A 288,358-nucleotide genomic window follows, 5' to 3' on the forward strand; every position below is an offset into this window, starting at 1 on the left:
GTACAGGGCCTTGGTGAGGCCACACCTGGAGTATTGTGTACAGTTTTGGTCTCCTAACTTGAGGAAGGACATTCTTGCTATTGAGGGAGTGCAGCGAAGGTTCACCAGACTGATTCCCGGGATGGCGGGACTGACCTATCAAGAAAGATTGGATCAACTGGGCTTGTATTCACTGGAGTTCAGAAGAATGAGAGGGGACCTCATAGAAACGTTTAAAATTCTGACGGGTTTAGACAGGTTAGATGCAGGAAGAATGTTCCCAATGTTGGGGAAGTCCAGAACCAGGGGTCACAGTCTGAGGATAAGGGGTAAGCCATTTAGGACCGAGATGAGGAGAAACTTCTTCACCCAGAGAGTGGTGAACCTGTGGAATTCTCTACCACAGAAAGTAGTTGAGGCCAATTCACTAAATATATTCAAAAGGGAGTTAGATGAAGTCCTTACTACTCGGGGGATCAAGGGTTATGGCGAGAAAGCAGGAAGGGGGTACTGAAGTTTCATGTTCAGCCATGAACTCATTGAATGGCGGTGCAGGCTAGAAGGGCTGAATGGCCTGCTCCTGCACCTATTTTCTATGTTTCTATGTTTCTATGATCCGCCATGGATCAGTCTTCCTCTGCAATGTAGTGGTTTTGCAGTGTTTGCAGCTCGTCTGCACATTCGCTGGAGGTGTCCCATTGTTCCACAGCCTTTGCATGCATAGTGCTTGATGCGGCATTGATGGGCTCAATGATCACCTCCGCAGCGCCAACAAGGTGTTAATTGCCTCGCATTCACTCTTGATGGCGGACTTTGAATCATCTGAGGTTGTGCAGCTGCAGGCATGTACGTTCTGCCATATGCATTCCTGCCTGAAAATGACGTTACTTTGTGTACAGTACTTGCCGATGCATCTTTATGCTGTGAAATTTGTTTGGTGTTATCGCTGGTGGACATAAATGCCTGGACTATCGTTATGGCTTTGCTCAGGTTTGGTGTTTCAACAGTCAATAGTGTGCGAAGGATAACCTCATGGCCAATGCCAAGCACAAAAAAGTCTCTTAGCATTTGCTCCAGGAATCAACCGAATTCATAATGTTCTGCAAGGTGCTTTAGTTCGGCGACGTAGCTCGCCACTTCCTGCCCTTCAGACCGCTTACATGTATAAAATCGATACCTTGCCATCAGAATGCTCTCCTTCGGATTTAGGTGCTCCCGGACCAGTGGACACAGTTCTTCATACAATTTGGTTGTTGGTTTCACCGGAGCAAGAAGGTTCTTCATGAGGCCATAGGTTGTTGCCCCGCAGACGGTAAGGAGGATCGCCCTTCGTTTGGCAGCGTTCTCATTCCCTTCCAGCTTGTTGGCCATGAAGTATTGGTTAAGTCGCTCCACGAAGGCTTCCCAATCGTCACCTTCTGAGAATTTCTCCAGAATACTAACAGTTCTCTGCATTTTCGCGTGATGGTTCGTTATCTATTACTCGTCAACAGTTATTATGTCTCAAATAAAGCAATGTGACTGAGTACTGTAGACTTGAGTAAGTGTGACCTCAGTCTCTTTATTCTGACTCCAGACTGCCTGCACAGCATGGGAGGCCTGCTTATATGCAGTGCTCCCAGGGGATGCTTGGATCCCTTGGGGCTCCAACAGATGCACCCTCTGCTGGCGGTGGAATGCTGGTGACAAGGTGTTGCATACATAACAGCATCGGTGAAGGTTAGTTAAATAGCTATTAGTCTAGTATAAGTATCACTTCAATGCTGACTCAAACCACTTTCTTCATTTGCACCAATTATATATCATGGAGTACCAATCAGAAATTGCACATCCAGCACCTATAGTAAATTATATCCTGCTATTCAAGAATACTTAAATGTGAGTTTACAATAGCAATCTCTTAATGAGGTCACTCCTTTTCTACATAAAATAGTCTTATCAATTAATTTGAGTGTGCACACTCCTCAAATCCTTTCCTCTGTATTTCACATTCTGTCCTTCTGAAGGTAAGTGCCTCCTGTGATTGACGGGACAGTGGGTGACTTCTTTCCATGCGCTGGCTGACATTGCACCAAAGCCAGTAGTTCTGTCTCACACAATAGCATTTTGTCAATCAGTCTCCCTCTGGTTGCCTGTTTTTTACGTTTCAGTGCCTGGGTTCCATTTAGCGTCTCCCACAGTGACATTGCAATTCAACAAAATGGTAGATGGAATCTGTGCTCCACGAGACTGTAGCACTTCATGCCGGTGCTTCAACACACTGCCAACCCAATTTTTGTTTCAAACAAGCAGAGGAGTTAAGTTGCACCCAACCTGTTGTTTCTAAAATACACATTTATTTGAATAGCTTTTCATTGCATTAGTATTTTTCTAAGTTACTGATATCACACCAGTAGGGGTGTCATCAGAGCAAGACAATCTTGCGTCTGTGTCAATGTATATCTTTTTGATACAGCATTGTAATGTTACAGACTTTGTTTGCGCAACTAGATTATGAAACCAGAGGCCACTGTTCCTACAACTAATCACACCGCACAGAGTATCACTCACCAATACATCAGCTGTACTGTTGATGGCTTTTGCCAGAAGATGAGCATAGAAGGTGTAATGCATTTGCTTCATGGGTTTTTTGCTTAAGAATTCATGATGAACTAGTTGGTTTATTAGCAAAGGTTTAACAACCACACGACACATTACCAGTTCATCCACGAGGCTCACAACTGCATGCCTCATCGTGGATTACCTGGACCCAACTCACAGATGGCAACCGATTCCACCTGCTCATAGTTTCAAACCAGTGTGTCCGCTGACTCACTGAGCCACACCACAGGGAATCCGTGGCTTCGTATTTATGTTGGAAGGGGTTAGTTTAGGGTGTTTCAGTAGTATAAAGTGCCTGCATGGCTACTCTGCAGAGAGGTGTGCAGTAATGCTGGACTTAAACTGCAGCATAGAACAGGAGATGTATGCTGTGGTTACTGGTTTGACAAGAGTAGCTGCTTTTAGAATATTACGAGCAGAGGCACACTGGCTATTCCCAGCATTTTTGAGTCCAAAGAAAACAGCCTTGTATATCCAAACTTAAATACCTGTGCCGAACGCAGCTCACCAGTATCTGGCTGCTAGTGAAATCTCAACTGTTAGAACTTTTACAACAGGACAGTCAGCTCTTTTTCAATATCAGAAAACTTAATGAGGTCTGGCAGACCATTCAGGCTCTTGTTAAACTGAAAAAAGGTGGTTTTGCACCTGTTGTGGCATGAAGTCAGAGTGTGAGACAGACTCCTGGAGGTGGTCTCACCCCCAGCACCAAATGGTGAACTAACACTTGTGATTCTTACACTCTTTAAAGCCGTGCAATGTGTAAAAAGAAAAAAAAAACTTTGCATTTATATAGCACCTTTCACGACCACCGGACGTCTCACAGTGATTTACAGCCAAAGAAGTACCTTTGGAGTGTAGTCACTGTTGTAATGTGGGAAATGCGGCAGGCAATTTGCGCACAGCAAGCTCCCACAAACAGCAATGTGATAACGACCAGACCATCTGTTTTTGTTATGTTGATTGAGGGACAAATATGGCCAGGACACCAGGGATAACTCCCCTGCTCTTCTTGGAAATAATGCCATAGAATCTTTTATGTCCACCTGAAAGAGCAGACGGGGCCTCGGTTTAACATCTCATCCAAAAAACGGCATCTCCGACAGTGCAGCACTCCCTCAGCACTGCAGTGTCAGACTAATTTTTTGTGCTCAAGTCCCTGGAATGGGACTCGAGCCTACAACTTTCTGACTCAGAGGCAAGTGTGCTACCCACTGAGCCACAGCTGGCAACACAGTAAGCAAAGACACTGTACAGTATAATAGCCTTACAATTAGGTTGCAAAATACAGTGCGTTTAAAAATAACATCAGTTCACATTAATGTCAACAAGTTTAATGAAAATGTATATCCTGCAGTCTCGTATAATTACTTCTTCACGCAGATTATCCATCTTAAGAGGTTACTTTATAGTAAGACAACAACCTGCTTCAATACTACGGTGTTCTGATAATTACTTAAAAGACACCCTCTGTAGTGCTGCAATCAATAATTACATCTGGACTATTTTTGGCAGCCTCGGTACCAGTTGTTATGAAATGTTTTTTTTTAAATGCACCGGATCATCGACAGAAACTTGATTCAAATTTTCTCTATTTTTTTTTAACGCTCTGCATTTATTTTAGTTTCTTCCTTCCCCCTCCAACGGTGCATGTTGAAGTCACCATCATAGGCAGTCCCTCGGAATCGAGGAAGACTTGATCCACATAGAAACATAGAAACATAGAAAATAGGTGCAGGAGTAGGCCATTCGGCCCTTCTAGCCTGCACCGCCATTCAATGAGTTCATGGCTGAACATGCAAAATCAGTACCCCCGTCCTGCTTTCAGAAGAATGAGAGGAGACCTCATAGAAATGTTTAAAATTCTGACGGGTTTAGACAGGTTAGATGCAGGAAGAATGTTCCCAATGTTGGGGAAGTCCAGAACCAGGAGTCACAGTCTAAGGATAAGGGGTAAGCCATTTAGGACCGAGATGAGGAGAAACTTCTTCACCCAGAGAGTGGTGAACCTGTGGAATTCTCTACCACAGAAAGTAGTTGAGGCCAATTCACTAAATATATTCAAAAGGGAGTTAGATGAAGTCCTTACTACTTGGGGGATCAAGGGGTATGGTGAGAAAGCAGGAATGGGGTACTGAAGTTTCATGTTCAGCCATGAAATCATTGAATGGCGGTGCAGGCTAGAAGGGCTGAATGGCCTGCTCCTGCACCTATTTTCTATGTTTCTATGTTTCTCGCCATACCCCTTGATCTCCCTAGTAGTAAGGACTTCATCTAACTTCCTTTTGAATATGTTTAGTGAATTGGCCTCAACTACTTTCTGTGGTAGAGAATTCCACAGGTTCACCACTCTCTGGGTGAAGAAGTTTCTCCTCATCTCGGTCCTAAATGGCTTACCCCTTATCCTTAGACTGTGACCCCTGGTTCTGGACTTCCCCAACATTGGGAACATTCTTGCTGCATCCAACCTGTCTAAACCCGTCAGAATTTTAAACGATTCTATGAGGTTCCCTCTCATTCTTCTGAACTCCAGTGAATACAAGCCCAGTTGATCCAGTCTTTCTTGATAGGTCAGTCCCACCATCCCGGGAATCAGTCTGGTGAACCTTCGCTGCACTCCCTCAATAGCAAGAATGTCCTTCCTCAAGTTAGGAGACCAAAAGAGTACACAATACTCCAGGTGTGGCCTCACCAAGGCCCTGTACAACTGTAGCAACACCTCCCTGCCCCTGTACTCAAATCCCCTCGCTATGAAGGCCAACATGCCATTTGCTTTCTTAACCGCCTGCTGTACCTGCATGCCAACCTTCAATGACTGATGTACCATAACACCCAGGTCTCGTTGCACCTCTCTTTTTCCTAATCTGTCACCATTCAGATAATAGTCTGTCTCTCTGTTTTTACCACCAAAGTGGATAACCTCACATTCATCCACATTATACTTCATCTGCCATGCATTTTCCCACTCACCTAACCTATCCAAGTCACTCTGCAGCCTCATAGCATCCTCCTCGCAGCTCACACTGCCACCCAACTTAGTGTCATCCGCAAATTTGGAGATACTACATTTAATCTCCTCGTCTAAATCATTAATGAACAGTGTAAACAGCTGAGGCCCCAGCACAGAACCTTGCGGTACCCCACTAGTCACTGCCTGCCATTCTGAAAAGTACCCATTTACTCCTACTCTTTGCTTCCTGTCTGACAACCAGTTCTCAATCCATGTCAGCACACTACCCCCAATCCCATGTGCTTTAACTTTGCACATTAATCTCTTGTGTGGGACCTTGTCGAAAGCCTTCTGAAAGTCCAAATATACCACATCAACTGGTTCTCCCTTGTCCACTCTACTGGAAACATCCTCAAAAAATTCCAGAAGATTTGTCAAGCATGATTTCCCTTTCACAAATCCATGCTGACTTGGACCTATCATGTCACCTCTTTCCAAATGCGCTGCTATGACATCCTTAATAATTGATTCCATCATTTTACCCACTACTGAGGTCAGGCTGACCGGTCTATAATTCCCTGTTTTCTCTCTCCCTCCTTTTTTAAAAAGTGGGGTTACATTGGCTACCCTCCACTCGATAGGAACTGATCCAGAGTCAATGGAATGTTGGAAAATGACTGTCAATGCAGCCGCTATTTCCAAGGCCACCTCCTTAAGTACTCTGGGATGCAGTCCATCAGGCCCTGGGGATTTATCGGCCTTCAATCCCATTAATTTCCTCAACACAATTTCCCGACTAATAAGGATTTCCCTCAGTTCCTCCTCCTTACTAGACCCTCTGACCCCTTTTATATACGGAAGGTTGTTTGTGTCCTCCTTAGTGAATACCGAACCAAAGTACTTGTTCAATTGGTCTGCCATTTCTTTGTTCCCCGTTATGACTTCCCCTGATTCTGACTGCAGGGGACCTACGTTTGTCTTTACTAACCTTTTTCTCTTTACATATCTATAGAAACTTTTGCAATCCGACTTAATGTTCCCTGCAAGCTTCTTCTCGTACTCCATTTTCCCTGCCCTAATCAAACCCTTTGTCCTCCTCTGCTGAGTTCTAAATTTCTCCCAGTCCCTGGGTTCGCTGCTATTTCTGGCCAATTTGTATGCCACTTCCTTGGCTTTAATACTATCCCTGATTTCCCTTGAGCCACCTTCCCTTTTTTATTTTTATGCCAGACAGGAATGTACAATTGTTGTAGTTCATCCATGCGGTCCCTAAATGTCTGCCATTGCCCATCCACAGTCAACCCCTTAAGTATCATTCGCCAATCTATCCTAGCCAATTCACGCCTCATACGTTCAAAGTTACCCTTCTTTAAGTTCTGGACCATGGTCTCTGAATTAACTGTTTCATTCTCCATCCTAATGCAGAATTCCACCATATTATGGTCACTCTTCCCCAAGGGGCCTCGCACAACGAGATTGCTAATTAATCCTCTCTCATTACACAACACCCAGTCTAAGATGGCCTCCCCCCTCGTTGGTTCCTCGACATATTGGTCTAGAAAACCATCCCTTATGCACTCCAGGAAATCCTCCTCCACCGTATTGCTTCCAGTTTGGTTAGCCCAATCTATGTGCATATTAAAGTCACCCATTATAACTGCTGCACCTTTATTGCATGCACCCCTAATTTCCTGTTTGATGCCCTCCCCAACATCACTACTACTGTTTGGAGGTCTGTACACAACTCCCACTAACATTTTTTGCCCTTTGGTGTTCTGCAGCTCTACCCATATAGATTCCACATCATCCAAGCTAATGTCCTTCCTAACTATTGCATTAATCTCCTCTTTAACCAGCAATGCTACCCCACCTCCTTTTCCTTTTATTCTATCCTTCCTGAATGTTGAATACCCCTGGATGTTGAGTTCCCAGCCCTGATCATCCTGGAGCCACTTCTCCGTAATCCCGATCACATCATATTTGTTAACATCTATTTGCACAGTTAATTCATCCACCTTATTACGGATACTCCTTGCATTAAGACACAAAGCCTTCAGGCTTGTTTTTTTAACACCCTCTGTCCTTTTAGAATTTTGCTGTACAATGGCCCTTTTTGTTCTTTGCCTTGGGTTTCTCTGCCCTCCACTTTTCCTCATCTCCTTTCTGTCTTTTGCTTTTGCCTCCTTTTTGTTTCCCTCTATCTCCCAGCATTGGTTCCCATCCCCCTGCCATATTAGTTTAACTCCTTCCCAACAGCACTAGCAAACATTCCCCCTAGGACATTGGTTCCGGTCCTGCCCAGGTGCAGACCGTCCGGTTTGTACTGGTCCCACCTCCTCCAGAACCGGTTCCAATGCCCCAGGAATTTGAATCCCTCCCTGCAGCACCACTGCTCAAGCCACGTATTCATCTGCACTATCCTGCGATTCCTACTCTGACTAGCACGTGGCACTGGTAGAAATCCCGAGATTACTACTTTTGAGGTTCTACTTTTTAATTTAGCTCCTAGCTCCTTAAATTCGTTTTGTAGGACCTCATCCCTTTTTTTACCTATGTTGTTGGTACCAATGTGCACCACAACAACTGGCTGTTCTCCCTCCCTTTTTAGAATGTCCATCACCCGCTCCGAGGCATCCTTGACCCTTGCACCAGGGAGGCAACATACCATCCTGGAGTCTCGGTTGTGGCCGCAGAAACGCCTTTCTATTCCCCTCACAATTGAATTCCCTATCACTATCGCTCTCCCACTCTTTTTTCTGCCCTCCTGTGCAACAGAGCCAGCCACGGTGCCATGAACTTGGCTGCTGCTGCCCTCCCCTGATGAGTCATCCCCCTCAACAGTACTCAAAACGGTGTATCTGTTTTGCAGGGGGATGACCGCAGCCTTCCTTGCACTGCTCTTCCTGCTGGTCTTCCATTCCCTATCTGGCTGTGGACCCTTCACCTGCAATAAGACCAACTCGCTACACGTGCTACTCACGTCATTCTCAGCATCGTGGATACTCCAGAGTGAATCCACCCTCAGCTCCAACTCCGCAACGCTGTCCATCAGGAGCTGGAGGCGGATACACTTCCCGCACACGTAGTCGTCAGGGACACTGGTGTCTTCCCTGAGTTCCCACATGGTACAGGAGGAGCATATCACGTGACCGAGCTCTCCTGCCATGACTTAACCCTTAGATACACTTAAATTGACAACAATGTTAAAAGTTACTGACTGATATAAAAAAGAAAACGAAAAACTACTCACCAATCACCAGCCAATCACTTACCCTCTAGGCTGTGACGTCACCTTTTGATTTCTTTCTACTTCTTTTTTGCTTTCTCTCCCAGCTGGAGCTGCACAAGCCGCGCCTCTCTCGACGCTCCCCAGACTGCCCGACTGCTGAGCCTTTATAGGCCGCTGCCTCTCGCCGACTCCCGCCTCTCTCGACGCTCCCCGGACTCTTAACATAACTTCTTAGGTGGCTGTACAGTCCTCATGGGATGCCCTCCATCTTAACCAGCCATTATTCAGGGGCCAGGGTCGTCAGTATTGGTAAGTCGCAAGATACATCACAGCTCGGCCGAACTGTATGTTCACCCAGTGTCCTTACAGGCAAACATGGCTCCAGGAGTCATTGCTCAGCATTCAGGAGCAGATAGCTGGGTTAGTCTTTGCCCTCCCCCAGCTCACGGGCATGGAAGTCAATTAGTGACTACCAACTGGGATCGGCTAATCAAGCAGGGAATCGATAATGGGGCTTTCCTGCGCTGGATAGCTCAATTCCACCCAAGAGAGCACCCAGCTGATCTGTGTTTTGCTAACATTGACAGACAGGACTGAGGCATGTGCATGTTCTGCCAAATCAGCTTTCACATGCTGCGAACATGATCCAGAACAAATCTGTCTGACTCTTGTTTCTGGGGAATCAACGAGCAGTCATGTTGCTCTCACTGCCAGCTGCTAAAATGCACTGGACAAAAAATGCTCATCAGTCAAAGGATTTTGCAACATCAGTGGGCTAAGGAGATTTGGAAACATTTCATGCAGTTTTATCAAATGAGTTGAAAAGTTACAGCAAAGCCACAGATTATATTGCTTATACTTGTAAGTAATCCCACACATGCATGCAACTCGCACTCCAGAACAAGAACAACAAAATCCAGCTGGAGCATTTTAACTAACCACATATAACATCACAACATGACTTCCTACACAGACAAAATGGACAAAAGCAACAAATTATCTTGGATCTTTCTTTCTAAAGTCGCTGCAGTTTTCTGCGTTACAGTTGCTTTCAATAAACATGTTACTTGACTGGCACATTCTCTTAATGTTCGCTTAAAGAGATTGGCCCAGAATTTGCGGGACCGTGGTCTGCTTGTTAGATTTTTCCTTCAGCTCGAAATTTTTGGGTGTTGCAGATTGCTGGAAGTTTGAGCAGATAACGATGCGGCAAGGGCAATGGGCATCTCGGTCCTCAGTGAATGGCAGAGCCAACAGTCTATCTCCTTAACCAATCAGATTTAGGGATAGAGAAAGAAACAGTAATGGCGGAGAACAAAATAGGGTGAATTCGTGTCAAAGTAGATACAGAAAGCGAAATAAAAAGAGGGAAAGAAAGATTGAGAGAGAGAGAAAATAGACCAAAATTGAACATTTTAAAACATCTTGGAGCAATTTACTACCTGCAGGAATGAGACTTCATAGTTTCAATTGTTCCCTTTCTGGGCCAGAGAAGTTGAGTGATATTGCAGGAACATAAATCCCATCATTAAAAGGGTCCTTACAGCGTTATGTACCAGCCCTAACTTTCTGCGGCGATTGATGTTACAAGTGCATGTAACTGGTAGGAACATAAGAAATAGGAGCAGGAGTAGGCCATTTGGCCCCTCGAGCCTGCTCCGCCATTCAATAAGATCATGGCTGATCTGATCATGGACTCAGCTCCCCTGCCCACTCCCCATAAACCCTTTACTCCCTTATCGCTCAAAAATCTGTCATGACCCAGCCTTCACAGCTCTCTAGATTCGAAGAATTCCATAGATTTACAACCCTCAGAAGAAATTTCTCCTCATCTCAGTTTTAAATGGGCAGCCCCTTATTCTAAGACTATGGGCTAGAACCTCCACTTTATTTGCATGCTTAACGTCCGCTTATCACCCATTTTACCACTGAAATGACGTATAACGCCCATATATCGCCCATTTTGGCACAAAATGGAAACTGGCATTTTTCGGAAACTTACATTTTTCGTTACTTTCCCCTTGCGCTTAACGGCGAGAAAACCCACTTTTTTTGGGTGGAATCAGCAGAATGGGCGAATTCAACGCCCATAATATCGCCCAGCGTTAATTTCCGTGCTGATTTAACGCCGAGATTCAATATTAACGTCCGCCCACTGTTTTTTGTCGTAAAGAGCATATTTACCCAAACTAGCGGCCATGGAGATTGCCCATCATCAATTTCATCACCTCGCATACATATCGCCCACAATATCGCTCGCCCCAAAAAACGCCCACAAAAAGTGGAACTAACCGGGATGAATCACGAGCATTATGGATGCCATTTTCGAGATCATATGTCGCGTCCTTTAAAAGGCTGCTGTGCTTCAACCTCGGCGGAGTTCGGATGTACTCTGCAGGTTGTTGGAGTTGATGTGAACATCTGGAAAAACATCTTGACCACACTGTGACCGATTGGAATTGAAGAGGCGTCTTCGTCGGGACATTCCTTGTTTGTGAGCAATCGGTGGAAAACAGTGAGCTACTGCAATGGGGCTTGTCCTTTCTCACCTTCGCTTAGTGACCAAATACATGCAGCAGACTCGACATCACCGAAGGAACATTCCACTGCATTATGTGCCCAATGTAAGAAGTGACAGACAGATGAGGAGGACCTGACATTACACCTCCCGTAAGTACAAGGAAAAACATTTTTGCCTCGACTTGCCCGACACCACCTGCCTTCGGAGACTACGTTTCCACAAAGAGATTATCACTGAGGTATGCCAGCTGATAAGGGGAGATCTGCAGCCTGCCAGCACTATCAGAACTGCACTGTCCGTCGAGGTCAAAGTCACCGCGGCACTGTCGTTCTATGCCTCGGGTTCTTTTCAGGCCACAGCTGGCGACATTTGCGGACTTTCTCAGCATGCCACACATCGCTGCATTAGACAGGTCACTGAAGCCCTGTACGCATGCAGGAGGGACTTGATCAGCTTCCCTATGACCGGGGAGCACAGAGTGAGAGGGCTCTAGGATTCTCCAGAATTGCAAACTTCCCCAAGCTGCAGGGAACAATAGACTGTACGCACATCGCGATGCGGGCATCTTTTCAGGATGCTGAGGTTTTCAGGAACTGCAAGGGATTTCACTCTCTGAATGTCCAACTGGTTGTCGACCACTAGCAAATTATATTGGCAGTGAATGCTCAATTTCCAGGCAGCATCCATGATGCTCACATCCTGCGTGAGAGCACTATATCTGACTTGTTTAACAATGAGCCACAAGGTCAATGCTGGGTGCTTGGTGACAAAGGATATGGCTTCACCACCCGCCTGCGTGACACCCACACCGAGGCCGAGAGGCGATACAATAAGAGCTACTGAGCAAGTCCCAATATCGTAGAGAAAACCATTGGAGTGCTGAAGCAGCACTTTAGATCCCTGGACCACTCAGGAGACGAGCTCCAATACCACCCTGAGCAGATAGCTCAATTCGTGGTGGTGTGCTCCATGCTACACAACTTGGCTATCAGGTGGGAACAAGAATTGCCTGATGAGTCTGACAGTCCACCTCACCAGAGAGAGGACGAGGAGGCGGACGCTGACATCGGGCCAGACAATCAGGCTGATGCTGAAGTCATGCCCCCGCCCCCTGTAGACCACATGAAAGGGCCCATGGTGGCATAATAGCTGAGAGAGCCTTACGTCAGTAGCTCATCAATGATCGCTTTGTCTGAAAGAATGTTGGTGTTATTTGCAAGGCTGACACACTGCCTGGTGTGCAGGTCATACATCAATGGTGGGCATTGTTATATATGTAAACTTGTATTTACTCTGTACAACCACCAGAGGGCTCATCCCCTGGAGTCCCAAGGGATCCCATAATCACTTGGGAGCACAGGTATTTAAGGAGGCCTCACAGGTTGGAGAGACACTCTGGAGACCTGCAATAAAAGACTAAGGTCACAATTTACTTTGAGCTCACAGTGTTCAGTTTGACTCTTTTTCCATACAGAACAACTGGCGACGAGATACAGATAGCGAACCTAAAGATGCAGAGAACAGTGGGCATCCTGGGGAAATTCTCAGAGGGAGATGATTGGGAAACTTTTGTGGAGCGACTTGACCAATACTTCGTGGCCAACGAGCTAGATGGGGAAGAGAACGCTGCCAAATGAAGGGCGATCCTCCTCACCGTCTGTGGGGCACCAACGTATGGCTTCATGAAGAATCTAGTCACTCCAGCGAAACCCACAGAGAAATCGTACGACGATTTGTGCACACTGGTCCGAGAGCATTTGAACCGGAAGGAAAGCGTTCTGATGGCGAGGTACCGGTTCTACACCTACAAAAGGTCTGAAGGCCAGGAAGTGGCGAGTTATGTCGCCGAGCTAAGATGCCTTGCAGGACATTATGAATTTGAAGAACATTTGGAGCACATGCTCAGAGACTTTTTCGTACTTGGCATTGGCCACGAAACCATATTTCGCAAACTTTTGACTGGAGAGACACCAACCTTGAGTAAGGCCATAGCGATAGCCCAGGCGTTCATTGTTACAAGTAACAATACGAAGCAAATCTCTCAACACACAAGTGCTGCTGCAAGTAATGTGAACAAAGTGATGTTGTTTTCGAATCGTAACGTACAGGGCAGGACTCACATGCCTGCAGATGCACGTCCGCAGATGTCTCAAAGTCCACCATCAAGGGTGATGAATGCAAGGCCATTAACACCTGTTGGCGCTGCGGGGGTGATCATCGTTTCTTTTCATGCCGATTCAAAAGGTACATTTGCAAGGGCTATGGAACAATGGGACACCTCCAACAAACGTGCAGGCGAGCTGCAAATCCTGTTTAACCTGCAAACCACCATGTTGCAGAAGAGGACAGATCCACACAGGATCACGACGAACCAGAGCCTTAGACCGAGGAGGCAGCGGTACATGGGGTGCACACATTCACCACGAATTGTCCCCCGATAATGCTGAATGTTAAATTAAAAGGACTCCCTGTGTCAATGGAGCTGGACAAGGCGCGAGCCAGTCCATCATGGGCAAAAAAGACTTTCGAAAGGTTATGGTGCAACAAGGCCTCAAGGTCAGTCTTAATTCCAGTTCGCACAAAACTAAGAACTTACACAAAAGAACTGATTCCCGTAATCGGCAGTGCTACCGTAAAGGTCTCCTACGATGGAGCGGTGCACAAGCTGCCACTCTGGGTGGTACTGGGCGATGGTCCCACGCTGCTCGGCAGGAGCTGGCTGGGAAAGATACGCTGGAACTGGGACGACGTCCGAGCGCTATCGCCCGCTGACGACACTTCGTGTGCCCAGGTCTTGAACAAATTTCCTTCACTATTCAAACCAGGCATCGGGAAATTCCAAGGAGCAAAAGTGCAGATCCACCTAATTCTGGGGGCGCAATCCATCCATCACAAGGCGAGAGCAGTACCGTACATGATGAGAGAAAGGGTAGAGATCGAGCTGGACCGGCTGCAAAGAGAGGGCATCATCATGTCCCAGTCCTCAAGGGAGATGGCACCATCAGAATCTGTGGCGATTACAAAGTAACTATCGATCGTTTCTCCCTGCAGGACCAATACCCACTACCAAAGGCCGATGACCTCTTTGCAACGCTGGCGGGAGGAAAGACATTTAAGAAGCTGGACCTGACCTCAGCCTACATGATGCAGGATCTGGAGGAATCATCGAAGGCCCTCACCTGCATCAACACGCACAAAGGTCTTTTTGTTTATAACAGATGCCCATTTGGAATCTGATCAGCGATGGCGATATTCCAGAGAAACATGGAAAGCTTACTGAAGTCGGTCCCGCACACCATGGTCTTCCAGGACGACATCTTGGTCACAGGTCGGAACACAGTTGAGCATCTGCAGAACCTGGAGGAGGTTCTTAGTTGACTCAACCACGTGGGGCTCAGAGCTGCGGTCGTTTCTCGGACTCCTGAACTACTTTGTTAACTTCTTACCGGGTCTCAGCACACTGTTAGAACCACTATATGTCTTACGACGAAAAGGGGGCGAATGGGTTTGGGGCAAAAGCCAAGAAAATGCCTTTGTAAAAGCGAGAAAATTGCTCAAACAAATTGCTTGTGTTGTATGATCCGTGTAAGCGTTTGGTACTAGCATGTGATGCGTCGTCATATGGCGTCGGGTGTGTATTGCAACAAATTAATGACTTTGGGAAACTGCAACCGGTTACTTATGCATCCAGGTGTCTGAGGCTGAGAGAGCCTACAGCATGATTGAGAAAGAAGCGTTAGTGTGTGTCTATGGGGTAAAGAAAATGCATCAATACCTGTTTAGGCTAAAATTCGAATTGGAAACTGACCATAAGCCAATAATACCCGTTTTCTGAGAGTAAAGGGATAAATACCAATGCATCGGCCCGCATCCAGAGATGGGCGCTCACGTTGTCCGCAAACAACTATGCCATCCGCCACATACCAGGCACAGAAAACTGCGCCGATGCTCTCAGTAGGCTGCCATTGCCCACCACGGGGGTGGAAAAGGTGCAGCCCGCAGATTTAGCCATGGTTATGGAAGCATTTGAGAGTGAGCAATCACCCGTCACTGCCCGGCAGATCAAAACCTGGACAAGCCAGGACCCTTTATTATACCTAGTCAAAAGTTGTGTGCTTCACGGGAGCTGGTCCGATGTCCCAGTGGAAATGCAGGAAGAGATAAAGCCGTTCCTGCGGCGCAAAGCTGAAATGTCTATGCAGGCAGACTGCCTTCTGTGGGGCAATCGAGTAGTGGTCCCCAAGAAGGGCAGAGACACCTTCATCAATGATCTTCACAGTACCCACCCAGGCATCGTAATGATGAAAGCGATAGCCAGATCCCACGTGTGGTGGCCCGGTATCGATGCGGACTTAGAGTCCTGCATTCACAGATGTAATACATGCTCGCGGTTAAGCAATGTACCCAGGGAGGCACCGCTAAGTTTATGGTTTTGGCCCTCCAAACTGTGGTCTAAGGTACACATCGACTATGCACCCCTTCTTGGGTAAAATGTTCCTTGTGGTTGTAGACGTGTACTCCAAGTGGATTGAATGTGAGATAATGTCCGCTGTCACTACTGAAAGCCTGCGGGCCATGTTTGCCACTCACGGCCTACCCGATGTCCTGGTGAACGATAACGGGCCATGTTTTATCAGTGCTGAGTTCAAAGAATTCATGACCCGTAAAGGGATCAAACATGTCACATCTGCTCCATTTAAACCAGCGTCAAATGGTCAGGCAGAGAGAGCAGTGCAAACTATCAAGCAAGGTTGAAGAGAGTAACTGAAGGCTCACTGCAGACTCGCCTATCCTGAGTCCTGCTTAGCTACCCCACTCGCTCACTAGGATCCCACCTGCTGAACTGCTCATGAAAAGAGAACTTGAGACAAGGCTCTCGTTAGTTCACCCTGATCTACATGAACAGGTAGAGAGCAGGCGGCTTCAACAAAGTGCATACCATGATAGTGCAAATGTGTCACACGAGATTGAAATCAATGATGCTGTATTTGTATTGAATTATGGACAAGGTCCCAATTGGCTTCCTGGCACTGTCGTGGCCAAAGAGCAGAGCAGGGTATTTCGGGTCAAACTTTCAAATGGACTCATTCAGCGAAAACAATTGGACCAAATCAAACTCAGATTCACGGACTACCCTGAGCAACCCACCTTGGACCCAACCTTTTTAGATCCCCCAACATACACACCAGTGGCAACCGGCACCACGGTTGACCACGAAGCAGAACCCATCATCCACAGCAGCCCAGCAGGACCCAACACACCAGGCAGCCCAGCAAGGCCAGCTGCACAGCAGCCCAGCGAGGGCCCAACAAATGATTCAACAACACCAGCCTTCACACCGAGACGATCAACCAGGGCAAGAAGAGCCCCAGAGCCACTCACATTGTAAATAGTTACACTATTGACTTTGGGGAGGAGCGTTGTTATATATATAAACTTGTATTTACTCTGTACAGCCACCAGAGGGCTTATCCCCTGGAGTCCCAAGGGATCCCATAATGGGAGCACAGGTATTTAAGGAGGCCTCACAGGTTGGAGAGGCACTCTGGAGACCTGCAATAAAAGACTAAGGTCACACTTTACTTTGAGCTCACAGTGTTCAGTCTGACTCTCTCTCCATACATAACAGGCATCACCTTGATGACAGTTAAAGTTTAAGTTGATTGAAGTTAAGTGTGATTATACCCTTTGATGTAAAGGAATCACCAGCGTTTAATGGTGCAGCTACATTAGTCTGAAATCATCAGTATTTCTGTACAAACCAACCCTTCCCCCCCACCCCCACCCTGTTTCTCCTCCCCACCTCTACCCCTTCCCCTTCTGACTCCAAGCTGCCTGGCCGAGGAGGTCCTCAGGTGATGCTTCATTGGGGGGGTGGGGCGGGGGGGGGGGGTAACGCCCGAGGCACTGCTTGGACGGATACGGGAGAGGACGGCCCCGAGGTGGGAATGTGCTCCAGGCCAGAAGCAAGATGTTGCTGCTGGCTCTCTCGTGTGGTTGGCAATGGGGGTGCAGCGCCACGCTCCGGGACCACTGGGAGCCCTCTGCCACCAGTGTTCCTGGCTACCAACTCCAGGGCCTCCACCTTCCCTTCCACGTTATATCCTATTTGTTGGACAAAAACTCGGTGGCAACTATGTTCTTGGTGATTAGTAGGCTTTTTGCTACTGGTGAATCTCCACCGTTCCTCCTACAACAGCCAGACAAGCACACACCACAGCCACACACGCTTTCAGTGCCTCTGAGCTCTCTCTCTCTCTGTCTCTTCTTCTGCGCATGTCATGATGACCCTTTACCTCCTGAATCGTGGAAATCGAGTGTTGCCATGCCGTTGCTAAGGACGGCCACACTTTACGGCAGAAGGTCAAAAAAATGTTACACGACCGCCCATTTGATATCGCTCGAGGTAATGCCCATTTTCAAAAATGTAATGTCGGTGTTTTGAGAATGGGCACAAAGCCGGCGATTTGAAAACCCTTTTTTATGCCCACGCTGGAAATAACGCCCATTTTTGGGTGATAAGCACAAAAGTAGTGGTTCTAGCCCTCTGTCCCCTAGATTTAGTTTCCCCTATGAGTGGAAATATCCTCTCTGCAGGGAGCCCGGTCTGCCATTTTCCATTCATCTATGGAGATAAAATCATGGCCAATCTACCAGCCCCATGCAATGATTCAAGTGAGTTTTCTCCTTAACTTTTTTCTTTCCCCATAAGGATAAAACATACTACAGAGCGATATTGATAGTCAAATGCAAAGTATGGTCAACTGTACATCATCATATTGAACAAATATCAAGCCACTTCAAAACTTGACATCTTGCTCTTACATTAGAGACAGTTAAAGGCTGTATAAAGCACACCTCACCTCCCCCTTCCCCTTCCCTTCAGCCTCATCGAATACACATGGACTGGATGTAATCTAACTATTTCAATGTTGCCTTTTCCCACATCACAACGCTTATTATATAAGTGCACTTCTTTCCAAACATATCATGATCAGATTTTCCCAACATAGAGTAAGTCCTTCCAACTTAGAAAGGTTGCCGTGCTGTACTCTGCCTGACATATTAGTCTGAGAGTTACAGGGCTGCAATGAAGGTAATATCATATTACACTTCTACATCACCAAAGTTTTAATTTTGAACATTTGATTTTGAAGATTCACAAAGTGGGTTACTTTTACTGGAGCATAAATAATTATCCTGTGTCCCGAAGAAACTATAATGAATGAATTATTCATTAAATTAACAAATTTGATTTGATTCTAAGGCCGGAATTTTGCTGATGCACGGGATGAGTGGCGGGTCAGCTGTTGAATTTAAAATGATTGACAATGGGTCGGGACCCCGCTGTCAACCCGCCGCCACAGTACTTTCCCAGATATCAGGTCTGTCAACGCTGAACAGACCCAACACACAACAGCAGGGGAGGCAATTTAGGTCGTTATGACCTTGTAAAGAGCCTATTAAAAAGAATTTTGGGCTGAACTTATCAATTTACCAGGCTTTCCACAAGGTTCACGCTGCTCAGGGGTCACGTCAGATAAGGACGTCAAGGGTTGTGTGACCATGAATTAATTTCTTTACTTGACAGCTGCAATTGTGCTATAAAAGCTCCCATCTCACAGTTGTTCGCTTTCCTAGATTAAAAGCTTTCTTATTACATTTGCAAGGCACATTGAGTTGCAAGTGATTGGAGCAATCTCTCTATCCAGTGTCACCTCATTGGAACAACCTCTCTCACCAGTGACAGATCACTTCTGTCATCTCAGGTTTACCTGCCATCTATTACATTAGCATTGTGGCCCGTGAGACTATCTCACCTTGGTCCTCAGAATCCCACCACAATCAGCCCCAACACCACCAGCACCAACAACAGCACCAACCTTCTCCACAATCACCTGATGCTGCACAGGACACCGGGCATCAGCACATTGTTGCCCAGGACACCAGGGATGGCCTTACCATGGCCAGATTTACTTCACTTGATACTGTACACACTGGCTGCCACATGATGTGCCAGGTTGGCAGCACCCCACACCAACACCATAAAGCATCCCTACAATGCCCAAGCCATTCCTTTCACACTCATCATCATTGGTGGGGGGGGGGGGGGGGTGGTACCGTTATGGCTCACCATTCACTGCAACTCACTCACTAAGTCACTTCCAAAAATCCACACAAATCTGTCCAAGAACACAAAGTATTCAACATAAAGATTTCAATGTTTGACAGCAGATTAGCAGAAACTTTACATCAGCATTGGCGATAACATCCAAGTGCCTACCCTTGCGTGTTGTTAGTTGGTATGATTGGACAAGGATGAGGGTGAGTGTGAGGGGTGGCTAGTGATATGGGGAAGTGACAACATGGAAAGAGGGGGATGGGTGGAGGTGCAAGGTAAGTTGGAGTAAGTAAGAATGTCCAGGAGTAGAAATGGGAAGGCAGAGTGATGGAGATATGATGAGTGGCACAGCAAGATCAGGTGGAGTGTGGCTTTGCAGTAACGTTTTGTGATTGAGGTCATGCAAAGGTTTGTGCCACTGCAGCCAGGTTTCTCCTCACCACATCCCTGCTTGTGTCCTCCTGTGCAATGTGCAACCAGGCTGCGTTGGGTGTCCTGGGGAGGTCTCTTTCGCCCATTGGAAGGGAAGAGAACCTCCCTGCGTGTTGTGACTCCCTCCAGAAGCATGTGGAGGGAGTCATGGGACAGCCTGAGTGCAGCCATGCACCTCTGTGCATTGCTTGTCAGTGATTGCAGCAGCTCAATGCTGTAGAACACTGACAGCACAACTGTCAAAATCAATTTGGACACGGTCCCTTTAAGGAAACCGTCGATGATATGTCATCAAATGATGTCATTAGACTTGCTTCCTTCAATTGGAAACATGCTGGGCAGGCTTAACAAGCCTAATCAATGGAAAATCATTTCAACACAACGGGTTGCCATCGACCCCGGCCTGGCCAAGGTAGGCGAAATCACGACCTAAGTGATTGGAAGCAAAGACTTGAAATCACTTTGGAAAGTTAAAGTTGCTGATCATGGATGAAATCGCTGATTGCATAGTGAGATAGGACACAGATTTCAGCCTAGGTTTTCCTCTGTGCCAACAATCCTACTGAAACTGCAGCTCCTGATGCTGACCCAGGACCTGGGTCAGCGAATTTAAATACTGTTGGGTGAGCTCTTGGTGAGAATTCTGGTTGTGCCGGTGAGCCTATCTTTGGGCTGGGGGTGGTCGGTTGGGATGGGGGGTGGAGGGGGAGGGGATGGAGGGTCAGGGTGGAGGCAATGTCACTGCTGCAGGTGCTTGTGGCCTGCCTCCGGGGCAGCTGAGGAAGGCAGTGACATTGCTGAAAATGTTAAATGGTGCATTGGCCGAGATCAATCAACGGTCCTACAAATGGACTGCTTTCAGTTTGCGGACTATTTAAAATGTAAATCCTCAGCACTCGCTCAGTACACACAGCACTCCGAAAACTCAGAATTTACTTACACATTAATGAAGTAATACATGGTGGAAGAAATATTTCCTTCATTCCTTCAAGCTTTGAGAAAACCCACATCTCAACAAGCCAAGGCTGAGTTGCTCTCCAGCTTTGATCAGTTGACAAATCAGCAACATCAGTGCGTCCAGCGATTGATCTCCAATCCGCCATAGCTTAATTGCCTGCTTTCCTGATGCATCAGATCCTTGGTGCTTTGCTGAGAGCTCTTTCCTACCCCTCTTACCTGCTGAACCTAATTCCGTTTCATCTTGTAAAAGCATACGAGAAAGTCTGGTATGTGAAGAATACATTTGAGCCATTTCGCCACGTATGATTTCTGGATATTTAATACCAATGACTTGTATTTACAGTATTTGCTTCATACAAGCAAAAAAAAATTATAATCTGAACCGGATAAGATTTAAACTCGGTTTATCTCTTATCACCAACACTTGAAAAGCCCAAGTTATTCCAGACAGAGATATCACTTCATAGAATTGCTGAATCATACATTACAGAAGGAAGATCTTCGGCCTGTGCTGAAATTTCTCCCGAATTCCTTACACAATTTATTAGTGACTGTTAAGTTCAGAATAACTCCATGAGACTGTGTTGTGAGCTCAACCCATTGTGACCTTGGTGTCTGTAATCTAACTCCAAAGTCAGGCAGCAGCATGATGGATTGCCTTTTATAACTGCTTGACCCAGGGTGCACAGGTGATCCCTAGTCTCCCACAGGTGTGTCCCCTAGTGGCAAGTCTTACACATTGGTGAGGTTTGTATACATGACATCACATCCCCCCAAAGTCTTATGTACAAGTTATTTACAGGTTGAGGCGATCTGGCGTTTTGCGTTCCCGGGTCGATCGCTTGAGTTGAAGTCCTGGCATGGGCGAGTTGGTCGGATCATTGCTGCACGGCAGCGCGGCTGGTCTGATCGGACTGTCGGGCATGGTGGGTTCATCCTCATGGTTGGCAGTGAGGTCGATTGCTGGTTGGGCGTGTGTTGATGGATCATAGATGGTAAAGTCTTCTTCAAACTGTTCTTGGTTGTCACAGAATCGCAGTTTGGTCTGATCCAAGGGCTTCCTGCACGTTTGCCCATTCAACAGTTTACCAACAAACACTCTATTCCCTTCCTTGGCTAAAACAGTGGCAGCAATCCATTCGGGACCATGACCGTAATTGAGAACAAACACCGGATCATTAACCACAATGTCACGTGATACAGCCGCGCGATCGTGGTACGCGTTATGCTGGTGCCGCCGGGTTTCTACGTAATCATTGAGATCCGGGTGGACGAAGGAGAGCCTGGTTTTGAGTGCTCTCTTCATTAACAATTCTGCAGGTGAGCGAGCGGGGGCACGTCTGGTAGCTGAGCAGAACCCTAGATAACCGGGCCTGCAGGGAGCCGTCCGTTACATAGAAACATAGAAAATAGGTGCAGGAGTAGGCCACTCGGCCCTTTGAGCCTGCACCACAATTCAATAAGATCATGGCTGATCATTTACCTCAGTCCCCCTTTCCTGCTTTCTCTCCATACCCCTTGATTCTTTTAGCCATAAGGGCCATATCTAACTCCCTCTTGAATATATCCAATGAACTGGCATCAACAACTCTCTGCGGTCGGGAATTCCACAGGTTAACAACTCTCTGAGTGAAGAAGTTTCTCCTCATCTCAGTCCTAAATGGCTTAACCCTTATCCTTAGACTGTGTCCTCTGGTTCTGGACTTCCCCAACATTGGGAACATTCTTCCTGCATCTAACCTGTCCAGTCCCATCAGAATTTTATCTGTTTCTATGAAATCCCCTCTCATCCTTCTAAACTCCAGTGAATACAGGCCCAGTCGATCCAGTCTCTCCTCATATGTCAGTCCTGCCATCCCGGGAATCAGTCTGGTAAACCTTCGCTGCACTCCCTCAATAGCAAGAACGTCCTTCCTCAGATTAGGAGACTAAAACTGAACACAATATTCCAGGCGAGGCCTCACCAAGGCCCTGTACAACTGCAGTAAGACCTCCCTGCTCTTATACTCAAATCCCCTAGTTATGAAGGCCAACATACCATTTGCCTTCTTCACCGCCTGTTGTACCTGCATGCCAACTTTCAATGACTGATGAACCATGACACCCAGGTCTCGTTGCACCTCCCCTTTTCCTAATCTGACGCCATTCAGATAATATTCTGCCTTCATGCTTTTGCCCCCAAAGTGGATAACCTCACATTTATTCACATTATACTGCATCTGCCATGCATTTGCCCACTCACCTAACCTGTCCAAGTCACCCTGCAGCCTCTTAGCGTCCTCCTCACAGCTCACACCGCCACCCAGTTTAGTGTCATCTGCAAACTTGGAGATATTACACTCAATTCCTTCATCTAAATCATTAATGTATATTGTAAATAGCTGGGGTCCCAGCACTGAGCCCTGCGGCACCCCACTAGTCACTGCCTGCCATTCTGAAAAGGACCCGTTTATCCCGACTCTGCTTCCTGCCTGCCAACCAGTTCTCTAACCACATCAGTACATAACCCCCTGTACCATGTGCTTTAATTTTGCACACCAATCTCATGTGTGGGACCTTGTCAAAAGCCTTTTGAAAGTCCAAATACACCACATTCACTGGTTCTCCCTTGTCCACTCTACTAGTTATATCCTCAATGTAAAGTCCTGTCCCCTCAGTACAGATTCACACGAGGCATGTAGTGAAGTCAAGGTCACTCTGGACCTGCACCTTTATTTCACAGTTCTGGAATGCTGCACTTGCCTGAGACCTGTCCTTATATACCTGTCTCTTGCAAGTGCACCCCTGGTGGTAAGGTATGCTGGTGGTTACAGGTCATATCTTATTACAGTCATGTATAGCATGTTAGGATTCAGTTATATATAATAATGTAAGATACATGACACTCAAAAAATTCTAGAAGATTTGTCAAGCATGATTTCCCTTTCATAAGTCCATGCTGACTTGGACCGATCCTGTCACTCCTTTCCAAATGCGCTGCTATTTCATCTTTAATAATTGATTCCAACATTTTCCCCACTACTGATATCAGGCTTTTCTCGCTCCCTCCTTTTCCCAGTCCATAGGAACTGATCCAGAGTCGATAGACTATTGGAAAATGATCACCAATGCATCCACTATTTCTAGAGCCACTTCCTTAAGTACTCTGGGATGCAGACTATCAGGCCTCGGGAATTTATTGGCCTTCAATCCCATCAATTTCCCTAACACAATTTCCTGACTAATAAGGATTTCGTTCAGTTCCTCGTTCTCACTGGACCCTCGGTCCCCTAGTATTTCCGGAAGGTTATTTGTGTCTTCCTTCGTGAAGACAGAATCAAAGTATTTGTTCAATTGGCCTGTCATTTCTTTGCTCCCCATTATAAATCACCTGAATCTGACTGCAAGGGACCTACGTTTGTCTTCACTAATCTTTTTCTCTTCACATATCTATAGAAGCTTTTGCAGTCAGTTTTTATGTTCCCTGCAAGCTTACTCTCATACTCTATTTTCCCCCTCCTAATTAAACCCTTTGTCCTCCTCTGCTGAATTCTAAATTTCTCCCAGTCCTCAGGTTTGCTGCTTTTTCTGGCCAATTTATATGCCTCTTCCTTGGATTTAACACTATCCTTAATTTCCCTTGTTAGCCAAGGTTGAGCTACCTCGTTTTATTTTTACTCCACACAGGGATGTACAATTTTTGAAGTTCGTCCATGTGATCTTAATGGGTTGACAATGGCAAACATTTAAAGTATCATTTGCCAGTCTATTTTAGCCAATTCATGTCTCACACCATCGAAGTTACCTTTCCTTAAGTTCAGGACCCTAGTCTCCGAATTAACTGTGTCACTCTCCATCTTAATAAAGAATTCTACCATATTATGGTCACTCTTCCCCAAGGGGCCTCACACAACAAGATTGCTAATTAGTCCTTTCTCATTACACATCACCCAGTCTAGGAATGGCCAGCCGTCTAGTTGATTCCTCGACATCTTGGTCTATAAACCATCCCTAATACACTCCAGGAAATCCTCCTCCACCGTATTGCTACTAGTTTGGTTAGCCCAATCTATATGTAGATTAAAGTTGCCCATGATAACTGCTGTACCTTTATTACACAGATCCCTAATTTCTTGTTTGAAGCTGCCCCCAACCTCACTACTACTGTTTCATTGTCTGTACACAACTCCAACTAGTATTTTCTGCCCTTTGGTATTCTGCAGCTCCACCCATACAGGTTCCACATCATCCAAGCTAATGTCCTTCCTTACTATTGCGTTAATTTCCTCTTTAACCAGCAACGCTATCTCACCTCCTTTTCCTTCCTGTCAATCCTTCCTGAATGTTGAATACCCTTGGATGTTGAGTTCCCAGCCTTGGTCACCCAGGAGCCATGCTTCCGTGATGCCAATTATATCAAATTCATTAATTGCTGCCAGTGCAGTTAATTAGTCCACCATATTATGAATACTCCTCGCATTGAGGCACAGAGCCTTCAGGCTTGTCTTTTTAATACACTCTGCCCCTTTAGAATTTTGCTGTAATGTGGCCCTTTTTGATTTTTGCCTGCATAGGTTCCCATCCCCCTGCCATATTAGTTTAACACCTCCCCAACAACACTGGCAAACACTCCCCCTAGGACATTGGTTCCGGTCCTGCCCAGGTGCAGAACCTCCGGTTTGTACTGGTCCCACCTCCCCCAGAACCGGTTCCAATATCCCAGGAAATTGAATCCCTCCCTTCTGCACCACTACTCAAGCCAGGTATTCATCTGAGCTATCCTGCGATTCCTACTGTGACTAGTACGTGGCACTGGTAGCAATCCTGAGATTACTACCTTTGAGGTCCTACTTTTTAATTTAACTCCTAGCTCCCTAAATTATCCTTGTAGGACCTCATCCTGTTTTTTACCTATTTCGTTGGTACCTATATGCACCGCAACAACTGGCTTTTCATCCTCCCCCTCCAAAATGTCCTGCAACCGCCTCGAGATATCCTTGACCCTTGCACCAGTGAGGCAACATACCATCCTGGAGTCTCGATTGCGGCCGCAGAAATGTCTATCTATTCCCCTTACAATAGAATCCCCTACCACTATAGCTCTCCCACTCTTTTTCCTGCCTTCCTGTGCAGCAGAGCCACCCACAGTGCCATGGACTTGGCTGCTGCTGCCCTCCCCTGATGAGTCACCCCCCCCAGCAGTACCCCCAAACGGTGTATCTGGTTTGGAGGGGGATGACCGCAGGGGACCCCTTTCACTACCTTCCTTCCACTGCTCTTCCTGTTGGTCTCCCATTCCCTATCTGTCTGTGTAACCTTTATCTGCGGTAAGACCAACTCACTAAACGTGCTATTCACAGCATCCTCAGCATCACGGATGCTCCAGAGTGAATCCACCTGCAGCTCCGGTGCCGCAATGCGGTCTGTCAGGAGCTACAGCAGGACACACTCCCGCACATATAGTCATCAGGGACACTGGAAGCATCCCTGAGTTCCCACATAGCACAGGAGGAGCATGACACATGTCCGAGCTCTCCTGCCTCTCATGACTTAACCCCTAGATTAACTTAATTTAGCAACAACAATGATAAAGGTTACCTACTGATAAAGGAAAAGAAGAAGAAAAACTACTCACCAATCACCAGCCAATCACTTACCCCCTTGGCTGTGACGTCACCTTTCAATTTCTTTTTACTTCTTTGTTTACTTTCTGCCCCGCATCTGCACCAGCTAGCCTCCTCTTCGACTCCCAGACTCCCGCTGCTCGAACTCCCGCCTCTCGAATTGCCGGGCCTTTTATAGGCCTCTCCGACAACTCCCCGGACTCCCGCTGCTCGAACTGTTACGCGTTTCAAGCTCTGCTTGATGGTTTGGACTGCCCGTTCCACTTGACCATTGGGTGCGGGCTTGAAAGGGGCTGACCTGACATGCTTAATGCCATTGTGGTGTTCATGAATTCCGAGCTGGTGAAACATGGTCCATTGTCACTAACAAGGACATCGGGCAAACCATGGGTGGCGAGCATGGCCGTGAGGCTTTCAATGGTGGCAATGGACGTACATGATGACATTATTATACATTCAATCCATTTTGAGTAAGCGTCCACTGCTGCTAGAAAGATCTTTCCTAGAAAAGGGCCAGCAAAACCTACGTGGACGCTGGACCACGGTTTGGAGGGCCATGACGACAGGCTCAGTGGGGCCTCCCTGGGTGTGTTGCTCAACTGTGAACAAGTGTTGCATTGGTGTACGCATGCAACAATGCCAGGCCACCAAATGTGCGACCTGGCGATAGCCTTCATTATGACTATGCCTGGGTGGGTAGTGTGTAGGTCATGTATAAACGTTTCCTTGCCTTTTTTTGACAAAACCACGCAATTCCCCCATAGGAGACAATCTGAATGGATGGACAATTCATCCTTACATTGGAGGAACGGCTTAATTTCATCTTGCATTTCCCCAGGAACTGCCGACCAGCTCCCATTTAAGATACAGCTTTTTACTAGTGATAGCATGGGGTCCTGGCTAGTCCAGGTCCTGATGGGTGACCCCTCGCTCTCAAAAGCATCCATTACCAGAAGCAAGTCTGCGGGTTGAGCCATTTCCATCTCGGTGGTGGGCAATGGCAACCGACTGAGGGCGTCAGCGCAGTTCTCAGTGTCTGGTCTGTGGCAGATTACAGTCATACGATGACAATGTTGGTGTCCTTTGGATGTGGGACGAAGCATTGGTGTTGATACCTTTGCTTTCTGAGAGCAGTGAAGTAAGTGGTTTGTGGTCGGTTTCGAGCTCGAACTGGAGACCAAATAGATATTGGTGCATTTTCTTAACCCCGTATACACATGCTAACGCTTCTTTCTCAACCATACTCTAGGCTCTTTCAGCCTTGGATAAACTTCTGGACGCATGTGCAACCGGTTGCAGTTTGCCTGACACATTTGTTTGCTGTAACACACAACCGACCCTGTATGACGACGCATCACAAGCCAGTACTAAACGTTTACATGGGTCATACAATACAAGTAACTTGTTGGCGCATAGCAGGTTTCTGGCCTTATTAAAGGCTATCTCTTGAGATTTACCCCAAACCCAATCATCACCCTTGTGTAGCAACAAATGCAAGGGTTCCAGCAAAGTGCTCAACACCGGTAAAAAGTTAACAAAATAGTTGAGTCCCAGGAACGAACGCAGCTCCGTCACATTCTGTGGTCTGGGTGCATTCTTGATGGCCTCCATCTTGGGGTCCGTGGGTCTGATGCCGTCTGCCGCAATCTTTCTCCCCAGAAATTCGACCTCTGGCACCAGGAACACACACTTGGAGCGTTTTAGCCTGAATCCCACTCTGTCCAGTCGCTTTAGAACCTCTTCCAGGTTGTGCAAGTGTTCGGTGGTGTTGCGACCAGTGATCAAGATGTCGTTTTAGAACACCACGGTGCATGGAACCGATTTCAGCAGACTTTCCATGTTCCTCTGGAAGGTGGTTGCAGCCGAGCGAATCCCAAAGGGGCATCTGTGGTACATGAACAGTCCTTTGTGTGTGTTGATGCCGTCAATTTCTTTGACAGTTCAACCAGTTCCTGTGTCATGTAAGCAGAGGTTAGATCTAGCTTGATGAATAACTTTCCCCCTGCTAGCGTTGCGAATAGGTCCTCTGCTTTAGGTAGTGGGTACTGGTCCTGTAACGAGACTCGGTTGATCGTTACCTTGTAGTCACCGCAGATTTGATCGTCCTATTGCTCTTTAGCACCGGCACGATTGGACTGGCCCACTCGTTGAACTCGACTGTCGATATGATTCCCTCTCGTTGAAGTCTGTCCAGTTTGATCTCGACTTTCTCTCGCATCATATATGGGACTGCTCAGGCCTTGTGATGAATGGGCCATGCCTCAGGATCAAGATGGATCTGCACCTAGGCACCTGTGAAGTTGCCGATGCCTGGCTCAAATAACGACGGCAATTTGTTTAGCACCTGGACGTACGGGGCTTCATCCACTGAAGACAGTGTTTTGATGTGGTCCCAGTTCCATCGGATCTTTCTTAGCTAGCTTCTGCCGAACAGCGTTGAGCCATCGCATGGTACAATCCATAGTGGTAAATTATGTACCATTCCGTCGTAAAATATTTTCACTGCCGCACTGCCGATAACAGGTATGAGTTCTTTGTTGTAAGTGCGCCGTGTTGTGTGAATTGGGCTCAGTTTTGGCCTCTGTTCCTTGTTGCCCCACAGTTTCTCAAAAGCCGTCTGGCTCATGACTGATTGACTCGCCCCAGTATCCAATTCCATGGAGACTGGAATACCGTTAAGTTTAACTTTGAACATTATCGAAGGGTTTTTGGTGGTGAAGGTGTGTACCCCATACACTTCTTCTTCATCCTCAGGTTGAGTTGCCTCTCCTGCTCGTTCAGCGTGATCCGCACTGGATCGGTCGTCCTCTGCTGACTCTGCCACGTGGTGAGTCAGAGGTTGTTTGCACATTTGCTGGAGGTGCCCCATTGTTCCACAGCCCTTGCACACATAGTGCTTGAATCAACATTGATGGGCTCTATGACTGCCCCCACAGCACCAGCATGGTGTTAATGGATACGCATTCACACCCCACAGCGGCCTCTGAGTCACCCTAGGCCTGGCCTCTGCGGTCGTGTAGGCCCTACCATATACAGTTCTGCATGCTGAAGGCATTATTTTATGCACAGTACTTGCTGGAAAGCTTCGATGCTGTGAAGATATCTGTTTCGTGTTGTCGCTCGTGGATATGCAAGCCTGGGCTATCGTGATGGTCTTGCTCAGATCTAGGGATTTGGCAGACAGCAGTTTGCGAAGAATGACCTTGTGGCCAATTCCAAGCACGAAAAAGTCCCGCAACATTTCCCCCAACGATTCTGCAAATTCGTACTGTCCTGCAAGGCTTAGGTTGGCGGCAAAGCTCGCCACGTTCTGGCCCTCGGAGCGATGGTGCGTGCAAAAGCGATACCTGGCCATGAAGATGCTCTCCTTCGGCTTGAGGTGTTCCCAAACCAACGTACACAGCTCTGTGTAAGTTTTGTCCGTTGGTTTGACTGGTGCCAGCAGATTTTTGACAAGGCCATATATCGAAGACCCAATACGGTGAGGAGAATCGCCCTGTGCTTGACCACCGTCTCAGCCGTGTCCAGCTCGTTGGCCATGAAGTACTGGTCGAGACACTCAACGAAGGCATCCCAATCATCACCCTCAACAAATCTCTTAAGAATACTAACTGCAGCCATTACCGCGTGAAAGTTCGTGATCTGTAACTCGTCGCCAGTTGTTAAGTTCAGAATAACTCCACGAGACTGGGTTGTAAGCTCAAACCATTGTGGCCTTGGTCTCTTTAATGTAACTCCAAAGTGAGGCAGCAGCATGGTGGATTGCCTTTTATACCTGCTTGCCCCAGGGTGCACAGGTGACCCTTAGGTCTCCCACAGGTGTGCCCCCTAGTGGCAAGTCTTACACATTGGTGAGGTTTGCATACATAACAGTGACCATCTTATATTTATGGTCATCAACCTGAAACGTTAACTCTGTTTCTCTCTCCACAGATGCTGTCTGACCTGCTGAGTATTTCCGGCATTTTCTGCTTTTAGTTCAGATTTCCAGCTTCCGCAGTATTTTGCTTTTGTTTTATTCATGGCCGCCAGTTTTGGTCTCCCCACAAGTGGAAACATTTTCACCCTTTCATAATCTTGAAGACCTCGATCAGGTCACCCCTTCCCCCTCTCCCATCCTCCCTCCCTCTTGCTTTACATTTAGAAATAAAAAGCAAATAAAACTGGAAATTAAATCTGAAATAAAACATAAGCTGTGAGGAAGACATAGAGTCTGCAAAGGGATATAAACAGGTTAAGTGAATGGGCAAGAAGGTGGCAGATGAAGTATAATGTGGGAAAATGTGAAGTTATTCACATTGGTAGGGTGAATAGAAAAACAGAATATTTTTTAAAGTGGTGACAAACTATTAAATGTTGGTGTTCAGAGGAATGTGTGTGGCCTTGTACACAAAACACAGAAAGTTAACATGCAGGTGCAGCAAGCAATAGGATGGCAATTGGTATGTTGGCTTTTATTGCAAGTAGGCTGGAGTACAAGAATAAGAAAGTCTTGCTTGCAATTGTACAGGGCTCTGAGTCCACACCTGGAGTAGCGTGTACAGTTTTCTTCTCCTTATCTGAGAAAAGACATACATGCCTGAGAGGCGGTGCAATTAAGGTTCACTAGATTGATTCCTGAGATGAGGGGGCTTTCGTATGAGAAAAAATTGAGTAGAATGGGCCTATACTCTTGAGTTTAGAAGAATGAGAGGTGATCTCATTGAAACATATAAGATTCTGAGCGATCTTGATAGGGTAGATGCTGAGAGTCTGTGTCTCCTGGCTGGAGAATCTAGAACTAGGGGGCTTTGTCTCAGGCTAAGGGGTCGGCTATTTAGGACTGAGATGAGGAGACATTTCTTTACTCAGAGGGTTGTGAATCTTTGGAATTCTCTACCCCATGGAGCTGGGGATGCTCATCCACTTGCCTGGATGAGTGAAGTTCCAACAACACTCAGGAAGCCCGACACCATCCAGGACAAAGCAGCCTGCTTGATTGGTACCCCCATCAACATTCACTTCCTACTGCACCGGCACACCATGGCTGCAGTGTGTACCATCTACAAGATGCACTAACTCTCCAAGGCTTCTTCGACAGCACATCCCAAACCCGTGGCTTATACCATTGTAATGATGAAAGCGATAGCCAGATCTCATTTGTGGTGGCCCGGTATCGATGCAGACTTAAGAGTCCTGCGTGCACAAATGTAATGCATGTTCCCAGTTAAGCTATGCATCTAGGGAGGCGCCACTAAGTTTATGGTCTTGGCCCTCCAAACCATGGTCTAGGGTTCATGTTGACTATGCAGGCCTATTCTTGGGAAAAATGTTTTTAATGATTGTAGATGTGTACTCCAAATGGATAATGTCGGCAAGCACGTCCGCTGCCACCATTGAAAGCCTACGGGCCATGTTTGCCACGCACAGCCTGGCCTGCCTGATGTCCTTGTAAGTGACAATGGGCCATGCTTTACCAGTGCCAAATTCAAGGAATTCATGACCCGCAATGGGGTTAAACATGTCACGTTTGCCCCGTTTAAGCCAGCGTCCAATGGCCAAGCAGAACGAGCAGTTCAAACAGTCAAGCAGAGCCTGAAAAGGGTAACTGAAGGCTCACTGCAGACTCGCTTATCCTAAATCCTGCTTCTTTAACGTACAAGACCCCACTCGCTCACCGGGGTCCCTCTCGCTGAACTGCTCATGAAAAGGGCACTTATACAAGGCTCTCATTAGTCCACCCTGATCTACATGAACAGGTAGAGAGCAGGCGGCTTCAACAAAGTAAATACCATGATCGCGCAAATGTGTCAAGCGAAATTGAAGTAAATGATCCTGTATTTGTGTTGAACTATGGACAAGATCTCAAGTGGATTGCTGGCACTGTTTTGGCCAAAGAGGGGAGTAGGGTGTTTGTGGTCAAACTTGCAAATGGACTCACCTGCAGAAAACACTTGGACCAAGCCAAACTCAGACTTACGGACTATCCAGAACACCCCACTGTAAGGTTGCAAAATTCGTGGGAAAACCCCTCCAGTGTTTGGACTCATTGAAAAGAAAATTTGATTTGGAACTATCAGCCAGAAAGTTTGGGATCCTAAAATGCACATGGAAGAAACTACGAATTTTAACAAAATTTGGGATTTTAAAAGGCATATTTGATTCGTGTGTAAAGGACTGCAAAACTAAAGGGACAACTAGCCTCTAAAGAAGCCAGTCTCTAGGTATTGAAGCTAAACAAATTGTCTGGAGAATTGTGTAAACTCAAAAACCCTTCTCCCCAGGAAACAATAACATAGCAACAATCAACCCAGAGATAGCCAGCCATAGCTCTAAGCAGGAAACCCATCCAGCGCATACATAATGTTAATGGCCAATCCAGCCCACATGGAAAACCCAGATCTAGGCAGACAACGCAAATACCAAAACTAATTTTCTCGATTGAGAAACGAATTCGACAGATCGACACATCCGAAACGAGTTATCATTAATAAGCCCGCCAAAATATGACAAAAATATCAAGCCCGCCAAAATTAAGACAAGGAATCGGGGCTGATTCGGCGCGCAGATTAGAATGACTCCCAAAGTATAACTGAGGCCCTGTTTTACGAGTTAGGGAGAAGCAGCCTTAATGAGCCTTCCAGAGAGCTTGCTACACAGCCTTCTACGCAGCTCTTCTGAACATCAGCATCTTTAGCCTTGACGACACTCCTGGGCCACACTGCCCTGCTACCGAAGAAAAAGGAAGAACATCGTCAAGGCAGAGAAAAGCTGTTCCCAGTGACTTCGGACATCACCATCACGACAGCAACTGACCACAGCCAACGTGGTAACATCAAAAAACACCGCGATCGACAAATTCTAAGAACAAAACTTCTCAAGAAGAAACCGAAGATTCGAAAGTTTGCACTCTACAATCTGTTGCTAGCTACCAACAGGTGAAACATTACCTAAAAGAGCTTTAAAACCTACTGCTAATGGAAGGAAGTGTGTACTCACCACATAAAATCCAATATGCGCCCTACCGCCTCAGCGGACACCACCCAACTGAAGACTAAGAAGTCTTCCACGACGTTCAGGTACGGCAAGCAGAACCTACAAAGTTCAGCGAACCCCGAAACCACGAATCACCGGTAACTGACAATAAGAGGATTGGTGAGCATTATCCCTGTTTGCCCCAGAGTTCAACCTAGTCAGAATTAGGCACTGGGAGGTGGGAGGTGTATTATTTTCCATAGTAACCCCTTTTGAACGTGTGATAAAGTGTTCTTTATTCTAGTGATTACAAGTTTTGACATTGTATTTTCTTTTCCTTAATAAAATTAAAGTTTCTTGCACCAAAACCAGTTGTCTCTTGCACTTTATCACATCCCCAAATAAATCCAAAGTCTAGAACCCAGGGAGTGGGAGCGATTCGAACCACTCAGAAGGTCAGAAGTGAACCTGACCCCGAGACCAACCCCTACACCACAAAAGACTCGACCTTTTTCGACCCTCCAACACACACACATGGCAACCGACCCAGCGGTTGACCACGAAGCAGAACCCTTCACCCGCAGCAGCCCAGCAAGGCTCACCACCTCCAGCTGTCCAGCAAGGCCAGCTGCGCAGCAGCCCAGCGAAGGCCCAACAAACGACTCACCAACATCAGCATTTGCACTGAGACGATCAACCAGGGAAAGGAAGGCCCCAGATCGACTCACATTGTAAATAGTTATACTATTGACTTGGGGGGGGGGGGGGCGGGGAGTGTTGTTATGTATGTAAACCTGTAATTACCATGTCTAACCACCAGAGGGCTTATCCCCTGGAGTCTCAAGGGATCCCACAATCCCTTGGAAGCACCTGTATATAAGGAGGCCTCACAGGCTGGAGAGGCACTCTGAGATCTGCAATAAAGGACGACAGTTACACTTACTTTGAGCTTGCAGTATCTATCCTGACTCTTTATCCAAGACATAACATTTACCATTCTTTTGCCTTCCGACTTTCTTGCCACAATCCCAGGCTTAAATCCTGCTTGGATAAGTCCATAGCTACTCTCTATCAGCATGCTCTGAAGTGTCCATCAAGGCACTCATCACTGCCTCTTTAGGATCAACAACCCCAACTACCCTGAACTTCCCACCCAGCGAGCCTACCAGGAGTTAATTTCGCCAACTTCCTTCCTATCACACCCACCTCTCCCACCACTGACCCCTTAGGCCCTGCCACAATCACTGCCCCTATCTGTATCTGCCTCCAGAATATCCATTCATTTGTGCACAAGGCCCTTATTTATTGTGGATGATTGCATTGACATCATAACGTTGACAAAACTTGGATCATGGGTGACGCCATCTTGCCCCTTACTGAAACATCCCCATCTGGCTATACTGTCCCCCACCTGTCATGCCAAAACTCTCTAGCTTTATGTCCTCCATTTGCCACAATACTTCTTCAGCTGTCAATCTACTCAACCATTCCGTCACTTCCACCTTTAATGCCTTCATTCCCACTATCATCTTTACTCTCTCCCACGCTGGTCGTTCCCCTGGTACAGTCCCCACCTTCGTTCATGCAAGTCCAAGAAGTGCAGATGCCCTCCGCACCGCTCCTCCTTTAATATCCTCCTTAAAACCCTCTTCTTTGACCAAGCTTTTACTCATCCCCTTCTAATTTCTGCTCCTTTGGCTCGCTGTCAATTTTTGCCTGATTACGCTCCTATGAAGCGCCTTGGATGTTTCCTTCTGTAAAAAGTGCTATATAAATGCAAGTTGTTGTTGTGCTATGCCTGCTCTCCTCACAGATGCTGAGAGAGATGTCGAATGTTTCCAGCATTTTCTGTTTTGATTGCTCTTTCACTTGCGTTAGCTCTGACTGGAGATCTGGGAGTCGGTCACTGCCAGAAATGATTACAGTTGTTCATGTGGTTGTTGACCAGCACTGCCCAATAAGATTTTACAGATAGATGCCTAAAGAAAAAACAGACAGGCACCACCATCTCGTTCGAGCTAATGTTCGAGAATGCATGTGATTGCAGTATCTCTTGCAGAAATGAACAATATCAATTCCAATTGCATACTTAATTAGGAAGCCTATGCCACGCGGACCTGCTCTAGTCTGGAGATGAGGGGCGGGGGGTAGGGGGAGCAAGATAGATAATGAGGCAAGCCCTTACATAATGCTGCTTACGGTGGGTATCTCTCATTTCCCCTATTGTAAATTCAGCAAGTGCCTTCCTCAGGTAAAATCAGGAGCTCGCCCTGTGAGGAATCACTCAATCCCCTTTCACTGAAATGAGCCTGGGTTCTTCGGCGAGCACGATCTCAAACGCAAGTGTTTGAAGTGGTAAGTGTTCATTTTACCTGACTTTGTGTTCTCCCGCAGAAGCAATTCAGGGTAGCTCCTTTGTCAAGTCTGTTGAGGTTCCAATTTCTGTTAATGTCAATGTGTGCTCCCAAAGTTTTTCTGGCTGGAAATCAATGTAAATACATCCTGCTGTCAGCTGCATGTATAACGTTTCTTGAAAGACATATAAAATACTATGCAATCACAAATGGTAATGCAAACCTACCTCGTACAAAAGATATACACTCTTACAGGTTTAAGATGATTTGTACCACAGGCCAGACTGGAGATTGTCTTCCCATTTGTACTGTATGACAGATATTAACGATCATGTGCAATAGTGTGGATTTAATCAAAGAGATCTTTTTCAAATGTTAAAGGGTCTCATATTTCATCTTAAAAGCCAGTGTTACTGTAGCAAGGTGATGCATTATTTACAAGAGGAAGACATAATAATCAAATCTGCAACTTACGAGATTTTGTTTAAAAAATTGAAAAGGCTGCTTCACTGACTCGCTCTCTAGAAAATATTATGTTGACTGCATTGCAAACTTGCCCAGCAGCAGTGTTGGAAGCAGCTAGTTGCTGGCCCACAATTGCTCATTAGGTGACAATGCATTTGCCTCAGCTTGGTTAAAATTTTGTAGTCCCCTAAATGCATGCAGATGTATGCAGCTTCCCCATTAGTGTCAGGCACTTGGAGCAGCAGTGATTTAAGTTAAAACCTTCCACACTGAACAAATGGAACACAATGCCCAATTGGCTCTCGATGTCAAAACGACAGCTGCCAGGAAAAGTTTATTTTAATTAGAAGCAGCATTCATTTAGATTGTATGTTATAATTTCAAGCATTATCCGACGATTCTGCAAATTATTTACATAAAGATTATTTTTGGCATTCTTTTAGTAAACCCAGTGTAGTAATCCCACTTGTAGACCAAACAGATCGTTGGATTAGCTGACATATCTGATGGAAAGCACCAAATTATCCACCTATCTGAATTCCTGTTATTTCATTGTGTAATTTTATTTCAAAGCACTGCAAACTTCTGCACAGCTCAGTCAGCTCTGAATAATTGTGTTTCAAGCATGAATTCAATAAACCTAACACTTCATCTCAACAGAAATAGTCACCTCGTGTCAGGAGAGCTTCTATTCAATTTGCCACATTATACCATTTTCTTACGTCACACACATATTTTAATAAAAATGTTTTGAAGACAGAAAGAACTGGCATTTATATAACGCCTTTCGTGACTCCCAAAGTACATCACAGCCAATGAAGTACTTTTTGAAGTTTTATCACCGTGTTAATGTAGGGAAATGCAGCAGCCAATTTGTACACAGTAAGGTCCCACAAACAGCAATGAAAGAAATGATCACAGAATCTGTTAAATTAAAGAATAGGACTTGTTTTCATATAGTCTTTCACAACCTCAGGATGTCCTAAAGTGCTTTACAGCCAATTAAGTACTTTTAAAGTGTAGTCACTGTTGTAATGTAGGGAAACGCAGCAGGCAATTTGCACAAAGCAAGGTCCCAAAAACAGCAATCAAATTCACAACCAGATAATCTGTTTTAGTAATGTTGGTTGAGGGAATAAATATTGGCCAGGACATCGGGGTGAATTTCCCTGCTCTTCTACAAATAGTGCCATGGGATCTTTTACATCCAGCTAAGGGGGCAGGAGAACATCAGCCTAAAGACGTCACCTCCGACAGTTCAGCACTCTCTCAGTACTGCATTGAAGTGTCAGCCTAGATTGCATGCACATATCTCTGGAATGGGGTTTGAACCCATGACCTTTTGGCTCAGAGGCGAGAGTGCTATCCACTGAGCAAAACAACCTTTGAGTGAAATACACTTTTTCCCCAATAAATATGTCTGTGTTTTTAAAAAATTACAATTTAGGACGGTCTGCCAGTTGTTTAGAAGTGTGTTACACTTGCCTCCAATTGCTCTTTATATTGGGACTCTTGTACAGGTACAACGTACAACGTCTCGAATCTGGATGTCCGAAAACCGGAATAGTCAGAAAATCGGACATTTTTGAGGCAGCCAAGATGGCGACACCAGGCGGCGAGGGATGAGGAAACCGGTAAAAACTGGTACAAAATGCAGTGCCGGGGGGCCGCAGGCGGCGAGAATCGGCGGGCAGCGAGGAACGGAGGAGCATTGGGAATCAGCGGGTGGCAAGGAGCGGAAGATCAGCGGGCAGCGAGGAGCGCCAACAGCGAGGTTTGAAATCCGGAAAAATCCGAAAACTGGCACAGTCTCAGTCCCAAGGTTGCTGGATTTCGGATGCTGTACCTGTACTTGGTGTTGTGCCTGTATTGGATTTCGAGTGGTTTTTCTATTCATCCAACACATCTTGGCATGCAGAATATGTGCATCAAAATAACTATCAATTTAAAAGTTCACTCGTTTAGAAGTTAAAAACTTCTCGGACTGGGGGATACTGAAAATTGCAGCAATTTTCGTAATAATCACAGTTTTGGACGATTCCAAATGCGATAGTGGAGGAATTGAAATAATTCACGGCTCATAATGGGAAGATTTCTGGCTTGAAACCAGAATATTACAGCTGTTTACACCCAATTTGTACGGGAGAGATCAATTATTGTGTACTTTATGAAAAGAAAATATTTACTGTAGTTAGCTTAACTGAACTTGACCAGACTGTATATTTAGCAGAACAGACCAAGCCAGACTGACAAAAAATGTGCTGGATCGTTCAGGCGTAATTTATGTTAGCTTTGGAATATGTATCTAATTAATTACTGCTTCATCAACAGAAATTACACTGACGCATTTGAACAGCTTTCCTGAAATGCATTCAGAACTTCGACTTGACATTTTGTTCAGGTTAACATGTCTGTGCTCCCATGAACATGATTAGAAGATGTTAAACCGCACAGGATGTCGATGCATTGTGTGCGATGCATTGGTTTCTGTTTTCAAATCTTTTAAGATAAACTTGCGTGAAACAGGGAACGGAGCTGAACCGTAGTTTGAACACAGTCTGCAAAGGAAATCTTTTGCAGCTGCTTTCGTTGCAAACATCAGTCCCGTAAGTGTGGGCCTGCAGACCTGTGTAAGTCAAAAAACCTCTGGGCAGGGACGGATTAATCATGGGGCGAATGGGGCAACAGCCCCAGACCCACCAAAGAGCATAGGCCCACCAAATAAATGTCCGAAAAAAAATATAAAGCCTCCCAAATAGGCTGAATAGAATAGACAGTAAGAGAGGAAAATAGATTCACTTGTTTATACCTATATACAGAAGTACCTATATACACTAATGTACCTATATACAGAACAGAATATGTACTAGCCTGATTTATTTCACGTTGAGAGAAATATGCATATATATATATATATATATATATGAGTCTAGTATTGCAATGTTACCAGAACCAGAATATATACCGACTTGATACAGAATATATGCTTTCATTGTTGAATATACCAATCTATGTTTTCATACTCAGAATCAGAATCATATACGTAATGTAACAAACATGAACAAACATAACTGTAGGCCCATTTGGAATCGGTTTGCCCCAGGCCCATCAGGCCCTCAATCCGGCCCTGCCTGTGGGCCCCACAATGCAATTTCATTAACACAAATATAACACTGCAACAACAAACCTGGATAAGGGCCATATCATGGCCCGCCTGACAGCCTGCCAAGCACACACACACACACAAAAGAAATCTGCTGCTTAATGTCACAGCATCAACACTCTCCCACTAAGAGTATGAATTGTGTTACATTTGAACAAACAAATGTCACGGGTGGATGGTCAAACATCTGCTGGCACTTGTACAGCTGTTGTACAAAACCCTCTGTCCAATTGCCCTCCAGTAAAAGCAGAGTAAATAACCCCTTTCATGAATAGGGCCTCGGTCCTTTGTGGGCAATGTTAAACGACCAAGAAGCAGTGAGTTGTGGCTCTCTTCGAATGAACTGTACTTTATCACACAGAAAACAGACGTCTTCGACTACAAAGGTTTACATAAGATGTAATGCGTGGAATAACTGATACAATGTAATGCCACACAATTCGAATTAAGCCTTGCGCAGGCAATCTAGTAATATTTAGAAGGTTAACAACAATACTGTGATTTCATGTTAATTGCTGTCTAACTTTTCCAATCTTGAATATTTTGACTCTAAATCATATTGTTTTTATTGGATGTGATTTTTTTTGCCTTTTTAATACAAATGTGCTTTCTGAGGGCAAACTTATCCAGGTTTCAAACAGCTGTGAAATAAGTGACCAAATAATTTATTTTAAGTGTTGTTTGAGAGATAAATGTTGGCAGAGCACTGGGAGAACTCCCCTGCTCTTCTTTGAATAGTGCCATGTGTAAAGTCCTGTCCCCTCAGTACAGATTCACATGAGGCATGTAGTGAAGTCAAGGTCACTCTGGACCTGCACCTTTTATTTCACAGGTCTGGAATGCTGCACTTGCCTGAGACCTCTCCTTATATACCTGTCTCTTGCAAGTGCACCCCTGGTGGTAAGGTATGCTGGTGGTTACAGGTCCTATCTTATTACAGTCATATATAATAATGTAAGATACATGACATCACCCTCCCCCAAGGGCTTATTGTCTTTATAGGTTCAGTCTCTCAGGTGGTCTAAGCTCTCGCGTGGAGCGTCTGAGTTGTGGTTCAGTTGTTTGCCTTGGTGTCTGTTTTTCTTTGGGTGTGGTTGCTGGTATCTCGCCTGGGCTGTCTCTTTCGATTGGTGTGATTGTTGTTGACTCGCCTGGGCTGTCTGCTGGGATTGCCCTTTCCTCAGGTTGTTTGCTCCGTCTGTCCACCAGGTGTGGTGCGAATTCCACATTGTAGTCTGCCTCTGGTTCCGCAGTGTTGTTGGTAAATCTGCTTTTGACTTGGTCTACATGCCTCCGGCAGGTTTTGCCATTGTCCATTTGTACTACCAGTAGCCTGTTTCCTTCCTTGCCCGTTACTGTCCCTGCAAGCCATTTGGGACCCCTGCCATAGTTTAGTACAAACACTTTGTCCCCTATCTCATTCCATCTCCCCCTCGAATTTCTGTCATGGTACTCAGTCAGCTTACGGCGCTTTGCCTCAACAATTTCGTGCATGTCTGGGAGGATTAATGAGAGACTTGTTTTTAAAGTCCTTTTCATCAACAGTTGCGCGGGGGGGATCCCAGTCAGTGAGTGCAGACGAGATCTGTATGCCAGCAGCAGTCGCGACAGGTGACCCTGCAGCGTGGGACCTTGAATTTTAAGCATGCCTTGTTTAATGATTTGCACTGCTCTCTCCGCCTGGCCGTTGGAGGCCGGCTTGAACGGTGCCGTCTTGACATGATTTATGCCGTGGTCAATTATAAAGTCTTGGAATTCTGCGCTGGTGAAGCACGGACCATTGTCACTGACCAATGTGTCAGGGATTCCGTGCGTTGCAAACATGGTTGCGAGACTCTCCACAGTGGTGGAGGTTGTGCTCGAGTTTAAAATGGTGCATTCGATCCACTTTGAAAATGCATCTACAACTACGAGGAACATTTTGCCCATGAATGGGCCCGCATAGTCTACGTGCACCCGAGACCACGGTTTGGTAGGCCAGGGCCAGGGGCTCAGTGGAGCCTCCCTGGGGGCATTGCCGAGTTGGGCACAAATGGTGCACCTTCGGACGCAGAGCTCCAAGTCCACGTCAATACCAGGCCACCAGACGTGGGATCTGGCTATGGCCTTCATGAGAACGATCCCCAGGTGCTGGCGGTGGAGCTCCCGGACAAATGCCTCTCTGCCTCGCAGAGGCAAGACTACTTGGCTGTCCCACATCAGGCCGTCTGCTTGTAGTGATAGATCATGCATGCGCCTGTGAAAGGGTTTTAATTCCTCGGAGCAGGCATCGCGAGCCTCTGCCCAGTCACCAGTTAGGACACATCTTTTTACTAAGGATAACGTGGGGTCGCTGGCCATCCAGGCTCTGATTTGGCGAGCTGTCATGGGCGAACCTGTGGACTCAAAGGCATTGATTGCCATGACTATCTCACAGTCCTGTTCGTCAGACCCTTCTGTGGTCGCCTGCTGAACGCGTCGGCACAGTTGTCTGTGCCTGGTCTGTGCCTTATTGTGTAGTCGTAGGACGCCAGCATGAGTGCCCACCGTTGAATTCGCGCCGAGGCGTTGCCATTTATTGCCTTGCTCTCGGATAGGAGGGACGTAGAGGGGCTTGTGGTCGGTTTCTAATGCGAACTTGGCCCCGAAAAGGTATTGATGCATCTTTTTGATACCGTACACGCACGCGAGCGCCTCCTTCTCTACCATTCCGTACCTGCGCTCCGCCCGCGAAAGTGACCTGGAGGCATAAGCTATGGGTTGTAATTTGCCCGCACTATTGACATGTTGCAAAACGCACCCGACCCCATACGCTGCTGCATCGCATGTGAGAACTAGCTTTTTACCTGGGTCAAAGAAAGTCAAAACACTGTTGGAACACAGAAGGTTGCGTGCCTTATTGAAGGCGCGTTCCTGGGCGTCATCCCAAAACCAATCACACCCCTTCCTGAGTAGCACGTGGAGAGGCTCCAGCAGCGTGCTTAAGTTCTGCATAAAGTTCCCAAATTAATTGAGTAGCCCGAGAAAGGCGCACAGTTCTGAGACATTCTGGGGCCTGGGTGCCAGGTGAATTGCTTCTGTTTTGGACTCTGTTGGGCGGATTCCATCAGCGGCAATCCTTCTGCCCAAAAATTCAACCTTGGGTGCGAGAAACAGGCACTTGGACTTCTTGACTCGTAGGCCTACCCGATCCAACCGCTTTAGTACTTCCTCCAAATTACGGAGATGGGAGTCGGTGTCCCTGCCCGTGATAAGCATGTCGTCTTGAAATACAACCGTCCCAGGGATGGACTTGAGCAGACTCTCCATGTTGCGCTGGAATATGGCAGCTGCCGACCTGATGCCGAATGGGCATCGATTGTACATGAAAAGGCCTTGATGTGTGTTGATGGTGGTGAGTAGCTTGGATTCCTCGGTCAATTCTTGCGTCATATACGCAGATGTGAGGTCTGATTTTGAGAAAAGTTTACCTCCAGCCAATGTGGCAAATAAGTCCTCCGCTCTGGGCAGCGGGTACTGGTCCTGTAGGGAGACTTTGTTTATGGTAGATTTGTAGTCCCCACAGATTCGTACGGATCCATCAGGCTTCATGACTGGGATGATGGGACTTGCCCAGTCGCTAAATTCCACAGGTGATATAATGCCTTCCCGCAGAAGCCTGTCTAGTTCGTGTTCAATCTTTTCCCTCATCACATAGGGTACAGCTCTGGCCTTGTGATGGACCGGTCTAGCATCCTGTGTGATGTAGATTTTGACTTTGGCCCCTTTGAAAGTGCCCACACCAAGCTGAAAGAGTTGTTCAAGTCGCTTCATAACTGTTCCTCTAATGACATGGCATGGACATCATCCCATTTCCAGTTTAGTTTTGCCAGCCAGCTTCTTCCCAGCAGTGCTGGGGGGTCTCCGGGGACAATCCACAGGGGAAGTCGGTTCACTGTCCCTTTGTGTGTGACAGAGAGCATGGCGCTGCCGAGGACTGGTACGATTTCTTTGGTATAGGTCCTTAGTTTGGTGTCGACCCTTGTGAGTTTTGGTTTGTCTCTTTTATGCGGCCACAGTTGTTCAAATTGTTGAGCGCCCATGAGAGATTGACTCGCTCCCGTATCCAGCTCCATGTTGACAGATATCCCGTTGAATAGGACCCTCATCATTATAGGAGGCGTCCTATTGTAGGAGCAGCGGCCATTGATCGTGTTGACCCGCTGTACACCGGTGTCCCGGGTACTGTGCCCACCATCTTCTGGTATGCTTTCCGACCCATCCGATTCGTATACCAGCCGAGCTGCCGTTTTTTTGCACATGCGGGCCAAATGCCCTGTATATTCACAATTTCTGCAAACAGCCTGCTGAAATCGACATCCCCTTGACGAGTGCCCACCCCCACACCTCCAGCACAGACCTGTTCCATTGTTCAAAGAGTTCCCAAAGAATGAGCTGCGTCTGGCTGATCTCTCTTGAGCTTCTCTCAGTTTGTAGTTGATTGCTCGCATTGTGGGTTGATGAGGTGTGAACGGCCGTTCATGTGGCCCTTGATGGCTTCTGCCTGCTGTCGAGAGCCTGTTCTCCCGGTTTTGTCTGTGTGTGGGGGTAGCAGCTTGTTTAGTGCTGTGAACAACTTCTTCCGATATTTCGTTAGTTGTCGTACCTGCATTGTAAATCAACCTCGTTTCTTCTTCCCCTATCAAGAATGTCTGTGCAACCAGTGCTGCTGCCTCTAAGGTCAGGTTCTTGGTCTCTATGAGCTTTCAGAATATGCCTGCGTGGCCTATTCCTTCAATGAAAAAGTCTCTCAACATTTCTCTCCTCAGTTCATCGGAGAACTCACATAAACTAGCCAACCTCTGAAGTTCCGCCATGAAGTCGGGTATGCTCTGGCCCACACAGCGTCTGTAGTTGTAGAACCTGTGTCTGGCCATGTGTAGGCTGCTCGCTGGCTTCAGGTGGTCTCTTACCAGTGTGCTCAATTCTTCAAACGACTTGCTTGCTGGTTTCTCAGGTGCCAACAGATCCTTCATTAAAGCGTATGTTTTCGAGCCACAGCTGGTCAAGAGATGGGCTCTTCTCTTGTCTGCCTTATCATCGCCTAACCAGTCTTTGGTTACAAAGCTTTGCTGGAGCCTTTCTATAAAGTCCTCCCAATTGTCTCCCGCATTGTACTTTTCATCTGATCCGTTGTTCGCCATTCTGTGGATTCTGTAATCCCGTAACCCGTTGCCACTGTGAACTCCTATCTCCTCAGTCCAGATTCACACGAGGCATGTAGTGAAGTCAAGGTCACTCTGGACCTGCACCTTTATTTCACAGCTCTGGAATGCTGCACTTGCCTTAGACCTGTCCTTATATACCTGTCTCTTGCAAGTGCACCCCTGGTGGTAAGGTATGCTGGTGGTTACAGGTCATATCTTATTACAGTCATGTATAGCATGTTAGGATACAGTTAAATATAATAATGTAAGATACATGACACCATGGAATTCTTTCACATCCACCTGAGTGGGTAAGTGAGGGTCTCGCTTTAACATCTCATCTGATAGACGTATTTCTCATAGTGCTCCCACTGAGCAACAGCTAACATAAATTAAAATAAATTTAAAGTAAAATAACAAGACTCTCCACTCATTTGGATCCCAAATATTCTAATTCTGTAGAAACTGTTCTTTCCAGCACTGGGGGTAAAAACCAAGACTGGCACAAAGCGGCCGATGTTAACCCGACTCGCTCAGCAGAATCCTGGCGGGTGGACAATTAAAATCGCCCTGGCTCTTACCTTTCCAAAAGCCGCCATGATTGCAACGCCTGCAATTTTAACCTGCTCTCCTGAGCAGGCAGCAAGGGCACACGCCCGGAGCCAACAGGGTCCTTCCTTATACATGTATGTTGCAGCCTGATGACATCACTGAGACCCGACTGTAATTGTAACTCAGGCCTAAGCGGGGAATCCACCTGGAGTTAAAATCGGGGCCATGCGGCTGCCACTCATCTCAAGTTCCCTGACTTTTTGCTGCACATGACATCATTTTCTTAGCATCTTTTCAAGTAAAGAATGAGGCACAAAAAGCAGAGTTCCAATTTGCAGCATTTCCTTTCTGCTCTCTTCGGCTCATGATTATAGGCTACACAGCATTGCCTTGCTTTTTATTTAAACAGTCTCCTGGATGGTGTGTTCGTGGAGTTACACTGCATTTCCTTTGTCCTCCTTCACAATTTTTCTATGCTGAGGCAAACCATAATCCAGATGCAGCCGTCAAATGTACGAAGTGATAATGTCCTACTAATTGCTTATTTGTTTTACTTGTTGAGACATGCTTCTGACAGTCCGACGTGTGACAGGCTCAAAATGTATATCGACAAACAGACATCTTTAATTTATTTGGCAATTACTGGGGGATACTGGGCCCTAAAGTGTTGTTTTCATTAAAAGTAGCAGCTCACAAAGAAAACGCAACAAACTGACCTTCGTCTGTCTGGCACAGACAGGAAGATTTTGCACTTCATTCATTTGTTGGTTAGCGTTCATCCAATTTTTTGAAATAATACGATGCACAACATTACAGAATAATATGTAAGACATCACACATGCAATCAGGTGGAAGCAGTGTATTTTGCCCCTTAAGACGCAGAGGCAGTAGTATCTGCCACTTGGAATAACAGTGACCGGAGCCTAAGTTGATACAGACATGCAGTTATTTGAAATGCAAGCATATTATTACCATAAACAGAATTTAATTTCTAGCGGGCATTGAAAGGACATAACTGATTCATACTCATTAGCAGAAAGTGCTTGTATAGTAACCATTCTTTAAAAGCATTTCACAGAGTCAAACAGTCAACAAGGCAACTGGTGTCAATGTCATTCCAAACTGTGCTACGGATTCAAATCCAGCAGGTGGCACTGACTCTATAAGGTGTTGAAGTTTGTAAAGTAAAGTAGCTCTTCCGCGGTTGGACTTTAAATAATTCAATCACAATCTTACACCATGTAATTCATGCCCTTGTTATACTAAGGGCGCCAGTGCCAGTGAGCTGCAGTAAAGAATGCTGGCTTGTTAGGTGCTTCGAGCAATGCCACCTTACTGCTGTCGCCAGGGTTATATTTAGCAGCACTCTCAATATCCTCTAAAACTCAGAGAAATACTGCACATGCCCAGACACGTGCATGTGACTGGAAACAACGGGAGCGTCCAGTGTGTGTGGCTCGCTTCATCTGGCTACCCATGTCCACTTACTTGTCTGAGGGAAAAGTCAGATGTGCCAGTAAGTGGGCAGGGCAGCTTCACAATGACACGAGTTGGCTTATTTTACATTTAATGGAACTTTGTTGGATATGTTGAAAGATGAAGGGAGATGCAGTTCAACAATATGGACAAAGGAGAAAGCTACTTTAAGTAAATACTTAGTCATAGATCATCAATTCCACCTATATGTAGTTTAAAAAATATCGATAGCGCTCCTCTATGGAGCAGTATAGATCTTCTTTGATTAAACAAAGTGAAGGTATGTTATAGCAAGTGCTTGCCAGCAACTGGTGAGCAAACAAAAGATGGCCCACAACCAGTATCTCAAACAAATCAATTCATCTGACACTAAAAATGAGTGGACACGCTCCAGGCAGCTCCGTGGTTTTCATCACTCCACGTCACACACTCCACTTGTTGCCCATTAATGCACAGAATTAGTTGATCCAGGATAAAACCCAGTGCCTCAATTAATCCTCCATTCCATTAATCACAGTTAATACACCACCGTGCGTCGTATTGTTATTGTGTGAGCCATATAGTGCTTCACTCTCAAAAGTACAGTAATTTTTTTCCCCTTATAAATCATAAGGCAGATCATAACAGAGTTGATGCACAGTTAGTTAACATAGCAGCATTGCAACAATATGCATGCCCACCAGCGGAGGGTCAGAGAAGCTGGACGGAGATCAATCTTGCCGGATTCTCTGCGCCTCAGGCAAACTTCCAGTCAGGATTTAAGGCAGCCCAAGTAGCCCTCACGGCAAACAGATGAGCAGCTTCTGTTGATGTTTGTTCGTGGGTTACATATTCGCACCCAGTTTCCATAATTCCCACCACTGGGTTTGTCCATATAAAACAGATGATGGGGGCAGGGGCATTCTGGGCTGACTGGATGTCAGTGTTTAAAAGGGTTTTTAAGAATTGAAATCTGAAGGTGGAGTTTATTTTTAGCTTTGTGCTAGGTGGAATTTTCACTTTGCTTTCCATCTTTCGGATATAATGTCAGCTCTCTCAGGTGGACATAAAAGATTCCACAGCATTAGCTCGAAGAAGAGCTGGAGGACTCTCCCTGGTGACCTGGCCAATATTTATCCTTCAGCTAACATCACTAATTAAGCAGATTATTTGGTCCATAATCACATTGATATACCAAGCTGGTTATAAGTCTTCATATATAAAACATAAATAACAGCCTCTTATCCAGTACTATATAAATCTAAGCATAATCACAGAAGTCTCTACATTCCTCTGAGTTTTTTTTCAGTGGATGGGCCTGTATTACCAGTACTGTTGCATGAACTTGGCTGAGGGGAGACAATGTACTGCAACTGGCATTTCTGTCTGTGAATGTGGTTAGTTGGCAAATCTTTCCTGCATTTCAATCAAACTCAGTACAAAAGTTCAAGGGGTCAGTACCTCTAATGATATGGCTATTGAGCCAGACACAATTATGTTACACAAGTTGTGCCTCGGATCAGAGGACTACATTTTGAGAGAACCATATTTAGTTACTACTGAATGCGGACACGCTATTTTGTTTAAAAGATCCATCTATCTCCTGGATTTCTCTCCTCTTTCCTGCTTTCCACTTTCTTTCTCCTGCTTAGCTTTGAGGTGGTTGGGCGCACAGGATTGTAGGGGGTAAAGAGGACCAGACCATTGAAGCAGCCCAGGTCAGCAGAGGGAGGAAGAATCCCAGCAGGGATAAATTACATTGACAGCTAGACTACAGTGAGGGGCTCCGACCAACCAAAATTATTTCAAAAGTGTAGCTGCAAGCTGAGCTAAAAATAATGTTCTTAGCTGGAAAAGCAGATTGGAACACAAACATGTGGTGTCACCCCATCTTTCAACATGAATTTTCGGCCTTACACCTATCCAAGACAATCCATTGACTTGTACAAAGCTAACATTTTGTTGACAAAAAGCAGTTTTGTTTGAGCTTATTAAATAATTTCATGTTCTTTCCATTGCTCTTGGTCCTCTTGGCCGTGCCCCAGTTACAGTCAACTCGCTTTCAGGTTTCAGGAAGGAATCAAAATTGTCCTCGACAACATTTCCTGTGAAGTTAAACGATTGTGCAATACTCTGTAATCTTAAATAAATACATGCTCAGTATTTTGCTTTTGCACCACGATAGTCATGTCTGGTTACTTAAAAAGAATTTTGAAGCATGTAACTTTATACATACTACCTTAACAGCAAGAAGCCCAACATCTGAAGTCACTGTGAAGGTAAACGAGGTCTGGTGTCAACATTTCACACATGTTTCCCTGGAAAGCCTGGGCCTCTGTTCACAAGACTCCTCTAACAAGCTAGGCAATTGATCTTTTATAAGAACATAAGAACTAGAAACATAGAAACATAGAAAATAGGTGCAAGAGTAGGCCATTCGGCCCTTCGAGCCTGCACCACCATTCAATATGATCATGGCTGATCATTCACCTCAGTACCCCTTTCCTGCTTTCTCTCCATACCCCTTGATCCCATTAGCCACAAGGGCCACATCTAACTCCCTTTTGAATATATCTAATGAACTGGCCTCAACAACTTTGTGTGGTAGCGAATTCCACAGGTTCACAACTCTGAGTGAAGAAGTTTCTCCTCATCTCTGTCCTAAATGGCTTACCCCTTATCCTTAGACTGTGACCCCTGGTTCTGGACTTCTCCAATATCGAGAACATTCTTCCTGCATCTAACTTGTCCAATCCCGTCAGAATTTTATATGTTTCAATGAGATCCCCTCTCATTCTTCTAAATTCCAGTGACTATAAGCCTAGTCGATCCAGTCTTTCTTCATATGTCAGTCCTGCCATCCCGGGAATCAGTCTGGTGAACCTTGGCTGCACTCGCTCAATAGCAAGAATGTCCTTCCTCTGATTAGGAGACCAAAACTGCACACAATACTCAAGGTGTGGTCTCACCACGGCCCTGTACAACTGCAATACGACCTCCCTGCCCCTATACTCAAATCTCCTCGCTATGAAGGCCAGCATGCCATTTGCTTTCTTTACTGCCTACTGTACCTGCATGCATACCTTCAATGACTGATGTACCATGACACCCAGGTCTTGTTGCACCTCCCCTTTTACTAATCTGTCATCATTCAGATAATAATCTGCCTTCCTGTTTTTGTCATCAAAGTGGATAACCTCACACTTATCCACATTATACTGCATCTGCCATGCATTTGCCCACTCACCTAACCTGTCCAATCCCCCTGCAACCTCCTTGCAGCTCGCACTGCCACCCAGCTTACTGTCATCTGCAAACTTGGAGATATTACATTCAATTCCTTCATCTAAATCATTAATGTATTTTGTAAATAGCTGGGGTCTCAGCACTGAACCCTGCGGCACCCCACTAGTCACTGCCTACCATTCTGAAAAGGACCCGTTTATTCCCATTCTTTGCTACCTGCCTGCCAACCAGTTCTCTAGCCACGTCAATACATTACCCCCAATACCATGTGCCTTAATTTTGCATACTAATCTCTTGTGTGGGAACTTATCAAAAGTCCAATCCATAGGAACTGAACCAGAGTCCATGGAATGTTGGAAAATGACCACCAATGCATCTACTATTTCTAGGGCCACTTCCTTAAGTACTCTGGGATGCAGAGTATCAGGCCCTGGGGATTTATCTGCCTTCAGTCCTTTCGCTTTCCCCAACAAGGATTTCCCTCAGTACCCCCTTCTTGCTAGACCCTCGGTCCCCAAGTATTTTCGGGAGGTATTTGTGTCTTCCTTAGTGAAGACAGAACCAAAGTATTTGTTCAATTGGTCTCCCATTTCTTTGTTCCCCATTATAAATTCACCTGATTCTGACTGCAGGGGACCTACATTTGTCTTCACTAATCTTTTTCTCTTCACATATCTATAGAAGCTTTTGCAGTCAGTTTTTATGTTCCCTGCAAGCTTACTCCCATACTCTATTTTCCCCCTCCTAATTAAACCCTTAGTCCTCCTCTGCTGAATTCTAAATTTCTCCCAGTCCTCAGCTTGGCTGCTTTTTCTTGCCAATTTATATGCCTCGTCCTTGGATTTATCACTTTCCCTAATTTCCCTTGTTAGCCACGGGAACAAGGTTGAGCCACCTTCCATTTTTTATTCTTACTCCACAGGGATGTACAATTGTTGTAGTTCATAGAAACGTTTAAAATTCTGACGGGTTTGGACAGGTTGGATGCAGGAAGAATGTTCCCAATGTTGGGGAAGTCCAGAACCAGAGGTCACAGTCTAAGGATAAGGGGTAAGCCATTTAGGACCGAGATAAGGAGAAACTTCTTCACCCAGAGAGTGGTGAACCTGTGGAATTCTCTACCACAGAAATTCACTAAATATATTCAAAAGGGAGTTAGATGAAGTCCTTACAACTCGGGGGATCAAGGGGTATGGCATGAAAGCAGGAAGGGGATACTGAAGTTGCATGTTCAGCCATGAACTCATTGAATGGCGGTGCAGGCTAGAAGGGCTGAATGACCTGCTCCTGCACCTATTTTCTATGTTTCTATGTTTCTATGTGATATTTAAATGTCTGCCATTGCCTATCCACCGTCAACCCTTTAAGTATCATTCTCCAGTCTATTCTAGCCAATTCACGTCTCATACTGTCGAAGTTACCTTTCTTTAAGTTCAGGACCCTAGTCTCTGAACTAACTGTGTCACTCTCCATCTTAATGAGGAATTCTACCATATTATGGTCACTCTTCCCCAATGGGCCCTGCACAACAAGATTGCTAATTAATCCTTTCTCGTTACATAACACCCAGTATAGGATGGCCTGCTCTCTAGTTGGCTCCTCGAAATATTGGTCTAGAAAACTATCCCTTATACACTCCAGGAAATCCTCCTCCACAGTATTGCTACCAGTTTGGTTAGCCCAATCAATATGTAGATTGAAGTCACCCATGATAACTGCTGTACCCTTATTGCATGCGTCCCTAATTTCCTGTTTTGATGCCATCCCCAACCTCCCTACTACTGTTTGGTGGTCTGTACACAACTCCCACTAACGTTTTCTGCTCTTTGGTGTTTCGCAGTTCTACCCATATTGGGGCCAAGTTTCGGCCTGAGTTGCTCCTGGTTTTTTTGGAGCAATTGGTTTAGAATTGAGTATCTTAGAAATTGCAATTCTCGGCATTTAGTCTGCTCCAGTTCTAGTCAGTTAGAACAGTTTCAGTTTGGAACAGATTTTTTTTTTTCAAAAGGGGGCGTGTCCGGCCACATACGCCCGTTTTGAAAGTTTAGGCAGTGAAAACATACTCCAAACTAACTTAGAATGGAGTAAGTGTAGATTTTTGTACGCTCAGAAGAACCTTGCCTACACTTAGAAAATCAGGCGAGGGTTACAAATCAGGCGTAGGGAATGGGGGGTGTGGGGTTTAAAGGGAACTTTACAAACATTAAACACTTCAGTTTTACCAATAAAGAGCCATCATCAATAATAAATGATAAATACATCAATAAATCAACCAATAAAACCAATAAATCAATCAAAAAAAATGAATTAAAAAAAAAATATTTTTTAAAAATCAATAAATAAAACATTTTGTACTTACCGACTGCAGCACTGGGAACCCTCCAACAGCGTGCTGAGATGGGCCCCCCCCCCAGCGTGTCTCTATCGCTCTGTCTGTCTGTGTATGTCTCTCTCACTCTCTGTCTGTCAGTGTCTGTGTTTCTGACAGCAAGGGGAGGGGAGGGGGAAGGAGGGGGGTGGAGGGGGGTGAGGGGGAGAAGGGGGAGGAGGGGGGCGTGGAGGGGAGGGAGGATGGGGGTGGGGGAGTGAAGGGGGCGAGTGGAGGAGGGGGGAGAGGGGTGGAGAGGAGGAGGGGTGGGGGGGTGGAGGAGAATGGAGGGGGAGAGGGGAGAGAGGGAGAGGAGGGAGGGAGGGGAAGAGAGAGGGAGGGAGGGGAGAAGGGGAGAGGGAGGGAAGGGAGGGGAGAGGGAGGGAGGGGATGGGAGGGGGAGGGAGGGGGAGAAGGGAGGCTGAACGGATCGGGCCCGGCTGGGCCCAAGACTTGATTTAAAGGTAGGTGGCCGGGGGTCGGGTCCGGGGGGTCGGGAGGGGGGGGGGGGGGGGGGGGGGAGTTTGTTCGGGACAGGTTCGGGGGCGGGGGGGGCATGGGTCGGTTCCGGTCTGGGTCCGGGGGCAGGAGCACGGGTTGGGTCCAGTCCGGGGTCGGAGGTGGTCGGGTCCGGGGTCTGTTCGGGTCCGGTCCGGGGGCGGGGGGGGACCGGTCCGGGGGCGAGGTGAGGTCGGGTCCGGAGCTCAGGTCGGGTCCGGGGTCTGTTCGGGTCAGGTCTGGAAGAGTGTGGGGGGTGGCGGCGGGGAGCGCAGGTCTGGTTCGGTCCGGGGGCTGGGGTGGGGGGGGGACGCGCGGGTCGGGTCGGGGGTGGGGGGGGTCGGGTCGGGTCGGGAGAAAGCGGGAGGTGAGCCTTATCCACGCAGTCCCAGTGAGGCCATTCGGCCAGGGCTAGGAGCTGCATGCTTCGGGCCCCTCCCACACAGTTTTGGGCGCCTGGAGCTACTACACATGTGCGCCCACTGTAGCGTGCATGTGCAGAGGTCCCGGCACTGTTTTCAGCGCAGGAACCTGGCTCCGCCCCCAATAGCTCGTGCTGCGCCGCGCCCAGCTCCAGAGGACCTGCAGGGAGCCGGAGAATAGGTAAGTATTTTGTAGGCGCACTTTGTGGTGCGAAAAACGGGCGTCCAGGTCGGGGCTGCGCCGTTCTAGGCGCGGCCCGAAACCTGGGCCCATAGATTCCACATCATCCACGCTAATGTCCTTCCTTACTATTGCATTAATCTCCTATTTAACCAGTAACGCTACCCCATCTCCTTTTCCTTCCTGAATATTGAATACCCCTGAATGTTGAGTTCCCAGCCTTGGTTACCTTGGAGCCATGTCTCCGTAATCCCAATCACATCATATCCGTTAACAGCTATCTGCGCAGTCAATTCATTCACCTTATTATGAATGCTCCTCGCATTGAGAATCAGAGCCTTCAGGCTTGTTTTTTTTTTTAACACTCGTTCTTTTAGAATTATGTTGTAATGTGGCTATTCTTGATTTTTGCCCTTGATTTCTCTGCCCTCCACTCTTGCTTTTCTCCTTCCTACCTTTTGCTTCTGCCCCTTTTTACTTCCCTCTGTCTCCCTGCATAGACTCCCAGCCCCCAGCCATTTTAGTTTAAACCCTCCCTAACAGCACTAGGAAACACTCCGCCTAGGACATCAGTTCCAGTCCTGCCCAGGTGCAGACTGTTCGGTTTGTACTGGTCCCACCTCCCCCGGAATCAGTTCCAATGTCCCAGGAATTTGAATCCCTCCCCCTTGCACTATTCCTCAAGCCACGTATCCATCTGAGCTCTCCTGCAATTCCTACTCTGACGAGCACATGGCACTGGTAGCAATCTTGAGATTACTACCTTTGAGGTCCTACTTTTTAGTCTATGTCCTTTTGCAGATTTTTTATGTCCTCCTCACACATTGCTTTTCCTCTCATCTTTGTATCATCAACAAACTTGGCTACGTTACACTCAGTCCCTTCTTCCAAGTCGTTAACATAGATTGTAAATAGTTGGGGCCCCAGCACTGATCCCTGCGGCACCCCACTAGTTATTGGTTGCCAACCAGAGAATGCAAATATATAAACAATGACTGAGAGAAATTGTCCAATGACTGACCCCCACCTGCCTGCCTGTCTCAGACTATATTCTGCCACTGTTTCCTCCGGTACAACTAGTCACTGCATCCCTGCTGTGCTATGCTCACTGACCAGTTGGCTGCCAATGTCTGCCAAGATTTCACATTGCTCCTTCTCATAGCATAAGAAATAGAAGCAGGAGTAGGACATTTGACTCCACCATTCAATAGGATCATGGCTGATCTGATCTTGGCCTCAGCTCCACTTTCCTGCCCACTCCCCATAACACTTGACTCCCTTATCGTTCAAAAATCTGTCTATCTCTGCCTTAAATATATTCAATGACCCAACCTCCACAGCTCTCTGGGGTAGGGAATTCCAAAGATTCACAACTCTCAGAAGAAATTCCTCCTCATCTCCGTTTTAAATGGGCGATCCCTTATTCTGAGACTATGCTCCCTCGTTCTAGATTCCCTCCGCGAGGGAAAACATTCTCTCAGCATCTAACCTGTCAAGCCCCCTCAGAATCCTATACGTTTCAATAAGATCACACCTCATTCTCCAGTGAGAGGAGGCAAGGGAACATCATTAGGATGAGGGGCTCCTGATATCCACTGCACAAGTCAAAGGTTTCTGTTAACTACCACGAGGCAATAGATTGTTGTCTTTTCACACAACCAATGCAGCAAAAGCCCTGCCTCCTAAAAGTGTTCACCTGTTTTTTTTCTCTTGATGAAAAGGGGGAATAAAGGGAGTGGGTAAAAAAATAGCAGGGACAAGTGACATTAACAGTGGAGCCCCTTGGGAATGCAGCAGAGGCACAGAGAGCAGAACACAGTTACACACATCGGGGGCACATATTGGGCATTTGAGCGCCAAAGTCAGTGGGACCTGCAGAATATTCCAACCATTGAAATTAATGAACAGAAAATCACGGCAGGTACACTGACCCCCACGCTCCAATTTATAACATTTAAACTTTCTGAAAAAATACATTTTCTCACCCTTGTAATGAGTGTGCTTTCAATGGAAGCAGTTTCAGCTATATTTCTGTGGTCATGATACCATAGACAGTCTGTAGTCGAGTTTTCATTAATATTGGTTTTGTTACTTCCACTCTCATGGCTGATCAGTTTTGGGCTATAACACATGAAGCATTGTTGATCATGAATATTCTGTAATTCAGGATGGTGTAAATCTATATAATGGTTACTAGTGTACAACGACACAAGATTCTCTGTCCAGAGATATTCCAGTGAATAATATTGAAGTGCCCATCCCTAACAGCCCAGGCAATATCATAAAACAGAGCCATTCATAATATGGCCGAGAGGCTATTTGTGGTTAATTCCCCTTCATCTGTGTTTCTTGGCAAACCTGCTGCCCGCTATGTTTCTCGGACTCTGTCCATGATGCACCCAGGGGTAGGGTGCCCCAGAGCAATAGAATTCAGCATCGTTTCCTCCCTATTTGTTCTCTAGTTTTTTTCCCCCTCTTTCTTGTGGAGAAATGCCTGGCTTACGCTTGGCACACTTGTATCACGAGCCCGAACAGGTTGGGCACTCAGAGTGCAAAACCACAGTCACGAACCCACCTCTCTATGGTGGGGTGCTGAAGCTTTCCTGAAAGTGGCCCTTTGAGAAAGTCAGTGCTGTGGATTGTGACCCCTGTCAGAAAGTTAATCAACAACTCTGCCATTCACCAGTAAGGAGACAACAGTTTCTCCCAGTAATCTCCCTTTCATTGTGTGAGAGCTACATGCGTGCAGTCTGACTAATCGTTTATTTCCATCTCAAGTGAAGTTTCATTCACTGCTTCTGACAAGGATAACAAGCATAAAACCCAATTATCATAGCACATGCCTGTGCACTTGATCCCCAGCTATATTTGTTAAGTCTATTTGGACTTGTGCAGCATTTGGAGACCCCACTTCATGCAAGTACCACCTCACTCACAAAGACAATTAGGTAACTTAAAAATAAATATAAATTGCATTGATGGTCAATATGATACAGGAGACATTTCCAGAGAGCGTATCGAATCCTTGAGTATACACCTCATAATTAATCAAAGTATACACAAAACAGCTTTGCTATTATCTGCTGCAGTTCTTCATTTATTTATTTGCAAACTGCTCCATTCAGCAGGATTTACTCCTCAATAGTTGCACATGATGTAAGCCACAGCAAAGTATAAGTACAAATGGAGCATTCAGCAAACTTTATTTAAAAATCATTGTAACAATATTATATTAGGCTAAATATACCATACTGAGCGAGGAATGTTCATGTCGGGTTACACTTCTACAGTATGTCAACACTTATAGCCACAGGAAAGAACAGCAAGATTGATCTCAAGTGTAAAGGGAATGACTATAAGAACTCGACATTTTAGAAAGAAGGCAGTTAACGAGGACCTCATCGAGGTAGAAAAAAATACTTAATACTGTCGTTAAAATAAACCCAACAATATTACTTCAAACTAAGCCAAAAAAGTAGGGTCCATAAATTTAAATTAGTGAAAAGTAAATTTTAAACAGATATTAAGGGGAACATATTTACTCAAAGAGTGATAAATGTTTGTAATAAGTTGCCAGATATAGCAGTAGAGGCAAAAACATTAAGGGGGCTCAAAATGCAGCTGAAAGCATAAGGGGACAAGCTTCGAAGGGGCAAAATGGTCTTCACTTGTGATTAACTTTTGTTATATGTTAATGAATCCAGAAACATCTATATAAATACACAAATTATAAAATGTTCAGAATTGCCTTTCCAAACTAACAGAAGAGCCTTCTTAAAAAGCGTCTGTAGATTAAAGAGGTGCAACACTCTGTGGGCGATTTTGGGAAAACAAATCCGGACAAAGCGACAGGCTAAAATTGACCTTCATTGGAATGTCAGGTTATAGGGGGATTTGAAGTAGAATGTACAAAACTTTGTGAAACAATCTCTTAACTGTCACAATGGTTAACGAGTGAGAGAAAGGAATGAGTGTGAGAGAATGAGAGAGTGCAAGAGACACAGTGAAAATGAGTCACTGCCTGAGTCAGAAAATGAGTAAGTGAGTCAGAGAGTTAGTGAGCCAGTCAGCGAGATAAAGAAAAGCCTTTGTCCGTGACACTTTACTTATGAAGTTACTTTACTTATAACTAACTTATTCCAAGGTGACATCACAGATATCTCGTGAAATATGCCTGGCAATGAATCAGAGTTTTACAGAAATAGGAGAGCTTCTTCAAAACATTCTGATTGCCTGGGAAGGAAGGGAGAGTGGCTGTTAGCTTGAGAGAGTGTGCTGGAAACTTCACAAAGACAGCAAGGGTCAGTTGTCTCCAACTGAGAAAACGAATGAACTCACGGCCTGTCTGGGGCCCTCAGCATGTCTTTACCCTCAACAATCAGCAGCTGATCCCTGCACTGTATTTATCTTCCCTACATAAATAACTCTCTTGTTAATACAGCCATGCTTAGTGAGTGCCTTCACGGACAAATTGCACCGTCAGACATTTAGGAAACGACAGTCATTCATTATTAGAATCAAATTACCTCTCCCACACTCAATGTAATGAAACCTGAAAAATTTAGACAGTGTTTTTTAACAAGGCAAATTGCCTTTCATTTATATTTATAGGATAGCTTATAAGAACTCTCAAATTATATAAGAAGCCAACATTCTCTGTTTAACTAAAACTCAGTTAATACAAGTCAGTATAAAATTGTAATGAGAAAAAGGGGACACGTTGCCAGCACAATACAGACAATACAGGCCAGCTTTCGTTAGGTTACCTATAATCTCTAAAAAAAAACAGAAACTACAGATGGCTTTTGTAGAGACCTAGAACTTTTTCTCAATGGATGAGGACGTCACTGTGCTAACCTTAGATAGGAACATAGGAACAGGAGCAGGCCATTGAGAGTCCCTTGAGCCTCTTCTACCATTCAATGAGATCATGGCTGATCTGTGACCTCCCTCCCTATACCCACCTTTGCCCCATATCCCTTAATACCTTTGGTTAACAAAAATCTAACAATTTCAGATTTCAGATTCAACCGCCGTATGCAGAAGAGAGTTCCAAACTTCCACCACCCTTTGCGTGTAGAAGTGTTTGCTACCTTCACTTCTGTAAGGCCTGGCTCTAATTTTTAGACAATGTTCCCTAAGCCTAGTCTTCTCAACCAGCGGAAATAGTATCTTCATATCTACCTTATCAGTTCCACCAAATATCTTGAAAACTTGGATCAATTCACCCCATAACCTTCTAAATTCAAGGCAGATCAGTAAAAGCAAGTTGAGAGGCCTGCAAAATGAGTGGAAGACAACCAAACATTTTCTACATTTACACTTTAAAGTCAAACAGTATTTATGATTAATATTAAGCCCATCTCTTGCTCCCAGACTTAGCTCCCACAAAGAGCATTGGACTTGAAGAGGCTGCCCTGTCTGTGCTCGAGTCCACCCTTTCCAGCACTGATGTGGCTGGGCTGTCAGTCCTTTCTAAGATTATGACTGCAACAACATCACAAGAGCTGCAAGGCACTTGAGCCAGAATTCAATGCTTATGCCAGGAATACAAGAGCTGCTGTCGCTGTGCATCAACCTTCTGTGTCGAATTAACCAGACCGCACTGAGTTTCACACTCTGCAGGTAGTATCATTGTCCAGTAAATATTTTTGCATTTGTCAAATTACTGCTTTTAAGCTGCAAAGTTTTGTGCCTATTTCCTACACTTAAAGCACAACATCATCAACAACAACTTGCATTCATATAACACCTTTAACGCAGTAAAATGTCCGAAAGTGCCTCACAGTAACGTTACCAAATAAAATTTGACACCTAGCCACATAAGGAGATATTAGGACAAGAGACCAAAAGGTTGGTCAAAGTAGTAGATTTTAAGGAGTGGCTTGAAGGAGGAGAGAGTTTAAAAAAGAAATTCATTCGAGGAAGTCGGTGTCGCTGGCAAAGCCAGCATTTATTGCCCATTCCTAATTGTGAAGGTGGTAGAGAGACGGAAAGGTTTAGGGAGGGAATTCTAGAGCTTAGGTCCTGGGCAGCTGAAGATACAGCCGCCAATAGTGGAGTCATGAAAATCAGGGATGCGCTAGGGGGCCAGAATTGGAAAGTTATTAGTGTTACTTTCTGCCTGGAAGGAGTGATGAGCAATCATATCAGAACCAGTGAGACCAGTCATACCTTGTGGATACTTCATGGTCCAGCATATTCTTCACTCTACCATTACCATCAAACCAGGGGACCAACCCTGCTTCAATGAGGAGTGCAGAAGAGCATGCCAGGAGCAGCAGCAGGCATACCTAAAAATGAGGTGCTAACCTGGGGAAGCTGCAACACAGGACTACATGCATGCCAGACAGCAGAAGCAGCATGCCATAGACAGAGCTAAGCGATCCCACAACCAACGGATCAGATCAAAGCTTTGGAGTCCTGCCACATCCAGTCATGAATGCTGGTGTACAATTAAACAATTAACAGGAGGAGGAGACTCCATAAATATCTCCATCCTGAATGTTGGCAGAGCTCAGCACGTGAGTGCAAAAGAAAAGGCTGAAGTGTTTACAACCATCTTCAAACAGAAGGGCTGAGTGGATGATTCATATTGGCCTCCTCTTGAGGTCCCCACCATCACAGAAGCCAGTCTTCAGCCAATTCAATTCACTCCACATGATATCAAGAAATGGCTTATCGCACTGGATACAACAAAGGCTATGGGCCCTGACAACATCCCGCTGTCATGCTGAAGACTGGTGCTCCAGAACTAGCTGTGCCTCTAGCCAAGCTGTTCCAGTTCAACTACAACACTGGCATCTACAAAACCACGGAGAAAACTGCTCAGGTATCTTCTGTCCACAAAAAAATCAAGAAAAATCAAATCCGGCCATTTACCGCCCCATCAGTCTACTCTCAATCATCAGTAAATTGATGGAAGATGTTGTCGACAGTGCTTTCAGAGAAAAATTACCACACAGAAGGAGGCCATTTGGCCCATCGTCTCCGTGCCGTACAACTTACTCACCAATAACCTGCCCATCGATGCTCAGTTTGGGCTCTGCCAGATCACTCGGCTCCAGACCTCATTACAGCCTTGGTCCAAACATGGACAAAAGAGCTGAATTCCAGAAGTAAGGTGAGAGTGACTGCCCTCGACATCAAGGCAACATTTGACCATGTGGCATCAAGGAGCCCTAGTAAAATTGAAGTCAATGGGAATCGAGGCGAACTCTCCACTATCTTCAGACATGCCTAGCAGAAAGGAAGATGGTTGTTGGAGGCCAATCATCTCAGCCCCAGAGCATCGCTGCAGGAGTTCCTCAGGGCAGTGTCCTAAGCCCAACCATCTTCAACTGTTTCGTCAATGACTTTCTCTTCATAAGGTCAGAAGTGGGGATGTTCGCTGATGATTGCACAATGTTCAGTTCCATTCGCAACTTCTCAGATAATGAAGTAGTCCATGCCCCGCATGCAGCAAGACCTGGACGACATTCAGGCTTGGGCTGAAAAGTGGTAAGTAACATTCTTGCCACACAAATGCCAGGTAATGACCATCTCCAACAAGAGAGAATCTAACCACCAACCCTTGACATTCAACAGCATTACCATGGCTGAATCCCTCACCATCTACATCCTGGAGGTCACCATTGATTCGAAACTATGACTATAAGAGCAGGTCAGAGACTGAGTATTCTGCGGCAAGTGTCTCACCTCCTGACTCCCCAAAGCCTTCCCACCATCTACAAGGCACAAGTCAGGAGTGTAATGGAATGCTCACCACTTAACTGGATGAGTGCAGCTCCAACAACATTCAAGAAGCTCGACACCATCTAGTTAAGTGGCATCCCATCCACCACCTTAAACATTCATTCTCTCCATCACCGGCGCACTTTGGCTGCAGTGTGTACCATCTATAAGATGCACTGCAACAACTTGCCAAAGCTTCTTCGACAGCACCTCCCAAACCCATGACCTTTACCACCTAGAAGGACAAGGGCAGCAGGTGCATGGGAACACCATCACCTGCACGTTCCCCTCCAAGTCACACATCACCCTGACTTGGAAATATATCATTTCTTCATCGTCGCTGTAACTCCAGCGAAAGAAATAAAAGGCAGGAAACAATGTGAAAAGGCTGAGTGAAGATTTTCGATGCAAGACAAGTACTTGTGTTTGTCTTTTTTCAAAGTTTCACAGTCCACAAGAGATTACACTAGCAGGAAAGCAGTTTAATGTGAACAAAGTATGTATTGCCAGGCCACAAAACTAGGCATTCACTTAAATGAGTTAATGAGACTGAAAACATTGCAGATTGTGCTTCTCTTTTACCCAACTGACAATACCTAACTCCAGCAACAGCCCCAAGCAAACAAGAGAAGGGAATAAATGAGATGGACGATAGCTGTCAGCCTTGATTTCAATATCTTGCAGGCTGATTTAGGAAGATGTTTTCACAGTGAGGCCTCATGAAAGAAACTAAGCCATTTGTGCTAATTGTAGAAGATTTGGGACAGGAAAGTAAATGGTTATTGCCCATATTTAAATGGTAAGATTTATCTCACAACTCAAAGCCCAAAGTGAGAGGAATGTGAGTGATCCTGGCCAGTAAAATAACACAAAGATAGTTTACACTTGAGCTGCTTCTATACCATGTGAGACCTGTGTTATCACTGCTGGTTCCCAATCCATGGGTATTTGCCCACTGCATAACTAAGATAAAATGACTAATCATCAAGAAGCCATGGTTACAAATATGGATGTTCCCATGTGTTGGCCAAAGCAAGTCCCACAAGTTTAGCTTAAGGTTGTAGTTGACCTGTATGTCAGGGATAGACAGCGCTGGCACAGGTGTTACGTAGTATAAAAGCAGCTATAGTCCCCACTTATTCTATTTATACTATGCATGCAAGAAAAAATATGAATTAGTACTTTAAAAATTTAAACAAAATGCCAAATTCTAGAAAGCTATAGGGGGCAAACTCAGCATTCAAAACCCTCTAGGTGGGACCCATTATCAGCACAATTCCCACCCAAAACATTTGCTTATTTTTCTCTTGCCAGTGCTCACAGACCTGGTGACGTAATTCCAATATTTTGTTTTTAACCAGATTTCCATCATTCCAGGCCTTGCTATTTATATTGAAAATGGAACTTTGCGCTTTAAAAAAAAATATTTGAAACGTGTCACCAGGAAGAAGATGCTGTGACATCAAGAGCAATTGTTACAGCAATATAAAGAAAGGCCAGCAGCAGTGAAATAGCAGCTTATAATTATTGTAGGGATAATACATCCAAAATAACCTTCATCTTGTTAACACCTGATATCCTGACAGCTCAAACTGGCGACACTGAAAGAAGCCATGACAGTTAAAAGAAAACGATATTCCTTACAATAGGAAAAGGCTGGATGTCTGGAGGAGAATTATTGGCTGCAATCCAATCTCAGGGTTTAACAAATTAACAAACTACTCAAACTTCATTCTTGCAATTTATGATGTCATCTGTACCCTTTGCTTGGACTACAGCCGCCCTTTTCAGTGCCCCATGCTACCATTTGCTGAAAATATTTCATTTTAAATCAACTGCGTATTATTTATTACTAAATGTACAGTGACTAAATCACAATTATTAATCCAGTTCTTCAGTGTCGATGTCTTCATGAGTCAATGAGACTGGTCACTCACATTAACATTCAAAGCAGTTATCAGCAAGCAGATCAGACCTAAAACGATATAAATAAAACTACTCATAAACTTTACAGTGCAGATTATAAAAATAATAGATACTCTGGAGTGACTTCAAGGCTGTAATTCCTCCTCAGGGTTCAGATGTCACTGCTGAACTTATAAACTGTTCAAGCTTCATTCTTGTGGTTTATGATGTAACCTGAATTTCCTAATCAGAAAACTGCCTTAAAATCATCCCCAGTCTCGTTGCTTCTAACACAAATACTATTGTATCAATATATAAATGCAGTGACATAAAACTGGGCAAGTAAATCTCACTGATGTTGGGAAGGGCTGTCAGTTAAAATCCAACTTGAGGACACTGCGGGGCCGAAATTCACCGTCCCCGAAGGGACGGCTACTGCGGAGTTTGGGCGGTCGACTGAAAAAAATCCATCGGCTACGGCGGTCAGATGATTTTCCCTCCCTGAGCCATATTCAGCTCGGTGGGAGGGATTTGAGTGGTGTGCACTTCCACCGGAAATGGCGTGGTGAAGTCGCTGTAAAGGAGACATTCCAGCAGAGATGGAAGCAGCGTGCGGGCCGCTGGAAAGCAGCAAAGACAGGGATTTTCAGCTGCAAAAAGGTAGGCCTTTTCCCAGCAGTGCCCCCACGAGGTATTCGAGTCGGTGCTTCAACGAGACACCGCTGGAGTGCTGCCGCCATCGGGCCTTTTGGTAGGGAAATAGTTTCATAATTATTAGTGTTTTTATTTAAGATTACAGCATCCACTGTATTTATCTTTTAATAGTTTTATTAATTATTAGTGTTTTTATTTAAGATTACAGTATCCACTGTATTTATCTTTTCATCTAGTTTTATTAATTGTTTTGGCTCCATTCAACTTGCTGAGTGCTGCTCAGGGGTTTGCACATACTCCTGTACTTTTGTACAACTTTCAGGTCTGACTCTTTAGTGGGGGCCTGTGGGCTGCAGAGACCTGCTGGGCAGGGTTCACCCTGAGGATGGGAGGGGTGTTGGGAAGGCGACACCTGGTACACCTGCTCAGAAGCAGGGCGGCACACAGGAGAAGGCGTCGTCATCAGCACCGTGCAGAGGCGCAGCAGGCAAGGGAGGCAGCAGCCATGATTCATTCATTCTGCGCCAGACCAGTGTGCTCGCCGTCTTCACCGGCCGAATCAGGATTGCAGTTGGCTGCTTGGGGACAAGGGATATCCTCTGTCCACTTGGCTGCTCACCCCAATGCAGAACCCCAGGACAGCGCCAGAGCATGCATACAATGACGTTCATTGTGCCACCAGGTGCATCATCGAGCAGTGCATCCTTAAGCAGAGGTTCCGGTGCCTGGCTTGCTCTGGTGGCACCTTGCAGTACTCTCAACGGGTCTCCATAATCGTTGTAGTCTGCTGCATGCTGCACAACCTGGCCATCATGAGGGGACAGCCGCTGGAGGTCGAGCCAGCAACGCCACCTGAGGAGGAGGAGGAGGCGGTGCAGGAGGAGGAGGATCCCTGTTGCCCCAGAGCTAGGAGGCATTGATCCATCGCCACCCTGGAAGGGCCGGGTACAGACTGGCCAGCACCCTCCTGGGAGGGTGCGTCCTCACATATATGGAGGTGCCTGACACCTCTCCTGCAATCTCCCTCCATGCATTATGTACTGGCGGTCTGGCAGGTCTCCCCACATCAGGAAACAGATTCTTCTTCTGTCCTCCACACCGTCCATCAGTTGACTCTCTTTGCACCTCTTACACCAGCCCATCCTTCCAAACTCCTTCCCCCCTCAGGGACTTGCTGCAAACGCTGACCTTTAAAATGGCCAGGGAGCAGCTGGCTCATTAGAAACCCTTACCTGCATGCTGAATTTCTCAGTGGTGATAATGCTCAAATTAAGACAGCCACACCGCTGAAAAATCCACTTTGGAAAGGTTCATTAGCACGGGAGCCCATTTGTTCACTTTTGGAGCTGAATATGGGGTGGCCCTGCCACGAAACAATTTCGGCGCTAATGGCTATAAGAAGGTGGGGAGAGCACCAGCTTTCCAGCCATACTGAATTTCATGCCCTGTTAGTCAGCACTAAGTAACAGCTACAAAACCAATATTCAGTTACCAGTAGGATGCCCATCCCCACAGCTGATAGATATAAATAATATAAATAATGCCAGCAGCCATTTTGTCTGACTGCGTCTGGCCTCGGAGATAAGTATGTGCAGTTATTTTCAGTCATTAATTGTGACTTGCAGTTTCTATCATAGAACTTCCTTATGCCTGAATCAAACTTAATGCAGGCCAACAAGCGAAAAACTACATTGCTGAACTCTATGAGCACGCTTTCTTCTTGGCCCATCCTGTAGCCAGGCAACATGGCAGCCAACCGCAACTATAATTGGCAGCAGCATCCACACAGCTGCCTTGGGAAATCAATCTCTTAAATTTGTAAACTGTGCGGCATTATTACCTCTTCAAATCCTCCAGAAGCTGTGGTACACTCGCTTTGTATGATAGGCCTGATATTGAAGTCAAGACCACAATCAGTGGCAGGCTGCGTACAACTACTTCTGTCGCTGACTCACCAGAACGATACCGGCGCTTAAAGGATTAAATGATGCAGACAGGTTGCACAAACTTCGCTTGTGTTCCCTTGAGTTCAGAAGGTTGAGGGGTGATCTGATCTAAGAGTATAAAATGTTAAAAGGATTCAACAGGGTAGATAGAGAGAAACTATTTCCTCTGGTGGGGGGAATCAAGAACAAGGGGACGTAATCTTAAAATTATAGCTAGGCCGTTCAGGAGGGAAATCAGGAAGCACTTTTTCCAGAGAGGGTAGCAGAAATCAGGAATTCTCTCCCTCAAACGTCTCTCGTTGCTGGGACAGTTGGAGCTTTCAAGGCTGAGTTTGACTGGACGGCTCTTTCAAAGAGCCGGCACAGACACAATGGGCCGAACAGCCTTCTGTGCTGTTTGATTCTGTGACACCGTGTCAGTTCCCATTGTGCTGCAAAATAAAAAGTTTGTGAATTACACAGTGTCTCTCTCTTTTAAACATCAGTGATGTAAACTATGTTGTGGAACATGTGCTGACCGAGAGCTGGGCGGCTCTTTGTCGGCCTCGCAGACACGATGGGCTGAAATGGACTCCTTCTGCGCTGCAAATTTCTATGATCCGATGTTTCTATTTTTGTGGATTGTCACTAGAAAAGAATGAGATGACCGCAGAAGGCAGCTTCTGCGGGTGGCGATGAAAACTACTGGAACAATGATACAATTTACAGGATAGATGCAAATGTGAAGCAACAATCTCAAGGTAACCTTAGTCTGCCCAAAGCTACTCATCAGCAACAACTACTTATGATCCAAAACCCAGATATTCTTGACGCAGACTCTGCAGTAAGAAAGCCTGCCTCATACGATTTATAATATTAAAGACCAAGTCTTCATTAATTATCTGCAGCACTAAACAGTTGAAAAGCATAATTAGTTTGCTATTTCCCACACAGCAATATCCCAAGTTTGGTCTGGTTGTCGGTAGGTACCAAAAACAGGGAGAGATGACAGAGAAAGTGATGAAGACAGGGCTGAGAATCATTGGCAAAAGCCTGGCAGCAGGATACACCATGACTGGTGCTTTGATGAACTCACGATTGTTTCCATTTAACATCATGCCTCTTTAACACCACATTTGTCACAGTAGTCATCTTTTTGGGCTAAATGTTAAATAAAATTCCTGGATCATTCAAAAAGTGGTTATAGTACCATTGAGACTTTGACCCTTTTCATTAAATAATACAACTTGCAACAAGGGTTTCTGTCTTAGTACATTTAGATTTTCATTGGTTTTAAGAGCAGTAGAGCAGCAACGACAGAATGAAATAGTGCGATTTGGCAACAAGTAGCGTACACAGCGTGTCTTACCTCAGTGTGCTCCTGCTTTGCTCCAAACTGGTTTTCCAGTGAAAAAAAAGGATGACAGTGTAAATTCTTTTAGGCCAATTCTACCACTAAACAAGAGTGATTAAGCTAGGTTCTGAGCATATTTCTTCAATATGAAGCAAGGGCTTAGAGTCTGGCTCCGAGCAAGTAAATAAACAGCAGAATATGAAACGAGATAACCTGTGAACCATGTGGTTTTAGTTGTAAAAGCAAAATGTATCTAATCTTTCATCTTAGCATCTATGCAACACAAGCTAAGCTCAAAGGGTAAATCAGGCAGCGCTGGTGATAACTGCACAATTGCTTTGTAATGACACATAAAACCAGGCTGTTTCTCGCACACTATCGCTCATGTTATCACTGGGATTATATGCCTATAGGCCCAGACACTCCATTCACATACAGTCTTACACCTAACGGTGCAGCTTTGTGTCCCGAATGTCAGCCTGGCTCAGTGGACAACACTTTTGCCGGAGTGAGAAGGTTGTTGGTTCAAATCCTACTGCAGCTATGAGCACACAGTCTCGGTTGATCCTTTAGTGCAGTACTGAGGGCAAGCTGCATTGTCTTTCAGATAAACTATTATACCTGGGTGCTCATGTGACACTATTCAAAAAAAGAGGAGAGTTCTCACAGTCTCGCAACTAATATTCCTCCCTTCAACTAACTCCCCCAAAAACAAATTATCTGATCAATCATTGCTGCTTGTGGGATCTTGCAGTGCACAAATTGTTTGTCTACCTAATAAATGTGGCTGTAATCTCTTGGCTGTAAAATTATTTGGACATCCTGAAGATGTGAAAGGTGCTACAGGTATAACCTCTCAAATCTGGCTGTACAAAAATCAGAATTGTCTGAAAACATTTTTGAGAAAATCCCATTTGATATTCAGCAGTCCAGAATCCAGATTTATTGTCCAAAAACTGACGAGCCGGACTAGTTATTGGCTTCGGGGATGCGAAGGATCCTCTTTAGAGAAATCTTGACAGATCGGAAAGGCCGGTTTTCAGCGCATGTGCATCGCCCCTCGAAAACCGGCTTTTGCGACGAGTCCGTGCACACTTCGTAGAATTTATGGCCCATAGATTTTCTTGTCCGAAATTCAGAAAAATCTGAAAACTGGCACGATTTCGGTCCTGAGGTTGCCAGATTTGAGACACTTTTGGCCCATAGATTTTCTTGTCTGAAATTCGAATAAATCCGAAAACCGGCATGGTCTCGGTCCCGAGGTTATTGGATTTGAGACGTACCTGTATATAAATTCCTTATATGATGTAGAACCCTATTCAAAACAACATTCTTGTACTAAGAATGAAGGCAGAGAAATACTAGCCCAGATTCTGGCTTTGGTTTTATACTGCTATGCTTCTGAACACACGACAGCTCAAAACTTTCAGAAGGCTTTCGACAAGGTCCCACACAAGAGATTAATGTGCAAAGTTAAAGCACATGGGATTGGGGGTAGTGTGCTGACGTGGATTGAGAACTGGTTGTCAGACAGGAAGCAAAGAGTAGGAGTAAACGGGTACTTTTCAGAATGGCAGGCAGTGACTAGTGGAGTGCCGCAAGGTTCTGTGCTGGGGCCCCAGCTGTTTACATTGTACATTAATGATTTAGACGAGGGGATTAAATGCAGTATCTCCAAATTTGCGGATGATACTAAGTTGGGTGGCAGTGTGAGCTGCGAGGAGGATGCTATTAGGCTGCAGAGTGACTTGGATAGGTTAGGTGAGTGGGCAAATGCATGGCAGATGAAGTATAATGTGGATAAATGTGAGGTTATCCACTTTGGTGGTAAAAACAGAGAGACAGACTATTATCTGAATGGTGACAGATTAGGAAAAGGGAAGGTGCAACGAGACCTGGGTGTCATGGTACATCAGTCATTGAAGGTTGGCATGCAGGTACAGCAGGCGGTTAAGAAAGCAAATGGCATGTTGGCCTTCATAGCGAGGGGATTTGAATACAGGGGCAGGGAGGTGTTGCTACAGTTGTACAGGGCCTTGGTGAGGCCACACCTGGAGTATTGTGTACAGTTTTGGTCTCCTAACTTGAGGAAGGACATTCTTGCTATTGAGGGAGTGCAGCGAAGGTTCACCAGACTGATTCCCGGGATGGCGGGACTGACCTATCAAGAAAGATTGGATCAATTGGGCTTGTATTCACTGGAGTTCAGAAGAATGAGAGGGGACCTCATAGAAACGTTTAAAATTCTGACGGGTTTAGACAGGTTAGATGCAGAAAGAATGTTCCCAATGTTGGGGAAGTCCAGAACCAGGGGTCACAGTCTGAGGATAAGGGGTAAGCCATTTAGGACCGAGATGAGGAGAAACTTCTTCACCCAGAGAGTGGTGAACCTGTGGAATTCTCTACCACAGAAAGTAGTTGAGGCCAATTCACTAAATATATTCAAAAGGGAGTTAGATGAAGTCCTTACTACTCGGGGGATCAAGGGTTATGGCGAGAAAGCAGGAAGGGGGTACTGAAGTTTCATGTTCAGCCATGAACTCATTGAATGGCGGTGCAGGCTAGAAGGGCTGAATGGCCTGCTCCTGCACCTATTTTCTATGTTTCTATGTAAGAGCTGATTTTTCCTACTTGTGTGAGATCAGGGTGTACAAATGCTATGTCTGTGCAGTGCTGTGAATATCAGCTTCATTCTGGCATGAACCAAGCAGCAAAAATATGGCAGTAAAGAACTTTATTTCCATAAGCCAATTAGTGAAATAAATTCCTCAATCATTCTAGTTTATTTGTACAAATATAGTCATAAGGGATATTCGCATTACCCAAAGGTACCAAGCTAACATTTCTCCCCATGTTTTTACAAATGTGCAATACTTGACTGATGCAAACAGTTATGGATTAGTCTGTAACTAAGTCTGTCTCGCAACCCAGATGGATGTGAGCGAATAGAGGCGTGCAGCACCTGTTGGCAGACTGGCAGTGGAACTTGTGTTGAGGGCAGGATCAAAGGAGCCCAATAAACTCAAACTAAATGAAGAAGCATTATAAATAAGACAAGCAACCTTGATTCATGCTGGAGGATTATTTTGTTAAAAGTATTTTGTTATGCTTTTTGTATCAAAAGTGCTCGTCAAAGAAGTCTTCACTTAATGGTAAAGAGATGTGTGTAAACAATAGTGACAGTGAAGTGTGCACTCGATGTGATTAATGTAAACTTGAAATGCATTGATTACTCCATACATTCCCATTTCATGGGGTGCACTTGTGCCAAGTTACGCACTACAAATGACCAGTACATATTCCAAAATGATTCCCAGATAATTAAATTGTTTTTCAGGGTAAAAGAAATTTTACAAATATTATCCGTTATAGGGCTCCTCCAACACAAACAAGATTAACTCAGGATATGTTTACACCACAACTTTAGCATCATTACAAAGCCATTAACTCTCCCTGGATATTTTCTAAATGTACCTGCAAATAATATAATTATTCAGACAGTGGGGGCAGTGCTGTCACACATTCTAAACAATGCTCGGAGTGGAACTCTGTGGTCCTCTGGAACTCTGCAGAGTTCTTTCCTGAGCAGCAAGATTCAAGGGCTAGAAATTAGCCAGCCTCACGCACGTTTTAACGCAATTTTTTTCACTTTAAAACTGTTTTTATGTTCTTAAAATAAAGTGCACAAAATTTCCCAAAGTTTAAGAATGGCATTTTCAAAATATCAGCATTTTCTGGATCGCCATATCTTAAAAATCGCACCACCTAAATTTGGCCATTCGGCGAACCTGTACTCGGGTCAAAAAACAACACATGGAAAAAGCAGGCGTTGCAGCCTAAGAAACGTCGGTAAGTAAGAAAACTGACAAAAAAGGTAAGTTGAAATTTTTTCAACGATTCCTTTCTTAAGGCTTTTGATAGTGTATTTTTTTTTTTGCAATTTTTTTTTTGTATTTTTGGTGATATCGGCCTCGCTGTAAAGTTAGAGAGGACGGCGATATTAAACACGATTCCCCCAGCAATGCCGTTTTTTAACGACAGGGGTATTTTTTGGCCAAACTTACCCCCTTAAAAAATGGTGAAATAATTCTTCTTATTTCTTCACAAAAATGACATTATTTATCAAATAGCGATAGACTGGGGAATTTCTAGCCCCAAGTGTTAATCAGGCAGCTTCAATCTGAACCGAGCCTCAGAATGGCAGCTGTATTGTAAACGCACCTTTTGAGGATTTCTAGATCGCAGGCAGAAAACTAATTTCTGTGGCCATTTCTGGAAGAATAAAAATCCACCCTGTATTTTCTGCCGTTTCATCCTCCATCGCAACCCAAACCATCTCGTCAGTAGTGAATTCACAAATCCAATCAGCATCAACTATACTGCTTTCTGAGAAGGAGTGTGGTACTGAGTCAGAGTAACTCTGAATTGCCATCGGAATAGGCAAGCAATAAAATTAGATATCGACTTACCCCTGATGAATAGCACAGTGGCTGGGAGTATAGGTACACAGGGTCTGGTGCTAGACTTAAGAACATAAGAAATAGGAACAGGAGTAGGCCATACGGCCCCTTGAGCCTGCTCCGCCATTCAAGAAGATCATGGCTGATCTGATCATGGACTCAGCTCCACTTCCCTGCCCACTCCTCATAACCTTTTATCCCCTTATCGATTAAGAAACTGTCTATTTCTGTCTTAAACTTATTCATTGTCCCAGCTTCCACAGCTCTCTGAGGCAGCAAATTCCACAGATTCACAACCCTCAGAGAAGAAATGTTTCCTCATCTCTGTTTTAAATAGGCGGCCCCTTATTCTAAGATTGTGCCCTCTAGTTCTAGTCTCCCCCATCAGTGGAAACATCCTCTCTGCATCCACCGTATCAAGCCCCGTCATAATCTTATACGTCTCGATAAGATCACCTCTCATTCTTCTGAATTCCAATAAGTAGAGGCCCAACCTACTCAACCTTTCCTCATAAGTCAACCCCCTCATCCCCGGAATCAACCTAGTGAACTTTCTCTGAACTGCCTTCAAAGCAAGTATATCCTTTTGTAAATATGGAAACCAAAAATGCACGCAGTATTCCAGGTGTGGCCTCACCAATACATTATATGGCTGTAGCAAGACTTCCCTGCTTTTATACTCCATCCCCTTTGCAATAAAGGCCAAGATTCCATTGGCCTTCCTGATCATTTGCTCTTCCTGCATACGATCCTTTTGTTTCATGCACAAGTACCCCCAGGTCTCGCTGTACTGCGGCACTTTGCAATCTTTCTCCATTTAAATAATAACTTGCTCTTTGATTTTTTTCTGCCAAAGTGCATGACCTCACACTTTCCAACATTATACTGCATCTGCCAAATTTTTGCCCACTCACTTAGCCTGTCTATGTCCTTTTGCAGAATTTGCTTTTCCTCCCATCTTTGTATTGTCAGCAAACTTGGCTACATTACACTCAATCCCTTTTTCCAAGTCGTTAATAAAGATTGTAAATAGCTGGGGTCCCAGCACGGATCCCTATGGCACCCCACTAGTTACTGGTTGCCAACCAGAGAATGAACCATTTATCCCAACTCTCTGTTCTCTGTTAGTTAGCCAATCCTCGATCCATGCTAATATATTAACACCAACCCCATGAACTTTTATCTTGTGCAGTAACCTTTTATGTGGCACCTTGTCAAATGCCTTCTGGAAGTCCAAATACACCACATCCACTGGTTCCCCTTTAAACACCCTGTTCGTTACATCCGCAAAGAAATGCAGTAAATTTGTCAAACATGACTTCCCCTTCATAAATCCATGTTGACTCTGCCTGACCGAATTTTGCTTTTACAAATGTCCTGCTACTGCTTCTTTAATAATGGACTCCAACATTTTCTCAACTACAGACGTTAGGCTAACTGGTCTATAGTTTCCTGCTTTTTGTCTGCCTCCTTTTTTTAAATAGGGGTGTTACATTTGCAGTTTTCCAATCTGCTGGATTCCCCAGAAGCCAGGGAATTTTGGTAAATTACAACCAATGCATCCACAATCCCTTCTGCTACTTCTCTTAAGATCCTAGGATGCAAGCCATCAGGTCCAGGGGATTTATCTGCCTTTAGTCCCATTATCTTACTGAGAACCATCTCCTTTGTGATTGTGATTGTGTTAAGTTCCTCCCCCCCATAGCCCCTAGACTATTCACTGTCGGAATATTGTTAGTGTCCTCTACCGTAAAGACTGATACAAAATATTTGTTCAGAGTTTCTGCCATCTCCATGTTCCCCATTACTAATTCCCCGGTCTTGTCCTCTAAGGGACCAACATTTACTTTAGCCACCCTTTTCCTTTTTATATACCTATAGAAACTCTTGCTATGTTTTTATATTTTGCGCTAGTTTACTTTCATAGTCTATCTTCCCTTTATTAATCATTTCTTTAGCCATTCTTTGCTGGCTTTTAAAAGTTTCCCAGTCCTCTGTCCTCCCACTAATTTTGGTCACTTTGTATGCCCTTGTTTTTAATTGGATACCGTCCTTGCAATGCATGCGGTGTGCATGATGTGGGATGGTGTGAGAATACACAGCATGAAGTGATAGGGAGTAATGTTCCACGAGCAGCAGAATGCAGAGTTCGTGGACCACCCCTACACTCCAGAATACAGTGCAAGTTGTTAAAAGCAATGATAGTACTAAACTAGATGGCACACTTTCGACTCTGATAAAGTGGCCATGGAATTACAAAAAGAACCAAGGCAAGAATTTTAATGTAGGCAGATCTGTGGCAGATGCAAGTTAATAAAGATGGAAGTGACAGTTGTTGCACTGAGGAAACCATAAGGGACATACTTACTCAGTGAATGTTGTTGAATGAACGAGGGACTGAAGGAGATCTGGAGTGAAAATATGTACATCACTATTCAATCACATTGGAGCAGCAATCAAGAGAGCTAAATAGAATGCTTAGCTATATTGCCCAAATCAGTCAGAAATATTTTGAGATTGTTATGCAGAACTGTACACTCATGTGTTTTGAGTGCTGCATTCAGTTCTGGTCAATGGGTACAAGGAAAACATCCCAGTCCTGGAAATGTACAAAGTAAAACTATGAGACTAATTCCTGGGGGGAGAAATTGGCCTCCCCGTTAGCACCTCTGGTGGGGGGGCTAACAGATTATTGACCAGGCGCGGAGAAATTACTGATGCCTGCGAACTTGCATGACGGGTAGCGTTGGCTATAAAACTTACCACCTCGACCTCCTGCGGCCCGGAGATCGTGGTGTCATCCGGTGTGCAGCACCCCATTGTTGCGCTGGATCTTAAATTAGCTTCCGGACATCAACACCGGCAGCTGCAGGGAGCGTTGTGAGCTCAGTCAGTCACTTGGAGAGTGGTACTTAAAGAGATTGGAGGTCAGGTAGGATAACATTTTATCACCCCAATGTGCTGTTTTTTGAGTTTTTTCCATCCCACGATTGATCAGCCCTGCATCCTCTCAGAGCGCTTGGGGCTGCTCTTCACGGATCACAGGTGCCATCACCGACCAATCCCAGCCTTACCTTGAAATGACCTCAGCATTGGCCCCTCCCTTTAAGGGAGGGAAGGAGCCTGTGAATCTGACAGTACTACACGGGATATTGTGCAACGCTTTGCCGCTACCACCCCTCTTGCTCCATTTAGCGCTCTAAGGGAAGTGGTTGCGCTTGATTTAGCGCTCCACTTCCCTCCTGGAATGCTCCCGCAAAGGTTATCGCCCCAAACGGGGTGCTATGCAATTTCTAGCCCCTAGAAAGTCAGAGGACTGGGGTATTAGGAAAGACTGGAAAAACTTTAATTTTTCTGCCTTGAAAGTAAACAGATGACCTTGTGAAGATATACACGAAACTAAGTTGAACAGAAAAGATTAACACAGAGCACTATTTCACATGAAACTAGGACTGCAGTCAAAGGGGACACAGGGATAAACTCATAAAAGGCAAATTCAGAACCAGTGTCAAAAGCTCTTTATTATGCAGGGTGTAACATCTGGAATTGCCTTCGAGGTAGTGTAGTGAAGGCAGGACCTGATTTGGAATCAGTCAAGGGCCGGTTAAATGTTGTGATAAAATTGTTAGATTTGTATGGATGGAAGTGCAAAATTGGCCTCCTTCAACTGCTAACATTGTAAATAAATTTCCACATTGTAGGGCTGTCATTTGTGGTTGACCAACTTATTATTATTCCTCAGTTTCATCTGAGTATATAGATGATTGCTGAGATGTCGCTGGGAAAAACATCAGTTACAAAATAAAACAAACGATTTCCAACATGGATGTGGCAGAGAGTAAAATCTCACTGTGGTAGAACAGGAGCGGACAGCTCCTCTGACCTGAGGTTTGCATTATTTTACCACACCAGAGGAGTGAGCCTTTGGCTCAGTGGTAGCATTCCCACCTCGGAGTCAAAAGTTGCAGGGTTTGATCTCTGCTCTGGACAGTCCCCGCGAATGAAGACCATATCCCTGGATCTGAATACTGGGTTGACATCCAGCGAGATACTCTCATCTTGTAGGCATGGGTGGCTCCTTCTCTTCATATGGGTTGTGGGAGCCCAGAAAATCCTCCCTCTATATAAGGATAACTACCCTATTAGCTGGGATAAAGATGACCATGGAAGGAGCGTTCATGTCGCCTGTTAATCAGCCCGAAAATGATTCCACTACTTCAAACTATTCTCCAAGGGAAGAGCGAGAAGATACAACAGCAACCATACCCTCATACCGAACTATGATTTGCTTTGCACATTGTATAATAAGAATTGCAATTGTATTTACTCAAGCCCTTTAAAGCATACGCAAAGTTCTTGTTCACAATCATTTCCTTTCTCATAAATTCAAGTCAAAATTCTTGAACAGTCCCATTGTGATATCATCTTCAGTTGTACTTGAATTAAAGAAAGTATTTGCCACATATCTTCACAGATAATTCTTGGAATTCTCACAACAGAAGACTAATACCTCCTCACAGAAGGAAGTGGAAGTACCCTATGAAGAAGCTGTAGTGAGTAAAGGCACCATGAAAATCTAACAGCAACAATAAACCTATGTGGGAAGTAAACCCTTGAGTGTATCGTCAGGGATCAGGGAGATCTCCCTTTCATGCTCCAAAGGGTCAGCATAGGGAACAAGGGCACACCGGCCAGTGTTCAAAGATGTTGTCCGGCCAGTGTTCAAAGATGTTGTCCTATTGTCCTTCTCACCATAATACCAGAGCTCACAGAAGGGTGAACTTAGCCTCCTATTTCAGGATCCAGATACATTTCAGAATGCTCTGCAATGTTGATTCAACCAGATTCACAGGGGCACAAAATGATCTGCAATACTGCAGGTTAAAGTTGTAAGTGTAGGCCGCCTTCTTTCTGGTGCCTATATGCTGGGTCCACCTGTATGAATGCAAGGGTTCTTCTCTGTACCATGCCAGGATGGTCACCAATCAGACCTCCATATAGTCAGCTGAGGGCTATCCAGAAAGGCACCATCCAATGTCCCTACTATCCATTCTGGGGATTGTGTCACTGTTAAGGATTCCTCTCAAATGTCCACAGGTAGTTGATTTTGTTATATGAAAATGAAAATGTGAATGGTTTTTGATCAGTCTGGCATAATATCAAAATTATCCTTTGAAATTGTATTTTATAGTTTAATATCAAGTTATCTATTTTAATATTGCACTGGTTTACATAGGAATATTAAAACACATTTTTAAACAAAAAATGTAACTAAATACACGGATTTATTAATGATATTCATGTGATCTAGGAACTCATATATGCTGTGCCTTTTTCTCTTTCTGTGTGATATTTTTCTCTTCACCCTAAAGGTATTTATTTCACATTAATATCAAGAATAATAGATCAATACGGACTTGGCAATGCAGCCAACATATGACTATTAAAGCATTTCTAGAATCTTTTGTGGCCCTCTTTCATACTGTGTGTCTTTTCTTCATTTGCATAACACGTAGAATGTGGTTTGGATTGCACCATTTCACAATTGTATAAATTATTTGTCACAGCGATAAATTTTCATAAGCACATTTTGAAGATGTTCATTCCTAGTAACAGTGATAAAAATATACTGACAGGATTTATATTATGAAATGTTAGCACTTAGCAAATACAGCAGGGAGCCGGTAGTTTACCACCATAATTATTTACAATGGAAAAAGACATAAATGCATCATATTATAAATCTCACATCAAACTCTAGAGATTTCAAGCCTCACCCCTCCCCTTGCTTCTGCTTTTTAGATTGTGTGGTTTTTAAATCTGATTTGGCTGAATCTAAATTCCACACCCAACAGTTATATTAGACGATGAAGACATTGTGAAAGCAGACTGGACTGGTCCCATAATAACTGGCTAAATTATGTTTTTGACGCTGCAGAAAATAGTTTCCTCCCAAATAAGTTAACCAGCTCTGAAAGTTTGTGTAATGTATTTGCTTCATGCGTTCTTTGCTTAAGAATTCATAGCAACACATTGCTATTAAGAACTAGTTGGTTTACTAACAAAGGTTTAACAATCACACTACACATTACCAGGTCATCCACTCGGCTCACAAATGCATACCTCATCGTGGATGACCTAGGCTTAACTGACTGGGGTTTTATTGAGTCTTGTGAACATCAAGTGACTAGTTAAGCCACTCACAATGAAACAGCTCTACAAACCTGTGAGCATACTCACTGGTGCATACATTACACTTTGGATTGGCAGAAAAGTGGCCAAGAGCCCAACTATCACCATACAGAAATTTGCCACAGATTTGACCAAAACCAGGAAGAATGCATCCATAGGCACTGTAACTAGTCTGTAACATACCATATATAAGTGCATGCATTATTACCAGAAATGCAGAGTGGAGTTACACCGCAGATACCAGTTTCAAAGCGTTAACATTTTTTTTAAAAATAGGTGAAATCAGACACTGTCAAGCAATACTGCCCACTCGCACCACTCTCTGATCAGGCACAGCAAAGCTCTGCATCTGTGAACCTCACACAGATGTGCAGAACTTCACTCACCAGACCGCAGCTATCAGCGGAAATTTTAAGTGTGTGAAAAGAACTGACTATCCCATTCCCTATCTTTCCAAGTTTAGTGCAAAAGGCAGGTTAGTGAACCACCTCATAAGTGTTGAAATGTGGCTTTTAACTTAAGCAAATGCAAAAGAGAACATGATTACACCCTCCAGGATGTCTCACATCATCAAAATCAAAGCATCTCCAGCCCAGGTATGCCATGGCTTTGCTGTCCATGTTGCATTGGTACAGCACGAAAAAAACAAATGTACGACAGGCAGTACAACTTCTTAATAACTTCCAATAGGTTTCCCACTGCTAGTTTTCTGTGATTTATGTTCCAATTTGCCAGCTGCTTGCAGTTTGTAAAATTAGGGTTAACTAAAGTAAAACATCCAAAAGTCCCACTACTTTTTAAACTTGCTGTGGGCGGTGTAGTCACTAAATCTAGTCAAGTGTATCAAACATAAATCTTTGGAATACCCATTAAATCCTTGGAATGTACGACGTGATTAAACAGAGACAGAAACCACCAGTCACACAGCAGCAACACCCAGACTCCATTACGTCACAAAAAATTGAGCCCATGAAATTATAGGCCTGGAAATTGGATTGCGCGCAAATGGGGGTGTGAAAACAACGCAGCGCATGCTGTCCACGACTAATGGGCCGGCGGCAGAACCACAACAAACTGGCCCCTGGCCTCATTAGGACAGTACCGGAGAGCTGCGGGAGCCAGTCGCGGCCTCCGCTGAGTTCAGCATGACCTGGGGGAGCCTATGTACAGGGGGGCCAGTGGTGGCCAGCAATAGCCCACGGTTTTCCTCTTTTGGAAGCACCTCTGCTCTCCTGGCTCCACATTCAGGTGAGTAGCTTTCTTAAAAAGTTTTTTTTTTAAAGTGGGAGTGTCCTTTTAAGGACCGCTAGCTAGGCCCCACAGTGTTACGTTCGGGGTAAACTAATTTCCAGTTTGGGACAGGTGTTCGGCCCCCTTTAAACATATTCAAACGATCTAACAACTGTTTTAGGCGGCTATCAGTGACGGAGGCAATATAGCATCGGATATGTTTCTGACGGTGTTCTGGCGCAGAAGGTCGGTCCCCTAAATTGAACCTCTTTGCACCTGTTTTTTGCCTGCACACCGTGCAACAAGGTTCAATTTCCCCGTGTGGAGGATTACAGGAATATAAATAATTGGTAAATCAGTGGTAGTTGAAATGCATGTGCAATCCATGTGATTCAGGGATTGTGCAAAAATCAGAGGTGTTATAAATAATACTTCAAGAAAACCCTTCTAGTTTCCTTTGGATTAAAGACACTGAAGTATGAAAGTAACCCATTATATGATAGCCAAGTATTACAATACCATTCACCTAATGCCACTCTTCTTGTACACTCCTTCCTGCACTGATAGTAATTGTACAGACCCTTTGGGTCGACCATTAAAAACTGAGATGAGGAGGAATTTCTTCTCTGAGGGTTGTAAATCTAAGGAATTCTCTGCCCGAGAGAGCTGTGGAGACTAAGTCATTTAATATATTTAATAGTCAGATAGACAGATTTTTGAACGATAAGGGAATAAAGGATTATGGGGAGCGGGCAGGGAAGTGGAGCTGAGTCCATGATCAGTTCAGCCATGATCTTGTTGAATGGTGAAGCAGGCTCGAGGGGCCAAATGGCCTACTCCTGTTCCTATTTCTTATGTTCTATATATACTCTTCCTGTGAACTGAAGTTAGAGGGATGGGGGATTACTGGACCAGGCATGCAGATGTAATTCAGCATCTATTTTATCATACATTCCATCCTTATTTTGATATCATTCTTTGATTTGATATCATTCATAGTTAAATAGCAAAACCTATAGAAATTTGGGAAGCAGAAAAGTCGAGCTGGTTTGAGCGGAGGAGTTACTCTGCAGTACAAGTTAGGGAGCTGGGAAATGCAATACTGAAGCACAACAGTGCCACCACTGGAGTATGTAATTACACCATGACAAGTTTACATGGGCAGTTTCCAGTATAATTATTGCCGCAGAATTGATAATTGGACAAAGTTAACACAAAAAAGTGATAATAGGAAGTAAGGCTTTGTAGACAGGAAGTGCATGAAGAGTCAAGATTTTTAAGATGCTATACTGAAAGATATGTATCACATACAATGCATACTGCCGATTATATAAACATCTCATATTCATATATATAATACACCACAATACAAACTGTTCCCTTGTGCATATTTGAGAAATGCAAGTATTTAAAATATTCAAACAGCGAAGGACGAAGCTCGCTTCTTTGCTACGGATTCCTTTATGTTATATAGTTTCAGCCATGTGTCAGTAGTAGCAGTTCTCGTTTCTGAGTCAGAAGGTTGTGGTTTCCTAGTCCTACTCCCGAGACACGAACACAAAATCTCAGCTGACTCAGTGCAGTACTGAGGGAGGTGCCGTCTGTCAGATTAGCCGTTGAACTGAGGTCCCAATTCTCACCCTGAGGTGGATGTAGTCCATAGCACCTATTGAAGCTAAGTAGAGGCGTTCTCTCCGGTGTCCTGGCCAATATTTATCCCTGAATCAACATCATTAAAACAGATTATCTGGTCATTATCACATTTCTGATTGTGGGACCTTGTTGTGCACAAATTGGCTGCCGCATTTCCTACATTTTTAAAAAAGTACTTCATTGGCTGTAAAGCACGTTGGGACGTCCCAAGGTCATGGAAAGCGCTCTATAAATGCAAGACTTTCTTTTTTTTTAAATATAGTGATTATGGGCCCAAATTTCCACATGATTTGCGCCTGATTTTTAGGAGCAACTGGTGGAAAACGGACTATTTTAGAAATCGCAATTCTCCACATTTTTTTTTCTGCAGTTCTAGTCAGGTAGAACAGTTCGAGTTTAGAACAGAATTTTTTCTTCAAAGGTGGGCGTGTCCGGCCACTGACGCCTGATTTGAAAGTTACCACAGTGAAAATGTACTCCAAACTAAAGTAGAATGGAGCCAGTGAAGATTTTTGTAGAACTGAAAAAACCTGTTCTACACATTAAAAAATCAGGCGCAGGTTACAAATTAGACATCCAGAACGAGGTGGGGGGGGAGGGGGGAAGGGAACTCATTAAATTCGACAATAAATCCTTATTTATACTTCTACAAATATTATACAAATAAATCCAACCTGAATAAATATTTATAAGCCAAGAAAAGATTAAATAAACCATCTTCCTACCTGTGTGAAAGTGCTTCAGCCAGGGAGAATTCTGCAGCCGTTCGTGTCGCTGAGCGGGAGGAGGGGGGAGGGAGGGAGGGGGAGAGAGAGAGAGAGAGAGAGAGGGAGGGAGAGAGAGAAGGGGGGAGGGAGGGAGAGAGAGAAGGGGGGAGGGAGGGAGAGAGAGAAGGGGGGAGGGAGGGAGAGAGAGGGGAGGGAGGGAGAGAGAGAGAGGGGGGAGGGAGGGAGAGAGAGAGGGGGAGGGAGGGAGAGGGAGCGGGGAGGGGGGGAGGGAGAGAGAGAGAGAGAGGAGGGAGGGAGAGAGAGAGAGAGAGAGAGGGGGAGGGAGGGAGAGAGAGAGAGAGAGAGAGAGAGAGAGAGAGAGGGGATGGAGGGAGGGAGGGAGGGAGGGAGAGAGAGAGAGAGAGAGAGGGGGGGGGAAGAGAGAGAGGGGGGGGGAAGAGAGAGAGGGGGGGGAAGAGAGAGGTCAGGTCGGATCGGATCCATTCCGGGAGTCGGGAGTCGGGTCCAGTGGGGGGGGGGGGGGGGGCGGGTCGGGGAACAGGAGCGCGGGTCGGGTCGGGGGGGGGGGGGGGTCGGGTCGGGGAACAGGAGCGCGGGTCGGGTCGGGTCAGTCGGGGGGGGAGCGGCTGTCGGGTGTCGGGGCGGGGCAGAGGGGGGGAAGCGGGTCTCGGGTCGGGGCAGGGGGGGGGGAGCAGGTGTCTGGTCGGCGGGGGTGGGGGGCGGGTGTCGGGTCGGGTCTGGTCTGGTCGGCGGGGGGGGGGGGGGGAGCGGGTGTCGGGTCTTGTCGAGGGCGGGGAGCAGGAGCTGGCCGTGGGAGGAGCCCCAGTGAGGCCATTCAGCCAGGGCTAGGGGCTGCGTGCTTCGGGCCCCTCCCACACAGTTCGGCGCCTGGAGCTACTGCACTTGCGTGCCGACTGTAGCGCGCATGTGCAGAGGTCCCGGCACTGTTTTCAGCGCCGGGACCTGGCTCCGCCCCCCCCACAGCTCGTGCTGACTGCGCCGAGGGCCAGAGGACCTGTAAGTAGGTGCAGAATACCGAGGATTTTTTTAGGCGCCGTTTTAGGCGCGAAAAACGGGCGCCCAGCTCGGAGGGGCGCCCGTTTTTTTTCTTGTGGAAACTTGGGCCCAATGTCCTGTCATCACTTGCAACAAGCATTAGGTTAAAACGTGCTTGTGAAGCTCTTTTTAGAGGTCATTGCCAAACGTAAAGAGCCAAGAATGTAAGGGAGGCTTCCTGTAATGGTTCAGATCAGGAACATTGCAGACACCCTAGACTTAGACCAATGCTCAGTTTGGTATCAGAATCCAAGAAATTGGCCTCTTCCACCTACCCCAAAACTGCCTGCTGAATACCACACCAACGGAAATGCCTTTTATTTTTCCAGACAGAGCGTTTTAGACAATTTTCCGTCTCTTTAGATGAGATGTTAGAGAACAAAACATTCCTGTTGATTCACTGAACAAGGCAGGCCGCTGTACTGCTCCATTCAAGAAAATGATAGCCAGTTAGTGTTGCAATACCTTTCATTTCTGAATTATGACAGACCTTGGGGAAACCACAGCTCGTCTCGTCAGGTCAGAAAACACATTCTCAACTGGTACGACAAAGTGTTTGGATTGTGGAAGCGAATGTAATTCAGGAATATGTAGTTGGTTTGAAAATACAAAACTTTGAATGCACATTAAAGGGCAAATACACCCACCCCAATGGGAAGCTATGCTCAAGTTAGGGGGACATAGCCCTAAGTGCAGTTCCCACTGGCAATGTGGAATAAATAAATTGATCCTCAAGTTTTCCTTTTAAAACTCATTAGGATATTTTGATAAGCCAATAAGAATTTTAAGCTCAGCTTTCAGCCTCTGCTGACTGATGACATTCATGTTAGTCTAAATTTGGCCACATAATATAAATGTTAAAATATGTTTCCAAGAACTGGTTCAACATTTACATGCTGAGGCATAAACATACTGCCAGCCATGCAATTCTCACATGGAAAATGAGCGGTCGGCAGTTGGAAATCAGGGATGCATCTCGGTCGCTGCTTGGAAGACCAAGGTCCCACTGATGCACTTTTCATTGGGACATCGTGAACGGCGCTTTATAAATGCTAGTCTTTCTTTTTTGGGGGATATTAAGGGAATCAAGGGATATGGGGATAGTGCAGGAAGGTGGAGTTGAGGTAGAAGATCAGCCATGATCTCGTTGAAATGTGGAGCAGGCTTGAGGGGCCGAATGGCCTACTCCTGCTCCTATTTCTTATGTTCTTATGTTCAGGCGAGTGTGTAAATTTACGGACAGCCTGCCTTCCTGAAACAGGTGGCAGGTTGCTTACATATGCAAACTGGGGGGCAACTCCGCTTCTAGGATGCCCTTTGCAATTTTCAGGTACAAATTCTGTGACGCATTCCTCCCACCCATTTGTAGCAGGCGGTGAACGGTCCAACCAGAGGTCCTTAAAGGGATTGCTGGAAGCCACTCCAGAGAAGGCCCAGAAGCATTCTGGGGGCAATTTGCGTGGGGCCAAGAGGAGCTCCATCCGGCCTCACAAAATGATTGCGGTGTATGGTCAACCTTTGGGTGGGCTCCCCGTTGCACATCCTCACCCTTTTAAAAAGCGTTTTTGGACAGCCTCGCTCATGGAGGCACCGGATTCCATGCCTCCTCCCCATCGATGTGGTGCTCACTCAGCGCTCAGCAACTCACCCGAATTATGCGGACGAGGCCCAAACCTGAAAATAGATCGGGCAATGCAACGCAGGCTGGTGGCTCCCCCAACTTCACGCCATGTGTTGGGAGGAAGTTGAAAATCTCCTCCACGGTTTTAGAATGTTTGCGAAAGTGCAGATTTCTCAATGAACATGACCAGGAAATAAGGCATAGAGCGAGTGTGCATTAGTGTTTGATGACAAATGATGTACCATTTTGCTGGCCATCATAAACCTTTCTGCAATTCGGATGTTCCGGGATAAATCCATCTACAAGTAACGATGACCAAAACTGGCACACCATGGGGCCGAAATTCAGCCTCCCGCTAAGAGCTCTGGTTGCCTGAATGCGGCGACCACGGGGCGATGCCGAATGGTCGCCGACTTGCAGCAGCCTGGCCGACGCTCGCTAAATTCACCTCGGGGCTTTTTGCTGTGGTGTGACGATCCGCCCCGCTCCTGCAGATGCGTCTTAAAGACATCATCAGAGCGCGCACCGCAACGGAGCCGCCCCGGGAGGGAAATTCACCTGCAAAAGTCTCCTGGCCGCCGCTCGGTGCCCCCGACAGCTTTTTGTGTCGCTGCACTCCTTGTTGGCCTAGGGCGTGGTCGCCCTTAAAGGGGAGGTGGCGCTGCCGGCGACGCCATTTCATTTTTTTGTCAGCCGACTGCCAGGGGTGGGGCCGCTAATTATGCCCCCGGGTTCGGCTGGGCTGCCAACAGGCAGCCTGGCACCCCCTCTCTTGGGTGCCAGGCCGCTGGTCCGGCCGAAACCCTCCCTGGTGGCCCAGTGATCGTAACTGAAAAAGATGCAGAGCTCGCAGCGGCCCTCCCCTTTAACTGAAGGGGAGAGACGTGTTGACACACCAGCGCGATGAGGTCATCGGCGCGGCGCTGATGACTGACAGCGGTGCAGACTACGTCCCATCCCCACTTCTGCCCCGCTAGTGGCGGCCACTCTATTCCGCTCCAACTTCCACCCTGCTGGAAAAAAAAAGTTTGAGTTGCTGAATTTCTCCGGATAGGCTGCCGCATCTATTGCGGTGGCCAGAAGACTTCGGAACGGGAGGTCCGTGCCGTTTCGTGTGGAGGTGAATTTCGGCCCACTTAACTGTGGAAAATATAATTTAAAATGATCAGTCCTGTTATCTCCTCAAGTTGCTCTAAACTACCACAGGGTGGCAGAATATTTCATATTAACCAATCAACTCTTCAACCTTTACTTCCTTGGGCACCTTTGCTGTGTTACGGTACATTCTTTGACGATACGTCACCACTGAGTGAATCATAGCATTTGTTTTTTGAACTTGATGGGCCTTTAATTTAGTGATTAGGTCAGGCGATCCTTAGAAATGCCCGAAAAGTGCCATTACCACTGAGAGATTCATTCAATCCTGTGGGCATTTGACTCGAATTTACCCTGGAACACTGTGCTCTGCTACTCACTAAACACTACCACATGTTTTTGAAGTTCACAGATCTCAAATATAAATATTCGTCATAACCTCGGAATGAAATGGAGAAAAATGTGACACCCAGCAGATATGTCATAAAATAGTGAACCCAACTGTACATGTAATGGGTGATGAGACAGTGGTTAGATCAGTCGAACTCACAAACCGTGCGCATATCTTAAATCACAGCTGTCTTGTTCTTTAAATGAGAGGTTTTTTTGAAATTCAAAGTTGAGGTACTTTTAAAGAGCGCAATTATGTAAAATTGTAGGAAAATGTACTTGTGCGTATGGCAGGGAGGTCATGTAGTGGTGTCTCGACAGGACACTTTTGTAATAACATTGTGTATTCCTTTAAAACATGCCAAAAATATTGCAGTTTACTGCACTAAAAAAGCACATGTAATATGAAAATCTCTTAAGTGTTCCATTAATCTAGTGTAAACAGTATTATCTTGACAACCGAGTCAGTTATGGGTGTTATCCTAAAGGCAGCTGAACCCTACAATTCACCTGCCAGCATTTTGAGAGCTTTGGTCCATCCTTCACTGAATTACTTGGTAAAAAGTATTTTGCTGAGTGATGTGAGGGAGGATAAATGCTTCAATTCACTCTCAGCATACCATCCATAGGCTGATCATGAAAAACTAGGGACAGCAGTTATGTGGACAACTGCAGCACACATTTAACTGAAAGAATGAAACAGAGGCTAGGAATTCTCTCATGTGGGTGCGGGGGAAGGGAAGAAAGGATATTAATATATTTAAAAATAATGAAGTGATTGACAAGGTAGACAGGAACAGACTGTTCAAAGCACTATCTAGAACAAGGGGACATCATCTTAAAATCAGCACTAAACCTATTGAAAATGAATCCACAACAACAACAACAACTTGTATTTATAGCAAACAGGATCATTCTAAAAAAATGTCAACACCGCACTACATAATGTGAAATATGGGCAAATGACCAAAAGCTTGGTCAAAGAGGTAGGTTTTAAGGAGTGTCTTAAAGGAGGAAAGAGAAGTGGAGAGGCAGGAATAAGGAGGGAATTACAGAGCTTGGGGCCGAGACAGCTGAAGGCACGGCCACCAATGGTGGAGCGATTATAATCAGGGATGCTCAGGAGGACTGAATTAGAGGAGCGCAGATATCTCGGGGGGTTGTGGGGCTGAAGGAGATTAGAGAGATAGGGAGGGGCGAGGCCATTGAGAGATTTGAAAACAAGGATGAACATTTTTAAATCGGGGTGTTGCTTAACCAGGAGCCAATGTAGGTCAGCGAGCACAAGGGTGATGGGTGAGTGGGACTTGGTGCGAGTTAGGATACGTGCAGCCGAGTTTTGTATGACCTCAAGTTTACATAGGGTAGAACGTGGGAGCCAGACAGGAGTGTATTGAAATAGTCAGGTCTAGAGGTAACAAAGGCATGGTTGAGAGGTTTGCAGCTGCATATGAGCTGAGGCAGGGGCGGAGACGGGTGCTGTTATGGAGGTGGAAACAGGCAGTGAGAGTTATGGTGTGGATATGGGGTTGGAAGCTCATTTCAGGGTCAAGTATGACACCAAGGTTGTGAACAGTCTGGGTCAGCCTGAGACTGATGCTGGGGAGAGGGATGGAATCTGTGGTTCAGGAACAGAGTTTGTGGCAGGGACTGAAGACAATGGGTGATATCACTTCGATTCCTGCACTCACGATATCCACTCCGAGTTAAAATCTGGGCTAAAGTTTCCAAATGTGACTGACATACAAGGCATCCGTCATCTGTACATGACATAGTGCGTATATCGCATGTAAGGACTCAATTCAATAAGCAAAAGCTTCACGAGTGCCTTTTAGCTGCATTTCTTAAGAAGCAGAGATGCACAGTTCTGTAACAAGTACACAGGCATTTTTTTTGTGAGGTGTCTGAGGATCTTACCATTGATCCCCTGAGCTTGTGATTGTTTTATTTCATTTGCAACCAATGTATAAACAAAACAAATATGGAGTCTAGCAATAGGCTGTAACGGATGCACTTCCATGCCAGGGTATGGATGTGACCTCCTGTATGCAATTATTTCTGAAGGTTCAGGTATATGACACTGGGGTGATTCTCAATCTAGGCCAGGATGACAGCTATAATTTCAAATTGTGAAGCCTTTGGAAACCAGGGACCACAAAATCTCTATATGCAAGAATAGCCTATTAAGGTCCAGGACATAAATATTCACTTCAAAGGCAGATTTCAAAAGATTGAGGCATGAACAGAAATAAATTAACTGGGAAATAGTGTGGGAAAAAGAATCCGAACAACTTCATTACTAGGAGGCTGAAGATATGTACCCAATAAAAAAAATAAAGCCAAAGTAAAGCAGTCCCAAAGAGGCATTCATGGGGAAATTGTAATAATAAGACTTATAAGGTGGGGAGAGAAGTGGAGAGATGGAGAAATTTAGGGAGGACGTTCGAGAGTAGGACAGAGACCTCCAGACCGGAAGAAGATAGGTCCATACGGAAGAGGGCTCAAATCACAGGAGCAGGTGGCAGCCAGAACGACTGGTTTTGTGGAGTTCAGGGAAAACTTCCACCGCTCCGGCCCCAGAAAAATAAAGTGAAACTTAGCTGCCGGCTCCTCTCTGCTCCAACCATCAGATGATACTGGGAAGAGCATGCAAAGTGCACAATTCGTCCAGGCTGGTTGGAGAATAGCACCGGGGTCCTATTGACATCATAGTGTCAGTGGGTAGCACCCTCGCCTCTGAGTCAGGAGGTTGTGGGTTCAAGACCCACTTCTGGGACTTGAGCACGAAAAAACTAGGCTGACACTCAAATGCAGTGCTGAGGGAGTGCGGCACTGTCAGAGGTGCCGTCTTTCGGATGAGATGTTGTCTCGTCTGCCCTCTCAGGTGGATGTGAAAGATCCCATCGCACTATTTTGAAGAAGAGCAGGGGAGCTATTCCCGGTGTCCTGGCCAATATTTATCCCTCAATCAACATAACAAATACAGATTACCTACTCATTATCACATTGCTGTTTGTGGGAGCTTGTGTGCAAATTGGCTGCCACATTTCCTACATTACAACACTGACTATACTCCAAAAGTACTTCATTGGCTGTAAAACACTTAGAGACGTCCGGTGGTCGAGAAAGGCACTGTATAAATCCACGATTTATACAGCGCCCCAATTTTAATATTTAGATGTGAGCCCATTTCAGGCAGTTGGCCGAGCCACCAATTCAGAGGATCTCAATAAGATGTTGATGGTCACATTGGTGGCAGGAACAGAGCAATAAGTTCTTCAATGCCATTTTCAGACCACTTTCCTCAAAGTTGGACCCTATATCTCTGGAAGTTATGATGGGGTTTTACATATCATATCATAGGCAGTCCCTCGAAATCGAGGAAGACTTGCTTCCATTCTAAAAGTGAGTTCTCAGGTGGGTGAACAGTCCAATACGGGTGTCACAGGTGGGACAGACTGTCGTTGGAGGAAAGGGTGGGTGGGGAGTCTGGTTTACCGCACGCTCCTTCCGCTGCCTGTGCTTGTTTTCTGCATGCTCTCAGCGATTAGACTAGAGGTGCTCAGCATCCTTCTGGATGCTCTTCCTCCACTTCGGGTGATCTTTGGCCAGGGACTCCCAGGTGTCGGTGGGGATGTTGCACTTTATCAAGGAGGCTTTAAGGGTGTCCTTGAAATATTTCCTCTGCCCACCTGGGGCTCACTTGCCATGTAGGAGTTCTGAGTAGAGCGCTTGCTTTGGGAGTCTGGTGTCAGGCATGTGAACAATGTGGCCCGCCCAACGGAGCTGGTCGAATGTGGTCAGTGCTTCGATGCTGGGGATGTTGGCCTGAGCGAGGACATGAACGTTGGTGTGTCTGACCTCCCAGGGGATTTGCAAGATATTGCGGAGACATCATTGGTGGTATTTCTCCAGCGATTTGAAGTGTCTACTGTATATGGTCCATGTCTCTGAGCCATACAGGAGGACGGGTATCACTACAGCCCTGCAGACCAAAAGCTTGATGCCAGATTTGAGGCCTGATCTTCGAACACTCTCTTCCTCAGGTGGCCGAAGGCTGCACTGACGCACTGGAGGTGATGTTGAACCTCGTCGTCGATGTCTGCCCTTGCTGATAATAGGCTCCCGAGGTATGGAAAGTGGTCTACGCTGTCCAGGGCCGCGCCGTGGATCTTGATGACTTGTGGGCAGTACTGTGTGGTGGGGTCAGGTTGGGGGAGGACCTTTGTCTTATGGATGTTTAGCATGAGGCCCATGCTTTCGTACGCCTCGGTGAAGATGGTGATGACGACTTGGAGTTCAGCCTCTGAATGTGCGCAGACGCAAGCGCCATCCGCGTACTGTAGCTCGACAACAGAGGATAGGACGGTCTTGGATCTAGTCTGGAGGCGATGACGACGGTTTTACAATGCACTAATCAGATCTCACTTGGAGTGCTGTGTTCAACTCTAGTCACGCCGCACTACAAAAATACAAGTCTGCAAATTACACTGATCAATTCATCTGCTAATTTATTTTAAATGCACTAATGACACCTTTAAAATATTCAACAATGCATTTCATTAAAGCATTTGTACAGCTACGGAGAAAAATAAGATTGATTCCAAGAGTAAAAGGGGTGATTGATAAATAATTTAGAGATGGGTTGGTAAAGGAAAAAATACTGCGTTCAAAATATAGTTGCATGTTAAATTGGAGGGTTATGCTACTGAAAGGATGAGCTTCAGAGTACAGTACAGCTTTTCTTCAACTTTACAATATGTGCTAACCTTTCTATAGCTATCGTCTGCACATGTAGTTAATACTCAACAAAGAAGGATTCCCTACCAATGACAGCAGTCATGCAGAGATATAGCCACCTACACACGCCTATAGCTGTGGTCATGCCGCCCCACCTTTTGTTGGCAAAATGTTATGAAAAACAAAGTGCACGAGTGCTATTTGATCTTTATGAGCACCTTACTTCTTGTTTACTGAATGGCGATAAATGTTTATTATATGCATTTACCTCTACTAAAATGATTGTGTGCATATAAAACAGTGTTGCCATATTTACATCTGTGTCGAGTCAGTAATTGCTATTGGAGAACACTGACCTCGGCTAATCCCAATTTTTTTACTTGCTTCTCATAACTTTTATTATTTTTGTTTTTCAAGCAACTATCCCGTTCACTTTTGCAAGAGTGGCTCTGCTTTCCAGCAGTGAATTCCTGATTATAGACCCTCTGTTTATAGATATTTTTTTTACAAACTCCCTTTCAACTTTTTTTGTAATGATCTTAAATTAGTAAACCTCTTGGTACCAACTTGCAGACCAGTGGAAACAATCTATGACTATTTACCTTATCATAATCTTGCAGACCTCTATCAGGCCACTCTTTAATAAAAAGATCCAGCTCCGATAAACTACTTTCCATTGGTGTTTTGCAAGTGTGGTAAAACAGAACACACAATGCAGGAATTCCTTTGACTTGAAGTGAGACGCTGCCATGTCACCACACTTGAATTAAGAGTCTTGCTGGCAAGTGGCATAATTTTGGTACTTTCTGGCACATTTCTTCTACAATTATAAACTGCACAAACTGTTAAATACTGAACATGAAGCACAGCACCAACATAACTCCTTAAAAAACACAGGTTGTGTGCAACAACAAATGCATTAGTCTGTGGCCAGTATTCAGTGTATGGAGCCAATCAAACCTTGAGAACTGTGGGACTCCTCCATTTATTATTGACAATATACCCTTAATATCAATAAGTGTGTCCCACTGTATGGTGTGGCTTGGCTGCACACTTTAACATAAGAACATAAAAAATAGCAGGAGTAGGACATGCGGCCCTTCGAGCCTGCTCCGCCATTTAATATGATCATGGCTGATCTGATCATGGACTCAGGTCCACGTCCATGCCCGCTCTCCACAACCCCTTATTCCCTTATCGTTTAAGAAACTGTCTATTTCTGTCTTAAATTTATTCAATTTCTTCCCAGCTTCCACAGCTCTCTGAGGCAGTGAATTTCACAGATCCACAACCCTCAGAAGAAATTTCTCCTCATCTCAGTTTTAAATGGGCGGTCCCTTATTCTAAGATTATGCCCCCTAGTTCTAGTCTCGCCTATCAGTGGAAACATCCTCTCTGCATCCACCTTGTCAAGCCCCCTCATAATATTATACGTTTTGATAAGATCACCTCTCATTTTTCTGAATTCCAATGAGTAGAGGACCAACCTACTCAACCTTTCCTCATAAGTCAACCCCCTCATCTCTGGAATCAACTTTGTTAGCCTTCTCTGAACTGCCTCCAAAGCAAGTATACCTTTCGTAAATATGGAAACCAAAACTGCACACAGTATTCCAGGTGTGGCCTCACCAATACCCTGTACAACTGTAGCAAGACTTCCCTGCTTTTATACTCCATCCCCTTTGCAATAAAGGCCAAGATTCCATTGGCCTTCCTGATCACTTGCTGTACCTGCATATTATCCTTTTGTGTTTCATGCACAAGTACCCCCAGTGCTTTAACTTTAAGTGCTGTGACAATATAGTTAAAAGGGAAGTAGGTTGCACATACTCTGCTCAACTCAAATCGATTTTTAATTTAAATTATTGCACTTTTTTTATTTTCATTTTTTTTTTAATGAACTCATCTGTCATGTCTCAGGATTTTATTGACCATTTTTCCACAGAAAAGAGTTGGATAAAATAATTATTTTTTTAAAGTTGTGTATCAAAGCATAACCCTGAAACATTAACTCCTCTCTTCCTCCACTCACACCGCCCCCCCACCCCCACTCCACTCCGTATACTTCTTCTCCCCTCCCTGTGAGGGTACATCCTTTTTTATCTACGTTGCACTTCCCTAACTGTCCCCAAAGCTAAGATCGGGGACTTATACCAGAAGGGATCATAGATACATATAACACTAAACAATCTGCAGAGTACATTAAGCACTGAAAGACTAAGTGGACATACAATTTTATTCATTTACTTAATTACAGGAAATAGTCTCCAAATCAATAAGAGTTAAAGAAGTAATTTCACTTTGAGCATTTTTTTTCCACTAAAATCACTGTAACCAAAGTGATTTATGGCAGAGTGGAAAACATTTGTGTTCCATTTCTCTACTCGGGACTTTAACTGGAGGAGATGGGATCAAAGTGATGAATTTGTCAGAGGTAATGACTGGTTGACTTGCGGAGGCTCCTACTCATGTGAGAAAGATAAGGCTGGGAAGTCTGCAGACCAGAGTCATTTCATACCTGCTTCACAAATCCTGCTGCTGAACTCAGTATCTGCCTTGTCAGTGGAATATGGGCAAGCTCTAACTGCACTCAGAGTGCCTCCATTATCTAACGGCTGCTGGAATTGTAGATTTAGTATCAAACAGATGGCAACACTGCAGTACCCTATAGTTTGTTGCTTCAATGGACTTTTCAACACTTCCCAAAATAGTCTGAACTTGGAAAAAACAGCCCCCAAGTTGTAATTGCTGAGATTATATTATAATTAAAAAGGTTTTTTTAAGCTGTACAATCATATGGGTGAAACTATTATAACATTTACTATTATGGAAACAAAATCATCATGCTGCCTGCTATCAACAACAACTTGCTTTTATATTGCGCCTTTAACGTAGAAAAAACACCCCAAGGTGCTTCACAGAAGTGCCATCAGACAAAAATCGACACCAAGCTAAAGGATACATTAGGAGGGTTGACTAAAAGCTTGGTCAGCGGTGGGTTTTCAAGAGGGTCTTAATGCAGGAAAGGGCGGTGGAGAGGCAGAGCGATTTAGAGAGAGAATTCCAGAGCTTAGGGCCTAGGTGATTGAAGGCACAGCCATCAATAGTGGGGCAAAGGGAATGGGGGATGCACTGGAGGCCAGAGTTGGAGGAATGCAGAATTTTCAAGGGGCTGTTGGGTTGGAGGAGGTTTGTGAGATAGGAAGGGGTGACGCTTGATGACAAGGATGAGCACTTTAAATCTGAGGTGTTCTGGGACTGTGAGCCAATGTAGGTCAGAGAACACATGGGTGATGGATGTGCGGGATCGGATATGAGCAACAGAGGTTACAATGAGCTGAAGCTTATGGAGGGTGGAGGATGGCAGGCCAGCCAGGAGAGCTTTGGAGTAATCGAGTTTGAAGGTGACAATGAGCATGGATGAGGGTTTCAGCAGCAGATGTACTGAGGCAGGAGTGAAGACGAGCAATGTTACGGAGGTGGAAGTAGGTTGTCTTTGTGATGGGAGAGGATTTTGGGTAGGAAGCTCAGCTCGCTGTCAAATAGAATGTCGTGGTTGGTTCAAATTCAGACAATGGCCAGGGGGGGGGGATGAAAATGGCGGCGAGGGTACCACAGTTTGTGGCGGGGGCTGAAGAGAATGGATTCGGTCTTCCCAATGTTTAACTGAAGGAAACTACTGTCCATCCAGGCCTGCATGTAACAGGAACAGGAGGGACCCAAAGGTAGATCCATGGGGTACTCCGCAGGCAACGGTGCAGGAATTGCAGAGAAACCATTGCTAGAGATGCTCTGGCTATGATCGGAACCAAGCAGGAGCCGTCCCACTGAGCTGGACAATGGAGGGGGGAGGGGGAAGGGGGAGAGGCATCGGACAAGGATGGCATGGTCAACCATGTCAAAGGCTGCAGAGAGGTTGAAGAGGGTGAGGAGGGATTATGAACCACAGGCTGGTATTTTCTCAGTCCTGCGGGTTTGGGGGCGCGTTAGCAGTAAAAATTGCCGAAATTGCCAGCGCATCGGGAACCTACCGTCATCCCACCAAATTCCGCATTTAACTCAGGAGCTTTTCCCAGCGCGCCACACACCCATTCAGCCGAGGCAGGTGACCTCATTGAAGTAATTATCTGCTTGTTGAGAGACCCTTAAGAGAGTTTTTCAAGAGTAGCTTTTGTCTTTAACTACTTGAGCATGGGATTCACACACCTCGGGAACCTCGCCTGTGAAGGGGAGGTAGAAGCTCAGTGGCCATTGTACGAGTCCATTAATTGACAGTCGGGAAAAACACAAATACTTCCAGATTACACCTGCTTACTTGACTAATGGAAAGCCTCTTGTTGACTCCATTTTGTGCAGAGATTTAGCTGTCATGAGTTTTCAGGTCATTTCTCCAACCCCGGAAGTCGCGCTCACCACATTGCGAGTCACTATCACAACATTGAGGGATCGGGCCTCTGATCGCCACTTTACCTGCCATCTGCTACATCAACATGGATGCCGCTTATGCTGTCTCACCTTGGATCTCAGAATTGGACCAAGGTGAGCCCCAGCATCACCAGCACCAGCCACACCAGCAGCAGCAGCAGCAACCACAACAGCAGCCTTCTCCTCAACGACCTGATGCTCCACAGGAGAGGGGGGACTGCAGGGCTGCAGCACGCCAGAGGCGATACCCCCAACACAGGGTATATAGGGCAGAGGATAAGTTTCCTCAACATGACTGAGCAGCAAGCGGCTCAGGCTATCACGCCAGGTCATCGCAGACATTTGTAGCTTGCTGGAACAAGACCTGCTGCCCAGAGGTCCTGCTGGACACTCCTTACCAGTGGCTGTCAAAGTCACCAGTGCCCTCAACTTCTTCACCTCTGGCTCCTTCCAGGGATCTGCAGCAGACATTTGCAGGATCTCACAGTCGGCCGCCCACAGATGCATCACCCAGGTGACCGATGCCATGTTTGACAAGTCAGCCAATTATATTAACTTTGCCACTGATGAGGCCGGAGCTACTGACTGGGAGCTCAGCTTTACAGCTCTGGCTGGCTTCCCACAGGTGCAGGATATCAGATTGCACACATGTGGCCATCAAGGTACCGCCACATCACTCAGGAGTATTTGTGAACCACAAGGGCTTCTACTGCCTCAATGTGCAGCTCGTCTGCAACCATAAAAAGATCATGCATGTGTGCACCAGATTCCCTGGCAGCTGTCATGACTCTTTCATGCCGCGCCAGTCCACCCTCCTTCAGCTCTTTGCACCTCTAAACAGACTTACCGGTTTGGCTGCTTGGAGACAGGGGCTAGCCACTGAAGACGTGAGTCCTGACACCCTTGAGGAGGTCAAGTACTGAGGCCCAGGAGTGTTATAATGAGAGCCACGTGTCCACCAGATATGTCAATGGAGCAGGAAGTGAGTCGCATAGCCAAAATGAGTGTGGCAAGGTCAAGAGGGGAGATCAGAGAGAAACTGGAAAAAGATGCGAGTTTAGGGCTAAGGGCAGAGGGCAGTCTCAAAGTAAGTTTGGCCGGTGGGCTATGGAAAGGAAGGGAACTCGCAGAAGCAGCTGATTGGATGGTCTCAATCTTTGAGACAAAGAAGTCCATGAGCTCCTCACACTTGTTGTTGGAGGCGAGTGTGGTGAAGACAGGGGAGAGGGATTTAAGAAGCTGGTTAGCAGTAGAGAATAGTAGCTAGGTGTTATCTTTGCTATCTTATATAACAAACTTATCACTAACATTTTTTCATACACCAATGCGCATACCCTTGTGCGTCTAGGATTGTCTCTTTTTTCTTTTCCGCGTACTTCTATGAGGTGCAATCTTTGTGGCTTCAGCAGAGGTAGAGATAGGCTGTTCACATCCCTGCTGCAACTGCGTAGACACTTCTGGTGGACGTCGTCCGGGTTTTGGAGCCTGTGAGGGCCCCGCCAAAGTCTGCTACTCCTGCAGTTGTGCAGGGGCAGACTCGGCCCTCACGATCCGAGGCAGCGTGTGGGGCTCTGACTGAGAGGAAGGCAATGGGGGAGAAATGTGAGCACTTTGAGAAGAGCCCCCACTTCCATGTCCCCTCTCAGCATCATCTCTCTCATGGGCCACCCGCACATCCCTGCTAGCAAGGAGCTGGAGAGCACTTTGCTGCACATCACTGGGGTGATGAAGGCCCAAGTTTACTGTTATATCCCTCCTCGAGATGAGGCCAATGAGCGTCTGCCATCTGTTGTCCACAATAAGCGTCCTCTCATGTGACTGGTGCATTTGTGGCTAAATGCAGGTAGCCAACCTATCCATGGAACAGCACATCGTCGCCATCGCCTGCAAGATAGTTGTATTCATATTAGAGATGGACTCCTTCAATCTCTGCACATTTACACACATCGCAGAGCCTCATACAATTGTTGCTGCCCCTCCAAGATCACTCTCTTTTTCAATGGCCCCGAAAGTTCAGCATCTGCATGCAGTTCAGCGTAATTCTGTCACCATGTTGCTGGGAGGTCCCCGTCTCTCCTCTGCCACAGCCAGCAGCTCAGAAATTTCTAGGGCCTCCTCCTCTGCTGGAGTCAATTGACTGAAGACTGGAGGGCCACCTCCCATTCTCTGCCTTTCCTTAGTGTTGTGGGCTCTCCTCCTGCAAGGAGTGAAAGAAGAGAACTTTGAGTGAGAGTGGTGGAATTAGTGTAAGGCATGGATGGACTACATCTGTAGAGGGTGACTATGAGGGAGTGAGGTGCCAATGCCAAATGGCCTCCTTTTGTGGTATTACTTTCTATGATATTATTAAGACGAGGGGAGAGTGTCAGTGGTGGTTCGTCAATGGGGATGTGAACAGATACATGGACAGAGGGGGAAAGGTGGACCTGTGAGGTAAGGTTGGTGTGAGGAATGATGCGCAGGAGCAGGATTTGGAAGGCAGAGTAATGTGGTTGTGGTGACAGGCACATCAGGATGAGAGCGAGTGTGGCATTGTACTTACCTTTGCTGACTTAATGAGATCATTGAATCTTTTCCAGCACTGGATCCACATCCTCCTCACGACATCCTTACTACTGACCTCTTCTGCGATCTCCAGCCAGGCTCTTTTTGTGTCTTTGGGTGGTCGTTTGCGTTGATCACCAGGGAAGAGGACCTCCCTGTGTACTTTTACTGCCTGCACCAGAACCTCCAGGGAGATATCGGTGAGGCTTGGTGCTGCCCTCTGCCTTGTCCCCATGACCCACAGTTTTACCAGTTTTATTGCCCTATTGAGACCTCTTGCATTCCTACATCAACCTTCAAATGAGGTGTGTGCAAGGCTGTTTTAAATATCCGCGCTGAAAGCGAGTCATTGGTGATGTCATCAGACCCGCTACATTTAACTGGGCTGGGAAACGCGCATGACTGTTTTAATTGGGACCATTAAGTTAGATTCTGCAGTGCAGAATCTTCAGTTTCCCGGCCCGACTCCAAGGTAAAGATTGCAGCCACAGGCACACAAGATGTCATTTGTGACTTTGATTAGCGAATGCAATACAATAGGGATTTTCAAACTTCTCCATGTGGGAGACCCCCTGCATATATCGGCCTACTCCTGGCGACTCCCGGTCTTAACTTCCAAAGGGACAGTAACCAGCTACCCAACGGAAAACAGTGTTATAAATGCAGAGCACGTGTTTGTTTCATTAGTATACGGCAAGAGAAATGAGGTGCTGCTAAATCAATAAATACAGGAAATTCAGAAATCTGCTGACAGATGGCGAGATCGGAGGACCTCAGGAATCCTGACCCCAGCTTGAAAACTGAAACTACAAGGGAGGAGAGGGAGTGACGAATAATGCTTTATGGGCATTTTTGAATCTAAAAAATATAAACTTGCTTGCAATAATAACATACAGTTGAAGACCGCTTGACTTTATATTGGTGTGAACAGTTTGTGCCCAATATAAAAATATGCACAGTTCTAGTAGCATAAACACGTACAAAAAAAACAAAATAAAATGAAGCATTGACATTTTATGAGGTAGATCAGCATCATCAAATACGTCAGTTCTGTACAACATCTAAATCAAACTGCTAAACTGGATCAGTAAATTGCTATAATTTTGTTTATACTGCAATGTATTTGCAATTTGTTTTTCCAGCAATTCTGAGCATCGAATGGTAATTATTCCAAATTTTTATTAAATAATGACAGCAAAAATGCACAGTGAATTTGAGCAACAACAGTAATTCTGGTAATTGCATTTGCAATTTCCCAACGTGTCTCTCTGTCCGTCGAGCTAAATGGTCCCAAACAGATAGAAAAATACACCGAAACAAAAACAAACTTGAGAAAATAAATGATAACCTCACAATTTAGCAGAAGTGAAAACCTAGGCTTTGCTGTTTGAAAGATAGTATTTAGGAAAAGATCAATTATATTAGTTAACCAAATATTTTGGTAAATCGCTGTTTCTTATTTAAAATGCTCCACATCAATCCCTGGAAGGCTTTGATCAGCTGCACAACGCACCACAGAAGACTAGGCCATGTCCATTAGTTCGCATATCACTGTCAAATCTTTAAACTGTTAATAATTAAAGGCATTTCGGACAATGAAAACAGTTCAATGTAAATATTACCGTTTTGGTAGATTACATGAAGAAGAAAATGCAGCAAAGTGAAGCAAGCAAATAAACAGTTCACACGCTGATCAATAAAATTATAATTGGAGCTATTCTGACCTGCTGTTCAAGTCAACATGAAGTGATATAGTAAACAAAGTTGACCTGATTCACATTGTGATCACTGAACTGGTCACATGATCACACAAATGTTTAAAACCATGTGCTGAAATTCGAACTTCGAACCCATTTGACACATACTAAGAATATAATTCCGATAAGCTCTTTCAGCTGGACATTAACTTAATACTATGCAAAGCACAAAATGCAGACGTAACTGGAAATTTACTAATAAATCTCAAAAATCAGCACACCTTTGCCCCCAAAACTAATAATCTGCAGATACTGGAATATGACAGTCAAGGGGATACAATTTGGAAAAACAAAGCCTCAATACTTTAAGGTATTGGTCACTTCATTGAGGCTCTGAAGTACTCGGTCACTTTGATTTCAGTTTTTTTTACTGGTTACAGCCTTATTTTCTCCCAACATGTCAAGTGTGACGGGTTTATGGATTTTTTTGACACCTTCATTGACTATGAAGCACTTTAGGGTGTCCTAAGGTAGTGAAAGGCCATATAAATACAAACCCTTTGTTTCCTTCAAGGTAATTGCTCTTCCAGCTCTTTGTTACAGAGGCTATTGTGCATAGTTGTTGCAACAGCAGAAACATATGTGGGCAAACAAAATCAGAGCAAATTACTACGGTACATATCCCAGAGCATAAACACGGAACAGGAAGGGGTACTGTTATTAGCAGGAGGTTTTCGTGCTGTTTCTCTAATCAACACAATTATAAAAACAAATTGGTCAGTGCTTCCTTAAATACGGATAACGACCGAATAATCTTAGCAAAAACATCACTGAAATATTTGCAGTGTTAAAGTGTTGTGAACCCCTTGAATCATCTGTGCTGTATCACCATCTCCCGTTCATCAATTTTTCCTTTGGCAAAAGGAAGTTGATCCTATCAAGTTCTAATGCATCCAATTTACATGCCATAAATTCACAAGATTATTATGGTAAATAAGTGATCTCACTTCTGGTGCCTACTGCTGGAGGAAAATAAGTATGTGACTTGATTCATTACACGATAATCATCGTGATCCCAATCTGGTTTAAAGTTGCTTTGCACTACAAGCTTCGTCTATGTTACTCCATGTAGTGTGCTATGTTCCCTGTAATGTTTTGGGGCCCTGCGCGGCCCCATTAAGAGTCAGCGCGGGACATTTAATAATGCTGTGCCGTGCGTGGTTCTTGCATTGAAATGTCTGCAAGCCAGCTGCACGGGTTCCCTGGAGCAGCGTCTTACAAGGAACACTGGTATTGTTTTTAAACACTGTTGTTTTTAAATTTTTACATGAATGTGGAACTCATTACCACATGGAGCGGTTGAGGCGAATAGCACAGGGGAAGCTGGATACGTACATGAGGGAGAAAGGAATGGAAGGATTTGTTGATAGGGTGAGACCTGCTTTCGTGCTGTAAAATTCTGTGTCAAATGTCTCACCACTTTAGTATTTTCAATTCAAGTTCACCCTCTTGTCACTGTGACCTTTATTAAACGTTGTAAGAATGTTGTTTTCTATGGGATATTGTACACCTTTAAAAGACTATCCATATGCGTCTCACATGAACCACACTGAAATGTGGCCATGTGATTTGCATACAGGATTGCTGACTGCTGTTCATGCAATACATAGAATCATCATGATCATCATCATAGGCAGTCCCTCAGAATCGAGGAAGACTTGCTTTCACTTTTAAAAGGAATCCTTAGGTGGTTGTACAGTCCAATACCAGAACCACAGTCTCTGCTGTCACAGGTGGGGCAGAGAGTGATTGAGATGGTTGGGACAGGTTTGCCGCACGCTCTTTCTGCTGCCTGCGCTGGATTTCTGCATGTTCTCGGCGATGAGACTCGAGTTGCTCAGCGCCCTCCCGGATGCACTTTCTCCACTTGGGCAGTCTTTGGCAAGGGACTCCCAGGTGTCAGTGAGAAATGTTGCACTTTATCAGGGAGGCTTTGAGGGTGTCCTTGTAACGTTTCCGCTGCCCACCTTTTGCTCTTTTGCCATGAAGGAGTTCAGAGTAGAGTGCTTGCTTTGGGAGTCTTGTGTCTGGCATGCGAACTATGTGGCCTGCCCAGAAGTGCTGATCAAGTGTGGTCAGTGCTTCAATGCTGGGGATGTTGGTCTGGTCGAGGACGCTAATGTTGGTGCGCCTGTCCTCCCAGGAGATTTGTAGGATCGTTGGTGGGTGCATCCAGTGTGTGAATTGTGGATGTGGAATGAAGAGAAGGAATCTTTGCCTCTCATAAAAATGCCCATTCCCATAGGCCACAGGTCGCTCACCCTGCACCCACCCTCCCCTTCACCCCATGCCCCAACCTCCCCTAAGCCCCCACCCCCCCTTCACCCCACAACCTCAACTGCCCCAACCAGCCCCCAGCCCAACCCACAAGCCACTCCCAGCCCCCAACCACCCCCCCCCCCCCAACCACCCTCCTTAAAACCTACTTCTTTGACTAAGCTTTTGGACACCTGCGCTAATTCCTACTTATAAGGCTCAGTGACAAATTGTTTTATCTCATAATACTCCTGCAAAGCATCTTGGGACATTTCACTACGTTACACGCGCTATATAAATATAAGTTGTTGTTGTTGGAAAGAGCACAATCTCCAAGTCCGCATTTATGTACACATGCATGATCATGAACAACCTCTGCACCCATCCTCCAAACATGGACAACAGCATCTCCTGACAGGACCAGTTCGGTTCCATTTCAAAATCTGGATCTGACCGATCAGATTACAACTGCTTCCATCAATATTTGCCTTTATGTGTTTTGGGACTATATAAATGCAAGTTCTTCCTTCCTTTAACCCTGCGTCGTTCCCCTTCCTCCCTGTTGTTCCCCAACCACATGACTTGTAACTCATGAGGTGCCGCAGCCCAAGTAAGATGTCATGGTCATTATCTTGCAGTAGTTTTCAAATATTTCTGTGTAGGAGACCCCCTGAAAAGATGAACACACTCCCATGGGTTAGTTGTCCAAATTGCTAGAAGGACAATGTCAGCTCCCCAAAGGAAAACAATGCTATTATTGCAGAAAGTGTGGTTCATTCGTATATAGCCACAAAAACAAGCTGATAGGTCTACAAATATTTAGAAATTGGACAGACCATCCAGGTTCGGGACTCCTTGTCTGATACTTATGCTTTAGTGTGAATGAAAGAACAACCGCTCCTTCTGAATCTGGCTAATTTAGCACAGGCTGAGTTCAACACACACTGACCCAGGACTGAATGAATACAATACCTGCTGGTCTCACATGAAGTTAGCTGCACCTGGCTGACCACACTTCTTAAGGTGTCTAGCTTGCATAGTCTACAGGAAAAGCCGGCAGACGACACGATGTCCTGTGTATTGTTCTGCAAGTATTGGATAGCATTTGAATATATAGTTCTCTGGTATTAGTGTACAGGTACAACATCTAAAATCTGGCAACCTCGGGACCCAAGACCGTGCCGGTTTTCAGATGTTTCCATTTTTCGGACCTCGCTGTTGGCACTCCTTGCCGACCGCCGATTATCACTACCCGCAACCCCCCCGGCACTGCGTTTTTTACCTTTTTTTTTACCGGTTTCCTCGTCCCTCGCCGCTCGATGGGAGTGTGTCCATCTTTGCAGGAGGTCTCCTACACAGAAATATTTGAAAACCACTGCAAGATAAGGACCATCACATCTTACTTAGGCCTAAGGGCACCTCATGAGTTACAAGTTATGTGGTTGGGGAACAACAGGGAGGAAGGGGAACGATGCAGGGTTAAAGGAAGGAAGAACAATTCCAATTTTCGGACAGCCGGATTTGAGACGTTGTACCTATTTAGGATTTCCATGTATTTCTTGACAATTATTTGAACTATATGTTTACCCAGATCAACTTTAAAAAGAGTGGTTCACACCATGGTCCAGTTAGAGAGAGAGTCCCTTATGCATTGTGTCACCATTAAACCTCACAAAATAACAAAATTGCTCGTAATTCGCCTGCAGTAATCAGTAGTGTTTTGGTCACTAATCTTTCTTCAGTCTTCGCAATTATGCTGCAATATTTGCTTTAAATTCCTGAGGCCATGATTTTTTTCTTGTTGATGTATTTTGCTAGAGGCCTGTGATACCAGGCAAGGAAAAGCACTGGGCAATAGGAATTGTCCCAGAACATTTTTGGTTTCTAGTGCTGAGGATTAGTCAGACAAAACAGCACTTGACCAGAATAGCCCCCAGGACAAAACACAAACTTTGTTGTCATTTTCACAGTCAACTGCACACTTATTACAGATATTTACAATCCAGTCATTGCTTGGCGCAGGTTCAAAAATTAATCCCAGGAACTGCAATAAAAGAATTGGGTTCTCATGGAGCGTGAGCACCAATCAAACATATTTCTTTTCTGTGGCACATAACTCTGTCCTGCCAATACAGTGAACAGTTCCATGAAGAGAACAAAGGCAGTAGTTTTTGGGAAATCCATAAATGTATCAAAAAAAGACCCACAATCATAAAAATAAGTAATGACTGCAATGGATTAAAGCAAAAAACTGTTGTAGAAAAATTCAGTTTCCTGTGATGGCTCAGCTTGTAAATGCAATACTCAGGGTGGAACTGAGGTACAGGCTAGGAGGGTCGCAGGTCTGATCTCTGTATGTGCTACATTAGCTGACCTCAGTTGGCACACAGTGTACTAGTACCGGAAGGGGAAGTGAGGGGAGGGGGAAATCAGCCAGAGTTTCCACGCCTGGTCCTGTCCAGTCACCGCTACTGGAAAGTGTGCATGCACAGATTTCAGGTGAACAGTGGTCCAGCTCATCTGTAATATTCTCCAGAGTTGAACAGCTCACTGCTCAGGCTTACGCACGAAGAATGGCCTCTTGTGTGAGCTACTTTGGGCGGCTGAAACTTATGGAACTGTACCCAAACACGAGCTACAGGAGCATAACATAGGCAATGGGCTCAAATGCAGCCCTGAACGATCAACTGTAAAACCTCAATTCTGCTAATCAGTGGATAACAGTGTTGTAGATTTGACCCTTGATGTGTGCTAAAATAACTGATCACGGCCAGGACTGTGTTAGAGGTGCTACAATTGGTCTCAGCAGTCCTCGGTTACGGAGGGAAACAATACATTTTGAGAGGGGTTTCCCGATCACTATCAAGTGATCCCCGCGGGAAGTTTGTTTGGACATAGGGTGAGGATTGAGATGGGTTGTGATGTCTTCACAGTTAAATAGCCTGGCCATGCTCCCTGCCCAACTTTCATGAATAATGGCCACTTGACTGAACAACGAGAGGGCAGGCCGCAACTCTAGATGTAAAGTCCAGCAAAGGATCAATGGAGGCGATCTTTGATTATGGTGCAGGCGGTGGATGGGGCATCCACTATGCCCGCCCGATGATATTGGCATGAGGCCCGATCTGATTTTGTGGTTGGGCCTCCTTTGATAACTGCCCCGAGCTGCCAGTGCTGAACAGCGCTAAACCCGTCAACTCCTCTGAGGAGCCGAGCCACAGGGGTGAACGCAATGCTTGGGAGTGAACAGCAGCAGGTAAGACGACTTTTGCGGGGCCAATTTGTGGTGCCCCCGGCCTATAAAAAACATTGGTAAAGCGGTTACTTCCCTTTCATGAAGCAACCTGTAGCAGTCCCTTTAAAGGAAAGCTGGTTTGGCCATTCAACACTCACAGTTCCACTTCCACTGGAAGTTAAAATTACATTGAGGTCCTAAACATATCTTCGGACCCCAGTTTAAATATTTTAACAAGGTTCTCGTCTGTTTTTATTTTTTTTGGAGGGGGGAGGCGCAGGAATTGGGACTGGCTGCCTAAATTGAGGCCTCGTGTGGACATGGGTGCAAAGCCTGTGTGAATTTATGTTTTAAATTTCAACCCGTCCCCATTCAGTTCACGAAAATTGAGGAGGGGAATAAAAAAAGCGGGACATATTCGCTGCACATTTATTTGAGTCAGGATCAACATATACTGAATAGGAGATAAATGTGACCAATTATTACACTGTATAATTTGGATTTTAGGAGCCCTACATGAGCTAGTTCCTGCGTTTATGTTGTTAAACCCTTTCCGTAGACCGCTTGCAGGTTTGTAACAAGTGAAACTGGGTCTACAAGTATGTTATTAACCGATGAAAATCAGACACAGGCCATGCGTTGCTCATAGTGACCTCTGATGCTGAAATTACCCTGCAAGAGAGAGAAACACAAACAGAAATAGACGAAGAAGAAATAGAGAGAGCAGGGAGAGGGAAAAAGTGAGACAGAAAAAATATTCTCTGATTGGTCAGTGCTTGATCTGAGCTGTGGGTTTCGAGATGCGAGGTGTTATTCTAACCTACTACTCGTCTAGGCTATTCACCCCCCAACCCCCCGCCCCTCCAATGGTTCACTGGTGTATTTTTAAAGTTTACAGTAACATGATTATGGTAACGTTCACACGTTAGCATCAGCCTTCTTCAAAACAAAACCTTTCATGTGGTAAACCACTTATAGTATTGGAGCAGAGTTGATAAATTGAGTGTGAGAGTGGGAAAGTTAATGACAAGGGCATTCACATAGAGCAAAGTCAACAGAAAATCTAATTCCTTCTTCAAAGTGAAAAGGAACGGCATCACTGCTCTAATCCTTTTTAATCTCAGACAAACTGAGAGTTTCTTGCTTGCGACTTGAGATTGGCAGTGTAGTGACACACTGTATCTTAAATATAGAAGCACTCTTTAAGCACGTCATGCAGTGCTGTGTGGGAAAAACAAAAAAGGTCAAATTGTGTCATAGAGGTCGTTCAGCTCCCAGACTCACTTTTGATCCATTCAACATTTTCTTCGTATCCCAGTATAAGTATTTGAGCATCTTTTAATTTTTGGTGCTCTAATTGGTCTTGTTGGTGAAATATATAATTTATGATTTTTAATGTCATAGTTCCCATGGAATTTTTTTATTTCTTTTCTCAGAATGTTTCCTGAATATTCTTGACAAGAAAAATACACGATGAGGAGACCATTCAGCACATCTTACCTTATCCAAAAATATTCCACTGTCCCAACTGTGTCTTAAATGATGTTGCTGCTTTCACATCCATATTTTACCGGGAAGTCTATTCCATGTGTTGACAATTCCTTTGTGAAATAGAATTCCAAGCATGAAATACTTTTTTGTATTATTTCCCACACTAACTGACAACCATCATTCATCATGGACATTGTTATGTATGCAATAACTCGATAGATTGAATACTGTTAATTAACTCAGGTACAAACCTGGCTCTGCTTTATTAGGGCCCAAGGTGATTACATTACATGATGGTTTGCCTTTTATACCTGGGCTGCATACGCGTGCGCACAGCCCAATTACTTCCGACACTGGCGCCGCCTGGTGGCTAGAAATCCAAGCATACATCCATGACAATATCCCCCTTTAAGATATTAGTAACAGTCTTTTTACAAATTGAGACGGTCCGTGGCTTTCCACTCCCAAGTTGATCGTCTCAGTTCAACTCCAGCCTTGGGCGAGCGTTCTGAGTCTGTTATGACTGGGGGCTGGGTAGCCAATCTGATGGGAGTGGCAATGACCATGTCAGGGATTGAAAGTCCAGATTCATTGATGACAGCAGAGTCCTCTGATGACTGAGGGTAGGTTGGTTGGTCACTGATTGTTTCTTTCTCAGACTGTTCCGGTTCATTCGTGTGCCGCAGCTTTATCTGATCAACATGTTTCCTGCATGTTTGCCCATTCTTGAACTTGACGATAAACACTCTGTTACCCTCCTTGGCCGTAACCGTACTGGCGATCCACTTGGGACCTTGACCATAATTTAGTGCATCCAAGGATCGTTAACAGAAATGTTGCGTGACACAGCAGCGCGATCATGATACCACTGCTGACTTTGTAATCAAGTCAGAAGATGAGAGAGAGCTTGGTCTTGAGACCTCTCCATCGATAGTTCAGCAGGGGGGACCCCGGTAAGTGTGTTGGGTCTTGACCTGTAACTAAGCAATATGTATGGCAAGCGAGTCTGCAGTGAACCTTGAGTTACACGTTTCATACTCTGCTTGATGGTTTGGACAGCACACTGTGCTTGACCATTAGATGTGGGTTTGAATGGTGCTGACCTCACATGTTTGATACCATTGAGTTTCATGAACTCTTGAAACTCCATACTGGTGAAGCAAGGTCCGTTGTCGCTTACAACGATGTCGGGCAGACCATGAGTGGCAAACATGACACGAAGGCTCTCAATGGTAGCTGTGGATTTACTGGATGACATGATTATACACTCTATTCACTTGGAATATGCACCCACCACAACGAAAAACATCTTTCCCAGGAAGGACCTGCAAAGTCGATGTGGATCCTGGACCATGGTTTAGATGGCCACGACCACAGACACAGCGGCGATTCCGCTGGTGCTTTACTTAGTTGCATGCAAGTGTTGCACTGATGCACACATGATTCCGGATCAGAGTTAATTCCAGGCCACCATAGATGAGACCTGGCAATGGCTTTCATCATGACAATACCGGGATGAGTGCTATGTAGGTCATGTACAAATTTCTCTCTGCCTTTCTTGAGCATAACAACATGATTACCCCACAGTAAACAATCTGACTGAATGGATAGTTCATCTTTGCGATGGTTGTAAGGTTTGATCTCATCACCCATTTGCTTGGGTATGGCAGACCAATCACCACTAAGGATACAATGGTTCACAACCGATAATATCGGGTCCTGGTTGGTCTAGGTCTTAACTTGTTGAGCCGTGACAGGGGTTCCTTCACTTTCAAAAGCATCCATAACTAATAGTAGTTCTGCAGGCTGTGGCGTCTCTACCTCCGGTGTGGGCAATGGCAGATGGCTCAGTGCATCGGCACAATTCTCAGTGCCAGGTCTATGGCGAATGACAATCATTGGCAGATAATGTCAGCGCCCACCGCTGGATGCGAGACGATGCATTGGTATTGATACATATGTTTTCCGAAAATGATGAAATGAGTGGCTTGTGATCTGTTTCCAGTTCAAATCGAAGACCAAACAGGTACTGATGCATCTTTTTTTAACCCCATACACACAGACTAATGCTTCTTTTTCTACCATGCTGTAGGCTCTTTCTGCCTTTGACAAACTTTTAGAAGCATACGCAACAGGTTGTAGTTTACCCGACTCATTAGCTTGTTGGAGCACGTAACCAACTCCCTATGATGAAGCATCACAGGCCAATACTCGATGCTTACACGGATCATAATGTACCATCAGCTTGTTAGAGCAAAGCAGATTAGTAGCTTTCTCAAAAGCTCTATCTTGAGATGCACCCCAAACCCAGTTGTTGCCTTTTCTTAGCAGCATTAAGTGGCTCTAATGAAGTACTCAATCTAGGTAGGAAATTACCGCAGTAGTTGAGTAGACCAAGGAATGAACGCAGCTCCATCACTTTCTGAGGCTTGGGTGCATTTTTGATGGCCTTGGTTTTCGAGTCTGTAGGGCTGATGCCGTCAACAGCAATTTTCCTCCCCAGGAATTCAACTTCCGGTGCCATGAAGACGCACTTCAAATATTGCAGTCTGAGTCCCACTTTGTCCAGACGATGTAGAACCTCTTCCAGGTTGTTCAGATGTTCGGCGGTGTCACAACCTGTGACCAGAATGTCATCTTGGAACGCGACGGTTCTAGGGACGAACTTCAGTAGACTCTCCATGTTCCTCTGAAATATGGCTACAGCCGAGCGAATTCCAAAAGGATACCTGTTGTAGATAAATAGTCCTTTATGAGCGTTGATGCACGTAACTTTCTTCAACATCTCAACCTGCTCCTGTGTCATGTAGGCCAACGTCAGATCCAGTTTAGTGTACGACTTCCCCCCGGCTAGCATTGCAAACAGGTCATCAGCCTTCGGTAATGGGTATTGATTCTGTTTCAAAACTCGGTTGTTCGGAATCTTGTAGTCTCCACAAATCCTGACAGTGCCATCACTCTTCAACACAGGAACAGTGGGGCTGGCCCATTCGTTAAATTTGACTGGTGATATGACCCCTCCACGCTGGAGTCTGTCCAGTCCGATTTCGACCTCCCTCATCATGTATGGAAGCGCCCGAGCTTTATGATGGACTTGCATCTGAGTCCACGTGGATCTGCACTTGGCTCCCGTGAAATTGCCGATGCCTGGTTCAAACACCGAGAAGAACTTGCTCAGCACTTGAGCACATGGAGTATCATCTTCCGACGACAACGTTTTGATATCGTTCCAATTGCATTTGATTTTTTCTAGCCAATTCCTGCCGAACAGCATTGGACCATTGCCTGGAAAAATCCAGAACGGTAAATCATGAACTGCAACATCATACGACACCTTTGACTACTGCACTGCCAATCGCCGTTATGAGTTCTTTAGTGCATGTACGCAACTTGGCATTGACTGGACTTAGCTTAGACCTCATAGCCCCACAGCTTGTTGAATGTCCTCTGGCTCATTATTGGTTGACTTGCACCCATGTCCAATTCCATCGGTACCGGCACACCGTTAAGTTTCACATTAATCATCATCAGTTGGATCTTTGTTAGGAATTAAAACAATCCATACACTTCCTCCTCTGGTATCTCGGATTGCATATCCGGATCCGCGCTATACTGGTCATCATTCTCCATGTGGTGTGTCGCAGCACGCTTGCTTTGTTGCGGACACATGCACTGGAGATGCCCCAGTCTTGAACAGCCTTTACAAATGTACTGTTTAAACCGACACTGAAGAGGCCGATGATTGCCCCCACAATGCCAACACGGTGAAATCGGATTCATTCCCATTGACAGACTTTGAACAGCCACAGGGTTCGCATACGCAGTCAAGTAGGCCTGCCATATGCAGCTCTGCCAAACGACAATACAATCTTGCTTACAGTACTTGCCGAGCTCCGATTTTCGATGATATCTGCTTTAAGTTTTTGTCCGTTGTCATGAATGCCTGGGCAATCGTGATGGCCTTGCTTAAATCCAGCGTCTCCGCCGCCAGTAGCTTACGCAGGATCACCTCGTGCTTGATGCCGATTACAAAGAAGTCCCACAGCATGTCTCCCAATGTGTTTTCGAACTTACACGGTCCAGCTTGACGTCTTAGATTGGTAATGAATTCCGACACATTCTGGCCCTCAGAACGATCGTGCTTGTAGAATCGATATCGTGAGATGATGATGCCGCCTTCTGGTTTGAGATGGTCACGTACCAGAGCACACAATTCCTCATAGTCCTTGTCTGTTGGACTTGCAGGTGAGAGAAGATTCTTTGTGAGTCCATAGATTTTCGGACCGCAAACCGTGAGGAAGACCGCCCTGCGCCTAACTGCTTCAGTGAGTTCCTCCATTTTGTTGGCCACGAAGTACTGATCCACGCGAGCTACAAAACCTGCCCAGTCCTCTCCCTCCACGAATCTCTCCAGTATTCCAATTGTGCTCCTTTTTGCATGCAAAGGTTCTTAAGTTACCTTGTCGCCAAATGTTATGCATGTAATAACTCGATAGACTGAATACTGTAAACTAACACAGGTACCAACCTGGCTCTGCTTTATTAGGGCCCAAAGTGATTACATTACATGATGGCTTGCCTTTTATACCTGGGCCACACACACGTGCATACAGCCCAATGACCTCTGACAGTGGTGTCACCTGGTGGCTAGTAACCCCAAGCATACATACATGACAGATATCATCACGGTGATTTGCATATCACAGTTACTGCCTTTCCTCATCTCTTTACAGATTATCGTGTGACACTCAAGAGCATTGCTGTGTAAGGAGAAGCACATATCCTGTGACCTTGTAGTCCTGATCCAAAATGTCCCTCAGGTGCAATGCAGTAATGCAACAGTAAAATCATTACAGAGAGGTATGGGGAGCTTAAACACTCCTGGAGATGCTTTTACCTAGGGCTGTCCAAGCATTTGTCTCTATGGGCCTCAAGTGTGTATACCATCAAGCCTCAAGGCTACATTTAAAGATTCAATCCATGTTCCATTAGTGTGGATACATATCTCAGGTTGCTGACATTAACAGAACGAGCGATCTAATTTAGGATTTATCCATCGATGAGGCAATAGTGCTGAAAAGTGCCATTTGCAAACCTCCAGGCCCACAATATTTTAAACAGGATAAACCAGCAAATAAGAAATATAAGCACAAATCGAACTGGATTGCCTGAGCTTTGGAGAAGAGATCATCAGGATTCTGGCCCTAGAACTGTTATGTTGGACACCACTGCTCCACACTGTCAGTGAAGCATCTTAAAGGGACTCTACAGAAACACACACACAGGGTAGCAAACGGTTGTTCTGAACTTTTTACAAGTTTGTCAAAAGCTAACGAAGGATGCAAGGGGAATGAAAAAAAATGCTGCAAATGTTCCTTTCACAAAGTATCTAAATGAGCACGGATTAAAATAAAGTGCTCCTTCAGCTTTACATTTATACATTCGTGTACCAAATTATTTTTAAGGTTCAGACAACATCGCACCTGTTAATAGAAATCTGGGAACATATCCTGACCAAAAATTAAACAAGACCTAAATATAATTTTCCCATGTGTTCAGTACCAATCCAAAAATAAAAAGGTACGTTTGAGGAATTCCCTCGTCACTGGGATATTTTTGCCATGGGAACTACTATATTGGGCAGAATTAAATTAACTCCAGGGTTATTTTGAACAGCATTTTACCAACATTCTCAACATTGTCCACTCTGTTTTTATAAGTTGTCTGTATACTAATAATGATGACTTGGTTCAGAACTTTCAAAATGGACAGTGTTTCCTGTATGTTTGTGGGCACAGACAGCAGCAACAGATACTATCAACACATATTAAAACTATTTGAATGGCACAAGATGAAATAAGAATTACTCATTCTGTGAGACTGGAAATGGGTTTGTAAATTCTCAGCTGCAAGAATAACACTTCTGAAGGAAACATATTTCTACAGGTAGAGTTTGAGGTGCATCTGTCATCTACAGGAACTGCTGAAAATCATCATCATTATAGGCAGTCCCTCAGAATCGAGGAAGACTTGCTTCCACTCCTGAAGTGAGCTCTTTGGTGGTTGAACAGTACAATATGAGAACCACAGTCCCTGTCACAGGTGGGACAGATAGTAGTTGAGGGAAGGGGTGGGTGCGACTGGTTGCCGCACGCTCTTTCCACTGGTTGCGCTTGATTTCTCCATGCTCGCGCCATTGAGGCTCGAGGTGCTCAGCGCCCTCCCGGATTTCCTCCACTTAGGGCGGTCTTGGCCAGGGACTCCCAGGTGTCAGTGGGGATGTTGCACTTTATCAGGGAGGCTTTGAGGGTGTCCTTGTAATATTTCTGCTGTCCACCTTTGGCTTGTTTGCCGTGAAGGAGTTCCGAGTAGAGCACTTGCTTTGGGAGTCTCGTGTCTGGTTTGTGAACGGTATGGCCTGTCCAGCGGAGCTGATCGAGTGTGGTCAGTGCTTTAATGCTGGGGATGTTGGCCTGGACGAGAATGCTGATGTTGGTGTGCCTGTCCTTCCAGGAGATTTGTAGGATCTTGCGGAGACATCGTTAGTGATATTTCTCCAGCGACTTGAGGTGTCTAGTGTACATGATCCACGTCTGAGCCATACAGGAGGGCAGGTATTATTACGGCCCTGTAGACCATGAGCTTGGTGGCAGTTTTGAGGGCCTGGTCTTCAAACTCTTTTCCTCGGGCAGCTGAAGGCTGCACTGGCGCACTGGAGGCGGTGTTGGATCTCATTGTCGATGCCTGCTCTTGTTGATAGGAGGCTCCCAATGGGAAGTGGTCCACGGAGTCCAGGGCCGCGCTGTGGATCTTGATGACTGGGGGGCGCAGTGCTGTGCGGTGAGGACAGGCTGGTGGAGGACCTTTGTCTTATGGATGGTTAGTGTAAGGGCCATGTTTTCGTACGCCTCAGTAAATACGTCGACTATGTCCTGAAGTTCAGCCTCTGTATATGTGCGCAGACGCAAGCATCGTCCGCGTACTGTAGCTCGACGACAGAGGTTGGGGTGGCCTTGGACCTGGCCTGGAGACAGCGCAGGTTGAACAGGTTCCCACTGGTTCTGTAGTTTAGTTCCACTCCAGCAGGGAGCTTGCTGACTATGAGGTGGAGCATGGTGGCGAGGAAGATTGAGAAGAGGGTTGGGGCAATGGCGCAGCCCTGTTTGACCCCAGTCCAGACGTGGATTGGGTCTGTGATGGATCTGTTGGCAAGGATCACGGCCTGCATGTCGTCGTGGAGCAGGCTGAGGATGGTGACGAACTTTTGGGGGCATCCGAAATGGAGGAGGACGCTCCATAGACCCTCGTGGTTGACAGTGTCAAAAGCCTTTGTAAGGTCGAAGAAGGCCATGTATTAGGGCTGGCGCTGTTCCCTGCATTTTTCCTGTAGCTGTCGTGGTGCAAAAATCATGTCCGTTATGCCCCGTGGGGGCCGAAATCCACACTGTGACTCCGGGAGGAGCTCCTCAGCCATGAGAAGAAGATGGTTGAGGAGGACTCGAGCGACGACTTTCCCAGTGGCTGATAGCAGGGAGATTCCTCTGTGGTTACCGCAGTTGGACATGTCCCCTTTTTTAAAGATGATCACGATTACTGCATCTCTGTGATCCCCCAGCATGCTCTCCTCCCTCCAGATGAGAGAGATGAGGTCGTGTATTCGTGGCAGCAGTGTCTCTCTGCCATACTTCAATGCCTCAGCTGGGATTCCATCTGCACCCGTAGCCTTGTTGTTTTTAAGCTGTCTTATGGCTTTTTCTACCTCGTGCAGTGTTGGGGTCTCACTGAGGTGGTGGCAGGTAGCATGCTCCGGGATGGTGTTAAGAACACTCGAGTCAAAGGCAGAGTCTCGATTGAGGAGATCTTCGAAGTGCTCCTTCCAGCGGGCCCTGACTGCCTCGGTGCCCTTGATGAGCGTTACCCCGTTCTTGGTCAGCAGTGGGGTGGGGCCTTGGGTGTTTGGCCCATAGGTGGCCTTGACTGTGAAGAAGAATCCTCACACATCATGGTTGTCAGCCAGCTTCTGTCTCTCCTGTACTTTCTCCATCCACCACCTGTTCTTCAGGTTCCGGGATTTTTGTTGGACCTCCTCCTTGAGCCGTCTGTAATGCTGCTTTGTTGCGCCCGTGCTGGGTTGTTGTTTAATGCTCAGAAATGCCCTGTGTTTGCGATCTATTAGCTCTTGGATCTACTGATCATTCTCATCAAACCAGTCCTGGTGTTTCCTGGTTGTATGACCGAGCGTCTCTTTGCAGGCACTGGTTATGGAGACCTGGAGAGCAGACCAAGCGCTGTGGGCATTCTGCATCTCGGGGTCGTCAATGCATGCCAGGTTAGCTGTGAGGCGCTGGCTCTATAGGGCTCTCTTAATTGGGTCCTTAAGTACTCCGGCATTGACTTTTTTGCGGCACTGCTTCTGCTGCCCCCTCCGCTTTGTGGCTATGTTGATGTCGATGATGGATCAGATTAGGCGATGGTCCACCCAGCAGTTGTCGGCTCCTGTAATGGCGCGGGTGATGCGCACATCCTTGCGATCCCTGGCTCGGACGATGACATAGTCGAGCAGGTGCTTGGAGCAAGGGTGTTGCCACGATGCCTTGTATTTGTCCCTCTGGAGGAACAAGGTGTTGGTGATGACAAGTTTGTGCTCAAGACATTTTGTCAGGAGTAGGATACCGCTGGAGTTGGCTTTCCCTACCCCCTCTCTGCCAATCACGCCTCCCCAGATGTCTGTGTCCTTGCCGACCATGGTGTTGAAGTCACCGAGGAGGATTAGTTTGTCGCCCTCGGGGACGCAGGACAGGGATTTTGCAAGGTTGGAGTAAAAACCCTCTTTGGCCTCATCAGTTGCATCGAGTGTTGGGCCTACGCACTGACGACTGTGGCGCACTGGTTCTGGGATAGGGTGAGTCGAAGAGTCATGAGGTGTTCGTCGCAGGGGAGTCTTTGATACGGGGGTCAACAAGCTCGTTTTTGATGCCGAAGCCGACACCGTGGCATTCTTTCTCTGGTTTCCCTTTCCAGAAGAAGGTGTAACCTCCACCTTGTTCCTTGAGCTGGCCTTCCCCTGCCCGCCAGGTCTCGTTTAGGACGGCGATGTCAATATGAAACACATCAACACTTAAAAGTATAATATATATTTCATATCCTTCCAACTCAAACAATTATCACCCATCCCAAACTGACTACTGATTAAAACAGGCAATATCAAAGTGCTTTAAACTAGTTAGAGGCTTCTCCCATCCAGTGCCAGCATGTATACTTTGTCCATTTTTAGATGTTGGGCCATATAGTCCTTAGTATAATACATGTAAAATGACATATTTACAATAAAGAACACTCTTCCAGACTGTCCAACAATCAGCTCACATTTTGTTAACACAGTAACAGCATTTGATATACCAAGTAGCTCTAGACTTGTATTTTGCATCATTAAAAATCAGATTTTTGTTAATAAGGGAAGAGATATTACATTATATTATATGTGATCGTTGCATTTTCTATAACAAATGGAAATAAGATACTCTATGACTAATTTTAAAAATCAGTTTGTATATTTAAGTTATATTTTGATTTGATAATGAATGAGATAACTGCCTCATATTGAGATTGAAGCAACATATTAATGAGCCCAGTTATCAATCCTGCCAGGATAAAGATCCATCCCACAGGTGTGAAGTAATCATTTACCCACAAGTGCCATGAGGTGATTGGAACTATTATTCCCTCTCCAAGTACTGCCGTACATCTCCATATTCAGGCTCAGTACCGAGAGAGTACTAAGCTTGCAAAGGGTTTACTGAAGTGGCAAGAGTTACCAGGTTTTCGCTGATAGGCAGCAAGTGTGAAATTGGCATCATTTTAACATTGTTTTTGGACATAGCTGCAATTATATATATTAGTCCATGACTCACTTGTGAACGCAATGGTATTTTGGCCCAGGGCTGCCCAGTCAGTTTAGTATTTTAATATTTCATACTCACAAAGATGCCTTTTGTGTTAGCAGAAAGGTTACAGACAGCTTATTAAGTGGTAATATTAAAGTGCACTTCACACTTGTAATACAAGCCATTAAAAAAGATCCTCTTTTCAAAGTTAATTTTACAAATGTATATTTTCATAATCCCACACTTACATGAATTACACAGTCAGGGATAGTGGAATATCCAGTTTGTTACACTTGTGAGGAAGACCTTCATAAATCAACGTTGACTGCTTTAGCAATAAACTGAGCATTTCATTTGTTCTTTATTGAGCATCCTCTACGGTCGGACAAATCATTATATCAAACACTTCATCAAATGAGCAGAATAAGTCTTGGGTCTGATTTAAAAACTTGCCCAGTAACACTTTCCTTTTCTTGCTTCCATAAATCATAAATGCCACTGTCTAGAAATGCTGCAATACTGAGCATCTAAACTACAGTTATTAGATTGGATTCCACAATCAGGACCATTTTCAATCGTCACAGATAAAATAAAGAATTCTGGAGGAATCCCTTTAAACGGAGAGTGGTGAGAATGTGGAACTCACTGCCACAGGGAGTTGATGAAGCAGAGAGCATCGATCTATTTAATAGGGATACAGGGGCAGAATGGGAAGAGGTAATTAAAGTGGGAGGAGGCTCGTGTGGAGTATAAATACTGGCATAGATCAGTTGTGCTGAATGGCCTGTTTCTGTGCTGTAGATTCTATGGGGCCGAAATTGGTGGACTTACCGTCCCCTGCCTCTGAGTTGTCTGGGCGGTCTCCCCTCCGAGCGAGTTTGGTGGAAGCCTCCTGCCCGCGGGGAGGGTAGACCGCTGGGGGACCGCCTGCTGACGTCCGCTGGCGTGTAACGTGCGTAAGTGTCCTCCCGCCCACCGAGCTGCCAGTTTGGTCTGGACGGGAGACCGTTGTAGCAGGGGAAAAGACTGCCGTGTGGAGGCAGGTCTTACCTCAACGGTAACTATGAAGACCTGCAAAAAAAGGTTAGTAAACTTCCTTTCTTTATTTTTATTGCAGCAATTCAAGTGGATGGGGTCCCCTGAAGTATTTCTAGTGTTTCGTTTTTTATTTTTTGAAAATTTTTAAATTTAATCAGTTCCCCCCTCCCTGGGCCTGACTCAATCCACAGCGGTACTTTGCCGAGGATTGCATTTGCAGCCGAGAATGGGAGCACCTGCCCGTTGCCACCCAGATTCAGGGCGTAAGTCACACTTTTGCTGCCGGACGGTCTTTCCAGGAATTTTTCATGAAACTTCTGCCCAAAGTACAGTCAGGATCTCAGCGGTCTTTTGGGTGGCACTTGGGCGGAACTTAGCTTCCACCAAATTCGGAGTCTATGTTACTTTCTCCCAGTAAGATAAATGAACATCTCACTTACACATCACCTCAAATATTTTGTGTGAATATTACATTCCATACGATATATATATGATCACTTAATTTTCTATAACAAATTGAAATAGGATATTGTGAATTGGATATCACTTTAATCTTTAGCTGTATCAAACTGGATCATGGTAAAATAGCATTGCCTCATGCTGGTCTTTCTCAGGCTGTGGTGAAGGCACATTGATATTAGGAACATAGAAATGTAACAACTTGCTTTTAGCCCCTCGAGCCTGTTCTGCCATTCAATGAGATCATGACTGATCTGTGACCTAACTCCATATACCCACCTTTGCCCCATATCCCTTAATATTAGTGGAGTAAAGTGGATGAACCTTTTCTCTGCCTGATGTTATTCCTAACCTGGGAGTGCTTGATGTTGACATCGTTTACAAAACTGGACTGCAATGAAACCGAATATCGGGCGCTGCGTAGAACAGGGTGTCGATCCAATACCAGCCATTTTGCACCACTGCCGGAGATGAATTTCCAGACCATTATCTTTGCGCAACACTTGGCTTATTCAGTTTATCTGACTGTCCACTGTTCGTAGAGCCCATTGTATAATAAATAAAAAAGAAAAGAGAGGTCCTTTCACATTATACACCCATTACCTTTATTTTTCTCTGTTGTAAGGTTACTGAGCACAAGATCATTCCTGTTGCAAATACTTTTGGTACTAGAGAGAGATTGCATTAGCTGTGTAGGTGTGGCTCATGCTGGGGCATTCAACACACCAGAAGGTAGCATATCCATTCTCAAGCCTCAGGCTCTTGTCGATAGTATCAGGTTCTGAAGTAGTTTCCAGAACTAAATTGAGTCAGTTCTGATCTATAGATGTTGATAAATTTCCCCATTTCTTAAGGATTGTGTGATCTGTTGAGCCAAGTACTACTTCAGGATTTCTAAATGAGTGTGGCACCTCAGTAAATCTCTTGGCTGTAAGAAGCCAAGAAAGAAAATCCAATCTTCAACTTGGAGACCTCCAAGCAATAGCACATTATATTCAAATCCAAAATTAACATTTGGAATTTGACTTATCCAAGACCAGTAGTCAGCATAACATTTTCCAAAGTAATGGAATGTTTCAAAAATGATTCCATTTATTAAAATATCTTCCAAGTGCAAATGTTGTCAAACAGTCACCATTTATAGTTTCAACTAAAGAAAATGTAATTTAAAAAAACTACTTTTATGCTATTTTTGGAGGTGGCATTCTACAGTTGTGTTTTTTCTCTAAACCTTTTCTTTCTGTGTACAGCATAAAAGCAAGGAAAGAAAGAAAGGTATCGCAAAGCGCTTCACAACCAACAAATAACAAGACAGCATGAAACTGCTTCAGAAAATGATGTAAGATCAATATTTAGATTGAGACGTTTGGTGGCTTCTTCAGATGTTTCACTTGTACTCTTGCTCTAAAAGCACTATTATTTAGGGGAGAGTCCAGGAAGGTAAATAAAGAAACTAAAATAATCAGAATTTCCATATTTTAGTGAGTGTAGCAAAAGTATTATTAAAGTTTATTTTGGGAAAATTAAAGATGTTCTTGAAAAAAATAACTTTCTCATGACTCATAAAAGAAAGACTTGCATTTATATAGCACCTTTCACAACCACCAGACGTCTCAAAGCGCTTTACAGCCAACGAAGTACTTTTGGAGTGTAGTCACTGTTGTAATGTGGGAAATGCAGCAGCCAATTTGCACACAGCAAGCTCCCACAAAAAGCAATGTGATAGTGACCAGATCATCTGTTTTTTGTTATGTTGATTGAGGGATAAATATTGGACACCAGGGATAACTCCTTTAGCTCTTCTTTGAAATAGTGCCATAGGATCTTACCCATCCACCTGATGGAGCAGACGGGGCCTCGTTTTAACTTCTCATCCGAAAGGCAGCACCCTCCGACAGTGCGGCGATCCATCAGCACTGCACTAGAGTGTCAGCCTGAATTTAACAAGTAAGAGATATTCATTCAATAAGAACACCCTCGAGCCTACTCTGACATTTCATAAGATCATGGCTGATCTGATCTTGCGCTCAGCTCCACTTCCCTGCCCTCACCCCATAACCTTTCACTATCTTATCACTCAAAAATCTGTCTATCTTCACCTTAAATATATTCAATGACCCAGCCTCCAGAGCTCTTTGGGGCAGAGAATTCCACAGCTTTATGACCCTCAGAGAAGAAATTCCGCCTCATCTCAATTCTAAATGGGTGACCCCTTATTCTGAAACTATACCCCCGAGTTCTAGATTCCCCCATGAGTGGAAACATCCTCTCTGCATCCACCTTGTTGAGCCCCCTCAATATATAATATGTTTTAATAAGATCACCTCACATTCTTCTAAACTCCAATGAATATAGGCCCAACCTGCTCAACCTTTCTTCATAAGTCAACCCCCTCATCTTTGGAATCAACCTAGTGAACCTTCTCTGAACTGCCTCCAATACAAGTATAACCCTCCTTAAATAAGGAGACCAAAAATGTATGCAGTACGCTAGGTGGCCTCACCAATACTCTGTACAGTTGTAGCAGGACTTCCCTACTTTTATACTCTATGCCCCCTTGCAATAAAGGCCAACATTCCATTTCCCTTCCTGATTACTTGCTGCACCTGCATACTAACTTTTTGTATTTCATGCACAAGGACCCCAGGTCCCTCTGTACTGCAGCATTTTGTAATTTCTCCATTTAAATAATAATTTGCTTTTTTATTTTTCCTGCCAAAATGGATAACTTCACACTTTCCCACATTATATTTTGTCTGCCAAATGTTTACCCACTCACTTAGCCTGTCTATATCCATTTGCAGATTTGTGTGTCCTCCTCACGACTTGCTTTCGCACCTATCTTTGTATCATCAGAAAACTTAGCTACATTACACTCGGTCCCTTCTTCCAAGTCATTAATATAGATTGTAAATAGTTGAGGCCCCAGCACAGATCCCTGTGGCAGCCCACTAGTTACAATTTGCCAACCTGAAATGACCCATTTATCCTGACTCTCTGCTTTCTGTTAGTTAGCCAAGCGCTTATCTTGTGCAGTGACTTTTATGTGGCACCTTATCAAATACCTTCTGGATATCCAAATACACCACATCTACTAGTTCCCCCTTATCTACCCTGCTCGTTACATCCTCAAAGAACTCCAGCAAATTTGTCATAACATGATTTCCCTTTCATAAAACTATGCGGACTCTGCTTGACTGTATTATGCTTCCAAATGTCTTGTTACTGCTTCCTTAATAATGGACTCCAGCAATGGCTGTGCACCTGTTTTTATCATCAAATCTTTGTGTGAATGGAATACCATAACCAGCTTCAGGAGGAGGGGAGGCTGCTGCACAAATTCAGCCCTCAGACAGTCAACTGATCTTGAGCCTGACTGAGGATTAGAAGGGAGGTTACACCATACTGTGACAGGTCAGGGGGAATTAGGGAAATGAAAGAGCAGAGAAGGAATGAAAAAGGAAAATGAGGATGAAGGAGAAAAAAGGAATGAGAACAAATGAGAGGAATGGAGAGGGGAGGTCGATGAGATAAGTCATTAAAGGGACAAGTTGCAAGAGGGAATAAGGGTAAGAGAGGAAACACAAGAGAAATTATGAAGAAGAACGAGAGAAGGAAAGATAAGGAAAAACAAAATTAACCTGGAAAAGGGGAAAAGGGGAAAGAAAGAAGAGGTGTAATGTGAGCGAGAAATAACAAAGAAAGGAGAGAGTGAATATGAGAAAGAGACAAGGACAGAGAATGAGAGGGAGAGAGAAAACGAGCAAGGTAGAAGAGAGATTGAGAGAGAGAGGGAACAATAAAATAAAATCCAGATTTGAAGTAAAAAGTTGGAAATAAAGTATGTTAAAAATAAGAATGATCAGCTATGTTTCAAAATCTGATGCATGGCATACTTCCAGTTAAGGTTACAGTAAAAGTATTGGTTAGTATGCTAGCACAGTATATTTAAAACTTCTGGCTCTTGTGGGTATATCACTCCTTTTTCCAACTCGAAAGACTGGCCACCCCCGGTACAAAACGATGACACTATCTGCTCTGTACTTTTTCCAAAATCTGGTTCAGGACTTAATTTGGAAAAATGGAAGCGCACATCAACCTCAGTGTTATCCCAATGTTGTACTTCTGAAAAATAATTGTTAGTAAGAGAAGAGGAATGTGCAGGCCACCAAAGACCTCTTAAGTATGTGTCAGATGGAGGAGGAATATTATCAGTGACACTGAACTACTTGGAAAAGGCATAAAGCTAAGAATTACTGTAAAGACTAGTGTTATTATTTTAAACATCTTTTTTAGTTTGTGCCATTTGGCAAGATACAAGTATTTGTGTGCTTAACACTGTTCTGTCAACAGAATGTTCCTATTGTCAACACTCTGTCAAATAAAAATCCATGTAAAAACACAGCGAGTAATAATATGATGCAGACGTGTTTATAATATATACAGAACTATATATAAACTGGTAAACTACTGCATGGGGGTCTGTGATAATACAGAACCCTTTATAGTACATAAGAATTAGGAACAGGAGTAGGCCATCTAGCCCCTCGAGCCTGCTCCGCCATTCAACAAGATCATGACTGATCTGGCAGTGGACTCAGCTCCACTTACCCGCCCGCTCCCCGTAACCCTTAATTCCCTTATTGGTTAAAAATCTATCTATCTGTGATTTGAATACATTCAATGAGCTAGCCTCAGCTGCTTCCTTGGGCAGAGAATTCCACAGATTCACAACCCTCTGGGAGAAGAAATTCCTTCTCAACTCGGTTTTAAAGTGGCTCCCCCGTATTTTGAGGCTGTGCCCCCTAGTTCTAGTCTCCCTGACCAGTGGAAACAACCTCTCTGCCTCTATCTTGTCTATCCCTTTCATTATTTTAAATGTTTCTATAAGATCACCCCTCATCCTTCTGAACTCCAACGAGTAAAGACCCAGTCTACTCAATCTATCATCATAAGGTAACCCCCTCATCTCCGGAATCAGCCTAGTGAATCGTCTCTGTACCCCCTCCAAAGCTAGTATATCCTTCCTTAAGAAAGGTGTTCAAAACTGCACGCAGTACTCCAGGTGCGGCCTCACCAATACCCTATACAGTTGCAGCAGGACCTTCCTGCTTTGTACTCCATCCCTCTCGCAATGAAGGCCAACATTCCATTCGCCTTCCTGATTGCCTGCTGCACCTGCAAACTAACTTTTTGGGATTCATGCACAAGGACCCCCAGGTCCCTCTGCACCGCAGCATGTTATAATTTCTCCCCATTCAAATAATATTCCCTTTTACTGTTTTTTTTCCCAAGGTGGATGACCTCACATTTTCCGACATTGTATTCCATCTGCCAAACCTTAGCCCATTCGCTTAACCTATCTAAATCTCTTTGCAGCCTCTCTGTGTCCTCTACACAACCCGCTTTCCCACTAATCTTTGTGTCATCTGCAAATTTTGTTACACTACACTCTGTCCCCTCTTCCAGGTCATCTATGTATATTGTAAACTTGATGTTGTGCACCTTCAGCTGGAATGCAGTTTGTCAGAAATTAAACTACCTCAAGATTACAATCTTATAACCCCACATTTTGACGCAGCACAGCGTCATCAGAAAATGAACATTGCTAAAGGTATATTCTTGGATGACATTGAAAAAGTGATCTTTCAATTTATGACATTGTCTTAATATGAATGCTGGATTACAGCAAACCTGTAACTTACTCCAAGCACGCAATCATTATTCTCTGTTAATAAAGTGCAGATTCTCACCCACTGGTTGTGTAGTTTGCATGCAAAAACAACTCCAGAAATTTAGCCCAGTTTAAAATTCAAAACAAAACATGTTCAGAAGAATTGATGTTGGGAAATTTGATAAATGCTGTCTTCGTAGCCAAATGAAAAAGATCAAGTTGTATAAACTAATGCATACTTCCATATCATCTCATTGTGTTTTTTGTGCACAGATTGGCAAAATCATTACATGTGAAGTGCTATGAAACATTTCTGAGAGTCATAAGATTTGTAAATGCAATTCTTTACTTTTAATGTTATTCTTATCATCCTTATTTGTTCTGATTACTGTACACAAACACTGCATGAAACTTCACACACAATCAATTTCACTCATTTCAAGCCAATACTCAACATTGAAAAATGAGCTGTTGGAACATGATAAATTCTACAAATCAACGCTATTTTTTTCCCACTTAGTTATATGTGTACTGTGCAGGTTTGCTGTTAGCTGTTTGGCAGATGTTTGATAAATCAAGAGAAATATTATGAGTAAAACCAGTCAAAACACAAAGAAGGAGTAATCAGCTTGCAACATGTTGTAATTCATCACTTTACACCTTAATCAATAGACTAAAGCACTCTGCAGATCAACTTGTTGCCCAGTAATATGAAAACAGTGTCTTTATACAACAGAAAGTAAAAAACAGCTTTTGCGTTCTGTCCGATATGCTCTACACTTTGCACTCTATGGATGATTTTAAAGTGTTTAAGACTTAAAAGCACATTTTTAAAATGTAGTTCATTGTGCAGCATGTTGCTGAGATAATGATATTTGACCGCAATAACTTCTTGTATCCATTAGCTTGATGAGTGATTGATTGGTGATTGATTGGACTCTATACACAGAGATGCACCATGTGCAGACTGGGAAGACAAATGTTTCCATTTGCTACATACATATTTCCTGATCTGTGCCATGCAACTCAGGGGAGACACCAAGCAAAGTGCAAAGAAAAGTGGAGGTTTGGTCGCCCAAAATGACGCTTCCACATCTCTTCGCGGCAAGTTCAAGAGCACTGTTGGCAGAGGTTTCCCCTCCCCATTCTTTCAGTCAGGGAGAGGTTGACTAATCAGATAGAAAAAAACCTGACAGGAAGACCTGAAAGAACAAAAAGGGTAAAAAAAAACACGTTGCAGCAGCTCTGACTTGGTATAATGAGGAACCATGCATAACTTGGAAAAACCCAGGCAACAAAAACTAAATTACATCACTATATGACGATAGCAGCTGTATTTCAAATTGTGAATCTTTCGGTCTTTATGTCTATCTGAAATGATTTATCAGATGGAAATTGTATTCGGCATGTACATGCGCAGCCAGCTGGCTTTAAATGCCATTCACTTGTACTTTTTTACAAAAGATTAAAAATGTATCAATTGTAAAGAGTAAAAGTTTAAGAATAATGTAACAATTCAATATGTTTCAAGGAAGCTTGCTTTTGGAATTGCCTGGAAAAGCACCACCAGTTCAGAGGAGACAGGAATTGGAAGTGGTGGTCTGATTTTTAAATTGCTGATAAGACCTTGACTAGAATATGATCCCATGGCCAATAAGTGGGTTTAATCTCTTTATTTCCAATTTGGCAATTCTTTAAAAAGAAAGCCAATTAATACTTTTTTTCTCTCCCCGTAATCTCTCATTGTGTCAGCTGTGGCTTAGTGGGTAGCACTCTCGCCTCCAAGTCAGTAGGTGGTGGGTTCAAGTCCCACTCCAGGGACTGGAGTACAAAAATCTAGGCTAACACTCCAGTGCAGTGCTGAGGGAGCGCTGCACTGTCGAAGGTGCTGTCTTTTGGATGAGATGTTAAACCGAGGCTCTGTCTGGCTAGATGTAAAAGATCCCATGGCACTATTTTGAAGAAGAGCAGGGGAGTTGTCCCCAGTGTTCTGGCCAATATTTATCCCTCAAACATCACAAAAACAGAATATCTGTTCATTATAACATTGCTGTTTGTGAGAGCTTGCTGTGTGCAAATTGGTGCCACGTATCCTACATTACAACAGTGACTACACCTCCCAAAAAAAGTACTTAATTGGCTGTAAAGCATTTGAGACATCCGATAGTGCTGCATAAATGCAAGTCTCTCTTTTCTTTTTCGATTAGTTGCTGATGCAGGAAGAAATACATTTTTAAAATAAAGAAAAAGAGCATATTATTATCCATGACTGTCATATTCATGAGCTAAACTTAACAAAGGCAGCAGACATTGCATTTGATCACCACTTTAAATTAAAAATATAGAAGAATGTGAGAACTAACAGAGATGTCCCCTGAGCGGATTGAAGAAGAAACCGTGTACCTTTGAATTATGATGGGTCTGCACAGGCAAAACCTCAGTGGTCCACAATCAAATTCCTTGATAAGTGAACTTTGTTATGTATTTAACCCCTTGTAACCTGCATCACATCTGACCACCAGAGGGCCTACTTGTTGGAGTCCCAAGGGACCACAGCATCCCTAGGGAGCACAGTATATAAGCAGGTCACCCACGAGGTACCTGCACTCCGGAATCTTAATAAAGGAGCTAAGGTCACACTTGTTCATTACACACAGTACTCAATCTCACCATTTATTATGAGTGTAACAATTGGTGACGAGGTAACGAACAACCGCGTGAAAATGTAAAGAACAGTTGGCATCCTGGAGAAGTTCTCAGAAGGGGACGATTGGGAGGCCTTCATGGAGAGACTCGACCAATACGTCGTGGCCAACAAACTGGAAGGGGACGAGAACGTTACCAAACGAAGGGCGATCCTCCTTACTGTTTGTGGGGCAACAACCTATGGCCTCATGAACAACCTCCTAGCCCCAGCAAAATCAACAGAGAAATCCTACGAAGAATTGTGTACACTGGTCCGGGAGCACCTAAGGAAAGCGTTTTGATGGCGAGATATCGGTTCTACATGTGTCAACGATCGGAGGGCCAGGAAGTGGCGAGCTACGTTGCCGAGCTAAGGCGCCTTGCACGACATTGTGAGTTTCAGGGATTACTAGAACAAATGCTCAGAGACTTCTTTGTACTGGGCATCGGACATGTTGACTGTAGAAACTCCGAATCTGAGTAAAGCCATAACGATAGCCCAGGCATTTATGTTAACCAGCGACAACACCAAGCAGATTTCGCAGAACAAAGTAGTTTAGGCCAGTACTGTGCATAAAGTAACATCGGTTTTGAGCAGAAATGTACAGGGCAGAACGTCACGCTGGCTGCTGTGGCGCGACCTCAATTGACCCTGGGTCCGCCATCATCTATTAATGCGAGGCAGTTAACACTCTGTTGGCGCTGCGGGGGTGTTCATCGGCCCTATCAATACCGCTTTAAGCACTATGCATGCAATGGCTGCAGAACAATGGGGCACCTCCAACGATTGTGCAGGCGAGCTGCAAACCCTGCAAACCACCACGTTGCAAAGGAAGATCGATCCACAGTGGATCAGACGGAATTGGAAACTCGTACTGAGGAGGCAGAGGTGTACGGGGTACACACGTTCATGATGAAATATCCACCAATAATGTTGAAAGTTGACTGAACGGTATTCCAGTGTCTATGGAGCTGGACACGAGGGCAAGTCATTCCATAATGAGTAAAACGGCCTTCGACAGGCTGTGGGGAAATAAGGCACAGGCCCAAGCTCAGCCCCATTCACACCAAACTAAAGACTTACACTAAGGAACTAATCCCTGTAATTGGCATTTCTGAAGTCAAAGTCTCCTGTGAAGGAGCAGTACACGAAATCCCGCTGTGGATTGGACCAGGGGATGGCCCCACGTTATTTGGCAGAAGCTGGCTGGGGAAAATCCGCTGGAACTGGGACAACATCCGAACGCTTTCATCCATCGACGAAACTGCATGTCCCCAGGTTCTAAGCAAGTTCCCTTCGTTATTTGAGCCAGGCATTGGAAGCTTTTCAGGAGCGAAAGTGCAAATCCATTTGGTTCCCGGTACGCGACCCTTCCACCATAAGGCACGGGCGATACCGTACACGATGAGTGAAAAAGTGGAAATCGAGCTGGTCAGGCTGTAACAAGAAGGTATCGTCGCGCAGGTTGAATTCAACGACTGGGCCAGTCCGATTGTTTCGGTACTCAAGGAGAACAGTACGGTTAGAATTTGCGGGGACTATAGAAACATAGAAAATAGGTGCAGGAGTAGGCCATTCGGCCCTTCGAGCCTGCACCACCATTCAATAAGATCATGGCTGATCATTCATCTCAGTACCCCTTTCCTGCTTTCTCTCCATACTCCTTGATCCCCTTAGCCGTAAGGGCCAAATCTAACTTCCTCTTGAATATGTCCAATGAACTGGCATCAACAACTCTCTGCGGAAGGGAATTCCACAAGTTAACAACTCTCTGAGTGAAGAAGTTTCTCCTCATCTCGGTCCTAAATGGCTTACCCCTTATCCTTAGACTGTATCCCCTGGTTCTGGACTTCCCCAACATCGGGAACATTCTTCCTGCATCTAACCTGTCCAGTCCTGTCAGAAGTTTATATGTTTCTATGAGATCCCCTCTCATCTTTCTAAACTCCAGTGAATAAAGGCCCAGTCGATCCAGTCTCTCCTCATATGTCAGTCCAGCCATCCTAGAAATCAATCTGGTCAACCTTCGCTGCACTCGCTCAATAGCAAGAACATCCTACCTCAGATTAGGAGACCAAAACTGAACACAATATTCCAGGTGAGGCCTCACCAAGGCCCTGTACAAATGCAGTAAGACCTCCCTGCTCCTGTACTCAAAACCCCTAGCTATGAAGGCCAACATACCATTTGCCTTCTTCACCGCCTGCTGTACCTGCATGCCAACTTTCAATGACTAATGTACCATGACACCCAGGTCTCGTTGCACCTCCCCTTTTCCTAAACTGCCACCATTCAGATAATATTCTGCCTTCGTGTTTTTGCCTCCAAAGTGGATAACCTCACATTTATCCACAGTATACTGCATCTACCATGCATTTGCCCACTCACCTAACCTGTCCAAGTCACCCTGCAGCCTCTTAGCGTCTTCCTCACAGCTCACACTGCCACCCAGTTTAGTGTCATCTGCAAACTTGGAGATACTACACTTAATTCCTTCATCTTAATCATAAATGTATATTGTAAATAGCTGGGGTCCCAGCACTGAGCCCTGCGACACCCCACTAGTCACTGTCTGCCATTCTGAAAAGGACCCGTTTATCCCGACTCTCTGCTTCCTGTCTGCCAACCAGTTCTCTATCCACGTCAGTATATTACCCCCAATACCATGTGCTTTAATTTTGCACACCAATCTCTTGTCTGTGACCTTGTCAAAAGCCTTTTGAAAGTTCAAATACACCACATCCACTGATTCTCCTTTGTCCACTCTACTAGTTACATCCTCAAATAATTCCAGAAGATTTGTCAAGCATGATTTCCCTTTCATAAATCCATGTTGACTTGGACCGATGCTGTCAATGTTTTCCAAATGCGCTGTTATTTCATCTTTAATAACTGATTCCAACATTTTCCCCACTACTGATGTCAGGCTAACCAGTCTATAATTACCTATTTTCTCTCTCCCTCTTTTTTAAAAAGTGGTGTTACATTAGCTACCCTCCAGTCCATAGGAATTGATCCCGAGTCGACAGATTGTTGGAAAATGCTCACCAATGCATCCACTATTTCTAGGGCCACTTTCTTATGTACTCTGGGATGCAGACTATCAGGCCACGGGGATTTATCGGCCTTCAATCTCATCAATTTCCCTAACACAATTCCTGCCTAATAAGGATATCCTTCAATTCCTCCTTCTCACTAGACTCTCAGTCACCTAGTACTTCCGGAAGATTATTTGTGTCTTCCTTCGTGAAGACAGAAACAAAATATTTGTTCAACTGGTCTGTCATTTCTTTGTTCCCTATTATAAATTCACCTGATTCTGACTGCAAGGGACCTACGTTTGTCTTCACTAATCTTTTTCTCTTCACATATTTATAGAAGCTTTTGCAGTCAGTTTTTATGTTCCCGGCAAGATTCCTCTCATTCTCTATTTTCCCCCTTCTAATTAAACCCTTTGTCCTTCTCTGCTGAGTTCTAAATTTCTCACAGTCCTCAGGTTTGCTACTTTTTCTGGCCAATTTATATGCCTCTTCCTTGGATTTAACACTAACCTTAATTTCCCTTATTAGCCACGGTTGAGCTACCTTCCCCGTTTTATTTTTACTCCAGACAGGGATGTACAATTATTGAAGTTCATCCATGTGATCTTTAAATGTTTGCCATTGCCTATCCACCGTCAACCCTCTAAGTATCATTTGCCAATCTATTCTAGCGAACTCATATCTCATACGATCGAAGTTATGTTTCCTTAATTTCAGGACACTAGTCTCTGAATTAACTGTGTCACTCTCCATTTTAATAAGGAATTCTACCATATTATGGTCACTCTTCCCCAAGGGGCCTTGCACAAGATTGCTAATTAGTCCTTTCTCATTACACATCACCCAGTCTAGGATGGCTAGCTCTTTAGTTGGTTCCTCGACATATTGATCTAGAAAACCATCCCTCATCCACTCCAGGAAATCCTCCTCCATCGTATTGCTACAAGTTTGGTTAGCCCAATCTATATATATATTAAAGTCGCCCATGATAACTGCTGTACCTTTATTGCACGCATCCCTAATTTCTTGTTTGATGCTGTCCCCAACCTCACTACTACTGTTTGGTGGTCTGTACACAACTCCCACTAGCGTTTTCTGCCCTTTGTATTCCGCAGCTCCACCCATACGGATTCCACATCATCCAAGGTAGTGTCCTTCCTTACTATTGTATTAATTTCCTCTTTAACCAGCAACGCTACCCCACCTCCTTTTCCTTTCTGTCTGTCGTTCCTGAATGATGAATACCCCTGGATGTTGAGTTCCCAGCCTTGGTCACCATGGAGCCATGTCTCCATGATGCTAATTATATCATATTCATTAATTGCTGCCTGTGCAGTTAATTCGTCCACTTTATTATGAATACTCCTTGCATTGATACACAGAGCCTTCAGGCTTGTCTTTTTAACAACCTTTTCCCTTTTAGAATTTTGCTGCAATATGGCCCTTTTTGATTTTTGCCTTGGGTTTCTCTGCCCTCCACTTTTACTTTTCTTCTTTCTATCTTTTGCTTCTGCCCCTATTTTACTTCCCTCTGTCTCCCTGCATAGGTTCCTATCCCCCTGCCATTTTAGTTTAACCCCTCCCCAACATCACTAGCAAACACTCCCCCTAGGACATTGGTTCCGGTCCTGCTCAGGTGCAGACCGTCTGGTTTGTACTGGTCCCACTTCCCCCAGAACCGGTTCCAATGTCCCAGGAATTTGAATCCATCCCTTCTGCACCACTCCTCAAGCCACGTATTCATCTGAGCTATCCTGCGATTCCTACTCTGACTAGCACATGGCACTGGTAGAAATCCTGAGATTTCTACCTTTGAGGTCCTATTTTTTAATTTAACTCCTTGCTCCCTAAGTTCAGCTTCTAGGACTTCATCCCATTTTTTACATATATCGTTGGTACCTATATGCATTACGACAACTGGTTGTTCACCCTCCCTTTTCAAAGTGTCCTGCACCTGCTCCGAGACATCCTTGACCTTTGCACCACGGAGGCAACACACCATCCTGGAGTCTCGATTGCAGTCGCAGAAACGTCTATCTATTCTCCTTACAACAGAATCCCCTACCACTATAAGCTATCCCAGTCTTTTTCCTCTCCTCCTGTGCAGCAGAGCCACCCATGGTGCCATGAACTTGGCTGCTGCTGCTCTTCGCTGATGAGTCATCCCCTTCAACAGTACCCAAAACGGTGTATCTGTTTTGCAGGGGGATGACCACAGGGGACCCCTGCACTACCTTCCTTCCACTGCTCTTCCTGTTGGTCACCCATCCCCTATCTGGCTGTGTACCCTTTACCTGCGGTGTGGCCAACTCACTAAAAGTGCTGTTCACGGCATCCTCAGCATCGCGGATGCTCCAGAGTTAACCCACCCGCAGCTCCAGTGCTGCAATGTGGTCTGTCAGGTGCTGCAGGCGGATACACTTCCTGCACATTTAGTCGTTAGGGACGTCCCCGAGTTCCCACATAGCACAGGAGGAGCATAAGACGTGTCCGAGCTCTCCTGCCATGACTTAACCCCTAGATTAACTTCATTTGGCAACAACAATGCTAAAGGTTACCTACTGATAGGGAAAAGAAAAAGAAAAACTACTTACCAATCACCAGCCAATCACTTACCCCCTTGGCTATGATGTCACCTTTTGATTTCTTTCTACTTCTTTGCTTACCTTCTTCCCCTGCAGCTGCATCAGCTCGCCTCCTCGACGCTGCCGCCGATCCCCGGACTCCCGCTGGGCCTTTATAGGCCCTCACGAACTCCCGCTCCGCCTCCTCGACGCTGCCGCCGATTCCCAAACTCCTGATGGGCCTTTATAGGCCTCATGAACTCCCGCTCCATCTCTTCGACATTGCCTGAAGTAACCATTAACCATTTTTCGCTGCAGGATCAGTATCCACTACCAAAGGCAGATGACCTATTCCCGACCCTGGCTGGAGGGAAGACGTTCACTAAGCTGGACCTGACTTCGGCCTACATGATGCTGGAGGAGTCTTCGAAAGGCCTTACCTGCATAAAGGTCTGTTTATCTACAACCGGTGCCCGTTTGGGATTCGGTCGGCCGCAGCGATCTTCCAGCGGAACATGGAGAGCCTGCTAAAGTCGGCTCCTTGCACAGTGGTCTTCCAGGACGACATACTGGTTACAGGTCAGGACACCATGGAGCACTTGAAGAACCTGGAGGAGGTTTTTAGTCGGTTGGATCGCATGGGGCTCAGGTTGAAATGCTCGAAGTGTGTTTTCCTGGCACAGGACGTCAAATTCTTAGGAAGGAGAATCGCAGCAGATGACATCAGACCCACCGACACCAAGACGGAGGCCATCAAGAATACGCTGCAACCACAGAACGTGACAGAGCTGCGGTCGTCCCTGGGGCTCCTTAACTATTTTGGTAATTTCCTACCTGGGTTAAGCACCCTACTAGAACCCTTACAGGCAAGGGAGATGACTGGGTATGGGGGAATTCACAAGAGACTGCCTTTAAGAATGCCAGAAACTTACTGTGTTCTAACAAACTGCTTGTCATGTGTAACCCATGTAAACGATTGGTGTTAGCTTGTGACACATCGTCATACGGGGTCGGATGTGTGTTACAACAGGCTAATGAATCGGGAATTTTGCAACCAGTTGCGTATGCATCCAGGAGTTTGTCCAAGGCCGAAAGAGCCTACAGCATGGTTGAAAAAGAGGCGCTACCGTTCGTTTACAGGGTAAAAAAAAATTCACCAGTACAAATTTGGCCTCAATTTCGAGCTTGAAACAGATCACAAGCCTCTCATATCGCTATTCTCAGAGAGCAAAGGGATTAATACCAATGTCTCTGCCGGCATCCAAAGATGGGCGCTCATGCTGTCGGCATGCAACTATGTAATCCGCCACAGACCGGGCACAGAGAACTGTGCAGATGTTCTCAGTCGACTACCATTGCCCACCACCGGGGTGGAAATGGCACAGCCAGCGGACTTGCACATGGTCATGGAGGCATTTGAGAACGAGAAGTTCCCTTTTACGGCCCGCCAGATCAGGACCTGGGCCAGCCAGGATCCTTTACTGTCCTTGGTAAAAAAAAAAGTGTGTCCTCCATAGGAGCTGGTCCGATGTCCCAGTGGAGATGCAGGAAGCGAGAAAGCAGTTCCACAGACTCAAAGACGAGCTGTCCCTGCAGGCAGACTGTCTTTTGTGGGGTAATCGCGTAGTCTTGCCCAAGAAAGGCAGAGACACATTTATTTGCAAACTGCACAACACGCATCGTAATGATGAAAGCCATAGCCAGATCCCACGTGTGGTGGCCTGGCATTGACTCAGATTTAGAGTCATGCGTGTGCCAGTGCAACACTTGCTCTCAGTTGAGCAATGCACCCAGAGAGGCACCGCTAAGTTTGTGGTCATGGCCATCCAAACCATAGTCAAGGATCCATGTAGACTATGCAGACCCATTCCTAGGCAAAATGTTTTTGGTTGTTGTGAATGCTTACTCAAAATGATTTGAATGTGCAATAATGTCTGTAAGCACATCCACGGCCACCATTGAAAGCCTATGAGCCATGTTTGCTACACACAGTCTGCCTGATGTCCTAGTCAGCGACAATGGGCCATGCTTCACCAGTGCTGAATTCAAGGAATTCATGACCCGCAACGGGATCAAACATGTCACATCTGCCCCGTTCAAGCCCGCAGCCAACGGGCAGGTAGAACGGGCAGTTCAGACCATCAAGCAAAGCTTCAAACGTGTGTCGGAAGGCTCCCTGCAGACCTGGTTGCCAACCTGATCTACATGATCACGTGGAGGACAAGCGGTATCAAAGTGTGTACCATTACTGCGCAAACTTGTCACGCGATATTGAGATCAATGATCCTGTGTTTGTGCTCAATTATGGACATGTTCCCAAATGGCTCGCTGGCACGGTCATAGCCAAAGAGAGGAGTAGGGTGCTTCAGCTCAAACTGACCAATAGACAAACGCACAGAAAACACTTGGACCAAATCAAATTGCGGTTCACCAACAGGTACGAACAACCTGAAGATGACTGCACCAACTTTGACCTTCCAACACACACACAAGTGACAACTGACATCATCTCCAGCAGCCCGGTTGCCCAACAGCCCAGTGAAGAACTGACCAACCCACCCACACCAGCGTTTGTACCGAGACGATCGACAAGGGAGCGCAAAGCCCCAGATCGTCTCACCTTGTAAGTAAGTGTGCTGTTGACTTCACGGGGGAGTGATGTTATGTATTTAATCCCTTGTAACCTGCATCACACCTGACCACCAGAGGGCCTACCTGTTGGAGTTCCAAGGGACCCCAGCATCCCTTGGGAGCTTACCGTATATAAGCAGGTCACCCACGAGGTACCTGCACTCTGGAACCTTAATAAAGGAGCTAAGGTCACACTTGCTCATTACAAGCAGTACTTAGTCTCACCATTTATTATGAGTGTAACAAACTTCATCTCTGTCTACCTCTCACGCCCAACACCATCTCTTACACTCAGTCTCAATGATTCAAAATATGCTGAAGTAGCTTACTCCTATCAACCATGTAACACACAACTTCATCACTGTGTTGAAACTGGATTCATAGCACATAACTTAGTGTGTTTTTTTCTCATGCAGGCAAACCATCCTATGCATAGTGATTTCAAAAGAATAATGCTGAAAGAGCTAGAATTCATGAAGGTAGTCAATCTGTAACAGATGGTAGTAGTTAGCACTATTTTACAGGCTAAAATGTTTTATTGCAATTTAGAATGATTTATACACGAAAATGAAAAGGTTAGGAGCAGTAGCTGCATTGTAGCACAATCTACCTATCCTTGAAAGTTAGGGGAAAAAATATACAAACGTAAGAAATCCAAAGCAAAAGGTTAATTGGTCCATCAAGCTTGCTCTATACAGAGTCTATGATCAACATGGTCTCCCTCCACCCCCTCACCCCGCCAGCATCTCCCTCCCCCACCACCTTCTGTCGATCCCCCAATTTAAGTTCCTTCACTACCTCTCCTAAAAATATCAAGTAGTGTTAGTCATATTTATGTAACCTTCAATCACCCTTCTCAACAGATATTGATTCAGTTCCCTTTTGAAGTTGACCCTAAATCAACTACATTATGCTGGACTTGTGAACTTTCTATAATAAAAACAGAAAATGCTGGAAATCTCAGCAGGCTAGGCAGCATCTGTGGAGAGAAAAAGAGAGTTAACGTTTCAGGTCGATGACCCTTCTTGTGCCATATACTCATTATCTAAGTTAGGTAGTTAGTTTACTTCAACCTCATAAGATTTCATTATTTTAAAAAGTTATCTCTTCTTACTCTTTTTCTCTTGTGAAAATAAGTTCAGTCACTTGAGTCTTTCTCCAAAGATCTGGATCATCCTGATTAATCTTTACTTAACTCTTCTGACCACATGTATATCCTTTTTGTGGCAGGCTGACCATAACTACATGCCATGCTCCATAACTAGGCTCACCACTGATCTGTATAAGGTCAAAAACATAAATGTAACAAAAGTGAAACTGGTAAGATATTGGCCACACGAGAGAGAGAACCATAGCTCAAGATGCAAATTAACATGTTAGAAACATAACGTCAGACCTTGGGTCTAAGTGTGAGCCAAAAGTAATAAATCTGGGTTCACTCTTGCACATTTGATTGGCAGCACATTTTCCCAGCTCTAAAGGTAAATTACTTTTCTGTTAAAACTTTGCAAGACATTTCCAAAGCTTTATTTTTCCATGAGGTCTGAAGCATGCCCTTCCAACAATTCCCAGAGGTGGCACTCTTTTCACTGCTTTCCATGGAAATAATCTGCCATTTGTTGCAGTTGACCAAGATGAGGGAATTGGTAGAGACCAGTGAAGAAGGATAGCAGATTTCAAAGTTATCTTTTGGATCAATATAAAAGATCACTAGTCCAGAATTAATTCTGTCTTCCGTGCACCCACACATTATACCACCATTATAATTCTCAAACATGCTTCTATCACAAACGAGACACCAAAGATGCACTAAAATGGGCTGGATAATCTGTGGGTTGCAGGCGACACAACAGATGCACAGAATCAAAATGTTTTGCAATTTAAAAAAAAAATCTGGAAAGCCCCAGAAATTACATTGAAACAGGAATCAAAATGTGGTTTTGGCATATACAGAAGATTTTATTCTATGCGCTATAGTGCTCTTATGCTAATTAATATCAAGGCACAGAAATTCATTTAGGTTCGTCACGAAGTGCCACATCGGCATAGGAAATGGTCCTTGCACCCGAAGACCAGGAGAAATTGCTCCACAGGCATCATCTAAGTAATTGGGGGGGGGGGGGGGGGGGAGCTGCCCTTGCCTGCTGTGCCTCTACAGGAAGCTTCCCCAACCGAAGATTCAAATTCATCTGTCTTGCCAGAAGCAGCCCTCAGGTAGCTCCCGGGGGTGGCGCGGAAAACAGCAGGAAGGGAGCCGATCAGGGCAGTCAGCAGCCAGCAGTATAACTCTGGAGCAAGGTGCTGCAATCCTGCTCCTCTGGGCTCATCAATTAAAACACTTTTCAAAGTTGTTCTTTTTGGTGGCAGCCACTGGCTCGGCCGCATCCATGCCGAAAAAATCTCAGCGGAGCAGGCCCAGCACTCTGCTCCACTCACGGCAGTCCAATTTCACAGAGAGTGCCAATAACAGGCATTGGGCTTCCTGCATATGCTAATGAGGGAGCCTAATGCCTATTTTAGGCAGCTGCCCCGGACTCCTGAAAAATGGCACAACACAATTTCTGGTCGGATGTTCTTCAGGGGTCCTTGTGGTGCAGGATGTTACTCCCCAAAATAGAGCTTCATTGCACTCATTTTACACCTGTAAACAGGTGCAATGAAGTTCAATTTCGAGCCCCAAATGTCGAGTACATTTGTCTGCTGGGTGCTTTTATTTTTTCCATATTGCTTCTTGTCAGAGATAGACTATTATTAGGTGCTGCAGAATCAAATGCCAAAATCTGTTCATCACACTCAGAATGTTTGTATTACAGTTTGGCCGGTGATCTTTTAAAGATAAACTTTCCTTAAGTGGACAAGTAGGTAGCAATGGTTGAGAACGTGCTCAAGCTTGATTTACTTGTTAATCTGTCATCACAGACAGTGCAGGCTCCAAAGGGTACATGCTGTGCAGGTGATAAATACTATGGCAAATATTGTGGCTTAGAAATTCATCTCGGGCGATGGCGCAATACGGGCATAGCATGGGATCGGCTGCCCGGTGTACGCAGCGCCTGAGATTCAGTCTCACTTACTGCAATAATGGGCGCCGATCCAATACCGGCCGTATTGCACCACCGCCCGAGACTAACGTCTAGCCCGTTGTCTTTTGGATAAATTTATGGAAAGTGAGGTGAAAATCACTGAAGACCAACATCTTCAACACACTCAAAACATCAATGAAGCTGCTGAGCCCGAAGATGTAACTTCAATTATTTGCTCAGCATGTACATAATATTATTGCAAATGTAAAGTAACTCGAGAGATACAAGATGCACATTCATAAGGCCTACAGCAAAGCTATTGCCCTGCTGAAATCATCGATGTGGCTGGCAAAGGAACGCGTGCTGAGAGACAAAGTATGCACATGAAATGTTTGTCAAGGTCAGAGGTGTTTGCATAACCACAGTATTTTGAAAAATACCCATCAAAACTCTGCTTCAGCATAATTTCCTGAATGCAGGAAGAGTATTGTATCTACATCAGATGACAGTCTTGAAGCATTCCAATGATTCCCTTTCCACAAGTTGGCCAGACCATGTAGAACTGAACTCAAAGACCCCAGAGTTATACTTGAAGTAATCTGAATCCTAAGCTATGACTTCGTGCTTTCTGAAATTCTGCATACTTAGGGATTATTAAAATCATATTTTGATAGTTTATAGAGAGCTGTGAGACAAAGTAAATTTGACGAAAAGATGTGCTGCATCAAAGTACATTGTTAACAAGCTCCCCAGTGGCTCAGCTGGTTAGGGTAATGTATGAATCTGTGAATACGCTCACAGGTTTGTAGAGCTGTTGAGTTGAGAGTGGCTCAGCCAGTCATGTGATGTTCACAAGACTCAATAAAACCCCAGCCAGTTGGGTTCAGGGGATTCACAATGAGGCAGGTGGTTGTGAGCCTGGTAGATGAACTGGTAATGTGTAGTGTGATTGTTAAACCTTTGTTAATAAACCAACTAATTCTTAGTGGCAATGTGTTGCTATGAATTCTTAAGCAAAGAAGCCATGAAGCAAATACATTACAGTTAGGGACAGAGTAGCTGAGCCATATATGCGGGGAAGGATGCTGGATTGAACCCTGATCTATACTTGTTTGCTGATCTCAGAAGGGGCAGGTGTCAGCAGACCTTAACCACTCCAAATTGCAATCGAGGAACTGTTCCTGGAAGAGCATGCGTGGACATTGGGCGAGAATAGGATTGGGGTCAGCTGTGATGACCCAACAGTTAAATCTGCAGTTCACTGTCTAGGTGCATGAGGTAGGTACCAGATAAGGAGGGATACCTATGCAACTGCACCCCAGCAAGTCTGTGTCTTCAGGAGGGGGGAAAGGGGAGAAGACAAAATTACTAGGGAGAAAAAGGAGCAAAATAGGACACAATCATAAAAAAAAACGTGCAGTTAAGTGTTTGGAGGTGGTTTCCAATTTTCATAGGCAGGTTGATCTAACATATCCCATTATTCTTAATGTACAGGTAAGTCATTTAAAAAAAAAAATGGTGTGTGGAGGAAATAATTTGAGAATCTACCAGAACGTCAGATGCCACTGCCTTTCCAGGAAGCAATCCCGTGTGATAAATTCATAGTCGTTCATGGTGAGGTGCTCGAGGCGACATAACTGAAATTTTCAAGATTACACGGAGACTGAAAGGGCGGAAGTAAAACAAAATGTCCACCGCGGTGAAGACTCAAGTACCAGGGAACGTAAATGAAACTGAAGTGGTTAGAGAAGAAAGAAGGACGAAGGAATTTGCACCACAGAGATCAGTGCAGGTTTTGGCAACACATAGCAGGTAATAAAAATATGCTGAAATAAAAATAGGCTGAAATATCAGCATCGGTCCGGCGTGTGGAGTGTCTGTTGTTGGTTTTACAAGTATAATATATAACCCGGGTCAGGAAGGCTTACTCCAAACAACAGTATTTTTGGAGGGCGATCAAATGTGATGACTAGATATTAGATACTGCACGTCGCTGATAAGGCATGAATGATCAGGATTTTTTTTTAGGTCCTGCTAAAGCTCAGCAAATCAAAGTGTGAATTAAGCAACCAAAAGCTGCTATATTGCTGGGATACTCAGCATATGGAGTTAATGTTGAGAAAATAAATATCATGCAAGTACTTTCAAAGAAAGCTTTAGCAGCTCAGTTCACACTTATTTCAAGAATAATTTATGCGTGTACTCTCAAGATTTGTTTCTATAGTTTTCTTTAAGAAACAGCAGTGACCCTTCAAAATAAATGCTTCAAGTTGAACATTTGGCATCAAATCAGATGTAATTTAGCCACACACAGTCAAGTATAAACTTAATAGAAGCATTTTCTATGCATTTCAGCCAACGGATTTTAGTGTATGTTGAGATCAATTAAAAAAAATTCAAGATGAGTTATTTCATTTTTTAAATAATAAATGCGCACATCTTTGAAGACTCTTCGGTCAGCTGGAGGGTACGGCAGATCTCGAAAACAAATTAAGTTTGGAGTCATATACTGTATCAGTAGCACTTGACCTTTAATGATGTCATGGTTCTGTACATATGAGATGAATCATTTGCTACATTTGGATACTTTTTGAGTCACGAATTTACCCAGGAGATATGGGACTGACGACCACAATACAAAGTGCAGATCACTGAGGGACGTTTAAGCCAATACCATTAATTTTTCTTGTTGGTATACTGTTTTGCAATTGAGCAGAATCCAACATTGCAGAATTCAATCAAGATTGGTCAACATTTTTTCTTTTTAACTTCATGCACTAGATGTTTCTCACATGACTAGTGCTCAGTGTAACTTTCTTTACACAACAGTAGTATTCATTTAAATTTCATTTAAAATCTGAAGCATTTTTGGATGTTTCTCAGAGCCGTGATAAGACATTATGCAAATGTAACTCTTTCTTAATTACCTTTGGTTTTAACTAATATTACACACGGAAAGCCTCCAGTTTTGGAAAGAGATATGGGGCTAATTTGCATATTTTAGAGACACCAATTTTAAACTTTCTTATTATTACTTTAAAAGAAAGATGTGCATTTATATAGCACCTTTCACGACCTCAGGACATCCCAAAGCACGTTTGAAGTGTAATGTAGGAATTTACGAGAGTTGTAGGCTTTGAGATGGGTAAAGTTTGTCTGTACAATCTGGCTTTAGTTCGTTTTGCAAATGATTTAGCATTTCAAGGCATTCAAGCAGGTTTTACAAGAATCTTACCAATGGTTAGATCACCATATAAGTTATCAATGATTAATTGAAGCTTACAATTCAATCGTATCTGCAGAATTCAGGGATATCAGTTTTACATGAATCCAGCTCAATGCACACCTTTTATGTTGGTATGTATGTATGACACAAGGGATTTTCTTCTAAAAGTATTATAATACTTTGTAAATAATTAGATCAATACTTCACAAACACAACTGAATTAACTAAAAGATTCGGGGCGAAATTGCCCCTTTTTATAGCCCCGCTAGTGCCGCCGCAAGGCACTTTTCGCCTGAGGGAGGGGGATGCTACTGCCTCCTGGGAAATTTCCCATGAGTTTGCGGATGTCAACGCCACGGGTCGCAAAGCTAGCGAATGTCTGCGCTCGGGGTGCTCTTTAAATGGGAAGGGTCCAGTGGTGGCCATCAGAGGCCTTGCAGAGTGCGCAGCAGCCCTCCCCTTTAATCGAAGAGGAGGGGCATTGGAGCGCGCCAACGCTACACGGAGCATCCGCGTGGTGCTTCCTTCAGCGCCCCAGTAGCGTCCTGGTTACCGCCCCCAAAGGAATTGGAGCACGCGAGATTGCGCTCCACTTCCTTTGCGCGGCGTTAAGGGCAATTCTGCGGCAGGGGTGGGACCTCTGCGCCGGGCGGTAAAAGTCCTGCCCCAGAAGGTTACCGCCCACCAGTCGGGGTGCAGGGCAATTTCGCACCCAATGATTTAAAAAAACTTGTCCTGGTCTTCCCAGGAAACCTGGAGGTGTCAGCTGTGACTCAGTAGCACTCTCGACTCTGAGTCAAAAGGTTGTGGATTCAAGTCCAACTCCAGGGACTTAAGCACATAATCTAGGCTGACACTGGAATGAGGGATGTCTGCCCTCTCAGATAGATGTAAAAGATCCATTGGTACTATTTTGAAGAAGGGCAAGAGAGATCGCCCCGGTGTCCTGGCCAATATTTATCCCTCAACCAACATCAGTAAAACAGAATATCTGGTCATTAACGCATTGCTCTTTGTAGGACCTTGTTGTGCACAAATAGGTTGCCGCATTTCCTACCTTATAACAGTGGTTACACTTCCAAAGTACTTTATTGGCTGCAAAATGGTTTGGGATGTCCTGAGGTTATGAAAGGCACAAATCTTTCTTTCTTTCTTGAGATGAGGTTGGAACTACAGGGATCAACAGGTACACCAAGTAATAATGAAGGCAAATAGAATGTTGGCCTTTATTGCAAGGGGGAAAGGAGTATAAAAGTAAGGAAGTCCTGCTATAACTGTACAGGGCGTTGGTGAGACCACACCTGGAGTACTGTGTACAGTTTTGGTCTCCTTATTTAAGGAGGGATAAATAATCACATTGGAGGCAGCTCAGAGAAGGTTCAGGAGGTTGATTCCGGAGATAAAGGGGTTGTCTTATGAAGAAAGGTTGAATAGGTTGGACCTATACTCATTGGAGTTTAGAAGAATGCGAGATGATCTTATTGAAGCATAAAAGATTCTGAAGAGGCTTGACAGGGTAGATGCAGAGAGGATGTTTCCCCTCGAGAGGGAAATCTAGAACTAGGAGGCATAGTTTCAAAATAAGGGGTCGCCCATTTAAAATGGAAATGAGGAGGAATTTCTTCTCTAAGAGGGTCGTGAATCTATGGAATTATCTTCCTCAGAGAGCTGTGGAGGCTGGGTCATTGAATATATTAAAAGGTGGAGAGAGACAGATTTTTGAATGATATGGGAGTCAAGGGTTATGGGGAGCTGGCAGGGAAGTGGCAATAAGGCCAAGATCAGATCAGCCATGATCTTATTGAATGGCGGAGCAGGCTCGAGGGGCCAAATGGCCTACTCCTGTTTCTTATGTTCTTATCAGGCCATACTGTGGCAGATTTTACAACTACTGGACCATTTCCTACTGGTAAGTAAAATGTATCACAGGGTTCCATTGCGAGATGGTACTGGGAGAAGGTGCAGCTCCTACCACTTTCCTTCTATATCTTGACCAGGGACACAAATGAATACTTTTGGGCACTGACACTGTGACAGAAATCTTTCGGTGGGGATGGAGTTAGGGTGGGGAGTGGTAGAGGTCCTTCCAACAACATTGAAAACACCGATAGGTTTGCCAATTTTTCTTCGGTGAACCTTTTCATCAATTCCCTGTCAGTAAGTGAATATAGCAACATTCTTATTAATATTCTCCTGCCAAGTCTCATTTTTCACATCAGAGACGTTTATTCATTGTTTTTTTTTGCTAACCAGCTTTCCTTCAAGGTCATGAATTTCCCAAAAGAAATTTATCAGAATCCAGTACAGGGTACAGTCATACATTTTCCTTGTTTGACGGGGTTGTCAAATTCCTTTGCAATATCCAAGCTTTGTCAAAGACTTCCAATAATAATTTTTTGAAAAATAATGGGCCAGAATTTGCTGGCAAAATAATGACGAGTTCTCGGAGCACGCCGTTATTAGTGTGTAAAAAATCCAGCAATTTGAGGTGAGGAAGCGATACGCCGTGAATTGCAAATCACCAAAATTGATTTGCCTCGCAAAATCCCGAGCTTGTTGTCAACCTTCATGTGGCTATGAAGAAAATTGCACTGCAAATACGAATTAAACTCGTCGCAAAAAGTTGGGGCTGCTATTTAATTGGGTAAGGACCCTGTTAATGGGGGAGTTTATGTTTCCAAAGGCCTTTCGCTCTGAAACTAGTTACCAATTAAATTATGATAGTTCTGCACTTACCACATAAAGCACACAACCAGGATGCAAGTTAAACCGATTTGTTTAACTGATTTGTTAAATTGATTTGCTGTGAATTCTGGCTGGGAGTAAAGTCAATGCTAAATCAATTCCAGCTTGTCCCCCCGCCCCCGCCACGCAAAGTATGTGGGTCCATTAATTTGTAAATGACCAACAATCACCATACTGATTCCACAAGCAACACGTGCTTTGAATTGCTATAAAATATATAGCTTTCACATGTAGGCAGTAACTGCCTTCGATCCCTGAATGTCATGAATTAAAAAACAATAGTAATCTGAACCCTAGGCAGCAGACTATCTTATTCATATGTTTAGGGGCTCAATTTTCCCCAATTATCTGCACCGTTTTTTTGGCCTGCACCGTTTTTTTTTTGGAGTGAATTAAAATCTTCAAATTTCCCCAAAGTTTCTGCACTAACGTAATTCACTTAGTAAGGTTTTTTTCGGCTACAAGTTTATTTTACTTTATTGGGGCCTAACCTTTCACCCGCGCCACTTCTGGCCATTTAAGCAAGTTTGGCCAGCTCCGATTTACTCCAATTTTTCTTAGGATGGCGTATGTGACCACTCTGGAAAAACCTTCTGGACAGTTAACAAAATTGGCGAAGGTAACGGAATCAGCGCAGCAGATGCAGTTCCACGGCCTGGACAGAAGCAGCAGCGGGGCGGGGGGGTGGGGGTGAGAGGGGGGTGTGGGGGTAGAGGAGAGAGGGGAGAGGGGTGGGAGGTGAGAGGGGGTGGGGGGGGGGGGGGGAGGCCTTTCGGCCAGCGTTAGGAGTGGCACCTGGCACCGAGAGGGCGGTGGCTGGGGGAGGGATGGACTTTTGGCATAAACTCTTCAATAATTTAATGCTGGTAAGCTGCTGCAATGTGCAAGGTGCTTTGTGCAGGTTGCTGTGAGCTGGCCAGAACGTGTTGAATGTTTCACTTTCCAGCCTCAGCCCGCAGTGTGTCCCTAGTTACCCCAGCAACCCGATCTTTTTGGCACAGATCTTAGGCTCCACCCCCAAAGCTAAAGGACAGGCTAGACAGTGCCAAAATGAACAATTCAAATGGGGAAAGGTGGATGATTTTTTGGGGGGCGTAGTTGGGCCCCCAAAAAATGGGTGTAACTCTTCAAGTACGCCAAAAAACGGCTTTCGGGAAAATTGATCCCCATGTGTCATGTTCCATAGGCAGAAAAACGTTGTGTAAAAACATGTAATTAGGTGACAAACATTGTGTAAATAATCCAAACTGCTACTTCAGAGCTTTATTAACCATTTGAATCCTTACATCCCATAGGTTAAAGAGATAGACTAGTTGGTCCCATCGTTCACCAAGGTCCCAGTTGGCCCATGAACCTCGTATTTCTGGCAATTGGCGCCACAAAACTAATTGGGGCTGAAGGGTGCGGAAAAAAATCCAACTCATGGCACCCACCACGAGATGCCCTGCTTCAGCAAATTCTGGGTCTATAACTTTGTTCTTCTATTTTTCATCTACATGCTTCCCCTTGGCAGCATCGTCTGAAAACACGGTATCAGTTTCCACATGTACGCTGATGACACCCAGCTCTACCTCACCACCACTTCTCTCGACCCCTCCACTGTCTCTAAATTATCAGACTGCTTGTCTGACATCCAGTACTGGATGAGCAGAAATTTTCTCCAATTAAATATTGGGAAGACCAAAGCCTTTACCTTTGGACCCCACCACGAACTGCATTTCCTAGCCACCGACTCCATCCCTCTCCCTAGCATCTGCCGGAGGTTGAACGAGACTGTTCGCAGCTTAGCTTTCATATTTGACCCTGAAATGAGCTTCCGACCACATATCCGCGGCATAACTAAAACCGCCTACTTCCACCTCCGTAACATTGCCCGTCTCCACCCCTACCTCTGCTCATCTGCTGCTGAAACCATCATCCATGCCTTTGTTAACTCTAGACTTGACTACTCCAACACATTTCTGGCTGGCCTCCCACATTCTACCCTACATAAACTGAAGGTCATCCAAAACTTGGCTGCCCGTGTCCTAACTCGCATCAAGTCCCGTTCACCCTTCATCCCTGTGCTCGTTGACTTACATTGGCTCCCGGTTTAGCAATGCCTCGATTTCTAAATTCTCATCCTTGTTTTTAATTCCCTCCATGGCCTTGCCCCTCCCTATCTCTGTAATCTCCTTCAGCCTCACAACACCGCCCCTGCCCCTGCCCCCGCCCCCCTACCCCCGAGATGTCTGCGCTCCTCAAATTCTGCCCTCCTGAGCATCCCTTATTACAACTGCTCAACCGTCAGTGGCCATGCCTTCAGCTGCCTGGGCCCTAAGCTCTGGAACTCCCTCCTTAAACCTCTCTGCCTCTCTACATCTCTTTCCTCCTTTAAGATGCTTTTGGTCATTGTCGTAATTTCTTCTTGTGTGGCTCGGTGTCAAATATTTTTTTTCTTTTAACACTCCTGTGAAGAGCCTTGGGATGTTTTACTATGTTAAAAGTGCTATATAAATACAAGATGTTCTTGTTATTGTCACACAAAAGAAACACCAAACATGTTTGGTGCACAAAGTCAACTGAGAGCAAATTACTTTTAAATTTACTACAGTTTTGGTGAGGCAACTTGCACCGTGTCAGTGAGCCCAACACAGCTACCAAAAAAGCCAGTGCATCAAGAAGCATAGGCAATGCTAAAGTGATATGAGCAGCATTTACAATTGGCAGATTGTGCCTTGGTGAAAACAAGAAAAGGCAGTGGATTGATTTGGTTTTATTTTGCAAGTGCTGCATTCCGCATGGACCAGTAAACTCTCCTCGGGTCAGCTGCTCTTGTAAGAACGGTTGGAGGAGCTGAAAAATGAATTTCCATGGTGACATCCCAATGCTGTTCACGGCAGGAAACTGGAGCTGGGAACCTGAACCTCCCCAGGCCTTAGTTCTACGGAGAGAAAGTACGTCCGTTTGAGCTGTAAAATTCCCAGCTACTGGAAGTTCCATTTCTGTGTCCTAAGTGGACGTCAAATCATCAATCTTTAAACTAACTAAGCTGCAGAACAATTTGAACCTTAAAAAAATGACTTTGAAGGGGCCACGCTAACATCTTGAAAAACAGTAGTCATTGGTTACCCACCTTTTCAGTAATTACCTATTCAAAATAACCTGGAATAAATGCAGAAAGCTCATATTTCCTACATTACAACAGTGACTACACTTCAAAAATACGTTCCTGGCTGTACAGTACTTTGAGCGGTTCGGAGGTTGTGAAAGGCACTATATAAATGCAAGTTTTTACTTAATTTCCTTTCAGTCCTACATACCTTTTTTTTTAAATAGGGGAATACAAAACTCTGGTCAGCAAACAGATCAGAAGTTTTCCATTGGCGTAATCCTTTCATAAAGAAACAAAATATTAAAGCTTCAGAAATATATATTTTACATTAAACATTTATCAGGGTTATAGAGCAGGATAGCGTACAGTGGATTATAAAATAGCAACCCAGTATTAGGGTTCAGACAATGGACACAAACCATCTGAACTCAAAACTGAATTATTGCCTTATAATTCATGCAAGGGTGTCCAGTGTCCTCTAGTTAATGGATATCTTTGAATTATCTGTGCCATTAACCTATAAATTCCACACCACTTCATGAAGAAAGAGGCTTCAACACATCCCACTTTCGAAGTTGTATTTTACAAATAATTATCTTTAACCTTGCATGACCACATCTTGAATTCCACAAGTCTTCCCTTAAAGTTAAAAACTGATGGCTCCATTATCTTAAAGTCCATGTTGTAAAGCAAATGTAGGAACAGTAACCAAAAAAGGCAAAACTAAGTATCAGTAGTTAATGCTCCATCTGTGAAAATTTTCATTTAACTAACAATTTGCTGATGTATGTAGTTCCCACAGAGCTGCTCCAGTTGATGGGTTTTGTTGATTTTCTATCAGTAAATCCCATTAGAATTGAAGATAATTAACTACCACCAGATATTCAGTTCTAAGAAATACTGGAATCGCTTAAGAATTTCATTTGTAAATAAATATACAGATCTAACTGTTACCCTGAGATATTGGATACTAAATGATATATTACTCCATTGTAAATGATACCAATGCCTGGAACAGAGAGTAATAAATGATCTTTTCTCTGCATCGATGGTAATTCAACTCAATTATAAAAAGTGACAAATGACAGTTTGCAGTCAGGGAATACAACTTCTATCATCATTGTCTGCAAAGTTATCACTACATTACATGCCAGGGGATGAGTCATGTATAACTACAGAGCCAAGATAAATCATGATGACTTTGATTTGTGCCGAACTGATAGGATTATAAAGGATTATGATCATTTGTCCATGGCATGGCAAAACTGAGATATTTGGGATGGGAGTCAAAGATTAAATTCAGACTAAGCGAGTAAATTGATGCAATTAAACATGTACAAACATGGTGGGTCAATGCCTCCTTCTCTAGTTCCCTCATTCAAAGCCAACATGCCAAGATGGACTCCCACAACACAAACTCCATTTAACAAACAATTTTATCTTTGCACCTTATATCAGTTCCAACACTAATAAAATAATACGATGGGGAAAATCAGTGCTGTAATGTATCATTTCAAGTTACTGGAATAATAGTCAAATAATTTCCAGTCTTTTCTGGAGTTCCTGTGTGTCAGGTTTGTGTTGACACACCTCAAGGGGTGCATAATATTTAAGGAAGTCTTGTCTTCTGCAATCATACAACTAAGGTAGCCCCTAATCTGCTGGAATCAGGATCTAGAAGGTTTTTTTTTACAAATATTGAAAGTAAATGACAGTGGAGTAGCAGTTTTTAGCTGCTGCTTAGTATTGATATAGGCACAAGGGCTCAGAGAAGAAGGCTTTCTCCCTTCCTCCTCAATGATGAATAAAAGACAATGCTTCAGGTCCCTCCACAGATGTGCATGATATGTTATGTGGGTGGGGAGTGGAATATCGCCACAAGCATAGTTTTTGAGATTCAGAACTCATATTGTGGTCTGCAGCAAAAAAAAACTATTTAATATATTAGACAGTAGTAAATAAAATCTAATTGCGATACTGTGACCCTAGCATTTGTCGAAATATTCTAGTTTCTGTCGTGGAGTGGTTCCTCAAGTTGTTTTTTCATTTATGCAAATACATTCGAAATTCATGAATGTCTGTGGTGCATTTTTATTCAAAATAGATAACATAACAGATTGCTGTCAGAGACAACTACAACAATGGCAAATTGAACTTGACAGGTGCTGACAACATGGAATGACTTAGAGAAATATTGCCTGGGTACCCAGTGGGCACCACATTTTTCAACGATTGACTCATGTTCAAATAGTCCAGGCTCAGCCAGAGATGGTTAAATGTGTATTTAAACTGCAACATTACAGGTTTTTCACATTCATGAAGGAACCTCAGTATCGTAAGTTAGGATAAATTTACTGATATGCCCAGCGGGGAGCCATGCTCGAATGCAGTGTCGTAACCCTATCTCCACCCACACTCCCTTTGCATGTGGTTTCCCAGGAGGAGCTCAGCATCAAATTTACCCCAGTAAGTATGCATCAATGCTCAAGTCTCTCATCACCTGATCATTTATCAACATTTTCTTGTATGTCTAACATTTTGAAATTTTTGACCCGAGAGGAATCTTGGGTCATTTATATTAAGATTAATTAAATTTAGCTCACTGGAGATTAAATCCACAGAACAGCCATGTGCTGAGAATCCACATTAGACCCATTGCATTGCATTTTACCACTTCTGCTTCAGGCAATGAGGTTTGTTAAGACATTCTGGTAAACGTTCACACAGATTGGCCCAGGTTTTGCGGTAATAATAAAGGCGAGGCTATCAGCGCTCACCGTTATTATGGAGTAAATCGGACAGCAACGTCCGGTAACCACACACGCGCAGTTAAACGTGGAAATCAGGAGGTTGCTCTACACCGGTATCTCACCGAGAGACTTGGCACTGAAACACAAAACGGTGTGAAGTTGCTGTATTTACGTGATTGATACCCACTAAACTCAACAGAAAAAGTTAGGGCTTGTCCATTCCAGTGTAAGTAAAGTTTAACAGTGTGATAAGTCTTAATTATTGCCAACAACCTCTCTGGAACTGAAAATTAACTTTTACAAATGTGGAATCTCATTCCTTCAGATTTTGATTATTGTTTGCGACTTAAAAAAAGTAAAAACATTTAAATAATTTTTGTAAACTTTTTCTTTGTCTCTTTTATCTCTCTCTTAATCCCATCTTTCTTTCCCTCTCTTTATTTCATTTTCTCTACATGATTTAACAATGAATGAACTATTCTAACTCACACTTCCTGGTTCAGAGTATGCGGCTCCGATATTTATTGGGCCGGGATTTCCAAGCAAGGGAAGAGTTCTGATGGGCCAAACGCCACGGTACATGCTTTTTTTAATAACAACTTCCCCGCTCATAATTATGAATTTATGATAGGCTTCATCTCACTGGAACATGCAGCTGCTTGCCTTCCAAAAGATAGGAGGATCCACAGGAAGAATATGTGACATTACAGTATCCAGTTCAGATAATAAGGGATTTCATTGTTATGATTCCTGCATCAGATCAGCCATGATCTTATTGAATGGCAGAGCAGGCTCGAGGGGCCGTATGGCCTACTCCTGCTCCTATTTCTTATGTTCTTATGTCACATTATTGTGCGATTAGATACTGGACAATAAAGGTAAGCTCCTGATTGTAATGCGCACAAGATCTAGTTACAGGAGAGATTGATGACACTGAACCCAAGAGAATATCTAGTACAGATCCAAAGTGTGTAACAATATCTTGAAAATATTTTTTAATATATTGTCAAAGCTAATAGTATGAAAACAATGTTTGTGGAGCTGTTGAATAAATATGTAAATGTCTATTAAGCATGTATTATTTATAAATTATTCAGTTATTCCATACCATAAATATGGTATTAAAGTAAAAATAAGTGGAAACATTTGCAGCCTGACACTTAATCCTGGAATGGTTGGTTTTATTATGGTGTTTATTTTAATGCAAATGTGAGCTACTTGGAACTATTTACACAGCATTTAACTTTGCAAATTAATGCCACGGTTACAATGTTCCCAAGTTGCCCCTCACTGATGTGATGCAATGGGACACGTTGGACGACAGCGAACAAGAGCAACACAAATACAAATGGAATTACTTCAGGAAGGACAAATGGTGTAAGATATCCCTGTTCTCTCTACCCACTCTCGGCTAGCTGTGTCTGTATGGGCGTTTAGTCCTGTCTTTCTGTTCCCTGATCTGCGAGCAGGGCATGCTGAATTGCAATCAGGACTGGAAACCTTGCTCATTTTTCCCTGAGGACAGGATTAAGCTTGGTTCTAATGGCCCCCCCACTAGTGTCAAACAGGCTGCCAACATTTGCAGTCAAAGCACACATATAAGTAATAGTCACTTGGACATGGTACTGAAGGGCAACAGACACCAGTGAAACATAACCCAGCACGGGGTCAGTGCCTTCAAGAGAAATTGTGAAGAATAAAATGGTTTGTGACATTACAATTAAAATGTTGCCTTCATATTATTAAATATATTCTTGAATAGCACAATGATCTCCATATGTGTTTCAATCTGATACAAGTAAATAAGTTCAAGTAAGCATATTGTTCCTTCTCCAAACAATTTCTTGTACTTGCCATTATTTTATGATCAGGCACAACATTATGTAAATTATTTGGAGTGAACCAGAATGACAGGCAATTACTACAGAAGTCCTTCAAAGTCATGGAGGAGGCACAGAACACAGCACTCTCTGCCAAACTGGTAAGAACTTAAGAATTAGGAGCAGGAGTTGGCCCTTAGAGCCTGCTCCGTCATTCAATAAGATCATGGTTGGTCTTCGACCTCAACTCCACTTTCCCACCTGATCCCCATATCCCTTGATTCCTCGGAGTCCAAAAATCTATCTATCTCATCCTTGAATATACTCAACGATTCAGCATCCACAGCTCTTTCAGGTAGAGAATTCTAAAGATTCACAACCCTCAGAGAAGGAATTCCTCCTCATCTCAATCTTAAATGGCCTACCCCTTATCTTGACACTATGTCCCCCTAGTTCTAGTCTCTCCAGCCAGAGGGAACAATTTCTCAGCATCTACCTTGTCAATCCCCCTCAGAATCTTACATGTTTCATCAGATCATCTCTCATTCCTCTAAACTCCAGAGTATAGGCCCAATTTACTCAATCTCTCCTCATAGGACAACCCCCTCATACCAGGGATCAATCTCGTGAACCTTCATTGCACCGCCTCTAACGCATGTATGTCCTTGCTCAGTTAAGAAGATCAAAACTATGTGCAGTACTCCAGATGTGGCCTCACCAAAGCCCTGTACAATTATAGTAAGGCACTTGGGCCTAAAAATTGGGCATCGCCCCGTTTGGGAGCAGTAACACTCAAGAGGCACGAGACTTTATTACAGGCACTTTCAAGCGCTCCACTTCCTTCCTGGGGCGGTAACGGGGCGCACACCTCAGCAGTGCCACGCACTGGACCGCGTAGAGCTGCCATGTTGGAGGGGCTCTTCCCTCAATTAAAGGGAAAGGCCCAAACTGCATACTCAGCATAAGAGGAACCCACTTACCTGGGCCAGAAGGGAATGGGGGTGCCGCACTGGATCAGCCTGGCATGCAAGCAGAGTGCTGGGCTGAGCGATCGCAGCACCGACACTGCAACCAAAGCGGCAAGGAAAACGTCAGATTTCGGCAGCAGCCGGCCAACTTCCCATTAAATTTGGCCCCGGTAGCGGATGGCTGCCCGGTTCACATCCCGAGGTGGTTGCTGTAATCGCCCGGCAGAGCTTCAGGGGGCGAAACCCAATTTAGGAACCGGAGGGCTAACCGGGTGATGCGTACGCCGATAATGTCACAATCTCCAGGTCTGATAGAGAATTCAAACAGGCTGCATTTAGACAGGTTGAGAAAACACAGACTCCAATGACTACATGCAGTTCAGCATGTTGCATTAAGTCATCAATCAACTTGACATTTTAGGACTTTGGGTAGCGAGCCAATTAAAAGGTTAAAAGACTATTAATTGAGCCAATAAGGTCAAAGAAGGCGAGTTCTTTTCTGTAAATTGATCCAGGTATAAGTACAGGCATTTTGACCATGTGGTCTCAGAAGGACAAAGACCTGGCTTAAAGCCAGAAGCTTGTTACTGTTGTCTGCCAGAAATAAAGAAATTAAAACTACAATCGGAGTTCGTATTTCATTGGAAATTAAGAGATCTAACAGGGTCCAAGAGATTGGGGCGCAATGCCGTAGCAAATTTAGCGGGAGTCGTTAGCGGCGCCATGCCCATCGCAAAATAATGTGCACCCTGTTAGCGCCCCCCATAGAATCACAAAACACCTGGATGATTTTGGAAATTCAACTCTTCAATAATGATTTGCAATAATTTTATCCCTGGGCTTCTGGCATCAGAAACATTTTTTATTTAATTGCTACTTTGCATCTTACTGCTAGCAGTCTGGTATCCCCCTCTATATATTTGCAGGATGTTACTTTCTCATATAGAATAGGACTGTAACTGAAATCTAGAATTCAATCGCAGTAGCCTGCTGTGCAATGTTGTATTTGTTCTATCACAAAAGAACTCAGCAAAAACAGACATTTTTTTGCCCATCGGGAGTTGCCCTGAGATGGTGATATCAGGCCTCCTTCTTTAACTGCTAAAACAATTGTGTTAAATGAGGAACTCCTGCATTTTGTTTCAGTGACGATGAAAGAATGGTGATACAAAACCCAGGATGGCATGTGCCTTGGAGGTGATTGTTTACATACAACACTTCTGCTCTGCCCTTCTTGGTGGTTGAGGTTGGAAGGAAGAGACGTGTTGCTGAAGTAACCTTGGTGAGTTGTAGATCGTACATAGTGCAGTCACAGTGTGCTGGTGAAGAGGGTGGATATCGAGTCCAGTGGCAGGGCTGCCAATCAAACAATCTGCTCGTTCCCTGGATGGTGGCAAGTTTTTTTTGAATGTTGTTGTGGCTGCACCCATCCAAACAAATGGGGAATATTCCAGGACACCCCTGACTTGAGCCTTGTGGTTGGTAGAGAGGCTTTGATGGGTCAGAGAGTACTAGCTTATCAGAGAGCACCCAACCTCTGTCCTGCTCTTTCTTGCATGCAACACTAAATTAATTAGTAAAAAAAAAAGCTGTGAAACTCAAGATTTGTCTGAAAAGTTCACGCTCCTATTCCAAATAAGGACAGGTAGCCATTCTGGTGCCAACAAGGTGCCGGGGGATTGGATCTGAGAATGCACACCACGGCCCTGCTCAACAAGGAGCTGACTTTGCCAGAAATTCTGAGATCAGCTCATTTGAATTAGCTCTTCAAGCTTCCTGTGGATATGCAATCTGATGCGGGGAGGGTGCAGATGGTGGGGTTTCCTGTGCACCAGCGGCCTATAGAATAATCTGAAGTAGTAATTTAAAGATAAATGGCCAGGCATGACAGCAAAATAATTTGAGCCTTTCCAAATGTTGAAATGCTTGTCAGCCTTTCCAAAGGTTGAACGGGGGAAGGAGTGGCAGAAATAGAGCAAGGGGAGGCATACCAATGTAGAGGCATGCATAGAATCTGTGAGCAAATGGCAAAACATCACATGACCTGAGCCCCCCAAACCCCTGTTTGAGAGCAGGAAAAATGGATATATTGCTGAGTGAGATGGGTGTGAGAAGAGTTGCTTTGTCTAGCAGTCCAGGGTTAGTTGTATTCTGCTCTTGTGCCTTTTCCTCCTTCACTCACTACCACACAACCATACAAACATCACACACAGCACGCTATGTTTGTAGGTATCTGCCCCTTGAGCCTGTTCCGCAATTCAATTAGATCATGGCTGATCTGTAACTCAACTCCATTTACCTTAGCTCCATATCCCTTACCTTACCCAACAAAAATTTATCAATTTCAGTCTTCAAAATTTCAATTCATCCAGCATTCACGATCTTGTGAATTCACTGCAGCCCAGCGGGGGATAAAAGGAGCAGCGCGAGAACGCCACAACCCAGCCCAAACAGCTCCAACCGACCTGTGAGTGAGAGAAGTTCAAGGAAATCCAAGTGTGACGTCACAGGAAAGCAGGGAAGTGATTGGTTGGTCAGTATTTCTCTCTTTGTTTGGGGCATTGGTTTAAATTAAGGAGCCAGGATTAAAAGTTAAAAATTATTAGTAACTTCAAAACTTAATTAAATTAAATATATTCAAGATGGCAGTGAAGGCGACATGTTACTGCTGCTGCATGTGGGAGCTGGTGGACATCATTGAGGTCCACGACGACCACATCGGCAGTAAGTGTTGGCTGCTTGAGGAACTTCGGCTCCGTGTTGATGAGCTGGAGTCCGAACTTCAAACACCGCGACACATCAGGGAGGGGGAGAGTTACCTGGACACTGTGTTCCAGCAGAGAGTCACACCCCTGAAGTTAAATAATTCAAATTTGGTCCATGGTCAGGGACAGGAGGGTGTGACTACAGGCGAGGCAGGTATGGGGACCCTGGACGTGGTGATGGAAGAGCCTCAGCCCTTGCTCTTGTCCAACAGGTTCGAAGCTCTTACTCCCTGTGTGGACGAGAGCAAGGACTGCAGGGAGGATGAGCAAACTGACCACAGCATCATGGTACAGGGGGCCATTCAAGTTGGGAAAGTAAAAAGAAATGTGGTAGTGGTAGGGGACGGTATAGTTAGGGGGATAGATACTGTTCTCTGCAGCCGAGTGTGTGAGTCCCCGAAGACTGTATTGCCTGCCCGGTGCCACAGTTAAGGACATCTCCTCTGGGTTGGAGAGGAACGTGGAGTGTGAGGGGGAGGATCCAGTTGTCATGGTCCACGTAGGTACCAATGGCATAGGTAGGACAAACAAAGAGATTCTGCTGAGGGAGTATGAGCAGCCAGGGACTAAATAAAAAAGCAGAACCACAAAAGAAATAATCTCTGGATTACTATCTGTGCCACAAGCAAATTTGCATTGGTAAATAAGATCAGAGAATTGAATGCATGGCTCAAAGATTGGTGTGGGAGGAATGGGTTTCAATTCATAGGGCACTGGCACCAGTACTGGGATAGGAGGGAGCTGTATACACATTAGACAAAATTAAAAGCTCTATATCTGAATGCACGAAGCATTCAAAATAAGATAGATGAGTTGACGGCACAAATAAAAATAAATGGGCATGATCTGATTGCCATTACTGAGACGTGGTTGCAAGGTGATCAAGGCTGGGAACTGAATATTCAGGGGCATCTGCCATTTCGTAAAGATAGGCAGAAAGGAAAAGGAGGTGGGGTAGCTCTGTTAATAAAGGATGAGATCAGTGCAGTAGTGACAAATGATATCGGTTCAAAAGATCAAGATGTACAATTAGTTTGGGTGGAGATAAGAAATAATAAGGGAAAGAAGTCACTGGTGGGAGTGGTCTACAGGCCCCCAAACAGTAGCCACACTGTAGTACAAGTATAAATCAAGAAATAATGGAGGCTTGTAAGAAAGTTACAGCAATAATCATGGGCGATTTTAATCTTCATATTGATTGGACAAATCAAATTGGCAAAGGTAGCCTTGAGGAAGAGTTCATAGAGAATGTATGCGGGATGATTTCTTGGAACAATACATTGTGGAACCAACCAGGGAGCAGACTATTCTAGATCTGGTAATGTGTAACAAGTCTGGATTAATTAATGATCTCGTAGTGAAGGATCCTCTTGGGAAGAGTGATCATAGCATAGTAGGATTTCAAATACAGTTTGAGGGTGAGAAAGCTAGGTCTCAAACAAGTGTCCTGAACTTAAATAGAGGTAATTACAAAGGTATGAAGGCAGAGTTGGTTAAAGTGGACTGGGAAAATATATTAAAGGGTAAGACTGTAGAAAACTGGCAAACATTTAAGGAAATATTTCATAACTCTCAGCAAAGATATATTCCAGTGAGAAACAAAGACGCTAAGAGAAGGATGAACCATCCCTGGTTATCTAAGGAAGTAAAGGGTGGTATCAAATTGAAAACAAAGGCAATATGTTGCAAAGAACAGTGGAAGGCCAGAGGATTGGGAAATTTTTAGAAACCAGCAAAGGACGACTAAAAAAATGATCAAGGCAGAGAAGATAGATTATGAGAATGAACTAGCAAGAAATATAAAAACAAACAGTAAGAGCTTGTGCAGGTATATTTAAAGGAAGCAAGCAGCTAAAGTAAACATTGATCCCTTGCAGGATGAGACTGGGGAATTAATAATGGGTAACAGGGAAATGGTGGCGACGTTGAATAAATGTTTTGTATCAGTCTTCACGCAGAGGACACTAAAAACATCCCAATAATTGATAATCAAGGAGCTGGAGGAGGGGGGGGGACTTAAAACAATCATTATTACTAGGGATAAAGTACAAGGCAAACTAATGGGACAATTTATTGGCTTGGAGGTAGGAAGCAAAGGGTAATGATTGATGGATGTTTTTGTGACTGGAAGGATGTTTCCAGTGGGATTCTGGAACTGGGCTCAGTACTAGGTCCCTTACTTTTTGTGGTATATATTAACGATTTAGATTTGAATATAGGGAGTACAATTAAGAAGTTTGCAGATGAAGCTAAAATTGGATGTGTGTTTGATAATGAAGAGGAAAGTCATGGGCTGCAGGAGGATATCAATCTACGGATCAGGTGGGCAGAACAGTGGCAAATGGAATTTAATTCAGAGAAGTGTGAGGTGATGCACTTTGGGAAGGCTAATAAGGAAAGGGTATACACATTAAGGCCACTTAATAGTGTAGATGAACAAAGGGACCTTGGAATGCTTGTCCACAGATCCCTGAAAGTAGCAGGCCAGGTGGATAAGGTGGTTAAGAAGGCATATGGAATGCTTGCCTTTATTGGTCAAGGCATAGAATATAAGAGAGCAGGGAGGTTATGCTTAAATTGTATAATACGTTGGTTAGGCCACAGCTGGAGTACTGCGTACAGTTCTGGTCGCCGTATTATAGGAAGGACATGATTGCACTAGAGAGGCTGCAGCGGAGATTTACTAGGATGCTGCCTGGAATGGAGAATCTTAGTTATGAGGACAGATTGGATAGGCTGGGTTTGTTCTCATTGGAACAGAGGAGGTTGAGAGGAGACCTCATTGAGGTGTACAAAATATTGAGGGAGTAAGGATCTATTTCCATTGGTGGAGGGGTCTATTACGAGGGGGCATAGTTTTAAGGTGGTTGGTGGAAGGTTTAGAGGGGATTTGAGGTGGGGGGGGGGGGGGCTTCTTTACGCAGAGGGTTGTGGGGATCTGGAACTCGCTGCCTGGAAGAGTGGTGGATGCAGAAACCCTAACCACTTTTAAGAGATGGTTGGATGGGCACTTGAAGTGCAGTAACCTGCAGGGTTATGGTCCTAGAGCTGGTAATTGGGATTAGACTGGATGACCTTTTGTTGGACGGCGCAGATATAATGGTAAGTACTGCAGGGAATAGAATACAGCCAGGATTATCTCGTGGACTAGTTTCGATCGCCTGGATGGGCTGGAGAGGAATTTTCACAAATTTTTTCTCCCTAAAGTGGTCTGGGTTTTTGCCTCTCCCAGGAGATCACATGACTCCGGTTAGGGTGGAGTGTAGAATGTTTCAGTATAAGGGGTGTCGCAGTTGTGTGAGGTGTACTGATTGAGCTGGGTGCTCTTTGCCTTTCCGTCATTGTTCATAGGTTTATATGTAACCTTTAGGGCTGCTGACCAAGGGCCGTGCGGCTCTTTGTCGGCTGGCGCGGACACGATGGGCTGAAATGGTCTCCTTCTGCACTGTAAATTTCTATGTTTCTATGTTTTTATTTAAGAAAGGAGGGAGACAGAAAGCAGAAAACTATAGACCAATTAGCCTAACATCTGTCATTGGGAAAATGCTGCAGTTCATCATTGAGGAAGTAATAGCAAGACATTTAGAATATCAAAATGCAGTCAAGCAGAGTCAGCATGGTTTTATGAAAGGGAAATCATGTTTGACAAATTTCTGGAGTTCTTTGAGGATGTAACGAGCAGGGTGGATAAGGGGGAACCAGTGGATGTGGTGTATTTGGATTTCCAGAAAGCATTCGATAAGGTGCCACATAAAAGGTTACTGGACAAGATAAGAGCTCACGGGGTTGGGGGTAATATATTAGCATGGATAGAGGATTGGCTAACTAACAGAAAACAGAGATTCGGGATAAATGGATAATTTCAGGTTGGCAAACAGTGACTAGTGGGGTGCCACAAGGATCAGTGCTGGGGCCTCAACTATTTACAATTTATATTAATGACTTGGATGAAGGGACGGAGTGTAGCCAAACGTAGCCAAATTTGCTGATGATACTAAGATAGGTGAGAAAGCAAGTTGTGATGAGGCCATAAAGAATCTACAAAGAGATATAGACAGGCTGAGTGAGTGGGCAAAAATCTGGCAGATGGAGTATAATGTGGAAAAATGGGAGGTTAGTCACTTTGGTAGGAAAAAAAAACCTACTATTTAAATGGGGAGAGATTACAAAATGCTGCAATACAGAGGGGTCTGGGGGTTCTTGTACATGAAATATAAAAAGTTAGAATGCAGGCACAGCAAGTAATCAGGAAGGCAAATGGAATGTTGGCCTTTATTGCAATGAGGATGGAGTATAAAAGCAGGAAAGTCCGACTACAACTGTACAGGCATTGGTAAGACCACACCTGGAGTACAGCATACAGTTTTGGTCTCCTTATTTAAGGAAAGCTATAATTGCACATTGGAGGCAGTTCAGAGAAGGTTCACAAGATTAATTCCCGAGATGAAGGGATTGTCATATGAAGAAAGGTTGAGCAGGTTGGGCCTATACTCATTGAAGTTTAGAATAATGAGAGGTGATCTTATTGAAACATAGAAGATTCTGAGGGAGCTTGACAGGTTAGATGCAGAGAGGATGTTTCCCCTCATGGGGGAATCTAGAACTAGGGGGCATAGTTTCCGAATAAGGGGTCACCCATTTAAGACAGAAATTAGGAGGAATTTCTTCTCTCAGAGGGTCGTGAATTTTTGGAATTCTATACCCCAGGAAGCTGAGTGTGCTGGGTCATTGAATATATTTAAGGTGGAGATAGACAGATTTTGGAATGATAAGGGAGTCAAGGGTTATGGGGAGCAGGCAGAGAGGTGGAGTTGAGGCCAGGATCAGATCAGCCATGATCTTATTGAATGGCGGAGCAGGTTCGAGGGGCTAAATGGCTCACTCCTGCTCCTATTTCTTATGTTCTTATGAGAGAGTACCCAATTTTCATGACCCTTTGTGTGAAACAGTGCTTCTTGATTTCGCTCCTAAATAGCCCAGCTCTAATTTTAATTTGTTCATTTTTTGGAAGAGCTAGTGGTCTGACACCACATAGAACCTTCCATCCCTCTCAGTAACATTGGCAAGCACCGCAGAGATACACACAACCCAGAAGATAGAACAACAGAGCTTGAGCAGGTAACAATGCATAAATGAGGAGCATGAACACATTGCCTGGATGGCCACATGGCTGCATTCAATGACCCCCTGGACATTCTCAATTCAGCAGTGGTTGAACTGGGCAATTGTGCCATGTTCCTGTTGTTCTTCAGGAGGAAAAGAGATTAAAGTGCTGGCCATGCTGACCAATATCACAGCCTTCTGTCTGATACATGCATGGGCAACTCATCAGCTGATAGAGAAGTTCAAGCTTGGAATGAGTTAGAGGCAGGAAAGTTGAGGGTAGTGGCTGAGCCTATGTTGCAGATGTCTTTCTGAAGCTCTGCAATGAACGTCTTGCTGACCTGGAGCCGACAGAGGCAGTTGTCCTCAGTCATCAGCAGGTAGGTGTCCAATTATTGTTGGTAGCATAATAGCAGGTTGCAGCCAGTGTCACACAGCTGTCTGATCTCCCTGGCATGCCTTCTTTCATCTTACGTCGCTTTAACCTTGAAATACAATATTTGTGACAAATCTAAAATGATCCCCATCATTAACTTTACCCCTTACGAAACTCTGCACCTTGCACCTTGATGCCTTGTGGCTCCCTGAGTTCCCATGCAAGTTCATATTGGAATAACTCCTATTCATAAGCCTTCTTTTTTCATCTGTTTCGGTTCAGTTGATGTTTTCTAATGCTTCAATATTGTCCTATTTTTCTAGGATTTTATAAGGGTTGGATTTTTGGCTTGTTGCTGCCTCTGGGGGGCGGCAATGGTGGCACTAAGCTCTTCTGGGCAGGCGGCCAGCTTCCAGTGACATGCCGGGCTTTTCGGGGCTAGTTTCGGCGGGGCGTGGAGAATTATCGCCCAGAAGAGGCGAGTCGGTGTGCAACGCCCCTGGTTGTGACACCAGCTCAATGTTTGGCTCCGGCCCGATCTGTAGTGCTCCGTAGAGCGCCGTGTTGGAAACACCTGTGAAAGTGGGCGGTCCGAGCTGTAGCGGCTGCAGTGAGGTAAGTAATGTCCACCTCAGGTAAGCGTGATTATTTTGTTTATGATTTATGTTGTGATGGTGCGAGTTATTTATTGGGAATATTTTTGGTGTTTTTTAAAAAATCTCCTCAGGCCTCTCTTACATTGCTCCGAGGCCAGCTGTTTAGCTTGGGAATTTCACTTGCGCAGCCAGCCTAGCACCCCAAGAGAGGTGTGTAGTGCTCCGTCCCACACTCAGGGCCCAGTTGCTCAATTTTGCTGACTGAGGCGCAAACTGTTCCCGGGCGCAAGCTTTACCGCCCGAAATGAGCAAAGCCGAAAATCCAACCCTACCCTCCCTCTGATGAGCAATCAAAAGCCACCCTCCAAAAATAATTAAAACTTCAGAAATATTGAAAAAAGTATCGAATGAAACATAATAAATATGTATGGAGTCCTTGCAACAAGTGCAATCCAAAACCTGTTACCCTTTGAGAGCTCAGTCTCACCCATGTGTTTCCCTTGCACTCATTCAAAATTGACTTTGAAGGCAAAAGCACAATATCAGTGAAAAACCATGGAAATTATGTCAAGTATTCATTGAAGTATTTTAGCATTCTTGACCTTAGTGAGGCTACTGCACAGAATGCGTGCGAAGACTCCAACACAAAAAGATATGCTGGACCAGCTCACTGTTGCCTGATCTGTGCTTGTGCAGCTGATCAGATAACCTACCCTATGTTGTCTACTTCATGCATGGAAGGTTATGATAAACTTACATTAGTGTGTGGTTTGCGTGTGGAAACAGGTTCCCTCTATAACTGGCCGAAAAGGCAGTTACTTCACAAGATGTTAATTATAGCTACCACTAATTTAATGCATCTGTGACATGCTCCTTGTACAGGGCTCCCAAATTAGCAGGCTCAAACACATAAATGCAATCTTATTACTGCAAACTACAGTACAACCTGTATTTAACCTTTTCTTTGCTAATTGTATTACCTCCGAGGTTTTCCCTCCACGCACATTCCAATAATAATACATCAACAAAATCAGGGCACATTTTTTTTCAAATATTAGTGGATCTTCTGTAGTGCTACACTAGGTAAGCCGGAGATATGGGGCTCAATATCTGGCAGAAACCAGGGGTGGGGGGTGAAAGAGAGAGGGGGCAACGCACTTAAAAAAAAGCGGGGGACTCACCCACTCCTTTCCCGCAATTTTAAATTGCGGGCAGCAAGGACACCTGTCCAAAGCTGCCGGGGTCATCTTCAAATATGCAGATCGGGCTCCGACAATATCAAGATCTGATCTGCTATTTTAACCCCAGCCCTGAGTGAGTGAGCAGTAGGGGGTAAACAGCAGCCAGGGCCAGCAAATTTTTATTTCGTTTCAATGGGCTCAATTTTCCCCAAAGCCGTTTTTTGGAGTAATGCCAGAGTTACGCCCATTTTTCTAGGCCATAATTGCTCCAAAAATAAATGTGCCAAGTTTCCCTGTTCTATTTTTTGAAATTGCCGTCGCGCAGCCCGTCCTGTAGCCTCCAGGGGGTGGGGGGGTGGGTGCGGGGGGTGGAGCCTAATGTCTGCACCGAAAAAATGATGCTGTCCCCTCTGCGCTGACGCATAACAAAAGATGTTTTTGACGTGATTCCTATGGGCGTGCATGCGCAGTACAGCTCCCGGTCTGCAATTGGCCATTTTTAAAGGACCAGTTGTGTGTGTGAGAACTTTAATTATCATTGGACAAATCGGAGCTGTAATACAAGATGCAATGCGGTGCAAGCTTCACAGGATGAAGTGGAGGCACTAGTTCCTGTGATTGAGGGCAGATGACACGAGCTGTACACCAGCAGAGGTCACATAAAAGTTCCACCCAAAGAAATTAAGAAATGCTGGAACCAACTTTCACACAAGAGTACTGTGCAATGGTGACCATCCCGAGATCAGGAGGCCAGTGCAAAAGGAAGTGGCAGGACCTTGGTCAAGTAGTTGGTGTAAGTAATATTTTCATTTTTCAATGGAATTGCAATTGTAAATGTGACCAGCTGTATATGTCCCACCCAGCAGAAAGACACCCTCTCTAAAAAGTAATATTTTCATGGTTGCAGAGGAAAGTGACACACAACAAACGAGAAAAAACTCAAACAGGAGGAGGCTCGGCAAATCTGCACCCACTGACAACCTTGGAAGAGAGGGTCGCTGCTTTGAAGGGTTCTGTCTGGAGAAAAGCAATCACCACTGCACAACCTGGGCCCACACTCATGGGAGAGGGTAAGTCCTGCAAATTCCAGAGTCTGGCTTTCCTAAATGGCAAGTAGTGCACGGGCTAGCCATGCTTCGGTTCATGGGGATGTCTCCATCAGCTACGCTCGGGTTGATGCAATGTGCTATAATTCATCGTGGTCGATCAAATTGGCCTGCTGCCTGCGCTGTGAGAGCCTACTCATGCCACCCTGCCCCCTCCTCTGCTGCTAACCATTTGTCTATTCAGTTATATTTTGCAGAACTTGAGGCCAACCCTGATGATGCAGAAGAAGGTTCAGACAAGGATGAGCCTGAAGAGGAGAACATCTTCCAATCCCACCTTTCAGATGAAGAGCATGGGGGTGAGGGGGAGGGAATGGTTGAAGCCCCCACTGTTGTACTCACTTTGTTGTACTGCAGGTGCCACCCTTTGAGGTGCTAGCCCCTTCCCTGAATAGTGGTTTGAGGGTTCGAGAGACATTCCATGGTTTCCCACCGTCCGAAGCTACGGGCCCCAGTGGGGTGCAGCGAGGCACACACAGGGCCCCACCGTCCGAGGCTGCAGGTCCAACTGAGATGCTGCGAGCCACACCCAGGGTGAGGAGGCGAAGGAGAACTTGACCGCGCTCTCTTGAGGTGCAGGATCTAACAGATGTGGTTCACATGATGGCAAAGAGTGCGGAGAGCATTGATCTTACCCGATCAGTCCTGGACACCATCAGCGGGATGGGTGATGAGGTATCAGGACTGTTGGGAGAAGTAACAACACACTCATGAAAAATGGGGATGCTGTCTGGGAACATGAGGGTGGGAATATCTCAGTCAGCAGAAACAAGGAGGTGGTACTCAGTAAGATAATGGGACTAAAGGCAAATAAATCCCCTGGACATGATGGCTTGCATCCAAGGGTCTTAAGAGAACAGCAGGGAAAGTGGATTCATTGGTTGTAATTTACCAAAATTCCCTGGATTCTGGGGAAGTCCCAGCAGATTGGAAAACTGCAAATGTAACGCACCTAGTTAAAAAAGGAGGCAGACAAAAAGCAGTAAACTATAGACCAGTTAGCCTAACATCTGTGGTTGGGAAAATGTTGGAGTCCATTATTAAAGAAGTAGTAGCAGAACATTTGGAAAAGCATAATTTGGTCAGGCAGAGTCAGCATGGATTTATGAAGGGGGAAGTCATTTTTGACAAATTTGCTGGAATTCTTTGAGGATGTAATGAACAGGGTGGATAAAGGGGAATTTGGTGTATTTGGACTTCCAGAAGGCATTTGACAAAGTGCCACATAAAAGGTTAATGCACAAGATAGGGGTTGAGGGTAATACAGTAACATGGATAGAGGATTGGCTAACTAAAAGAAAACAGTCAGGATAAATGGTTCATTCTCGGGTTGGCAATCAATAACTAGTGAGGTGCCACAGGGATCAGTGCTGGGACCCCAACTATTTACAATCTATATTAACGACTTGGAAGAAAGGACCGAATGTAACGTAGCCGAGTTTGCTGATGATACAAAGATGGGAGGAAAAGCAATGTGTGAGGAGGACACAAGAAATCTGTAAAAGGACTTACACAGGCTAAGTATGTGGGCAAAAATTTGGCAGATGGAGTATAATGTTGGAAAGTGTGAGGTCATGCACTTTGGCAGAAAAAAAATCAAAGAGCAAGTTATTATTTCAATGGAGAAAAACTGCAATGTGCTGCAGTACAGCAGGATCTGGGGGTACTTGTGCATGAAACACAAAAGGTTAGTATGCAGGTATAGCAAGTGATCAGGAAGGCCAATGGAATATTGGCCTTTATTGCAAAGGGGATGAAATATAAAAGCAGGGAAGTCTTGCTACAGCTATACAAGGTATTGGTGAGGCCACACCTGGAATACTGCGTGCAGTTTTGTTTTCCATATTTACGAAAGGATATACTTGCTTTGGAGGCAGTTCAGAGAAGGTTCTCTAGGTTGATTCCGGAGATGAGGGGGTTGACATGAGGAAAGGTTGAGTAGGTTGGGCCTCTACTCATTGGAATTCAGAAGAATGAGAGGTGATTTTATCGAAACATATAACATGATGAGGGGCCTTGACAAGGTGGATGCAGAGAGGATGTTTCCACTGATAAGGGAAACTAGAACTAGGGGCCGCCAATTTAAAACTGAGATGAGGAGGAATTTCTTCTCTGAGGGTTGTAAATCTGTGGAATTCGGTGTCTCGGAGAGCTGTGGAAGCCGGGACTTTGAATAAATTGAAGACAGAAATAGACAGTTTCTTAACCGATAAGAGAATAAGGGGTTATGGGGAGCGGGCAGGGAAGTGGACCTGAGTCCATGATTGGATCAGCCATGATCGTATTAAATGGCGGAGCAGGCTCGAGGGATCGTATGGCCTATTCCTGCTCCTATTTCTTATGTTCTTATGTCGGTGCATGAGGGAGGCAATGTTGCAGGTAGCTGATGCGCTGTCAGTGAACATGAGGGAAGGAATGTTGCAGGTAGTTGAGACACTGTCAGGGCACACGAGGGAGGGAATGTCGGAGTTAGCTGCAGCAATAACGGAACACGCCCAGACTCCGCGCCCGTTGACAGATTCAACTATCACTCCCACTCCAATCTACAGCCCAGCCTTTTAAAAGGCCCAAGCCGGGCCTTCCACATTACCCCTTGCACCCCGCCTCGCCGCCGCCAGCAACACGTGTGCATTACCCGAGATGTTCGAAAGAATAAGCTTGGTACCAACCTGAGAAATGCTGCACCACCGTCTGCGGGCAGGGGTGAAGTCACCAAGACCAAGCGCAGCGGGTGGTTTTAGAATAAGGTGGAGGAGAGATGGATGTACCCTTCCTTTGTTGTTGTTATTATTATTGTTGTTACTGTTCTCAAATTTAACGTTTTTTGTAAGTTATATAAATTTACAAATTTAAAAGTTAGTAAGTGATCTTAAAGTTTGTAAGTGATTTTAACTGAAAACTTTAAAGTTTGATACAAGAATATGTTTTTTCAAGTTAAGGTAAGTACAAAAAAATGTTCGTTAAACTTTTGAATAAAATACATTTTAAATTATAACTGAATCATTTACTTTATTTGTTCCATTATGAACACAACTTTTTTTAAGTCAACAAGAATCATTTCCATCAATTGTTCCATTAACACAACACAACATTACGGAACAGGTCCAAGCAGTAAACATGGTCTATGTGGAATAGTTGCCGCTGAGCCTTCAGGCAGCAAAGTGTTCATGGATGAGCTGCTGGCGCAAGGCTCGAGCAATCAAGGGCCAGGATGGCCTGCCCTCCTCCGCCGTCGTGCTCCAGGTTCAGGTAGTTGCATGGCTTCCTCGTCCTCATCCTCCTCGCCATCTACATCTTCCACATCATTATCATCAGCCACTCTCACCGCAGGTGGGTCTTCTACTACCAGCTGCTGCTGCCTCGCAACAGCATGCAGCACGCAACAGTGAACAGACCGACAATCTCAGGGAAGTATTACAAGTAGCCTCCGGAATGGTCCAGGCATTGGAAACGCCGTTTCAAGATGCCAATGGTCCTCTCTATTATGCTGCACGACACAATGCGCAACATGTTGTATTCCCGGTCAGCTTCTGTCTGGGTTACGCATAGGAGCATCATGAGCCAGGTGGCGAGGCCATACCCTTTGACTTCCAGTAGCCAGCTCTGCCCTTCTGGCTGCTGCTGAAACATGGCAGATATAACACTCTCGCATAGGATGAACGCATTATGGTTGCTCCCAGGGTATCTTGCATCAACTGACATGATGCGGTGCATGTCGTCACACACGAGCTGTACATTAATGGAGTGGGAGCCTTTTCTGTTCCTGTACATCTCAGAATTCTCTAAAGGTGCTCGCAAGGCGATGTGGGTACAATCAATCCAGCCCTGTACCTTGGGGAAGCCAGCAATCCTGGAGAAGTCCATAGCCCTGTCACGCGTTGTCTGGGTGGTCATGGGGAACTTTATATAGTCATTCCTCCAAGCATATAGTGCAGCAGTCACCTGCCAAATGCAGATATGTGTTGCATGTTGAGAAATGGTGCACACATCCCCAGTTGTAGCTTGGAACGATCCAGATGCATAGAATGAAAGTGCAGCTGTAACCTTCACTTCAACTGACAAAGCAGTCCTCCTGATGCTGCTAGGTTGCAGGTCTGCTTTAACTAACTCACAGATCTCAGTTACAACTTCTTTGCGGAAACGCATCGCTCAGGTGCAGGTACGAGCGCCAGTATCAATATACCCGAAGTGGGTAAGGCCTCCTGCCCATCACCCTATGTGCTCTGAGATTCCTCATGCGAAGACGTCGAATCAATTGTCTCCTCTGCAACACCATCTTGCAGCAGGCTTGCACAAAGTATGGCATTGTCAGTATTGCCCCCATGATTAAATTTTACCTTTGCAAGAAGCTCAAAACAGCCCACAAGGTCTGTATGGACCACACCCAAGTCTGAGTAGTCGCAGTGATCGGGGGTGCAGTGATCGGGAACGCCACCCCCAACCCTCCAAGCTTGATTTGATGCGTAGTACAGGCTTCTGATACCTTCCGTATGCCTTCCATAGCCCCCCAACCCCTCGGGCTTCTTTGGAAGCCGAGCCCTGAGCCTGTGTCCGGCCGACGCTTCGACCCTCAAGCCCTGTTTGCAAACGTTCGGTGGTGGCATGTCAGTTTAAAAAAAATGAAAACGTACAGAATTCCATCAAACTTCCATTTACTGCGTTTTAAGGTTAAAAAAATGTAATCTTTATTATGCATATTTAAGTGTTCTTTGCTCCCTCCAAAACTTTGCTGAAAAACAATGGCGTTGTTCTGCGCCGATTTTTCAATGCGCACTGGTTTTTCTTAACTCGCCAGAAGGATTTTTTGGGAGTGGTCACATACGCCGGCCTAGGAGAAATTTTTTGGGGGCATACTTACATAATTGAGAAAAACTGGCGCAGACATCAGGTTTTGAAAAAAAGACAAACCTAAAAAAATCGTAACCAAGTTACGCTGGCGCACATTCATTGGGGAAACTTTAATTTTTTAAACTTGCGGCAAAAAAACAGCGCAAATCACTGGAGAAAATTGAGACCATCCTGATTTTAGCATCCGGTCAGCCACATTCACGGGCATTTAGTTGGGAAGTCAGCAAGTGGCAACAAGAATTACATAGAATATACAGCACAGAAACAGGCCATTTGGCCCAACTAGTCCATGCTCCATTCCCAGGACCCGGGAAACATTGCCGGCCAGGGTTAAATTTAAAATGGAGATAAAATCGGAGACACTCGGCCTCATGAAAATATTTAAATGAATAACCCGCCTCTTGGGAGCTGGTTGGCTGCACCCCACCCCCCCACCCCACCCACCCTGTCTCCCACGTCCTGTCTGTTAAACCCAGAAATGGGCAGGTTCGAGGCAGGTTGGGTTTGGTTTTGAGATTTTTAATTTTTTTTTACATCCCACCCAATGAAACCCAATCATTTTGAGGGGTTAAAATTACCCTCATTATCTGTCAACATAAAAAATGTAGTGTATTTTGTTGCAACAGGGCAGAACTGAAGAAACCTACAGATTATGATTAGCAATATTCAATGTTACACAAAGCTCCTTCAGGTAAGGGTGGGGTTAAATACTGTGCCAAGCATTGGGCTCAAGTTTTGGCCTGAGTTGCTCCTATTTTTTTCGAGCAACTAGTTTAGAATGGAGCATCTTAGAAATTGCAATTCTCGGCATTTAGTTTACTCCAGTTCGAGTGAGTTAGAATACTTTCATTTTAGAACAGATTTTTTTTTTCAAAAGGGGGTGTGTCCAGCCACTTACGCCTGTTTTGCAAGTTTAGGCAGCGAAAACTTACTCCAAACTAACTTAGAATGGAGTAAGTGTAGATTTTTGTACGCTCAGAAAAATCTTACCTACACTTATAAATCAGGCGTAGGGAACGAGAGATTGGGGGGGGGAGGAGGGGGAAGGGGGGTTTACAAACATTAAACACTTCGCTTTTACAAATAAAGCGCCATCATCAATAATAAATTATAAATAAATCATTAAATCAATCAAAAAAAAATAATTAAAAAAAATAAAAAAATAAAATCAATCAACAAAAAATTAAGTTTCTATTCACCTACTGCAGCACCGGGAGCCCTCCAACAGCGTGCTGGGATGGGGTCCCCCAGTGTCTCTCTCTCTCTGTCTGTCAGTGTCTCTGCTTCTGACAGCGAGGAAGGGAGGGAGAAAGAGAGAGGAGGGGTGAGGGAGGAAGGGAGAAAGGGAGAGGAGGGATGGAGGGAGAGAAGGGGGAAGGGAGGGATGGAGGGAGAGGAGGGGGAGGAGGGGGAGGGGAGAGGAGAGGGCGGGAGGGGGAGGGGAGGGGGAAAGGAGAGGGGGAGGGAGGAGGAGCAAGAGGAGGAGGGAGGGAGAGAGGAGGGAGGGAGAGAGAGAGGAGGGAGGGGAGGAGGGGGTAGAGAGGATGGGAGGGGAGGGAAGGGAGGAGAGGCTGAACGGGCCAGGCCGTCGCCGCTGACTTTTCGGGCAGGGCCCGCCCCCAGCGAGATGCCGGTTGGGTGGGCCACGACAACGACGTGGAGGGGTGGGGGGAAAGAGAGAGGAAGGGGGTTAGGCTGAACAGGAGGGGGGTGGGGAAGAGCTGAATGGGAGGGAGGGGGGGAGCTGAACGGGAGGGAGGCCCAAGTCCTGATCTTTGCCCGGAGAGCCCATTCGGCCAGGGCAAGGGTCGGTAGCTTCAGGCCCCTCCCACGCAGCCTCGGAGGCGAGGAGCTACTGCACATGCGCGCACACGCCGAGGTCCCGGCACTGTTTTCAGCACCGGGACCTGGCTCCGCCCCCGACCCCTTGTGCTGCGCTATGCCGAGCACAAAGATGTCCTGAGGAGACCGGAGAATCACAAGGTAAGTTTTCGTCGCCCTTTTTATTCCAGAAAGTCGCCGCATCTTATGGAGGTGCGCCGTTTTTCCAGAGGGCGGAAACTTGGGCCCATTACGTCAGTTTTCCAAACTGCGGTCCCTGAGAGCACCAGATTTCTGTATTTGTTCACTTGCTTGCACATTACTTCTGTTCTGTAAGCTCATTAGAGTTTCTGTCATTGTAGCACCTTTTCCCTTTCACTATCTTTCGAAGTCGGGACAAGCATCCTGGGAGTACGTCAATATTTGGTACCAGGGATGAGGGACTTCAGTTACGTTGAGCGACTAGAGAAGCTGGGATTGTTCTACTTCGAGCGAAGAAAGCTAAAGGAAGATTTACTAGACTTCAAAATTATGAAGAATTTGAGAGAGAAATTGTTTCCACTGGCAGGAGGGTGGGTAACCAGATGACACCAAATTAAGGTAACTGACAGAAGAGCAAGAGGGGAGATGAGATTTCTTTTGCACGCAGCGAGTTGTTAACTGGAAGGCATTGCATGAAAGTGTGGTGGGAGCAAATTCAAAAGTAATTTTCGAAAGGGAATTAGATATTGATTGAAAAAAATTGCAGGGCTATGGGGAAAAGGCAGGGGAGTGGAAATCATTGGATAGCTCTTTTAAAGAGCCGGCTCAGGCACAATGGACCGAATGGCCTCCTTCTGGGCTATATCATTCTATGATTTGGAAGGGGTTACTGCACAAAGAAGTTGGAAAGCCACTGCACCACATTTGGAATTGGAATAAGAACTTTTGAAACAATCCCTAATTTCACTTCAGACAAAATTCACTGGGTAGTGCTCAACTGTACTATTATTCAGTATTATTGGATGACATAAGGCATGAGAGCCAGATGAACTTTGGCACCAACATTTTTTTCCTTGTAATCATATGCCTATCACTCAGTCGTGTTTTCTCTGCTAAAATAACTGAAAGACTTTGTAAATATGTGATTTCACTTATTTAGCTATAGTATAAAGCTACAGATTTTTCAGAGTTTCAGGGAAACATCAAGTGAGGAACATCAAGCTATTGTACGTTCACCATATTGAGCTCTATTAGAAAATATTACATTAAAGTAAAAATAGCTGAATTTCCTTTTATGTACAAGTTTGCCACTCAAGACATTCCAATTGTTTCAATTTATTATTCTATCCCTATATGAAGTTATGGGGTTTGAAATAAGTCTTATTAGAGCTACTGTAGTCGAGATTTACATATTCTAGCAAGTGAGCCAAAAAAATGCCGTTTTCAGCCGAATTCTCATAAATCATGAATCAATTAGGCCAGAACATGAAGGGCACAAGTCATTGAGTTTGTTTATTTTACTTTTAATACTCTGGATTCAAGTTTAAATTGCACTTTCAAATCTGATCCCCTCAGAGATCTATTGGAATCCCATGGGAGATTTTAATGGTTTGTCAGTAGCACAACCTGTTGCCCCAAACAAATTCTGGTTTTATATCCACTACCATTCTTACCATTGAATACAAAGTTTGGAAAACCATACAGAATTAGGGAGCAAGTAACTGAGCCCATATCAGCAACACTACCGTTCTGTTTACCCCAGTGGAAGAAGTGTTATTTTCCTTGGCACTCTTTGAAATGTCATGTTCTTTCTCATTATTAGATACGGACCTGAGAGTTGAGATGCCAGTATTTCATTTCTGTATGCATATAAAATAATCTGATCATGAAACATAAAGGTTATAACTCTACATTTTGTAAACGTTGTGTAATCATGTCCGCATTAATGTTAAATGTTGTTGATATCTTAATGCCCAAAAGAAAAACTAAGAATAGCTAAAGGGTACCTACTTAAAGAGCAAGAAAAGTCAGGGTGCAAGGGAATGTTCAAAGTACTAGCCTTCCTCCTCCCCGCCCCCTCTAATCCAGCTGCTAAAAGGGTATATTTATCAGATTACCAGTAATGAAGCACCATTGTATTTCTTGGTGAAGGAGACCTGCCAATTTGGATCATCCTCCCTCCAGACACCAGTAATGACTGAGCACAATAATTCCATTCTATCCAACGGGTGTTAAAACCTGGGGTCGCTCAATTTGGAACCATGGGCCCACTGGTAAGTGCTCCAGCCTCAGCAGCTATAGGACATTCTTTGGTTGGGCAGATCCAGATCAGCTTCTAGGTTGGTCCAAACTTACAGGATCGTTTGAAGTGAAATAAGTTGCTTCATGGTGCAGGTAGCCTTTCTCCATTACTTTGAAGGCTTTGTTGGCATAGCTTTTAAACAAAGATAAAGAAATGGCTGACAAGCTACATAGATACTTGACTGTTTTACACTTTTGAAGGCAATACCACTATCCTGGTATTACAGGATAGATATTTAGTTAAAATTGCTTCTATACAAGTAACGGTGGAAATGGTTTCAGTTAAGATTGATAGTAATGTAGAACACCCAATGCCATTCACCCCAGAGTGCTTAGAGAAATAGGGGAGTTTGTATGTGAGCCATGAGCTCATATATTCAATGACTCAGTGGTGTGCAGATTATTTTCCATGAATTGGAGAATGGTCCATGTGGTTTCATTATTTAAGAAAAGGAAGACATCAGTTCTTAGATGTTATAAGCCTTTGAGCTTGATTTTGGTAGTTGTAAAACTGTTGAAAAGCATTATTAGATGATGTGATATATAATCATTTGGAGTTCAATCTTGTTTTAGGCAAGGTAGGTCTTGCTTCATTAGCTTGATTGAATTCTTTGATGAGGTGATCAAAATGCTGGGTGAATACAGTCCAATTGATGCTGAGCACCATGACTTCCAAAAAGTATTTGATAAAGTACTGCATAGATGGCGATTATACAAAAGTGGATCTCATTAGATTGTAGGACAGTTATCAAATTGGATTGTTATTAATGGGAGTGGATCTGATTGGGTCTGGATATGATACAAGTTTCTCAGGGCTCTACACTGGGCCTCTTGCTGGTTATGATTTTCATTAATAATCTGGAGGAGGGCTTAAATACATTCTCAAATTTGTAATGATAGAAAAATATGCAGGAGGTTAAGTATCTTCGAACAAATTGATAGGTTGCAGGCAAAATTAGATAACTGGGGAAAATATGGCAGATGTCATTTAATGGACCAGTATGTTGTTAAGCACACGAGGGGAGGAATGTCTATGCCATGCGGGTTTGACAATTAAAGGAACCAAATTCGAAAAAGGATGCATAATAGTAGCTAAAGACTCATTAAAGGTGCAGGGGCAATGAGAGATTGTTATAGGCAAAGCAAATAATGCGGTTGTATTGCGAGAACCATTGAATACAAAATGAAGAGTAGTATCCTGAGGCTATATCAGGCTTTGGTACATCTGCATTTGTCCAGTTTTAGTCTCCACGTAGAGTGAAGGATATTAAGGCTACAGGGAACCTGTGGATAAGCGTGACCATAATTATACTAAATCTTAAAGCTTGGTTAGGAGGATAGTTTTTTTCTTTTTGGGGAAACTCAGGCTTAGAGGGGATATGATTGAAGTTTTAAAATTAAAAAGGATTGGACATGGTCTAGTTAGGTGGATTATGTTAAATGGATAGGGATGCTAACTGAAGGTGAGCTAACTGAAAGGAGCGGCGAGCGGCGGCCTGGCAGCAGCGCGGAGGCCCCGACCTGCGAGAGACCCATCAGCGGCAGGTCGTGGCCATAAAAGGAGCGGTGAGCGGTGGCCTGGGAGCAGTGTGGAGGCATGCCACTACAAGGTACTGGTGCAGGAGGGCAACGGCAGTGAAGAGTGACATCAGCAAGGTCCAGGTCGGTGATTGGCGTGTGGGCAGGTGCAGCAGGAGTGACGAGATCGGGGCGAAGGAGCTGTGAGAGACATTGGAGCGATGTGATCAGGGCCCAGAGGAGGCGTGAGTTTGGGGCCAGGGGCAGCACGGGCCAGCCCACACTGCGATATGTGCGCACACTGGGTCCGTGCAGCAGAGCAGGTCTCCAGTTGTCTTGGGTAATCCTTGCCACTGGACCAAGACCTAGCTCTGTCAAGCATACGTTAAAAAAATCCACGCACAGGCATCTTCCACCCTTGAGGATGTAGTTCGGGTTCTTCTTTCGAAACACCTGTGAACTCATCCTTTTTTTGGCGTGGAAGCAAGTCATCCTCGTTTCGAGGGACCACCTATGATGATATCTATAAATTCTGCAAGCAAATAGATGCCAGAAATTATTTTTTTTTCCCCAGACTCATTGCCCTGTGGAACAAACTGCCAGGACATATGTTGAGGTTGGAATTGCCACAGTCCTTTAAAAGGGCACTTGACATGTTCCTGAGAGAAAAGGACATTTCTATTTATAGAGGGTAAGTTGATGGTTAGTTGAGATTGTGAAGAGTCACGGGTTAGATTGCCTTTGGGAGTTGGAGAGAAACTTTGGTTTTTTTCTGAAATCGGCTAGAGGCTTTTTTTCTTCTTTTGCCTCTCATAGGAGATAGTGTTCTGAGGGACAAGCGATAGACAGTGCATGAGGTTTGATTATTGAGTGACTGGGGCATGCTCTTACTCACCCTTCTTTCCATCGGATCAACTCCATAGGGAAAGAGAACCAAACTGGAGGGTCTCTATCAGGTAATAAATTCAACAGTACTTCACTACTGGTAATGTGCATACTTATTACACACAGAAATGGGACTGTGCTCTGAACAGCAAGTATATCCCTTAGAATTTCCTTTACCGTAAACCAAGCACTCGATTGTTCACACTCCCCAGCCAATGACTCAAAAAACTGAGGAATTCTAAAATCCTTGACAGAGCAATTCTTCTTTGCCCGCGGGAACAGATTCAGAAGTGCCCAGAATTCTAAATTTCAAGCTAATTACAGTTGAAGAACTGCTAATTGGCGTAACTAATTATAGTTCTAAAACCACAAAGCCTGCTGAGTATTTACTGTAGGGAAGTCACTAATCACTCTGATGTGTACATTTTCCTTCAGACCTTTGTGTGGGTAAAAGACAATACAAGTATAAAATAACTTTCCCCATTGACACAAACCTTTTAGTGAATGTTGGTGACAGAAGGAAAATATACACATCAGTCTAGATTTAAATGAAATGACCAGATCTAGCGAAAAAGTTATCTAAATGCTTTAGTTGAATTCTGAAAGAGATCGTGGGAGAATATTCACTCAAAGGCAACTGAAAGGCTGCTTGAGAAATGGAAATCCTTGCTAAAAGATGAAGGCTGGGGAGGATCGCAGGCGATAAATTACTAAGTATTTACACTGATGGTGACAGACAAACATTCAGTTTTTAATTCTTACATTGGAATATGACTGGAAAAAGTGCTGAAAGTTTGTAAACTCAATAACTTAATTCATTACAGTTAGTACCATAGTGGGAAAGGAAAAAACATAGGAGCCCTTTACCCACACCTGAAACAGGTGTCAGGCCCTTTGCATATGAAAATAAGGAGCCTAATGCCTGTATGAGGGCCCCACTTCAAGACTGGTTTACCGAGACAGCCGGTGCTAACAGTGGCTCAACTCAGTAGCAGCAGACCTTGGGACCGCCTGTGACCTAAAGGTAACTTTCTCATAATTATTTACCCGAGTGTGGAGCCCGGAGAAGGAGTGCTCCCATCGACCTCACATTTAGCAACAACTCGCCGCTGCACCAGACCCCTTGATCCGCCACCCCCGGCCTCCGATCCCAACCTCCTATCTGACCCCCCTGCCTCCTATCCTTCTCCCTCCTGCCTCCTCCCTGTACTGTATGCACGTGAGTATGCTCACAGGTTTGTAGAGCTGTTGAGTTGGGAATGGCTAAGCCAGTCACGTGATGTTCACGAGACTCAATAAAACCCCAGCCAGTTGGCCACGATGAGGCAGGTGGTTGAGAGCCCGGTGGAGCCTCCTCCCTGTACTGTATGCACGTGAGTATGCTCACAGGTTTGTAGAGCTGTTGAGTTGGGAATGGCTAAGCCAGTCACGTGATGTTCACGAGACTCAATAAAACCCCAGCCAGTTGGCCACGATGAGGCAGGTGGTTGAGAGCCCGGTGGATGAATTGGTAATGTGTAGTGTGATTGTTAAATCTTTGCTAATAAACCAACTAGTTCTTAATAGCAATGTGTTGCTATGAATTCTTAAGCAAAGAACCCGACACTGCGCTTCCTGGAACCGACCCCCGGACCCACTTACCCGAGAGCTGCTGCGGTGCTATCAGCGGCCCGACCTTGCATTCCCCTTTGTTGGCTTGCTCTTTTCACCTCGTCAGATAATTTATAGCGAGGCAATATCAGTGGCGCCTCAGAGCCTCAACCATTCAGACATGCCCAAAAATGAACATGCCCAAAACCGAAGGCCAGTGTATGAGTTGGAACTGGGCAATTTTAATCAATTCCATGAAAGTCACCGCTGTGATTTGTTCCAGAATCTCCTCTTTTTGGGTCTCCTGTATTGCATCTTATTCATTGGTCATAAAGTGGGCATACAACATATTCGCAAACTTCTGGCAATCTTCCCAGCAACATTGTTTAGAGAGGCACAAGAGCAGCCCCTATCACTTGCCTCTAATTCTTTTTCTCTTCACATAGGCGAGCATTCCAGCCCAAACAGTATCGCCCCTTGCCAGCCCAATCAGCATCTCCCCATCGCCCCTCGCCAGCCCAATCAGCATCTCCCCATCGCCCCTCGCCAGCCCAATCAGCATCTCCCCATCGCCCCTCACCAGCCCAATCAGTATCGCCCCTCGCCAGTCCAATCAGCATCTCCCCATCGCTCCTCGCCAGCCCAATCAGTATCGCCCCTCGCCAGTCCAATCAGCATCTCCCCTCGCCAGCCCAATCAGCATCGCCCCTCGCCAGCCCAATCAGCATCTCCCCTCGCCAGCCCAATCAGCATCTCCCCTCGCCAGCCCAAATAGCATCTCCCCATTGCCCCTCGCCAGCCCAAACAGCATCACCCCTCACCAGCCCAAACAACATCACCCCTCGCCAGCCCAAATAGCATCTCCCCATCGCCTCTCACCAGCCCAATCAGCATCTCCCCTCGCCAGCACAAACAGCATCGCCCCTCGCCAGCACAATCAGTATCGCCCCTCGCCAGCCCAATCAGCATCTCCCTCACCAGCCCAATCAGTATCGCCCCTCGCCAGCCCAATCAGTATCTCCCTCACCAGCCCAATCAGCATCTCCCTCACCAGCCCAATCAGTATCGCCCCTCGCCAGCCTAATCAGTATCGCCCCTCACCAGCCCAATCAGTATCGCCCCTCGCCAGCCTAATCAGTATCGCCCCTCACCAGCCCAATCAGTATCGCCCCTCGCCAGCCTAATCAGTATCGCCCCTCACCAGCCCAATCAGCATCTCCCTCACCAGCCCAATCAGCATCTCCCCTCGCCAGCCCAATCAGCATCTCCCCTCGCCAGCCCAATCATTATCGCCCCTCGCCAGCCTAATCAGTATCGCCCCTCGCCAGCCCACTCAGCATCTCCCCCAGCCAGCCCAATCAGCATCTCCCCTAGCCAGCCCAATCAGCATCTCCCCATCGCCCCTCGCCAGCTCAATCAGCATCTCCCCTAGCCAGCCCAATCAGCATCTCCCCATCGCCTCTCACCAGCCCAATCAGCATCTCCCCTTGCCAGCTCAATCAGCATCTCCCCTCGCCAGCCCAATCAGCATCTCCCCTCGCCAGCCCAATCAGCATCTCCCTCGCAAGCCCACATAGCAACTCCACAAGCCAGCCCCATTGAGATTGAGTAGTTACAATCTGAGGAAAATTGCAAGGACATTGGGAGCAAAATTTACCCTTTTTGCGATGTCCGTTAACGCCTCCGGAGGGAGCTAATGAGACCAAAACTTTTTCATACCGGGAGGGTGGGGGGGGCCGTGCCGCCATCTTTGACTTTTTGCCGACATTCAGGTTGGCTCCAATACTTGCTCACGAGTGTGGTCTGGGCCGCCATAGTGGTCCAGTGGAGGCCATCAGAGGCCGCATTAGCATCGTCACATCAGGAAGTGGAGTGCGCGAGATTGCGCTCCATTTCCTTTGAGGGGTGGTAAGCCCAATTCAGCGGTTGGGTGGGACTTCTGCGCTGGCCTGAGCAGGTTACCGCCCCCAATCGGGGCGCAGGGCAATTTCACCCCCCTTGTCTCTTTCAATATATAGTCTTATTAGTTTTTCTGAGTATGTACAAAGATAACTTTTCACAAATTTGTCAAGTAGAGTGCTCTGAAGTAGAATTAGGGAAATATGCATAGCCAAAGAAATTTCCTGAATGTGCAGTTTAAAGTTCAAATTAAATTTATAATCCGATTTAAAAAAAATGTTTGCCAACAATCCAACTGCAGGCATCACTGACATGCAGAATGGTTTCCTGAAGGTAACCAAAATGCTTGTGAATCTACACAATTGGGCATACTTTATGAAGCATGGTATTGTAGTGCAGGGGATCTCAACCTTTTTATTTCTGAGACCCTCCTCCCTTGTTATAAAAATTCCATAGAACGCCCTGTAACACAGTATTTTTTGTGTATAAAAATGAGTTACACAATTAAACATATATATTTAATATTATTTTTGTTTTACTTACTTAATGTGAAACTTAGATGGTTGAATCAAGGCGGGCCGAATGACCTACCTCATCTGTAATTATCCTGATCTTGTGGAAAGACCCAAGGACTTTAGCACTAAATCAGTTTAGTCAGGCTCGTAAGTGGTGGTCCCATGGTATTCAATGGACAGGCTGCAGAGGAAAACTTGTATACTATGACTGGAAAGTTTCTGAGCAGGCAGCAGAGTGGGAAAATCTCCCGAGAAATTTGCCCCCGCTTTCATCATAAAATTATAAATAACATATCCCACTGCATGTTTCTAAATGTACACAGATCTTGACATAAGCGAAGATGCCTATAAAAATATGAATAAGTACTTTACATCATTTTTTAAAAGTTAGGAAAAGGTATCGAATTTCCCAAAGGAGTTTGTTAATTTTTTTTAATACATCGCTAGAAAGTTTGTGACCAACAGTCAAATGGAATCATGCATGAGGCCCAGCCATGGTACAAGAAGATGGCAGCCAGTTTTACAGCAGCAAAAAAAACACAGCTTCGATTGCAGTCACTTTGAAAGAAATATTTCAGTGTTTATTCAGTTTGCTTTCCAATAGTTATTAAATTGAAATCCAATTTTAATAGTAACAAAAGCTGAAAGTGATACAACGGCACACAAGATGTAACCCGATGTGAAGGTCAGCCTGACAGTGGTACCTCCCTCTCCCCCTCTCCCCCCCCTGCCCCACCCACCGTATCAGTATCATTCATTTTCAGTCGCTGGATTGATTCCCACACATGCCATTAGCCACTTTACACGCAGATTAATTCATCCTTTTTGTTTGGCCTCTTGTTGCACACTCCAGGCTCTGTTACGGTTCCTGTCGATTCAGCTCACAGCTGCAGTCAGTGCCTGGGTCAGGGTCAGCACTTCACCAAACACATCTACGTCCACGTTGTCATAGTTGACGCTGGGGGTGGCGGTGGGGGCTGGGTGAGGGAGGTACCACTGTCAGGCTGACCTTAACATCGGGCTAATATGTTGGGTGCCGTTTGCTGGCTTCTCGTCCACCTCGGTCAGGGCAAGAGGTCCCGACCACTTGTGCAAGTCTACAGGCGTGCTGCGGCTGCACTGCGGACAACCCGAGCTCACGCTGGGCGAGCTGGCGTGTGAACTGCACTGTAGCAGGTCGAGATACTCCCGACTTCGGATAGGCTCCGCGCTCCTCGTCCCCAATCCTTATTGGATGCACTGAGCTGATTTCCCACAGCTCCGCCCTCCCGCTATAAATAAGACCACAAAGGGCAAGAGGTGGTGCTGGGGGGAGTGTCAGCTGGAATCTGATTGTGGAAGGACCCCTTGAAACCTTCTTGCTGACTCCTAGGAGGCCGGAGACCTCCGGTTGAGAACCTCTGTTGTAGTGGAGTATGGCACTGTTCTTTTACCTCTGCTACCTGGATTTCAGTTCAGCTCATCCTGATGGGAAAGGCGTTCTCTATTGCAGTATCTTATGAGAAATAAATTCGCAGAAATCGCAACCGAGTGAAAGTCACAATACTGAACTCTGTAAATTAACAGCAAGATTGCAGTCCAAATCCGAAAGATCATAACAGCAACGGAAAATAAAACAGAAAAATCACAGTATTACAGTAATGAATGGTCTTCTCTGGGTGGGGTTAAGATTGAGGCTGAGTCGAGGGTGCTGTGTGTGAATGTGCTGCTGACACGGTTTACTAAAAGTAGAACTGGTTTCCATTACCCGATCACGTCACCCGAGGAACGTCAAGGTGGTTTAAACTAAAATTCAAATATACTTCGATTGTATATGCTTTGCAACATTTGACATAGCTCAAAACCCAGCCGTGAATTGTGAGTTTTTAAAAAGAACTGCCAAACATTTATTAGATGAAAAGTACAATCATTCAAAATATCATGCTCAGTGAATTTGAAGCATACATCAGCTAATGATTTCATAATTTACAAAAATATTATGTGGTCTTAGTCTTAGAGCTCTTAAGAATGTTCAACTAGTTGAATGGATGTACTTTTACAGTACTGCTCCTTGCAACTCTGCTCTGCTGTTTATTCCTTACCTTCCCCAGACCAGAGATAATAAATCTGGTGATGGTTCACAAAATAATTTAGTCTCTGCTGCCATCAAAATACAGTAAGTTGGACCATTTAAATTTTCCAGTGCAGCCGATGGCAGGAAAATCATGTGTTTACTTCCAGCAGCACTTCAGTAAAGGCAAAATGTTGCTTGGCTTGGAGGTTTTGGACACTGGTTTTACCACAGTACACAACACACCAAATTTCAGCAGGGCCCATCATCCACTGATCAGTAAAAAAGCACAGCATGTCTTCCCTGTTAAAGTCTCATTCTGAAAGTACTATAAAGCAGCACCAGGCATGAAAACATCCACTGTAGGAATGGAGCAAATACAAATAGATTTACACACCTTAAGGTTCAATTTCCCCAGCTATTCCACTGAACTGTCATACAGCTCAGAATAAGGCTAGGACTTGGAAACGCTGGCCTTGTGAGGAGCAGTGTCCTTGCCCTCCCTTACATGGCAAGTGAGACAGGGACTTCCTCCACCGTGAGTTTCCACTTCCTTGACTCATAAAGGACCCAGTATAAGACTTGAAGCCAGTAAGTTGAGTGAGTTGAAGGGCAACAGTCTCCAGAAAGGCAGAAATGGGCCCAATGGGAGGAAGGGGTTCACCAAGAAAGTGGCACAGAACACTAAATACAAGGAGATTTTTTCTTGAATATCAGTATCGACCTCTTTGCCTCGGGGAGTGAAGGAGGGACTGAATGGGGTCCCAATTGCTGAGTGATTTCATAATAGTATCATTGATTCATTATGTTTCCCATCGTTTTTAAGTTTACTAACTGCTTATCCCAACTACAGTATAGCGCTTCAAAATCTACCTGTTGGAACAAACAGGTTTATCATTTTATCTACACAGTGAAAACAGATATCAAGGTGAAGGCTTTCCATTTACCTGCTTTTCAGAGGCTGTTCATAGTCCTTTGTTGCCAGGTGATTGGGTCACTGTACTTCTAGTCGAAATACTGAAAAAATAAATTAACACAAGATAGTTTTTTTTTTTAAAAAAGGATTTTTTTTTAAAGTAAGTTTAAATCCTTTTTTTCCCCTAATAGCCAACAGGCTTAGATTATATACAGCGGCAAAATAGGTCCTATGCACCAATAGCTGACATTCATTTGTGCTGCAAACTGGCCGAATTGAGAACTTTGAATCCCACTGGTGTAAAGCAGACCTGTCTCAAGGGTATGTCTCATGCCAGGGCCAATTCTTAATTATTGGATACCAGCCAATATAATCTACCAGTGGAGTTGTGATTTGCCGCTTTCCCTAGCATTGCAAATGCATTAATCCACACATAACCCTCTTCCCCCCACATCTGCTTGGTCCTTTCTATCTTGTCCTTTCAGGATGTCACTCTACCAGAATAAAAGTGATGTCTGTTTTAACCAGCTGTTCCAGAGCATTTCATAGGCACACAATCAATGTACACAGATATACAAAGCATGTGCGCATGCAGAGGTTGCTTTAAATGATCACTACCTGTAGTAAGTGGCTTAGAAACAAGGCAGAGCCATTCTCAGTTTGCATTTTTGATTCTAGCACTAGATTTAAACATAAATAAGGCTCAGTGGGCTCATACACCATCCTGACTTAGAAATATATCGCCTTTTCTTCATCGTCGCTGGATCAAAATTCTGAAACTCCCTACTTAACACAGCACTGTGGGAGTACCTTCACCACACGGACTGCAGCAGTTAAAGAAGGCAGCTCACAACTACCTTCCCAAGGGCAATTAGGGTTGGGAAATAAATGCTGGCGTGGCGAGCGATGCCCACATCCCGTGCATGAATTAAAAAAAAATGCTTGTGGTGATTCAGATGATACGCTGTTTTATAACAGGAGAATTACACCAAGTAAGGCACAATATATTGGCCCAGGTATCAGCGTTCACCATTATTACAGAGTAAATCTGACAGCAGCTTCTGGCATCCGCACATGTGCAGTTTGACGTGGAATCCAGGAGGTGCTATCAGAGATACAGGGCTCCTCCAAAAGGTGCACTGTCCTCACCGATAGACTCAGCACTGAAATCACTGCGTGAAGGTGAACTTGCTATACTTGCCCACTAGTTCCCCACTAAATATGGCTGAAAAGATTAATGCTGGTACATTTAGGAGTGAGTTTTTGACAGTGTAATAAGTGATAATTAATGCGGAACAAAGGCAATGAAAAATTAATTTTACATGTGGAGTCTCATTCCCGCAGAAGAAAATTTATGTTGCAGATTGTTAAAAAAAAAATGTTTTTAATTTAAACTTTTTCTGCATGTCTCTTATCTCTTTCCTTTAATCCCATCTGTATTTTTCTTCCTGTACATGATTTAAATGCAAGTTTATTTCCTGTTTTCTACTTTCTGGTTTAGTCTCTGCGTGTCTTAGTGAGGAGACTTCAATCTGATTGGTTGAACTGTTGATTATCCTGCTCACAGACGCCACAGAACCCCTGTAGTAGTGTGATGGTGATAATATTACAGACAGTGTGCTTGACATACAAGTCTTTACAAGTAGATTTCGTAGGACCAGGAAGAATGCAGGAAGTCTCCCCGGAGCCCAACCCTACTCAGGCAGATAAAAACAGTAGACAAGAGACTATGGGCTGAATTTTCCATGGTGAGAGTGGGTGCGATTGGTAATCGGTCGGGTGGGAAAGTTATTTTTTTGACAGAGGGTCGGGAACCTGCTATGAACTCGCTCCCATGCCCCTTTCCCACAGGCGTGGAGCCAACCTGAACTGCAGCGGAGGGAAAACCAATTGAAATCATAATGAGCTACTTTTCAAGCATTAAGAATCTCTTTCCCCCCTACTTTTTAAATTTCCCTACATGGCCATGGGATTCATGCAGCTCGGGAACCACATCTATCAACCTGAGGTGGGAGTTCAGTGGCCATTGCTCCAGCTGAAAACTTGACAGCATGGAAAACAAACCAAAGTAAAAACATGTTGATTAAAGCAGCTAACAGATTGATGGAGATTTTGTTCTACTTGGAAAGCGACTGATAAATGTAAATTTTTCACTGACTATTCTTGGCTGTTGCCTTCCAACTGAACTGTAATTGCAGTGAATTGATCTGCACTATAAAAAAATGACATAAACCATTTAAACAAATGTTTGTGTTCTTTCTGGTCAGGTTCTTCTCACAGTATACTGTGATTGTCCAGTTACACATTAAATCAAGTCATCAATTGTAACAATTTCATTCTCATCACTCATTCCACTGGTTCAATTTGCTTTCAGTCCTTGAATATGACTAATTTAATTTTTCAGTCTGAGATTTTGGGGTGAATTTCTGCGGAGGTTCTCTCACTTGTCCATTGTTAACTTCAATGGAAGAGCTGCTGAAATCCCAGAAACACACTGTAAGCACCCCTTGCACTGTTTGTCAGGGATTCCACAGCTCTTCCACTGAACTTGCACAAGATTGTAAATCCACCTCTTTACGATTACATTTAAAATCTGCTTAATTTTATGTATTACCTATACACACACTTCTTTTATTTGCACCAGTTACTGATATAAAAGTCTATGGGATTGAAATCCCAGTTCTGTATGCTGCCCATTACTGCACGCGGGTGGCGGCTAATGGGCAGCAAATGCCTACCGTCGTCGCTAAGCAGCATCAACGCCTTACCCTAAATTAAGTCGGCTCTTAATGAGAGGCGCATATAGGCAATGCTGTGCCAGCTAACGCCACCCATGTGGTGACATCATCCAGCGTACAACACATCTTTGACGTCTCTGTCGCAATATTTGCTTTGCACGCAGGCAGCTGCACAGCCAGGAAAAAGTGATCGTAACAGATTGAATCTCGGGCAGAATCGCCCAGAAAGGAAGGTAAGTTTTACTCTATTTATTTCTGCATGTTTTCATTAGTTTTAAGAGCAGGAAAGTGTGTGCGTGTGTGTATCGGGGAAGTTTGAGTTATTGTTTTCTTCTGTTTCTTTTCTAGCATGGCAGCAGCCTCTCGTCGGGAAATTCAGTCGGCCCTGAGTTCCCACCCGAGGATGAGTGCGCAACGCCACTTTTTAGCGCTGCTCTCTCATCTTTGGGCATACAAACTGAATTTAGGACTTTGAGGCTAGACCTGACTTCCAGCGCTAAAATCAGCATTCAGCCGGTGACACCGTCTCAAAAACAACGGTACCAAATTTCGACCCCTACAGATTTGTGACTAAAGCACCAATATCTTCGCAATTAATTTACTTTTTAAATTATGTTCTTGATTGTATTTGTAGATGGAGTCATTACTTAAAGAAATATTTAAATATCATTGTCACTCATATAATGTCATTGTACAGTAAAGATTCAACACCCACTATGTTAGATTATGCTTAAAATGTAATGTGACCAGGGCCCCTTTAAGAATTCAAGCTTAAAACGCATCATGAATGACGTCACCAGACCTGCTCCATCTCATTGAGCCGGGTAATGTGTTGGGTGGGCTTAAAAGGCTCCATTAAGGTAAGTTAATTTTGTACAGCGGGATGGAGCCAGCAGCGGGGTTGGGACACGCCATGGTCACTGGCCGCACCAGACCCAAGATAAGGAAAATTTCGGCCTGTGTGAAAAGTAGCACACAATGTTATCTTCCATAAAAGAGATTGACAGTGGATGTGTGTGTGTGTGTTAGAGCAAACTCACAATACAAGAGCCCAGGACTGCAATTGAGATGTTATAATTAATATTGAGAGCATCTCAATCTGTATCACTGTCAACTGTGTGGATCTGTAGACAAATGTCTCAAAAATGGCAACAGCAGAAACTTCTTTACCCATAGAGTAGTTAGATTGTGGAACTCGCAACCACAAGGAGTAGTTGAGGCGAATAGTAGTGATGCATTCAAGAGGAAGCTAGATAAGCACATGAGGGAGAAAGTAATAGAAAGATATGTTGGTGGGATTAGATGAAGAGGGGTGGGGGGGGGGGGGGGGAAGACTTGTGTGGAGCAGAAACAGACCCGTTGGGCCGAATGGCCTGTTTCTGTACTGTAAATACTTTGTAATGCTACTCATGTTATTTGCAACACGTCTTCATCTAATTGGACTAAGATCAGTGTGGTATCGTAATATCGTCTGTACTTCAAAATACATGCCTGTCCCCACATTGTCAAATATTCAATGCATAACTGGAACAACACTTGTATCAGCCAGCTTAGACATGGAAGAGAGGGGTGAGAAGCATTGGGTGACTTAAGATTTGCAAGAATCTTTCCAAAGCTGTCAATGGCCATTGCTGGGTAAATGGAAAGCATCCAGCTTGAAATCTGTGTTTATTGTACCGATGAAATGATAAAAATGAATTAGTGCTGGGAACTAGATTCTGGAGTTCTCTGTGAAGTTAAAAATTGTGTTACTTTGAGCCTGCAATTTTCCTTTAATTTGCCTTCTGTTGTCTTTTACACTGTGTCATAACACAGCTTACATATCTCTTTGATCTAAAGGAATAACATGGGACAGAAAAAAAAAATCCCGTCTTGTTAGGGATTTCTTTATTAAATAAACACAAAAATAGTAGTCGAATAGACTTATTTTTATATTTTGCAAACGAGTTTAACTATAATTTTGTAGGATCCTGACTTACCTATTTAGCCTGTTGGAATAAAAAACATCTGTGTTAAACAAGCCAAGTAGGACATTGATAGAACCACCAAGTACCCTATTGAACTAGACCTAGCAGACAGTCCTTGGGCCGCCCCATTGGGATTTCCCAGGACTCCAGAGGCAAACCCTTTGATTTTCTTGAGCTGCAGCCCACTGAGATAACAATAAGAAAAGCGTTCAAACTCAAACCCACCCCACAAGTCTCGCTTATGAATGCTGCCGTAGTCTGAGAAAAATCATGTACTGAATTAATGCAAAATTCTTCGAAATCAGAGAGACGAGACTTTCAACTCACTGACTATGAATGTACGGACATTTTGCCAAAGATGGTCCTTGTTCCTGATCGGCAGCTAGTCAGCAGATCAACAGCAACCCCCTTGCATACTTCACACACCAAGTACCCAGAGAGTGCTCCAACCCAAGTGACCTTTGAGCTGGGATACCTGTAAAAGCCATGATGGTACAACCAAAACCCACCAAACACCGACACAACGGTAAACACGGTATCATATGCCAGCACCATAACCAATGCATGGAAACAGACATCGACATCACCGCAATATACCACATATACTATAAAATGTGCATTATCATTTAAAAATTCAATCATTTATTGTAACCAAATAGTAATTACAATATTTTCAAAAATCTTACAGCACAAAACGTTGACAGATTACCTTAGTTAAATATTTTTTTGCATTTTGGCAGTATGACAGAGTTATGACTGTCTAAAAGTAAAGTGAAGAAAGTGAAACCATAATTGGGCTGAAAAATGTGGGCGGGAGGTGGTGTATCATCTCAGGTTCATGTGATCTTTTACGGATCGTGATGTCACCTGAATCCCTTGGTGAGAATCCTCGAGTACAAACATCCTTACTCACACCAACTTACCTTGCACCTCCACCCATCCCTCTCTATCCACATTATCACTTCCCCATCTCACTACCCGCACCCCCCACCCACCCTACCCACACTCACCCTCATCCTAGTGCAATCATACCAAATAACAGCACACAAGGGAAGGCACCTGGATGTTTTGTGCAATGTCCATGTAAAGTTTCTGTAATGTGGTGTCAAACATTGAAACCTTTATTTTCAACACTTTGCATTCTTGAACAGATTTGTGTGCACCTTTGGAAGTGGCTTATTGAGTTGCGGTGAATGGTGAGACATAACAGTACACCCCGCAATGGTGATGAGTGTGAAAGAAATGGCTTGGGCATTACAGGGATGCTTTATGGTGTTGGTGTGGGGTGGTGCCAACCTGGTACATCATGTGGCAGCCAGGGTTTACAGCATCAAGTGAAATAAATCTTGCCATGGTGAGGCCGTCTCTGGCCTCCCGAGCAGCAATGTGGTCGGGTGCTGATGCCTGCTGTTCTGTGCGACATCAAGTGATTGCAGAGAATTTTGTTGTTGTTGTTGGTGCTGCTGGTGTGCTTGGTGCTGCTGGTATTGGGGCTGATCGTGGTGGGATTCTGAGGACTAAGGTGAAAGAGTATAAAGGGCACCCATGCTGATGGAATAGATGGCAGGTGAAGTAGAGATGACAGAAGGGACGTGTCAATGGTGAGAGAGTTAATGAGGTCAGACTGGATGGAGAATTGTGTGAAGACTTGCATAATGATGAATCTGTTGTGGAAAGGCAGTGAGGAAGTGTGTGTGGCTGAGGGAAGATATCTCTAAGGTGGGAGCCTTTACTGTACATTTGAAGCTGTCCAGCAGCTGATTCAATGGCCACTGAACTGCCGCCCCAGTTTGTCAGACATAGTCCCTGTGAGTGAGCTGAGAAATGCAGAAGTTGAACTGAAATTCATTGTTAAGCAGTTCTACACAAGGCACTAATGATCTGAATCAGGTCCCCGCGCTGTGAATCCACCGCTGCTGCTCGTCAGGTCTGCTTAGCGCTTACAGACCCGACATCAGGGAAAGGTGCGTGGTGGCGGGTTCACAGCGGGGTCCCGACCCGCTGGGGAAAAAGAAAGCTTTCCCATTCAACCCACCACCAATCACGCCCGCTGACCACCCCCCCCACCCCACCCCCCACTCGCCCAGCAAAATCCAGCCGTTCCTTTTCTTCGGGCTCCAAGCCACTTTCTGGCCTGGATCCTCATGGTGGGGCCCAACTTCTCTGTTCCGGAGGCTAACACGCATCAACTCAGCAGGTGTACTGACCTCTCCAGATATGTCGGGTCCCGACTGAATTCCCGGTGGAGGGTGTCCCCGCCCCTGCCCTGCTGGTGACATTTTCCTTGTAAGGAGCAGGCAGAGATTTCTGCCCTTACAAGGCAATTCAGAAGTTCCCAGAAATGACACAGACCCAGAACATCCAATTCTTTGATGTTTTCTGGGAGGTTCGACCAATGTCCAGCTTAAACCCCGAAGGAATTTTAGCCCAATAGTGCAGACTCTGAAGAGTGATGAGAGGAGAGTTCAAATCCTGGAGGTCATCAAATAGTAAACAACATTCGAATAATATTACTAAGGTATGTAAAAACTAAACAATGAGCTGATATTTCATAATACGTCGTCGATTAGAATATTCCAGTAAGTTCCTAATGTTTTCTCAATCTACAGCCATTAGTCATTGCCTTCAAACAGGTTACATCATCATATGAGATTTACAGTAAAAAGATGATTGTGAGGGAGGGCTCATGCAGCAAACTCTAATGACCAGGTTATTACATGCATGGAACACATCCAGGATGTACACAGATATAAAAGAGCATTTGACGTAAACTTGTATTTGGATTTTTTCCTTTTCTGCTTGTCCAAATCAACGTATCTCGAAAGTAGCATAGAAGCCAACTCTACACATTTCACATGGACAGTCAGCATATGGACCGTGTGTCTGCTTTTGCATTCCTTTTGTAACTGCTGGGGTCGTGCGCTCCTGTCTACCCGGAGCAGCTCCCGTCGATCCGGAGCAGCTCCCGTCGACCTGGAGTAGCTCCCTGTCTACCCGGAGCAGCTCCCATCGATCCGGAGCAGCTCCCGTCGATCCGGAGCAGCTCCCGTCGACCTGGAGTAGCTCCCTGTCGACCCGGAGCAGCTCCCGTCTATCCAGAGCTTACAAAATTAAAATACTGCATAAAATCAGACAATACGAAAATTACATTGTGCTGTGTTGCAGTCAGCACAGAATTAAGCATTTCTGGCACAAGTGTCACTGTACAGTAATGATCCAATTAAAAACTATATTTAGAATGGTTAAGTGGCTTTCTGAGCTGTTTTATGTCTTTAATTATAGTAGAGTGCCATGGAGAGTAAAATAATTATGTGCTTTACACTAAATTCCTTTCATTTTAGTTTATTCTTAACTGCTCTGTTTATGGACTAATACCTCGATCAGCACATTTTAAAACCGAAGTGTATTACGTATTCGGCCCCATTGTTGCTGCTGAGCTGACGGAATGGGGTTTTATGAATAGCAATATATTATCTATACATGCCAACTCTCCATGCTTCGTCAGTATTTAGACAATGTCCACTTTGTTCATGTTAGCCGTAGCAGCACAGTTAAACCCATGGGTGGGTACCTGTCAGAGGCATGTTGGCATATCCAAAATCATCATGAACATAGCAGCACACACAAGCACCAGTGTCAGTCCATAGAACTAGTCACCCACAGTTGGCAGTCACTCACCACCACAATGTACCATGCAATTTGAGGTGTCTACTGTACACGGTCCACATCTCTGAGCAATACAGGAGAGCGGGTATCACTACAGACCTGTAGGCCATAAGCATGGTGCCAGATTTGAGGCCTGATCTTCGAACAGTCTCTTCCTCAGGTGACCGGAGGCTGCGCTGGCACACTGGAGGCGGAGTTGGACCTCGTCATCGATGTCTGCCCTTGCTGATAGTAGGCTCCCGAGGTATGGAAAGTGGTCCACGTTGTCCAAGGCCCGCCATGGATTTTGATGACCGGGGGGGCAGTGCTGTGTGGCGGGGTCAGGTTGGTGGAGGGCCTTTGTCTTATGGATGTTTCGTGTAAGGCCTATGCTTTCATATGCCTCGTGAAGATGTTGACGATGGCTTGGAGTTCAGCCTCTGAATGTGCGCAGACGCAAACGTCGTCCGCGTACTGTAGTTCGACAACAGAGGATGGGACGGACTTAAATCTAGCGATGAAGGTTGAACAGGTTCCCACTGGTTCTATAGTTTAGTTCCACTCCAGCGGGGAGCTTGTTGAACGTGAGATGGAGCATTGCAGCGAGGAAGATTGAGGAAAGGGTTGGCATGATGAAGCAGCCCTGCTTAACCCCGGTCTGGACGTGGATTGGGTCTGTGGTGGACCTGTTAGCCAGGATCACGGCTTGCATGTCGTCGTCGAGCAGGCGGAGGATGGCGACAAACTTTTAGGGGCAGCCGAAATGGAGGAGGACGCTCCATAGTCCCTCAGTGTCAAAGGCCTTTGTGAGTTCAAAGAAGGCCATGTACAAGGGTTGGTGCTGTTCCCTGCATTTTTCTAGCAGATGTCGTGTCATGAAGATCATGTCCATTGTACCCTGTAGCAGACTCATATACAGTAGATATACATATATAGTAGTCGTGGACCATATACAGTAGACACCTCAATCGCTGGAGAAATATCACTAACGATGTCTCCGCAATATCCTGCAAATCCCCTGGGAGGATAGATGCACTTACATCAGTGTTCTCAACATCCCCAGCATCGAAGCACTGACCACACTTGACCAGCTCCGTTGGGCGGGCCATATTATCCGCATGCCCGACACAAGACTCCCAAAGCGAGCACCCTACTCGGAATTCCTACACTGCAAGTGAACCCCAGGTGGGCAGAGGAAATGTTTCAAGGACATCCTCAAAGCCTCCTTGATTAAGTGCAATATCCCCACTGACACCTGGGAATCCCTGGTCAAAGACCACCCTAAGTGGAGAAAGAGCATCCGGGAGGGCGCTGAGCACCTCTTGTCGCCGAGCGCATGCAGAAATCAAGCGCAGGCAGCGGAAGGAGCGCGTGGCAAACCAGACTCCCCACCCACCCTCCCACCCTTTCCTTCAACCACTGTCTGTCCCACTTGTGACAGACTGTAATTCCCGTATTGGACTGTACAGTCACCTGAGAACTCACTTTTAGAATGGAAGCAAGTCTTCCTCAATTTCGAGGAACTGCCTATGATGACTGACTGTACCATGCATGCTATATTTTGTACACTGTATACTATGTATATAGGGGGAGAAATTCAGTTGCTTAGCGCCTCACGTTAGCGCCTGGGGGGGGGGGTGGGGAGGCGCGTTAACAGGGCGCTAAAGGGCTAGCGACTGGGTGCGGTGAATGCTGCGATGCCCGCGAAATTTAGTGCTGGCTACCGCCTGGGCCTCGAGCACCTCGCAGATCGTGATGTCATCAGGTGAGCAGCGCCCCATTACCGCCCTGGATGTGAAATTGCCTCCCACCCGCGGCTCTATCGCCGGGCGTGAACAACGGTAGGAAGAGGAGGCGTTGCCAACTTGGCTGGCCGCTAATTAAAGGGAATAGTTTTCAGGTAGGCCAACCTTTACTATTTGCACCAGTCTGGTGCCTGCTCAAAGTTTTTGATGTTTCATTGCTGCAAGATGTCCAAGCCCTCCACTTTGAGAAAGTGTTTGGGGCTGTAATGTCAGTCGCGTAGGTCGCCTTGCAACACAGAACTGCCGACAAGCAGGTTGTGCACCATCATTGGCCCTTCCCTTTAAGCGAAGGAAGTAGCCTCTGATGCCGTTAGCAATGTGCTCCAAATTGTTCAGCTCTCGGCCGCTACCACCCTGCTTTCAGACTTTAGCGCTCAAAGCGAAATGGTTAGCACTTGATTTAGCGCTCCACTTCCCTCTTGGAGAACTAAAGCTGAATTTCCCGTCAGGAGAGAATCATAACTTTTTCTCCTTTTCAAAAGTTAACACCTCAACCGGGGTGCTACGGAATTTCTAACCTGTGGTTTTCTTATTGTAACTATACAGCTACTCCAGCTACCATTGGCTTAACCATTTTAATCCTATTTTACAACAATAACAACTATTTTAACTCAATAAATGAGCAGAATGCATCATCCGATTTGTTAAAACTAGCACACAGAGGGACCTCTGCTCATAACATGGTACTGTCTTGTGCAAGTCTCTTTCACCTACATACATATGGGCAGGAATTCTCTCACATATTAAGTATGAGTTTGAATCAAGAGGGATCTATAGCACTCTTGGCAAACACATAATATATAACTGATTCCTTGGCAATTCTCTTTTATTTGATTACCAGCTGAAATCAAATACAGTGGAGCTATGATCTTCAAAAAAACAAAACTGGAGCCTTGAAAATGTTAACAATAGTCAAATTAAGAACTGACAACACCCCACACTGTGTATCTGTGGTTAAATTCTCAATGCAGAAATTGGAATGTATTAAATTCTGAGAAACTACATTTATTTCCATATTTAAACTTTTATGTACTCAGTCTTGCACCCAGCGGGATCTAGTACTCAGAATTATGTGGAAATCATTAGGCACTAAGTACTTAAGTGAAAAACACAACAATCTGTCAACAGTTGGCAAACATGTTTGCCAGTAAATAGCAGAGGTGGAGAATAGTGAAGAAATTAAGAGATTCAACCGCTCTTTTGGAAAATCTATTCCGCTCTCGTATCACTTTTTATCAGATGGCTCCGAAAATAATAGGACCGGGATAATATGTCTCTACTTATCTGTAGAATAACTCCACGAGGTCTAGTGCTGTGTTTGAACTGCTATGACCTTAGTCTCTTTATTGTAACTCAGAGTGAGGCAGCAATGTGGTGACCAGCCTTTTATACCGCTCCTGCCTCGGCCTTCCACAGTTGCACCCTCTAGTGGTGCCAGCGTAGTATACACAGAGTATACATATATGACACTGGAGAAAGGAGGTCTTGAGTAAGATGTACCTTATCATGAACCCAGGGCTTGAAATCTGAAACTTGGCAAGAAAGCAGAATAATAGCCATGTTTCTGCGGAGCTTTCGAAAGGTCTGATCAATGACAGAGGAGGAATGCATAAAGCAGTATAGAAGTCATAAAGAAGATCTCCCACCAATCCAGTGGATAAGAGAACATTGCGTGACAACTTCATGTTTACTAAAATAAAGAAGAATGAAGTGACCTGTCTTGGTTCTGAGGAATGGTTGTGTGATTGGCTCTTACAGGTGAGTAACGGAGCCATGAGCAAATGAGTTCCCAATTAATCTATGTAATTCTTTTTTGTTTAGATTAGTGTAGTGATGGAAATGATGATGGATAGTGAAGAAAGATTCAGAGACTCCTGTGCATTTGGCTCGAATCCTCTCACTTACTCCAGCTATGATCAAATCTGTTTTGTTTTGACACAATGCCACCTGTACATATACTCAAGAAAAAAAGATGTGCATTTGTAAAAGGCTGTATCATATATTCCTGAAACATTTCAAAGTAGCTCATATGGAATGATTTGTGTAGAAACTCTATTGTAGGGAAATGCAGGAGTCAGTTTGCACAGAGCAAGTTCGCACAGACAGAAATAACCACCTAACCTGTTTTTGGTGATACAGTTTGACTGATGAAATTGGCCTAGACATTGGCATAACTCCTTTGATAGAGTCACAGGACCTTTGATATCCACAAGAACAGACAAGTGGAACTTGGGCTTAATATCTCTTCCAAAGGACAGCACATCCTATAATTGAGCAGTAGGGTGTTCAAATCTGGGTTTGGGGCTTGAATCCACAATCTTCCGAGAGATGGGAGTGCTTGCTGACGGAACGAAGCTGATAGAGACTTTCTAAAGAATATTTTTGTTACTTTTTAAAAATAAACATGCAATATTTAAAATATTTGCACGCCACCTATCAACAAAGGCAAATTTCATTCAATGCAACTTTCGTAGCAACTAACAGTAACAAGAAGTCATTTTTTTAAATTGGTTTAGCTCCTGTCTGCTTCTATAGGTGAGGGGCTAGAATAAAGCATACACTTGACAGTCCAGTGACTCCACTGCTGAGTGATTTATTTCTATCATCTGATCACTATCTTCTTCGACCACAGTGAAAAATAAAATTCTACAGTCAATGGAGAAGAGATATCACAGCGTAATTTTGAAATGGGCAGCAGCACACTTTGAAGGAGTATCTGCACCCGATCCCCTTGGTGAAGCACAGCTGCTAAATGTATTTAAAGCAGATTACAAATTGCTTCAGCACTGCTACCCAATTTGAATCTGTTTAGAAAAGGAAGCCTGATTACTTCCCAACACACTTGCGCTAACAACAATGCTGGGTTCGATACAGTTGAACGTGTAGCCCATCCAGATAAGGGTAACACAATCCTGCATGACATCTGACTGTTATGTCTGACAGACCAGGCATAACACGGGCCTCCCAGCGACAGCTAAAAGTACATGGTCATTAAAATGGACTGATAGACACAACAAAAGACAAAATCTTGCCCCCGAGACAATTTTATGTAAAGTCACAGACTTGCAAAGGTTAGTGTACACATTTTAAATAACTACTACTTAGAGCCAATATATTAAACACACCATGATTAATGTTACTACATATACAACAATTGGGAAACATTATAAGTTTTGACATTTGACAAAGTACTTTATAGTGATTTTATGACTGAGTACTGTCTTCATTGCTGTATTCTCTCCTCCAGCACTTTAGCATAAAACACATCACATTTTATTACATTTTACACAGCAAATTATGTTGCTCATGCCAAAACCATTATATACAATGAATGACAGTTAATGACATATTGAGATGATTTCTCTTTCGGATCTGGTTTTCCAGTTGTGTGCCAAGAGACATGGGAATATGAACGATGGCCATCAGAAATCAGGAGCTGTCTGACAACAATTTCCATTCTTAAAAGGAATGGCCAGATGCCCTTTGACCTTAGTGCTTTGACTTTGCCCATCAACACCGCTGTCAATCCTTTACCCGACACTTTCTATGATGTATTTTTTAATAGGAATACGGTTGTTGTCAGTTTGCAAATTTAAAAGAATCTCATTTAATCTTGTAGCAGATATGGAACTGATTAAACAATTGTCTTAGTGTCTACCTCAAGTAAAAATGCACTGTTGCAAACTGGTTAATTCTCGTTTGTTCCGCTGTGCGACACTCTGCACAGGGACATTCTCCACATAATGAAGCATTATTAAGAGCACAGAGGTGCTCCTTAGATTATTCATGTGAGTTTTCTCTGGAAGCTTCCCAAAGATATGATCTGTTTTTTTCTAAGCTTTTCTATGTGAACTTCTGATTTTGCCCAGCCAGCAAAAAAAAATAAACACAGATTGTGGACCTTGCAGGGCAGGAAATCTAGTCATCGGCTTCCATCGTTGTTTTGGTGGCCCTGGGCATTTTCAAAATTGAACTAGAATGAATAGTTGCAGATGTTGACGGTTGTGAGAAGAGACTCGTGTGGCGCATAACTTTGGTATGGACCAGTTAGGCTGAGTAATGTATGCAGCTGTGCGCATGCTCGCAGGTTTTTAGAGCTGTTGAACATCCGAGCTCGGGTGTCCCTGGAGATGGAGCACGCGGTGTCCATCGGTACGCTCGCGGCCTTCTGCGAGAGGTGGGCACCGGAGGGACTGGAGTGCATCATCACCCCCGGCAGCCAAATTCTAATTTGATGTTTTGTCTAAAAATTTAATTTCTTTATTGTGCTGGGTTTTAGTGCCCCCCCCCCCCTTTTAGCCAGGGGGCACTGATATAATTTGTGTTTTTACTGCCCTAAAAAAAAAACAAATAAAAAAGGGCACTTGAAAAGTTTTTGGAGTGTCCCCACCCTCCGACCCGCTTTTAATCAGGGGGCACTTAATTTTCTGTTTACAACTAAAAGAGTTGTAGAGCTGTTGAACATCCAAGCTTGGATGTCCCTGGAGATGGAGCACACGGCCTTCCACGAGAGGTGGGCACCGAAGGGACTGGAATGCATCATCACCCCCAGCAACCACATTTTTATTTGATCGTTTATTGTTAAAAAGTTTTATTGGGTAATTTGTTGATTTATTGTTTTGTACTAAAATAGTTGTAGAGCTGTTGAATTGGGAGTGGCTTAGCCAGTCACATGATGCTCACAAGACTCAATGAAACCCCAGCCAGTTGGGTTTAGGGGATCCACGATGAGGTATGCAGTTGTGAGCCTGGTGGATGAGCTGCTGCTACTCCGTGGAGGAAGATGGCAGCACTCATCTCCCTCACTCAGGATCCACTGTGCAATTAGACTGCAGTTATAATTTTATAATGCACATGACAGTACTTTATATCGATGAATATCTGCATGGGTTTCTCAAGTTTGCAGATTGTGCAAAATGTTATTGACAGGACAGGACCAGTCCAGGTGTGAGACGGCTTCGAAGTGGGCGACTGGATGGCGTCATCAGGACCCAGGTCGCTATTGGGAGCATGGGCAGAAACATCCGCGGGGCCCAGGTACAGCAGAGGAGCGGGAAGGTCGTGGCGGAGGTGCGGCGAGTGATCGAGGCGGAGGAGCATTGAGCGATCGTGGCTGAGATTTGGTGGGTGATCGTGACGGAGGTTTGGCGAATGTTTTGTGGCGGAGGTGCAGCAGGAGATCGTGGCGGAGGTGCGGCGAGTGGTTTTGTGCAGAGGAGCGGTGAGGCATCGTGGCGGAAGTGCGGTGAATGTTTGTGGTGGAGGAGCGGCGAGAGATTGTGGCAGAGGTGCGGCAAATGAGGGTATGGGGCCTAAAAGAGCCGAGAGCCCAGGGGCAGCACAGGCCAGCCCACACTGAAATATGTGCGCGCACTAGGTCCGTACAGCAGAGTAGGTCTCCAGTCGTCCTGGTTAACCCTTACCACTGGATAAAGGCCTAGCTCTGTCAAGCCCGTGTGGTGGCTGGTGTGCAACGGTCACCACACGTTAAAAAAATCCACGCACAGACATCTTCCACCCCCTCAATTGGAGTTCAGGACTGGAACATCGGGTCCTTCATTGAAACATCTGTGAACCCATGTGGAAGCAAGTCATCCTCGTTCGAGGGACCACCTATGATGATGATGATGATGGATGAACTGGTAATGTGTAATGTGATTGTTAAACCTTTGCTAATAAACCAGCCAGTTCTTAATAGCAATGTGTTGCTATGAATTCTTAAGCAAAGAACCCATGAAGCAAATACATTACAGGCTGAATGGCCTGTTTCTGTGCTGTACATTCTATGTAATTCTACCTGTAATAACTCATAATCTTGTATGTTCCTGATCAACATGGGCAAAGAACAAAATATGTACAAAGTCAAGCCAAATTAATGTGCCCCACAATCATTTTAATGAGTTTTAATTAGCACATTGATTTGCAAGGGTAGATAATTAAAAAAAACTTTTACATCTTACACCGCTGCAGACATTTTGTACAAAGGAGATTCAAATTACCTCTCGCCATTCCGTTCCAAAAGTATGGCGTACTTGTGTCATAGAATAAACAAGTCATTTCACTTTATAATAGTCCTCAAATATTATTTGCTCTCATATTATACTCTCCATTACTGGTACATGATTAAAAATACATATTTTAAATACCTACGGGTGGATTTTTCAGCAGTGAAAGTGGTCCATCCCATGCTAAATAGACAAGTAGAGGCTGGAAAGTGAGGACTTAGTGATCTTGCTGGGTGCCCGATTGGAAGATACCCCCAAACCATTCTTCAATGTGCAGTGGTGAGAGCTCCACTGGGCATACATAATGAATCATTCAGTGCAGCCTGCAACTTCCTGGGTTACACCCAGAAGTCTGACTCAGCATTATTTCCAGCCACTGAACGTGCCTCTCAATGGCCAGCAGGACTATCACACATGGAGAAGGGAACCTCAACAATATTGGTCCCAACAATACAAAGGCTCCTCAAAAATTAAAATGGAAGCACAAAATGAGCAAACCATGACCCAAGATCTTCCTTTACGGTCGCCTTGCACTATACATGGTATTGAGGAAACGGAAGATACTTGCTGCAGTACTTCATATATAGAAATATATAAAAATTGCAGGCCATTTGTCGGCATTTACGCTCCATGTGAGCAAACTGTCCTAATCACATTTACCCACCTTGTTCCTCTATTCCTTTGTCCCCTTTTCCTTCAATTACCTATCCAATCTAATTCTGAATGTTAACATATTTTCTGCATCAACCACTAACGCTGAAAGTGAATTCCACAGCCTCACAACTATCTGTGTTGTTCCCTTAATCCTCCAATCAACATAACAAAACAGATTATCTGGTCATTATCACATTGCTGTTTGTGGGAGTTTGCTGTGCGGAAATTGGCTGCCGCATTTCCCACATTACAACAGTGACTACACTCCAAAAGTACTTCATTGGTTATAAAGCGCTTTGAGACGTCCAGTGTTCGTGAAAGGTGTTATATAAATGCAAGTCTTTCTTTCTTTCTGTGTAAATAGGTTTATCTTGCTTTCTGTCTGAAATCTTTTCCATTTAATCCTGTACCTATGGCCCTTGGTTCAAGAACTCTCAACTACGGCAAACAATCTGTTACTATCTACCCTGTCTCATCATTTCATAATTTTAAACACTTTTAACATCTCACCTCATAATCTGTATTATTCGAACAAAAGACATTTTCAAGTCTTATTTTGTGGTTGCATTTCCTCATACCAGACAGCATACTAGTGAATCTGTTCTATATCTCCCATAAAACCTTAATATCCTTTGTGCAGCGTAGAGCTCTGTATTGCACACAATACTCTAAGTGAGGTCTTAAGATGTTTTATAAGCTCATCATAACGTTCTATTCCTTTAAAAAAAAAGACCTCATCAACCTAAGGTGCTACCTTTGATGCCCTATACCCCTAAATCTGTTGTGTATGCAATAACTGTTAGACTGAGTACTGTTTAACTCCAAGAGGAATGACCTTGGCCCTGCTTTATTAAGGCCCAAAGTGACTAATATACAAAATGGCTGGCCTTTTATACTTGGGCTGCACACACGTGTGTGCAGTCCAATGGTCTCCCACAGTGAAGCCATCTACTGGCTAGTGATCCCAAAAATACATGACAAAATTCTCTGCACTTCTAACTTCCCTTTGTGAGGTTAATAACGTAATTGCAGAAGAACCAAACTGAGGGAGTTTATCGGCCTGCATTATTTATACTTTAAAAGCCTAACCAAACACTTTGGCATTTTATTCCAAATATTTTATTCCAGAAGTTTGCTGCAGTGCATCCATGGGAAAGGAGGGTATCACAGTGATTATGAGAATGCTGAGCTTTGTTTTTGTATTATATTAAATGATCACATATGTGACAATAGCTGACAATAACACATTTGGCGGCCAAAGGATGCCACATGTAAATGATCTTTGTTGCTACTCCCATTGTACTGTAATCTGGAACATACTTTCCCAGCCAGGAGTTGAGCTGAGGTCCTACAAGCTGAATTTAGGGAGCTAGCAGTTCAATTAAAAAGTAGGACCTCAAAGGTAGTAATCTCAGGATTGCTACCAGTGCCACATGCTAGTCAGAGTAGAAATAGCAGGATAGCTAAGATGAATACGTGGCTTGAGGAGTGGTGCAAGAGGGAGGGATTCAAATTCCTGGGACATTGGAACCGGTTCTGGGGGAGGTGGGACCAGTACAAACCGAACAGTCTGCACCTAGGCAGGACCGGAACCAATGTCCTAGGGGGAGAGTTTGCTAGTGCTGTTGGGGAGGGTTAAACTAATATGGCAGGGGGATGGGAACCTATGCAGGGAGACAGAGGGAAATAAAATGAGGGCAGAAGCAAAAGATAGAAAGGAGAATAGTAAAAGTGGAGGGCAGAGAAACCCAAGGCAAAAATCAAAAAGGGCCACATTACAGCAAAATTCTAACGGACAAAGAGTGTTAAAAAGACAAGCCTGAAGGCTCTGTGCCTCAATGCGAGGAGTATTCGTAATAAGGTGGATCAATTAACTGCGCAGGCAGCTATTAACAATTATGATATCATTTGGATTACGGCAACATAGCTCCAGGGTGACCAAGGCTGGGAACTCAACATCCAGGGGTATTCAACATTCAGGAAGGATAGACAGAAAGTAAAAGGAGGTGGGGTAGTGTTGCTGGTTAAAGAGGAAATTAACGCAATAGTAAGAAAGGACATTAGCTTGGATGATGTGGAATCTGTATGGGTAGAGATGCGGAATACCAAAGAGCAGAAAACGCTAGTGGGAGTTGTGTACAGACCACCAAACAGTAGTAGTGAGGTTGGGGATGGCATCAAACAAGAAATTAGGGATGTGTGCAATAAAGGTACAGCAGTTATCATGGGCAACTTTAATCTACATATAGATTGGGCTAACCAAGCTGGTAGCAATGCGGTGGAGGAGGATTTCCTGGAGTGTATTAGGAATGGCTTTCTAGACCAGTATGTCGAGGAACCAAGCAGAGAGCTGGCCATCCTAGACTGGGTGTTGTGTAATGAGAGGGGAATAATTAACAATTTTGTTGTGCAAGGCCTCTTGTGAAAAAGAACATAAGAACATAAGAATTAGGAACAGGAGTAGGCCATCTAGCCCCTCGAGCCTGCTCCGCCATTCAATAAGATCATGGCTGATCTGGTCGTGGACTCAGCTCCACTTACCCGCCCTCTCCCCGTAACCCTTAATTCCCTTATTGGTTAAAAATCTATCTATCTTTGACTTGAAAACATTCAATGAGCTAGCCTCAACTGCTTCCTTGGGCAGAGAATTCCACAGATTCACAACCCTCTGGGAGAAGAAATTCTTTCTCAACTCGGTTTTAAATTGGTTCCTCCGTATTTTGAGGCTGTGCCCCCTAGTTCTAGTCTCCCCTACCAATGGAAACAACCTCTCTGCCTCTATCTTGTCTATCCCTTTCATGATTTTAAATGTTTCTATAAGATCACCCCTCATCCTTCTGAACTCCAAGGAGTAAAGACCCAGTCTACTCAATCTATCATCATAAGGTAACCCCCTCATTTCTGGAATCAGCCTAGTGAATCATCTCTGCACCCCTTCCAAAGCTAGTATATCCTTCCTTAAGTAAGGTGACCAAAACTGCACGCAATACTCCAGGTGCGGCCTTACCAATACCTTACACAGTTGCAGCAAGACCTCCCTGCTTTTGTACTCCATCCCTCTCGCAATGAAGGCCAACATTCCATTTGCCTTCCTGATTACCTGCTGCACCTGCAAACTAACCTTTTGGGATTCATGCACAAGGACCCCCAGGTCCCTCTGCACCACAGCATGTTGTAATTTCTCCCCATTCAAATAATATTCCCTTTTACTGTTTTTTTTTCCCAAGGTGGATGACCTCACACTTTCCGACATTGTATTCCATCTGCCAAACCTTAGCCCATTCGCTTAACCTGTCCAAATCTCCTTGCAGCCTCTCTGAGTCCTCTACACAACCCGCTTTCCCACTAATCTTAGTGTCATCTGCAAATTTTGTTGCACTACACTCTGTCCCCTCCTCTAGGTCATCTATGTATATTGTAAACAGTTGTGGTCCCAGCACTGATCCCTGTGGCACACCACTAACCACTGATTTCCAACCGGAAAAGGACCCATTTATCCCGACTCTCTGCTTTCTGTTCGCCAGCCAATTCTCTATCCATGCTAATACATTTCCTCTGACTCCACGTACCTTTATCTTCTGCAGTAACCTTTTGTGTGGCACCTTATCGAATGCCTTTTGGAAATCTAAATACACCACCATCCATCGGTACACCTCTATCCACCATGCTCGTTATATCCTGAAAGAATTCCAGTAAGTTAGTTAAACATGATTTCCCTTTCATGAATCCATGCTGCGTTTGCTTGATTGCACTATTCCTATCTAGATGTCCCGCTATTTCTTCCTTAATGATAGTTTCAAGCATTTTCCCCACTACAGATGTTAAACTAACCGGCCTATAGTTACCTGCCTTTTGCCTGCCCCCTTTTTTAAACAGAGGCGTTACATTAGCTGCTTTCCAATCCTCCCCAGAGTCCAGAGAATTTTGGTAGATTATAACGATTGCATCTGCTATAACTTCCGCCATCTCTTTTAATACCCTGGGATGCATTTCATCAGGACCAGGGCACTTGTCTACCTTCAGTCCCATTAGCCTGTCCAGCACTACCACCCTAGTGATAGTGATTGCCTCAAGGTCCTCCCTTCCCACATTCCTGTGGCCTGCAAATGTTGGCATGGTTTTTGTGTCTTCCACTGTGAAGATGGAAGCAAAATAATTGTTTAAGGTCTCAGCCATTTCCACATTTCCCATTATTAAATCCCCCTTTTCATCTTCTAAGGGACCAACATTTACTTTAGTCACTCTTTTCCGTTTTATATATCTGTAAAAGCTTTTACTATCTGTTTTTATGTTTTGCGCAAGTTTACCTTCGTAATCTATCTTCCCTTTCTTTATTGCTTTTTTAGTCATTCTTTGCTGTTGCTTAAAATTTTCCCAATCCTCTAGTTTCCCACTAACCTTGGCCACCTTATACGCATTGGTCTTTGATTTGATACTTTCCTTTATTTCCTTGGTTATCCACGGCTGGTTATCCCTTCTCTTGCCGCCCTTTTTCACTGGAATATATTTTTGTTGCGCACTATGAAAGAGCTCCTTAAAAGTCCTCCACTGTTCCTCAATTGTGCCACCGTTTAGTCCTTGTTTCCAGTCTACTTTAGCCAACTCTGCCCTCATCCCACTGTAGTCCCCTTTATTTAAGCATAGTACGCTCGTTTCTGACACAATTTCCTCATCCTCAATCTGTATTACAAATTCAACCATATTGTGATCACTCATTCCGAGAGGATCTTTTACGAGGAGATAGTTTATTTTTCCTGTCTCATTACACAGGACTAGATCTAAGATGGCTTGCTCCCTTATCGGTTCTGTTACATACTGTTCTAAGAAACAATCCCGTATGCATTCTATGAATTCCTCCTCCAGGCTACCCCGTGCGATTTGATTTGACCAATCGATATGTAGGTTAAAATCCCCCATGACTACTGCCGTTCCTTTTTCACATGCCTCCATTATTCCCTTGATTATTGCCCGCCCCACCTTGAAGTTATTATTTGGGGGCCTATAAACTACGCCGACCAGTGACTTTTTCTCCTTACTATCTCTAATCTCCACCCACAATGATCGCTTCTCGGCCTTTTGGCTAAGATCATGCGTAACTGACCTGACAGGGGAGTAACCATGACCCCAACGTGGTTCTCCCTGGATCAGGAAGGTGGTTCTCCTATGCTTTTTGGAAATAGGAGGTGGGTGGGGTGGTTTGACCCATCCACCTCCACGGAGGTGTGTGGGGTTGCTGACCCATCCACCTCCATGGCACGAACCTGGTATTGCAGTACTTCCAGGAACGGTGCTTGGGTCTAGGCCTTTTGGCTAAGAACATTAGCGCAGGGTGATCCTTGATATGTGCAAGGTGACCTCTGGCGTTTGTGATCTGACAAAGAATTGGAAAGATTGGCTACGATTAAAAAAAAAAATTTTGTTCATTGGAGCCAATATCATCCCTCACAACTGGCCTGATATCATCTTTTATTAACAAAGCTACCCCATCTCCTTTCCCTTCTTGCCTATCTTTCTGAATCGTCAGATACCCCTGTATGTTTAATTCCCAGTCTTGGCCACCAAATCATACCCATTTGTAATGATTTGTGCCGTCAACTCATTTACTTTATTTCAAATGCTGCGTGCATTTAGGTAGATGTTTTCATCCTAGTTTTTAAACCATGATTTTTAGTTTTGACCCCTCCTGCAGCCCTTTTATATTCAGTGGCCCTTTTTGTTTCTTGCCTTTGGTTTCTCTGCCCTCCACTTTTACTCATCTCTTTTCTGTCTTTTGTTTTTGTCTCCTTTTTGTTTCCCTCTGTCTCCCAGTATTGGTTCCCATCCCCCTGCCATATTAGTTTAACTCCTCACCAACAGCACTAGCAAACACTCCCCCTAGGACATTGGTTCCGGTCTTGCCCAAGTGCAGACCATCCAGTTTGTACTGGTCCCACCTCCCCCAGAACCTGTTCCAATGTCCATAATATGGTAGAATTCATTATTAAGATGGAGAGTGACAGTGTTAATTCAGAGACTAGGGTCCTGAACTTAAGGAAAGGTAACTTCGATGGTATGAGATGCGAATTCGCTAGGATAGACTGGCAAATTATACTTAAAGGGTTGACATTTATAAATTACATGGATGAACTTCAACAATTGTACAACCCTGTCTGGAGTAAAAATAAAAAAGCACAGGTAGCTCAACCGTAACAAGGGAAATTAGGGATATTGTTAAATCCAAGGAAGAGGCATATAAATTGGCCAGAAAAAGCAGCAAACCTGAATTCAGCAGAGGACAAAGAGTCTAATTAGGAGTGGGAAATAAAGTATGAGAGTAAGCTTGCAGGGAACACAAAAACTGACTTCACATACCTATGGAAGCTTTTGCAGAGAAAAAGATTAGTGAAAACCAACATAGGTCCTATGCAGTCAGAATCAGGTGAATTTATAATGGGGAACAAAGAAATGGCAGACCAATTGAACAAATACTTTGGATCTGTCTTCACTAAGGAAGACACAAAATCATCTCCCGGAAATACTTGGGGTTCGAGGGTCTAGCGAAAAGGAGGAACTGAAGGAAATCCTTATTAGTCAGGAAATTGTGTTGGGGAAATTGATGGGATTGAAGGCCGATAAATCCCCAGGGACTGATCGGCTGCAACCCAGAGTACTTAAGGAAGTGACCCTAGAAATAGTGGATGCATTGGTAATCATTTTCCAACATTCTATTGACTCTGGATCAGTTCCTATGGACTGGAGGGTAGCTAATGTAACACCACTTTTTTAAAAAAGAGGGAGAGAGAAAACGGGTAATTATAGACCGGTTAGCCTGACATCAGTGGTGGGGAAAATGTTAGAATCAATTATTAAAGGTGAAATAGCAGCGCATTTGGAAAGCAGTGGCAGGATTGGTCCAAGTCAGCATGGATTTATGAAAGGGAAATCTTGCTTGACAAATCTTCTAGAATTTTTTGAGGATGTAACTAGTAGAGTGGACAAGGGAGAACCAGTGGATGTGGTGTATTTGAACTTTCAAAAGGCTTTTGACAAGATCCCACACAAAAGAGATTAGTGTGCAAAATTAAACACATGTTATAGGGGGTTGTAAAGTCCTGTCCCTGCAGTACAGACTCACACGAGGCACATGCTGAAGTCAAGGTCACTCAGGACCTGCACCTTTATTTCACAGCTCTTGAATGACTCACTTGCCTGAGACCTGTCTTTATATACCTGTGTGGAACAGGTATGCAGTGTCTCCTTCAAGTGCACCCCTGGTGGTAAGGTATGCTAGTGGTTACAGGTCATGATTAGTTACAGTCATGTATAGCATGGTAAGATACAGTTATGTACAGTAATGTGAGATACATGACAGGGGTAATGTAGTGACATGGATAGAGAACTGGTTGGCAGACAGGAAGCAGAGAGTCGGAATAAATGGGTCCTTTTCAGAATGGCAGGCAGTGACCAGTGGGGTGTCGCAGGGTTCAGTGCTGGGAGCCCAGCTATTTACAATATACATCAATGATTTAGATGAAGGAATTGAGTGTAATATCTCCAAGTTTGCAGATGACACTAAGCTGGGTAGCGGTGTGAGCTGTAAGGAGGATGCCAAGAGGCTGCAGGGTGACTTGGACAGATTAGGTGAATGGGCAAATGCATGGCAGATGCAGTATAATGTGGATAAATGTGAGGTTATCCACTTTGATGGCAAAAACAGGAAGACAGAATATTATTTGAATGGTGATAGATTAGGAAAAGGGGAGGTGCAACGAGACCTGAGTGTCATGGTACATCAGTCATTGAAGTCTGGCATGCAGCTACAGCAGGCAGTGAAGGCGGCAAATGGCATGTTGGCCTTCATAGCTCAGGGATTTGAGTATAGGAGCAGGGAGGTCTTACTGCAGTTGTATAGAGCCTTGGTGTGGAATATTGTGTTCAGTTTTGGTCTCCTAATCTGAGGAAGGACGTTCTTGCTATTGAGGGAGTGCAGCGAAGGTTCACCAGATTGATTCCCGGATGGCAGGACTGACAGATGAGGAGAGACTAGATCAATTGGGCTTGTATCCACTGGAATTTAGAAGAATGAGAAGGGATCTCATAGAAATATATAAAATTCTGACGGGATTGGACAGGTTAGAGGCAGGAAGAATGTTCCCATTGCTGGGGAGTTCCAGAACCAGGGGTCAGAGTCTAAGAATAAGGGGTAAGCCATTTAGGACTGAGATGAGGAGAAACTTCTTCACTCAGAGAGTGGTTAATCTGTGGAATTCTCTACCGCAGAAAGTTGTTGAGGCCAGTTTGTTCGATATATTCAAAAGGGAGTTAGATATTGTCCTTACGGCCAAAGGGATCAAGGGGTATGGAGAGAAAGCAGGAAAGGGGTACTGAGGTTGAATGATCAGCCATGATCTTATTGAATGGCGGTGCAGGATTGATGGGCCGAATGGCCTGCCCCTGCACCGGATTTCTATATTTCTATGTTTGAGCTCATAGAACATGCGCATTCTTGCACCAGGGTAGCAGTCAATTCTAGTTTCTGTTACAGATTCTCTACATGTTCGGTGCCATGTTGACATAAAGACATTGAGTGAATGTCAGGAGCTTCCTCAGCAGTAATGCCCCAGTGCACACAAGAATCTAATGTCTGGTAAGAACATAAGAACATAAGAAATAGGAGCAGGAGTAGGCCATACGGCCCCTTGAGCCTGCTCCGCCATTTAATACGATCATGGCTGATCCGATCATGGACTCAGGTCCACTTCCCTGCCCGCTCCCTATAACCCCTTCTTCCCTTATCGGTTAAGATACTGTCTATTTCTGTCTTAAATTTATTCAATGTCCCAGCTTCCACAGCTCTCTGAGGCAGCGAATTCCACAGCTTTACAACCCTCAGAGGAAAAAATTCCTCCTCATCTCAGTTTTAAATGGGCGGCCCCTTATTCTAAGATTATGCCCCTTAGTTCTAGTGTCCTCTATCAATGGAAACATCCTCTCTGCAACCATCTTGTCAAGTCCCCTCAGTAACAAGTTCAGCTAACCTCACCATAGAATGAGATATTTCAATCTATAATACTGCACGATAGACAAGTCCCATTATTTGGCTGTACGATACTTCAGCGCATCAACTGACAGGAGCATATTTACCAGATAGGTAACAGGGTAAAGCTCTAATAGAAAGGTGGGTCAGAACACAATGGCTTCCGAAGATTCTGCAGCACAATTGGCATTTAGGAGTGATGAAAGAAAAGAAAGACTTGGATTTATATAGCGCCTTTCACAACCACCGGATGCCTCAAAGCGCTTTACAGCCAATAAAGTACTTTTGGAGTGTAGTCACTGTTGTAATGTGGGAAACACGGCAGCCAACTTGCGCACAGCAAGCTCCCACAAACAGCAATGCGATAATGATCCGATAATCTGCTTTTCGTTATGTTGATTGAGGGATAAATATTGGCCAAGACACCGGGGATAACTCCCCTGCATTTCTTCAAAATGGTGCCATGGGATCTTTTACATCCACCTGAGGGTAGACGTGGCCTCGGTTTAACGTCTCATCGTGGAGAAACTGTGTAAATGCCTCAATCTAACCAAAAGGCCTCGCAGTAAGACTGGAGCATGGCAACATGCAAAGTTTTATGGGTTTGGAGAAGAAACCTAATTCATTAAAAAGCCAGAGCACTATGGATTTAAAAAATATGCATACACATTTCAAAAATAAAAACAAAACACACATGGAGTGGTAGTATGCAGAGTTCTGGTCACAGGGTGGCATCTGGCGGAGGTCAGACATTTATCCACATAGTAAAGAAAACACAACCTGATGGGAGAGTCAGCCCAGGCCACCCAAGTGGCTCGTTAAAGAGCTATTGATAGAGATCAAGAAGCAGATCACAGGTCTGCCCTCTTGACTGAGGATGGTGCAAGACATAAGGAGGCCAACAGAAAGGAGGTGGGGTAATATAAACACCAGAGGGCCCAATGTGCTAATGAAATAAATACCTCAAGAGGTAGAAAGAGGGAGAAATGATTTCAAATAATAATTCTTCCTTCCCGTGACGCTACAGCCAACACGGGATCACTGCCGAAGTGACCACACAGACTACTTTTCACTCCCACATCCTTCTTCTGCTGAGAAAGCTGCAGCAGTTGAGGACAAATCAAGTCATTCAAAAAACAGTTGATTTGCAAAATTACTTAACAAATATATTTTTTACATATGGGGCTGGATTTTCCGGTCCTTTGCGCTCCACGTTTCGCCTCGGAACGATGTGAGAGGCGGGTTTTGTGGCGACGCTGAGCTGCACTGCCGGAAAGAGCCATGAGTTTTGAGTCTTGCCCGACCCGTCCGCCTGGAAGTGCACCCACAATGACCGCCTGGGAAACCAGAGCGGTCAAACGATCCCGACGGTGGTGAGGAAGATAATGTGCTCCAAAAGTAAGTGCAAATGTTTTTTGTTTTAATTTTTGGTGCGATTTATGTTACGGTGGTATGGGCAATGTTTTAGGGATATTTTAATGTTTTTTTAAGGTGTCCCCCCGCCCCCCCCCCACCTCTCTCGGAGCGCTCCCGGCTCGGCTCTTCAGCTCGGGAGTTTCCCATCCAAGCACCAAGAGAGGTGTACAATGCCTACCTTAGCGCTGCGCCCCCTGATGCAGGGCCCAGCTACCCAAACTTACCTACCAAAGCGCAAACTATTCCCGCCCGCTAACTTTCCTGCCCCACCGTCATTAGGATGGAGAATGAAACAGTTAATTCAGAGACCATGGTCCAGAACTTAAAGAAGGGTAACTTTGAAGGTATGAGGCGTGAATTGGCTAGGATAGATTGGCGAATGATACTGAAGGGGTTGACTGTGGATGGGCAATGGCAGACATTTAGAGACCGCATGGATGAACTACAACAATTGTACATTCCTGTCTGGCGTAAAAATAAAAAAGGGAAGGTGGCTCAACCGTGGCTATCAAGGGAAATCAGGGATAGCATTAAAGCCAAGGAAGTGGCATACAAATTGGCCAGAAATAGCAGCGAACCCGGGGACTGGGAGAAATTTAGAACCAAGCAGAGGAGGACAAAGGGTTTGATTAGGGCAGGGAAAATGGAGTACGAGAAGAAGCTTGCAGGGAACATTAAGACGGATTGCAAAAGTTTCTATAGATATGTAAAGAGAAAAAGGTTAGTAAAGACAAACGTAGGTCCCCTGCAGTCAGAATCAGGGGAAGTCATAACGGGGAACGAAGAAATGGCGGACCAATTGAACAAGTACTTTGGTTCGGTATTCACTGAGGAGGACACAAACAACCTTCCGGATATAAAAGAGATCGGAGGGTCTAGTAAGGAGGAGGAACTGAGGGAAATCCTTATTAGTCGGGAAATTGTGTTGGGGAAATTGATGGGATTGAAGGCCGATAAATCCCCAGGGCCTGATGGACTGCATCCCGGAGTACTTAAGGAGGTGGCCTTGGAAATAGTGGATGCATTGACAGTCATTTTCCAACATTCCATTGACTCTGGATCAGTTCTTATGAAGTGGAGGGTAGCCAATGTAACCCCACTTTTTAAAAAAGGAGGGAGAGAGAAAACAGGGAATTATAGACCGGTCAGCCTGACATCGGTAGTGGGTAAAATGATGGAATCAATTATTAAGGATGTCATAGCAGTGCATTTGGAAAGAGGTAATATGATAGGTCCAAGTCAGCATGGATTTGTGAAAGGGAAATCATGCTTGACAAATCTTCTGGAATTTTTTGAGGATGTTTCCAGGAGAGTGGACAAGGGAGAACCAGTTGATGTGGTATATTTGGACTTTCAGAAGGCTTTCGACAAGGTCCCACACAAGAGATTAATGTGCAAAGTTAAAGCACATGGGATTGGGGGTGGTGTGCTGACATGGATTGAGAACTGGTTGTCAGACAGGAAGCAAAGAGTACGAGTAAATGGGGACTTATCAGAATGACTACTGGGGTACTGCAAGGTTCTGTGCTGGGGCCCCAGCTGTTTACACTTTACATTAATGATTTAGACGAGGGGATTAAATGTAGTATCTCCAAATTTGCGGATGACACTAAGTTGGGTGGCAGTGTGAGCTGCGAGGAGGATGCTATGAGGCTGCAGAGCGACTTGGATAGGTTAGGTGAGTGGGCAAATGCATGGCAGATGAAGTATAATGTGGATAAATGTGAGGTTATCCACTTTGGTGGTAAAAACAGAGAGACAGACTATTATCTGAATGGTGACAGATTAGGAAAAGGGGAGGTGCAAAGAGACCTGGGTGTCATGGTACATCAGTCATTGAAGGTTGGCATGCAGGTACAGCAGGCGGTTAAGAAAGCAAATGGCATGTTGGCCTTCATAGCGAGGGGATTTGAGTACAGGGGCAGGGAGGTGTTGCTACAATTGTACAGGGCCTTGGTGAGGCCACACCTGGAGTATTGTGTACAGTTTTGGTCTCCTAACCTGAGGAAGGACATTCTTGCTATTGAGGGAGTGCAGCGAAGGTTCACCAGACTGATTCCCGGGATGGCGGGACTGGCCTATCAAGAAAGACTGGATCAACTGGGCTTGTATTCATTGGAGTTCAGAAGAATGAGAGGGAACCTCATAGAAACGTTTAAAATTCTGACGGGGTTAGACAGGTTAGATGCAGGAAGAATGTTCCCAATGTTGGGGAAGTCCAGAACCAGGGGACACAGTCTAAGGATAAGGGGAAGCCATTTAGGACCGAGATGAGGAGGAATTTCTTCACCCAGAGAGTGGTGAACCTGTGGAATTCTCTACCACAGAAAGTTGTTGAGGTCAATTCACTAAATATATTCAAAAAGGAGTTAGATGAAGTCCTTACTACTAGGGGGATCAAGGGGTATGGTGAGAAAGCAGGAATGGGGTACTGAAGTTGCATGTTCAGCCATGAAGTCATTGAATGGCGGTGCAGGCTAGAAGGGCCGAATGGCCTACTCCTGCACCTATTTTCTATGTTTCTATATTATCGCCCCGAAAACAGAAAAGCCGAAAATCCAGCCCTAAATGTTTTTTGAGACGCAGCACTGAAGTGCTATAGATTCATTAACCAAGCATGCAGCAGGATTATAATACTCCCCTTTCATTTTAAGGAGATCATAATTTAAAAGACAGCCTGTGGTTCAAGTCCGATTTTACTGCACAGACCCTTAAAATATTATAAATTTAATTTTTAGTTCCTCGCTATCATCTGTTAAGCAGCCTGCTGGTTTGTAGAGTTTATTCGATCTTATGTTCCTATATGATGGAAATTATCTCTAGATCATTTGCAAACATTATTTGATATCAAAAGAAAGACTTGGATTTATACAGTGCCTTTCATGACCACCGGACATCTCAAAGTGCTTTACAGCCAATGAAGTACTTTTGGAGTATAATCACTGTTGAAATGTAGGAAATGCAGCAGCTAATTTACACACAGCAAGCTCCCACAAACACCAATGTGTTAATGAATCTTTTTTAGTGATGTTGATTGAGGGATAAATATTGGCCAGTACACATATGTACATCTCTTTCCCATCCTGGATTTAGCAGTTTCCTCAGCTGTGCATCACTGGTCGATTCCATGAATTTCTTATTCCACGAATCAACTATTGCGGGACATTCGCACGGGCTAGGTTTAAAAATTTTACAACAGCATTTGCTGAAACTGGTATTATTCATTAAACCATTGTTGCAGCAACTCCATGACTGTAAAACCACAAAGGTTTCTGTAAAACCACACAAACCGTTATGACAACCAGCTGAGCCTGTGCATCATGCAACAGCAGAACTGTGCAGTTATTTTACATGGAAGAATGAAACATCTTTTAACCAGACCTGACTATAGCCAGTATTTTTAGTTAATAGATGAGTTTACTCATGCAGACCACTGCAAGTTTACTGTACACTACTGGCCCTTCCATCTTGGCTGCTGACAGGAAGTCAAAGGGTTGGAATTTAGACCGCCCATTTACTGCCCGAAATGACCAACATGCACATTACCGCCCATTAACCACCCTGAAACTGAGCCCTGTTCCAATTTATTACGAATTGAAGAAAAACAGCGAATATTTAATTTAATGTGGTTTTCCAAAACTTTGTAAGTTGAAATGTATTAATTAAATGAAAACAACTGTCATATGATGACAGTGGGACTGGGAATGGAAGCCAATACATCTACATAAATTTATTAAATTAACTTGGATATTTAATATAATAGGATTCCTGTACATTTATTCATGAAATAAAATGAAGAAATAAAATATGGTTTTGCTGAAAATTTATTTCGAGACAGCTGGAGATAGAGTTGAACAGGATGTGATTCCAATTTATCAGTAAAATAAAATAAATATAGACAAAATGGTTGTGGTAAAATGTATCAATAAAAGTAGCCAGTATTATTAAATTAATTGTGGATCAGGTGACTGCAGGCCAGAAATATTTTTTAAAGTAATTTTCAAGTTGGAGGCGGGATTGATAATAGGTGGCAATAAATTCAAATCAAATTATATGGCGGCAGGATTGGGAGCCGAGGACTGGGGCTGTGAATATTTTAAGACAGGTTTTAATTCCAGTTGCGCACGGGATGTCAGGAGCAGGTTATGTCCATGGAGGATTATACAGACGGGAACAGGGAGTGAGGAGCAGGACTGCGCTAAGAATAATTAGAATTATTTTTTCATTGTGAGCTGAGAGTCGGGCTTGAGAAGCAGGGGCCGGGTTAAGAAGGGGGATGAGGAGTTGAGCCATGCCAGTAATATTTTTTTTAAGTTTTTCTCAATTTGGAGGCAATTTTATTGTCGGGAGTGGGGTGAGGTCAGGGAATGAGCGTTAGGAACAGGGGCTGCACCAAGGAGCAGGGAGAGTCAGGCAATTAATTACTGACCCTTATTGTTTCTTTCCTATTAATATAATCTTGGCCTCTATAATCTCTGCTTTTGCCTCTATGTTTAGCTTTAAGATCTGCCTGCAACTCTAAAACATACCATGCAGCCCCTTAATATTCTACTTTGATCAGCTAATATGTCCTTTAACCTAGTAAGCTGCTAACATCCCCTCTGCCCCTTCACATCCCACACCAGCCCCTTGCTATCCCAGTACCCTTAAATCCACAATATTTGCCTCCACTTCACTCCCTAAAACATTTGTCTCACTCCAGTTGCTTCTTCTTCACCTTTATAACTTTTGCCAACTAAGATGACTTTCCTAGGAACCTCTACTATTGTCCTCTGCATCTCTTCACCTGCTTTTAGATCAGTTTGTGCCCTCTAATAAGAACATAAGAATTAGGAGCAGGAGTAGGCCATACGGTCCTTTGAGCCTGCTCCACCATTCAATAAGATCATGGCTGATCTTTGATCCCTATATCCCTCGATTCCCCTAGAGTCCAAAAATCTATCGATCTCAGCCTTGAATATACTCAATGACTCAGCATCCACAGCCCATTCAGGTTTAGAATTCCAAAGATTCACAACCCTCTGAGTGAAGAAATTCCTCCTCACCTCAGTCTTAAATGGCCGACCCCTTATCCTGAGATTGTGCCCCCTAGTTCTAGACTCTCCATCCAGGGAAACAACCTCTCAGCATCTACCCTGTCAATCCCCCTCAGAATCTTATATGTTTCATTGAGATCACCTCTCGTACTTCTAAACTCCAGAGGATATAGGTACAAACTACTCAATCTCTCCTCATAGGAAAACCCTCTCATCCCAGGGATCAATCGAGTGAACCTTCGCTGCACTGCCTCTGATGCATGTATGTCCTTTCTCAGTTAAGGAGACCAAAACTGTGCACAATACTCCAGGTGTGATTTCACCAAAACCCTTAACAATTGTAGCAAGACTTCCTTACTCTTGTATTCCAACCCATTTTCAATAAAGGTCAACTTGCCATTTGCCTTTCTAATTAGATTAGACAAACGTGTAGCAAATGCAGAGTGGTGTTAATGGAGGCTTTTAGCTTTCATACAGATTGGGATAAGCAGACAAGTACCTGTCAGAAAGGTGTGAATTTCTTGAGTGTGTCCGGGATAGTTTTCGACAATAACATTTCCTAGCAGCAACAAGGGGGCATGCCATATTAGATTTAATAAAGAGTAATGAGCTAGATTTAGTTAACAGCTTAGCTGTGCGTGAACATTTATCCAATAGCAATCATAAGATTGAGTTGAATGTAGCATTTGAAAGGGAGAAAGGTGAAACAGCTACTAAGATTCTAGGTAAGGATGACTTCAACAGGTTGAGACAGTAAACTGGACAAATCTATTAATGGGTAAAATGACAGTTGGGAGATGTTCAAAAAAGAATTTATTGTGATACAGAACCAGTTTATATCCCTGAGGGGCAAGAGCTCGACTTGCCAAAAAGAATCCTAGCCATTGACGACTAAAGAGGTGAAGGACAGCATAAAACTAAAAGAAAAAGCAGACAAAAATGCAAAAAATAGCACAGATCTTGGCAAATGGGAAAGATACAATGAGCAGTAAAGGGTCATAAAAACAAATAGCAAGAGCCACAAAAGGGGAGTATGAAAAGAAACTCACAAGCGATATCGAAATCAACACAAAGAATTTTTACAATTATATTGGGAAAAAGAGGAGCAATGTTGGCTTCTTAAAAACTGAAAGCGGTGATATTGTCAATGATAATAAGGAAATGGCGGACATGCTGAATAATTACTTTGTGTCAGTATTTACAGTAGAGGAAGAGGTTAGCATGCCAGAAATTCCAAGGAAACAATATTGAATCAGGGGCAGGGATGCAATAAAATTAACGCAAGTAAAATAACAGTAATAAAGAAAATAATGGCACTAAAAGTGACAAATCCTCAGAGCCAGATGGTTTCCATCCCAGGGTTTTAAAGAAGTAGGTGAGCACATTGCAGAAGGTCTAACTATAATCTTCCAAAGATTTCTCAATTCAGGATCCATTCCTTCAGATTAGAAAATTGCACATATCGCTCTGCTGTTTAAGAATGGCGAGAGGGGGAAACCAGGGAATTTGTAGACCAGTTAGCCTAACATCTGTTGTTGGGAAATTGCTAGCGTCTATAATTAAGGATAGGGTGACTGAACACTTTGAAAATTTTCAGTTGATCAGAGAGCCAGCATGGATTTGTGAAAGCTAGATCATGCCTGACAAATCTGATTGCATTTTTGAGGAGCTGACTAAGGTAATGGGCAGGAGAATGTCTATGGATGTTATTTATATAGAATCATAGAATAGTTACAGCACAGTAGGAGACCATTCGGCCCGTCGAGTCTGTGCCGGCTCACTGCAAGAGCACTTCAGCTAGTCCCATTCTCCCACCCTTTCCCCGTAGCCCTGACATTTTTTTTTACTTCAGGTACTTATCCAACTCACATTTGAAAACCATGATTGAGTCTGCCACTCTTTCAAGCAGTGCATATGGACTTCCAGAAGGCACTTGATAAAGTCCCACATAAGAGATTGTTAACTCAGGTAGAAGCCCACAGAATTGAGGGCAAATTATTGACCTGGTTAGGAAATTGGCTGTACAGCAGGAGACAGGTAGGGATAATGGTAGGTCCTCACATTGGCAGGACTAGTGGTGTCCCGCAGGGGTCTGTGCTGGGCCTCAACTGTTCACAGTATTTATTAATGACTCAGATGATGGTATAGAAAGTCATATATCCAAATTTTCCGATGACACAAAGATAGATGGCACTGTAGGCAGTGTGGATGAAAGCATGAAGTTACAAAGGGATATTGACAGATTAAGTGAATGAGCAAAACTGTGGCAAATAGATTTTAACGTAGGCAAATGTGAGGTCATAAAAAGGATAGAACAAGTTACTTGGGGGTCCAGGTACATAGATCATTAAAATGTAATGAACAGCTACAGAAAATAATCACAAAGGCTAATGGAATGCTCGCCTTTATATCTAGAGGACTAGAATACAAGGGGCTAGAATTTATGCTGCAGCTATACAAAACCCCAGGGAGGTCACATCTGGAGTCCTGTGAGCAGTTCTGGGCACCACACCTTAGGAAGGATATATTGGCCTTGGAGGGAGTGCAGTGCAGATTTACCAGAATAATATCTGGACTTCAAGGGTTACGTTACGAGGAGAGATTACACAAATTAGAGTTGTATTCCCTAGAATTTAGAAGGTTAAGGGGTGATCTTCACGATATTAAGGGGAATAGATAGAGTAGATAGAAAGAAACTATTTCCGCTGGCTGGGGATTCTAGGACTAGGGGGCATAGTCTAAAAGTTAGAGCCAGACCTTCCAGGAGTGAAATTAGGAAACATTTCTACACACAAAGGGTGGTAGAAGTTTGGAACTCTCTTCCGCAATCGGCAATTGATGCTAGATCAATTGTTAATTTTAAATCGGAGGTGGATAGCTTTTTGTTAACCAAAGGTATTAAGGGTATGGGCCAAAGGCGGGTATATGGAGTTAGGTTGCAGATGAGCCATGATCTCATTGAATGGCAGAACAGGCTTGAGGGGCTCAATGGTTTACTCCTGTTCCTATGTTCCTAATTGCTTGCTGTACCTGCATGCTAACTTTCTGTTTTCATGTACGAGGACTCTTAAATCTCTCTGAACATCAACACTTAATAGTTTCTCATCATTTAAAAAAATATTCTGTTCTTCTATTCTTCCTACCAAAGTGAATAACCTCACATTTCCCCACATTATACTCCATCTGCCACTTTATTGTCCACTCACTTAATCTGTCTATATCCCTTTGCAGGCTCTTTGTGTCCTCCTCACAGCTTAGTTTCCCACCTAGCTTTGTATCATTGGCAAACTTGGATACATTGCACTCGGTTCCTTCATCGAAGTCATTAATATAGATTGTGAATAGCTGAGGTCCAAGAATGGATCCTTGCGGCACCCCACTCATTACTGCCTGACCCATTTATCCCGACTCTCTGTTTTCTATCCGTTAACCAATCCTCTATCCATGTTAATATATTACTCCAACCCCATGAGCCCTTATCTTGTGTAGCAACCTTTTATGTGGCACCTTACCAAATCCCTTTTTGAAATCCAAATATACTACATTCACTGGTTCCCCTTTATCTACCATGCTAGTTAAATCCTCAAAAAACTCTAATAAATTTATCGAACATGATTTCCTTTTCATAAAATCAGGCTGACTCTGCCTAATCATAATGGCCCAGAAATTACGGACCCGGGAAGGCATCGCAAAAGCTGGTTTTCAGCGCACAGTGCAAGGGCTGAAAACCGACTTTTCCGATCGGTCAAGCTAAAGCTTGACAGATCCCCCACATCTCGGGAGCAAAGACATTTACATGGGCAAGATTGCGGTATTTACCCATATCTTGCCCACGGATGTCCTGAAAACTCTTGCGCCTGATAAAAGCAGGCGCATAGCCTACTTTTACAGGCATAAGCGTTTTTAAATACACAAAAACATAACAAAATAAATTTAAAAAACACATTTTATAGTTAGAAACCCTCCCCACTATGGTAAGTTTATTTTAAACCATAATTAAAAAACGTTTTTAAAAAATCGGAAAAATAAATACATATATAACTAATTTAAATTAATATAAATATGGGGTGTATTTTTTCTATTTTTTTGTGTGTGTTTTGGGTGTTTGGGGGAGTTTCTCAATCATAATAATGTGAACTCCAACTTAAAAATTCCCATTATTATGAATGAGAACATACTTTACTTGGATTGGCTGCCCAGAGCCATGTGACTGCAGCTCCAGCCTACGCACGTCCTGACATGCACGCGCTGTGATGTGCAGTCAGTGGAGGCCTCAGGACTGGGATCCCACGTGGGTGCAACAGCTTCAGGTAAGTGCGCATTTTTTTAAACTTTTCTTTACCCGATCACCCGCTGCAAGCAGGCGACCGGGATTTCGGGATTTCTAGGCCATGAGGTATTTCTAAGTGCCCTGTAACCACTTCCTTAATAATGGATTCCAGAATTTCCCGATGATTAATGTCAGGCTAACTGGCCTGTAGTTCTCTGTTTTCATTCTCTCTTCTTTCTTGAATAGCGGGGTTACATTTGCTACCTTCCAATCCGCTGGGACCATTCTAGATCGAGGGAATTTTGGAAGATCATAACCAATGCATCCACTATCTTTGCAGTCATCTCTTTTAGAACCCTAGGATGTAAGCAATCAGATCCAGAGGACTTGTCTGCCTTTAGTCCCATTAGATTCTCAAGTACTTTTTCTCTATTGACATTAATTACTTTAAGTTCTTCACTCTTATTAGCCCTTTGCTTCTCCACCATTTTTGATTTGTTTTTTGTGTCTTCTACTGTGAAGACAGATACAAAATATTTGTTTAAAGTCTCTGCCATTTCCTTATTCCCCATTATCATTTCACCTGTCTCTGCCTCTAAGGGAACCAACATTTACTTTTGGTGCTCTCTTCCTTTTTACATACTTGTAGAAGCTCTTACAATCTGTTTTTATATTTCTTGCTAGTTTACTTTCATATTCTATTTTCTCCCTTTTAATCAATCCTTTGCTGGTTTCTAAAGCTCTCCCAATCCTCAGGTTTACTATTATTCTTTGCAACATTATAAGCCTCTTCTTCTAATCTAATACTATCCTTCACTTCTTTAGTTAGCCACAGATGGATCACATTTCCTGTGGAGTTCTTATTTCACAATGGAATGTATATTCGTTGAGAATTTTGGAATATTTCTTTAAATGTTTGCCACTGATTATCTACCATCATACTTTTTAATCTAATTTCCCAATGTACCTTAGCCAACTCGCCTCTCATACCAATGTAATTGGCTTTATTTAAAGTTTAAGGGACTGAAATTCAGGGTCTCAAAGAGACCAGTTAGTGCCCGTTTGAGGTGGCCATTCTCAACACGCCAACCCGACCTAAATTCAGGTCGCCGATTTTTTGGCCTGGACCCCATACCGCCCAAGTGGTATCACCACCAATAAAAAATAATTAAAAAATTAAAATATTTACCCAGCGATTTTCACCTCACTCCGTGGATCCCCCATTGCATGGTGCCCCCAACAGGTTTCTCTGTCGGTGCACCCCTGTAGAGTGACTGCTAGCCAGCAACACGGCCGTCCTTAAAGGGGAGGGCCCACTGCCTCGGCTGCAGCGCAAAAATTTTTGCCGGCCAACTTGCCGATCGGCCAGCAAAATATTGACCCCGGGTTCGGCTGGGCCGCCAACGGGCAGCCTGGCACCCCTTCTTGGTCGGTGATCGCATCTCTCCCCTTTAACGATGACGTCACCATGCTTTCGACCCATTTTCAGCCAGTCAGCCTGGCTCTGAGTCCAAGGTTCGCCTCCATTGTGATCCATTTCCTGTTGGACTTTGAAAAAAATTCAAAGTCCTGAAAATGGATCTACTCACCGCACCAAGAATTCCAGCAGTGAGTAACAGCTAAAGTGCGCCAGCTTTCTGGCACCTGAATTTCGGCCCCCGAGACTCTCCTTTCCAACTGAAGTATTTCACTCTCAAACTTAAAGTGAATTTCTATCATATTATGATCACTCTTCCCTAGAGGATCCTTTACTATGAGATTACTAATTAGCCCTGTCTCATTACACAATACAAAATCTAAAATAGTCTGTTCGGTGGTTGATTCTAGAATGTATTGTTCTAGGAAACTATCTTGCATGCATTCTATGAACTTGTCCTCCAAACTACCTTTGCCAATTTGATTTGCCCAGTCTATAAGAAGATTAATGTTCTCCCATGTTTACTGTATTCCCTTTGTTAAAAGCTCCTATTATTTGTTGATTAATACTCTACGTTATAGCTACTGTTTGGGGGCCGACCAATGCTTTCTGCCCCTTTTTCTTTCTTATCTCCACCCATATTGATTCTACTTCCTGATCGTCTCAGCCATGGCGCTCTTTGCCCACCCAATATTCCCAGGGGAGACGTGAGTTTGGGGCCAGGGGCCCAGGGGCAGCACAGGCCAGCCCACACTGCGATGTGTGCACGCACTAGGTCCATGCAGCAGAGCAGGTCTCCAGGTGTCTTGGGTAATCCGTGCCACTGGACCAAGACCTGGCTCTGTCAAGCCCATGTGGTAGCCACGGCCACCATACATTAAAAAAATCCACGCACAGACATCTTCCATCCTTGAGGATGTAGTTCGGGTTCTTCATTCGAAACACCTGTGAACTCATCCTTTTTTTTGGCATGGAAGCAAGTCAACCTCGTTTCGAGGGACTGCCTATGATGATGATGATGATTCCAAAGGACAATTTCCCCTTCTATTCCTAGACTCCAACTGCCTATTACTCATCCCCTACTAGGTCTCTCCAGTTTACTCTCTATTAACCCTTCACTCCTGCAATCTTATTGCAGTGAGCACAAGTCTTATATGTGTAAACTGATGAGATATTTCGATTTGCTGCATTTAAGCCCTCCAAGAATACAATGTGGGGAGCAGCGGAGTGTAGCGGAGAGTTGCCACCTGCCAATAGTGAGTAGATTGTGGGCTGAGCAGGTTCTAATAGGAGACAGGATAGCGGGCCAGCACAGGCAGCGACATCTTGGGAGCAGGACTCAGTTGAAGCGCAAACGGAGAGGTCATGGTGAGGGAGTACCATAAGTAGTGGGAAAGGGCACGAGAGCAAGAAAGATCGCAGGAATGGCTTCGAACTGTGGGCCAAAACAACTGAAGAATGAGCAGAACTTGGCAAGTGAAAAATAAACCATCAGGACATGACAATTTATAATGATAGAAATCTGGCACAAATGTGTGACAACAAGTGTGAGAACAAGATTTTGTAGACAGGAAGATGCAAGAATGATAGTAAAATACAGATTATGCCTAACAAAGCCATATTGCTCTATTCTTTACAATATGGGCCCACTCATACAGTGAAACTCTGACTGACTGCCATAATGGAGCCCCACAATTCCGGTGAGATAACCAAATCTTATGAAACTCAAGGATCCTCATATTCTTCTCAAATTGAGCTTCTGTATTTTGGGTTAAATTGAAAGTATTTATATTGACAAGTTGGGGGCAGACAATGGAGGTTTCACTGTCATTATTTAGAGTTCTCACAAGTGTTCACATTTCAATCTGGGGAAAGGGAATGTCCTGAGTCCATTTCAAGAGATATTGGGGATTTGTTGAAATACAGATCACGGCATTTTACAGTACGGGGTTCAGTGGTAATTGTAGATTCTCCATTCCCAGTCTACAGAGAACTAAAGGATTAGGGAAATTCATATGGCAAACTATCTGTGACAGACTTTTTCATCACTGTACCAAATAATGAAAATTGGTACTGAAATAAGGAGAGGGAAAAAAAAACACAGGAGATAGCTTTGAAGTGGGAGGAAAATAATGGCTATAGACAGACACATAATGTGATGGCAGGACATAAAATAAAGGAGACACAAATAATCAACCGCGGTGAAAAAAAATATATAGGAGGGAAATAGATCATTTAAAAAGAACATTTTGGGGCAGTTAAGCTAAAGAGAACACTCTCCATGCACTTGTGATAACACTGACAATTGTAGCCCTGAAGTTATAACCAACCGAGCCAATTTACTGTGCACTACAGCAAACAAGACAGTTTATTTCCGGTCATGCCTAATACTTTAAACCTAAAGTATTCAGACATGAAAATGAGAAACTCCTTTTCAACATTTCGTAATCTTTTTTCCTGAAGATATACTTTCGGGTTCCACAGGAACCTAGTCCAAGGCCATTTACTCAATTCAGCAGACACGATGCATCTACAGTGACGGAAGAAGCTTTCAGACTAACTTTGCCTTTTTGCTCACATGTTCCTCCCTCTCAAAAGCTAAATGGAAGAGTTAATATTTTCCGATCCATAGAGCTACTGATCCATTCCCAGACTAACTATAATTACTTGACATTGTGACTTTGAGAGATAGGTTACCATATGAATTTCCCTAATCCTTCATGTGTCATATATATCCTCATTCACAGAAATAAAAATCTGTCCAAAACTTTTAAACTAATCCATAACATTGCACAGAGTATAAAACCGTAACACCACAGATCCATTCACATCACTGCAAGATGTCGATTTCGTAGGATGTCAAATCTCCAACGTCACATCAAAGCTACACTCTTCTTCTGAAAGAGCGAGACAGACAGAAGAGACAGATAAGCAGACAAAGATAGATAGATAGATACACGCATGTTGAACCGTCAAACCTAGATCCAAAATCACAAAGTCAAGTAATTATAATTAGTCTGGGAATGGATCAGTAGCTCGATCAATAGTGGTTAGCCTCCCAACCTGAAATTGAGTCAGAGCCTTAGCTGTTATTCCAGCAGCCCTGTTTTCATTGGTCAACATTCAGCAAGTTTGACGTAGCCACCAGATTCCGCACTTAATGGTAGAACAGAATCAAAACAAGCAAAATTAGTCAGTCCCTTCAAAACCACTTAATTAAAGGCATCTAACGAGATGTCTGCATGCCAGAGAAAACTCACGTTCCCTGCAGCAATGGGAATAGTGTAAGCTAGGAGAAAAAATGTTGGACAAAAGGAAGAGCTCGACCTTATTTATAAAGTGGGAGTGGGAAAATGTCGCTGGTCACCCGAGTGATTCGAGGGGGAGAAGCACGAGTACACACCTTTTTGTATAAATTGACGTTTGACAATTATTCAGCTGAAGTCTGGGATTCTTCATTCCTTCAAAGTAAAAGGAATATTCCATTGGTAACTGACTGTTCCAGGTCTTTTTTACTCATGCATTTAACCCTCATAACTCATTTGTGCCTTCAACATTTACAAATTATGGCTATCTGACGACTGCAAAACAGCACAAACTGTTCAGATACCCAAGAGAGATCCTCTGTTTAAATTCAGAGTCTTGACACTGAGCACAAAGTACCATGAATATGGGTTCAGGCCATTAGGATTGCTAGTAACAGGGACTACAACTTTCAGCCTTTTACTTTACTTTGTAAATTTACATGTCTGCAAGCAATTTTTCTTGCTCATCAATCTAGATTTCAGATTGGCTTCAACGCCAAGTTGCGGAACTTCAGGACATGTATTGTAAATTTACTTTGTCACCTGCTCGGTGAAAGAATACATGTTCCTAGTGCTGTAAAGGATCACACACAGGTTGCAGCAATTTCTGAAAGATGAAAAGAAAAAAATAATTTCACAAATACTACACGTGATACTTGTATCGCTAAGCTGAGTCTCATTCCGTTCCCCTAATGTATTGTAGCATTTTTGAGTGCAATTTATTTGTCTATAAATGATCTCATTATGTAAATGAAGGCCAGTTTATGAGAGAAAATAAATATACAATCACAGATAATATAAGCAGGTTACGCAGGAATGAAAAACACATATGCACATAATTAATCATGAGATGAGATGCCAGAGCAAATGGTTTCACTCAAGTGTAGTCATTGCAATTTGCCAATGCAAGGTTTTAATGAGGGCTTGACGTCCTGCATTTCGTAGGATGATGAATTATAGGCAAGTAGGTGGTGCATTTAGTACCTCACCTGGAAACAGCTTTTGACTCCCGGCTCGTGCATCACATAATAAAGTCACTTTATTTGTGTTCATAACTGTCCAATACTGCTTTGCTAATGTGACAATTAGTTATGTAAAAACTGAAACCTGTAATTGCCAACTGGGGTTGTTCAAATGCCTCAGTAACCCAGTTAAAATAAACCGGTTACTGCTTGTGTTAAAATCATGCCAACTGGAAGATCTCGACTTCAGCGTGATTTTATACTCAGTCCAGTATCTGTCGAGAGCAATGTGCAGTCAGTAGATCAAAGTTATACTGCTGACTGCAGATCACACCAAGTTCAGTGGCAAGGGGAATTCTGCATGTGTGCTTAGGGGAGCACAGGAGGGAGCATTTATTTCATCCCAACATTAAAAAAAACTGAAAAGTAAGATGATAAGGTTTATGCAGGGTTACACTTCAGCATTTTAGTGCATGCAAGAATAGTTCCTGTGAGTTATATCACCATTTTCAAATTATGCACCCATAACCACCTCACAATGATGCAAAATGGTTGTGTAAGTGTATTGTAATATGATAGAGCCTTAATTTGAATGCTTAAACTTTCTCCAATGAAATCCAATCTTTCGTATCTTCAAATTAAGCTTTCAACACTAGTGTTAATCCATTTCTTGGCTTCTTATATAAACAAAAATCCACATACTGAAAATGGTGCGCACATTTTGAACTTCTTTCAATATATATTTATATATATCTTCGGGAACATTCAAAGCACCACAAGTTTATAGATAAAATCAAACTATGCAGTTTCACTGTGGATTCCCTGAATACAATAAAACTGCTACAGAAAAATAAGTATTTCTATGCCAAAACCAACAAGTGGACAATCTGTGAAGCAATAGACTTCCATGAATACTTGAACCATTACAAGGATAAGCAAGTTTATTTGAGCCATGTGCAACATGCAGAAATATCCATTGTGTGCTTCTTATGACTAACAACATCTAAATGGGTCAAAACAAATTCAGGAAACCCTGGAAATGCACCGCAGCTCAGTCAGCTTCTGAAAAAGTGGGACCCTTCCCCACAATTCAATGATGGGTCCAATCAAAACCTATCTTTTGCTATCAGGTGCTAATGTATCTAACTTTCTGTCCTAAGTGGTTGCTGCTGGTATCACAAGCCAATGGCCTTTTGCACAAGTCATGGGGTCAGCCATCAGTTTTCAGCCAGAGCACAAGACATAATGGAGCACTGCAATTTGAGATGAGGATAGGATGTTCCTCGAGTTGACTAACCACATACTGATACTGGCGGCATCCATCAACACCTCACCAATCATCCAAGCTTCCAACTGAAAAAGGGCACATGGAAAGTGGAGCTTTTAGAGAGAAGCAAGGAGCTGGGAGCCTAATTATTATTCTATTAATCCTGGATCATCACAACAATGGAGAAGTGTACAAAAAACTGACAAAATAGAAGTCACCGAATTAAATAATATGGCTCCCAAAAATATAGGCTTAGAAATTCGGACGACGCCCGAAAACTGGTACGCAAAGGAGGGAGTGTACACAGCACGTGCCTGTTCTCATGGTCCCGGTGAAATTCGTGATGGGATCAAATTAAAATGATTGAGTCATTCAGCCGGTATTATCTATTCATTGGAGGGGTAGGAATTCGGGCATCTCTGATGTCACTTAAAGGCAGCCAGCACCTTTTAAAAGGGAGGTGGACTATGCCTGCAGATTGTAGGGAAATTGCCCAGATTCAGGAAGATAGCTGGAAGATGTGCAGAGGGGCACCCAAGTTCTTAACTGGCATGTTAAGGCCCTGGTCCAGGCAGCAGATGGGAGGAGGGAGATCGTGACCTCCAAGGGAAAGAAAGCCCTCCAGGCAACTCCCCCACCACCAGAGGATGTCAATGCCAGAAGCGTAGCTTCCAAGACGTTGGTTGCAATACCACAAAAAGTTCAATTATCTCATTGTAATGTATTTACTTCATGTGTTCTTGCTTAAGGATTCATTGCTATTAAGAACTAGGTGGTTTATTAGCAAAGGTTTAACAATCACACTGCACATTACTAATTAATCCATCATGATCATCATCATCATAGACAGTCCCTCGGAAGCAAGGAAGACTTGCTTCCACTCTAAAAATGAGTTCTTAGGTGACTGAACAGTTCAATACAAGAGCCACAGTCCCTGTCACAGGTGGGACAGATAGTCGTTGAGGGAAAGGGTGGGTGCCTGTGCTTGATTTCTGCATGCTCTTGGCGATGAGACGCGAGCCGCTCAGCGCCCTTCCGGATGCATTTCCTCCACTTAAGGCAGTCTTTGGCCAGGGACTCCCAGGTCTCAGTGGGAATGTTGCTTTATCAAGGAGGCTTTGAGGGTGTTTAAAATTCTGATGGGTTTAGACAGGTTAGATGCAGGAAGAATGTTCCCAATGTTGGGGAAGTCCAGAACCAGGGGTCACAGTCTAAGGATAAGGGGTAAGCCATTTAGGACCGAGATGAGGAGAAACTTCTTCACCCAGAGAGAGGTGAACCTGTGGAATTCTCTACCACAGAAAGTTGTTGAGGCCAATTCACTAAATATATTCAAAAGGGAGTTAGATGAAGTCCTTACTACTCGGGGGATCAAGGGGTATGGCGAGAAAGCAGGAAGGGGGTACTGAAGTTTCATGTTCAGCCATGAACTCATTGAATGGCGGTGCAGGCTAGAAGGGCTGAATGGCCTGCTCCTGCACCTATTTTCTATGTTTCTATGTCCTTGTAATGTTTCCTCTGCCCACCTTTGGCTCGTTTGCCATGAAGTAGTTCCGAGTAGAGCGCTTGCTTTGGGAGTCTCGTGTCTGGCATGCGGACAATGTGGCCTACCCAGCGGAGCTGATCAAGTGTGGTCAGTGCTTCAATGCTGGAAATGTTGGCCTGGTCCACCAGGCTCACAACCACATGCCTCATCGTGGACCCCCTGAACCTAACTGGCTGGGGTTTTATTGAGTCTTGTGAACATCACATGACTGGCTAAGCCACTCCCATTACACTCATCATAGTTGTCAAAGCAAGAATGCTGCTCTCTTACTCTCTGGTACTCACTATTATCCTCTCCTTCCCTTCACCCTTCTACATTCACTCCACCACACTTCACTCCATCTCCTTCTCCTCATACTCACACTCATCACTATTGCATCATTCAAATCCCCTTGCCTTACATCTTACACACTTAGGAACTATTTGACCATGACAGGGCCATTTTCCAAACACTTCACAATTCTGTCACTAACACATTTGTAGGTGAACTTGAAACAAAAGTCTCATTCGAAAGATATCCTATCTGATACAGTAAATTTCAGCTTAGATCATGCGCTCAAATCTGTAGTACAGCTTAAAACCTTCAACCTTCAGACTCCGAACTGAGAGTGCCACCTGAGCCAAGCTGCTACTGGTGTACTGGTCATTTTGTTTTTTCTAGGTTATACCCAGCATACCTGCACAGCCAGTTCCAAAAGTAGCCAGTTTTTGTGTAGCCTTTCCAACACCAACATGGCAGTGCACTACTCTTATCATGACTCTCCTTTCTACATGCAATGATGCATTTGCCCTCCTGGTCCCCTTAGTGCTTCAAAAAAATTTCCAGTCAGAACCATGCACCCTTTCATCTCTTTCTCATATCTCTCCTTCACTAGGTGTGCAACTTCCCAGGTATATAAACTCCACCTCCTCACTAGCCTTTTCAGTCTGCATCTTGCTGTGCTCTTTTCCATATTGCAAGCGTAATCTTCATCTTTGGGAAGCTAATGATATGCTAAAATTCCTACTTTTTCTCCCTACCTCCTTAGTCATCATAATGGTGACACGCAAGAATCCAACAAGAATGTTGTTATCTGCATATTCACGGGGCAGGTCCTGCATTTAACCTGTGCTATAATTAGAGTTCCACTCTCAGCATTTAGGGTTAGGTGACATCTCTCTCTACCTGATGTACTAAAGATAAATAAAATGACGCTAGTCCCCATTCCTTGAAAATGGTCTTAACATTATCTTTAATTTAGATATTTATCATAAGTTTTGATTTAAAATATTACCAAAAGTGTCTACACAATTAAACTGTGAAATACTTGTTAAACCCTTTACAGAATGCAATCATAGCATCCCCATAAAGTAACATTTAAAAGCAAGAATGCAACATTTCAAGCACAACACACTCCAAAAGCAATCAACTGTTTCACATTTCCTTGCATCTTAATGATGAGAAGGTATCAAATAAAAAAAAAACAATTTAGGACTTCAGTTTCTTCAGTGGTTAAGAGTTTAATCATTACTGAAAAATCCAGGGTACTCATTTAAATGCTTCTATATGACTTTTAATGAGGTCATAGACATTTTCTATACAAATTATTCAGTTCCTTGTTTCGCCCCAAAAAGTATTAAGGGGCCAAAATTCGGTGATTTGCGCCACCCGTTGGCGCCGGAGGGGGCCACTAATGGGCTGCTAAGCACCAACCTACACAGCGGCATGCGGTCCTCTAGCGCCACCCACGTGGTGACGTCATCGAGTGGACAATGCCCCCTTGGCCCCCTTTACCGGCAGGCGCTATTCCCGACAGGTAATGCAGTCGGTCCCGAAGCATCGGGGCAAAATGGCTGCGGTAAGTGGCTGCAATCAACTTTATTAATTTTAAATCACATTAGTTACCTGCCTTGCTTTCTCTGCAGGCTCTGAGCTGGTCGACCTCACCTCCTCTTTAGGCGCTAGGATGCCGGCATCCAAGTGCCACAACTTCAGTAGGCCTCCTGCGCTACCACCCAGTTAGTGCCCTAAGAGTAGCGTGCAATGCTTCCCTTAGCACTCCACTGCCCTCTTGGGGCGCCAATAGTGAATATCCGCCAATGGTAAACATCGCCTGGCGCGAAAATTAGCGCCCAGGTGGCATTACCGCCTCAAACCGGGTATAACAAATTTCTACCCGCAAGATCTTTAAGAGTGAATACATTAAATATTCAGCTTAAACTCTCCTTCACATGCCAAGTAGAGATACCTCATAGTGCATAGTGCCATGGCAGACTTTATCATAGCATTGAAGGTACAGGTATATTCACTGACACATAGGGCCCAAGTTTCGGCCTCAGTTGCTCCTGATTTTTTGGAGCAACTGGTGTAGAACGGAGTATCTTAGAAATTCAAATTCTCGGCATTTAGTTTGCTCCAGTTCTAGTCAGTTAGAACAGTTTCACTTTGGAACAGAATTTTCTTTTCAAAAGGGGGCGTGTCCGACCACTTAAGCCTGTTTTCAAAGTTTCGGCAGTGAAAACTTACTCCAAACTAACTTAGTAAGTGAAGATTTTTGTACGCTCGAAAAAACCTTGTCTACACTTTAGAAAATCAGGCGTAGGTTACAAATCAGGCGTAGGGAATGGTGGGGGGGGGGGTTTAAAGGGAAGTTTACAAACATTAAACACTTCAGTTTTACAAATAAAGAGCCATCATCAATAATAAATGATAAAAACTTCAATAAATCAACCAATAAATCAATAATAAGAAATAATTTTTTTTTAAATCAATAAATAAAACATTTTCTACTTACTGACTGCAGTACCGGGAGCCCTCCAACAGCGTGCTGGGATCCCGCCCCCCGCCCCCCAGTGTGTCTGTCAGTGTCTCTATCTCTCTGTCTGTCTGTGTGTGTCTCTCACTCACTGTCTGTCAGTGTCTGTGTCTCTGACAGCGAGGGGAGGGGGAGGAGGGGGTAGAGGGAGAGGGGGGGAGGGGAGGAAAGGGAGAGGGATGGGGAAGAAGGGGGGGGGGGGAGGGGGGGGAGGGAAGGGAGAGGGGGGGAGGAGAAGGGAAGGGGGGTGAGTAGAAGGGAAGGGGGGTGAGTAGAAGGGAAGGGGGTGAGTAGAAGGGAAGGGGGGTGAGTACAAGGGAAGGGGTGAGGAGAAGGGAAGGGGGGAAGGAGAAGGGAAGGGGGGGGAGAAGGGGAAGGGGGGGAAAAAGGAGATGGAGGGGGGGAAAGGAGAAGGGGGGGCGGGGAGGAGGCTGAACGGGCCGGGCCCGGCCGGGCCCAAGACCTCGGGTAGGGCCCGTCCCCAGCACCAGATTTACAGGTAGATGGCGTTGGGTCGGGTCGGGTCGGGTCGGGTCCGGGGTCGGGTCCGGGGTCGGGTCGGGGGGGCGGAGGGAGGTTGGTTCGGTTCGGGTCGGAGGGAGGGAGGGAGAGGGAGGGAGGGAGAGGGAGAGGGAGGTCAGGTCGGGTGGGGGTGGGGGGGAGCACGGGTCGGGTTGGGTCGGGTCGGAGGGAGGGAGGGAGGGAGGGAGGTCAGGTCGGGTGGGTGGGGGGGGGCGGGGAGCGCGGGTCGGCTTGGGTCGGGTCGGGTCCGGTCCGGGTGGAGCGGGGGGGGTCGGGAACGCGGGTCGGGTCAGGGAGGGTGGTGGGAGGGAGGTCGGTTCGGTTTGGGTGGGGGGGGAGGGAGGGACGGAGAGGGAGGGAGGTCAGGTCGGGTCGGGGGGAGGGAGGGAGAGGGAGGTCAGGTCGGGTGGGGGGCGGGGGAGCGCGGGTCGGGTCCAGTCCGGGGGGTCGGGTCGGGTCGGGTCCGGTCCGGGGGCGGGTGGGGGTGGGGAAGCGGGAGTCGGGTTGGTGTCGGGGTCGGGTCCGGGGAAGCGGGAGTTGAGTCGGGTCGGGAGGAAGCAGGAGCTGGGCGTGGGAGGCAGCCTTAAGCACGCAGCCCCAGTAAGGCTATTCGGCTAGGGCTAGGGGTTGCGTGCTTCGGGCCCCTCCCACACAGTTTTGGGCACACTGTAGCGCACATGTGCAGAAGTCCCGGCACTGTTTTCAGCGCAGGAACCGAGCTCCACCCCAACTGCTCGTGCTGCACCGCGCCTGACTCCAGAGGACCAGCAGGGAGCCGGAGAATCTGTAAGTTTTTTTTAGGCGCACTTTGTGGCGCGAAAAACGGACGTCCAGATCGGGACTGCGCCGTTCTAGGCACGGCCCGAAACTTGGGCCCATAAGATCTAACTTAGCAAAACATCAAAACTTTCACATTAGGATGTTTGCAAGAATACCCATGTTTCGCTCACTTTTTCAGTGTTCCTCAGATTATTCATGGACAAAGCAACCATAAACAATTTATTCTCTTGCAACTAAACATGAAGATCTTTGATAAAAGCTGGAACTTGATTCTTCATGCCAGTAAGCATCCCAACATATTTTGCCAGGCGTGCCTCTCACTTATTGACACTGATCGGCCTCCCAAGCACAAACTGAAAATTGTGCAAATGAGGCATATTTGCAATAGCGACGTCTCATTAACTCTTTCTAAAAGTGATTTTTTTTAGCTGACTGTTGGATGCATTGCCTGAATATCAGCAGCGGGAGCTGCAGGCAATCAATGGCAGTGCAGACCCACAAAAAATCAGGGTAAAGCCACCTATTTTGACAGACTAAATGGTTCACACTTTGAATGATTGGACTGTGATATTACAGAATAAAAACTTTTACATGGTCTTTGCTTATCTTAATCATTAGCAGGGGTCCAATGTGGACTCTACACTCCCTATTTTCACCTTTTTCTACATTAAAAGAAACAAAATTCTCTCCGTCTTCCAATGAGTAACATGGGTGAAGCCTCAGCATTGGAAGTCCATTGGAGGAAGACAAACTTTGTTGCGATTTCCTGGAGTAGACTTTGGCTTCGGAGGAGCTCACTCATTAAAGAAGAAAAACATCTCAATCGGAATGTTGCAACTGACAAACAAAAAACACACCCTGCGAAACAAGGTGTAAAAAGTTACGAGGTCTATTGAGCCTCATTCCAGAGAAACCAAAATATAACCAGTTCCTGGTAAAAAGTCCTTGTAGGGGGTCTCTCTATAAGCTCAGTGATTATATAAGCTCAGTGACTATATAAGCTCTGACTATATAAGTTCAGTGACTATATATCGTAAGCAGCTTAAGGTTCAAGCTCCAGTCTATGCTGAGTTACCTGATCACAGCAATGGCGGTAGCAAGACTGCTACGATCAGCTTCAGCACTCCTCCTTTAGGGTGGAGGGGGAAAAACCTTGACCAAAGTTCTGCCTTCCTTAGCACAGCTTTAAATGCCGGTGTCCTGGTTCCAGATGATGACAGAATTGGGCTTCATTTTAATGCCCACTATTGGTTAGAGAGCCCAATAACTCTCATTGCCAGGGCTCATAAATGTATCCTGCTATCTCGTGCACTTGTATTCATTTAAGCATCTAAGGCACCTTGATAACAAAACTGCATTTTAACAGTTTTATAGCCATCATAGAAGACATCTGTACACTAAGGCAGCAGTTATACCGTAGCTACTCATCTCAGATTAGCAGCTGGCAGTACCTTATTTATACTGTCTGGCTGCAATTAGGACCAACAGATGCTAGGGGGCACTCTAAGGGCCTAAGTTTTTTCAGGAGTTGCTCCTATTTTTTTGGACCAACTAGTTTTTTTTGGGAGTATCTTAAAAATTGCAATTCACCACATTTAGTTTGCTCCAGTTTCAATGAGTTAGCTCAGTTTCTTTTTAGTTCAGTTTTTTTTTCAAAAGGGGGCGTTACCAGCCACTTACGCCTGTTTAGGCCATTTAAGCAAGTTTAGACAGCTAAAAGTTACTCCAAACTAACAGGCCAGCTTTTGTACGCTCAGAAAAACCTCGTGTAGACTTAAGAAATTAGAATAGGTAGCCAGATAGGGGGGGGGCGGGGGGGGAAGGGAAGTTAGAGGATTTTTCAAAGCAGTTAACACTTCACATTTAACAATAAAGAACCATCAATAATAAATGATAAATAAATCAATAAATGAAAAATTTAAAGTTCCTCCCTCACCTGCTGCAGCACGCAGCGCCTATCTGTTCGGGCTGTTCGGCCAGGGGCGGGAGAGCAACAAGCAGCAGGCTGGGCTGCAGGAAGGAACTTAAAGGGCGCTGCAGGCGAGGGAGAGAGAACTGACATCACTGAAGGGGGGAGGGGGTGTAGTCCACATATCGTGTGGAGAGGGAGAAATGCTATGCTGCCATTTTTCAACATTGACCTTTGAAAGTTTAAATTGTACTTCAAGTATGGGTGCTGCATTATCAACGCCACGGATTTTGCAATGGTTCTGCACCATTGTGCTACATAGGAGAGAATTGATTAGAGCTCATCGCAACATGAACGTCATAGCCCGCAGGCTGCTGGACAGGAGGCCTTACCCACCTCGGCAATATCGAGTCAGGCGTTCGTAACCCGACATGAGTGAGGCTGATTGTGTCAAAAGACTGCGTTTCCGCAGAGAAGTTGTCCTTGAGATCTGTGAGTTGCTGAGACCAGATTTACAGGCAAGAACCAGAAGGTGAACTGCCTTGTCTGTTGAAGTGAAGGTTACAGCTGCACTTTCCTTCTATGTCTCAGGATCGTTTCAAGCTACAACTGGAGATGTGTGCGCCATCTCTCAACATGCAATACATGTCTGCATTCACCAGGTGACGGCTGCACTGTATGCGCGGAGGAATGACTTCATCAAGTTCCCAATGACCGCCCAAGCAATGCATGACAGGGCTGTGGGGTTCTCCAGGATTGCTGGCTTCCCAAAGGTACAGGGCTACATCGTCTTGCGAGCACCTGTGGAGGGTGCCGAGCAGTTCAGGAATAGAAAAAACTTCCACTCCATTAATGTGCAGCTCGTGTGTGACAACATGCAGTGCATTATATCCGTCGATGCAAGATACCTTGGCAGTACTCAAGATGCGTTTATCCTCCGCGACAGCGTTATATCTGACATGTTTGAGCAGCAGCCAGGCGGCCAGAGCTGGCTACTGGGAGACAAAGGGTACGGCCTTGCCACCTGGCTCATGACGCCCCTACGCATAACCTTGATGGAAGCTGACCGGGTATACACCATGTCGCACATTACGACACGCAGCATCATAGAGAGGACCAATGGCATCTTGAAACAGCATTTCCGATGCCTGGACCATTCCGGAGGCCACTTGCAATATTCCGGTTAGTTCACTGTTGTGTGCTGCGTAACTTAGCCATCATGAGGCGGCAGCAGCAGCTGATAGTGGAACAAGAAGACCCACCTGTGGTGAGAGTGCCTGATGATAATGATTTGGATGATGACGACGATGAGGAAACCGTGCAAGTGCCTGAAGGCAGAGCATGACGTCGGAGGAGGGCGGGCCATTGTGCTCCTTCAACGATTGCTCGAGCTTTGCGCCAGCAGCTCATCCGTGAACGCTTCACTGATGCCTGAGGGCTCAGCAATAACTGTTCCTCAACACATGTTTATTTTTTGTAGTTATTCCTAAATGTTGTGATGTGTTAATGGAACATGATTCAGTTTTAATGTAAGTATATTTTCTTGAAAAGTTTACAATGTACTGCACTTTAGTGTAATAAAATAATTCTTGTATCAAACTTTACTTTAATATGACTCTTTAAGATCACTTAAAAACTAAGATCACTTATAAACTTGTGAAATTACAAAACTTACAAAACGATTTCAATTTGAAAAAACTTACACTCTAAGATCACTTAAACTTTAAGATCACTTTTTAGCTGTAAATTTAAATAAGCTACAAAATGTGAGAACATTTACACTCTAAGATCACTTAAAAACTCGAAGATCACTTATAAAGTTGCAAAGTTACAAAACTTACAAAACAATTTCAATTTGAAAACAGCAAGAACAGTAACATCAAAAACAACAACAGCAGCAAAGAAAGGCTGCACCCATCTCTCATCCACATCTTGGTGAATGTGTACTTCTTCATGGGGGTGGCATTTGATTGGCCGGGCTGTGTGCCCTTATTGCAGCAGCTACCTCCCTGACGGCCTGTGCCGTCACTTGCATCCCCTCCCTGATGACCAGTGATTTGCACTGCCTCTGACATTCCCTCCTTCATTTCCCGTGACATTACTGCTATTTCTCCCTACACCCACCGCACTGACGGTATGCACGAGTGAACGGGTAAGGTCATTGGTCTCCACACCCAATGCCATAACTCAACCACATCTGTTGCACGTTGCACCTCAGGAGAGCGTGGTCGGATTCTCCTTCCTCTCGGCCTGGGTCTGCCTCGCGTCACCCCTCCAGTGGGAGGTGCAGGCTGGGACGGTGGGGCCCTGGGTGTTCCAAGTGGCACCCCACCAGCACTGGGAGGCGCAGGCTGGGACGGTGGGGCTCTGGGTGTTATAAGCTGCATTCCACCACCACCACTGGGACCCGCAACTTCTGACAGTGGGGCTCTGGGTGTTACAAGCTGCATTCCACCACCACCACTGGGACCCGCAACCTTGGAATCTGTGAAACCATGGAATGTCACATCAGAACTTAAAGCACTACACAAGGATGGGGAGGAGGTGAAGAAACCATGGAATGGCAGACCAGAACCCATGCAAGTGTTTGGCAAACTGAGGTCCTGTAATATGGACTGATCCATATTAAGATCAACATTCTCCGGTGAACATATATCCATGCCCCCTCCTCCCACCCCCAATCTTGGTCTGGATCATACACATCTGAATCTTCTTCTGGATATTCAGGATCTTCAGCAAAATATAACAGAACAGTCAAATGGTTAGCAGGACAGGACGGGGCAGGATGGGTGGCATGAGTACTCTCACATGTTGCAGGCCAGGCAGCAGGTTGATTTGAAGGGCCACGGTGCATTTTTAGGACTTACCCTCTCCCTTGCCTGTGGGCCCAGCTTGTGCAGTACTGATTATTTTTCTCCAGGTACTACTCATCAAAGCAGCGACTCTCTGATCCAAGGGTGTCAATTGGTGCAAATTTGGCGGGCCTTCTCCTGTTCGAGTTCTTTCCCTTTTGTTGTGGGCCAATTTCTTCTGCAAAGATTAAAATATAACCTTTTAGAGAGGGTGTCTTTCTACTGGGTGGGATTATCTACAGATGGTCACATTTACAATTGCAATTCCATTGAAAAATGAAAATATTACTTACACCAGCTACTTGACCAAGGTCGTGCCACTTCTTTTCACACTGGCTTCCAGATGGTATTCACCACTGCGCAGTAATCTTCTGCAACTAGGTTCCAGCGTTTCTTCATTTCTTTGGGTGGCACTTTTGTGCGACCTCTGTTGCTGGTATCCAGCTCCTGCCATCTCTGCTCAATGACATTAACTAGTGTCTCCATTCCTCATGCAAGAAATTCTTCATTCCTGGTGCACGTTGTTGCATTGCTGTATTGAATTGACACTCAGTGATTTTTCAAAACACAGTCCTTACTTTGCATGCACCTATGCAGCACTCCTTCTGGAAATTTAGCAGCAACACAGAGCACTCACTGATTCCAGCAGCTGATTTCTTCCACAGTACTGATAACAGCATTCCTTCAGGCACAAAAAATCAATCAGAAGGCTTTCCACTATTCCAGGCACCCAAAAATCACTCTGCAGCCTTTACCTTTTAAAATGGCCGATTGCCAATGTTTATGAGCCATTGTGCATGTGCGCAGGCTCAACGCTGCCAGCACTCACAGACACGCTGGGTCCTAGCCCCGCCCCCCCTGCTGGCCGTGTTGACACAGCACGTCCATAGCTCCGCCCTTCACTGCTCCTGCTGTGCTGCGCTGCGCAGAGTCTGATGGAGGCCTGATGAACGTCGCGAATATTGTGGTAAGGATTAGGTGCACTTTTTATTCCAGAAACTCGGCGCAGGCTCGGAGGTGCACCGTTCTCAGGATCGGTTGAAACTTGGGTACTATGTGTGCATACTTACATTGTCATGCGGAGCCCCACTCCTGACCATAAATATACTTAAAATGTGCGGGCAACTACACTCCCAGCCCATTTGGATCAGCTGTTGATAAATTTATAAAGTGCCCAGGAGATCCAATCGGCCCCCTGACCACTTTACAAACCTGGTTTGACAGCACGCTGGTGTTACATACGGTGGGTTTCAAACCCAAATGGTGTATGTTGTTCCACAGATATAAATATGCCCGCACTCTATCTTGCACCAAGTCCCACACATCCATCATCACTGTGCTTGCTAATCTACATTGGTTCCCAGTCCAGCAATACCTGAATTTTAAAATTCTCATCCTGGTGTTCAAATAGCTCCATGGTCTCGCTTCTCCCTCTCTCTTTAACCTTCTCCAGCCTTACAGCACTCAGAGATCTCGGAACTCCTCCAATTCTGGCCTCCTGCGGATACCTAATTTTCATTGCTCCACCATTAGCGGCCGTACCTTCAGCTGCCCTGGCCCCAAGCTCTAGGATTCCCTCTCTAAACCTCTCCGCCTCCCTTTCCTCCTTTAAGACGCTCCTTAAAACCTACCTCTTTGATCAAGCTTTTGGTCACCTGTCCTAATGTCTCTTTATGTGGCTCTGTGTCAAATTTTATTTGATAACTCTCCTGTGAAGCACCTTGAAATGGTGCTACATTAAAGCTGCTATAAGTTGTTGTTGTCAGTGGATGGTTTAAAAAAAGCTCATTTTATGGCTGGCATGTGGCCTTCTCCACTTGTCAATCTACTTTGCATAAATCACCAGTCCCCAGCATGTATCATGTATTGTGCAAACATACTTACAAAGAAAACACTAGTCATATTTCAATATATTAATCACCAAATGTTTCACAAGTTTTTGATTTAACTAAACTCATAAAAATCAACTCAATTAAAGAAATATATTAGCTGGGTAAATCTATCACAAGGCTGCAGTACAGTTGAGGGTTCGACATGGAATGCTAAACTTTGAACGTGAAGCTGGAGTAGTTAGTGAAAGTTGAGCGAAGTCAGACCAGGAAATGCTGTTGGTATTTTGCCGTATATGTCGTGGTTAAACTATTTTGTATGTACGAGCGGCTCTGGTGTGGCTGTGGGGTCCACAATGTCTACTAGGGAAGGAAAATCTTCGATGCCGTGATGCTGAGAAATGATGCATTACTGCGATAAACGAGTACATATCCACAATCTGAGTAACTATCCCAGCTAAACCCTTGTCGTCAATACATTACTCATTAAATCTACAGCTAAACCACTGATCTACTAACCTAAGTAGCACACATTAATGAAAACAAAAATAAATAAGCTCTCAATGTATTTTTGTTCTCTTCAGGTTCTATGAATAACATGGATTTTCATGGTCAGATTAAGGGAACAATTATTATACCACTTAAACAGCTTCAGGTGTACGTTGACACGGAAGTTGTAATGTAACTATGGACACAAATCCTGATCAAACATACTAAATTCAATGAGTGAGAAAGCCTCTGCAGGAAACTGTTCCTTATTGTTTGGATTTGGCATTGGGTGAAGTATAGCTCCAGTCCAGGGTAAAGTGAGGTTGAAAACCTGTTCAGCCAATGCACTGGAGCTCCTGAGAGCTTTATCAACTTGGTGCTGAGTCTCATTAACACCATCAACACTGTTACTGTGAGAGCAGCGTTTATGCACATGCTGACAGCTGTCACTTCAGAGTGAATTTTGCAGCCTTCTGCATAGTTCGAGTCTCTGCTAAAATTTGCACTCTACCACTCACAGTGGCAGATAAATTGGGGGATTATAACTGCAGCTCACCACTTCAAGTGGATTAAGCTGACAATCGAGCACTAAAATTGTTATTTTTTTTATTTCTGGTAAAAGTAGTTTAAAATAATCCTTTTCCACATGAAAACTTTAAGATGCTACATTGATTTTTGAAGTTCAATTCTGCCAAGTTCAATTTTGCTAAGTTATCGGAAGAACGTAGCATTGAAAGTGTTAGGAAAAGGACTAATCCTAGTCTAATGTCATAGACCTGGATTTGGCGGTAAGAATAATGGCGTGGCTCACCGTTAAGGAGTAAATTGGACAGCGACTTCCACCATCCGCACATGTGCAGCTAATCGCGGTAATCAGGAAGTTGCTGTCCAAGCTTTGCGACACCGGTACCTTGCCGAGAGATTCGGCATTAAAGTACATGCAACAGCGTAAAGTTGCAATTCTTACCCACTAGTTACCCACAAAACATGCCAGAAAAAGTTAGGGCTGGTCCAATCAAGTGCAAGTGATTTTTTAATGGTGTGGTACATATTAATTATTACCAACCAACCTCTCTGGCACTGAAAGAAAACATTTACAAGTGAGCAGTCTCATTCCTTCAGATTTTAATTTTTGTTGGAGATTTGAAATTTTTAAATGTTTTTAAAGTGTACTTTTTTGTTCTGTTTTTATTATCTCTCCCTCTTAATTCCATCTTTCTTTGTCCCTCTTTATTTCATTTTCTGTACATGATTTGGCATTGAATTCAATATTCTAACTTTAACTTCCTGGTTCAGATTCTGCGTGTCTCAGTAAGGATTTTTCAAAATGATTGGCTGAGGAGACACATCATTGCTTTCCCTGTTTACACATGCCCCAGATCATCTATAGAGGGCACCGCACTGTTTTGACTCTCTAATTATTGCATGACTCAGTGCAGTAGCTCATAGAACATCTGTGGACCTGAGGAAGTGTAATGAACGGCGAATGTTGTTTGTTCAGCGCTGACCGCAAAATCGAGGGCAGAAGAACTGAAAGCCAAGCATCTAGATTGTTCCCCTGGGGAGAGAGATGAGATATTCCAACCGTTCAGGATGCCACCACGATTCTCTTGAACATGAAGCATTCTATTCCAATTGCGCAGCAACGGCTTAGAGCTGGTAACGATGTTCATTTGCACGAGTGAAGCTTGCACATTTATCTATGCCCTGCCTGCCTTCCAAATATCACTCAACTTTTCATTATATAGACACAGTTCAATTTTATTTACTTTGTTTTTTTTCAAAGAGTGTTTCTGGTTAGAACCTGTATCTTCCTTTACGCCGTGATGATACTCGACTAGGATTAGAATAGCAAGAGCTGACAGGAAGAGTATATACTTAAAAATAGCACATTCTGTTTCACAATGCTGTAACTATTACAGGTAAAATCTATGTTAAAGAAGAACGTAAGTTGTTCAGAATAAGGCTTAATCTTTAGAGACATAACTGTTGATTTAATTTTCAAGAGAACTGAAACCTCACGCAATGCACTAAAACAATTTAGTTTCATACATTTGTTACCTGTCGCCAGGAATGTGTGGTATTCTGTAATTTAGTTCAAGCACTGAAGTCCTTCTGGAACCCACAGAATGAACCAAACGCCCCACCAGTGACTGAGCTTCAAAGACATTCCAGATATGCCTTCACTCCTGTGAAAAGCCATTATAATTCATTCCCATCTCCAATATTCCCAGGCCATGGGGCTTTCACACTGGTAAAATTGCAGCGAGACACAGTTCTGTCTGAAGTAAGGCTACAAGTCCTCATTCTGCAAAAGCTACAAAAGTTTAATTCCCTTCTTCAAGAAGTAGGAGGAGAAAAGTGAGCTTTTCCCACGCTTAAACATGCCATTTTATTTTAGGTATGAACAACAATGCTTCACAAAGATACAACCTTTAACCACTTCACTACAAAATTCAGTCAAATACTCTTCTACTAGCTGCTTTCTTTGTGTACACGCTCATGAAAAAGTAATGTTTACATAGTGTTTCTCCCTCAGCTACCTCAAGCAGAACAATGTTTTCAATCACAAATATTCAGGGCATGTAGACAATTGTTCACAACAGATGCCATGAAGTATGTGCAGCGTAACTTCCACAGCAAATACATAACTGCTTCTCTCAAAACGTGGCTATGGGATGTTTTGAATCCTCCTTCACACATCAGAAGAGACCTTAGCACAACAGAAGGCAATGAAATAATCAACGATAACTGCTCGAAATCTATAATAAAAACAAATGGTGCTGGAACTGCACAGTGGGTTAGTCAACATCTGAAGGAGAATGATATATTAATGTTTTGAGTGGGAGTCCTCATCAGAATTGGCACGATGAGACACAGCCCCTTTACACCATTGACCGAAACAACTGACTGAGGACAAGAGTTTAAATATATAACTACTTTCACAAAGAGGCAGCTATTGGGTTTAGTGGGCTGCACATGGAGTTAAAAATGTTGGAAAGGTATCAAGTGCTATATATCATACAGAGGCATTAGAGACATAAAGAGTAAAATAAAGGGTTGTTCCCAGACAATACATTAGTAGAAAAAATTATAGGTATAACCATCCCTTAGGTTTTGAGAGTGGCCTTTCATGAGTTCTAACTTGAAGCAAAATCCTGCACATGGTAGGGCTAAATTTTCTAAACTGAATCTGGGGACACACAGGGTGGGAGCACAGCAAAGTAGCCAGTACAGAAAATGTAGGTTGCGCAGCGGAGTGAGGCAATTTTTTTTTTTGCAGCCTATATTTTAACAGTTGCACATATACACTACAAATGTAAAACAAATGTGCATATAATTACCACCATTAGGCGCTAAAAACGGGCCGCTAAGTTCTTACCGACCGAGTGCCGCACTGGTAGCGCCTGCCTCGACCTTCAGTGGAGGTCCACCGGCGGCACTAACAGTTAGCGCTGCACACTCTAGCGCCACGCACTGGGTGATGTCACCGAGTTTGCAACGCCCCCATAGTGCCGTGGGTCGTGAACGTGACTGCATTCGCTTGCCGTAGCGGCTGGTGCTACTTCCTACAGGGAAAGCAGGCGCCACGGAGATGCTGCCGGAGTGATATGTCCGAGGGGGAGCAGGTGGGCGGTTAAAATTATTTTTTTCCCCCATTAATGCATCTCCCCTAAGTGCTGGACACTGGGGTTTAGCTGCCTTGGCTTTTCTTTAACTTTTCGGGTGGTCCAGCTGACCTCCCCTTTAGGCGCTGGGATGCTGGTTTCCTAGCGCCAGAACTGCAGCAGCACTCCCACGATAGTGCCCCAGAAATCAGGGTTAGCACTCCAAGAGGGGTGTGGAACGCATCTCTTAGCACTCCACTCCCCTCTTGCGGCACTAAAAGTGAATATCCCAGTTGGAGGCAGTAAACGTAGCCCGGTGCTGAAGTTAGTAACCTGGCGGTGTTACCGCCTCAAACCTGAATTTTTAGCTCGAACACAGTTTGGTTTCGCAGGGCCTTCACGCTCTCTATAGTGGAACGTGACACTCGGCTGCTAACCCCGCTACAGGCTCTTGCTAACACCTGTCCTTTCATCTCCGCTGTGTTCGAGCATCGCTGACTGATTTATTTAAAAAATAAACACTTCATATATTAATGGAATCATTCGATGCAATTGTCACAGACTGACCAATCAGCTTCCGAATTGCGACCATTTCGAATTGGTGTGGTGGGGGGGGGGGGGAAATGGCATAATCTAAATTATGCTATTCTGCACAAAACCTTTGTAAAATAAATTAACAAGTTCATCTTTTTTGCATAAATTTCCTTATAAGATAAATTTAAAAAACTATTTTTTTCAGGATGATAATGATATGATGCTGTTTGGCAGAAAGCAATTCACATGTGCGTAAACTCTGGGGAATTGCTATTTTATAAATGAATTAAGTTCAGTGACTGTGGTAATTATATCGCACAAGCCCACCGACCAATCGGCTTGCAACCGCCAGCGATTCAAACTGGTACACCCCTTAGCGCGATTTGGTTGTCGAGCGAGGCTGGGTCGGGAGCGCAGCCGAACTTGCTGGCGGCAAGTGACAGCCCCTCGGTGCTCGATTGACATGAACGCTAACCAATAAACCAGCCCCGAGCATTCAGGGCTGGCCTCACGTCCAATTGGCACTCGCGGTGGGCATGATTGACTGGGGGGACCGGGAAAGAAACATGTAACTGGGGATTCTCATTTATTGCTGGATGAAAATGACAAGTGCAGTACACGGTGATCCAGAGTTGATTCGCAGTAAAGGTTGGTGTACTGGCTGAGCATTTACAGTAACCAGGGACTCTTTCAGGGAGATTGTTTGACCACTGACAGTACCTCATTCCGGGGATTGTCCCCGGAAAATGGGGTCATATGATCACCCCAGCACATGGTGAAGCAGAAATAGAGTAATAAATCCTGCAGAGAGTTGAATCTCAACGGCTAAAAACAGTATAAACAGCACTATTTATACTAAAAATACAAACTGTACAAAATTGCTATTGGCGAGATTAAAAAAAATACTTCACCCATGACAAGGGGCTGGAGAATCTTAGGATTTGTTCTGGAGTTGTTTGTGAAAGAATCATACAATATTCTGAAGTCTAATGTTTATTGATTTATCTAATAATCTGTTACATTAAACTAACAGATTAAACATCACATACAACTTTTGATCTCTGGCAATTCTTTTATGTCATCAGTGAGTCAAAAGTTAACTTGCACATAATTTTCGGCACACGAACATAAATACAAGCAGATTTACAGTTAAGTATGGATGAATCATGCCCCACAGACTTTGTAAATGGAAAATATATATGATTTTATTGGTAAAAGTGCATTTAATTATGGGCTGGATTTAACAAGGATTTGGATTGGCTGAGAAACATTATAAATCCCAAAATAAACATAGTTCCACTGGGCTTTAGGGCGGAATTACTGCTCTACATCAGAGCCGCAGCTGTGAACGCGAGACAATCCCAGATAGCAGCACAGAATAAATATAAACCTTTGTACATAAATAAATAGCAAAGACAAGCATTCTAATCACAGAAATGAGTGTTTATGGAGGTTTCAGATCAGGGTCCAGTTTACAACTCTCCTTCGCATACCAAATGTAAGCCCTCATGTCACAAAACCTGCAGATTGCTATATCACTGTCTAAATTCTCCCCCTCAATGTAATTGTTTTGTTGATAAAGGGGTGTACAATAAAGTCACAGAGAGATCACCAAGGCTGATGAAAGGAGAAGAGAATATCAGGTAATTCACGGACCAGACATTAGGTGACATCATTCTAGGATTTAAAAAATCTGAACAGGATAGAGGAAAGAAAAGAGCCCGATTTTAACTCCAGCTGGTTTCGCCGCTCAGGCCTGAGTCGGGTCTCAATGATGTCATCGGGCCGCGACATGCCTATGTGAAGAAGGACCCTGGGCGCGTATCTTTGCTGCCTGCTCAGGAGAATGTTAAAATTGCAGGCGTTGCGATCATAGCAGCTTTCGGACAGGTAAGAGCCAGGGCGATTTTAACAGCCCACTGCCAGGTTTCTGCTGAGCGAGCAGGTTAAAATTGCCCCCAAAGAGTTTAACAATTTTGAGTTTCTAGGAACAAACAAGTTCTAACAGAAGGCTGTGCAATGAGTTTGATTTCAGCACAGTGAGGATGTTGGGAGGAGGTAGATTGTGTAGGAAAATGTATTTCATCATCATCATAGGCAGTCCCTCGGAGTCAACACTAGAAATGAGTTCTCAGGTGACTGAAGAGTCCAATGCGGGACCTGCAATCTCTGTCACAGGTGGGGCAGACGATTGTTGAAGAAACAGGTGGGTGGGGGGGGGCCTGGGTTGCCGCGCACACCTTCCGCTGTCAACGCTTGGCTTCAACTTGCTCCTAGCGAAGAGACTCAAGGTGTTCAGCGCCTTCCCAGATGCTTTTCCTCCACTTTGTGCTGTCTTGGGCCAGGGATTCCCAGGTGTTGGTGGGGATGTTACATTTTTTCAAGGAGGCTTTGAGGGTATTCTTGAAGCGCTTTCTCTGCCCACCTGGGGCTCGCTTGCCGTGTCGGAGCTCCGAGTGGAGCGCTTGTTTTGGGAGCCTCGTGTCAGGCATGCGGGCGATGTGGCCCGTCCAGCGGAGCTGATCGAGCGTGGTCAGTGCTTCGATGCTGGGGATATTGGCCTGAGCGAGGACACTGACGTTGGTACGCCTATCCTGCCAATGGATTTTCAGGATCTTGCGGAGGCAACGTTGGTCGTACTTCGCCAGTGTTTTGAGGTGCCTGCTGTTCATCTCATAGTATCACATGTTGCTAATCTCTCTTGCCTCTCGGCTCCAACGCTCCTGGTAGGATGTATTTACAGTTTAGGTCAAATAAGAACAAAGTTCAGAGAAACACTGATTATAGTATGATGGAGAGAGAGGGAAAGACAGACAGAAGGGAAGGGCAGGAGCATTGGAGACGAGAGGCAAGAGAGATTTTCAACATGTGATACTATGAGATGAAGCAACTTCTGCAAGTCATTTGAGCTACTGGCAACAAACTATACTTTTATCTCTGGTACCTTGATTTAATTGAAACCTGGGATGGGTGGTGATGTGGGGCTCTCATCTTGCGACCTAATCTGAGTTCAGGTCGGTGATTGGAGCATGGGCAGATGCAGCAGGAGCGGCGAGGTCGGGGCGAAGGAGCGGCGAGAGACTGGGATGTGATTGGAGCCTAGGGGAGGTGCGAGTTCGGGGCCAGGGGCCAGGGGCCCAGGGGCAGCATGGGCCAGCCCACACTGCGATATGTGTGCGCACTAGGTCAGTGCAGCAGAGTTGGTCTCCAGTCATCTTGGGTAATCCTAGATTTTTAAAAACATTGTGATTTTGAAGCTGTGCCACCTTCTAACAGTCAGGTTAGTCCATCTACACCTTATGATGAAGCCATGTCTCGATATACCGAACTCAGTCAGAACCACGGGACTCTAATTAGCTGCTTGTAATATTCCCGAGGTTATCAAGCTAGTTGGTCTGTGGGAATCATCTAACTTATTCTCTGCTTCCTATTGCTGTGATTTTTATCTGAGTTCAGGGAGCAACGGTCTCTACAGCAGCCTACCGGTTCCAAGTAGCTGATGAATGCTCCAGTATTATGTTCAAGCTCAAGTACTTACCATTAGAATAGGCACGAGGGCTTATACTATCCCCACCATTTATACTGCCCATGTTTATCATGGTCAGCCACCTAAATCAGGCAATTCAGGCAAATAATGTTATTTTCCATTAGCATAAAAGCTAATTCCTGGGCCTCCACACACCACTCCTTTTATGGCCCTGACCTGCCGTTGATGTTCCCTCGCAGGTCAGCGTGGTGCCCCGACCTGCGAGGGAACATCAGCGGCAGGTTGGGGCCAAAAAAGGAGCAGCGTGCGGAGGCCCAGGAGCAGCGTGGAGGCGTGCTACTACAAGGTACAGCGCGAGCTGGTGCAGTAGGGCAACGGCAGTGAAGAGTGACGTCATCAAAGTCCAGGTCGGTGATTGGAGCATGGGCAGATACAGCAGGAGCGGCGAGAGGCTGTAGAGGGACATGGTCAGGGCCCAGAGGAGGCGCGAATTCGGGGCCAGGGGCCCAGGGGCAGCACGGGCCAGCCCACACTGCAATATGTGTGCGCACTAGATCTGTGCAGCAGAGCTGGTCTCCAGTCATCTTGGGTAATCCTTGTCACTGGACCAAGACCGGTTGGTGGCTGGTGTGCAACAGCCTTCACACGTTAAAAGAAATTCACGCACAGGCATCTCCCACCCTTCAGGATGTTGTTTGGGTCCTTCATTGAAACAGCTGTGAACTCTTCCCTTTTTGGCGTGGAAGCAAGTCATCCTCATTTCGAGGGACCGCCTTTGATGATGATGATGATGAAAGGCTAATTACAATGGTCTCGCTTATAAGATATCAAGCAGGCTGGCTAGTTGCTTTCCTTTTTTACTCTGCCACTTCAGTCCTCCCCTGTTAGGTTGAAAAAAAAGAAAAACTTGCATTTATATAGCGCCTTTCACAATCACTGGACGTCTCAAAGTGCCTTACAGCCACTGAAGTACTTTTGGAGTTTAGTCATTGTTGTAGGAAAAAATTGGGTTGGATTAAAAGATTCGCTTCCATGTACTAAAATCGCTCTACTACAGTAGAACTTTAATAATGGTATTCTGGGTCCTACAGCTTCCCACCCATTCTCATGGGGCCTGCATTAATGCCTCCTCCAGTTGCTCCTTTCCCACAACCAGTTGCACGATTCACATCAGAAGCGGGGAAATTGCAGACACACAACTGCCTAGGTCTGTGGCTATTGATTAGAACAGGGGAAAAGCGTGAAATCACAGTGTGAAATTACACATGCAGACGGGTCTCACTATTCTCCCAGCTGTCACAATAAAAGGGCAGGTGTAGTTAGATGCACAGTTGCCTCCTTCCTTCCAGCTGCTTGTTGTACCATTCACCATCTATAGCGGGCAAATGGCGTTAACACCAGCACGTCCATTGCAAACAGTGGGGACTGGACTGGAGTCTGGCTGCACTTAGTGCAGTGGTTAAAGAGCAGTGGAGACATCGTTTGATGCACATCACCAAAATAAGTATCACAACCTCTCTGCAACCTAAACTACTGGCTGGTGGGGGTGGGCAGAGGAAGAAACCACCAATGATCAACAGTAGGGCACACTAATCAGAACTCGCAGTAACCTGGTGGGATTGGCCAATAGTGTACAGGGACAGTCCCAGCAAGTTAGGCAGAGATGCAAGGCTGCACTGGTTTCTGCTACTGGAGATATACATTTCCCAACAAACATTCCCAAATACTGTACCCATGAGCAACACAACACCATGGGTGGTCCCAAACCCACGACCTCGACCGCCGAGAAGGACAAGGGCAGCAGGCACATGGGAACACCATCAACTCCAAGTTCCCCTCCAAGTCACACACCATCCTAACTTGGATATATGTCACCGTTCCGTCATCGTCACTAGGTCAAAATCCTGGAACTCCCTCCCCAACAGCACTGTGGGAATACCTTCACCACACGGACTGCAGCGGTTCAAGAAGGCGGTTCACCACCACCTTCTCCAGGGAAACGAGGGATGGGCAATAAATGCAGGCCTTGCCAGCGACGTTCATGTCCCAGGAATACATTTTTTTAAACTATGCTGGAAGTCTGCATTCAGACCAGGTACCACTTACACTCATCTAGTTTCACTGGAATACATGGGCCAGATGATAATAAAATTGCCAGATCTACACATATGCTGTGCTCACCACACAAATAGAGCAAGGAACTTAAAATAGAGACGTTGACTAACTTGATAAGAATCCATGCTTCATACTGTAGCTCTAATTGCTTTCCAGAGATCATTTTCAATGTCAGTGAGGCTTTTTCCTGCAAATTAGCTGCACATTGTTAAGAGGGAAAAAAAATCAATTACGTTGATTGCAATAATGTAAACGGGGCCTGTAATGACAGTTAAAAGACACAAGTGAAATGAGGTCAATCTCAATGCAGTACAGAGAGGTCACAGACAAAATCTACCCTAAACTCTGCATAAATTGGAACCAATTCAACAACCTGCTTCTCAAAGGCCACAAGGGTGCAGACTGAGAACAGACTTGGAACAGCCATTACGAGCTTGACCCATTACTCTAGTCATAGTCAGACGAAAAGATAAACAGTGCTGAGCCAAGAGACAAAAGAGCAAAAATTGCAGAATGCAGGACTGAAATGTACTAAATAATTTTTGCATGGAAGTGAAGCTGGGACAAGTCCTAGTGTGAGATTTCCGCTCATTAGCCGTGTACGTAAGGCGACGCATTGTGGCAAAGATAAACGGTTGAAAGCGGCAAATTGCATCGGTCACGTGGATTGTTGAAAGCAGCCAGGTTGCAGGAATGTATTCTTCTTTTCTTTTTGTCCTTTGTGATTTTTCTCTCGTCTTGCTCTTCTTCGCTCTGGCTCCCTTTTCCTCGGTCTTCATAGCCGTACTTGGGTTTGGAATTTGAAAGTGTTTTTTTTTCTTACCATCTGTTGCTGAAGAGATATAAAGAGAACTCCATAGAGGCAGCATAATGCCAACAACCAGAGTGGTAATGAAAACAAACTAAAAGGCCCGTTAAGCTATTTATTCCCAATTTTCCCCATCCTCAAGTTACTGACTTCTTGCTGTATGGCACTGGGTGGTCACTCGTACCTCAGCCAAAGGGTCATTTTTCCTGTGCAAGTTGTTTTGGTGAGTTCAACCCAATCCTAGCTAACTATCCCTTCCCTAATCCAGGGATGTCCCAACAGCCGCCTCCACTGAATTCTGTCTGAGTGTCGCATGGGACTGCATGGCTCACATAAAACTCACAGCCATTGGCAATCTCAGACCTATAGTTGGGCTAGCCATGCCTAGATAGTGTTCTCTCTCACTCTTCACTGTAAGAAATGAGATCATAAAAGGAAGAAAGCCTTGCATTTATAAAGCGCCTTTCACGACCACCGGATATCTCAAAGCGCTTTGTAGGCAATGAAGTACACTTTAGGATTGTAGTCACTGTTGTGATGTGGGTAATGAGATCATAAAATGCAAACAGAAGGACAGATCAGGACCTCACACCCAAGACTTCTGCAGACTAATATGCTAGGCCTGCCTCTCCTTCTCACGTGTGGTATCACGGAATAAAAACAAGCTGGATTTCAGGTAACGGAAATACAGAACTCTGTGGCTGTGAACTATTGTGAACCGACAATGAATGTAGCTTCATTCCACTTCAGACTTTTCACTGCTCTGTATCAGAGATTCTGCTATGAAGTTGTGAGGATCCATGCAACAAAAAATTAAACGTGTGCAGTATGTGACAAGAAGTACACGTAACCGTTCAGTGAGGAGGAATGTTCTCTGCAGATATGAAATTTGCATCATTTAACAAATGAGTGGTTGCAGAGCATTTTGTTTGAAAGCAGGAAGTATAGACATGTCGCATCTTTGACCAGCTGTATATGCCAAGAAAATAAGCATCAGCGCTTACCCAATCAGAGCAGAGATGTTGCTACCAGATGATCAATCATGTCCAAGGCAGTACCACTGGGACAAACAGTTCTTTAAAAAAAAAATTCATTCACAGGATGTGGGCGTCGCTGGCAAGGCTGGCATTTATTGCCCATCCCTAATTGCCCTTGAAAAGGTGGTGATGAGCCATCATTTCAGAGGGCAGTTAAGAGTCAACCACGTTGCTGTGGGTTTGGAGTCACATATACGCCAGACCAGGTAAGGGCAGCAGATTTGCTTCCATAAAAGGACATTAGTGAACCAGATGAGTTTTTACAACAATCCGGTGGTTTCATGCTCACCATTATGGATACAGGTTAAACCTCCCTTATCCAGAACTCCCTTCTCCGGAACCACCTCTTGTCCAGAACCATTCCCGGCCACCGGGTAGCATATGCGCAGAACTCAGACATGAACAAATTGAAGTCCTTCCTTGCTGCCGACTCCTGAAATCGCTGGCCTGACCCCGCGATCCACTGCCCCCCCCCCACCATGATGTCTCTGCCACACTCCCAGCCCCAAGCCAGCCAGCCCCAATATCCCCTTGCTCAGTACCTGTACCATCCAATTTAACGTGACCACCCCTCATCCAGAAAAATCCTTTATCCAGGACAGGTCCCAAGGGTTCCAGATAAGGGAAGTTCAACCTGTACTAGCTTTTTATTCCAGATTTATACAATTAACTGAATTTAAATTCACCAGCTGCTGTGGTGGGATTTGAACTCACATCCCCGGATCGTCAATCCAAGCTCTGGATTAATAGTCCAGTAACTATGCGACCATACCACAACCCAGCTTTGGGACATGTGTGGACAAACAATGATATTCATATACATATGTTATGTATATGGGCTGTGGCTTATCACATATCAAGTTGGTGCAAGTCACTGGATCAAGTGTTGTTGCTATTTAGTCAAATTATTTCAGAGTAAACACTTCAGTCACAGAAGTAGGTTGAATGAGGTAGCACACCAACAGCAGATAGCACAGCAACAGAATTAGATTTGATTTAGGAAGTTCATTGGGAACTAAGCTACAAATTCAGTACCGTAAAAACCTTCTGGTGTGTTGATTGGTGTCAATAGGCTCCCATAGGCATTTCTGACCTCAGCTGTGCAATTTGGGGAGTAAAACATGAGCGTTACCTCTGCCCAGGAAGGAAGCCATCCTTGTGCATTTCTTAGTGTCATTTTACAGATCGTGCTGGCTTGTCACTCGTCTAGTTAATAAAGAGTGGATTTAAAAAAAATTAGTTTTGGGATATGGCGTTGTCAACATTTATTGCCCATCCCCATTTCAAGAGTGATAGTGGCGATTTGTGAACATTGAGGGCAGGAAAGTAAATTGAAAATGAAAAAAACAAATAAGCAAGTCACCAAAAAAGTATCAGATGTTGAATATTGCAACTCTCACTGGAAGAGTTTCCAAAACACTGGTGTGTTTAAACACCCTGATGGTAACATCTCACAGACGATCTCAAGACACTCTGCAGTGCACTCTGGCAATCTATCCTCCATGTCTATTTTCTGTACACATAGGCATCAACTGGTTGCTGAAATTAATATTTTCACTTTTGCAAACTTTTATTAGCTGTGCTTGAGTCTCAAGTTACATCTCAGAAAGCCAAGCTGACCCTTAGCTTGGCTCAACTCCGAAAGTCTCTGGCTCTCCCACCTCAAAGTTTGAGGGAAACAAATGGCACTCTGGTGCGGCAGAGCATGTTCTTCCAAGATTGGGGTTGGAGTGGACTGTTGATGCAAACAAAACTAGCACAACAAGCTGACCCGGGATGGTCGGAGAAGAAAAACAAAAATGGTAAACAAAATTCTTTTCCCTCATTCCTTACCTTGATGACTATAGATATCCCCCCAAAAAAGATAAAGCAATTAGAGCACTGTCCTGGAATGTCATCGTGGCACTGACTAATGCTGTTTTCATTTCAATACACAAGGAACAAAGCTATTAAATTGCCATTTATCTTAGTTTCTCTAAATCCCAAATGTTGAAAGACATACAAATATTAAGGCACCCATACATATTGCTCATAAACTAAAGATTACACTTAGTTCTGAAAACAAATTACATTTGCAGGTCATATAATGACTACATTTATTTTGGCTTTTACTGGAACAAGTGTTTTTTGGCACTTCCATTCTCAGAGATTCGCTGCATCAAAAGAGTCTACTGTGAGTTGGAGGGTTCCAATTAAATAGTAAAGCTTGCATGAAATTTACAATGCCAGGAAGAAATCATAGAGCGATCCCACAATACAGAGCTACCAGCCAAACCTGCAGGTATCACGGGTCGAAGAATCAGCACTGCACTCCGACTCAGAGTGTGAAAGCATGGGGTCGCAGCTTTACCTCAACCAATAGCTCTGCTTCAGGCTCTCCTTGCACTTTGAGCAAAATCCCACATTTGGTATACAAATGATATTCTGAGGGGTGATGTGAATGGGCGGTGTATGTTTCTGTGTGACTGTTTCTGTATGGTAGAGTGAGTGTTTCTGTGCAAGTGTTTCTGTGTGATGGGCGGTGTGAGTGTTTCTGCGTAGGGGTGGGAGTGGGGGGTTGTTTCTGTGTGAGGGGGGGTCTATAAATGTTTCTATTTGTGAGTTGGAAGACAAAATGATTCCTTCAGTTCCTCTAACTCCAATCCAACAATACTTTCCTGACTAAGGATAGATCTGATTGTCGCTGCTGTAACTCCACTGGAGCAATGCGAAATGTAGTCCAGTTAGAATTGGGCGCCAACTTCTGGGCATCAACTCCTGCTTCCTGCTGCATCTGGTATTCAATCAGACTCATCAATGAACTTTGGAAAATAGCCCCGCAATCAATGTCTGCTTGGTGTTTTGTGACCCCTTGTGGAACAAAACTTGCCTAATGGTCCTGGTGACATGCTGCTTTAACTTCAATTGACCCTTGCTGATAAATCTATTCCTGACTCATGTACACTCATTTCGACTCTCAATCCAGAGGCTCTTAGGATTGTCTCTTGCATGGTGGATTTTCTGTGCTTGGTGAGGATCTCAGTAGACTCTGCACACTGATCTTATTGGGATTAGTTGTTGATAATTTGTGTACATATGATTTTTGTGTTCATGGCTCATAGAAATGTAGTCGTGGGAAGACCAGTGAAAGCCTCCTGCTGTGATCTATGTGAGATCTGGAGACAGGGTTCAATGCAAAGACCATATATTGAGGCTAGTTCTTTCATTGAATGTCTTGCTGTATTTGGAGCTTTGATCAAACAACATGCCCTCTGATAATTCATTGCCATTTCTCTCCTCAGAAGAACCCTGCTTCCAATCACCTGTAGGTGATATTAAGTAAGTTTGTGCCATTACGTCTTTGGAGAGACCAGCAAGTCCTTACAGTAGAGGAAAGTCTTTGAGTCTTTGGTGCTTAGTGTTTTCTCAGTCAATATGCTGACCCAACTATGGAGGCACTTTGTTTCTGATGCAGGCAGCGCATTGCATTGCCGATTGGCACACTAAATGACGATTACCCAGCTGGGACACACGTACTCTACTGTATAAGATTCCAATTCGTGTCCGAGCCCCTTGTATACCAAGGCTTGCTTGTTTCTTTTTGCACGTTTTATTTATTCACTAGTTGTCTTGAGACCACAAGCTTGTATATACAAACTAAAGAGCATAACTTTCCTTTTGCATGCTTATCCTGAAAAGGGCAGCCTAGAATGATATATTCCAGGGGTTTGCCATTTGGTGCCAGCTTGAGTAGATACCTTGGTCTCCTTGGAAACCTAAAAAAAACAAGAACTGGAACAAGGCAGATAAATCAACAGAAGGTTTGACATGCCAATATCTGGCTAATGTAACCTGTCTTCAAACACTCTCTTCCTTAGGCAACCGAAGGCTGCGCTGGCACACTGGAGGCGGTGTTGGACCTCGTCATTGATGTCTGCCCTTGTTAACATAAGGCTCCCGATGTATGGAAAATGGTCCATGTTGTCCAAGGCCTCGCCGTAAATTTTATAACCAGGGGGGCAGTGCTGTGTGACGGGGTCGGGTTAGTGGTGGACCTTTGTCTTACGGATGTTTAGTGTAAGGCCCATGCTCAAATCTCAAATCTGGCACCAAGCTTATGGTCTATAGGGCAGTGGTGATGCCCGCCCTCCTATATGGCTCAGAAACGTGGACTATATACAGCAAACATCTCAAAGCCCTGGAGAAGTACCACCAGCGTTGCTCCGCAAGCTCCTGCAAATCCATTGAGGGATAGGTGCACCAACTCAGTTTTCTCACCCAGGCCAACATTCCCAGCATCGAAGCATTGACCACGCTCGATCAGCTCCATTGGGCAGGCCACATCGTCCGCATGCCCGTCACGGGACTCCCAAAGCAAGTGCTCTACGCGGAGCTTCGTCACAGCAAGTGAGCCCCAAGAGGGGCTTTGATCAAACAACATGCCCTCTGATAATTCACTGCCCAAAGTGGAGGAAGTGCAACTAGGAGGGTGCTGAGCACCTCGAGTGTCGTCACCGAGAGCATGCAGAAATCAAGCGCAGACAGCAGAAGGAGCGTGCAGCAATCCAGGTTACCCACACCCCCCTTTCCTTCAACCACTGTCTGCCCCACCTGTGGCAGAGTCTGTAGGTCCTGCATTGGATGCTTCAGCCAACTGAGAATTCATTTTTAGAGTGGAAGGAAGTCTTTGTTGACTCCGAGGGACTGCCTATGATAATGATGATGATTAATATAACCTATTCCGATGGACAGAGAGGAGGTGTTGGTGCAAAATTTGACGACAAGAAATCAAATAGCTGGGGGCAGGGGGGGGGGAGAGGTGCTGGGCTTTATTTAACATGCGAATAGGAGCTCACATGCAATAAAGGCAATAATTTGATTTTAATGGAAAGAAAATGAATTACTGATGAGCAGGACAGATGAGTGCCTGTCACACTCAGACTTCTTCAGTACGTGAAATGCTGCTGTTTAAAAAACACTTTTTTACGGAGCCAGGAGCAGGATGCACGATCGCCCAAACACCCCCCACTCCCAGTAGCCCGCTCGAACCTCCGTCTGGTGAGGCAGGATGTGGGCCGAGCTGCCTGTGGAGATGTGAACAGGACCAGCTCACCCCAATTATTCAGATGAGGCCCGAGAACCAATTTCTATTGATCCTCAGGCTCGCCCTGCCTCCACATCGTCAGGTCTGGGCCCGAAAACAGGCCCAGATTAATTTTACCCCTATGACTCATGTAAAGTATTGGATTAGATTGTGCAGCTTATGTGGAGGAAAAACAGCAGCACAGATCTGACGGGCTGAATGGTTTGTTTCTGTGCTGGAACATTCTGAATCTATTTATCGATTCTATAACTCTTGGCATTGATTAAATAAAGCAAAATGAAGCAGGAACAAAGGGCACTAAAGAACAACCATTCCTTCCTTGGTGTTGTAATAAGTAGCGAGCAGCCCGCACTGGACAGTTGTATGTGAAAAATTGATGCAAAAGCATCATTACTGTCTCACTTGGAACACCTTATGATGTGCAAGTACAGAGAGAATACGGATTATTCTAGCTCCTTCTCTAACTGGAAAAAACCTAATGAACACCCTCTAAAGTAACCTCCCATCACATACTGCAACACTCTCGATATGCATCCCAAGGTTGTCTTATAGAATGGTCCAGGGTACACGCATTGAAATGGACTTCTGTGCAAATATTTCAGCTATAAACGGACCATGAACCAAAGCCCAATTTTGAAAACAATAACATTAATTCCAATCCGTCTACATGCTTTACTATTTTATGCAACTTGTTTTCTTTTCTGTTCTGACCTTTTACATGCAGCTGATGTGATGAAAAACTGAGGGAACAAAAAGTTCAAGAATTCCTAAAATTCCCTCTTTTAATAGTAAGCTCCATAAAGAGGCCAGATACAGAACTGGACAACAGCCTGCTAGTAAGATACAAACACATCAATAGGACGATCGCAGACATTCCACGAGCCAATAACTTGGCATGCTTGTGGAAAAAGGAAAAGGGGAAGACCAAGTACATCCCGGTGGACAACTGGGATATAATAATGATGGGAATCTCTGGAATAAGCAGATCTGGAATTCCTTCCCTCAACCGCTCCACTTCTCCTTCTTTAAGAAGCTCCTTGACCAAGCTTGTGCGGCTTGGTGTCAATTCTGCTGTGCAGCCCATTGGGACATTATTAACATATTAAAGACACTATCTCAATGTAATTTGTTTTTGAATCACCAGATAAAAAGTCACACGCTTGTGCAGAGCTACAGAAGTTTGTTTTACTTGGGGGGGCGGGGGGAAGAGAATCTGAATCTAACAAAAATAACGCTGTCTTGTTCTGTTTTTTCCTTCCCTTGTCCTCATTCATTTTCACCTTCTTTGGAATCTAGTCCCAGTGTTATTCTGCAGCCAATCACTGGACGATGTGGACCAGCAGCCCAGGGATCCTGGTTCTCCAATTGTCCCTGCCTACATCTGTGGAGGGTCCAGTCTCCGCTCAGACCCTTCACAGAGCAGCATGGTTGCAATTACAAACTCCCTCCATGAGGAATGATCAAAGCAAGCAAATATTGGACCGCGCTGCAGTGCCAGGTTTAATTAAATAAAGCTTGTGGGCAGCACAAACCAGCCAAATTTTAAAAAGCAAAAGTACACTACGCTGATGGGGTGTGCTACTGAAGAGCATAAACTGCTTTATAAAATATGTAATAATAACCAATTGTATGCAACTGGTAAAAATTAAAATTAAAAAACACTGCTCTAACAAATATTTAGCAGTTCTTTATTCTTTTGCCAAGTGCACACAGCCTCGTATTACCAGTAATTTGGAATAGATTTATAAGTCATGCATTAGCAATAAAAGGAAACCATATGCATAAATCCAGTTATAAATGATTTACCTTTCATCTCTGCAAATAGATTACAAACATCTGCAAGATTAGCGACTACTTTGTTTATTAATGTAACTATTTATGATACACTTGACCACACAGATGTTTTTTATGTACACATGATAGGAAGGCCATTACTGCTTGAGCACAGCTCCATGGCCCCAGCCCTCTCGCCTGGCCTTTGAGGAATTCAAAAACCCCACAGTAAACATGATATGCAAAAAATGGATTTACTAATAGTGAATGATAATCCTATAACTCACCCATCAGTGCCCTTTCGCAGTGAAAGACTGCACATAACACAACTTGAAGACCACTTCCTTACAGTAGGAATCTGTGACATGCACAAAGCCACTTTTGCAAACATGGGTGTACACACACAAACACACATAGCTGCAGCCAAACCTCAGCTTCTTTCCTGCCATTGATTCAGCTTACTGAATGCCATATCCACCACCGAGCAAACACTGTATCAACCATTTTCCCATGTCATTCATCAGGCAAGACATCCTTGTGACACACACACATCAGACTACTTCCATAAGCATCTATAACAGGTAGCATCAAGGGGTAAAAGATCTGCACCATGACGACACAAACAACAAACTTTTTATTTTTAAGTACAAACCAATCACTGTTTATTACATATCCCACACCACATAAATTGTAAGCCTTGGATTAGAGATTGGGATGGTTGGAAACTGTTAACTTGAATAATGATCCTTTAATTGGTGTGGACCAGGATCTAGTGGTCTTGGCAAGAAAATATCTGGCATGGGGAATCAGTCCTACAGAATACTATCTGGCTTCTCGATCACAGTGCAACTTCACATTTCAGGCAGGAGGAATATAGAGGGGGTTTAGCACTTACTTACCAAGAACAGACTAACCAATCAGCGAGCAACTTTCGAAATAGTGAGCCATTTAATCCTTTGGATCCAAAGGGTTTTCTAGAGAAGAACTTAGAAGTACAGATGCACAAGGGCCGATTTGCTTATGAAATCCTTTAAATTTTACCCCATAATCATTAAGTTGCCTTTTAGAAATATCTCAATTAAACATCCACTTTCCCAAATTGTGTTTTGGCATGTTTTGTTTTTTAGTAATTCATCACGACTAGTACTTGTGTGATTCCCTCGAACTATCTCTTCACCTATTTATTTTCTGTGGCTCCAGTAAGTTATAATCACAGTATGCTCCTTGACTGTTTAACTGTTACACTAACTTCATTCACATGGATGGCAGAGGTCGAGGTAATGTGAAGGCACCTCACATAAAGTACTAATAACACATTGCTCCACAGAAAGGTGGAATTCTATGCACAATTTACTACTCCCGATTCAAAAATGTCACAGGAGGGAGGTTCAACAACAACAAAAAGCTGCTTTTAGGCTGCTCCTAGTTCTAAAGCACAAAGGCAATGAATGAGAGCAAGCAGAGTTATCTTTTTGTTGGTTATGGGGAAGATTCAGAATTTTGGTCTGGATTTTGCGTTAAGAATAACGGTGAAGCTCACGGTTATAAAGGAGTAAATCAAACAGCAACTTCCAGCGTCCGCACATGCAGTTAAACACTGAAATCAGGAAGTTGCTGTCCGATTTGCCCTACTCCTCCACAAGCTCCATGACACGGACACCTTGTCAAGAGATTAGGCATGAAAATACATGAAGGGCATGAGGGTGCGTGTACTTATCCACTAGATATCCACTAGATGGGCGTTAAATGAGGTGCTAAGGCTGAATGTTCCATCCGGGGCACTAGCGTAGTGTTGCACGACGACTGATGTCATCATCACACTAAAAGCGGAGGGTCTGGATGCACCTTCGTCCCGTGGTCTGGACGAACCTTCATCCTGTGGTCTGGACACCCTCTCATCCGTGATGCCGACTGCCGCAATCTTTCTCCTCAAGGATTTTGCCTCTGGCGTTGGGAAGACGCATTCGGATCGTTTTGGCCAAAGTCCCACTCTGCATGGTTGACCTGGATCCATCATCGCGAAGAGGTCATCGACTTCGTGTGGTGGGTACCGCACCTGCACTACTGCTCGGTTGATCTTCACCTCCTCATGGTCGTGATGAGCGGCCTGTGCCTCGGGGATCTGCAAATGGATCTTCACTTCGATGCCTGATTCAGCTGAAGGTGGGGGATTGCTCAGCCTTTGAGAAGGGGAGACGTCGTTTGCCGGAGAAGGTACGCAGAGGTCTTCCCCATTCCATCGAATCGTCCCCATCCACCTCCTACCAAGCAGCGTTGGCCCATCACTTGAAACAATCCAAAGTGGTAAATCGTGCACTGCTCCCTCATGGGATACTCTTATGTCCGCACTACCAATAACTGGTATCAGTTCCTTGGTGTAGGTGCGTAGCTTTGCCTGAATCGGGATCAGCTTGGGTCGCTGTGCTTCATCGCCCCACAGCCTCTCGAATGCCTTCTGGCTCATAACTTATTGACTCGTCCCCGTGTCTAGTTCCATGGAGACTGGAGTGCCGTTAAGTTCAACCTTTAACATTATCGGAGGGCTTTTGGTGGTGAAGGTGTGTATCCCATATACTTCCTCTTCATCCTCAAGTTCAGTTGCCTCTCCTCCTCGTTCATCATGATCCTTGCTGGATCGGTCGTCCTCTCCTGACTCTGCCACGTGGTGAGTCAGAAATCGTTTGCACATTCGCTGGAGGTGCCCCATTGTTCCACAGCTCTTGCACACATAGGGCTTGAATTGACATTGATGAGCTCGATGGCTGTCCCCGCAGAGCCAACATGGTGCTAATGGATACGCATTCACGTCCCACGGTGGACTCTGAGTCACTCTAGGCCTAGGTCTGGCCTCTGCAGTTGTGTGGGCCCTGCCCTGTGCCGCTCTGCCTGCTGATCTGCCTGCTGAAAGCATTATTTTATGCACAGTACTTTCTGGTGAGCTTCGATTCTGTGAAGATATCTGTTTCATGTTATCACTCGTGGATATGAAGGCTTGGGCTATCGTGATGGCCTTGCTCAGATCTAGGGATTCGGCAGACAGCAGTTTGCGAAGAATGACCTCGTGGCCAATTCCAAGCACGAAAAAGTCCTGCAACATTTCCCCCAAGGATCCTGCAAATTCGCACTGCCCCGCAAGGCGTCTTAGGTTGGCGGCAAAACTCGCCACGTTCTGGCCCTCGGATCAATGGTGCGTGTAAAAGCGATACCTGGCCATCAGGATGCTCTCCTTTGGCTTGAGGTATTCCCTAGCCAGCGTACAAAGCTCTGTGTAAGATTTGTCCGTTGGTTTGACCAGTGGCAGCAACTTTTTGAGGAGGCCATATAATCGAAGATCCACATACTGTGAGGAGAATCGCCCTGCGCTTGATCGCCGTCTCAGCCTTGTCCAATTTGTTGGCCACAAAGTACTGGTCGATGCACTCAATGAAGGCTTCTCAATCATCACCCTCAACAAATCTCTCAAGGATACCAACGGCAGCCATTACCGCGTGAAAGTTCGTGATCCGTTACTCGTCGCCAATTTGTTATGTTCAGAATAAATTCACAGGACTTTATTGCAAGCTCAAACTGTTGTGACCTTGGTCTCTTTATTCAGACTCCAGAGTGGGGAAGCAACATGGTGAATCACCTTTTATACCTGCTTGCCCCAGGGTGCACAGGTGACCCTTAGGTCTCCCATAGGTGTGCCTCCTAGTGGGAAGTCTTATATTTTGGTAAGGTGTGAATACATACATAACACACCCCGGCTGAGTAACACAACAGTCCTACAAATAAGAGAATGTTCCGCAAGTGCATCCAGAAGAAATTAGGATCACTGGGACTTTCATTAAAGTACACAGTCATTAAAAATTGTCAATATTTTTTAACAGGAATTGCAGTTTGTGGATAATATCTAGTTGAATAATAGTATTCCAATACAAAATAAACATTCTATAGTTGTATAAATGTTTGAATGCAATTTGGAGACAAAGGTTTCAACTTAATACAGTGCACAACTGAGTAAAACTGGCCAACCTCAACAATTGAACAAAATATGGCCACTTATGTCATCGACGTGTGGACCAAGAGCAAAGCCACAGTGCTACATGTATTTGATCCTAACCAGAGCAAGACTATTGCGTTTACCAGTCTACATTAACCATACTGCAGAGTCGTTGAATTGAAAATAAAATGTATGTTACAATCATTAAGATAATGTGTTCAATTATTGTTAAACTGACAATGAACCTGAAAGTGAGGTTATCCATTACTTTAGCCTTTAAGAGGTAGCAGTTGCACAATTAGCAAATTTCCTTTTCCAAGAGGGATTACAGTCACACCTTTGAATGCAACCTGCTTTTCTCCCTAAATATAAACTGTTTATCTAATTTACAAATTTTCCACAAAAGCTGACTTGTGTTGTTCTTAACACCGACTATGGCCCAAATATTTAGAAAAGGTCTCCAAGTGTTTGGATGTACTGCATTAACTGCATAGTCGACTAGTGACACTTTTGGGCTGATCTTCCAAAGTGCAGGAATAAACCGGGATTGCAGCTTTATTTTATAAACCTTAAGTGAGTGCACCAAAGTGAAATAGAAAAGAACATCTTACTTAAAGTGAAGGGTACTAAACAGTGAAGAGTTTTTCAAAACAAAATGTGCCAAAAAAGTATTAGCCTATAAAAAATTCAAATGACGTTATTCAATCTACTTCAACTTTACTAGCTGATGATGGTAGAATGTAAAACAAAATTAAAAAGTATAAACCTGCTCTAACAACATTTAAAATCAGTTGTAAAATAAATTTATCGGCACTTATGCACACAGTTGTGCAATAGATTTCAGTTATATTTGAACAGCCGGAAATTTTAAATACTATTCCTATTCTGCACCAACCATGGGAGAAATTTGACTTGCTCCAGAATGGGCAACAAATGATAGAATGATAACGGTGTGCAACAGTCTGTGCCGAGGTGAAGCCCAAGTGAAAATCAGCATCAGGCCTCATTTGAATGGAAGCTGAGCGCTGCGGGCACCAAACAGACTTCCAGAAGAAGCTCACTGGTGGGGACCTGACAAATTACTGCCCAGATCGATGAGGACCCTTGGGGGTGGGGGTGCAGAGGTGGGGGGGGGGGGGGGGGAAGGTGGATATTGAGGAATGGATTCCATGGCATCCTTTAAATCCGCTGGTTCATGAGCCGGTAGAACTAGGCGGAGATTGTGTGGCAGAAGCTCTGTCCATTTGTACCTGTATTGTGCATTGGGGTCCAACAACCAATGCAGGACCCCAATTTGCAATGTAAAGGTGACTTCCTGAATATGGCATTGCACACGCCTTGGACATCAATGGGGCAGTCAAGGTGTTTCCTCTCATGAGCTGCTATGACATCAGCAAGCTAAGCAGCCAATCACAATGCAGAATTCTCACAGACAGGGAACCAGGAAGTGAAGAAGCTCCTTATATTCTGACTTTTTTTTAAATGTTAGAGAGCAAAACAAAGATTGAGCTCTCACATGGGGAAAAGGCAAACATGAAATAAAGATGAACAAACTTAAAAAAAATATATATAAAACATTTTAGAACATTAAACATTGTAATTTTCATCATTATGGAGAAATTTGACACTCCACAAAATGAAAATTAGTTTGTTTAGCAGTCAATACGCTGTTAAAACCCCAGTCACACCTAATCCAACAAGGTCTGACTTTTAATGGGGTATTTAACAGCGCTATTACAGCAATAAAAAGCCAAAGTCTTCTTCAGTTTCACTGATTTCCCTGATTGTCGGCTTTTGCGGGGGTGGGGGGGGCAGGGGTCCACAGAGCAGCCAGTGTCGCCACAGTGAATGACAGATCGCAACTTCAAGATTTCCGCGTTAGACTGTGCAAGCGCTGAATCCTGAAGTTGCGGTCAGTTTTAAAGGGGTAATAACAGTGAATGCCGTTCGTTTGCTATTACTATCGACCACAAATTCCGGCCCATATTCCACAACTTCTTTTGATCTCACGTGTATTACCGAAGTACCACCACTGTTCAATGGCCTATATTTCATTAGTATATTTAGCATGAAAGTGCTGCTTTAAAAACAGCAATTTGACAGCTAAATTTGCAAATATGTGCGAAACAAGAATGATCACCAAACACCTATCAAACAGCCACGCCTTAAAGAACTTTAAGCCAAATAACATGGTCAGCGATTTGCAAAAGTTTGATACGAGTTGATTTACCCAATGGATCACAGTCCAGGCACAATGAGAAACAGTTTATAAACCCGACAATGCCTTCAGTATGGTTTTACGAGTAATAGATCGTGTTTGGCAGGTCACTCGCACACAGCAAAAACCAGCAGGATCCACAGGCATCACAGGCAGTATTCCTCTGAAGGATTCAAATAAATATTGACTGTCTGGGAAACCACGTGAAAATGATTCCGGACCCCGGTTAACAACATTACCTCAACCAGTTTATTAAATGACTTCTGCATAGTCGATAGATTATCGGGAGCACTTTCCCGATATTGATTGGCCGTGGATTTATTGACAGTTCTCCTGAAGCAATAATACAACAAAATATTCTCATATCAGACAAGTAGATCTTGCATACTGTTTCAAGTATTAATTCTGACCCTGCAAGTTTAAAAAAAAAAATATCTTTAGTTTCATTCAAATTAGTAGACGCCACCTGTGGCCAAAGTACTGTTCAGCTGACGATAGGACGATAGGATGATAGAATAGCACTGACCACACTCAACCAGCTCCGTTGGGCGGGCCAAATTGTTCACATGCCTGACACAAGACACCCAAAGCAAGCTCTCTGCTCGGAACTCCTATACGGCAAGCGAGCCCAAGATGGGCACATGAAATGTTTCAAGGACACCCTCAAAGTCGCCTTGATAAAGTGCAACATCCCCACTGACACTGGGAGTCCCTGGCCAAAGTTCGCCCTAAGTGGAGGAATTGCATCCGGGAGGGTGCTGAGCACCTCGAGTCTCGTTGCCGAGAGCATGCAGAGACCAAGCGCAGGCAGCGGAAAGAGCATGCGGCAACCAGAATCCCCACTCACCCTTTCCTTCAACGACTGTCTGTCCCACCTGTCAAGTTTCAGCCTGAGTTGCTCCTATTTTTTTGCAGCAACTGGTTTAGAATGGAGTATCTTAGAAATTGTAATTCTCGGCATTTAGTTTGCTCCAGTTCTAGTCAGTTAGAACAGTTTCATTTTGGAACAGATCTTTTTTTCAAAGGGGGCGTGCCCGGCCACTTAGGCCTGTTTTGAAAGTTTAAGCAGTGAAAACTTACTCCAAACTAACTTAGAATGGAGTAAGTGTAGATTTTTGTACGCTCAGAAAAACCTTGCCTACACTTAGAAAATCAGGCGTAGGTTACAAATCAGGCGTAGGGAATGGGGGGGGGGGGAAGGGAAGTTTAAAAACATGAAACACATCACTTTTACAAATAAAGAGCCATCATCAATAATAAATGATAAATAAATCAATAAATCAATCCAAAAAAAAATTAAATAAAAATTTAAAAAATCAATAAATAAAAAATTACGTTTCTACTCACCGACTGCAGCACCGGGAGCTCTCCAACAGCGTGCTGGGACGGGCCCGCCCCCCCAGTGTGACTCTGTCTCTGTCAGTGGGGAAAGAGAGGGATGGGGGAGGGGGGGAACAGGAGAGTGGGGGTGGGGGAGAGAGAGGAGAGGGGGGGAGGCTGAACGGGTCCGGCCGACGTGAAGAAGCCGGGCCGAAGACTTTGGGCAGGGCCCGCCCCCAGCAAGATGCCGGGCGGGAGGGAGCCGGAGTGGACTGGAGCTGAGGGCGGGGGGCCCGGAGCGGAGCGGGATCTGGGAGGGGCGGGAGCGGCAGGCAGCGGAGTGGGAGCTGGGGGGGCGGTGGGGCGTGAGAGAGCCAGAGGGAGCGTGAGCTGAACAATGGGGGGAAGCCGGAGCCACAGCCACAGCCAGAGCAGGAGCTGGAGGAGGGAGGTGCAGTCCGATCTTTGCCCCCCGCAGTGAGCCCATTCGGCCAGGGCTAGGGGCGGGCCCCTCCCACACAGTTTCGGGCGCCTGGAGCTACTGCACATGCACGTATACTGTAGCGCGCATGCACAGAGGTCCCGGCACTGTTCTCAGCGCAGGAATCTGGCTCCACCCCCCCACAGCTTGTGCTGCGCTGCGCCGAGGGCCTGGATCGACCTGAGGGAATGGAGAATACCGAGGTAAGTTTTCAGCGCGGTTTTGAGCGCAGAGATCAGGCGTGGTCGAAACTGGACCCCTGTAATTCCCATATTGGACTGTTCAGTCACCTAAGAACTCAGTTTTAGAGTGGAAGCAAGTCTTCCTCGATTTCGAGGGACTGCCTATGGTGATGATGATGAGGACTCCAAACAATTCAGAGCTTGCCTTGGCATAGGCAAATTATGTTTTCAGTTGGCTGTTTAGGGTGAAGCAACTTCCACTGACCTTGCTACCAGCAGTGCCAAATGCTAAGCCAGGAAAATCAGTGGTTGCAAAGTAGTTACAGCTTAGAAACAGGCCATTCGGCCCAACAGGTCCGTACAGGTATTTATGCTCCATACGAGCCTCCTCCCACCCCTCTTCATCTAACCCCATCAAAGATATTCAAAGGTAATCTGCACACTGCAAATCAGAATTTTCTGCTGTTCAATATTAATTTAATATGCTTTTCATTTTACCTACAGGAGCATTCCAGATCCAATCGCTTAGACATGCAATACCACATCTATGCTTTGTTTGTCAGCGGCTATAGTTTCACCACACTTGGCTGATAAACACCTCCTGTTGTCCAGAGTGCCACCAACCCAATGGCAACTGAAATAATCCCTTTTCAACTAATAGCAGGTATTCCTTACCTTTGAGAAATCAAATTTCTGATGACAGTTCCCCAAGCTACTGCACACAAAAGAAATAATCTCTCTGACACATTTTTCCTGTCTAACTGCATGTCGTAGATGAGGAATTCTGACTATTTTGTCACAGGAGGATCTTAGTATGATTTATATAAAATGTAACTTTAAATTAGATTTTGCTCTCAAGAGGTTTAATCTATTTGCCTTTTAGAAGGTTGGAGGCATGTGTGAAGTTGCAGTGCCCGGCTCATATACACAAGGTGGTTTCATTGCTACAGTCCCAAGCCACATTACCAGATATTGGCAGCAATGGTAAACTCCATGTGATCTTTAAATGTCTGTAATTGCCTATCCACCGTCAACCCTTTAAGTATAATTCGCCAGTCTATCCAAGCCAATTCACGTCTCATACCATCTAAGTTACCTTTCTTTAAGTTCAGGACCAGAGTCTCTGACTTAACTGTGTCACTCTGCATCTTAATGAAGAATTCTATCATATTATAAGGGGCCTTGCACAACAAGATTGCTAATTAATCCTCTCTCATTGCACAACACCCAGTCTAGATGGCCAGTTGGTTCCTTGACATATTGGTCTAGAAAACCATCCTTTATAGACTCCGGGACATTCTCTTCAACAGTATTGCTACCAGTTTGGTTAGCCCAATCTATATGTAGATTAAAGTCACCCATGATAACTGTTGTACCTTAATAGAAATATAGAGACATAGAAAGTAGGTGCAGGATTAGGCCATTCGGATCTTCGAGCCTGCACCACCATTCAATAAGATCATGGCTGATCATTCACCTCAGTACCTCTTTCCTGCTTTCTCTCCATACCCCTTGATCCCTTTAGCCGTAAGGGCCATATCTAACTCCCTCTTGAATATATCCAATGACCTGGCATCAACAACTCTCTGCAGCAGGGAATTCCATAGGCTAACAACTCTGAGTGAAGAAGTTTCTCTTCATCTCAGTCCTAAACAGCCTGCCCCTTATCCGAAGACTGTGTCACCTGGTTCTGGACTTCCCCAACATCGGGAACATTCTTCCTGCATCTAACCTGTCCACTCCCATCAAAATTTTTCTATGAGATCCCCTCTCATCCTTCTAAACTCCAGTGAATACAGGCCCAGTCGATCCAGTCTCTCCTCATATGTCAGTCCTGCCATCCCCGGAATCAGTCTGGTGAACCTTTGCTGCACTCCCTCAATAGCAAGAACATCCTTCCTCAGATTAGGAGACTAAATCTGAACACAATATTCCAGGTGAGGCCTCACTAAGGCCCTGTACAACTGCAGTAAGATGTCCGTGCTCCCATACTCGTAGCTAGGGGATTTAAAGGCCAACATACCATTTGCCTTCTTCACCGCCTGTTGTACCTGCATGCCAACTTTCAATGACTGATGAACCATGACACCCAGGATTCGTTGCACCTCTCCTTTTCCTAATCTACCGCCATTCAGATAATATTCTGCCTTCGTGTTTTGGCCACCTAAGTGGATAACCTTACATTTATCCACATTATACTGCATCTGCCACTCGTTTGCCCACTCACCTAACCTGTCCAATTCACCTTGCCGTCTTTTAGAGTCCTCCTCACAGCTCACACCGCCACCCAGCTTAGTGTCATCTGCAAACTTGGAGATATTACACTCAATTCCCTCATCCAAATCATTAATGTATATTGTAAAAAGCTGGGGTCCCAGCACTGAGCCCTGCGGCACCCCACTAGTCACTGCCTGCCATTCTGAAAAAATCCGTTTATCCCGACTCCCTGCTTCCTGTCTGCCAACCAGAGTTCTATCCACGTCAGTACATTACCCCAATACCATGTGCTTTAATTTTGCACACCAAGCTCTTGTGTGGGACCTTGTCAAAAGCTTTTTGAAAATCAAAATACATCACATCCACTGGTTCTCCCTTGTCCACTCTACCAGTTACACCCTCAAAAAATTCAAGAAGATTTGTCAAGCATGATTTCCCTTTCATAAATCCATGCTGACTTGGAGCGATCCCATCACTGCTTTCCAAATGTGCTGCTATTTCATCTTTAATAAATGATTCCAATATTTTCATCCACCTTATGGTGATGATGATGAGGACTCCAAACAATTCAGAGCTTGCCTTGGCATAGGCAAATTATGTTTTCAGTTGGCTGTTTATGGCGAAGCAACTTCCACTGACCTTGCTACCAGCAGTGCCAAACAAAAAGTGAAAGCTAAGCCAGGAAAATCAGTGGTTGCAAAGTAGTTACAGCTCAGAAACAGGCCATTCGGCCCAACAGGTCCGTATCGGTGTTTATTGTGGTGTATGTAGGCACCTTTAGTAATGACTCCACGAGGCAGGGTATGATACTTAAACTGTGTAGACCTGTAGTCCTTTATTTGCAGCTCCTGAGTGACGACAAGCTGTGGGTTCCTTTTTATGTGCAGGTAACCCTTAGGTCTCCAGCAGCAACACCCTCTGGTGTACAGTGTAAGGGTGCATTCAGTGTTGCATGACGGTGTTTCAGACATCACACAGTAAACAGGCATACATGCACAACAACACTTCCCCCCTAAGCATTTTTCATATCCTTATTGTCATGACCAGGGGAGGTGATCAGTGGTAGGTTGTGGTGATGGTTGTGTGGTTGCCAGGTGTGAACCCTGTGCTTGAGGCTGGCCTCTTACGTTTCCCCTCCTTCACACACAAAACAAGTGGGTGTCACTGTTGTGGGATCCCTCGGGGAGGTAGCCACGGCAGCAGTGGGTGGTATGTATATGCTGTGATGTGGGTAGTTGTGGGATGGTGGGCAGGGCCACAAGACTGGGTGGGCTCCTTGATGAGGGTCAGGTCATCCCAGGATTTGCCAGGGAAGCTGGAGGGTATTGGCCTCATGCTCCTGGTGGCCAGGGGCTATAGGACTGGTCTGGTGCAGGTTGCCATTGGTGGTGGCTGTGCTGCCCATTGACCACTGTCCCCGTAGTGGGTCTGCTCCCATTGCCTGTGTGTCCTGCAAGTGGCATCACATTCGTTACAAAGGTCCAGGCTACATGGTCAGGTAGTCTTGCTGGACCTGGGGGTCTCTCACAGGGGATTCCATTGGTATCAGCATGGTCCCTGTAGGACCCAATGTCCTTTGGCAGTGTCCTACTGCTATTCATGACACCTTGGCTCTGATCACACATAGTCGAGCCTGCATTATACATTCTAGCATTTGCATCACTTTTGGGTGTCCTGGTTTCAACAGACATGGTTACATTAGGCATTTCACAATCTCGACCATTACTGTTAAACATAATAAACTTGTTCTTAACCTTACTGACACCTGCCTTCGTATCATTAGTCATATTAGTTAAACCAGCATCACAATTCATTGTTACATTGCATAAATTTTCATACTTGCACTCTTTAATCGCATCTTTAGCTTTAAAGTCCACGTACTAAAATAGTTGAAACTTCCCCTTTAAATTTCTTTGGTTACCGGTCTCCTTTAAGGGAGCCTTCAATCCGATTGGCTGCTCAGTGTCATGTGATGCTCCTCCATGCTCACTGGTGGCATGGCGGCGGCCATTTTGATTACAAATATTTCTCCTTGTGCTGCTGGTGCTGCAGCCATTTCCTAGCTTTCCTGCAGGAGGGCTGTGGTGGTCTTTTCTTCCACAGGGCCACTTCGCCTGATGTGGACCCGGTTCATCCAATTCCTGCCCAGCAGCATGGGACCGTCGCCGGCCACAATCCACAGGGGGAGTTTGTTCAACACGCCGCCCTGGGAGACCTGGACGTCTGCACCACAAACGATTTGGATTTTACCTTTGGTGTAGGTGAACAGCTTTGCCTGGACAGGAGCCAGTTTTGGTTGAGTGGCAGGATTCATCCAAATTTTTTCAAAGGTCATTTGGCTCATCACAGACTGACTCGCCCCTGTGTCGATCTCCATGGAGACTGGGACCCCATCGATGTCCACTTCCATCATCCACGGAGAACTTCCGGTGGAGCAGGTAAAGATTCCATACTCTTCTTCCAGGGTTTGAGCAACTTCATCTTCATTTGTGTCGGAGCCCCGGTGATCAGCCAACTGATCACAGACACAGTGAGTACAGCCTTTTTTGCACATTCTCTGAAGGTGCCCTTTCTCTTTGCAGTCTTTGCATGTATAGTCTTTGTAGCAGCACTGGTGGGCTCTGTGGTTTCCTCCACAGCGCCAGCACGGGGCCATCCGGTTTGCCCCATGTGGCGGGCTCAGGGTTGCGGGACTCGGGGCAGCATTTCTGCCTTTAGAAGTATCCATGCAGTGCACTGCGCTCGCTGGTTTAGAGTCCTGGATCAGTATTCACCTGGAGTCACTGGCCGAAACCATGTAGGCCTGGCTCACTTTAATTGCTTTCTGCAGGGCGACCGTGATGTCAGCCAAGAGCAATTTGTGTAGGAGGCCTTCGTGGCTGATTCCGATGACAAATATGTCCCTTAGTGCTTCATTAATGTGGTCACCAAAATCACATGGTGCAGCCAGTCTTCTTAAGTGTGCAGAATACTTGGCAATTTCTTGGCCCTCAGGTCGCCGGTAAGTGTAGAACCGGTGCCTGGCTGTGAGGATGCTTTCTTTCGGTTTTAGTTGTTCCTGTATGATTGTTACAAATTGCTCATAGCTCTTGGTGGTTGTCTTCTCCGGGGCTAGTAAGTCCCTGACGAGACCGTAGAAGGTGGGCCCACAACTGCTAAGCAGGATGGCCCTGCGTTTGTTCGGAAGTGTGGCGGGTGTGTCCCCATCCAGGTCGTTGGCTATAAAAAAGTGTTCCAATTGTTCCACAAAAGCATCCCAATCTTCCCCCTCTGTAAATTGCTGAAAGTTGCTGAGGTTAGACATGTTGAGCGTGTGGTTTGTGACCTCATATTCCCATCGCCAGTTGTGGTGTATGTAGGCACCTTCAGTCATGACTCCACAAGGCAGGGTAGAATACTTAAACTGTGTAGACCTGTAGTCTTTTATTTACAGCTCCTGAGTGCTGACAACAAGCTGTGAGTTCCTTTTTATACTGGGTTACCTGCAGTGTGCAGGTAACCCTTAGGTCTCCAGCAGCAGCACCCTCTGGTGTACAGTGTAAGGGTACATTCAGTGTTGCATAACGGTGTTTCAGACATTACACAAGCATGCATACACAATATTTATGCTCCACACGAGCCTCCTCCCAGTAATCTTCATCTAACCCATCAAAGATATTCAAAGGTAATCTGCACACTGCAAATCAGAATTTTCTGCTGTTCAATATTAATTTAATATGCTTTTCATTTTACCTACAGGAGCATTCCAGATCCAATCGCTTAGGGCTGTAAACATGCAATAGCACATCTATGCTTTGTTTGTCAGCAGTTATAGTTTCACCACACCTCGCTGATACACGCCTCCTGTTGTCCAGAGTGCCACCAACCCAATGGCAACTGAACTAATCCCTTTCTAACTAATAGCAGGTATTCCTTACCTTTGTGTCATTTACCGCTGCCAGAGTAATCAAATTTCTGATGCAAAGTTCCCCAAGCTACTGCACACAAAAAAAATAATCACTCTGACACATTTTTCCTGTCTAGCTGCATGTCGTAGATGAGGAATTCTGACTATTTTGTCACAGGAGGATCTTAGTATGATTTATATAAAATGTACCTTTAAATTAGATTTTGCTCTCAGGGGGTTTAATCCATTTGCTTTTTGGAAGGTTGAAGGCACTTGTTAAGTTGCAGTGCCCGGTTCATATACACAAGGCGGTTTCATTGCTACAGCCCCAAGTCACGCTGCCACATGACCAGATATTGGCAGCAACGGTAAACTCCTGTCGGTAAGGGACCAGGGGACACAGTCTAAAGATAAGGGGTAAGCCATATAGGACCGAGATGAGGAGAAACTTTTTCACCCAGAAAGTTGTGAACCTGTGGAATTCTCTGCTGCAGAAAGTTGTTGAGTCCAGTTCGTTGGACATATTCAAAAGGGAGTTAGATGTGGCCCTTACAGCTAAAGGGATCAGGGGGTATGGAGAGAAGGCAGGGGTGGGGTACTGAGGTTAAATGATCAGCCATGATCATATTGAATGGCGGTGCAGGCTCGAAGGGCCGAATGGCCTGCTCCTGCACCTATTTTCTATGTTTCTATGGGAGAGGTCAGTAATGCTGAACCCGTGAGAATATCGACTGCAGACTCAAAATTTGTAACACTGCTTCTTAAGCACCAGCAGCTGCCTGCCAGAACAAATTTCAAACTTCCGTTTTCTTGCAGGCATTTTTGAATTGTGTCGGTACATTTTGACAACCCAAAAGTCCAATGTTTCATCTGAACCCCCCACATAGGGATACGATGTGATACGCCACCTGTTAAAATTCAATAGTTCAGTTCACCTGATTTAAGGTGGTTACCCTCTCGGCAAATATTTTCTAAGCTGCAAAGCTGCAAGTGGCGATTCTACTCCACCTAATTCAGTGTTTGATGTCATTACTTTGCTTACCTCTGATCAATGGATGATTAAAAGTGCTCATGCAAAAATGAATTGGAATTATCAGAAGTAGGCTGTACTGACGTGCAGTAATTCAGTAAGTCAGTGAGTGAAAGATTGTAGCCCACAAACATCTTGGGGGAGACTTTCAGCTTCATTTTCAGTGTTTTTCTCAGCTGTTTTTGAGAGAGAAACTGCCCGGCGAAATTTACCCCCTTGCTTTTTAAATGGTACCGCCCACATCTCAAAACGCCCGCCGGAAGCAAACCGCCGACGTGCACCGCCAATAGAATCGCCAGGACGGAAGTTTGGCCTCAACGGAAGCCTGTCCAGATCGTCGAGGGAACCGCCCTGTAAAAGCTGCTTAAACAGGGCGGTAGGTGAGTACTCTGCAAAGAAAGGTACATTAAAGTTTTTTTTTTAATTAACAGCGATTACCTTTAAAACTATCTTAGGAATGTTTTCTTAATTTTTAATATTTTTTTGGGGTGAAAAAATATGTTTTAAGCTTTCCCCCTCCCTAGGCCCAACCGCAGCCTCGGATTAAATTTTTAAAACTTACTTAAAAAAAACTTTTAAATTCAGGTAAGAGCCGCCCATTCTCGCTAGTTTCATCTGTAACCGCAAAGAATCTTGATGCACGAACCATTTTCTCGCCGGGCGCTTTTACTTACCTTATTTATGGAAATTTTCGCCGGCGTTAATTGTTGAAGCTTAGCGGTCTTTTCTGGGCGGCAATTGGGCAGTGAGGGCTCTGGGGAAAGTCTAGCCCTTTATATTAGAACTTTTTATGCAAATTCTTTCCTCCTCTTGAAGGTACAGACTCTTGCCGAGTTGCAGCTCTACAAACACCAGCAATTTGATCAGACATGGTCTTACTGAATGGCGGAGCAGGCTCGAGGGGCAATATGGCCTACTCCGGCTGCTGCTACTTATATGTTCTTAGGTACCCCTACCAGTGTTGTCTTTATCCAGGTCGGGTCGGGTCTCCCTCGCGCTGGGTCCTTGGGTGCTCCTCTTATCTGGAAGGAGGAGAGCATGTCAGTGGATCCCAGAGATGCCTTAATCGTGACCATCTTCAAGAAAAGCGACAAGTCCGATTGCGGTAATTAGTGAAAGATTGTAGCCCACAAACATGTTGGGGGAGACTTTCAGCTTCATTTTCAGTGTTTTTCTCAGCTGTTTTTGAGAGAGAAACTGCCCGGCGAAATTTACCCCCTTGCTTTTTAAATGGTACCGCCCACATCTCGAAACGCCCGCCGGAAGCAAACCGCCGACGTGCTGTCTGCCACAGGGAAGGTCATCGCAAGAATCCTCCTCAATCGCCTTTTCCCTGTGGCTGAAGAGCTCCTCCCAGAGTCGCAATGCGGATTCCGCCCACTAAGGGGCACAATGGACATGATCTTCACCGCGCGGCAAATCCAAGAGAAATGCAGGGAACAGCACCAACCCCTGTACATGGCTACTTTGACCTCACAAAGGCCTTCGACCCTGTCAACTGTGAGGGCTTATAGAGTGCCCTCCTCAAATTCGGCTGCGCTCAAATGTTTGTCACCATCCTTTGGCCTGCTTCACGATGACATGCAAGCCATGATCCTGAACAACGGATTCACCACAGACCCAATTCACGTTCGGACTGGGGTCAAGCAGTGTCATCGCACCAACGCTCTTCTCGATCTTCCTTGCTGCAATGCTCCATCTCACCCTCAGTAAGCTTTCCGCTGGAGTGGAGCTAATCTACAAAACAAACGGGAAACTGTTCAACCTCTGCTGCGTTCAGGCCAGATCCAAGCTTGTCCCATCCTCTGTCAGTGAATTACTTGCGTCTGCGCACAATCGGAGGTCGAATTCCAAGCCATCGTCAACACCTTCACCGAAGCGTACAAGAGCATGGGCCTTACATTCAACATCCGTAAGACAAAGGTCCTCTACCAACCTGACCCCACCACACAGCACTGTCCCACGATTATCAAAATCGACGACATGGCCTTGGACAATGTGGACTATTTTCCATACCTCGGGAGCCTACTGTCAAACAAGGGCAGACATCGACAACGAGATCCAACATCGCCTCCAGTGCACCAGCGGAGCCTTCGGTCGCCTGAGGAAGAGAGTGTTTGAAGACAAGGCCCTCAAACCCGGTACCAAGCTCATGGTCAACAGAGCATTAGTGATACCCAATCTCCTATATGGATCAGAGACATGGACTATGTACAGTAGGTACCTCAAAAGACTGGAGATGTATCACCAACGCTGCCTCCGCAAGATCCTGCAAATCCATTGGCAGCAACATCAGTGTTCTCGCTCAAGCCAACATCCCCAGCATCGAGGCATTGACCACGCTTAACCAGGTCTGCTGGACAGGCCACATCGTCCGCATGCCCGATATGAGACTTCCAAAACAGGTGCTTTACTCGGAGCTTCGACACGGCAAGCAAGCCCCAGGTGTCAGTGGAAACACTTCAAGGACACCTTCAAAGCCTCCTTGAATAAGTGCAACATCCCCATCGACACCTGGGAATCCCTGGCCCAAGATTGCTCAAAGTGGAGGAAAAGCTTCGGGGAACACTTCGAGTCTCTTCGCCGGGAGCAAGCTGAAGCCAAGTGTAGACAGCGGAAAGAGCGCGCGGCAACCCAAACGCCCCACATACCCGTTCCTTCAACCACCGTCTGCCCTACTTGTGACAGAGACGGTCGGTCTGCATTGGACTTTTCAGTCACCTGAGAACTCATTTATCGCATGGAAGCAAGTCATCCTCGACTCCAAGGGACTGCCTAAGAAGAAGAACCCTGTCCAAGTGGCTATGCGTCTGCCTGGATAGGGAGTGTCCGTTGGCTATTTGATCTTGGGGGTCATCACAGCTAAGCCAGACATTGTTTTAATCTCACATCCATATACTTCCAGCAGCAGTCACAGTACGGTGGTCAAGAGGGCAATGTCTTTACCCACTGGATTATCGGGAGTCCTTACAGCAGAACCACTCATACAAGAGAAAACATTTTCTTGCCTTTCATTAGAGCTTTTGCAAATAGATATGAACTACACATTATTCTGACTGAAACTGGCAAGCTATTGCTCCTCAAATGCAGAAAAATGTAGTCAAGCAACACTTTACCACTACATCCCTGGAATTACGACTGTCAGCGCTGATTATAATATGGCCTTGACTTGCTTACTTCTTCCCAATTACCTCATTTTATACTTCTCCTCCAGTTCAAATACTGTCTTTTTGGCATTAAATACTCTCCTTGCCACTTATGAAATATGCATAGAATTGCAGCGTCTCGCAGCTGAAATCGGGGCAGAGAGGAATTTAAAGGATCTCCTTTTGAATGGTATTGATACCTGTACCAGTTTCTCACACCTGCTACAGTAAGCAACCATACCAGGTGTTCACAATTTCACCCGTTCTTCCTGCAGTGACAGCTGAAGCACAAGACTACCGTCTCAGGGGATGACTTACACGTCAATCATCTACCCGCTCGGGTGGACGTAAAAGATCCCCCGGCACTGTTTCGATGAAGTGTCCTGGCCAATATTTATCTCGCAACCAACACCTAAAAACACAGATGATCTGGTTATCATCACGGTGCTGTTTCTGGAACCTTGCTGTGCGCAAATTGGCTGTGCCGTTTCCTACATTACGGCAGAGACTATACTTCAAAAATACTTCATAGGCTGTAAAATGGTTTGGGACGTCCTGAGGTTGTGAAAGTCACAAGTCTTTCTTTCTTGAGAAGGAGGTTGCACCTGCTGGGATCAGGCCATACTGTGGCAGATTCAGCAACAGGTGCTATATTCTTCTTAACTTCTCTCCAAGACACCCAAGCTATTCAGCAACTTGGCTGCAAACGTTTAACATATTGGCTGCAGGAGGCAGGATGTCCTGATCATAATAGTTCAAATTAGCATTGCAAAGGCTATACCACTGCCGTTGACATGTTGTATAGAATAAATGCCACTATAGAGTCCAGCTTCCTAAAATGTGCCAACGGGTGCAAGAATCAGTCAGGAGTATTTTCTGGTGAAATAAGATTTGAAGAATACATAACTGTGATGTGAAAGACACACTAGGATTTACATGTTCTGCTCACCAAACTGAGACATTACATCAAATCCATCAAAATAAAGTTCAAATCTTCTGACAAAATGAGATATTCTCTTCCAAATACAACAGTCTGGCAAATGTATTTAATCATGCATTGCTATTTTGTGTCACAAGTAACAAATATTATGTCGTATAATATAGTTTGTTCCCACACTCGGTAACTCTGCAGCTCTGATTTCATTGGCACTGGGAGCACAGTTGACTCTGTCTGTTCACTGCAGCATGAAAATGACTTTAATTCACTGGCTCTTATTATCCTGCAAACTACTTGCAGGGCAACACCATTAATTACATTTTTAACATTCGATCAATGTAACCAAATCTAGATAGCCTAACACTGCAGCATCATTGGCAAATGACACAAATATACTGCAAGTGATACAGTTTCACTCATGCCTGCATTCATTACGTGCAGTGCTGCATATATTTCCTTAAAACGTATGCAACCTGGATGGATGTCCCTTACCAGAATAAGTCTTGAAAGAGAGCTTCTCCACTGAATCTTCTGCGATTATGTAAGTTTGTCCAAGATTCTACGTCACTGCAAAACATTTTTGAGGCATGAATAACATGTTAAAATAGATTATTTAAAAAAAACCATTGGTATTTTCACCAAATTATTTAACCTCACCCACTTGCAAAATAAAATGCAAAGCAAACTGATCTCAGGTGTTAAATATAAACCTGATGGTTTTCTTCATCTCTAAAGATGATCTCCGAGCTCAGTGATGCTGACACCAAAATACCCTTGGTGCTAGAAATTGACCAGCCTTGCGCCTGTTTTTTCAGGGATATTTCGCCACTTTTGGCAGGAAAAGGTGATCAAGTAAATTGGCCAAAGTCTTGCGTCAGCGGTTTTGAAATACTGCTGAAAAGTGGACCGCCGGTGTGCAAGACGAAAAAAAGCATTATCGCTTTAAATTGGCCATTTGCCACACCCGTATTCTGGGTGAAAAAAAACGCTCGAGAAAAGCCTGCGTTGCAGCCCCAGAAACAGCAGTAGGTGTGGAGACCTGCAAAAAAGTAAGTTAATTTTTTTTATTTTTAAATTGTTTTTCAGTGATTCGCTAGATAAATGTCTTGTGATTTTTTATTTTTTGCAATTTTTTATTTGTGTTTTTCCCCCCTTCCAGGGGGAAACGGCCTTGGGCTAAAGTTGACGAGGATCGCGGTCTCCGCCGTGAATCCTCGTGCAACGTCTATTTTTGCTGTTGGGCACATTTTTTTTGCCAATTTTAGGCCTTTAAAAAATAGCAGAGTGATTAGCGATATTTTTGGTGAAAAATGCCTAAAAAATACCTCCATCACCAAAAGACCAATTTCTAGTCCTGAATATCCACATTCATTACATCAACAGGCATAGTTTTACATACTCTCCAGTTATCGCAATGGTAGAGCTAGAACACAAGAGTTCGCTGTATACACGGTGCTATTTCTTTGTGATTGTAGGGTGCCGCTGTTTAAAAACAAACGCAACACTCCAGTAAGTTGGCATGCAGGTACAGCAGGCGGTGAAGAAGGCAAATGGTATGTTGGCCTTCATAGCCAGAGGATTTGAGTATAGGAGTAGGGAGGTCCTACTGCAGTTGTACAGGGTCTTAGTAAGGCCTCACCTGGAATACTGCGTTCAGTTTTGGTCTCCTAATCTGAGGAAGAATGTTCTGGCTATTGAGGGAGTGCAGCGAAGGTTCACCAGACTGATTCCCGGGATGGCAGGACTGACATATGAGGAGAGACAGGATCGACTGGGCCTGTATTCACCGGAGTTTAGAAGGATGAGAGGGGATCTCATAGAAACATATAAAATTCTGACGGGACTGGAGAGGTTAGATGCAGGAAGAATGTTCCCGATGTTGGGGAAGTCCAGAACCAGGGGACATAGTCTAAGCATAAGGGGTAAGCCATTTAGGACTGAGATGAGGAGAAACTTCTTCACTCAGAGAGTTGTTAACCTATGGAATTCCCTACCGCAGAGAGTTGTTGATGGCAGTTCATTGGATATATTCAAGAGGGAGTTAGATATGGCCCTTACGGCTAAAGGGATCAAAGGGTATGGAGAGAAAGCAGGAAAGGGGTACTGAGGGAATGATTAGCCATGATCTTATTGAATGGTGGTGCAGGCTCGAAGGGCTGAATGGCCTACTCCTGCACCTATTTTCTATTTTTCTAAGGGAGGACAACATGGTACAGGTGGTGAGAGACAAACACCAATGGGCATCTTACATTTGTTCTTTCTGGCATGGTGGCAAATGATGGAAAGGGGGAATGAATGACTTAGTGGTAGAAATCTATTCTATTGCATTTTGTGATGATCATTAAAGGAGATGCTTGCATGCAGTTTAACAAGAGTTTATGGCGTGCATTGCTGAGGTACAATTAATAGCAGTTTTCTGTTAAGTTTTTCATTGGAAGCAGTCCCATTACAGAATAAAATAGAGAAATAGAATTAGAACAGAGAAAGGAGAAATTAAAAAGGAGAAATACAGTAAAAGTAAATTGGTACCTTAAAGAATTGAAGGTGAATTTGTGACACCTCTACTGAATTTTTGTGATGTTTTACCATTAATGCTCATGCAGAATCATCTGTACTTCACCTTCGCGATCTATATATTACAGCAACAGCGGCTTTGATTCTCACATGTACACAGGTAGCGTGCTGAGCCACTGTTCGATGGGATCGGGACAGTCATGGCCACGCCTAAGGTGTTCATCGGGAGCCTCAGCATGTATGACCGAGCTCGCAAACCATTCCGTTCTTACATTGAGCGGGTGAAAATGTTTTTGAAGGCCAATAACATTATTGAGACTGAAGGTGCAGATGAGAATGTTCAAGCTCAAAATAAAGTAATTCGTGAACGGAAGAAAGCAATTATTTAATGGTGATCGGGCCAGATGTCTACAAAACATTGACAAACCTACTCACGCCAGGGAAATCAAAGGATGCGTTGTTTGAGGGCATTGTCGAGAAAATTGAGGAGCATTTCGACCCAAAGCCATTAGAAATAGTAGAGCGCTAATAAGTTTGGTACCAGAAACCAAAAACAAAGTGAAACCATCAGTGAATACATTGTAGCTCTTAAGAATCTGTCTTTGCATTGTAACTTTCATGGATCGTACGTTGCGAGGTAAGTTTGTGTGTGGACTGGTGGATGAGTGCACACAGTCCAAGTTACTGAACACTCTGAACCCAACGTTTGACATAGCATGAAAAACTGTCCTATCAATGGAGATGGCATCTAAGAATGGTAGGGAGCTCCGCCCAACTCAAGTGATTAGTGCAGCTGAGGTCTACAGTCACAAAGCCACCGCTGAACCTAAAGCTGTGAGACTGTGTCAAAAGCATGTCGGTGAGAGCATTCGGTGAAATGTTATTACTGCAATAGAAATCACTCACCACAATCCTGCCAACACAGAAATGTGAAGTGTTTTCACTGCCAGGAGCAAGGCCATATTTCAACAGCTTGCAGAGCTAGATCTAAAGCAGGAAGTAAGAACCATTCTAGTGGCAAGGCAAAGCAGCGACAACAAAAGGGAGGCGTTCACAATATTGAAGCGAACACACCTGATGTTGAAGAACTAGGCATCTACAGTATCTATGCCACTAGCGGCAATGCTAGCAGTCATGAGAAAGACTTCCGTACAAAACTTTTGATTAACGAGCAATATATTGAGATGTGTATCGACACAGCAGCTCGATCATGAGTAAGGACACATACGAGAGTAAGTTTAATCAGGTATCACACAGAGTACCATAGAGTTGAAAACCTACTCTGGAGAAATCTTGGAGACATGGACAAATGGAATTTACAGTTCAACACAATAGCCAGTCAGTAAGGCTACCTATTATTGTAGCGAGCTACAACAACAGGTCAACTCTCATAGCCAAAGACTTGTTGAGAAAGTTAAAACTGGGAAAACATCTTCAGTGTGGATGCTTCAAAGATGCGACTCGATACAATGTTGAACAAGTACAAAAGAATGTTCACAGACAGTTATGAGGGCATCACTTGGTATGACACGCATACGCATCAAGTCCAACACAAAGCCTGTCTATTGTAAGGCAAGTCAGGACCTATATGCGTTGAAAGGTCAGGTGGAGAAAGAGCTAGCGATGTTCAGAGAGAACAGAGTGCTAGTAAAAACTGACAAAAGTGTATGGGCTACCCAAATTGTGGTAGTGCCCAAAGCAGACAAAACTGTATGCTTGTGCTGTGACTACAACGTCACTATCAACCAAGCAGTTGATGATGAGCAGTACTCACTGCCTACATCGCAACATTTGTATGCAGAACTCTCCGGGTCAAAGGTTTTCTCCAGGCTTGACCGGTCACATGCTTACACTCAGCTGAATGTTGACCAAGAGAATCAACAGTATATCATTACTCATACACCAAACTGCCGTACGGTGTAAAGTCCCCCCCACCCAACCCCACCCCCCGCCCCCTAATCTTCCAGGCTATGATGGATAAGATTTTGCAAGGAGTTCCAAATTGCTTATGCAATCAAGATGCAATCAAAACGATGTGTTGATCGCAACAAGCAGCAAGGTAGAAAATCTAGAAGTGTTAGATTTAGTGCTTCAAAGATTGAATGCCCAATGTCAAATTGAAAAGGAGTAAATGTGCTTCTGTGTAGCCTGAGATTGTGTACCTTGATCTGAAAGTTGATGCAAATGGCTTGCAATCAGTAAAGGAAAAGGTTGATGCTGTCATCAATGTTCCGAAACCACAGAACGTGTCCGAGTTAAGATCATTCCTTTGAATGGTCCCGTATTATGCAAGTTTCTTACCTGAGTTAGCGACCATTGTTAGTTCCATTGCACGAGCTCCTCAAGAAGAATGTCCAGTGGAAGTGAACAAAAGTGCAACAGGAAGCTTATGACGCTGGTAAGAGAAATCACTCTCGCGATGCTCTTTGTGCACTATGACCAGAGCGTGAGCTTAAGTTAGTGTGTGATGCTTCTAGTTAAGGTGTGAGAGCTGTCATCAGCCACGTAATGGATAGTGGCCAAGAGAAACCAAACACATTCGCATCGCGAACCGTCACACAGAGCGAAAGAAATTACGCGCAAAGTGAAAAGGAAGCACTCGCCACAGGGTTTGGAATCAAGAAATTCCATCTGTTCCTGATCAGCAGAAAGTTTCCTGGATAACCGATCACAAACCGCTCCTAGCAATATTGAGGCCCAAATCTGCCACCCTTGAAATCGCCGCATCAAGAATGAAATGTCGGGCAGTGTTGTCACAATATAACTACACAATTGAATATCGCACATCAAAGCAAAACGTAATCACAGATGCCTTGTCCAGGTTGCACATGAGAACATATGTGTTGGGAGTGAATGTGCAATTTTCACGTAAATTTGTCAGTTGAAAAAGACTTTGAATGCAACTGAGATTGTAGATGAGACTCGAAGGGACTCAGTACTGAAAAGCATATATGAAAACACCTTGAATGTATGGACACAGAATTGAAACCATTCCATAACCGTCGTACTGAAGTGTCTTGTGAGCAAGGTTGTATCAAGTGGGGAAACAGAGCGTTGGTACCTATTTCTTTGAGAGATAGAATTCATGCCGAACTTCATACTGAACATCCAGGGATCGTCAGAATGAAATCATTTGCAAGCAGCTTTGTTTACTGGCCTGGATTGGACAGTGATCATGAATCATTTATCAGCAAATGCAACGTTTGCCAAAATTGCAGAAACAAACCACCCAAAGCTCCACTACAACCCTGGTCATGGCCAAGTAGACCTTCTCAGAGTACATGTTGACGTCTGAGAGAAAGCAAATGATTATTTCCTGGTACTTGTAGATAGTCACTCAAAGTGGATTGAAGCAAATCATATAGATTCAAACAAGTCTGAGAGAGAAACATGATCATCTTTGAGTTTGGAAGCAAAACAAAACAGCCTGAAAATTGGTACAATACCAAAACTTTCTGTAAGAAGATCAGGAAGGCTCCACAAACCTGTTTTAAACTGAATTTGTAGTTCATTTGTAGGGTTTGTCGTTCATTTAAAATAAAAAAAGCCCAGAGTTTTTGTTATGTGGTACATGTAATGTTGGGAAAGGTGGGACAATAGTTTTGTTGTATTTGAGAGGACAATACATATATTTTTTTTAAAGGGGCAAAGCGGTATAATGTATTATCACATGGTTTAGTATGAGCATGCTCAGTTCACTCTGGCCTAATAAAGGAAGCACTTGGACTAGCAACTCATTGTGCCTATCCTTCATTTGTTTTACCCACATATATTACAAGAGCCATTTATCCAAGTTTACCAATGGCACAAAGATTGGTGCATAGTAAGCAGTGTAGACGGAGGTATAAAAGTAGAAGTAGACATTGATAGTATAATTGAGTAGGCAAAACTGTAGCAGATGGATTTCAACCCAGATAAGTATGCGATCATCCATTTTGACCAAAAAAGGATAGATCTGAGTATTATTGTAAATGGTGAAAAGCTAGGAACAGTGGAAGTCCAAAGAGATTTAGAGGTACATGTACGACAGATCACTAAAATGTAGTAGTCAGGTACAAAAGATAATCAATAAGGCTAATGGAATGTTAGCCTTTATAACTAGATGGGTAGAACATAAGAGGAGAAGTTTTGCTACAACTATACAAAGCCCTGGTTAGACCACATCTGGAGTACTGTGTATAGTTCTGGCCACTTCATCTTAGAAAGGTTACAATGGCCTTGGAAGGAGTGCCGCGCAGATTCACCAGAATGTTACCAGGGCTCGAAGGGTTAAATTATGAGGAGAGATTACATAAACTAGGCCAGTATTCACTGGAATATATAAGGTTAAGGGTGATCTGATTGAGATTTTTTTAGGATTTTGAAAGGAATTGATCAAGCAGATAGAGAGAAACTTTTTTCACTGGTGGGGGAGTCTAGGACATAAGAACATAAGAAATAGGAGCAGGAGTGAGTCATTTGGCCCCTCGAGCCTGCTTCGCCATTTAATAAGATCATGGACTCCACTCCACTTCCCTGCCCGCTCCCCATAACTCTTTATTCCCTTATCGCTCAAAAGTCTGTCCATCTCTGCCTTAAATATATTCAATGACCCAGCCTCCACAACTCTGTGGGGCAGAGAATTCCACAAATTTACAACTGTCAGAAGAAATTCTTCCTCATCTCAGTTTTAAATGGGCGGCCCCTTATTCTAAGACTATGCCCCCCAGTTATACTTTCCCCTATGAGTGGAAATATCCTCTCTGCATCAATATTTTTTATGTTTCGATAAGATCACCTCTCATTCTTCTGATCTCCAATGAATACAGGTCTATCTTCATAAGTCAAACACCTCATCTCAGGAATCAACCTCGTGAACCTTCTCTGAACTGCCTATAATGCAAGTATATCCTTCCTTAAATATGGAGACCAAAACTGTATGCAGTACTCTAGGTGTGGCCTCACCAATACCCTGTACAGTTGTAGCAGGACTTCTCTGCTTTTATACTCTATCCCCCTTGCAATAAAGGCCAACATTCCATTTGCCTTCATGATTACTTGCTGTACCTGCATACTAACTATTTGTGTTTCATGCACAAGGACCCCCAGGTCCCTCTGTAATGCAGCACTTTGAAATTTTTCTCCATTTAAATAGTAATTTGCTTTTCTAATTTTTTCTGCCAAAGTGGATAACCTCACATTTTCCCACATTATACTCCATCTGCCAAATTTTTGTCCATTCACGTAGCCTGTCTATATCCCTTTGCAGATTTTTTATGTCCTCCTCACAATTTGCTTTCCCACCCATCTTTGTATCATCAGCAAACTTGGCTACATTGCACTTGGTCCCTTCATCCAAGTCATTAATATAGATTGTAAATAGTTGAGGCCACAGCACCAATCCCTGCGGCACCCTACTCGTTCCTGTTTGCCAACCGGGAAAAGACCCATTTGTTTTCTGTTAGTTAGCCCATTGTCTATCCATGCTAATATATTACCTCCAACCCCGTGAACTTTTATCTTGTGCAGTAACCTTTTACGTGGCACCTTTATGAATGCCTTCTGGAAATCCAAATACACCACATCCAAATCGTTCCCCGTTATCAACTCTGCTTGTTACATCCTCAAAGAACTCCAACTAATTTGCCAAAGATGATTTCCTTTTCACAAAACCATGCTGGCTCTGCTTGACTGAATGATGCTTTTCCAAATGTTCTGCTACTGCTTCCATAATCATGGACTCCAGCATTTTCCCAACGACAGAAATTAGGCTAACTGGTCTATAGTTTCCTACTTTCTGTCTGCCTCTTTTTTCAAATTGGGACGTTACATTTGCGGTTTTCCAATCCACTAGGACCTCCCCAGAATCCAGGAAATTTTGGTAGATTACAACCAATGCATCCACTATCTCTGCAGCCACTTTGTTTAAGACCCTAGGATGCAAGCCATCAGGTCCAGGGGACTTGTCCGCCTTTAGTCCCATTATTTTACCGAGTATTACTTCTTTAGTGATAGTGATTGTATTATGTTCCTCCCTCTCTATAGCCCCTTGATTACCCATATTGGGATGTTTTTAGTGTCTTCTACTTTGAAGACCGATACAAAATATTTGTTCAAAGTTTCCGCCATTATTAATTTCCCAGTCTCATCTTCTAAGGGACCAACATTTACTTTACCCACTCTTTTCCTTTTTATGTACCTGTAGAAACTCTTATTATATGTTTTTATATTTCTTGCTAGTTTTCTTTCATATTCTATCTTCCCTCTCTATTTTTTTTTAGTCGTTCTTTGCTGGCTTTTAAAAGTTTCCCAATCTTCTGGCATCCCACTAGTCTTGGCCACTTGGTATGCCCTTGTTTGCAATTTGATATCATCCTTTATTTCCTTCGTTAGCCACGGATGGTTATCCCTTCTCTTATAGTCTTTCCTTCTCATTGGAATAAATTTTTGTTGAGAGTTGTGAAATATCTCCTTAAATGTTTGCCACTGCTCATCAACCGCCCCACTAATCTATTTTCCCAGTCCACTTTAGCCAACTCTGCCTTCATACCTTTATAGTCTCCTTTATTTAAGCTGAGGACACTGGTTTGAGATCCAACTTTCTCACTCTCCAACTGAGTTTGAAATTCAACCATGCTACGGTCACTCATTCCGAGAGGATCCTTTATTAGGAGATCTAAGATAGCCTTCTCCCCAGTTGGTTCTGCAATGTACTGTTCAAGGAAACAATCCCGGATACACTCTCTAAACTCTTGCTCAAGGGTACCCTGGCCAATTTGCTTTGTTCAATCAATATGAAGGTTAAAATCACCCATGATTATTGCCGTTCCTTTTTTACAAGCCTCCATTATTTCTTGATTTATACTCCGTCCAACATTGTAGCTACCATTGGGGGGCCTATAGACTACGCCCACCAGTGACTTTTTCCCCTTATTATTTCTTATCTCCACCCAAACTGATTCAACATCTTGATCTTCTGAGTCAATATCGTTTTTCACTAACGCACTGATCTCATCCTTTATTAGCAGAGCTACCCCACCTCCTTTTCTTTTCTGTGTATCCTTCCGAATTGTCAAATACCCCTGAATATTTAGTTTCCAACTTTGGTCACCTTGAAACCACGTCTCTGTAATGGCTATCAGATCATACCCATTTGTATCTATTTGTGCCGTCAACTCATCTATTTTGTTACGAATGCTATGTGCATTCAGATAAAAAACTTTTACATTTGTTTTTTTAAATCATTTTTTCCTGCTTTGACCCCACTTTCTGATACACGTTCATGTTTATACATTCTGTCCCTTCCTATCACACTCTGATTTTCATTTCCCCCAGTGCAAACCTGCTCTATTGTCTTCTCCTTATTCTTTGACTTTTTAAATTTCTTCTCACCTGAACCCTCTCTCCCACTAATTAGTTTAAAGCCCTCTCTTCAGCCCTAGTTATTTGATTCACCAGGACCCTGGTCCCAGCGTGGTCTAAGTGGAGCCCATCCCAACAGAACAGCTCCCTCTTACCCCAGTACTGGTGCCAGTGTCCCACGAACGAAAACCCATTTCTCCCACACCATGGGGACATAACCTTAAAATCAGAGCTTGACCATTAAGGAGAGAAGTTGAGAAACACTTCTTCATGCAAAAAAAATGATCATGAGTCACATACATAGGAATAGGCAATTTCGTCTAATACATAAATGTTGCAATAGCCAGCACATCATATATATAGGTGTGCTAATAGTGGGAGATCCACTGATCAATGCAAATCAATATAGTTGAATACCAATTTGACCAGAATTGCTATGCTTTGATTACCTCCATGTTAATAGTAACCAGCAATAAGCAGGAGTAGTGAGAGCCGCTGCTTTTCCCTCAGATTTTTTCAAACCTAAAATGACATTGTTTTTGTACTCAGTTTTCTTTGACATGTTGGTTTTCAGGAGAGTTCTCTTCCTGGAACTCAATGAAAAGTTAAAACAAATCGCAGAAGTGTAGCACAACTTCTGGACTTGAAAATTCCTTCCCACGCAAAGAAAATACAGTAGGCCCAGAGTACCTCTGCCCGAACTGCCTTCTCATAGCCAAATAATGCCCTGATCCTCAAGCATTTAACACTATGTTGCACATGCTACCAGTGTTAGCTGATCCATTATATCAATGTACGCTCCTGCAAATACTGCATCAGCTATATATATATATATTATATATACACATACATACACACATATGTACACAATGATTACAGCAGCAGGTAAAGCAACATAAACGTCAAGTTAAAAAAAAGAATTAACTTAAAAGGATGTGAATGAAATATTGGGATTCAATGCTTGCAATTGTATTATACTTGGACTAGGTATTTCTTTATTCAGACTTTACTACAATTGCAAATCTGTCACTGTACTGTAAGCCTAGAAATAATTGCACTCCTAAAGGTTGAAACGAGGACGACAGTTGGCTTTAAAGCACAAGGTCATCATATTTTTCCTTGATATTCACTTACAGTGCTCTTCCGTAATTCCATCCTAGCTTCGGAGAATTTCCTTTGCCCGGGACACAGTTGCCCGATAATTTGCTTGCATTAATGTTGAACAATTTATTTGCTACTGCCTTACACATATTTGTCATGTGGAAGGGATGCAAAAAACTTGCTGGAAGTGTTTATGGTATCAGTAATATAAAGCATCTGTGAGCCCTCAGTGCTGCAGCCCAACAGATCTGATTGATAATACTGCTCAAGTGGAGCCTATTTCTATTAACATTTCAAACAAGTTCTATAAATCAGCATGTGGTTAAATCCCCTACCCAGCTAGTTACCAGAAATAAGGATCACTGTCATAGAGCACCTCCTAAATTGTATATAAAAAGAAGATAAATGCTAATTACCCAATAACTCTTGGCGATATGGTGAACAGATGAGGTGTTTCCTCATTCAGGGTCTTTATTTAACGGTTTCAAAGGCATTGGCATTCAAGATGGGCACCCAGCCAGGGAGTGATACTCCCCTATCATCAAATAATAGCACATTTAATTTTAAGAGCGAATATTTGTTCAAGATTATAAGAAAGGAATACCAGGATAAGAAGAACAATTCCGAGCAGGGGTAAAGGAGGGGAGCATTGCTTCTTTACAAGGGGCTGCACCTGATGGAATTTGCTTCAGCAGATGTGGCCACTTTACGCAACAGTCAGAGTTCCGTTTCTGTGCCATGGATCAAAATACTTTGTGACGAGGTCAGAACAAGTTTTACATCAAGCAATGTTTCAGCATCTTTACCACACCTTCTGCTGTTGCTATGCAGTGGATATAGTATGAAGAGTTTCACTGGATTACCTGAATTTGAAGATCTAATTCTTGGCAAATTACAATTGCTTTGAGAGAGGTTAAGATTTTGTGACTCCACAGAATACAGAACTGCCAGGCAAGATCAGTACATATATTTTGCATGTCTTCATGTTTAGTAAATGCAAAATTAGAGAATATTTTTGTTGCAATACAGCTGTTCTTATTAATACACTTCCACTTTTTATACAGTATTTTTGGGATCTGGTTTCTGTTCCTTTTATATCTATAAAGAAAAAGGATCAACCTCCATTTAATTGTTAAGCCATCTGTTCATTCACTGTGATAAAGGTATCGTGATAACATAGAATTGCACTATCCAGGTACCCGAAAATCAAGATATCACAAACCTTAACTAATTTTAATATGACAAAGCATAACTAATTACAGCAAACAAGTTAAAACTATCATAATGAAACTTGATTACAATTTTAATTAACAAGTGAGGTCAGTGCCAAACAAGGTCAATGCAAATGTCAGACAGGACTTCTAACTTGTTGAGGTGACAAGTCAGTATTTACAAATACATGAACCGATGCACAGCTGGTTTCCAATATGGCCACTTTTCAAGGCAATGCAGACACAAGCAAGAGAGAATCACTTCAGAAGAGTAGTGGAAATTTATGTTTGAGTTAAGGGTGTAGCATATACAGAGGCAATAATACATAGCTGATTCCCAGAATGCTCACTTTTGACAGACAACCAGAGTCAGAAGAAAGTCATTTATCAGGGAGTGAGACATTCTGATAACTCAATATCTAACTAATATGTTTCAGTGTATCAGTGCTCTCAGACAATGTTTACAAGTTGGTCAGACATGGAAAATTACATAGAACAAGCCGTTCAACTGAACCAGTTACGTGCTGGTGTTTATCCTCCACAAAAGCAATAGTTCTAAACCCTCATCCCCGCTGGGATACCACAATCCCTCGAGTCCCCTGTCCAACCACCTATCTTAAATGTGGACATGGTCTCTACTGCAATCGCTAACTCTGGAAGTACATTGCACAGCTTCACAACCCTCCCGTGTAACAAAACTTATTTTGCTCTCCTTCCTTAATCTCTTACATTTAATATTATATCCATGTCCCCTTGTGCTAGACCCCACCCTCCAATCACTGCAAACTGTATGTTTTTATCTACACAGTTGCATCCCATCAGCCGCATTTCGTGAAAGCGCCAGTACACCAGGCTTTTCATTGGGCGGGCTTGAGCGACGTCACGCCCATGCACGACGCATCGGACTTAAAATGGACAGCAAAGACAAAAAATAGTTTACAACAATGCCCTAGGTTACCAAGATAAATGGGGAGTAATAGGACACAAAAATAGTGACTTTCATAGAAAGGAAGGTGGCCAAAGTGTTTGATATATTTAAGGCTGTGTTATGTGACACTGCCGGCACACCATGTGCGTCATTGGTCTGGTGGCGGTGTCAGCATTCATTCCGAATTTTAAACATATCCGTCAGACCATTCTGATTTAATGAAAACAGCCCCTATTTTTCAAATAATTTTTCATTATTTGTATTCCTCCTCCCAGGCAGCAAAATAGTGAGTCTATACTATACCCTCTGTGTTGCTCCTTCCTATACGTGGAGCTCGGCTGTGGTCTTGCAAAGGTTTTCTATAGATTCACCATTACATCTCAACTTTTGTACTCTATACTTCTTGCCTTAAAACCAAGTATTCCATTCGCTTTTTCTAAAGACCTTATCAACAAAAGTGCTGCTTTTAATTACT

General features: G+C 44.5%; 1 long non-coding RNA gene and 1 other non-coding gene across 2 annotated transcripts; one reads left to right on the forward strand and one right to left on the reverse strand.

Moving 5' to 3' along the window:
* Nucleotides 1-35,811: 35,811 nt before the first annotated feature.
* LOC139227099 (uncharacterized) lies at nt 35,812-180,801 on the reverse strand. The gene is made up of 3 exons (XR_011587380.1): nt 180,752-180,801; nt 105,675-105,775; nt 35,812-35,830 (listed from the first exon to the last, which is right to left on the reverse strand). It is a non-coding gene; the product is annotated as an uncharacterized lncRNA (long non-coding RNA).
* A 21,793-nt stretch (nt 180,802-202,594) lies between these two features.
* LOC139227286 (U2 spliceosomal RNA) lies at nt 202,595-202,791 on the forward strand. The gene has a single exon (XR_011587419.1). It is a non-coding gene; the product is annotated as a U2 spliceosomal RNA (small nuclear RNA).
* The last annotated feature ends 85,567 nt before the right edge of the window (nt 202,792-288,358 follow it).

The sequence above is a fragment of the Pristiophorus japonicus genome, chromosome 16 (genome assembly GCF_044704955.1).
Source record: "Pristiophorus japonicus isolate sPriJap1 chromosome 16, sPriJap1.hap1, whole genome shotgun sequence".
NCBI classification, from domain to species: domain Eukaryota; kingdom Metazoa; phylum Chordata; class Chondrichthyes; family Pristiophoridae; genus Pristiophorus; species Pristiophorus japonicus.